Raw genomic sequence first — 252,428 nt, 5'->3', positions numbered from 1 at the left:
ATGGTGGGAAAACAAGAACCATCTGAAAAATAAAAATCCAGGGGACAAAGTGGAACTCAAAACGACGATTACGGAGATCTGGGAGGCACTTCCGTCTACAGTGTCCAGGAATCTCGCCACGGCGCTTGCAGAAAGTGCTGGACGCCAAAGGGGGACCATACTAGGGGATTGATTTTAGTTATCTGTTAACATTTCTGAATTGTTTTTAATTTTCTTTTTAAGAAAAACTTAAACTGTACACTCAATTTTGCCACGTCTTAATTGGAGATTTTTTGTTTGTATATGAAATATGAAGTAGAAATATGACAATTTTAATTTTTTTCTTACTACATGAGAGTAAAATGGATCAATTTTACGATGAATATGAGTCGCATCTATTTATTTGCTTTTTAACCCCGAAAAACTCAAAAATAACAAAGCCGCATGAGGTGTATACTTAATTTTGCGATAGACTGTACATAATTTGAAGCTTGAATTTTCAACACAAACGCATGAAACCTAAAATTAAACATCGTTCATTTCCAGGGTACGCATAGCATTTTGTACCTTTGGCACAATTTGCGATGGAGTGCTACTATAATTTACTCTAAATTTTCTTTGATTGGCTAAAAGTATCATTATATTCACAGGGGTTTTGAGGATATACTAGGCTCAAAATGTTGTGCCAACATTGGAATATTTGCAAAATTACAGACGACTTTCTAAAACACTATAGCGAAACTGTTTTTGGAGCTTTTTAAAAATCGATGTTCGTTTTTTCATCGAATCAACGAATTAACTTTGCACACAATTCATTGGAATTTTCAAAACTGCAGCACGTTCATCATTTATTGAATTATTAATCATCGAAGACAAAGGAGCACTTTTTCATTCAAATAAAAATAACTTTGTATTGAAAGGTTCTACAGGAAAGTTCTTGGAATCCAAGGAAAACTGGTTGATAAGGTTAATTTGATTTTTTGTTTACTTATTTAGCTAAAAGTTGAAGATTTGAAATGATGTATGTTGGTTTTTCACGAAGTTACAGCATTTCAGAATCACTTAAAATTTTTAATTTAACACTCTGTTCCTCTAATTTCTTTGCGAGTGTATTATACAATAATAACATTTTTCGATTGTGTCTTCATCCTGATGGAATATACCCATACCTCGCTTTACGGCCTAGATACATTTCACAAAAATCGGCCGCAAAGCGAAAAGCCTTACAAGGAATCAATTATTCTAATACAAGTTCATACAAATTCAATCGGATCGGTTCCAAATTTGTTTGTAACATGGTTTATCATTCTAAATGTACTTTACATTTCTATTCCATTTAAATCAAAAATACATTTTCAAAAAACCTTTTTTTTCGATTTACAAAAAACTCAAACGCGACACAAATAAAGTCCAATTGAGCTGATATTTTGCACAGGGTAGCTTTCCGAGAGACTCAACATTTTTAAGAAAGTTCCGTTTAAAAATTTGAGATGGTCATTCTCATTGGCACTCTAATATGAACCTATCTAAATATATTGACAAAAAAAAAAAATGTGCCGTTATAGCGAAACATTTTTGGCCGTAAATCGAAAACGTGCCCCAATTCAAGAGGGCCACTGTAGCGAAATGCCGTATGAAGAGCGGCCGTATAGCGAGGTATGGGTGTACATGATTCTCTCCTACCAAAGGAAATAAATCGATCGCTGTCAGTTCATATGGATGACTTTCAGAATACCCATTTCAGGGAAGAAATTCAGCCATATGAAAAATACGGATGTTTGATGCACTCAAGCAGCTCAAGCCTTTTTAAAAAAAACACAGAATACTAGGTGGACGGAAGGTTCAATAATTCTTGAAAATACAGCTTGAGAATTTATCTTGTCCACGTGGATATTATCTAAACCCCTTCCTTCCACCGTGGAAAACCGTGGACATTTTCGCGACCCCTACCCCCCTAAAGTTGTCCACGTGGTATGTGGACAGCCTCTTAGGCGTAAGAGTATTCCTTCTATACCAGCGGTACTCAACCTTTTTTTTTTATAGGGGCCACAAACACGTGTTGGTAATGATGCCGTGGGCCGCAAAGAAAAAAAAGCTAAAGAAAGAAGTGTGATGTTTAAGACACAACCGCACTGTTAACATAGGACTACGAAAATATTGCCGTCGAGCACAAACATTGAAGAAATTTAATAATATAGCTCTTTAATACAATGATTTGATAGCAAAGACAAGGGTTGTCAAATGAATGCTTTTATTGAGCGAGAAGTGGGGAGTAATTTTAGTAGATTGTCAAATTAATTCCAAGTATCAACATGTACTGTTGATTGCACGCTATCTAGAGCACTGAAACTGGAATACTGAACTTCTTGAATTTCTAAGTACTTTTTCAGTATCTTCTAGCAAAATCACATCTCCAATACAGAACGAATCATCTCAGCAGACACAGAACGGTAACAGAAAATCCGAACCGACACTATTATGTGGTGGCTGCGGAGGCGTAAGCAATACCATCGTAACAAAATTTCAACTCAAGTTTTTCACCGAAGAACACAACTCTCAACGTTGAAAAATACCTTATGTCACTTTCAACCCGAAAGCATTGACGAAAGAAAGTTGAATGATCGATTGAAAAACAGGAAGTGGGTTATATCTATGGTATAACCGCAAGGGTGACGTAGGACTATCGTTGATTTAGAGATCATTTGTTTGAAGTTGAATCTAAATCCATTCTGAATGAATGAATAAATGAATATTTGGGGGACTTCGAAAAAGAGAGCGTTACGTTGGAGGCACAAGGTTTTATGCATCCAATATAGGATACGAAACCTTGTTCTGAAGAATAATCTTCAGAAGCTAACCTGCTAACTGTACTTGATTGACAAATCACAAACCCAAATGTATTATATGGATATTTTATGGATAGAAAACATTAAAATAAACTCTTTCGCTTGAATGTCATTTTTAATTCCAAGGGGAACTGGCAGATTATTTTCCAGCAACGATTAGATATTTCCACATTTTCCTCGATACTGGAAGCCAACCAGTGGTTAATACTAACTCGATAACCATCTGTTAATAGTACTTGATGAAAATTTTTGGTCACAGTGTTACATGGATAGAAAACATTCAAATAAACTCTTTCACATGAATGTATTTTTAAATTCCCAGAGGAACTGGCAGATTATTTTCCAGCAATGATTAGATCTTTCCGGAACTTTCTAGATGCTGAATGGCATCCTGCGCGTGTATGTGTCGATCCTTCGCCGTCCACCTCCTCCAGCACGTTAGGCAACGATGTTGTCTTGTCGATGTCCTCTCGAAAAATTGTTGTTTGTTTCTTTGTTTTTAAGAGGCTTTAAACTTTGCAGTTCATTCGCCTCCAGCCCAGTGAAGAGCCACAATAAAACCAGTCCAGAGGGGACTGGCGAAAGGGAAACCAACAAAATCACTCATCAGACCCGTCCGCTCGACTCTCGGTTAAAGAAGAAGGTAGGAAGGGATCCTATGCTTCATAAGATATTTAATATATGCTGTAAAGAAAATTAAAAATTTACTGATCCGAGGACCAAAGCAGTAACGAAGCACAAGTGACCTAGCGAAAGGCGTGTTCCAAAGCCAAAAAACAAAACGGCCCCTCTCAGGAGGATAGGAAGGAAAGGAGTGGAAAGGATTTGGGTGGGATTAGTGGATTGGGAGGGGGTGGGAGTGGTATGGGAAGGAAAGAGGGGAGGAGTAGGTGTGGGGTGGGGTGAAATGAAATGAAATACAGTTTGAATAGATAATAAAATATAGTGGTTTTGAATTTAATGGTATATAGTATAGCTGAAAAATGGAGAGGTTTATTTAATGAATTTATTCTCCTTGGTGAGTGTGGCTGTAGGAATAGGAAGTTGATTAAAGTATAATGTAATGGACAGAAGATAGATGTGGGTATGAAAGTATATATTATATTATTTGTTATTTAATATTATTGAATGCGTGTATATACATGTATGAATACCTTCCTTCCGACCCGTACATACATGTGTATACACACATAAACACGCATACATGACTGTGAAGTGGCGAACTTTAATAAGCACTTTCCAAGGTATTTAGTATTTCGGTTTAGATTTTACCAAAGAAGTCGGTTTCTTTCAGAAACGCAATTAAATTGGTTTCTTGGGTCTCGTCTCTACTGAGGATATCTCGGAGACTCTGACCTATGTTGTGTCGGACTCGAGCATCTTTGGTATGTTGACATTCAAGTAAAAGATGGCTAACGGAAACCGGAGCTTCGTTGCAAGCACATTGGGGTTTTTCGGCTCTGCAGAACAAGTGTGAGTGGGTGAAGTTAGTGTGCCCAATTCGAAGACGGGTAAGGACTTGCCTTTCCCTACTATTGAGGCGGTCATCCCAAGGGAGAGTGGAATTTTTAATTTTATGAAGATGAGTGGGACGGCTGTTTATCCAGCCTATGTCCCAGCTTTCACGGACTTGCTGTTTTACCCAGCGGACAATGTCAGATGGAGGACAGGGCATGTCTGGGGGATCTATTTTGCTGCCCTTGCCGGCCAGTATGTCTGCGGCTGTGTTTCCGCGGATTCCTGAGTGACCAGGAATCCAGCAGAAGGAGATGTTTTTATTTGAAGCAGCCTCTTCTGTTTGCTTAATCCATGGGTGTTTGCTGTTTCCACTTAGAAGATCGTGGAGACAGCTAGCTGAGTCTGAGAATATTGTGGTAGGAAGAAACTCATGGGTGCATTCTTGGGTAGCTATTAAAAGGGCGAAAGCTTCCGCACTGAAGATGGAGCATTGCGGTGGAAGAGAAAAGCTACCAGTGTATCTACTCTCAAAGATTCCACATCCAACTCCATCGGCACTGACTGAACCATCTGTGTATACCTGGTGGTTGATTTGAAAATTGGATGCAACGAGGTTATTGAAGCAGGCTTTGACTTTTGGAGAAGGGTCTCCCGCCCGAACTGCCTTGAGAAGTTCAAGGTTAATGTTCGGCGGTTTGACGTTCCAATTTCTTCCCGTCGCAGATGAACGTTCACATATATCGGGAAGATCTTTGTTCGTGAGATTTTTGAACCATGTTTTAGCTCTATGTATTAATGGGACATTGTGGTCGTTTTCGGGGAGTGACAAGTGACGGATGGCTTTATTCGTGATGGCTTTTGTTACCAGGTGGGTGAAGGGAAGTTGCCCACTTTCTGCCATTACAGCAAGAGTAGGACTGGTGGGAAAAGCGCCAATTGCGAGCCTAATTGCTTTATTGTAAATTGGTTGAATGGTGTTTAACACCCTGTCCCCTCCACGGCTGAAGGTGCCTATTCCGTAAAGGATTTGTGGGACCAACCAAACATTTACAACATTTAGCAACGTCTTTCTATGACCAGAGGCTAGGTTGCCTGCGATAGACTTGATGATGTTCAATTTCTTTCTGGTGGCTATTTTGGTCTTTTGGGAATGTGATAGGAAGTTGAGTTTCTTGTCGAAAGTAACCCCTAGTATTTTCAATGTCCTCATTGTAGGGATCGGGATTTTGTTGAGCTGAAGATAGGTTCTCCTTCTGAGAGCTTTTCCGATATGTATGTGTTTGGATTTCTCCGGGGAAATTTTAAAACCTGTTTTTAGAGCCCAGTTTTGGATGGAGTCTAAGGTTTTTTGAAGCCTCTTTCTCTGGATTAAGCCGAAGCAGCTCGTAGAGATAAGAGTGATGTCATCTGCATAGACTATGACCTTTATATGGTCCGGGATTATCTCGAATAGAGATTGCATGGCAATGTTGAAGAGGGTTGGTGAAAGTGCTGAGCCTTGTGGGAAGCCGTTTTCTGGGATTTTTAGAGAAGATTGGTGGTTGTTAATAACGGTTTTGAAAGACCGGTTTTCTAGAAAACTTTTAACGAAGAGACCTAATCTCCCACGAATCCCCCAGTCGAAAAGGCTTTTCAGCACTGGGTACCTCCATGCCCGATCGAAGGCCTTGGATAAATCCAGGGAAACAATATCAATGTGGTGTAATTTTTCAGTTGCGTCGTCTAGGATTTTTTCGATTGCTACAAGGCAATCTTCTGTACCTTTTCCCGCACGGAATGCGAATTGTCTGGGATCAATCAGCTTATTTGACTCTAGAAAAGTCGTTAAGCGTCGATTGATCATTTTTTCCAAGACTTTCCCAACACAACTTATGAGGGTGATGGGGCGGAAATTGTCAAGAAGATGATTGTTCATGTCTGGTTTCGGGATACAGATCATTAAACCCTCTTTCCAGCAACTGGGGAGGGTTCCACTGTCCCAGACTTTGTTGAGGAGCTTCAGAAGTGCTTTTTTCCCGAGATGGGGTAGATTCTTAAGCATAGGGTAGCTGATGTCATCAGGTCCTGTGGATCCTTGTTTGACTTTGTTCAGTACCCAATCGAGCTCTTTGAGGGAGAGGTTTTTGTTGAAGTCAAATTCCACATCGGTATGAAAATCGATGGGAATTCTTTCGCATTCCGTTTTGTGGGTTAGAAAGGTTTGGTCGTAGTTTTGATTGGAGGAGGCGGAAGCAAAGAAATCTCCAAACGCCTCGGCGATGATTTTCCGGTCATTGGTGTATTGACCGTTAATTAGAAGATTATATTCTTTGCTTCTTTTCTTTCCATGAAGCCTGCCAATCTTACTCCATAACTCCTTTGTTGACGCGTTGGGATTAATTTCGCTGACGAATTTAACCCAACTGTTGTGCTTGGCTGTGTTGATAGCAGTCTTAGCTTCTTTGCGAGCCCTTTGGAACTCTGCAAGCAGAGTGGGTCTCAGTGGGCTGTCCGGATGGGCCTTTCTTAATTTGCGTAGGGCCTTACGTCGACCTTTGATCGCTGCCTTCAGCTCAGGCGACCACCATGGGACACATTTCCTGCCAGGGATGCCACTGGTTCTGGGGATGTGCACCATTGCAACTTCTAGGACAACTTTGGAGAATTCCTTGGCTGTCCAATCTCGTTTAGCGGAGAGGCGGTTTTCAATGTCAAACTGATAGCCAGCCCAGTCAGCGTATTCAAATTTCCATCTTGGCCTTGTTGAAAACTCTGGAGAAGTTTGGCCGAAGGAAGTGAAGATTGGAAAATGATCGCTTCCGCAAGTATCATCGTGGATGTTCCAAGAAAGTTTTGAAGATAGTTTGTCTGATACTATAGTGAGATCGATGGCTGAAGTAGTACCAGAATAATGGATTCTGGTGTGTTGGCCGTTGTTAAGAAGGAGAAGAGAATGGTCGGATATGAAATCCTCAATGATGGATCCTTTTCGATCGAGGTATGCACCTCCCCAGGCGTATGAGTGGGCGTTGAAATCACCCATAAGCATGATTGGGGCGGGAAGTTGGGTGAACAGATGGTCCAGTTGGCCGCGTAGAGTGTTCGGATCGGAATCATTAGTGATGTAGATGCTAACGACGGTGATTGGAAAGGGGTGTTTAATGCGCACTACCACTGCCTGAAGATCAGTGGTAATGGGAAGAAGATCATGTGGAGTGCCATCTTTGATTGCGATTGCAACTCCGTTTTTTGAGGGGTTGGGACCCTCTTTGAAGTATGTGATATATTTTGAGATGAAGTGTTTATCGAAGTTGTTTGGAGTCATAGTTTCTTGAAGGGCTATGACTGTGGGATTAGAGTTTGAAATAAGCATTTTCAGTTCTAGAATATTTCGTCGGATACTTCTGATGTTCCATTGTATCCCGAATTTCTGTGTTGGAGTGAATGTGTTGGTGTTTTTAACTCTAATTCCTAAGTCTTAATTGTGTGTATGTTTGAACTATTCAAAGAGAATTAGTTCGATGGTCCTTTACCCTTGGAAAGAGAAGCTTTCTTTGAGGTATTGGTGTTGTTTTTGTTTGGTGTAGAAGTCTTTGGAGTGTTTGTTGTGTTTGTGTTGTTTTTTGTTGAATGTGCGTTTCTGTTGTTGTTATTGTTGTTTTTTGTTTGATATGTGTTGTTGTTGTTGTTGTTGTTTTCTGTTGGGGTTGTATTGTTATTTGTTGTTGGTGTCTGTCTTTGTTCATTCTTAGTTCTTTTCTTGTCCTTGTTTGTTTGGGTCTCATCTTCAGATTTTTGATCTGACTCTGAGGATGATCCTTTAGTTATTTTTCTTTTGTTTTTGTTTTTGTTTGGAACATCCGACGTATCCATAGAAATGACTGATTCGCTTTCGGATTCAGTTGATGAACTACCAGTTGTTGAATCTGTCATGGTTGTATCGAATGTAGTGTCATTTGGGGGGGTGCTTTCGCGACTAGAAGTGGCCGAAGCGGCCGAGGCGCAGTTACATTTGCAGTTACATGTGGGTGCTGGCTTTTGCAAGTTGGTGAGTCTGTTTTGCAGAACACTTGCGAATGAAGAGCCATTGTTTTGTAGTTGAAACTGTTCCTTTGCCTCTTTGTGTGAAATTCCATTATCGATTCTGATTCTGGTAATTTTATTTTCATTTTGCCATACGGGACAATTCCTACTGGAAGAGGAGTGGTTTCCTTGGCAGTTGACACAAAAAGCTGAAGCATTGCAAACTATGTTTGCTTCTGTTTTTTGTTCCGGATGTTCTTGGCCGCAGTTTCTGCAAAGCGGATTTTCGCGCTTGCATCGCTTGGTCGTATGCCCAAATTTATAGCATTTGTAGCACTGCATGGGATTAGGGTAGAAGTTTCTAGTCCCGACTCGAATGAACCCGAAATAAATGAAATCGGGAACAACCGTTCCACGAATGGTCAAAATTAAGGTTGCCGTTGGGACAACAATGTTGTTATCCTTCCTGGTAATACGCTTGACATCGATCACACCTTGATCGGAAAGCTCAGTAACCAGTACGGATTCTTTGATGTCAATGACATCACGGCAAGTGACAACGCATTTGCGTTGATTTAATGTTGGGTGAAAGATAACTTCAACAGGGGTTTCATCTATCAATTTAGTTATTGAAAGGAGCTTACCAATAATATCCTTGTCCTTGGTTGTAAGAATATACTGCGTCCTCTTTTTTTCGTCTCGTTGTGGTCTCGCGCTGTTAAATTTATCCCCCGCAACGTTGGAGATAGTTTTACTAACTATGAACGGATTGGAAGGGATCACGTTCTCTCCTGTTGCACGAAGGAGCAGAATCTGCAAATTGCCGTTGAGTGGGTCGGCCCACTTTGGAGAGGTACGTTGGGTAGGTTTCCCTTCGTACAGGTTTGTAGCCCGGCCTTGAGGAGGCCCGGAGCTACTGGAAGCCATTTTGTTGTCGGCTACACCCTAGGTATAGCCGACAAGTGGGTTTCACTTTGCACTAAAGCACTGAGTTATTCTTGTGAGGGCTTGACACTTGGGGATATGTTCCCAGATAATACTACTTTTTATACAAGAGCACTTGAAAAACCACCAATATCGCGGGTAAACTTTTGGAATTATTCCCTCTTGTCACTTCACAGTCCGTACGCGTGCGTCTTCTTTTTAAATTTTATTTTATTTTGTAAACACTAAGCACTACTTTTAAAATTGGCAACACTGCCAGAAAAGAAAAAGGGGGCGTGGCGTCAGTGACGCCGCAAAAGCGCGCGCTTTTCCGGTTCACCGGTAGGCGCCCGCTCCTCACGGTCGAAACGAACTGTTGTTTCCTGCTTCTTTTTCTGCCACACTAAAACCGTTGAAATCGCTCCTTTCGAAAACGCCGGGGGGGACGTCCTAGTCCGCTTGTCCAAAACGTCCAACTGCTAAGCTGAAAATAAAAGCGACCTTCTCGGTCGGAGGTTAAAATCAGTATGCTCGAAAAATGAATGTGTCTCACCACCAGAATATCGCTTAAGTATTCTTTTTGTGTGTGATTGAATCGAGAGAAGGTGTGGTTTACGATGGCAATTTGGAAGGCAAACTAGAGGGGAATGAACTCTCTGAGCTCGGAACTTTCGGCGACTGAGCAATAATCGATTGCGGGCGCATACAATATTGGATACGGAAATATCCTACTGATGGGGAAGAATAATCTTCTGAAGCTATCCTGTTAATTGCGATTGATTGAAAAACCACAAAACCAAATGTATTTGGTCACAGTGTTACATGGAAAGAAAACATTCAAATAAACTCTTTAACATGAATATATTTTGAAAATTCCCAAAGGAACTGGCGGATTATTTTCAGTAACGATTAGATATTTCCACATTTTCCTCGATACTGGAAGCCCACCAGTGGTTAATGCCAACTCGATAACCACCTGTTAATAGCACTTGATTAAAACATATTTGGTCACAGTGTTACATGGATAGAAAACATTCAATTAAACTCTTTCACATGAATATATTTTGAAAATTCCCAGAGGAACTGGCAGATTATTTTCAGTAACGATTAGTTATTTCCACATTTTCCTCGATACTGGAAGCCCACCAATGGTTAATGCCAACTTGATAACCACCTGTTAATAGCACTTGATTGAAACATATTTGGTCACAGTGTTACATGGATAGAAAACATTCAATTAAACTCTTTCACATGAATATATTTTGAAAATTCCCAAAGGAACTGGCAGATTATTTTCAGTAACGATTAGATATTTCCACATTTTCCTCGATACTGGAAGCCCACCAGTGGTTAATGCCAACTCGATAACCACCTGTTAATAGCACTTGATTGAAATATATTTGGTCACAGTGTTACATGGATAGAAAACATTCAATTAAACTCTTTCACATGAATATATTTTGAAAATTCCCAAAGGAACTGGCAGATTATTTTCCAGCAATGATTAGATCTTTCCGGAACTTTCTCGATGCTGAATGGCATCCTAACGGAAAGAGTTCTGCGCGTGTATGTGTCGATCCTTCGCCGTCCACCTCCTCCAGCACGTTAGGCAACGATGTTGTCTTGTCGATGTCCTCACGAAAAATGAATGTGTCTCACCACCAGAATATCGCTTAAGTATGCTTTTTGTGTGTGATTGAATCGAGAGAAGGTGTGGTTTACGATGGCAATTTGGAAGGAAAACTAGAGGGGAATGAACTCTCTGAGCTCGGAACTTTCGGCGACTGAGCAATAATCGATTGCGGGCGCATACAATATTGGATACGGAAATATCCTACTGATGGGGAAGAATAATCTTCTGAAGCTATCCTGTTAATTGCGATTGATTGAAAAACCACAAAACCAAATGTATTTGGTCACAGTGTTACATGGATAGAAAACATTCAATTAAACTCTTTCACATGAATATATTTTGAAAATTCCCAAAGGAACTGGCAGATTATTTTCAGTAACGATTAGATATTTCCACATTTTCCTCGATACTGGAAGCCCACCAGTGGTTAATGCCAACTCGATAACCACCTGTTAATAGCACTTGATTGAAACATATTTGGTCACAGTGTTACATGGATAGAAAACATTCAATTAAACTCTTTCACATGAATATATTTTGAAAATTCCCAAAGGAACTGGCAGATTATTTTCAGTAACGATTAGTTATTTCCACATTTTCCTCGATACTGGAAGCCCACCAGTGGTTAATGCCAACTCGATAACCACCTGTTAAAAGCACTTGATTGAAACATATTTGGTCACAGTGTTACATGGATAGAAAACATTCAATTAAACTCTTTCACATGAATATATTTTGAAAATTTCCAAAGGAACTGGCAGATTATTTTCCAGCAATGATTAGATCTTTCCGGAACTTTCTCGATGCTGAATGGCATCCTAACGGAAAGAGTTCTGCGCGTGTATGTGTCGATCCTTCGCCGTCCACCTCCTCCAGCACGTTAGGCAACGATGTTGTCTTGTCGATGTCCTCACGAAAAATGAATGTGTCTCACCACCAGAATATCGCTTAAGTATGCTTTTTGTGTGTGATTGAATCGAGAGAAGGTGTGGTTTACGATGGCAATTTGGAAGGAAAACTAGAGGGGAATGAACTCTCTGAGCTCGGAACTTTCGGCGACTGAGCAATAATCGATTGCGGGCGCATACAATATTGGATACGGAAATATCCTACTGATGGGGAAGAATAATCTTCTGAAGCTATCCTGTTAATTGCGATTGATTGAAAAACCACAAAACCAAATGTATTTGGTCACAGTGTTACATGGATAGAAAACATTCAATTAAACTCTTTCACATGAATATATTTTGAAAATTCCCAAAGGAACTGGCAGATTATTTTCAGTAACGATTAGATATTTCCACATTTTCCTCGATACTGGAAGCCCACCAGTGGTTAATGCCAACTCGATAACCACCTGTTAATAGCACTTGATTGAAACATATTTGGTCACAGTGTAACATGGATAGAAAACATTCAATTAAACTCTTTCACATGAATATATTTTGAAAATTCCCAGAGAAACTGGCAGATTATTTTCAGTAACGATTAGATATTTTCACATTTTCCTCGATACTGGAAGCCCACCAGTGGTTAATGCCAACTCGATAACCACCTGTTAATAGCCGCGCGTGTATGTGTGTGTAGCGATGTCTTCCCAGGGAACCGTTTGTGGCATCACTCTCCTCCTGATAGATTCCCTTCTGGCCTAGGGTGCACAAACAGGCTCTTGGTGACACCGTTCATCCGCGCTTTCATGATAAATAAAGAGCTTCACCGCAACAGCGACAACATGCTCCAATCGCTGTTCAATTAGAACTGAGTGGATTTCCGAGCGCCGCTCGCTTATATACCGATTGATGATTTCAATAGCCTGTTTTGAAAGCAATTTTAAGACTATTGAAACAAGTTTTTGGATCAAAAAGTAACAAGTATATAACGCGTAGACATTTTATCTTTCGAATGAAGTGTTTATCATACCATCTCGTTCAGTTGTTTAGGAGCTATTAACGCTCAAAATCTCGGTCTCCGGCGTAACGCTTTCGTTTTCGAAACATTGATTTTACACCCCGGTATAGAAATGAAAGACGTAGTCCTACGTCAAAAAGACGGGTGGGTAATGTCGGAGACATAACCGGAGTGACGAAGGGCTATGCAAAGGGGGCAACATATTTTTAATATATTGTTTTATTTTCTTCTCCCATTGATGCGGGCTAAATGGAAAGCGCAGCAAGAAAAAATCGGGTCTCAACGTGTTAAAACAATTGCTTGTACTTTTTTAATTCTAAATTTGTAAAAACTGAATGATCTACCCAAATGATCCCAACCACCAACAAACTCAAAGATACGTCTAAATGAACACAGGCTCCTGCAATTAAAAATCAGTTTATATATTTCGCTTTTTAATTCGGATATCACCTTTAGAAGCCATCGTATTTTGTAAATAACTTTTAACTCTTTTGTAAATGATTTGGTGGCCCTGAAAAGCGCCAATAGATTTCGTATCGTTCTCACGATGCCGAAGGCTTTGTCCTCATTTTGCAGAAGCACTTTTTTCGACAGACTGAATACAGTCACAGACCCTGGTGTGCTGGATCGATTCCACCAAAGCGACGGATAACGGTTGTCCATTCGATGAAACACGGTGGTTGTTGCTGCTGATATTCGTGAAATAATGGCCTCGAAGTCCCCACAAACTGCAGACATTTTATCGTCCAATAGTTTGACCGGCTTCTCGATCAGTACGGAGAGATATCCATACGCGCACGCACGCACAATGCATCGATTCAGTTGGGTCGGTGTTTGCACTAGCTCAAACCGCACAAAACTACCGGCCGATGAAATGTCTGCAGTCTGCGGAGACTCTTATGGCGGGTTTACATCAGGGTGATCTATAGCTATAGATGGATTTATTCACGTGAAAATAGGTGTAAACGGGTGAGAATAAATATGATACACTTATTCGAGGTATATATAACTGGAATAAATTCACCGAAAATATGAATATATTCATTATAGACGTTCACGCTAGTGTAAACGGTTGATGCGATTTCTATAAATCTCATCATATTTCTTCACATGAATATATCACTAGTCTAAACCCACCCTTAGTATGAGCGCCACACAATTAAAACTCGTTGTCCGCTTCACCGTTGCCATCGCTACGCTCCTGCCGCTCATGACACTGCTCCAGCCTCTCTTGTCGTTGCTGCCGCTCCATGATGAAACGATTACCTTAGCACATCCGTTCTGCTCCGCGATTAGAAAAAGAATGAAGGTTCTGAAGGAAGGAAGGAAGGTATTGAATTAGAGAGACTTTAAACTCTGAGAGTTCATTCGTCTCTGAAGGTTCTGAAAATCAACAGCCAAATTTATATCATTCTATTCGCGGTAGAATCACAAATGGGAGTGATTTACAATATGATGTTTTATTTGTACAAAAATTCTATTCTTCTTCTTCTTCTTTTTCTTTGTTTACGGAGGCTTTAAATCTAACGATTCATTCGTCTCCGATATTCTTTTGATTTCTACTTTTTGTTTGGTAATGGTAATGGTATTGTATTATAGAGACTTTAAACTTTTTCAGTTCATTCGTCTCTAGCCTTGAGAAAGGCCCTTTGAAAACACTACTCTATTTTACTCCAGCGCTACCACCTCCGCCCTCTTGCCTTGAGAAAGGCACTCGATCCCTCGCCGTCCAGCCCGTCCAGCAACGATGTTGTCCAGTCGGTGTCCACACAAAGAATGACTTTTTGTTTGTTTCTCAAATTTCTTTATAAAGTTCTGTTTCTTTTAAAAATTGAATTAGATTTTTTTCTTGTGTTTTATCATTACTCTAAATGTCCCTTAAGTTCTGTCTGGAAGTGTACAAAATCAGAATAGGAAACGACCCTATAAATCAATGGCCTACGTAGGCATCTGCTGACGACTAAGAAATAATGTTCACACGATGGAGACCTACATCAGCGATTATCGGCCTCCGCGGCGTAATAAAACGCACTACAATGTATGGAACAAAGCGAGTTCCAAGAAATCGTCCGTAATCTAAACACACAATGTTCGGCAGTGACAAAGTGGAGAATTCAATCACCATGCACGATGTCGCGTCCTATTCCGTGGATGGCGCATTTATCGTGGCGATAATAATCGCCATCATCATTTACCACTGGCGGAGGAACGCCAAGCGACTACAACAACTGGAAGGGGCGCAGCGGAGAAACCGCCTGGACCATGCGAGCGCTGTTTGAGCAGACGGCGCAGGACACACATGCGGAGGAGCACATTTTGTGCTTACCAAGCACCAAGTATCAAATGCACACGAAGGCAAGAACATTCGAACCACATCAAACTCTGTAAAAGTAAGAAATAAAATAACCAGTCTAAATCTAACCGCCGAAGTGTCCGTACATTTATCCGAAATCCATGTTGGGCCTTTGCCCAACATTAGTGATTAGCATTATTCAAAAAACATTTGGTGACCCCGACGTGATCGCGCTCCGAGTGAATCCTCGCCCCTGCGCGAGACGTATTATGAGGCCGAAAAATACGAAAAAATAATTCTCGCCCATGTGCGAGATGTGTTGTAAGGCCAAAAAGAATCAAAAGTGAATTCTCTCCCGTGCGCGAGATGTTTTGAGACGGAAAATCATGAAAAGTGAATCCTCGCCCCTGCGCGAGACGTATTATGAGGCCGAAAAATACGAAAAAATAATTCTCGCCCGTGTGCGAGATGTGTTGTAAGGCCGAAAAGAATCAAAAGTGAATTCTCTCCCGTGCGCGAGATGTTTTGAGACGGAAAATCATGAAAAGTGAATCCTCGCCCCTGCGCGAGACGTATTATGAGGCCGAAAAACAGGAAGTGGGTTATATCTATGGTATAACCGCAAGGGTGGCGTAGGACTATCGTTGATTTAGAGATCATTTGTTTGAAGTTGAATCTAAATCCATCCTGAATGAATGAATAAATAAATATTTGGGTGACTTCAAAAACGAGAGTGTTACGTTGGAGCATCAAGGTTTTATGCATCCAATATTGGATACAAAAAACCTTGTTCTGAAGAATAAGCTTTCCTGCTAACTGCACTTGATTGACAAATCACAAAACCAAATGTATGTGGTCGCAGTATTATATGGATAGAAAACATTAAAATAAACTCGCTTGAATGTAATTTTCAATTCCAAGGGGAACTGGCAGATTATTTTTTCAGCAACGATCATTTCTTTCCAGGTTTCCTCTCGATAACCAGCAAACGAAAAGAGTTGCGCACGTGTATGTGTGTGTGTGTGGCGGCTGCTTCTATGTCTTCCCGAGGAACCGTATTTCGATGCTGATACTCTCTTGGTCACGAGAGTATCAGCATCGGCTTTTCTGCGCTCCCTCACAGGTAAAACAAACTGATTGCATTTCAGGTCAGGTCAGGCCAGGTAATGAATCCCTCGATCCCTCGCCGTTCAGCTCGTTCAGTAACGATGTTGTCTTGTCGATGTCCTCAGGCGTCGTGCACAAATTACGTAACGCTAAAAATCCGAATTATTTAGCGTTACACTTCCGTAACGCTAAAAATCTGAATTCTGAAAATCCCCCCCCCTTTCGTAACGCAATTTCCTATCTCTAATAAACAGAAAGTAACGCAACATCTACCCCATCCCCCCTTATCACGTTACGTAATTTGTGCACGACGCCTCACGAAAAATGAATCGGTTTCACCACCACAATATCATTTCAGTATGCTTTTCGTGCGTGATTGAATCGAGAGAAGGTGTGGTTAACGATGGCAATTTGGAAGGCAAACTAGAGGAGAATGAACTCTCTGAGTATGAAAATTTCGGCGACTGAGCAATAATCGATTGAAAATTATATAATTTTCGCGATACGAAACATTTTCCGTTTTTCATGTTATGCATCCAATATTGGATACGAAAATATCCTACTGATGGGAAAGAATAATCTTCAGAAGCTTTCCAGCTAATTACACTTGATTGAAAAATTACGAAATCAAATGTATTTGGTCGCTGTGTTCGCCATATAATTAGAAAACATTAAAATAAACTCTTTCGCATGGATGTATTCTTCAATTCCCAGGGAACTGGCAGATTATTTTTCAGCAACGATTAGATCTTTCCGGAATTTTCTCGATGCTGTATGGCATCCACACGAAAATTCTCGTTTCAGTTTGGCCTGTAAAAACTTTTCTAAACTCTAATCCATCAAATTTGGAGCCCTGAAAAGGGCCGTTGATTATATGCTAAGCTAATATAGCACCCTCTCCTTGGATTCGATGGGCCAGCTGAATGTCCTTGGGCATGATGTGACGCGTTTCGCGTGGATAGCACACAAATTGGGATCTTCGAATAAGCCTCCTGCAGCGTCATAACAGCGGAACTTTGGAAGCGCAAGTCGGTTTTGAAGTCCTGAGCAATTCCACGATCCAAAAGCTGCAAAGGTAGCTTGCGGATTAGCAATTCGGTCGACTTCCGATAGCGATGAATTTCACGCAAAGTTCCCAGTCGATAGCGATGTGGCTTCTTCACCTATCCTGCGGCTGGTGCGCTTATCCGAGCTGCTTTCGTGTGCCTTACCACTGAAAGACTAACTTGCTATCTGCTTGGTCCCAAACAAACGAGTCGTCACGGTGCGAGAGTAGAGTAAGAAATGAACGAAAGCAAAGGAAGCGTCATTTTATAAACCATAAAAGTATAGAATCTAAACCTCACCCTTATTATATTCGTTGCTTACCCTGAGAGAGAAACGAATAACATCGAAGTAAGTATACAGTAATGTATTTGAATCCGGACACTTTGCGTTACATTTAATACCATACCGCAGCCACAACATTTTCTGCATGTTGAATTAATGCGATTGAATAGTAACTATCAAGAAACTATCAGTAACTATATTAGCAACTATTAATCGCATAAATTCAACATGAAAAAAATGTTATGGCTGTGGTATGATATTGAATGTAATGCAAAGTGTCCGGATTCAAAAGCATTACTGTAAAAAAGAGTTAACTCGACTGAAATTTTTTCGGTTCGGCCTGCAAAAACGAAATTAAGAGCCCCCGCCGACTGCAGACTGACTTGTCGACCGATAGTTCGGTCGGCTTCTTAATCAGTACGGAGAAAAAAAGTCTGTGGACGCGCTACATACGGATACGAATGATTTCAATAACCTGTTTTCGAAGCTATCATTAAGCTATTGAAACAATTTTTCGACTCAATAAATAGCAATCATATAACTCTTGGACATTTTATCTTTTGTATGAAATGATTATCATACTGTTCCGTTGATCCGAGGCAGAATGAATCACGCTTAAAGAAGGAATGGATTTTTTCTTGGAATTTACTCAGCAAAAATAATGCCCTTTCCCAACACTTAAAAACGACAAACGGTAAACAGTTTCATCAAAGAAAGTGTGTGGCCTGGCGTTGTCCTGATGGAAGACAATGCGGCCTCTGTTTATCAAAGATGGCCTCTTCTTCATGAGTGCTACCTTCAAGCGGTCCAATTGTTGGCAGTACAGGTCCAAATTGAGCGTTTGGCCATAGGGAAGCAGCTCATAATAGATTATTCCTTGACAATCCCACCAAACACACAGCAGAACCTTCCTGGCCGTTAATGAGGGCTTGGCCACCGTCTGAGCCGCTTCAGCGGGCTTCGACCACGACCGTTTGCGCTTCACGTTGTCGTAAGTGACCCACTTTTCATAGCCAGTCACTATCCGCTTCAGAAACGGGTCGATTTTGTTGCGATTCAGCAGCGATTCACATGCGTCGATACGGTCAAAGATGTTTTTTTTTGCGTCAACGTGTGTGGCACCCATACATCGAGCTTCTTTGTGAATCCAAGCTTCTTCAAATGGTTAATAACGGTTTGATGACTTATCCCCAGCTTTTGGCCGATGCTACGGCTGCTACTATGCCGGTCTTTCTCGGCTAATTCAGCGAGTTTGTCGCAATTTTCGACGACAGGCCTTCCGGAGCGTGGCGCATCTTCGACGAACTCTACACCAGAACGAAAACGTTGAAACCATCGTTGTGCGGTGGAAATGGAAACTGTATCGGGTCCATAAACTGCACAAATTTTATTGGCAGCTTGAGATGCATTTTTGCCTTTGCCATAGTAGTACTGTAAAATATGTCGGATTTTCTCTTTATTTTGCTCCATATTTGCGACACTATAACTCACGAACTACTTAACCAAACAAAACACTGTCAAGGACTATATTATAGCGCGCAAAAATACCTTTCCAACAAGCTATAGTATGACTCGATACAATGAATACAACTAGAACTACGCGCTTACAACGACACCTCGCGGAAATAACGCAGGACTTTTTTGACAGCCTAATATATTTCATATTCTTCATTATCAAATCCATATCCATGGCACCTACCGGTAACGAATTATTATCGAAACCACGATTTTCGCTAAATGCTCCTTTCAGTTCGGCCTGTAAAAATCTTTTCTGTACTCTAATCCATCAAATTTGGAGCCCTGAAAAGGGCCGTTGATTATATGCTAAGCTAATATAGCACGCTCTCCTCGGATACGATGGGCCAGCTGGATGTCCTTGGGCATGATGTGACGCGTTTTGCATGGATAGCACACAAATTTGTATCTTCGAATAAGCCTCCTGCAGCGTCATAACCGCGGAACTTTGGAAGCGCAAGTCGGTTTTGAAGTCATGAGCAATTTCACGAACCAAATGCTGCAAAGGTAGCTTGCGGATCTGCAATTCGGTCGATTTCTGATAGCGTCGAATTTCACGCAAAGTTCCCGGTCGATAGCGATGTGGCTTCTTCACGCTTCCTGCGGCTGATGCGCTTATCCGAGCTGCTTTCGTGGTGCCTTGCCACCGAAAGACTAACGAGCTGTCTGCTTAGTCCCGATGAAACGAGTGCTCACGGTGCGAGAGTAGAGTAAGAAATGAACGAAAGCAAGGGAAGTGTCATTTTATAAAGCATAAAAGAATCGAATGTAAACCCCACCCTCTTTATTGTATAAGCTTACTGTATACTCACGAATATAATAAGGGTGGGATTTAGATTCTAAACTTTTATGGTTTATAAAATGACGCTTCCTTTGCTTTCGTTCATTTCTTACTCTACTCTCGCACCGTGAGGACTCGAGCTCGTTAGTCATTCGGTGGTAAGGCACACGAAGTCAGCTCGGATAAGCGCACCAGTAGCAGGATAGGTGGAGAAGCCTATCGACCGGGAACTTTGCGTGAAATTCATCGCTATCGGAAGTCGACCGAATTGCTGATCCGCAAGCTACCTTTGCAGCATTTGGTTCGTGAAATTGCTCAGGACTTCAGTTCCGCGGCTATGACGCTGCAGGAGGCTTATTCGAAGATACCAATTTGTGTGCTATCCATGCAAAACGCAACGCGTCACATCATGCCCAAGGACATCCAGCTGGCCCATTGTATCCGAGGAGAGCGTGCTATATTAGCTTAGCATATAATCAACGGCCCTTTTCAGGGCTCCAAATTTGATGGATTAGAGTACAGAAACGTTTTTTACAGGCCGAACTGAAAGGAGCATTTAGTCGTGGTTTCGATAATAATTCGTGGTTTCGATAATAATTCGTGGTTTCGATAATAATTCGTGGTTTCGATAATAATTCGTGGTTTCGATAATAATTCGTTACCGGTAGGTGCCATGGATATGGATTTCTTAATGAAGAATATGAAATACATGACATGATGTAGTGAATATATCCGAAGAAATCACTTTGGTGAAACTGCATTATAAAATTATTTGTGTACGAATGCCGCAATTGATAGTCGACTCTAATTTGCGCTGGGTAATTTCCTCGGAGGACTCGATTCCTCCTTTGAGCATTAATAATCTCTTTCTGGCAAAACGATGTGGTATTAATCACATTATTTGAATGATAGAATGAAGAAGTTTTCTGCCAATTTCCTTCAACCTCCAAACGTATCTTTCTCCCGTTTGTCGTTTTCGCGTTCGCTAATCCTTCCTCACAACACCCATTTCTAGTTTGAGAAATTGTTGAGTAAACATTGTTTGTCAGTGCGCGTAGAGCGGGAATTCCTAAAGATTCATTGCACCTCTAATAAATTGCCGAAAGACGTGGTCTTACGTTGATCGCACTTGATTGAAAAAATCAAAAACGAAATGTATTTGGTCGCAGCATTATATGAGTAGAAAGCAAATAATCGCTCGAAAATGACTTGATTTTCGCGATGTGAAACATTTTCCGTTTTTCATGTTATGCATCCAATATTGGATATGAAAATTTCCACTGATGGGGAAAAAAATATTCAGAAGCTTTCCTGTTAATTGCGATTGATTGAAAAATAACAAAACCAAATGTATTTGGTTGTAGTGTTATATGGATAGAAAACATTAAAATAAACTATTTCGCATGAATGTATTTTTCAATTCCCAGGGGAACTGGCAGATTATTTTTCAGCAACGAGAATTCCGCGCGTGTATGTGTGTGTGTGTGTGTGGTGGCTGCTCCGATGTTTCAAGCGGAACCGTGGCATCACTCTCCTCCTGATGGATTCCCTTTTGGCCTTAGGTGCACAAACAGGCTCTTGGTGACACCGTTCATCAGCGCTTTCATGATAAACGAAATTAGCTTCACAACAACAGCGACAACATGCTCCAATCGCTGTTCAATCATAAATGAGTGGGTTTACGAGCGGCGCTCGCTTATATACCGATTTTTGATTTCAATAGCCTGTTTTGAAAGCAATTTTAAGACTATTGAAACAAGTTTTTGGATGAAAAAGTAACAAGTATATGACGCGTAGACAATTCATCTTTCAAATGAAGTGTTTATCATACCATTTCGTTCAGTTGTTTAAGAGCTATTAACGCTCAAAATCTCGGTCTCCGGCGTAACGCTTTCGTTCTCGAAAGTTTGGTTTTACACCCCGGTATAGAAATGAAAGACGTAGTCCTACGTCAAAACAGGAAGTGGGTTATATCTATGGTATAACCGCAAGGGTGGCGTAGGACTATCGTTGATTTAGAGATCATTTGTTTGAAGTTGAATCTAAATCCATCCTGAATGAATGAATAAATAAATATTTGGGTGACTTCAAAAACGAGAGTGTTACGTTGGAGCATCAAGGTTTTATGCATCCAATATTGGATACAAAAAACCTTGTTCTGAAGAATAAGCTTTCCTGCTAACTGCACTTGATTGACAAATCACAAAACCAAATGTATGTGGTCGCAGTATTATATGGATAGAAAACATTAAAATAAACTCGCTTGAATGTAATTTTCAATTCCAAGGGGAACTGGCAGATTATTTTTTCAGCAACGATCATTTCTTTCCAGGTTTCCTCTCGATAACCAGCAAACGAAAAGAGTTGCGCACGTGTATGTGTGTGTGTGTGGCGGCTGCTTCTATGTCTTCCCGAGGAACCGTATTTCGATGCTGATACTCTCTTGGTCACGAGAGTATCAGCATCGGCTTTTCTGCGCTCCCTCACAGGTAAAACAAACTGATTGCATTTCAGGTCAGGTCAGGCCAGGCAATGAATCCCTCGATCCCTCGCCGTTCAGCTCGTTCAGTAACGATGTTGTCTTGTCGATGTCCTCAGGCGTCGTGCACAAATTACGTAACGCTAAAAATCCGAATTATTTAGCGTTACACTTCCGTAACGCTAAAAATCTGAATTCTGAAAATCCCCCCCCTTTCGTAACGCAATTTCCTATCTCTAATAAACAGAAAGTAACGCAACATCTACCCCCTCCCCCCTTATCACGTTACGTAATTTGTGCACGACGCCTCACGAAAAATGAATCGGTTTCACCACCACAATATCATTTCAGTATGCTTTTCGTGCGTGATTGAATCGAGAGAAGGTGTGGTTAACGATGGCAATTTGGAAGGCAAACTAGAGGAGAATGAACTCTCTGAGTATGAAAATTTCGGCGACTGAGCAATAATCGATTGAAAATTATATAATTTTCGCGATACGAAACATTTTCCGTTTTTCATGTTATGCATCCAATATTGGATACGAAAATATCCTACTGATGGGAAAGAATAATCTTCAGAAGCTTTCCAGCTAATTACACTTGATTGAAAAATTACGAAATCAAATGTATTTGGTCGCTGTGTTCGCCATATAATTAGAAAACATTAAAATAAACTCTTTCGCATGGATGTATTCTTCAATTCCCAGGGAACTGGCAGATTATTTTTCAGCAACGATTAGATCTTTCCGGAATTTTCTCGATGCTGTATGGCATCCACACGAAAATTCTCGTTTCAGTTTGGCCTGTAAAAACTTTTCTAAACTCTAATCCATCAAATTTGGAGCCCTGAAAAGGGCCGTTGATTATATGCTAAGCTAATATAGCACCCTCTCCTTGGATTCGATGGGCCAGCTGAATGTCCTTGGGCATGATGTGACACGTTTCGCGTGGATAGCACACAAATTGGTATCTTCGAATAAGCCTCCTGCAGCGTCATAACCGCGGAACTTTGGAAGCGCAAGTCGGTTTTGAAGTCCTGAGCAATTCCACGATCCAAAAGCTGCAAAGGTAGCTTGCGGATTAGCAATTCGGTCGACTTCCGATAGCGATGAATTTCACGCAAAGTTCCCAGTCGATAGCGATGTGGCTTCTTCACCTATCCTGCGGCTGGTGCGCTTATCCGAGCTGCTTTCGTGTGCCTTACCACTGAAAGACTAACTTGCTATCTGCTTGGTCCCAAACAAACGAGTCGTCACGGTGCGAGAGTAGAGTAAGAAATGAACGAAAGCAAAGGAAGCGTCATTTTATAAACCATAAAAGTATAGAATCTAAACCTCACCCTTATTATATTCGTTGCTTACCCTGAGAGAGAAACGAATAACATCGAAGTAAGTATACAGTAATGTATTTGAATCCGGACACTTTGCGTTACATTTAATACCATACCGCAGCCACAACATTTTCTGCATGTTGAATTAATGCGATTGAATAGTAACTATCAAGAAACTATCAGTAACTATATTAGCAACTATTAATCGCATAAATTCAACATGAAAAAAATGTTATGGCTGTGGTATGATATTGAATGTAATGCAAAGTGTCCGGATTCAAAAGCATTACTGTAAAAAAGAGTTAACTCGACTGAAATTTTTTCGGTTCGGCCTGCAAAAACGAAATTAAGAGCCCCCGCCGACTGCAGACTGACTTGTCGACCGATAGTTCGGTCGGCTTCTTAATCAGTACGGAGAAAAAAGTCTGTAGTGTACAGCATAATGCATAGACGTAAGTATGAGCTTCCCCATCTCACATTCCAATAAGATTAATGGGTTTCCAAGTGGACGCGCTACATACGGATACGAATGATTTCAATAACCTGTTTTCGAAGCTATCATTAAGCTATTGAAACAATTTTTCGACTCAATAAATAGCAATCATATAACTCTTGGACATTTTATCTTTTGTATGAAATGATTATCATACTGTTCCGTTGATCCGAGGCAGAATGAATCACGCTTAAAGAAGGAATGGATTTTTTCTTGGAATTTACTCAGCAAAAATAATGCCCTTTCCCAACACTTAAAAACGACAAACGGTAAACAGTTTCATCAAAGTGATTTCTTCGATATGGGGATATATTCACTACATCATGTCATATTAGGCTGTCAAAAAAGTCCTGCGGTATTTTTTTTGAATTTTCATTTGTTCATAAAATTAGTTACAATCATCTGTTTTAAGTCAAATATGCGCCGTTTTGTTCGATGACTTGTTCCCAACGAGATGCCAACTTCATAATACCCCTGTTATAGAAGCTCGCTTCCTTATTGGCAAAAAACTCGGATAGCCAATTTTCACAGGCCTCTTTTATGGCTAACTTCTGACTACCTAGCTCGTTCACCATGGACAAAAACAGGTGGTAGTCACTTGGTGCAAGGTCCGGACTATACGGCGGATGCAAAAGAACCTCCCATCCGAGCTCCTGGAGCTTCTGGCGCGTCACCAAAGAAGTGTGTGGCCTGGCGTTGTCCTGATGGAAGACAATGCGGCCTCTGTTTATCAAAGATGGCCTCTTCTTCATGAGTGCTACCTTCAAGCGGTCCAGTTGTTGGCAGTACAGGTCCAAATTGAGCGTTTGGCCATAGGGAAGCAGCTCATAATAGATTATTCCTTGACAATCCCACCAAACACACAGCAGAACCTTCCTGGCCGTTAATGAGGGCTTGGCCACCGTCTGAGCCGCTTCAGCGGGCTTCGACCACGACCGTTTGCGCTTCACGTTGTCGTAAGTGACCCACTTTTCATAGCCAGTCACTATCCGCTTCAGAAACGGGTCGATTTTGTTGCGATTCAGCAGCGATTCACATGCGTCGATACGGTCAAAGATGTTTTTTTTGCGTCAACGTGTGTGGCACCCATACATCGAGCTTCTTTGTGAATCCAAGCTTCTTCAAATGGTTAATAACGGTTTGATGACTTATCCCCAGCTTTTGGCCGATGCTACGGCTGCTACTATGCCGGTCTTTCTCGGCTAATTCAGCGAGTTTGTCGCAATTTTCGACGACAGGCCTTCCGGAGCGTGGCGCATCTTCGACGAACTCTACACCAGAACGAAAACGTTGAAACCATCGTTGTGCGGTGGAAATGGAAACTGTATCGGGTCCATAAACTGCACAAATTTTATTGGCAGCTTGAGATGCATTTTTGCCTTTGCCATAGTAGTACTGTAAAATATGTCGGATTTTCTCTTTATTTTGCTCCATATTTGCGACACTATAACTCACGAACTACTTAACCAAACAAAACACTGTCAAGGACTATATTATAGCGCGCAAAAATACCTTTCCAACAAGCTATAGTATGACTCGATACAATGAATACAACTAGAACTACGCGCTTACAACGACACCTCGCGGAAATAACGCAGGACTTTTTTGACAGCCTAATATATTTCATATTCTTCATTATCAAATCCATATCCATGGCACCTACCGGTAACGAATTATTATCGAAACCACGATTTTCGCTAAATGCTCCTTTCAGTTCGGCCTGTAAAAAAGTTTTCTGTACTCTAATCCATCAAATTTGGAGCCCTGAAAAGGGCCGTTGATTATATGCTAAGCTAATATAGCACGCTCTCCTCGGATACGATGGGCCAGCTGGATGTCCTTGGGCATGATGTGACGCGTTTTGCATGGATAGCACACAAATTGGTATCTTCGAATAAGCCTCCTGCAGCGTCATAACCGCGGAACTTTGGAAGCGCAAGTCGGTTTTGAAGTCATGAGCAATTTCACGAACCAAATGCTGCAAAGGTAGCTTGCGGATCTGCAATTCGGTCGATTTCTGATAGCGTCGAATTTCACGCAAAGTTCCCGGTCGATAGCGATGTGGCTTCTTCACGCTTCCTGCGGCTGATGCGCTTATCCGAGCTGCTTTCGTAGTGCCTTGCCACCGAAAGACTAACGAGCTGTCTGCTTAGTCCCGATGAAACGAGTCCTCACGGTGCGAGAGTAGAGTAAGAAATGAACGAAAGCAAGGGAAGTGTCATTTTATAAAGCATAAAAGAATCGAATGTAAACCCCACCCTCTTTATTGTATAAGCTTACTGTATACTCACGAATATAATAAGGGTGGGATTTAGATTCTATACTTTTATGGTTTATAAAATGACGCTTCCTTTGCTTTCGTTCATTTCTTACTCTACTCTCGCACCGTGAGGACTCGAGCTCGTTAGTCATTCGGTGGTAAGGCACACGAAGTCAGCTCGGATAAGCGCACCAGTAGCAGGATAGGTGGAGAAGCCTATCGACCGGGAACTTTGCGTGAAATTCATCGCTATCGGAAGTCGACCGAATTGCTGATCCGCAAGCTACCTTTGCAGCATTTGGTTCGTGAAATTGCTCAGGACTTCAAAACCGACTTGCGCTTCCAAAGTTCCGCGGCTATGACGCTGCAGGAGGCTTATTCGAAGATACCAATTTGTGTGCTATCCATGCAAAACGCAACGCGTCACATCATGCCCAAGGACATCCAGCTGGCCCATTGTACCCGAGGAGAGCGTGCTATATTAGCTTAGCATATAATCAACGGCCCTTTTCAGGGCTCCAAATTTGATGGATTAGAGTACAGAAAAGTTTTTTACAGGCCGAACTGAAAGGAGCATTTAGTCGTGGTTTCGATAATAATTCGTTACCGGTAGGTGCCATGGATATGGATTTCTTAATGAAGAATATGAAATACATGACATGATGTAGTGAATATATCCGAAGAAATCACTTTGGTGAAACTGCATTATAAAATTATTTGTGTACGAATGCCGCAATTGATAGTCGACTCTAATTTGCGCTGGGTAATTTCCTCGGAGGACTCGATTCCTCCTTTGAGCATTAATAATCTCTTTCTGGCAAAACGATGTGGTATTAATCACATTATTTGAATGATAGAATGAAGAAGTTTTCTGCCAATTTCCTTCAACCTCCAAACGTATCTTTCTCCCGTTTGTCGTTTTCGCGTTCGCTAATCCTTCCTCACAACACCCATTTCTAGTTTGAGAAATTGTTGAGTAAACATTGTTTGTCAGTGCGCGTAGAGCGGGAATTCCTAAAGATTCATTGCACCTCTAATAAATTGCCGAAAGACGTGGTCTTACGTTGATCGCACTTGATTGAAAAAATCAAAAACGAAATGTATTTGGTCGCAGCATTATATGAGTAGAAAGCAAATAATCGCTCGAAAATGACTTGATTTTCGCGATGTGAAACATTTTCCGTTTTTCATGTTATGCATCCAATATTGGATATGAAAATTTCCACTGATGGGGAAAAAAATATTCAGAAACTTTCCTGTTAATTGCGATTGATTGAAAAATAACAAAACCAAATGTATTTGGTTGTAGTGTTATATGGATAGAAAACATTAAAATAAACTATTTCGCATGAATGTATTTTTCAATTCCCAGGGGAACTGGCAGATTATTTTTCAGCAACGATGATAGCAACGAGAATTCCGCGCGTGTATGTGTGTGTGTGTGTGTGGTGGCTGCTCCGATGTTTCAAGCGGAACCGTGGCATCACTCTCCTCCTGATGGATTCCCTTTTGGCCTTAGGTGCACAAACAGGCTCTTGGTGACACCGTTCATCAGCGCTTTCATGATAAACGAAATTAGCTTCACAACAACAGCGACAACATGCTCCAATCGCTGTTCAATCATAAATGAGTGGGTTTACGAGCGGCGCTCGCTTATATACCGATTTTTGATTTCAATAGCCTGTTTTGAAAGCAATTTTAAGACTATTGAAACAAGTTTTTGGATGAAAAAGTAACAAGTATATGACGCGTAGACATTTTATCTTTCAAATGAAGTGTTTATCATACCATTTCGTTCAGTTGTTTAAGAGCTATTAACGCTCAAAATCTCGGTCTCCGGCGTAACGCTTTCGTTCTCGAAAGTTTGGTTTTACACCCCGGTATAGAAATGAAAGACGTAGTCCTACGTCAAAATACGAAAAAATAATTCTCGCCCGTGTGCGAGATGTGTTGTAAGGCCAAAAAGAATCAAAAGTGAATTCTCTCCCGTGCGCGAGATGTTTTGAGACGGAAAATCATGAAAAGTGAATCCTCGCCCCTGCGCGAGACGTATTATGAGGCCGAAAAGTACGAAAAGATAATTCTCGCCCGTGTGCGAGATGTGATTGAATGAACTTCCCCGCGAGTGAAAATACACCGAAGCCATGAATTGCCATCACGCAAACGATCTTCTGTATTCCCGGTGTTATGCGTACATACGGGATACAGAAGAAGAATTAAAAAAAATAATAGTCGACGATCCCGTGAGGAAGGCACTGCTATAAAGTGCATCATTTCGCACATGTTTAACATGGCAGCAGGTGCCGCAATATTAAATAAGATGGACAAAAGGTTCCTTGCCGAGCTGAGGCGGTCAGTGGAGGCGGTGACGGATTACTTAGACTGGAACGTCATCTAAGTAATCTTCAGATAAGTATATGAAGAAACAAACCAGTAATCTAGTGAACACAATTCAAGACGAGACACAATGACAGAAGAAGATCCTACTGAGGGTTGGCGAAGACAGCTGACGGCATTGGAGCAAAGCATTGCTCCATTGGCCAAAGCAGCTAAGAACAAAAGCGATGACGACGATATAGATGCATTGCTCGTGCAGCAAGAAATCCTAACAGGACTGTATGAGCAAGCATGCACTATAATTCTACGAATTGAGGGCCATACGGGACCCTCCGAACGAAGGGAAGCGTTGCTTCCAGTGTACCTACAAGCGAGGACAAGCTTCGCAAAAAGAATAAAATCATTGCAACAACCTGCGAATGACGAAGTTGGGCCCGGATGTTCTCGTTATCCTCTTGAGCAGACGTTTTTAGGAAATAATGCACGCACAGATCATCTCCCGAGGTTGGAATTGCCGAAATTCCACGGGACAGCCACCGAATGGCTATCATTCAAGGCTCGTTTCGAAAAACGAGTTGCAGCATTGAGCGACGATGCTGACAAGTATGCTTTCCTAATCAAATGTTTGGAGTACGAACCAGCTCGCAATACATGCGAGGCGCTGGAAAATTCGGGCCTACCGTTTAATGAAGCATGGGCAAAGCTCGAGGAACGCTTTTATAAGAAGAGAGTAGCCTTTGAAGGTTATTTCTTTAATCTCCTCAAAATACGAAAGATAATGAAACCGAGCCAAAGGGCTATTCTTGGACTCATTGACGCTGTTGACACTCTGCTATCTGCAACGAAGCAAATAGCAAACGAACCGATTCGAGAATTGGATTCCACGGCCAGCGGGCTGTTGGTTTGCCTCGTCAAGGAGCGCCTGGACGAGTACACTCTGACTAAGGTCGAAGAAAAACTGGACCTGCAAAGAATTTACAAGTGGAACGAATTTAAGTCTGAATTGGAGAAGTTGGCGAATCAACTCTCCTGCAAAGCCGCAGCCGAAGCGGCACATCAGAGCCATAGACCAAACCAAAAGGTCGTGGCCACAACGGCTATTAAAGCTATTACTACCCAAGAAAAGAAGGGACCACAGCGGTGCTTCTTTTGTGCGTCAGAAGGACACACTGTATTCGATTGTCCTAAGCTGTCATCCCTCAGACCACAAGAGAGATGGGAAGCTGTCAAAACCGGTGGACATTGCTTCAACTGTTTAGCACGTTACGATGTTGGGACCGAACCAACTAACGGTGGGCAGAGGACCCACATTTCAAGAATCCGGCCTAGGCTAGCTAGCGGTAGGGATTTTATCAGCACCCTGTGCAGCCACGGCAACGTCATACCCCATAACGGAGAAACATGAATCACCAGACTTGATAACGAACGAAGAATTAAAAGAATTATTCAAACTGTTTTGGAAAATCGAGGAACCGAATTGGGAACCTAAAGAAGAAGCACAACCTGACGCAGAATCGCATTTCTGCAAAACGGTAAAGACGGCTAATGACGGCAGATACGTTACGAGAATACCCCTACGGGGGGCTTGGGTGACTCTTACCAGCAAGCACGCAAACGATTTTTATCATTGGAACGGAGACTTGAGAAGAGCTCCGACACGTACAACGAATATAGATGTTTTATGCACGAGTACGAAGAGCTGGGGCACATGGTTCCAGTCACAGCTGAAGAATTCTGCAAAATAAAATATTTCATACCACACTCGTGTGTGGTAAAACCAGATTCGACTTCAACGAAACTACGAGTAGTTTTCGACGCTAGCGCAAAGACATTGAGCGGAATTTCTTTAAACGACATTCAGGTTGTAGGACCGACAATTCAGAGAGAGCTATTCGACTTGCTCATTGATTTCAAAACTCATGACAAAGTACTAATGGCAGACATCGCGAAGATGTACAGACAAATTTTGATTTCGCAACCTGACACGTGGTTGCAATGTATATTATGGCGTAAACACTCAAATGAACCACTGCGCGCATACAGATTGTTAACCGTTACGTACGGTGAAGCTTCATCATCATTTTTAGCGTGCAGAGCTTTGTACGAAGCTGCAGAAGATTATCGAACAATCAACTCGAAGATCACCGAAGCCATACAACAGTCATTCTATGTTAATAATTTAATGATTGGAGCAGCGTCCACTGAAGAATTAATCGAATTGAAACATGGCGTGGAAGACGCTTTGCTACGCCACTGTTTCCCATTACGAAAATGGGCCTCAAATGACACCAAAGTACTAGAAGGTATCCCAGAGCGGGATCTGGAACCTCTGATCCATGTTGGAGATCAGGATATTATCAAGACGTTAGGTGTAGGCTGGAACCCCATGAGAGACGTGTTCCAGTTTATAGCCCCTAGTAACGAAGGCGAAGAATCGAAAACGCTTACGAAGAGACAGATGGTCTCAAAGATACTGAGATTATACGATCCGATTGGATTGATCCAGCCGGTGATCATCACGGCAAAAATAATTATGCAACAGTTGTGGACGCTCAATTTAATAGCCGATCTAAGCAAGATAGAAATTCCACGAATGACAATGCCAAGCCGAACAATCGTCTTGGATATACATGGATTTTGTGACGCATCAGTGAAAGCGTATGGATGTGTCATTTATGTACACTCGATTGATATGAAGGGTGAGGAACGCACCAATTTATTGTGCTCTAAATCGAGAGTAGCACCAATCAAGAAAGTTACGTTACCCCGCTTAGAACTCTTAGCGGCAGTATTGCTGGCAGAGCTTGTTGCCAGAGTAAAAGACACTCTGAAAAAGCGAATTACATCGGAACACTATTACAGTGACTCACAAGTGGTTTTAAGTTGGATAAAGTCGACGAATCCCCGCTGGGGGATATTCATTCAAAACAGAGTTGATAGAATACATACATTCACGAATCCAGAAAACTGGAAATATGTATCCACGAAGGAGAATCCTGCTGATATGGTCTCTAGAGGAGTCCCAGTCAGGATGCTAATAGAAACGAAGCTAGACTTCTGGTTATATGGACCAGACCACATTCAAGCCAGGGAAAAATACCCGCACTCAGGTTACAAATACGATTCAGCCGCGGATCAAGAAAAGGTGAAAAAACCAAAGGCCCTACTCATAGCCACCATAGGAAAAGAGTGTAACGATTACATCTCTGAATATCCGTACCACAATTCTTACGAGAGAACGATAAGGCATTTTGCATGGATAAATCGAGCAAAACGTAACATGAGAAAAACGGACGACATCTCTTACGAGAAGAAAACAGGTCCACTCACTACTGAGGAAGTGGAAGAAGGGCTGTTGCTAACAGTCAAAATTATGCAAGCCACCATCTACCCAAATGAGGTGGCACTAATAATGAAATCTGGAGAGGTACCGTCGAAAGGACCTTTTCAGCACTTGAATGCTTACGCAAAAGACGGCGTAATATACGTAAAGGGCAGACTTCAGAACGCTGAGACGTCTGCATTTCAGAACGATCCAATCTTGCTCCCGAAATCACATCCATTCACAAGAGTCATTATACGAAATATTCACGAGAAGAGATTTCACGCTGGAACAGATTTGGTGATGAGCGAATTTCGACGGAAATTCTGGATGAGAGACCTCCGAAGAGCAATCCGAGGAGTGATTCAACGTTGTATGTTATGCGCCCGAGCGCGCCCCAAGCGATTGCAACAGCAAATGGGACAATTGCCAGCACCAAGGGTGAACGAATCACCGGCGTTCACTCACACCGGAGTGGATTTATGTGGTCCATTCGAAGTAATCATGAGTTCAAGATCAAAAAGTAAGATAACGGCATACGCATGCATATTCATTTGTTTCGCTACGAAAGCAGTTCACCTGGAAGTCGTCGAAGATCAATCGGCGGCTGCATTCATATCGGCATTGCTCCGATTCACATCAGTCAGAGGAGTTCCCGAAGTCATATACTCAGACAACGGGCGCAATTTCATAGGAGCTAGCAGAGAGCTCAATCACCTACGTAAGATTTACAACGAGGAAGTGTTTCAAAACAAACTTGTTAACGACGCAATGGATCACGGAATACGATTCTCATTCATCCCACCCCGAAGTCCGAACTTCGGCGGACTATGGGAATCAAACATAAAGGTAGCAAAACGACTATTCACCGCAGCGGCAAAAGGAGTCCAGCTGAATATATTGGAACTGCAAACATTGTTTTACCGAGTAGCCGCGATAATGAATTCGCGCCCGCTAACCACTGTTTACACTGCACCAGACTCACCAGTTCCTCTCACACCTGGCCATTTCTTGATAGGACGACCATTACTGGAGGTGCCTATACCTACGCAAGGTGAGGATCGTAGGAACCTCACTACCAGATGGAAACGAATTCAATCGCAGCTCGAGCAATTCTGGAAAAGATGGAGAGATGAGTATCTCCACCAATTACGAAATTATGCCAAGTGGACTAAGCAACAATCGAACGTTGAAGTGGGTCAAGTCGTTTTAATCGGAGACGATCACATCCCCGTAGCGAGATGGCCTATGGGAATTGTTACGCAAATTCATCCTGGAGAAGATGGAATAGTCCGAGTGGCGGTAGTGCGAACCTCCTCCGGAATTTACAAACGCAACGTGCGCACACTTGCTCCTCTACCAGTTGAGGAGCCCATCATTCAACCCATCATAGAAAAATACGATGGCGCGGCCAACAATGAACAGCAACCTCAAGACGAAATGATAGAAATTGAAGATGATCCCCCGCCGCAAGCACCGAGAGAAATTTGGGACGACAGACTACGCCCTCGTCCCAAAGGGGGGAGAAAATGGAAGTGTACAAAATCAGAATAGGAAACGACCCTATCAATCAATGGCCTACGTAGGCATCTGCTGACGACTAAGAAATAATGTTCACACGATGGAGACCTACATCAGCGATTATCGGCCTCCGCGGCGTAATAAAACGCACTACAATGTATGGAACAAAGCGAGTTCCAAGAAATCGTCCGTAATCTAAACACACAATGTTCGGCAGTAACAAAGTGGAGAATTCAATCACCATGCACGATGTCGCGTCCTATTCCGTGGACGGCGCATTTATCGTGGCGATAATAATCGCCATCATCATTTACCACTGGCGGAGGAACGCCAAGCGACTACAACAACTGGAAGGGGCGCAGCGGAGAAACCGCCTGGACCATGCGCGCGCTGTTTGAGCAGACGGCGCAGGACACACATGCGGAGGAGCACATTTTGTGCTTACCAAGCACCAAGTATCAAATGCACACGAAGGCAAGAACATTCGAACCACATCAAACTCTGTAAAAGTAAGAAATAAAATAACCAGTCTAAATCTAACCGCCGAAGTGTCCGTACATTTATCCGAAATCCATGTTGGGCCTTTGCCCAACATTAGTGATTAGCATTATTCAAAAAACACTGTCCAATATTATTCCTAATTCTAGCTTCTTTTGTGTGCTGACAATCCAGTAAAAGGTGACTTACAGAAATGGGGGCCTCGTTGCAAGAGCATTGAGGTTTTTCTTTGTTTCTTTGAAAAAGATATGTATGAGTGGCCTTTGTATGGCCGATTCTAAGACGGGTGAGAAGCCGTCTTTCCTTACTGTTATTTCTGTCATGCCATGGAAGAGTGGTGTTTTTAATTCTTTGAAGAAAAGTTGTTCTACTGTTTCTCCAGGCTATGTCCCAACTTTGGCGAATGCTGTTTTACCCATAGTTTCGCATCAGAGCGAGGAATGGGAATATTAGGGGGTTCTTGTGCTCTGCCTCTACCGGCCAATTTGTCGGCGGCAATATTTCCAGTAATTCCGGTATGACCGGGAACCCAACAGAAGGTAATATTCTTATTAGAAGCAGCCTCTTCTAAAGGGTGTGTCACATCAAATTGCATCACGGAAAAAACGCTGTAGAAATTCGCCCAGTAGACCGATCCTTTTGAAAATTTTAGACAGTAAAATAAAAACTATTATACAACTTTTGGCATTTTCTTTTTATTCATACTTCGAGCCCAAGCCCGTATGCTCGCACCTACCTCTTTACCCCGTCCATAAGGTTCTGTACAACGTCAGGTTGTAGTTTTTTTTTAACAGAAATCCATTTTCTCTTGAAGTCCGCCTCCGATTTGACAACTTTTGGGTTCTTCCGGAGGGCCTGCTTCATAATCGCCCAATATTTCTCTATTGGGCGAAGCTCCGGCGCGTTGGGCGGGTTCATTTCCTTTGGCACGAAGGTGACCCCGTTGGCTTCGTACCACTCCAACACGTCCTTTGAAAGTGGGACGAAGCGAGATCCGGCCAGAAGATGGTCGGGCCCTCGTGCTGCTTCAATAGTGGTAGTAAGCGCTTCTGTAGGCACTCCTTAAGGTAAACTTGCCCGTTTACCGTGCCGGTCATCACGAAGGGGGCGCTCCGCTTTCCGCAAGAGCAGATCGCTTGCCACACCATGTACTTTTTGGCAAACTTGGATAGTTTCTGCTTGCGAATCTCCTCCGGAACGCTGAATTTGTCCTCGGCGGAGAAGAACAACAGGCCCGGCAGCTGACGAAAGTCCGCTTTGACGTAGGTTTCGTCGTCCATTACCAGGCAATGCGGCTTCGTCAGCATTTCGGTGTACAGCTTCCGGGCTCGCGTCTTCCCCACTATGTTTTGCCTTTCGTCGCGGTTAGGAGCCTTCTGAACCTTGTATGTACGGAGGCCCTCCCACTGCTTGGTCCGTTCGACGAATGAAATTGACAAATTCAGCTTATTGGCGACATCCCGGACCGAACTTCTCGGATCACGTCTAAACTGCTTAACTACGCACTTGTGATCTTTTTCACTGACGGAGCATCCATTTTTGCCGTTCTTCACCTTCCGGTCGATGGTTAGGTTCTCGAAGTATCGTTTTAGTACTCTGCTGACCGTGGATTGGACGATTCACAGCATCTTACCGATGTCCCGATGTGACAACTCCGGATTCTCGAAATGAGTGCACAGTATTAATTTACGACGCTCTTTTTCGTTCGACGACATTTTTCCAAATTTACGAAAAATTGACAGTGAAGCATGGCCAACGTGATATATACACTCTTATCTGATTATAAGCGAAAGCTGAAGATATAATTCCTAAAAATTAAATTTCTACAGCGTTTTTTCCGTGATGCAATTTGATGTGACACACCCTTTATTTGAGTAATCCACAGGTGAAGGTTTTTGCCTTTTTGAATAGCCCGGAGACAGCTCGCGGAATCAGAAAATATAACAGTAGGAAGTGAATCATGTGTGCATTCTTGACTAGCGATTAGAAGCGAAAAAGCTTCTGCGCTAAAAATTGAACATTGATGAGGAAGAGAAAAACTACCGGTATAACGGTTTTCAAAAATTCCGCAACCGACACCGTCAGTGCTTACAGAACCATCAGTGTATACTTGATGTTCAAACTGGAATTTTGTTTCTACGAGGTGATTGAAACAGGCCTTCACTTTTGATGGGAGATCTCCTGCTCGAACTTCCTCGAGTAAATCAAGGTTAACATTCGGCGGTTTTACATTCCAATTCCTTTCCATGACCGTCAAATGTACACATATATCGGGGAGATCCTGATTCGTGTGTAATAATAATAATCTTGCTTTCTGGTAGGTCAAATCACGTAGAGCTCATAACGAGTATGAGCCTACTGATGTGATCCGGTGGTACCGCGTCTCCTCTCCCCTCTCTAGGAGGAGGCTGCCATACAAATGTAACTCAAATCTCCGCATTACTTAGGAAGCAAATGGGACCAAATTCGGCATGTGGAGGTTTCAGGGGGTAATAAACGAGTACTGATTCGATACTCTTCCTCCTCTCTAAGGCCTAACTCGAGGAAGGAATCATCCGATTTGAGCTGTCTTTTTTATTATATTTTTTGTATCAAACATTTATTCCATGTAACGGAGAGCCTAATTGGTTGCGTGTCCGCTACTAAGCGAACGATCAAGAGCTCATAACTCAGGGCCCCTCAACTGACCATCTTAGTGTGTTATTCTAGCTGCTATGTCCACGCAACAATCATCATGTGTCGGTAATCCCAGTCCCTTACCGCTCACACTTTCGGTCTGCTGCATCGGTAATTGGCACTATTAATAACGCAACAAAGGAAGCCTCATATCAACAGTCCCGCTGTGAACAGCTCAACTGTGAACGTTTCGAACAATAGCAATATTCTTACGCCGAAAAAAGGCGACATGTGTTGTGCATCGATAGAATAGGAATTCTCTTGCGCCTAAACGACTACTGTGTTATAGATAAAACAAATGTTTATCGATAGATAGCGATACTCTTACGCCTCAAAAATGGTAATAGTGTAATATACAACGAAAGTTATCTTAAGATAAAAAATGTACACGAATGAATTCGGCTCTGTTACAGCTGAATTGCTAAATGAGCCTAATAAAATAAACTGTTGGGAAAAAAAATGTAACGGAGAAACATGTTATTTGTAAGTGATTGAAAATTATTTTGTCTGAAGATAAGTTTATATTATAATGACGAGTTTCGGTACAACGATCTCAAATACAGACAGGTTCTGGTCGATCCAGAAAAAATAAACATCTCTTCTCGCGACTTTGTGTGCCAGCGTAGGAAGTCAGACGTAGTTGTCTACGGCTATAGTAAAAGTCCATGGATTGAACTCTGCTGCTTACCCATTCCGAATACTGCTGCACTCGACATCGGCGGAACTGTGCGAACCGAATCGCACAGAAGAAACAGTCCGGTTTTGTTATTACTACACTCTGTCCAACTTCTATAAGACCACCCTGATTCTATTTCGTTGCAACACAAACAGTTAGAATTTCAACAAAATAGATTCATACATTGTTGAATGCTAAGAATAAAGTATATTTAACGTCAATTTCGTTTTTTTTCCCAAAATATATATTTTTATCAAGGCTCATATGGCGTTAGCCTCACGGGGCCGGGAGTCCAATACTTTGACAAATTTTCTTATTATCTATGTTAGTAATATGTAACCGATTACTCGCGGTTGGCTCGAGGTTAGTATTACAAGTGTTTTCGTAATTAGGATGTTGTTGTCTCCAATGCTCTATACGTGTGCCCGACACGGGATACTTCCTATTGGGATGCAGCTGACCATTAATCAGCAACGCCCCCCTAGTCTGTAATACATATCTAGCGAGGTGCATCTTTCTCGACTCAAGGAATCCAGGATAGAATGGTCACTAGCCGGCGCAATCATCAGTTCGTGTAGAGTTGTCATGAGCGGTACAACCTTTGGCTCTTGTTGAATGATCAGTGGACTGCACAACCTTTGGCCCGTGTATCTGTAAAGAGTGTGTGTATGTATTGCCGCGACTAAGTGAAAGTTTATCGATCGGATAGGAGGGATATGAAACGGGGACACAACGAAGGAAACATCATTAAACGTTGACATCGGCGTTTCTGAGGAACAGGTATAGATGAAGCAGAAGATCAGGATCACGGCTACCTAAGATATCCCGGACGGGGATATCCGATTGTATGCCTTGTGCTCTCAGTGCTCTAGAGAGCTGAGAGCGAGCAGCATGGAACCGGATACACGACCAGACAACATGCTCGATGTCGTGGTAGCCATCGCCACAATCACAAAGATTGTTTGCTGCGAGCCCAATGCGATAGAGATGCGCGTTTAGGTTGTAGTGATTGGACATAAGCCGAGATATCACGCGAATGAAATCACGACCGACATTCAATCCCTTGAACCATGCACTCGTCGAGACCTTAGGGATAATCGTGTGTAACCAACGACCGAACTCATCTTCACTCCACATGCGCTGCCAACTTACGAGCGTGTGCTGACGAGGAATGTGAAAAAATTCGTTATAAGCAATTTGCCTTTCAAAAAGTGTGCCTTCTGAAGCGCCCACCTTAGCTAGCGAGTCCGCCTTCTCATTCCCCGGAATCGAGCAATGAGAGGGAACCCATGCAAAGGTAATCTTGAATAATTTTTCGACCAAAACACTCAATAGTTTTCTTATTCTTGTTAGGAAATAAGATGAGCGTTTATCAACTTTCATTGAGCGGATTGCCTCTATTGAGCTGAGACTGTCTGAAAAAATAAAATAATGGTCGATGGGCAGTGTTTCAATGATCCCTAGAGCATAGTATATCGCACCCAATTCAGGATGAGAAATCTGTAGGATAATTCTGTGAACCGAAGAGTAAGCGGGGGTACTCCTGCCAAGACTTCGAGACTCATCGTATGTGTCGAATGCAAACACCCCATGGCTATACGCAAGCAACGATATTGTATCCTCTCCAGCTTGAGAATATGAATCCTGGCAGCTGATCGGAAGCAAAAACTGCCATATTCTAACACTGATAATATCGTTGTTTTGTATAACTGAATGAGGTCTCCTGGGCACCCCACCATGTTCCGGTTATTGTTCGGAGAAAATTGATTCTTTGCTGGCATTTCTGTTTCAAATACGCAATGTGTATTCCCCAGGTACATTTACAGTCAAAATATACTCCAAGGTAAAAAAAAAACATCGAGTGCCTGATCGTTTTGCCGGATAGGTGAAGCTGGAATTGGACGGGTTCGTGCTTCCTAGAAAAAACGACCATTTCGGTTTTCTCCGTAGAGAATTCGATACCCAGCTTGAGAGCCCACGTGAACAGGTTGTTCAGGGTATCTTGCAAGGATTTTTGCAGAACGGCGGGATTAGTACCCGTGATGGAAATAACTCCATCGTCTGCCAGTTGTCTCAACGTGCAATCTCTAGTTAGACAATCATCTATATCATTGACGTAAAAACTGTACAAGAGGGGGCTTAGGCAGGAGCCTTGCGGTAGGCCCATAAAACTGTATCGAGAAGATTTCAAGCTGCCATGATTGAAAAACATGTGCTTTTCTGACAGTAAATTGTACAGGAAATTATTCAGAATTGGTGAAAAAACGTCAATTTCGTTGTTTGTTTATTTATTTTGCTTAAATATGATAATTTCAGCTGTCCACTTTCTATAAGAACACTTTAGAATTCAGAAGTATTATCAATGAAAAATTCAAAACGATCGGCTGATTTACATGTCAATAATTGGGAACCTTGTCATTTTGACTATTATTATTATTATTGAATGGCGTTAACGTTCCCTATCAAACTTTTTCCGTCTCAACGTATGCCATAACTAGCGTCATTTATTAATAGATAGTTGAGATTTCTTAAGTAAAATAACACGCCTTGAATGTATTCCAAGGGGCAAGCTCTAGAATACGCGTGACCACAGTGCAAGTCGAAGGAAAATTCTTTGACGAAAAATCCCCCAGCCAGAACGGGAATCGAACCCGAACACCTGGTATGATAATGTGAGACGCTAACCACTCGGCCACGGGTGCACATGTCAGTTTGACTAATAACCTTGAAAATTCGTGTTGGAATACTATTTTCCAAATTCTACTGAATGGGTTTCTCGATATTTTTTTCCATTTTCCAAAATTGCGACCTTGAGATCTTCAATCGTGATGTACCGCTTTCCCTCAGTGTAGAGTCTGCGTACAAGGATCCCCCCTAAGATTTTCAACAGGATTCAGGTCTGGAAAGCGAGCCGGCCAGTCCAAAAAAAAATAAGTTTTTGGTCCTTAATCCATTGCTTAGTTTACTTGCTAGTATGAATAGTAGCATTGTTTTGCTGGAATGTGATTTTTTGTGACAATATCCACGTAAAAACGGTAGGAGAGAGGATTCCAGAACATGTGTGTAATCAATATCTCGCTTAGCTTTTGAGACGTGCAGACGTATTTTATCGATTGCGCTTATTACAAAGTAAAGCATCCACCGTTGAAAGTTTCTTTATTTTACTGTGCCGCGTCGCGCGATGAGGCGAGAAAACACATTTAAAATCGATTACTGTCAACTCGTCGTGAAGCCGTCAGTTGAGAAACTTTTTGGTTTTTGTACATCGGTTCTCGGTTTAAAACGAGAAGACATCAAACGACTTCAATGTCACAGAGGTGAAGGCTGTGCGTTCGTAAGGGTCAGTGACTTGGCGCTGGCACACAAAATCGTCGACGAACATGACGGGAAGCATGAAGTGGAGAGTGAGGGGAAAATACACAAACTTCGAATCACATTGGAAGATGGTAGTGTTGAAGTGTGTGTTCACGACCTCCCCGAAGATGTATCGGAAAAAAAGATCGTCAATTTCCTAACGCAATTCGGTGAAGTAATCTCGATCTGCGAAGTGTCGTGGAGCGAAAACACCGAGGCCGAAGGCATACCACTCGGCATTTGGTCTGCTCGAATGCTAGTGAAGCAGAACATCGACTCGTGGGTCACTATCGACGGAGAACAGGCGTTTATTGTGTACAAGGGGCAGCTGCAATCCTGCCGCCACTGCAAATAACAAGCGCACACAGGCATATCATGTGCCCAAAATAAGAAACTTCTATACCAGAAGAGTTACGCAAACGTGACGAAGCAATCGGGAAAGGTTAACAGGCCAACGACCGGTCAACAACTCAGAAAATCAGCTGGGGCGAGACTAAGAGACACGAAGCTACTCGATCATAAGTCCGCCGCTCCACCACTAACATCATCGAAAGATTTCCCAGAACTACCGAAAACCACGAACCAAGATGATCCGTCAGGTTCGAAAACGCTCAGAAATAGCCAGCCCGAAACCGTCACGGGGTCGAGAGCGAATACAAGCAGCCAGCCTGTAGCTCAAACGCAACGAAACAAAGCCTCATCGTCTTTACTAGCGCCACCACAGGCTGTCGTGGCAGTCGACGATTTCTTCAAAAAGCCGTCGCTACGATCGCAAAGTAAGAGTAGCAATGGTAATGAAACTGACGATTCTACCACATCCATAAGCAGCAAACAGAACCGAGGACGACCGGCTGGTAAAAAACCCCGCTGGGAGGACACAGACGACGATAGAATTGAGGTAATGCTCATTTGAATGGCTCTCACGTCGTACAACATCTCGTCTATCAACATCGCCACTATTACGAACCCCACGAAACTAAATGCGCTACGAAGCTTCAGCAACAGTCAAAGCCTAGATATCGTGTGTCTGCAAGAAGTGGAAACGAACAGCTCTCCTTGCCCGGCTACGTCGTTTTCTCTAATGTAGACCACACGAGAAGAGGAACGGCTATCGCTTTGAAGGAACATATACAGGTGACTCATGTCGAGAGAAGTCTGGACAGTCGACTGATCGCGCTACGAGTGCAAGACACGACGATCTGCAATATTTACGCTCCCTCCGGCTCTTCGCAACGCGCCGTTCGGGAGAACTTTTTTCACGAAACGCTTCCCTACTATCTTCGTCATCACACACCGCATGTAATCTTGGTTGGCGATTTCAACTGCGTGCTTCGAACCTGCGATTCAAGTAGCCCGAATGCGAGTCCCGCTCTCAAAGCAGTCGTCCAACAATTACAGCTGCATGACGTATGGGAGAAACTGTGCCCTCGTGATAATGGCTTCACATACGTCTGTCGCAACGCTCAGTCGCGCCTAGACCGCATTTATGTCAGCAGTGGTTTGCGCGACCATTTGCGAGTAGCACACGCCCACGTTTGCTCATTCACGGACCACAAGGCACTGACACTCCGACTTTGCCTCCCCCATCTTGGTTCAGAGCATGGCCGTGGCTTTTGGTCTCTCAGACCATATCTTCTGACCGACGAAAATATTGCGGAATTCCAGTTAAAGTGGCAGTACTGGACCCGTCAACGCAGAAATTATGACTCATGGGTTGAATGGTGGATCTTGTTCGCTAAACCAAAAATAAAACGTTTTTTCAAATGAAAGTCTCGAACCGTTTTCGATGCATTTCACAGCGAACATCAGCGTCTCTATAGTGAGCTACGGCAAGCTTACGACGGGTACTATCAGCATCCAGAAATGCTGACCACCATCAATCGTCTAAAAGGCGAAATGATAGCACTTCAGCGACGTTTTTCTCACACATTCATGCGGATCAATGAAACGTACGTGGCAGGAGAACCCATTTCAATATTTCAGTTGGGGGAGAGGAGGAGAAAGAAAACTGTCATAACACAGCTGCAGACAGAGCAGGACGAAGCAATAACAGAACCGCGAGCGATTGAAACGCACATGGTCACATATTTCTCGACACTCTACTCAGAAGAAGCGAGTGGAAAAAATGAGAACAGTTTTGTCTGCGAAAGTGTTATTCCACCAAACGACGAAACGTGCATGAGTGAAATTACGACGGCAGAAATCTGGTCTGCAATAACAGCGAGCGCACCACGAAAATCTCCTGGCTGTGATGGTATACCGAGAGAGTTCTACCACCGCATGTTCGACGCCATCCACCGCGAGCTGAACCTGTTGCTAAACAAGGCGCTCAGCGGCAATATTCCTCCAGCTTTCGTAGAAGGTATCATCGTGCTTGTTAAGAAGAGAGGCGGCGACCATACGGCTCGATCATATCGTCCCATTACACTACTAAACAACGACTACAAGCTCTTGTCTCGGATCCTCAAATCCAGATTGGAACGAGTGATGAGAGAACAACACGTGCTAAGCGATGGGCAGAAATGCTCGAACTCAGAGCACAACATCTTCCAAGCCACTCTTGCTCTGAAGGATCGGATAGCGAGTCTCCGTCATAATCGTCGTGCCGGAAAACTGATTAGTTTTGATCTCGATCTTGCGTTCGATCGGGTTCGGCACTCTTTCCTCTTCGAGACCATGCGTGCGCTCGGTTTTAACCATGATCTAATTGCTATACTCTCGCGCATCGCCAGTCGATCCACTTCTCGGCTGTTGATCAACGGTCATCTCTCCCGTTCTTTCGAGATAAGAAGATCAGTACGACAGGGGGACCCGTTATCAATGCACCTCTTCGTACTGTATCTTCATCCGCTAGTCTACAGGCTCGAACGGGTGTGCGGCGACGATTTACTGGTGGCATATGCGGATTTCGTCAAAGAAATTTCCTTCGACTTGCACTGTGGTCATGCGTATTCAAGAGCTTGCCCCTCGGAATACATTCAAGGCGTGTTATTTGGCTTAGGAAATCTCGACCAAGTATTAATAAATGACGCTAGTTAATGCATACGTTGAGACGGCAAAAGTTCCATAAGGGAACGTTAACGCCATTCAAGAAGAAGATATGCGGATGACATCAGTGTGATCGTCACATCTACGAGCAAAATTGAAACGATGAATGGGTTGTTTTCTCGCTTCGAGAGAACTGCCGGCGCCAAATTGAATTTGCGGAAAACGATCGCTGTTGATGTTGGGGTTAGCGAAGACGGAACTATAAACACTCAGTGGCTGCACACAGCTGAAGTGGTCAAAATTTTGGGTGTCACCTTCACAAACTCGATTCATTCAATGACAATGTTGAACTGGAATACGTTGGTGGGAAAATTTTCCCAACAAATGTGGCTGCAATCTCTGCGCACGCTGACGCTGCATCAAAAGGTGATCATGTTTAACACGTTTGGTACTTCTAAAATATGGTATCTTGCGTCCATCATACCACCTTTGGAAGTACATACGGCGAAAATAACACAAACGATGGGAAATTTTCTCTGGAGAGGCACAGTTGCTCGTGTCCCGATGATACAACTTACGCGCAGCAAGGAAAATGGAGGTCTGAAGCTCCAACTACCAGCGCTGAAGACTAAATCGCTTGCAATCAACCGTCATCTACAAGAAATCGAATCCCTTCCTTTTTATAATTCCCTTCTTTCCCAAACAAATCCTCGACCACGAATCCCAATAGACCTTCCCGACCTAAAATTAATCCTTTCACATATATCCCAAATTCCCCACCAAATCCGACAAAACCCCACCGCTGATCAAATCCATCAGCATTTTGTGAATCAAACCGAAATACCAAGAGTGGAACGAAATAGCCCAGCAATAAACTGGCGGCGTACGTGGCGAAATATTACGTCGAGGCAGCTTAGTTCAGCACAGCGGACAAATCTATACTTGCTCGTCAACGAGAAAATTGAACATCGTAAATTGTTATTCGTGATGCGACGAGTAGACAACGAGATTTGTTTAAACTGCGACAACCGAACTGTAGAAACACTCATTCACAAATTTTGCACTTGTGTTCGCGTTAGACCGGCTTGGACGGTATTTCAACAGAGGATCTCAGGCATCTTAGGTGGATGGAGGAGGCTCGATTTCGAGGACTTGGCTAAACCTGCTTTAGCAGGAATGAACGAATCGTGTAAAGTGAGAATTTTAAAACTTTTTAGAAACTATATCTGCTTCGTTAATAGATATAACGGTAGAATTGATGTAGCTGAATTAAATTTTCATTTAGATGTAGAAGCTTAACGAATTGATGAACAAACCAAAATGTTGTAAAATTAAATATCGACAAATAAAACTATTTAACTATTTTTACAAAAAAAATAAAATCCTTGAATGATGTGAAAGTTATTTTGAGCTTTGCGTTTGCACAGAATCCCGCCCAAACCATGCACGAGTCTCCACCAAAATTCCTGGTTGAAAAATACCTTTCCTTCTTCCGTAAGTCACGTCAATACCCGTTGAAACCATGAGGACCATCCAAATTGAACTTTTTTTCGTCAGTGAACCTACACATTGAAGAACTTTTCGTTATGGTATATAGCAAAATGTATTCCTTTGGAAAAATTCTTTGTCACAACATACCATGTCCCACTGTCGGTTCATGTGAGCTTTGGCAAAACTCAGATGTCTTCAGATGTGAGATGGTGCAAGATGAGGAGTTTGAACCTTTTAAGTCCTCTTTACGTGATAATTTTTTACCAAAATTTGACGAATTGTCACCCGAGCAGTTGAGTAGTTGAAATATTGCTTTATTTGCACATGCGATTTTGAGATATTCGAACCTGTTCTAGCTATTTCTCGCTTATCCCGGTCAGAGAGCTTCGATTTACGTGGAGCTCTCTCCTTCTTACCGTATTCTTGAGGATTCACCAAATAATTGAGCACTACTTGATGGGACCTTCCAATCCAACGAGAAATTCCTCTGATACCAACATTTTCTTGGTGAAAAGCATCGATTTGTCTTTCTTCTCTCTCCGTGAGGACTTTTCCTTTCGGCGTTTGCCAAATTTAATTGATCAAAACAATTAAAACAACGGAAAATGTAACTGGTCTCATAGAAACTTGACAGTTGAAAATACAAAAACATTCGTTTACACTCAGCGCTTGCACACACACACATATATATATATATAAATCATGCAGTGTATGGTAGACACCAATACCTACACACTAAAATATAAATTGAAGCATTGTTTGTTTACAATGACACAAAGCAGCAAGATCCTGGTCACCTGGTCATTATAGAAGTTGGACAGAGTGTACATAGGTTGAAAAGTCTTAGGATTTTTCAACAGATAACGTCACTAAAAATAAACAGGATTCATTTCGAGAGGTTCATTTGTCACTAGCTCAAGTGTGATGTTTCATGACATTTCGTTTATTTGTTCACAAACTACGGCTGTTTAAGTTTAAGAAAATGGAAAAAGAGGAATATCGTATTTTGATCGAAAAAAAACTTTTAAACCTTTTTGGTTGACGGAATGTTATTCCACTTCTTCGAGAAATCAGTTTATCGGTGGTTTAGTGAATTAAAAAATTGGCCGTACACGCACCGCAGATGCACCACGCTCTGATGGACAAAGGAGAATACGAATCGAAAAATCATAAAACAAGTTCATCGACTCGTTTTGAACAAGCGTAAAGTGAAGTTACGCGAGTTAGTTGAGGCCGTAGGCATTTCAAAAGAACTAGTGAGATATTTTTGCCAGTCTTCAGAATGCAACTCGGTGCTGATGCGCAACAAGATTGTTGTACCCAGTTGAGGCGAATGAGCACGCTCCGAAACAAAGATGAGATGTTTGGTCGTCAGCGCCGTGGGCGCAAGCCCAGTTTTAAGCTGAGTTTTACGCTGAGTTTACGCTGAAATTTGCGCCGTGCTGCGCGCTTGAATCTGGATTGCTCTCTCTGTTGAGATATTTTTCTTCACACAAGCGTATACGGTTCAAATGGGGGCGCGCTGTTGTTTTTTTGCTTTACCTAGAACAAACGAAGACAAAGCGGGCGCTAGAATTTGATGTGTGTGTGTTTTTTTTTATAGAGGTGAGGAACGCTCTTCCAGCCTTATCTGGGAAGGGATAACCCAGACGTCGAGTGGGGATCGCACCCACAAAAACCAACCAAGCCCTCTACTCGTAGCCTCATTCCCCCCGGGACCACATCTAGGCGACTACTTCAGGGGGCGGCTGTGCTCATGCACTTCACGAGTTTTCAACGCTAACTAGCGTTGATCCTTCCCTTTTTCTCTGTATATCTCATTTACGAATCCGTTGTACTCCGCCACGCACATCCGTTGCACAGGATTCATTTCACCCGTCGAGACGTGTACCGATTAGGAATTGCCCTCCAACTTGACGCGCAACCCGTCACAGTCACCCTCGCGGGGTTTCTCACTTGTCGAGACGTGAACCGATTAGAAAGCGCCCTCCAACTTGACGCGCGCCCCGTCACAGCCACCCTCGCAGGATTTCTCTTCCCAACGGAGCGCCGATTAGAGCAGCCCTCGCAGTTGTTTCTCTTCGACGGTCAGGGGTTATTACCACGCTGGTCGACCCTCCACTTCCGCTGTAGCTCGGACATGATGTACACGATTACACTGTTCACAGCGTTCCAGGTGCCCTCCTCGCGACACATTTCCTCCACTATGTTCCCGGCATGAATGGCAGGCAGCCCCTCGCGTCTTGCGGTGAACCTGGGACACTCGAATACCACGTGTTCTGGTGTTTCCTCCACGTCTTCACACTCCGGACAGAGTGGCGACGTTGCGTGCCCGAACCGCTGCAAATATTGCCTGAAGCTGCCATGTCCAGACAAGAACTGTGTCAGATGAAAATTCACCTCCCCGTGCTTCCTGTTCAGCCAGGTCGATAGTACCGGTATGAGCCCATACGTCCACCTACCTTTCTCCGCCGTGTCCCATTCCTGCTGCCACTTCAAGAGTGATTCTACTCTCGCTGTTTTCCGGATACCTCTGATTTCCTTCCGTATGTAGCACTCTCCGTCTTCCGCCAGAGTAATGCCAATCGGGATCATGCCGGCGATAACGCAGACTGCCTCCAACGAGATCGTCCTATACGCGTCAATCTAAATTGTAGACCGATACATTCTTAATACTACTTAAAACTACTTACTTAAAACTAAAAATCTAAAGAGAGCTGGCTGGATAATTTATTCGTTTAATTTAAAAGACGATTTTAACAAGTTACAGAATCAATTTTTTTTTATTTATTTATTTCGTCAAACCAGCGTAGACTAAATATGCTGCCCAAATATTACAGTGAAATTTAACGATATCTTATGCTATTCAGATAGTCTTTGAGCATTGATCTTGACATGGTTACATCAATTGTTTCACTGTGTTCATTACAGAGGCTCATCATACGATTAATAGGACTATATTTGGCATAATTCGTTTACGCTTACTATATGGATTTAAAAATTGCAACTTGTTCATTTATATGCAAAAACTCATAATTTCAAATTTAATTTACTCAAATACAAAAAATAACACTCTTTTGGAAGTTACACCTTATGTAGAATCAAATGTGCTCTTTAAAATGCCATCAATATTTTTTTATTATGTGTGCCCCAAAAAGAACGACTAGCAAATGAAAAGGTCGTGTTTTCGGGGAAAAAACATCAATAACTTTGAGTAGAATTAAGATACATACAAGTTATGCACCGTAAAATGCGTGGATTGGAAAGCTCTAAAGATCATTCAAAGACAGTTTTGATGTAGAATTTTACATATAAAAGTTAGAGCAAAAAAACCTTTTTTTTTCATGGTAACTCTAACTCAACCTAGAGAAAAAGCGCTATATCGGTTATTTGAAGAGATAGAAAGAAATATTGTTCCACAAAGTTACTTAAAATAACCAGGGCTACAATATTGTCGAACTATGTTTACCTCTATCTATAAAGATAAGAAAGTTAGATTTTTCATTTCATCGAAAATTTTGGTCACCCTATTTTTGATAACATAAAAATGAGCGCTCTATTATATGTAACAACTTTGTCGAAGACAGTTTTTGTCTAGAGAATCACTGTCGAGCTCTAGATGCTAATTTCCACTTAAATGCACCTCCTGGACCATAGTGCATTGGCAACAGGCCAATGCTGAAAATATTTGCAACAACATTAACTCCAGGGGGCCTCCGTAGCCACATTGGTTGCGCGTTCGCTTAGTAAGCGATCGATCGTGAGTTCGAAACTCAGGGCCTTCATTGACCATCTTTGTGTTGTTATAGAATAACTACGTCCACGCAACAATCATCAGCGATGGAGATCGATCCACGGTCGAAATATGATCGATTCTGCTCTGCTCTGCAAGACACATCGGGCTGCTGTTCTATAAATAACTCAACAATGATCAATCAACTGTCTCCGCTGTCCGGTCTAACTGGATAATGGAAGAACAGATAGAAAACTCTTACGCCTGAATGGGCTGCTACTGTGTAAATGTGTACCATATGGAATGGTGGTATAGAAGGAAATACTCTAACGCCGAAAAATGGCAACTGTGTAATGTGCTAATTATAGATATGATGAATATGTGACATGTATACGATTAAAATTCGGCTCTGTTACAGCTAAAATGCCAATGAGCCTAAAATAAATAAATGGGACAAACATTAACTCCAAACAATAAACAATATCTCCGATCGCGAGTCTAGCTTTATCTTGCCTAGGCTCAATTTGTAACAATCGGTTGGCCAGCGCCCTATTCATGTCATGCGGTTAGTTGAGCAGTCACCTGATTTGTTTTCAAAATTTCCGATAAGAACAATTAATATTCTGGTTTCATTCAATCAATCCCTATCTATTTATATTTACGTAGAGAAAAAACAGTCCATTGTTACCGAGCTCACATTGACACAGTAAAGGAACAGGGTGTCGACTTCCTCAGAAATCTTTGAAATCAGAGAATATCAGGGAATTCAAACAATGTCAGGGAAAGTCAAAGAATTTCGTCACAAAACTGGGAAAACGGAATCCCGCCAATTAGAATTTTGTTAGGTAATTAGAAAGTTAATGATACCAAAATAATTGTATTTGACCAATTTGACTCTGTGTAGGTTTTTCAGTATATAATTATGTTATCAATTACCGTTTAAAGATAAAAAAAATATTTCTAATTTTTAAATTCATTTCTTAATCAGTACAAAGTTATACTCAGAATTAGAGAGCTATTGGAAGGTGATCGTTGTTTAAATAAACTAAATCTGCTGTTGGGAAATTTTCGGATTCGATGGTGTTGATGATGCGTTGATGATCACCTTGATCGTGCATTTCCCATTGCGCGCAGAATGCTGATTTATGCATCCTGAGTTGGTGTTGGTGTCACGTGGCTTGATCCATCACGTAATTATAAGTTGTTTACTTTACCTGTATGCGAACTTAGTCCTTCCAAAGGGTAAACAGCGCAAAAGTAGACGACTTTTACGTTCATGCTGTTTTTACTGACATTTGAAATCAGTATCTGCATTTCATCTTCAATCAATTTCCTTCCTTTTCTTCTTCGAAAACTATCGATAAATTCATGCTTGAAAATCATACTATCAAAGCTGAGATGATGCCTGGAAACTTTTATGTGTCACAAATCACTCCGCAATGCAGACAGGTTGTATTGAGAAGAATGTTTCATGACCGCCAGAAAGCTGGAAAGGTCTAACTAGGGCATCATAAAATGAGTTTTATGACGTAATTTGGCTCGTAAGCTAAACATCGTCGTTGGTTTCGGCGAGTCTTTGAACAAAACTACTAAGAAGCTACAGATGGGTCTGAGTGTCGGATTTTGGGATGAAGAAGAGAATGTTTCGTCAAATCGTTACAAGACGTCAATGTTCTTGAGACGTTCTCAAGCATCAGAGATATACTTGCAGCTTTTAAAGAAGGCCTGGAAATTATATATTGGATTGAAAAAAAAATAAATAAATGCACCTCCTGGACCATAGTGCATTGGCAACAGGCCAATGCTGAAAATATTTGCAACAACATTAACTCCAGGGGGCCTCCGTAGCCACATTGGTTGCGCGTTCGCTTAGTAAGCGATCGATCGTGAGTTCGAAACTCAGGGCCTTCATTGACCATCTTTGTGTTGTTATAGAATAACTACGTCCACGCAACAATCATCAGCGATGGAGATCGATCCACGGTCGAAATATGATCGATTCATCCATACAACTGCTCTGCTCTGCAAGACACATCGGGCTGCTGTTCTATAAATAACTCAACAATGATCAATCAACTGTCTCCGCTGTCCGGTCTAACTGGATAATGGAAGAACAGATAGAAAACTCTTACGCCTGAATGGGCTGCTACTGTGTAAATGTGTACCATATGGAATGGTGGTATAGAAGGAAATACTCTAACGCCGAAAAATGGCAACTGTGTAATGTGCTAATTATAGATATGATGAATATGTGACATGTATACGATTAAAATTCGGCTCTGTTACAGCTAAAATGCCAATGAGCCTAAAATAAATAAATGGGACAAACATTAACTCCAAACAATAAACAATATCTCCGATCGCGAGTCTAGCTTTATCTTGCCTAGGCTCAATTTGTAACAATCGGTTGGCCAGCGCCCTATTCATGTCATGCGGTTAGTTGAGCAGTCACCTGATTTGTTTTCAAAATTTCCGATAAGAACAATTAATATTCTGGTTTCATTCAATCAATCCCTATCTATTTATATTTACGTAGAGAAAAAACAGTCCATTGTTACCGAGCTCACATTGACACAGTAAAGGAACAGGGTGTCGACTTCCTCAGAAATCTTTGAAATCAGAGAATATCAGGGAATTCAAACAATGTCAGGGAAAGTCAAAGAATTTCGTCACAAATCTGGGAAAACGGAATCCCGCCAATTAGAATTTTGTTAGGTAATTAGAAAGTGGATGTTAATGAGAAAGTTAATGATACCAAAATAATTGTATTTGACCAATTTGACTCTGTGTAGGTTTTTCAGTATATAATTATGTTATCAATTACCGTTTAAAGATAAAAAAAATATTTCTAATTTTTAAATTCATTTCTTAATCAGTACAAAGTTATACTCAGAATTAGAGAGCTATTGGAAGGTGATCGTTGTTTAAATAAACTAAATCTGCTGTTGGGAAATTTTCGGATTCGATGGTGTTGATGATGCGTTGATGATCACCTTGATCGTGCATTTCCCATTGCGCGCAGAATGCTGATTTATGCATCCTGAGTTGGTGTTGGTGTCACGTGGCTTGATCCATCACGTAATTATAAGTTGTTTACTTTACCTGTATGCGAACTTAGTCCTTCCAAAGGGTAAACAGCGCAAAAGTAGACGACTTTTACGTTCACGCTGTTTTTACTGACATTTGAAATCAGTATCTGCATTTCATCTTCAATCAATTTCCTTCCTTTTCTTCTTCGAAAACTATCGATAAATTCATGCTTGAAAATCATACTATCAAAGCTGAGATGATGCCTGGAAACTTTTATGTGTCACAAATCACTCCGCAATGCAGACAGGTTGTATTGAGAAGAATGTTTCATGACCGCCAGAAAGCTGGAAAAGTCTAACTAGGGCATCATAAAATGAGTTTTATGACGTAATTTGGCTCGTAAGCTAAACATCGTCGTTGGTTTCGGCGAGTCTTTGAACAAAACTACTAAGAAGCTACAGATGGGTCTGAGTGTCGGATTTTGGGATGAAGAAGAGAATGTTTCGTCAAATCGTTACAAGACGTCAATGTTCTTGAGACGTTCTCAAGCATCAGAGATATACTTGCAGCTTTTAAAGAAGGCCTGGAAATTATATATTGGATTGAAAAAAAAACTCGCCAAATTTTTACGACAGGCAAATCATTTTTTTTTCGAATTTCGTCTGAGATACGAAGCGCTAGTTTTAAAGCTTATCAAGCGCTGATGTATCCTTGGTTCCATAATTGATTCCAATAAAAAATTGGAGCGGAAAACTATTCGAGAAGCTTTTGACTACTGACTATTCTGATATTCGACGGATTTTAAACGTATCAGTGGAGCTCCAGCAGACTTGAAACAATATTACTAGCAACATAAACAAGTTTGCTCACTATCATCCGAAAGATGAACAACTAGAGCATTTTTAGAAAAAACAGGTTTACGGAACTAATTACCAAAAATTTGTCTCTCGTGTGGAAACCTCAACGTTGAGAGGGCTTTTCCATTAATAGCGAATATTTTTATGAAAACGTGTGATAAACCATTTCGTTAAAATCTTAACAGCTTCATGAAACTAATCCGAATAAAAATGAAAATGTCTCATTCTGTACTGGTATTTAAGACTCCTTCAAGATAACTTTGAACTATATTAGTAAATCAATTTTTTAAATCTTTTACTACAGTTCTCAGTCGTTGTTTATCTTTATCTCAATTGAAAATCACAAACAATCAATTTATTGGAAAATATTATTTATCCAGCGTCGCCAAAAAATTGTCGGACAGACTAAAACTCAACTAAACTCAACTTATACTAAACACATTTCTAGTCATGTCAAATTCAAACAGGAAATACACATCATTAAATCGTTTGCAACAAACATCGAAAGGATTATTTTGTCCGTATAGAGTACGACGCGCTGCCTGCCGGAAGAAAACAACTTGTCTAGTTGATCAACTCGAAGCATTGATCGAAGCTTGACCAAAAGTTCTGCACAGTCAAGATTGTTGCCAAGAAGGTAAAAAATCAGCAGTCTCTGGAGAAACTCACGTCGTTTTTGCAGTGTCAGATTCTGGTCGCTGCGCCACGGAATATGACGAAGAGCATATCGGATGAAAGTTTTCTGAACACGTTCCAGGCGAGCGATGTGAACAGCGCGGTATGGGGCCCAAACGTGACACATACAACGCTTTGAGGCAATATACATCACTAAATGCTTGAGTGTGACGTCTCATCAATCCGAGAACGGTAAAAGCCTTCGCTTTTTTAACGCCTTGTTGTCGAGCATGATACCTAGATCTTTCCACTTCGGTCGATCTCATCGTATCATCAAAAGCTATTGGTGAGCAAAGCCGCGAAAACGGTATCGCGTTGTTTTCATTATTGAAGCTCACTAAATGTTTTAGGAACTACGGCTAAGTACTATTAGAAAATTTGATTACTAGTCTGCATCTGGAATTTTTCTGAAAAGTTACTGAAAATCAGGAAATATCAGGGATTTTTTTTCGGATTTTCAGTCGATACCCTGAGGAATCTTAGGATCCCTGGTACTCATATACATTAGAATATTTTCTAAGCACTCTCTGTCATTCATCCCTGGGTACTGGTCACTTCACGTCTTGTGGTTAGGGTTACTCTTATGATTTTACAGAGATTGGGTCCAATCAACTTCAACTTCTCAACGATTCACTCCAACAGCATTCATAACTCAATGAATGGAACGTATTTTACGCACCAGGTTGTGCGTATTTAACGCCCAATCTAGGTTGAAGAACAATCTGTCATGTCCATTTCAAGTTAATTGAAAACGTCGTAAGCGAAAACGAGACCACTGAATGACTTCTTTTCAAGTTAAAACAAAAATAAAAAGCCGCATCTAGTTTTTTGTTGGTTCTTCATGATCCCGCAATTTTTATTATCGATTATAGAAAATAGTATTAATAAATAGTGGTTACTTATGCATCCATTTCTCTGTACTTTAAGTTTCTCAACGATATTAATAATCAAGAAGAAGGTAAACACATGTTCGAATTTCAAGTTGCCGTGAAATATTCAATTGGTCTTACAGTTACTCATTTTACAATTACACCATCCGTTCTTAATTTAAAATATATTTGGCAATATTCGTTTTTATTTATTCGGCAATTTTTGCGCCAAAATAATATTATTAGATCGTTTGGGCAGTTTGAAAAAGTAATCAATGATCAATCAAAATATCAGTATATTCACAATTTGGAGAGCTTGTGCATTCAGTCAGAATGAAGTTAAGATCAAACGAACAACGATGTATTGATAGTAGCATTTACAACATTATATGTATTATGCGTATGCATGTTTCTGTTCTCCAGACATTTAACAATGAAATTTAGATCTTAATGTTCTACCCGTTTACGTATAAACTATATGTATGTGTATTGTTTTTTTGTTGTACATATATGTCATATTTGTGCATATATTATTTGTGGTTATGTTGCAATGACAACCCGAATGTTCCCAGATAATGTACCAAGGCGCCTAGAAGTATATACTAAGGTGGGCCAACTTGCTAAAACCACTCTTCAGCCATCTTGGAAGTCTACTGTGTTTTGTTTGTAAACAAAACACAATACGCTTGTGCCCAAGCTCGCTTGTGATCAGTCTGTCTCTTTCACGTATTAAGGAAATAATTCCCCTTCTGCTTTCTTCCGTACTGTTTTCATATACCACTCCCCTATCACACTTAGTGACGAAACGGCCTCACCTAGTACCATAGACCCGTCTTGGCTAAAACCACTCTTCAGCCATCTTGGAAGTCTACTGTGTTTTGTTTGTAAACAAAACACAATACGCTATTGCCGAAGCTCGCTCGTGATCAGTCTGTCTCTTTTACGCTACAAGCAAAAAATTCCCCTTCTACTTTCTTCCGTGCTGTTTTCATATACCGCTCCCCTAACCAACTTAGTGACGAAACGGCCTCACCTAGTACCATAGACCCGTCTCGTAATGTACTAGCTTTATAACTATTCTTTACGATTATATTCTGCATAAAACAATATCAAGGATTAACAATTCGATTCGAATGCGATTGTTTGTGGGAATTAATTAAAAAATAAAATTACGGTCCGTTAAAAGCATACATTTGGTAGTATTTAATCGGTTTATAGAAAATTAAATCAAATATCGCAAAATTTGGACATGTTAAAACATTTTTATTATCATAAACATATAAGAGTATCTTTTTGGCTACAGATTCCACTTCAGATCGTAAAAAGTGCAAAGCTTTTTATAAGTACTTTCTTCAATTCGAAGAACATGTTCATGAGTGTGCTTTTCGGTGTGATACAGTGCTGTCCACAATAATTGCAAAGCTATGGTAACATCATGTCGCGTGACTCGTTGACAGTTAATTTGAAGAGTTGTGTCAATTTAGCGTCATGTTCTCTCGGGAAAAAAACTGCAGGGTTTGTGCTGTACGCTTCAAAAATAATGGTTATGTTGAAAATAAAGAAAAAAAATCACTTTTCGCTGTGTTAACCGGAATACTTTGGTTACATCATTGAATATATTGTAAACCAAAATAATATTGGAATAAAAGAAATATATTTAGCGACCACCCTAGCCGCTGCCATTGTTTTGAACAGCACCGCATAATTTTTCTTCTTCTAAACGACAATTACTTCTCGATCAAAATATGTCTTATTATCTAAAAAATACTTTGTGGGCATGGCTTCACATACAACTTGTGCATTTAGTTTTTGTAACTGTTGTTTCTTCGGATGGCACAACACAAGAAAAGAGCGAAGATGATGGCTAGAATTTCAATTCCAATGATTCCGGCGCCGAATATGTATACTAGCTTTATGTTTTTCTTGATTTCGTCGACAAGCTTTTCCATGCATCCCTGAAAAAAAAAATTATCATCAATATTATATTTGGGGGTCTCCGTAGCCTAATTAGTTGCGTGTCCGCTACTAAGCAAACAATCATGAGTTCTTAACTCAGGATCTTCAATTGACCATCCTTGTGTGTTATTCTAGCTACTACGTCCACGCAACAATCATCATGTGTCGGTAATCCCAGTCCCTTACCGCTGCATCGGTAGTTAGTGCTATTTGTAGCATAACAATGGAAGTCTCATATCAGTCACAGTCACGCTGTCACTCTTCCAACAATAGGAATAATCTTACGCCGAAAAAGGGCGACAGGTGTTGTGAATCGATAGAATAGGAATACTCTAACGCCTAAACGGCTACTGTGTAACAGATAAAATGTGTATCGATAAGATAGGAATTATCTTACGCCTAAAAATGGCTAATGTGTAATATACAACATGGGAAAAAATGTACACGATAAATTCGGCTCTGTTACAGCTGAATTGCTAAATGAGCCTAATAAAAATAAATAGTTGAGATAAAAAAAATCCATATTATATTTATAAATTTTTCATTTATTCGATTATCGATTGATCGTTAGGGCATAATTGTCTTTCAATATTCGATTGTACGAACGAATATTTATTTCTTGAAATAATCACGGATCACGTTGTCATTCTGGTCTTGTGGTTTATCGGATTGTCGACGTTAGATGGTTGGATAAAAAAATTATCTAGCCTAATTCTTAGCCTAAAAACGCATTATCCTTGAGAAAGATTCATTCTTTCATTAATCGCGATTACAGTGACAATTATTCGATGTATTCATATTTTGATTTCAAATTATTCGATACAAAATTAATCGATTATAACTTCAGATATTCGATTATTTGAATTAATCGAACGATCCACGATCGGTAGCTGGATGGAGAGTGTAAAGCTCCAGATGGCACCTCACAAAACCGAGGTGCTGTTAGTGAGCAATCGGAAAGTAGTGCAGCGGGCAGAAGTCTCGGTCGGAGGACTTACCATCGCTTCGAGGCGGGCAGTGAAATATCTCGGAGTTATGATCGACGACCGGCTAAACTTCAACCACCACGTCTATGCATGCGGGCAGGCGGCAAAGGTCATCAACGCGGTGGCGAGGATCATGCCAAATAGCTTTGGTCCAAGCAGCAGTAAGAGGTGCCTCTTGGCAAGCGTATCTTCATCGATACTGAGGTACGGTGGCCCTACCTGATTGGCGGCTCTGGAAACCCATCGAAATCGGGGGAAGCTGAACAGCACATTCCGACTCAAGACCATGCGAGTCGTAAGCGTTTGTAGGACCATTTCGACAGAAGCTGTGTGGGAATCATCGCCGGGATGATTCCCATCTGCATCACTGTTACGTCGTTGGGGTGGGATTTACTGTTCGGAGGTCTTCGTAGAAGAAAATCACCAAGGTTTCCGATATCAGCTCAAAGCTGCAAATTTATTGGTTCGAATTCATGATGGATTCATCGGACTAATCCGTCGTAATAATCACTCTAGCGGAAGACAGCGATTGCTACAAACGCAGGGTAACCAGCGGTATCTGGAAAACAATTGGAGCGGAGTCGATGAACAAATGGCAGCAGGAATGGGATACGGCAGAGAAAGACAGATAGATGTACAGGCTGATACCGGTACTGTCGACCTGGTTGAACACGGTGGCACGGTGAGGTAAATTTTTACTTGACGCAGTTCTTGTCTGGACATGGCTGCTACAGGCAATATCTGCACCGGTTCGGGCACGCAGTGTCACCCCTCTGTCCGGAGTGTGGAGCAGTGTCACCCCTCTATCCGCAATGTGGAGATAGGGAGGGAACGCCGGAGCACGTCGTTTTTGTCTGTCTCAAGTTCACCGCAAGGCGCGAGGAGCTGCCTGCACTTCATGTCGGGAATATTGTAAAGGCGATGTGTCGCGACGAGAGGATCTGGAATGCCGTAAACAGTGCAACAAATCATAAACGGATACCGGTTGAACTACTGCGATGGTCGTTGCGACGGAGCGAGTGTCAAGAGAGGCGTATGCCCCACGAAAGTAGCTGTGACGGCAATTGGCAATTGCTAATCGGTACACGTCTCGACGGGTAAACGGATACCGGCGCGGTAAACAGCAACATGCTAGTCTGGCAATATCTGGATGGAGCAACACTGTGAGTGTTTCGTCGGAGCGATCGTCAAGGCGGACGTCATCATTAAACCGGTGAATACCCCACGAGAGTAGCTGTGACGGAGTACGCGCCATGATGGAAGTCGCTGCCTAATCGGCGCTCCGATGGAGGAGAAATCCCGCGAGGGTGACTGTGACGGGTTGCGCGTCAAGTTGGAGGGCAATTCCTAATCGGTACACGTCTCGACGGGTAAACGGATGCTGCAAAATTGGTATAGAATGGAAAAGAAAGAAAAAGGGAACAATAGATGAAGTGCATGAGCACAGCCGCCATCCGAAGTAGTCACCAATATGTACTGAGGCTATGAGAATAGGGCTTGGTTTTTGTGGGCGAGATCCCCACTCGACGTCTGGGTTAACCCTCCCCAGGTAAGGCTGGTAGAGCGTTTCTCACCTCTATAAAAAAGAACAGTGCGGCAACCCTCGGTTGAGACAACGGTACCCCTTATCCTCATCCCTAACCTGTGCTGTCCCACAAAAATTGTTGCCCGTTTAACCTCGAGAAAACCGTGAGTATTCGGTCGAATTAGCGGCTTCGCAAACTTATGCGATTGAGCGTTACAAATGAATTGAAGAAAAAAGGTAGCAGTGGTATGTTAGAGGCTTATAAACTGCAAAACTGCAAATATACATAGATGGGAATGGGACTTACGTCGGTATATATGACAGGACTGGCTATCGATGTGATTATCCCTATTTGGCGAGCCGAATTGCATTGTTCCGCAGACAATTTGTCGACGCAGCACGTTTTTGGCACCTTATAAGCAATATTCAGTTTGGAAATCGCAATATTCAGAAATGAGGATCGATCCGCATTGTTGTACACACTGCTTTGCCAATCATTTGGACCCTCGGCTCCACAGCAATGGAACTGTAATTAAAAGAGAAATATTGTTTTACGTTGCTATTTCCTGTACAAAAATATTTTCATAAATTTGAATCCTAGTGTGTATCCAAATGTATAGAGTATAAATCTAAACTCGACCATGTTTTTGCATTTTTGAACTCGCATTTGAGAGGGTTTTTAGGCCTACTTATAAAATGTCCAATACTCTATTCATTGTAAGAAAAACTCATTCTTGAATTGTTTTTGGATTGTGAATTTGGGATTTATAGATGTACAATAATTGTTCCATAGTTTTTGCTGAGATAAATTAATTGTTAATACTTACATATTTTTGTATGGAATCGAGCGCGGTGGTCCGGCTGGCTACTACAGAATACTCATCTTGTACCGCTTCTTTCACGGCAGCGCGTACAAAAGTTTCTAGCTTTTCCGAATTATGATAAGACCATGCGCCTGCAGCCACTTCGGCAACTAAGACTATCAACAAACAGCTGAAGAACTAAAACATTTTTTTATATTAATATTTCAAAGATAGTATAGAGAAGGTCTTACAGAGAACAGCATACATTGGGATTCTTTGTAGGCCCCACAACATCCAAGCAGTGCAATCGTCAACATAAGTCCACCGACAACCAAAAAAATATACAGTCCAATGAAATAGTTCTTTTCATTTTGTGTCATCGAGATCAAAAAAGTAGGATCGGTCAACATCCATATCGCGAGTGAAATTATTGCCAATCCTATGATCTGAAATAAAACAACATAATTGAGAAGTCATTTTTTTCTGCTAAATACAAAAATTAGGGCGTATAATTATAAATACGTTTTTTCAAATTTCGAAATGGAATCTGGTTCACAGCCTCTGTATTCATTCAAATTCATATTCTGTTAGACAATCTGACATATGCCGCATCTGTTGCATATTGAATGGAATTGAAGCTATAGGCATTAGATGTCAAATCGAGTCAAAACTACTAGACTTTCCATTTCGTGGTTCGGAAAATGTACCTCTGAACACGGGATAAAAGGACATTTTTTGACAATCGATCTTGATTGTTGCGAAAAAAGCGACTTGTAGATCTCTTAAAAATTGATGATTCTGTCACAATTGCGAATTATCTCATGTGTACTGGTGGAGTTTAGTTTAGTTACAAATGTTATAAAACTTTGTATAATTGAAATATTCAAGTCTAGTCTTCGAACCACGAAAAAGATGACTAACCATGTGTGAGTCTACATATCTAAATTTGAGAGTGAATCATTACATTTCAAATTTGAAAACAAAAGCTGATAGTGGTATGTTGAAACCTCTTTGATAAACATAATCTCTCGGTTTCGGTTGGATGGAAATTTCTACGTTTTCCAAGTACCCGCTTGGAGTTTGAGTTCTCATACATCTTTGACGAAATCCTCTTGAATGCATTATACTCTACAAATCATTTTTATGAACCATCACTGTATAACACTAAACAAAAAGTTATGTTGTTCAATGATCGAGGGTCTACAGAAATGTGAAAATAAAAACACAGAGCTTTTTTAGGCTATATCGTATCGAAATACAAAATATTTCGAACGAAGCACATTTTTGACACTTTTTTTTTAGAAAGATTACTTGGCTCTCAGCATCAAGGTCATTAGGTTCAATTCACAAATCAGTGATGGGCGGGTACATCCTCTAATGTTGAAATTTGTTTCAATTTTTTTCACACTAAACCTATTTTCTCACCCAGAACAACAAGTTCATCAAAATCACCAAATATTTTATAACACCACAACATCCATTTAGTCCCATTTTGGCGCGAATTAGAGAAATTTATTTTAGATTGCAATTTGATGTTCATAAACCTCCGCAGCAAGCTAGTATATTTCAGGCACAAAATACAAAGTTTTGATCCAAACAAGGGAAGGAGAATGAATGAAGTATGATTGCCAAAACGAGAGGGAACGTATTCCACACTTTATGTTCATTCAATGCATGAACTCATCCAATACATTCGCTGTATGTGCGACCAGTGACACAGAAGCGAGATAGAAAATGCACTGTGGAAACATTTTTAAATCTGTGTCGTCACAGATTTTGTTTATGTATGTTACTTTTCTACAGGAAACGGAATTTTGAAGGCAAAACTATATATTTTCAATTTCATGTATTCTTTCAATTTCGCGTAACATTCATATACTTTCTGAATATCAGAAAAAAATCTAGGGGAAGCTGGGGCGATGCATGAATAAGGTAAACATGAAATCTTTTAGTGAAAAAATGTTTTTTCGTTTGTTTCAATCTATTGTTTGGCCTATTACGTGTACGTGTTATCATGATTGTTTGTATAATTGTTTGTTAGAGAAAATTTAAAAAAAACCCTGCTGGATTGAACCATTATGAAACATGATCTTACGTGGAACCTGTGTTTTGCCCTAATAGAAAATCTGAAATATTACACATGTTTGATGTGCATCAAATTATTTCATATAATATTGTGGGTGGTCGTTCTTTTTTACTGGGCTACAGCTCATATGAACTGTTTACACAGTTCAGAACGAACTGTGTAAGAAGACCGCTGAGTGAACTGTGTATACAGTTCAGTTCAGAACGAACCGTGTAGGGTGAACGATGGACTGTGTATGCAGTTCAGAACCAGTTCAGAACGAACTGTGTACGATGACCGCTGGCGGAACTGTATAAAGTGCATACTATATACAGTTCAGAACGAACTGACCACTGGCAGAACTGTGCATACAGTTCAGAACGAACTATATAGGGTAATCGGTGTATAAGAGGAAGGCGAACGAACGAGTGATAGATAACGGTGCTGCAAGGTAAATAGTCCTCAAAATAACGAAGGAAAACAAACGATAGCCCCATGAAACGACAAAAATAAAATGTCGGTATTGTCTTTTTCATATTAAAACGCAAACATTTGAGGATACGATAGTTTTTAAATTGGATTGTTTGATTATTGACCAAACAAAATTTCAATTTCATATTTTTAAGTTGAGGGTAAATATATCAGTAAGATGATATGCAACTCTTACTCACCAATAAAATACAGTTAAAAGCGAAATGTTTCAAACAGTCTCGTTGAACAGTTAATAAATATTCGCGTCGCTGATATGAAATATTTTTTTATATTATATTATATTGCGCTCGATAATTTTCGGATAGATGTTCGCGTTTTGGTACAGTTTTACTACAGCAGTTATTGCCAAACATCATAAAAAAGCAGCGCAAAGCTAGTTTGTGCTGGAAAAAATGAATCACGGCTCAAGCTAAATCAAAATTTCAAAATCAAAATTTGACTTTTTATTTTTCTAAGATATTTTCAACAAACTTCAGCGAATAATTATTTGTAACAAACAGCATTTAATGAATGAACAGAACAGTTCTATATAACATCCCACACTTTTTAAAACTTGCTTTGACATATCCCTCTACCATGCAAAAGAGTGAGTGAACTGCTCAAAAGAACTAGTTCACTGAAGTGAACGGTTGGTCAATGAACAGTTCATTAAAGTGAACCGTTTTGCCCATATCTAGTTGCACGAATTCTCAATATTTCCACTACATAAACTTATCCACTCAGCAGTGCCTTTGCATCAAAAATAAAAACGACCACCGTACACGAAAAAATCGAAAGTAAACTATTTATTGGTATACAAAAAAAAATCAAAACACATCGAACAAAACGAACAATCAACTTTGTCAACTTTGTCAACAATCAACTTTCATTTGATACCCATATTGATGGGGTTTTGAGAAAAAAATAGTTAGACCGCCATTTCGTAGCGACCGCCATTTCGTAGCGACCGCCATTTCGTAGCGAACGCCATCTTGGAAGATAATTGAATACGTAGTGCATTTTTCTTCAAAATACATTTATATACATTTAGTATACCACAAGATCTACTGTTCTCCATGAATTCAAAAATATTTGTATAATAATATTGAGTGTACGAAAATTCTATACCCGGGAGGGTTCGTCAAACATAATAACATCTCTTTCACAAATAAACACTAGTCAAGTCCTCTCATTTGATACCAATATTGCATAACGAGCACACATTTCTTTTTTTTTTTATTAAATCGTTTATTTTTACAGGCTCAGTTACATAAGTTTAAAGGAGCCAAACTCCTATTTGTATAGTTACAAGTATATATAAACATTTTTTATTAATTCTAATTTTAATGAAGTAGAGAACCGATTACTCGCGGCTTGCTCGAGTTTAGAAGGGTGACATTTTGTTTCAGGAAAAGGATGGGATATAAGGATATGTTGACAATGTTCATACTCACATTCGCACTCACATTCATCATACTCAATTCTTAAGCCTATCTTATATCTAACATGTATTTACATTTCACCTTATTCTATTGTTAGTAAGAAGGGATTTGATTTCTCGCGAAGGGAAAGGAAAAGGAGAATATAAGGATATAAGGACAATCACACACGAAGATTGATAGCTTTTAGGAAGACATATATTTGGGACATGTAATCAAGGTCTAAACCAGCTAACACATCTCTCACCGGCACATTGGGCTGCCTTCCTCTAGCCCGAAGAGATTTTTCTAAATTCGATCTGGCAACAAGATACTCCTCGCACGACCAAACAACGTGTTCGATGTCGTGGTAACCTTGGCCACAAGCACAGATATTGCCATCGGCAAGATTAAAACGAAAGAGTAGCGCGTCTAACGAACAGTGATTGGACATGAGTCGAGAGAAGGTGCGAATAAAGTCCCGACTTAAGTCCAGACTTTTGAACCATGGTTTGAGGCTAACCTTAGGGATAATCGAGTGAAACCACCGGCCCAATTCATCTTCGTTCCATTTACGTTGCCAGTTAGCGATGGTATTTTTACGGACTAAAGAATAAAATTCATTGAAAGCGATTTGACGCTGATAAATATCGCCTTCAATTGCACCTACCTTTGCCAATGAGTCAGCCCTCTCGTTACCCGGAATTGAGCAATGTGAAGGGACCCAGACAAAGGTAATGACATAACAGCGTCTGGATAAAGCACGCAAAATTTCTCGTATTCTCTCAAGGAAGTACGGCGAGTGCTTTTCCGGCCTCACTGAACGGATAGCTTCGACAGAGCTAAGACTATCCGTTACAATGTAATAGTGTTCAACAGGTCGTGAGGCGACGCTGTATTGCTGCCAATTCAGCAATATACACAGAGCAAGGATTCTGAAGACTGTGGGAGGTGCTAAAAATTTCGTTGAACACTCCAAATCCTGTGGACTCATTCATAGAGGACCCATCAGTAAAGTACATATTATCACAATTGACACGCCCATACTTTGCATTGAAGATCGTAGGAATGATCCCCGATCGATGATAATCTGGAATTCCATGGATTTTCTCCTTCATGAACAGATCAAAATGTACAGAGGAATTGATGTAGTCAGGAAAACAAACACGGTTGGGAGTATACGAAGAAGGATCAACCTGCATGGAGATGAATTCATGATATGAGCTCATGAATCCTGAATGAAAATTTAGCTCGATAAGCTGCTCAAAATTTCCGATCACCAATGGGTTCATAACCTTACACCGGATGAGGAACCGAAGAGATAATAAATTGAAGCGATCTTTTAGTGGGAGTACGCCTGCCAAAACCTGAGCACACATTTCTGTTTGCTTTTACATATTAAATCATCCTTGAAACATATTTTATTTTTTGTAAACACATCTTTCATTTGATAACACAAATTTACAGAGATTTGCAAAAAAAAAATGATCTGGCATCTTTTTAACGAAGCACGGGAAAAGACGCGAACGAAAATTTAACGAAAATGTTGTCAACCTCAAACAGTGGCAACTCGACATGTTGGTTGCTTCCAACAGGTTGAGTCAACATTGTCAACTGGTTGCCTCGTGTGCGGACTCCCATTTGGTTTCTAATGCTTTCAACCTTCGTCAAGTTGAAGTTGGTTTTCAATTGACCCTTGTGCTGACGTGAGATGAAGAATAGAAGGTGGGAAGATTCACGGGTTTTGGTTGTGTTGAACTTTGATTGTGTTAGTAGCCAGGAAGATAGGAAGTTCACATACCAGGCATACCAGTCAGTTACTCAAATGGTACAAAATTGATTATGTCAACGAATAACGTTGAAAAAGGATGTACAGAAGCTAATTACAGATTTCCAAATCATATTTTTCGAATTCTGAACAAAAAAAACAGAACATATCACGAACTAAAATGTTTACTTTTTTCTTTGATTTCAGAAATAGTATTCTAATGTCTACTATGTTTGGATTCTAGAGCAACTTCATGGAAGTTTGACGTTTGTCAGCAATTGGAAATACTTTTTTCACAATTAGGTTGCTGAAAACTTCAGTCGTCTAAAACTAAGGCTCAAGCAGAAAACTTTTCGTCTCAATCTAAGTCATACGGAGTCAATTAAATTTATTTTTCAAGTTCATTTTACATGAAATAAACTTGCAACCTTATTTACCATGCACTGTCAAATGTTTATCCGTCAAAGGAACAAAAGATTGTGTGACTCTGACTTTGTTCGTTTACGTTTTTGGTCGACGTAACGAGAAGTAAAATTGAATTAAAATTAAGTCTGGAACACTTCAAAAATACTGAAATTTTAGTTTCTGTTAAAATGTCGGGCCCTTATGATTTTGAACGCTAGCATTGATTTAGGAAAAAAACTAGTTCGTTCATTTCATTTGCTTATTGTTACTTTTAATAACAACACTTTTCCTATGGATTGGACTATTATAAGAAAAGTAACATACATAAACAAAATCTGTGACGTCACAGATTTAAAAAATCTTCCCACCTTCCATTTTCCATCTCGGTGCGGACGGCCTAAGGATGCTATGTTTTTTGGTGGCCGAGGTACCGACTGATTCCATTGTCAAGTCATGTAAAATGCCGATATCCCGTTGTCGGTTGTAAGAGAACGCATACTTTCGATTCAGCGGAAATTGATGGACCTAGACCATACCGTGCATGACTAGGAAGTGGAGGTTCTGAACGACGATGACATAGTCAACATTGTTTTGCATCCAAATACATCTTTCTACGATGATAAAAAATCGATTCAGACTTCCGAGGGAGCGAATGCTTTATCAGTTTTGGAGCCATATTAGGTTGATGAAGATGAAGAGTCCGAAAATTATATTTCAAATGAAACAGCCTTATGTGGAATAGATAAAGTTATTTCTTGGGCTGAGGAAAACGGATTGCCATTGGAAAAAAGTTCCTGATGGGAGAATTACGTGCAACTATTTTAGAGAAAATTTACTGTAGTTGAATCACAAAATGTTAGCTTTAAATTTTTGCTTTGTTATATATTATGTACATTAGAATGCCAATGAATGCATGGAAAAAATGACTTTCGAGTTTTCGAAAGGGACTTTCTGTAAAATGTTGATTCCCGCGAAAAATACCCTATGGAAAATTTCAGCTCTATCGGAGTACATTTACCAGTATCGCCAGGTCGTCAAAGTATAAGTTTTTTGAAAGCCGTAAAATCACTCAAGGGATATTATCAAAAACTCTCTGGGACCTACACTCAAACTAGCGTTGTCAGAAACCATTTCATTTTCGGCAGAAACCATGCCATTCCGTGTCTTGAAGCGTCAAATGGGCAAATAAAATCATCTGTCCCCCAGCGCTTTAAAATGTTTGTATGTATGGAATCAGACATCTCTTTCTTTTTTTCTTTTTTCATCTTTTTTGGGATTACAAGGCTATTTTACACGACCACGCTATCCACATAGCTAATGTTGAGTAAGTGCGTGATAATATTGCACCTGATTGTAAAATGAAGTTGGAAAGTGTTTTCTAAATCAAAGACATAGACCTATGTCAAAACCATTTCATGGCGATCAAACCATTCTACAAAACAGTTATTTCTAAAATTTCACAACATTATAAAATAATATCCGAAGTTATAAGCAAGCGACTTGAATAAAATAACAGCGTAGTTCTACGTCAACAATGTGGTCGTGTCTTGGACACAACCTCCTACAATTTTTTTCGTCTTTTTTGGGATTGCATCTAAAAAAAGATCGAACGAAGTCAACGGGGATCGATCCAAAGCCGGCTGGAATGCAAGACTATTTTACACGATTGAGTAAATGCGTGATAATTTTGCACCTGATTATAAAATGAAGTTGGAAAGTGTTTTCTAAGAGTAAAAATTAGAAGTGGGTTAGGCGTCGTGCACAAATTACGTAACGCTAAAAATCCGGATTTTGGACCCCCTCCCCCCCTACGTAACGTAATTTCCTATCTCTAATACACAGAAAGTAACGCAACCTCAATCCCCCTCCCCCCTTTTCGCGTTACATAATTTGTGCACGTCGCCTTATATCTTTGATATAACTGCAAGTAGGACTAACGTTGACTTAGCAATAAATAAGTAACAATCATATAAATCTTAGACATTTCATTTAACTTTGCAGTCTTGCCTCGGACACAACCATCCTCTGACTTTTTTTTCCAAATAAAACTAATCAACAAAACTTTTTTAAATATTTTCTGAATCATGTATATTTTAACATAAATATGATTTTAATACATCCGTTTAAATATCACAAATATTATTAGCATAACAAAAATACCAGTATGAGTTCTAATTCTATTGTACTCTATGTTCCTATCACTTAGCTATAGCGAGCTAACTGTTGTGTTAATCGATCAACCTCTAATCCTAGGGTGTCCAAATTATCCTGCAAAAAGGTAGAAAATGAAGTTTGCTTCATATATATATTCACTATGATGAATCGGAAGTTTTACTCTGAATTTATAAATTGGAAGGTAAATCGATTTATTCACTCGCTCGAAGAGCGTATTTTAAGAACCTGATTTTGTATAAAGGGTGTGTCACATCAAATTGCATCACGGAAAAAACGCTGTAGAAATTTAATTTTTAGGAATTATATCTTCAGCTTTCGCTTATAATCAGATAAGAGTGTATAGATCACGTTGGCCATGCTTCACTGTCAATTTTTCGTAAATTTGGAAAAATGTCGTCGAACGAAAAAGAGCGTCGTGAATTAATCCTGTGCACTCATTTCGAGAATCCGGAGTTGTCACATCGGGACATCGGTAAGATGCTGGGAATCGTCCAATCCACGGTCAGCAGAGTACTAAAACGATACTTCGAGAACCTAACCATCGACCGGAAGGTGAAGAACGGCAAAAATGGATGCTCCGTCAGTGAAAAAGATCACAAGCGCGTAGTTAAGCAGTTTAGACGTGATCCGAGAAGTTCGGTCCGGGATGTCGCCAATAGGCTGAATTTGTCAAGTTCATTCGTCCAGCGGACCAAGCAGCGGGAGGGCCTCCGTACATACAAGGTTCAGAAGGCTCCTAACCGCGACGAAAGGCAAAACATGGTGGGGAAGACGCGAGCCCGGAAGCTGTACACCGAAATTCTGACGAAGCCGCATTGCCTGGTAATGGACGACGAAACCTACGTCAAAGCGGACTTTCGTCAGCTGCCGGGCCTGTTGTTCTTCTCCGCAGAGGACAAATTCAGCGTTCCGGAGGAGATTCGCAAGCAGAAACTATCCAAGTTTGCCAAAAAGTACATGGTGTGGCAAGCGATCTGCTCTTGCGGAAAGCGAAGCGCCCCTTTCGTGATGACCGGCACGGTAAACGGGCAGGTTTACCTTAAGGAGTGCCTACAGAAGCGCTTACTACCACTATTGAAGCAGCACGAGGGCCCGACCATCTTCTGGCCGGATCTCGCTTCGTGCCACTATTCAAAGGATGTGTTGGAGTGGTACGAAGCCAACGGGGTCACCTTCGTGCCAAAGGAAATGAACCCGCCCAACGCGCCGGAGCTTCGCCCAATGGAGAAATATTGGGCGATTATGAAGCAGGCCCTCCGGAAGAACCCAAAAGTTGTCAAATCAGAGGCGGACTTCAAGAGAAAATGGATTTCTGTTAAAAAAAACTACAACCTGACGTTGTACAGAACCTTATGGACGGGGTAAAGAGGAAGGTGCGAGCATACGGGCTTGGGCTCGAAGTATGAATAAAAAGAAAATGCCAAAAGTTGTTTAATAGTTTTTATTTTACTGTCTAAAATTTTCAAAAGGATCGATCTACTGGGCGAATTTCTACAGCATTTTTTCCGTGATGCAATTTGATGTGACACACCCTTTATACTATTTCATAATCGCTATAATTTCACTTGTCGGCATACCTTGAGTGTAATATTTTTGAGTAGTGTATCTTCCAGTATAAACTGTAGCTTTTTATTCACTTCTAGAACTAAATCCAAACTTATCTCGGGAGTTTTCTGATTTCCGTTTACAGCATGTAATATTCCGTTGTATAGCTGAAATCATATAAAAAATACAATGTATATAAACGTAACAGTTTTTTGAAGAATATTTAAAAATTATAAATACTGTAAAAGGGAACCTGAAAATGATGTTTAGAAGCTTTTATTTCTAAACTTTTGACGTGGAACTACGTCAAACCGGTATTAAAAGGGGGCAGCATAGAAATCATAACCTAAAATTCAAAATGAAGTGATCCGCGCGATTCTCCAGCAGATGGGTATCGAAACATCGCTTGCCCAAGGAAACTATCCAACGTTATCAAATATTAACATATATGACAACAAACATTAAACAATACGTGAGATTTAGGGTGCCAATGTAAAAAGTCATCTCTAATTTCAAAAAGTTACCCCATAAAAAATGTTCACCACCTCGAAAAATCATCCTATGCCAAATATCAGATCAATCGGATTTAAGGGAGAGTGGCACAAAGCGGTCAAAGGTTGAGTTTTTTGAAAATCGAAAAATCACCCAAGGGGGAGTAAAGGAAATCGGAGTTTCCGAAAAAAAAAATTTGATGCCAAATGTCTTAAAATTGCATGAAACGTAGAGATCTAGTGTCATCTCGGGAATTTTTTTTGTCAAAAATCGACACTCTGGGACGGAATACGAGACGAAACGTATGGGTTTGGGTACCACTAAAAATAGTTATCTTGATTTTTCATTCGAAACTTGTTGGGAAATGTTGATTTGCACGATAATATACCCTATGCAAAATATTACCTCATTCGAACTTCATTTATTAGTGTCACAGACGTTAAAATTTGAGTTTTTTTTTTGAAAAACGAAAGATCTCCGGAAATCGGGGTTTTCAAAAATATTTGTTCATGCCAAATGTCTTAAAATTGAATTACTCGTCGAGATTTACTGTTATCCCGAAAAAAAAATTGTAAAAAAAAAATTTTCCTTGGCACTGACCAACCTTACCTTGGTCGTTTTTGACGTAGGACTACGTCTTTCATTTCTATACCGGGGTGTAAAAACAAAGTTTCGAGAACGAAAGCGTTACGCTGGAGACCGAGATTTTGAGCGTTAATAGCTCTTAAACAACTGAACGAAATGGTATGATAAACACTTCATTTGAAAGATAAAATGTCTACGCGTCAGATACTTGTTACTTTTTCATCCAAAAACTTGTTTCAATAGTCTTAAAATTGCTTTCAAAACAGGCTATTGAAATCACCAATCGGTATATAAGCGAGCGCCGCTCGTAAACCCACTCAGTTATGATTGAACAGCGATTGGAGCATGTTGTCACTGTTGTTGTGAAGCTAATTTCGTTTATCATGAGAACGCTGATGAACGGTGTCACCAAGACCCTGTTTGTGCACCTAAGGCCAAAAGGGAATCCACCAGGAGGAGAGTGATGCCACGGTTCCGCTTGAAACATCGGAGCAGCCGCCACACACACACACACACAAACACACATACACGCGCGGAATTCTCGTTGCTATCATCGTTGCTGAAAAATAATCTGCCAGTTCCCCTGGGAATTGAAAAATACATTCATGCGAAAGAGTTTATTTTAATGTTTTCTATCCATATAACACTGCAACCAAATACATTTGGTTTTGTTATTTTTCAATCAATCGCAATTAACAGGAAAGCTTCTGAATATTTTTTTTCCCCATCAGTGGAAATTTTCGTATCCAATATTGGATGCATAACATGAAAAACGGAAAATGTTTCACATCGCGAAAATCAAGTCATTTTCGAGCGATTATTTGCTTTCTACTCATATAATGCTGCGACCAAATACATTTCGTTTTGGATTTTTTCAATCAAGTGCGATCAACCTAAGACCACGTCTTTCGGCAATTTATTAGAGGTGCAATGAATCTTTAGGAATTCCCGCTCTACGCGCACTGGCAAACAATGTTTACTCAACAATTTCTCAAACGAGAAATGGGTGTTGTGAGAAAGGATTAGCGAACGCGAAAACGACAAACGGGAGAAAGATACGTTTGGAGGTTGAAGGAAATTGGCAGAAAACTTCTTCATTCTATCATTCAAATAATGTGATTCATACCACATCGTTTTGCCAGAAAGAGATTATTAATGTTCAAAGGAGGAATCGAGTCCTCCGAGGAAATTACCCAGCGCAAATTCGAGTCGACTATCGATTGCGGCATTCGTACACAAATAATTTTATAATGCAGTTTCACCAAAGTGATTTCTTCGGATATATTCACTACATCATGTCATGTATTTCATATTCTTCATTGAGAAATCCATATCCATGGCACCTATCGGTAACGAATTATTATCGAAACCACGATTTTCGCTAAATGCTCCTTTCAGTTCGGCCTGTAAAAAACTTTTCTGTACTCTAATCCATCAAATTTGGAGCCCTGAAAAGGGCTGTTGATTATATGCTAAGCTAATATAGCACGCTCTCCTCGGATACGATGGGCCAGCTGGATGTCCTTGGGCATGATGTGACGCGTTTTGCATGGATAGCACACAAATTGGTATCTTCGAATAAGCCTCCTGCAGCGTCATAGCCGCGGAACTTTGGAAGCGCAAGTCGGTTTTGAAGTCCTGAGCAATTCCATGATCCAAATGCTGGCTTCTCCACCTATCCTGCAAATGGTGCGCTTATCCGAGCTGACTTCGTGTGCCTTACCACCGAATGACTAACGAGCTGTCTGCGAAAGACTAACGAGCTCGAGTCCTCACGGTGCGAGAGTAGAGTAAGAAATGAACGAAAGCAAAGGAAGCGTCATTTTATAAACCATAACAGTATAGAATCTAAATCCCACCCTTATTATATTCGTGAGTATACAGTAAGCTTATATAATAAAGAGGGTGGGGTTTACATTCGATTCTTTTATGTTTTATAAAATAACACTTCCCTTGCTTTCGTTCATTTCTTACTCTACTCTCGCACCGTGAGGACTCGTTTCATCGGGACTAAGCAGACAGCTCGTTAGTCCTTCGGTGGTAAGGCACCACGAAAGCATACCAATTTGTGTGCTATCCATGCAAAACGCGTCACATCATGCCCAAGGACATCCAGCTGGCCCATCGTATCCGAGGAGAGCGTGCTATATTAGCTTAGCATATAATCAACAGCCCTTTTCAGGGCTCCAATTTTGATGGATTAGAGTTCAGAAAAGTTTTTTACAGGCCGAACTGAAAGGAGCATTTAGCGAAAATCGTGGTGTCGATGATAATTCGATAACGATAGGTGCCATGGATATGGATTGCATAATGAAGAATATGAAATACAAGAATACAAATACATGTAGTGAATATATCCCCATATCGAAGAAATCACTTTGATGAAACTGTTTACCGTTTGTCGTTTTTAAGTGTTGGGAAAGGGCATTATATTTGCTGAGTAAATTCCAAGAAAAAATCCATTCCTTCTTTAAGCGTGATTCATTCTGCTTCGGATCAACAGAACAGTGATAATCATTTCATACAAAAGATAAAATGTCCAAGAGTTATATGATTGCTATTTATTGAGTCGGAAAATTGTTTCAATAGCTTAATGATAGCTTCGAAAACAGGTTATAAAATGACGCTTCCTTTGCTTTCGTTCATTTCTTACTCTACTCTCGCACCGTGACGACTCGTTTGTTTGGGACCAAGCAGATAGCAGGTTAGTCTTTCAGTGGTAAGGCAAACGAAAGCAGCTCGAATAAGCGCACCAGCCGCAGGATTGGTGAAGAAGCCACATCGCTATCGACCGGGAACTTTGCGTGAAATTCATCGCTATCGGAAGTCGACCGAATTTCTGATCCGCAAGCTACCTTTGCAGCTTTTGGATCGTGGAATTGCTCAGGAACTCAAAACCGACTTGCGCTTCCAAAGTTCCGCGGTTATGACGCTGCAGGAGGCTTATTCGAAGATACAAATTTGTGTGCTATCCACGTAAAACGCGTCACATCATGCCCAAGGACATTCAGCTGGCCCGTCGAATACAAGGAGAGGGTGCTATATTAGCTTAGCATATAATCAACGGCCCTTTTCAGGGCTCCAAATTTGATGGATTAGAGTTCAGAAAAGTTTTTTGCAGGCCAAACTGAAACGAGAATTTTCGTTTGGATGCCATACAGCATCGAGAAAATTCCGGAAAGATCTAATCGTTGCTGAAAAATAATCTGCCAGTTCCCTGGGAATTGAAGAATACATCCATGCGAAAGAGTTATTTTAATGTTTTCTAATTATATGGCGAACACAGCGACCAAATACATTTGATTTCGTAATTTTTCAATCAAGTGTAATTAGCTGGAAAGCTTCTGAAGATTATTCTTTCCCATCAGTATGATATTTTCGTATCCAATATTGGATGCATAACATGAAAAACGGAAAATGTTTCGTATAGCCAAAATTATATAATTTTCAATCGATTATTGCTCAGTCGCCGAAATTTTCATACTCAGAGAGTTCATTCTCCTCTAGTTTGCCTTCCAAATTGCCATCGTAAACCACACCTTCTCTCGATTCAATCACGCACGAAAAGCATACTGAAATGATATTCTGGTGGTGAAACCCATTCATTTTTCGTGAGGCGTCGTGCACAAATTACGTAACGCGATAAGGGGGGAGGGGTTAGATGTTGCGTTACTTTCTGTTTATTAGAGATAGGAAATTGCGTTACGAAAGGGAGGGGAGGTTCAAAATCCGGATTTTTGCGTTACGTAATTTGTGCACGACGCCTGAGGACATCGACAAGACAACATCGTTACTGAACGAGCTGAACGGCGAGGGATCGAGGTATTCATTACCTGGCTTGACCTGACCTGAAATGCAATCAGTTTGTTTTAACTGTGAGGGAGCGCATAAAAGCCGATCGATCAGAAGGAGAAGAGAAGGTGACCAAGAGAGTATCAGCATCGAAATACGGTTCCTCGGGAAGACATAGAAGCAGCCGCCACACACACACACATACACGCGCGCAACTCTTTTCGTTTGCTGGTTATCGAGAGGAAACCTGGAAAGAAATGATCGTTGCTGAAAAATAATCTGCCAGTTCCCCTTGGAATTGAAAATTGCATTCAAGCGAGTTTATTTTAATGTTTTCTATCCATATAATACTGCGACAACATACATTTGGTTTTGTGATTTGTCAATCAAGTGCAGTTAACAGGAAAGCTTCTGAAGATTATTCTTCAGAACAAGGTTTTTTGTATCCAATATTGGATGCATAAAACCTTGAGTCTTCAAAGTAACACTCTCGTTTTTGAAGTCACCACATTATTTATTTATTCATTCATTCAGGATGGATTTAGATTCAACTTCAAACAAATGATCTCTAAATCAACGATAGTCCTACGTCACCCTTGCGGTTATACCATAGATATAACCCACTTCCTGTTTTTTTTCAGTCTGAAAAGTCGATTTTTGACAAAAAAAAATTGAAAACCCCGTTTTCCAGTGATTTTTCGATTTAAAAAAAACTCAAATTTTAACGAGCGCAACAGGGTAGCAAAATCTCAGACTCATTTTACTGACAGCGCATAATATTGAGACCACATCAAATTCAATCACCAATGCCCCTGCAGCTCATGATAAATGAACCGAACTTAATGACATGCAACCGACACTCCGTCTCGTGGAACATTTGGTTTTTGCATTATTTCTCATACTCATTCGTTTCTCTGTCTCACTGAGAATGAATACCCGAAATATATTCATACGCATCTTCGTTCAGCTGACAGCGGAAAAGGACAAATATCCATTCAGAGAAATATCATCTCACTGACACCGCGTAAGACGTTTATACGCGTGTTCGTGTGTATGTTCTCCTGGTTTGTTTCTAGCCCGGTCCTATCTTTGTGCCGCTTATTGCACACACATCGATGGACAACGGCACACTCGAGTACTGGGTTTATGGTTTTATGACCAACGAAAATTTCACCAGGACGCAATGAAAGGTGATATTAGCGGCGTGAGCATTCACTGACATCGAGAACTAACTGATATTTCTGTCGATTGAACAATTATATCAAAACAAACGTGATGGTGAGTCAACGGTCAAATCGTTCTAGGTACCGTAATAGAATGAAGTGAAGAGTGTCGGTGGAGATATTTTGCACTCACAAAATTTTCTTTTCGATTTCAATATGTTCTTTTGAAATTTTGCATCCCTGGTCCGCAACACTAATAAATGATGAGCTAATATTTTGCATAGGGTATACTATCGTACAAATCAACATTTCGCAACGAATTCCGAATGAAAAATCGAGATAACTATTTTTATTGGCACTTAAAACCATACGTTTCGTCTCGTATTCCGAAAAAAAACTTAGTCCCAGAGTGTCGATTTTTAATAATTTCTCTACAATTTGTTCTTTGACGCCCAACTTCTATCTCTCTTAATTTCGCTGCAATATCGATATAAACAATTCCTGATGAAGATTCAATCAAAATCTTCAAAAATCGCGATTTTTAACCCACTGTACTTATAAAAGCCACTTAAATTTCACCTGAAAGGTTAATTTTTTTTCTTAAAATTATTCATATTTGAATTATAAAAAAAAAACTTTTTTTTTCAAACTGTATACAATCGAGTCCTAAATTTTACATAATCGAATCATATATAATCGAGTTTGTATATAATCGAGTTTGTATATAATCGAGTCCGACTTGCACGAGGCACTAGGTTAACAAAGAAAATATTGATTAAGTATGTTACTCAAACTGAATTGTAACGATCACGCAGGAACTGTTCAATCACAAAGAAATGTTCGAATAGTTTCACAGGAACATTTTCAGTTGATTTCAATATTCCGGACATATTCTTCAGGTTTGATTTAACGTTCGAATTAACATCTCAATAGAACTACTATCTTCAGCGTTTTTCTCAGGTTTTTCAACACTTTCTAGTATATCGGTATCTGGCATCAGATTACAGCAAATCACGTTTTGGTCCTTTTCGCACTAATTATTAAAAGACATTGAGCAATCGAACGGTATTGTACCGTCGACATCGCTCACGACACATTAATTATGCCAGCGGAATATCACTCCCGTCCATGTTGGTTGTGCTTTAAAGTTAGGATTTCCCAGTTTCTGGACAAATTCTCAAGCCATATCCCGAAGAATAGAAGAGAGTAAATTATTTCGTCTAGCTTGACAAGACAAAAATTCATTGACCGCTCCAGCTTCTCGATTCTGACCAACCTTATATGCTTTTGGTCTAGATACAATTTTCCATTCCGATTCCATTTTTACTTTAGTTTGAGTAGTGTTGATACCGCACTTTGTGCAATACTGAAATTATTTGCAGCTTCAGACCCCTTCCGTCCATATTTTTCGTCCTGCTCGATGATGCTCAAACCTTGCTCAATGGTTAGCGTTTTGATTGTTCGCTTGAAAGGTTTCTCGTGGTTTTCCATACTTGAAAAGAAATTGTTTGATGACACGAACACTCCGTCTTCACTTTCAAGGGTAATTGAAATCTGAGGTAATAACGCACAAAAACATGTACGCGAAAATCAATCGATCATTCGTCTTCCTAAGCTCGAAGCCGCCGGACGGTTTTATATCGTTATCGTCCATCGTTGAAGTGATACCGTTATTTTCGTGGCTGGTGAAGTGAGTGTTGGACACTAACGGGATTCCCTGTGAATTAATTGAAGCAGACACAACAAGCGAGAGGAAGAAACCCTGCACGCGAGCGCTGTGTGCTGGTGTGTTATCGCCGTAGCACCGTCTTCGACATCATCACCGCGTGGTGCGATACACGGGTTCAGCTGTACCGAACGATCAACACGCAGCACCGTTATAAATAATCCGCACTGGTGTGCATAATAAGTATACTGAAATTAATAGGTTAAGATTATTAGGTTAAGGTTAATTATAAAAAAAAATTGCAAAAATTATAAGAAAGTGTACATCTGCCATTTTAAATGGCAGAAGGGGAAGAAAGCGTTGACATGGATATCGAATCCACTGTCTCCCCCTCCCCAGCTACGGGTGCTGGGAAGTCGCTTAAACGCGTTCCCCCCTCAGAAGATGTCTCTTCACAGGAAGAGTTAACTCACCTCAACAAGCCTCCCTCAAGAAAATTTGCAAACCTTTCCTCTTCACCCCCTCATTCTCCCGCTCCCGTTTCCGCTCAACTCCCGAACTTGCCTCCCAGCCCTACTGATCCCGCTCCCGCTCAACAATCGACCTCGACCTCCCCCTCAGTTGCTTCCTCTCCTCGTGTCAAGGTCTATCCAGAAGATTCACCTGGAGCTGGCCCATGGGTTGTTTTTTTCCGGCCCAAACCGAACGGAAAATCCATCAATGTCATTCAGGTTTCGAAAGATCTGGCAAGATATTATTCCTCCGTGGTCGAAATCTCTAAGGTTAGACCGAACAAACTGCGTGTTGTCGTGAGTGATCGCAAACACGCAAATGCAGTTGTGATCGACGAGAGATTCTCCCTAGAGTATCGTGTCTACGTGCCGTCCCATGACGTAGAAATCTCGGGGGTGATAACTGAAACGGGTCTGACGTGTGAAATGATAAAGGAAGGTAAATTTAAAAGACTCCCGTTGGTGGGCGTTAAAATTTTGGACAGCCGCCAACTAGGGAAAGTATCCCAAGAAAAGGGAAAAATTAAATTCACGCCTTCAGACTCGTTTCGAGTAACTTTTGCTGGTTCCGCTCTCCCTGACTACGTCATGGTGGGCAAATTAAGACTGCCTGTGCGACTCTTCGTGCCAAAGCCCATGACTTGCCAAAAATGCAAGTCAGTTGGTCACACTTCAGATTATTGTGCCAACAAGGAGCGCTGTGCCACTTGCGGAGAGCAACATGAGGGGAAATCCTGCAGTGCGACTGAGCATAAATGTCCATATTGCGGGGGATCCCCACACGAGCTCTCAGTTTGTGAAACTTACAAGAGTCGCTGGGAGAAACAGAAGCGCTCTTTGAAGGAACGCTCGAAACGCACTCTTGCGGATATTTTAAAGGGCGCTTCTCCACTGGCCCAACAACAACAACCAATCATCACACAAAATGTCTTCGCCACGTTGCCCGTTGACGAAATGGAAGCGGACACAGCTAACGGGGGCACACCGTTCATTTTCCAAGGGAATCCCCGGCGCAAAAATGTGACCACTCCCAAAGTTCAAGGACAAGCCCCTCCGGTTATACCTCCTGTTAGCATGCCTAAAAAATCGAGTGCAGCGGACAAGCAAAATCAGGTTCCTCCTGGCTTCCGTGGGAATAGTTCACCTTCGAACGACCCAGCACTCGAGGGGACATCAAAAACCCCAAATGTCCCTATTTTTCCGTCCAGCTCAACTCCCCAATCGAGATTTATAAAGTTGTCTGACCTTTTGGACCAAGTCTTCAAGTGTTTTAATGTTTCCGACTCCATCAGAACCATTGTCATCTCAATGCTTCCAGTATTAAAGACAATTTTGCAACATTTGATGCAAACATGGCTCCTCCTTGCAATGATTATCTCTCTTGATGTCTAATTCAAATAGAGAGGTCGGAGATATCACTGTTTTACAGTGGAATTGTCGTAGTCTTATCCCTAAATTGGATACATTCAAATTTTTAATTCATAACTTCAATTGTGACGTTTTTGCTCTGTCCGAAACTTGGCTTTCTTCGCGAGATGATATCTCTTTCCACGATTTTAATATTATACGCTTGGACCGTGTTGACAGATACGGAGGGGTGCTATTGGGGATCAATAAGTGCCACTCATTTTTTAGAATTGACCTTCCACCTATTGGGGGGATCGAAGCTGTTGCTTGTCATGCAAACATCAGAGGCAAAGACCTTTGTATTGTCAGCTTGTATTGGCCTCCGAGAGCTGCGGTTAGCCGCAAGCAACTTGTTGACATGTGCTCACTCCTTCCTGAGCCACGATTGATCTTGGGAGACTTCAACTCTCACGGAACTGCCTGGGGGGAACAGTACGACGACAATCGTTCATCGATGATATATGACCTTTGTAACAGCTTCAATATGACCGTTTTGAATACTGGGGAAACAACACGTGTTCCTAAACCTCCTGCTAACCCAAGTGCTCTTGACCTCTCGCTTTGCTCGAATTCACTATCGTTAGATTGCAAGTGGAATGTAATCCAGGACCCCAACGGTAGTGATCACTTACCAATCAAAATTTCCATCACCATTGGTTCGAATTCTTCTGAATCTATAAACATGGCATATGACCTCACAAGACACATTGACTGGAAAAAATATGCGGACGCAATTGCTCTAGCCATCAATTCCAGAGATGGTTTGCCTCCATTGGAGGAGTATAACTTCCTTTCTCGTTTGATATATGACAGCGCGGTTCGCGCTCAAACGAAACCCATCCCAGGCTCCACTTTTCGTCAAAGGCCTCCCAATCCATGGTGGGATAGCCAATGTTCCAAGCTTTATCAGGATAAATCGAACGCATTTAAAGCTTTTCGGAAACGTGGAACCATTGAGAATTTTCAAACGTATTTGGACCTTGAAAATCAATTTAAAAACTTGATCAAAGGGAAAAAACGTGCTTATTGGCGAAATTTCGTGGGAGGTTTGTCACGAGAAACGTCAATGAAAAAATTATGGAAAGTGGCTCGAAACATGAGAAATCGCTCTTCATCTAATGAAAGCGAAGAATATTCACATCGATGGATTTTTAATTTTGCACGGAAGGTTTGTCCCGATTCCGTTCCTGTGCAAAAAATTGTTCGAGATATACCACAAGATAGGTGCGATCTTGATTCCGAGTTTTCGATGGTAGAATTCTCTTTTGCTCTCCTTTCTTGTAACAATTCGGCTCCAGGAACGGATAGAATTAAGTTCAACTTGTTAAAAAACCTCCCTGATGTGGCGAAACATCGCTTGTTGAATTTATTCAATCGGTTTCTGGAGCATAATATTGTTCCAGATGATTGGAGACAAGTGCGAATTATAGCTATTCAAAAACCCGGAAAACCCGCGTCCGACTTCAATTCGTACCGTCCAATAGCAATGCTGTCGTGTATACGGAAATTGTTGGAGAAAATGATCTTGTTTCGCCTTGATCGATGGGTTGAAACGAATGGCCTACTCTCAGATACACAATATGGGTTCCGCAGGGGCAAGGGGACGAATGATTGTCTTGGGTTGCTTTCTTCAGAAATTCAAATGGCTTACGCCGAAAAAAAACAAATGGCTTCAGTATTCTTGGACATAAAGGGGGCCTTTGATTCTGTTTCAATAGAGGTTTTGTCAGACAAATTACACTCTCGGGGTCTGCCGCCTCTATTGAATAATATGTTATATAACTTGCTTTGTGAGAAACATTTGAACTTTTCTCACGGAGATTCGGCAGTAAGTCGGGTCTCTTACATGGGCCTCCCCCAGGGCTCATGTTTAAGCCCCCTTTTGTACAACTTCTATGTAAGCGACATCGACAATTGTCTTACACAAAATTGCAGCCTAAGACAACTTGCAGATGACGGAGTGGTGTCTGTCGTAGGATCAAACGAATCCGACCTGCAAGGACCCTTACAAGATACTTTGAACAATTTTTCAACCTGGGCCATTGGGCTAGGGATCGAATTCTCCACGGAGAAAACAGAGATGGTGGTTTTTTCTAGGAAGCATAGACCAGCAAAACCAAAGCTTCAACTTTTGGGTAAACCCATCACTCATGCTATGTCATTCAAGTATCTTGGGGTCTGGTTCGACTCCAAATGTACTTGGGGGGCCCATATTAGGTATCTGAGTAAAAAATGCCAACAAAGAATAAACTTTCTCCGTACAATTACCGGCACCTGGTGGGGAGCCCATCCCGAAGATCTTATAATGTTGTATCGAACAACTATTCTCTCAGTGATGGAGTATGGCAGTTTCTGTTTTCAATCAGCTGCCAAAACACATCTCATTAAACTCGAGCGAATTCAGTATCTTTGTCTCCGTATTGCGTTGGGATGTATGCCCTCAACGCATACCATGAGTCTCGAGGTTTTGGCAGGCGTAATCCCACTAAAAGATCGCTTCAATTTATTATCTCTTCGGTCCCTCATCCTTCGGAACCCATCGGTGATCGGAAATTTTGAGCAGCTTATCGAGCTAAATTTTCATTCAGGATTCATGAACTCATATCATGAATTCATCTCCATGCAGGTTGATCCTTCTTCGTATATTCCCAACCGTGTTTGTTTTCCTGACTACATCAATTCCTCTATACATTTTGATCTGTTCATGAAGGAGAAAATCCATGGAATTCCAGATTATCATCGATCGGGGATCGTTCCTACGATCTTCAATGCAAAGTATGGGCGTGTCAATTGTGATAATATGTACTTTACTGATGGGTCCTCTATGAATGAGTCCACAGGATTTGGAGTGTTCAACGAAATTTTTAGCACCTCCCACAGTCTTCAGAATCCTTGCTCTGTGTATATTGCTGAATTGGCAGCAATACATTGGGCGCTGGACAGCGTCGCCTCACGACCTGTTGAACACTATTACATTGTAACGGATAGTCTTAGCTCTGTCGAAGCTATCCGTTCAGTGAGGCCGGAAAAGCACTCGCCGTACTTCCTTGAGAGAATACGAGAAAATTTGAGTGCTTTAACCAGACGCTGTTATGTCATTACCTTTGTCTGGGTTCCTTCACATTGCTCAATTCCGGGTAATGAGAGGGCTGACTCATCGGCAAAGGTAGGTGCAATTGAAGGCGATATTTATCAGCGTCAAATCGCTTTCAATGAATTTTATTCTTCAGTCCGTAAAAATACCATCGCTAACTGGCAACGTAAGTGGAACGAAGATGAATTGGGTCGGTGGCTTCACTCGATTATCCCTAAGGTTAGCCTCAAACCATGGTTCAAAAGTCTGGACTTAAGTCGGGACTTTATTCGCACCTTCTCTCGACTCATGTCCAATCACTGTTCGTTAGACGCGCTACTCTTTCGTTTTAATCTTGCCGATGGCAATATCTGTGCTTGTGGCCAAGGTTACCACGACATCGAACACGTTGTTTGGTCGTGCGAGGAGTATCTTGTTGCCAGATCGAATTTAGAAAACTCTCTTCGGGCTAGAGGAAGGCAGCCCAATGTGCCGGTGAGAGATGTGTTGGCTCGGTTAGACCTTGATTACATGTCCCAAATATATGTCTTCCTAAAAGCTATCGATCTTCGTGTGTGATTGTCGTTATATCCTTATATTCTCCTTTTCCTTTTCCTTCGCGAGAAATCAAATCCCTTCTTACTAACAATAGAATAAGGTGAAATGTAAATACATGTTAGATATAAGATAGGCTTAAGAATTGAGTATGATGAATGTGAGTGCGAATGTGAGTGTGAACATTGTCAACATATCCTTATATCCCATCCTTTTCCTGAAACAAAATGTCACCCTTCTAAACTCGAGCAAGCCGCGAGTAATCGGTTCTCTACTTCATTAATATTAGAATTAATAAAAAATGTTTATGTATACTTGTAACTATACAGATAGGAGTTTTTCTCCTTTAAACTTATGTAACTGAGCCTGTAAAAATAAACGATTTAATAAAAAAAAAATCAATCGAGTTAGGGAGGTGAAAATCCTTGGAAAAATGAATCAAAACACATCGAGTAAGAGAGGCATCGAGTTAGGGAGGTATCGTGTTATGGAGAGAAGAATGCTTGTAAAATCGAAGGTGCCATGAAATCCATCGAGTTAGGGAAAATATCGAGATACAGAACATCGAGTAAGGGAAAGTTGACTGTATATTCGGTTGACTTTTCTTCCATTTAGCTCTTGGTTGAAGCGTCCTCAAATGATCACGGGACCATTTTGTCCAAAATGTATCACGCAGGGATTCACGTACTGATATCGTGTATGTCTTGGATCGATCTTCACTTCACGATCACCATTTGATTTTTCCTTGACATCAAATACCATACGATCTATCGCTTCGCGAATCTCGTGGCATTAACCTAGGTCCTTGATGTTCCTTGGTGATAGTTAGGTCTATCTCTCTTATCTTCGTATCGTTGGATGGGCGTTTCTTATTTGATATCTTCATCGCTAAAGTTCGGGTATTTCCTAGTTTATCGATGGACTCGTGGAATGGTATTTGGACCACAAATCGATCATCTTCATCATATCGATACGTTCTGCAGAAATAATCCTCTGTCTATTGTTCTTCACTAGTTGGCACTTTCTCTCCAGCATGCCCGAAATGCTTTGGAATTTCTTTCAACAACGGATCCTTATTGGGAGCACACAACACGTTAGGGGCTGTCCACATGGACAGAACAATCATTATTTTAGACACCCCCCTCCCCCACAGTGAACGTAGACATTTCCTATACCCCTTCCCCTATTGTCCACGTGGACGTTTCACCATTTTTTTTAGAAATTCAAAATGAAATTGAGCTTCGCTGAAATTCTGTTTCGAGGTTGTTTCTATTTACTAACAATGTTTTTTTATGAAAAATGTTAGCTTGATTGATAATTGCGGTTTATTCTAAATTCTTTTATTCGCTCTCCAACATTGTCCTGGAAGTTATTTGTATCGCTCTTTAATTTCATCCAAATTTCATATATATTGTCTTGATGTTTTTACCGCAAAAATCTATACCAAAAATTGCTTTTGAATCTATTCTTGGATATGCTTTATTAATTACTGACGTAAGCTGTTTCTGTTTTCGAAAAAATCAGGCAATGAAATCAAAGGCTTAATTAGAAAACAGATCTCGAAATCTAGAAACAAAGCATAAAATCGATATCGACACCATCATGCTGTTCTATTTATAAAACTGACGTATTGTGTTTTGTACTGACTTGATCAGCACTCGCATTGCGGCTCAAACTTTTAAACGTCATTCAGTGTTCAATTGCTGATGCCGTAGTATATGGTGGATACAATGAATCTAATAAAAAAAATAAACCTGCACTATCATCGGGGACGATAGTTTCATTCACCAATGATTATTCTGTTCAACTTTGTACAAGTCTAGCCGACTTGAAGGAACAAAATCGAAAGTGCCATTCTTATATACACACAATTATTCAATTACATATATTGGGTCATTTTAAAAGTATCCGCGGTTTTCTGTCCAATATTGGAATGACATATTCCTTCATTGAAAATCAATTCTATTCGAATATAAACAATCTGCTATCTAAAAACCACTCGTCATATTTCTGGTCATATTCTAGTTCCATCCACTTAGAACTTCTGAGGTTTATGGCGAAAACGGTGGACACATCCCAACCAATCTCATATTGTCATAATGGAAGACAACACTTTTCTGTTTATCAATTCTGGTGGTTTCTTCAACCTTGCATCGTGGTGCTATTCAGTTGTTAAAAACACAATTCTTTATTAATCTTTTAGCCATTTAACTCCTCTTAACCATACGAGTAGTAATTGTTGGAATTTATCGCAGCTTCGTATAAGCTCATTATACAGATTTTTTTCTAAACTCACCAGACACAGAACACAATAAAGTTTTCTAAAGTTGTCCACGTGATATGTGGACAGTCGCTTACCGTATCAACCCGTATTATGACAACCATGACATTCTTCGGGTGAAGATTTGCTGTGAGAGTCTCTAATAGTGGTTAATTGCACTAGCCTCAAGATTTTTGTGTTCAACATAATTGTAAAATGTCTCCCATATGGTCTAGTGGCTAGGATATCTGGGGAATCTGTTCTGTCTGCGATTAGGACGATTTTTAGCGGCCCAAAAAAAAACCCAAAAAATTATAGGAGGTGGTGTTCAAGATACGACCATATTGTTGACTTAGAACTACGCTGTTATTTTATATAAGTCGCTTATTTATACCTTCGGATATTATTCTATAATGCTGTGAAATTTTAGAAACAACTGCTAAGTAGAATAATCTCTGAAATGGTTTTTTCATTGTAGAATTGTTGACGATAATTGATTGATGATTCATTCTTGCCCTCGCAAAACAATACAATAGCTGATCGTATGTCGCAATTCATTTCATGTTAATGCATTGAAAATTTAGCTCGAACGCTATTCCGGTGACCTTTTTCGCAATTGACATAGACTCGGCTACAGTCGATTGTATACATGTTGCACCAGCACCATTATTCCACATCTCATAACTTCATCAATATATCTTTGGCACCGCATGGAAACAACAATGACGACACTTGCAAGTATCAAATATCATGCTACATGTTATTTAGTATTGCCTCAAAGAAATCGCACCTCTAGGAATCGTTCATAAAACGTAAACCAAGCGCCAAAACAAGCGTTCACCATAGCATGCATACAGAACCATACATTGGTGACTTGAAACTACTAGGAATATAAACTCTTCTCATCATTTTGCGCTATTCTCAAAAGAAACGTTTCTGTTAATATTACTGGCCTCGAAAAAGTTGCATTACTTTCTCATGCTCGAGAGAAGCGCAGCTGTCACCCTTAGTGGAGAAAGTTTTGCTACTGGCAAGCGAAACCTAATCACATACAAAATTCCAGAACGACATTTACTTTTCTCGGTGACTAAACAAGCGAAATAAACTCTTTTTGTTAATAACAACCTCGAAAACAGTACCAATACTTCATTATGATCAATATTAGCGCAAATGCAATCCTAGTTGAAGGCAGTTTTGCGGTTGGTACGCGAACCCAAATAACTTATAACATTCCAGTAAGACATTCAAGATGCTTGGTATTCCCCAAATAATTTTTTGGCTCACAACCTTAACGCCTGTTTCGCCATAACTTCAGTTTAATGCATTGATGCATTCTCGAAGGCACCAACGAAGCCCTTAAGATGACGGAAAACAAACAATGTTAATTGCTTTGAAAAAAACTGAATTATGCCACACGACTTGTATTCTGCTGTAACACCCATCGATGCGAATTCGCTGATGAGTTTGACAAAAGCGACCGCCTTCACCACCAGCGGGGGGAGCTTGATTTTGGTTGCTGCCTGGGTAACGGCGTTTACATTTTCGACCGACGCGCCGAAATCGCCTACTTCGCTGTTGTTCGATGCGGTGTCACACTCGTGAAGGCTCGGTTCAATACGAGCGCTTTTCACTGCATCAACATCGCGTGCATCATTAGATGACACTTGCCTCAAAATTTTTTTGCTCCTGGCAATGCGTTCGTTTTTTGCAGGGTTCGCTCTTCTTCTTGCTCATCACACAATACGCAAAGCGTCCAATTTATGACGCGAAAAGAAAAACACACGATACGAATAAGGCGAAAAACGAACAGAAAATCCAAACGACGATTGGACCACTGGTGGGGTCCAATCTTAGATCAAAGCGCAGTGAAAGCAAAGTAAACTGGATTGCTCAACAGTCCGATGCCGAATGAAAGTTTGCCTCAGCGAGATCCACTGTTTATACTCTAGGCAAGTATTCCCCTTCATTCTTCTACTTTTCATTTGTTCACGGAGACTTCAAATCCTACGATTTCCCCTCCATTGGTCGTCGATAAGTTGCTTGTTATTCACAGCTCTGTTCGGGAAAGCACACAAATGTACAGAACAAATGTATGGGAAAATGGAAACGCTTTAAGTTTTCATGATTTTTAACCATTTACAAACCAGGGGATTCTAATGTATAGCATATTAAACAAAACTTACGGAATTTCCGATTCGTTTAGTATGTAAATCGCCAAAATCAGTTCGCGGCAAAAATAGTTATTAACGTTAACTTTATTTCATAAAAACGTGTTTTCTGATTTGGCACCCTTAATGAAAGACGTAGTTCTACGTCAAAAAATTTCCTTCGGTTCGCCAATATTAGTCGTCTGTCCAAACATTATCAAGCATCGGGAAAAAGCGTTGTTTCAAAACGATTTTTCAAAAACTCGAGCAAAAAAATTAGAAAATACAAAAAATATCAAATCGCAACATTAATATCGATTCTCCTTCCTCTGTCATTTTTTATCTGTCCAGGCGACAAAAAATCCATGGAATACCAGATCACCTACGCTCCAATGTTATTCCGTCGATATTTTCGGAAAAATATGGGAAAATTGGATCTGATAAAATGTTCTTTACTGACGGTTCATTCATAAACGGGTCCACTGGTTTCGGCATCTTCAATGAAAATTCCAGTGCCTCTTTCAAACTCAAAGATCCTTGTTCCGTGTATGTCGCAGAAATGGGTGCGATATACTATGCTCTAGGGATCATTGAAACACTGCCCATCGACCATTATTTTATTTTTTCAGACAGTCTCAGCTCAATAGAGGCAATCCGCTCAATGAAAGTTGATAAACGCTCATCTTATTTCCTAACAAGAATAAGACATCTATTGAGTGTTTTGGTCGAAAAATTATTCAAGATTACCTTAGCATGGGTTCCCTCTCATTGCTCGATTCCGGGGAATGAGAAAGCGGACTCGCTAGCTAAGGTGGGCGCTTCAAAAGGCACACTTTTTGAAAGCCAAATTGCCTATAATGATTTTTTTCAGATTCCTCGTCAGCACACACTCATTAGTTGGCAGCGCATGTGGAGTGAAAATGAGTTCGGTCGTTGGTTACACACGATTATCCCTAAGGTCTCGACGAGTGCTTGGTTTAAGGGATTGAATGTAGGTCGTGATTTCATTCGCGTGATATCTCGGCTCATGTCCAATCACTACAACCTAAACGCGCATCTCTATCGCATTGGGCTCGCAGCAAACAATCTTTGTGATTGTGGCGATGGCTACCACGACATCGAGTATATTGTCTGGTCGTGTATCCGGTTCCATGCTGCTCGCTCTCAGCTCTCTAGAGCACTGAGAGCAAAAGGCAGACAATCGGATATCCCCGTCCGGGATATCTTAGGTAGCCGTGATCCTGATCTTCTGCTTCATCTATACTTGTTCCTCATAAACGCCGATGTCAACGTTTAATGATGTTTCCTTCGTTGTGTCCCTGTTTCATATCCCTCCTATCCGATCTATAAACTTTTACTTAGTCGCGGCAATAAAGTCTGCTTCATTTAATATTGGAACAAATTCTTTTGCTCATTGTGGCGCTCCTAGTGGACGGATTTGGAAACTTTTTTCACCCACGTGTCGGGAAATTCATTACCTTTCACCATGTATTTGTCATAACACCAAACGATAGCATTTTGTAAACAACCGCCATGGAAGCCGAACGGAGAGATAAAATTGTGCACAGTTTTCTTGAAAATCCATTGTTGTCGGCATCTAAGCTAGCTAAACAGCTTAAAATGCCCAGAAATACCGTATGGCGTGTTATCAAGCAGTACAAGGAAACATTGACGACGGCTCGGAAGCCGCATTCGAAGCGTCGGAGTGGAACTGTCGACCGGAAACTGCGTGGGAAAGTCATCAAGGCCGTCAAGAGGAATCCCAATCTTTCAGACCGCGATTTGGCCAATAAGTTCCAGGCCGCTCACAGTACGGTGCGACGAATTCGTCTCCGGGAAGGAATAAGGTCATTCCGAGCCAGCAAACAGCCAAATCGGACGCTGAAGCAGAACAATGTGGCCAGAATCCGTGCTCGAAAGCTGTACGACCAAGTGCTGACCAAGTTCGACGGATGTATTCTGATGGACGATGAGACCTACGTGAAGGCGGACTTTGGGCAAATCCCAGGTCAAAAATTTTATTTGGCGACGGCTCGGGGGGATGTACCTGCAAAATTTAAGTTCGTGTTTGCGGATAAATTCGCCCGCAAGTACATGATTTGGCAGGGGATATGCAGTTGTGGACAGAAAACCAAAGTCTTTCTCACTGACAAGACAATGACATCAGAAGTCTACAAAAAAGAGTGCCTACAGAAACGGATTCTGCCGTTTATTCGTGCCCACGACCAGTAATGTTTTGGCCGGACCTCGCAAGCTGCCATTACAGCAAAACGGTTATGGAATGGTACGCAACGAACGGGGTCAGCGTAATACCGAAGGACCTCAACCCCCCAAACTGCCCCCAGTTCCGGCCGATAGAGAAATACTGGGCAATCACGAAGCGGAGGCTTAAGGCAAAGGGAAAACTTGTTAGGAACATGACTCAAATGAAGAACTGGTGGAATCAAATCGCCAAAACGGTGGATGAAAAGGGTGTGCGCCGCCTAATGTGCCGTATTACGGGAAAAGTACGAGAATTTCTTCGAAACAGCAATGAATATATTTTTTAATTTTTTTTTATGAAAGAGTAAAGAAAATGCTACATTTGTATGAAAAACAAATTATGAATTCGTTAATAAATGACTGAACTACACGTAATTGTTTGTGTTCCAATATTAAATGAAGCAGACTTTACATACACACACTCTTTACAGATACACGGGCCAAAGGTTGTGCAGTCCACTGATGATTCAACAAGAGCCAAAGGTTGTACCGCTCATGACAACTCTACACGAGCTGATGATTGCGCCGGCTAGTGACCATTCTATCCTGGATTTCTCGAGTCGAGAAGACGAACCACGCTAGATATGGGGTACATACTAGGGGGGCGTTGCTGATTAATGGTCAGCTGCATCCCAATAGGAAGTATCCCGTGTCGGGCACACGTACAGAGCATTGGAGACAGCAACATCCCAATTACGAGAACACTTGTAATACTAACCTCGAGCCGACCGCGAGTAATCGGTTACATATTACTAACATAGACAATAAGAAAAACTGTCAAAATATTGAACTCCGGCCCCGTCAGGCTAACGCCATATGAGCCTTGATAAAAATATATATTTGGGGAAAAAAAATTATTGTAAATGAATTGATTCTGCATTGAAGGTCATGATTTGCTTGAAAACGTAGTTTCATTTCCAAAAAACTACAAATTTTCAATGGAGAAGAGCATTTCTTCACAAATACGGCCCATGCAGCCATGAAATGATTTGTTGTTCGTTTCAGATTTTCGCTAAACCTTTGAAGTTCTCGAAAGAAAGAAACACTATCTAAGCCCCTTGACCGGAATACATCGCCGCAGTACTGCAACAGAAACAACCGCTTGGAAAAAGTGTAGTAGGCTGAAAATATTGTGGCACGGGAAAAAAACTGCGTCGCAAGCGGCGGTGTCTCGCACGCAAACCTGTGTTCCACTGATTGCCCGGTTAGCTTGAAATGATGATTGAGCAATGTCGGCATTCGATTGCCAGGTGCATTACGTTTGTTCGGTTAAAATTTGCTTTCAAATACAATACCGCGCCACAATATTTTTAGCCTACTACACTGAGTGGTTATTTCTTTTGCAGTCGTATTCTGCGGCGTTTTATTCCGTATCTATGAAAACTTTGTCGTGCATTTTTAAAATGATTAGATTCTAACATCATTTAGTGGATTCTTTGGTGGACGAGTATTTTATATTCCTGGCGCAATGCATGATCCTCTTCTATCGATGGGAACAAATCGATCGCTCCCAGTTCGTGTGCGGTAATTTTTAATCGAAGAATTTCAACGATATGAAGAAGAATATGGATATTCTATTGGGTATCAGTCTCAGGCAGCTCAACTGTTTTATTGATTAATACGGAGGGCGGAAAAATTGAAGCTTCATGAAAATACAGAGCGGATTTCATTAATTTTTGATTATATATTATGTATGAGTTTTTTTTCATACATAAATTTACTGAATATTCCATGATGTGGAAATAACAATATTTAGTTATGCATTTAGTTCTAACATAATAAAGTATTACGTTTGTAATAAATTCTTACAGTTAAAATTTCACATGTGTGCTGTTGCTGAAGTTGTTTGCCAAAGTTGACAGCCATAATGCCGAAAAGGCTTCAGCAAGGATTTGTATAGAAGTACTGTTTTGCGTTGAAGTCACCAGCGACGATAAATCGGTGCCTTTGGAGTGAGAAGAAGTCTTTCAGTTCCTCTTCCGAAGGTATTGGTTCGGAGAAGAGCAAAGTGCTGTTAGCACTAATTTCTCTGATTTACTCTCGATGCACACAGCCGCTGCTTGTATATTTAGAGTACTGTGACGGTGCCATAAATAGTGTGGAATATCTCGTTTGAGAATTATGTATGAGTGTATTATCAAAACCTTCATTTTGAGTGTCCACGTGGACATTATCTATATCCCCTCCTCCCTCACCGTGGACAAGCATGGACATTTTCGTACCCCCTACCCCCCCTAAATATGGTATGTCCACGTGGTATGTGGACAGCCCCTTGACAGTTTCAGTTTCGGTTTCCTTGAAAACACCGGCAAAGACCCACCTAAATTGTGTCTCGTACAATGTGGGTAGACCTTCAGCCAATTTCAGTTGAGATTTGGAAAAATAATTCATCTCCAGTAGGTCCACATCTCTTGGCTCGTTTAATTTGGGATCGGCTAACACAATGCCTTGCGGAATGTTCCATTCCGAGATGTCAACAGGAACGGAAGGAACTTTGCCTGTTACTTTCCTTGTTACCAAACAGTTCACATCACTTTGGAATCCAGTGTAGTCGGAAAATAGTCTCATTATCACACGATGTAGAATTCGAGATTTGGCACCACCTACACCAACAACTGGAACGTTTGCAGGATAATTTGGAAGTGGCAGTAAGTTGACAGCAGACTCGGATATAAGTTTATTCTGAGATCCAGAATCGAGGAGGGTACGTAGCTTAAGTTGTGCTCCCGTGGCCGAGTGGTTAGCGTCATAACTAACATGCCGGGTGTTCGGGTTCGATTCCCGTTCTGGTCGGGGGAATTTTTCGTCAAAGAAATTTCCTCCGACTTGCACTGTGATCTCGCGTATTCTAGAGCTTGCCACTCAGAATGCATTCAAGGCGTGTTATTTGGCATAGAAATCTCAACTAAGTACTAATAAAAATGACGCAAGTAATACTACGTTGAGACGGCGAAGTTCCTCTAGGAACGTTAGTGCCATTGAAGAAGAAGAAGAACGTAGCTTAGGTTTTCTTCCACCTTTCGATGCTACATTCACCAACGCAGTCATCAAAAGAACTTGTTTTGCTGGTCGTTCAATGCTGGAACACGCTGTAGACACTTGTCTTTCGGGAATAGTCGATACTGATGCTTTTTTCACTTCTGACTTTTCCGTTGTGTTTAAATTTTCAGATTCAGACTCAGGATAAAATTCTCGCTCAAAGTGCTACATGGTGTGGTGCTTTTTACTACACTTTGAGCATGACTTATCCGAAGGACACGCTCGAATTTGATGGCCCTTACGAAAATAATTAAAACAGAGTCCAATTTGCATCACTTTGTTAACTCGCTGACCAACATTCATGTTCAGGAAAGGAGAGCTTGTAATTAAGGTGCGACCCTACGCACACTTCACACACACTCTCGGATGGAACGGATGTCGCTGAATGACATGCTCTCGGTAACCAGGTGGGTTTCGCCGACATTGGGTGTTTGTTGACTGACTCTGATGAGGACGTCTTACCTATTTCTCACCTCTCTAGGACCAGACAGTAATTCCTGAGAAACTTTATGGTGTCATCCAAGTTCGGAAGTTCTCCATGTTCTAAAGTTTGCTTCCACTGCTTTTGCTTTTATCCATCGAGGCACGACGTCAAAATCGGCATAACGATAATACCAGCTGTCCCATCGAAATTTTGTTCCATGAATCGCAGCCCCTCCACATTGCAATTGTTGTTCAAGTTTCTCAGCTCTTTGCAACACTGCTTCGGTATGGGTTTCGTTGACAATAAACCGGAAATGTGGGTGTCAATGATCATTGCTCTAACAACTGCCATGCTTCTTGATGATTGTTGTCGTTAATGATCCTGGCATCCAGGATGCCGGAGATTTCACCAATTAACGCTTTGTCAAGGTATTGCAGTTTTGTTGCATCGAAATAACCACACTTACCTACCAAATCATTAAACAGCGCCTTGAACTTTGGCCACGCTTCGTATTTTCCGTCAAATGTCGGAATTGTCGATTCCACAGGTTGTTGAGTCACAATAATTTGAGGAGATTCATGGTTGTTACGTGTTGGATCGGCACGAATCGGCAATCAGTACGTGATCGATCTGGGAACAGGGTTCTCCATTTGGGTGCTTTCAGATATGTTTCCGAATATTCAAACGTGGAAAATAGGAGCTACATATGGCCATTTCTCTGGCCGCAGCAAAGTTTATCAGCCTCAGGCCGTTTTCACAAGCGAAGGCTGCACCTTCCAATGACCGGACGGAAGCATTCCTCCCTTCCAACCTGTGCGTTTGCATCTCCGATGACGATTTACGTCGTGTTTTGGGCACTCGCCATAGGCTCGCTCTAGTTTTTCGTAGAAATCATCTTTGACGTCATCGGATTTGTCGTTTGTCGGTGCGTAGGTGTTAATTAGACTGTAATTGAGGAATTTGCCCGTGATCCTCAACACGCATATATGGTCATCTACGGGCCTCCAACGGATGACTCTGTTTTCCCAGCACCACGAAACGGACGCCCCGTTCCGCTGCTTTGCCGCTATCTGTAGTAGATCTGGTACTTAAATGAAGTGTGTGCAACAGGGTCTACTGCACGGAATTCCGTTTCTCCGGAATTTGGCCACCGAACCTCCTGAATCGCTGCGATTTCGACTGTAATGTAATTCTGCTGTAATTCTCGTGCAAGCAAGCCTGCTCGCACCGGTTCATTGAGAGATCTGACGTTTACAATCGTTTACCTTCTTCGTGTTCCGTGTTCGTTGCCTAGGTCATTGCCGATTAATCCGTTCCGTATTTCTAAATTAGTTGTTCGTGGTTAGGATGGGTTTCGGTATGCTACCTTACCAGGGTCGCGATACCTACATCCTGTTGATGGGGCTGCCATTGTGTAGTTGGCGGAATACAGCATTTCATTCTCAGTCGCTCGCTCCGAAGCAGACGCTGTTTGGGCCGCTCCTCCTGGAGATCAGACGCACCGTTTTTTTTGGGCTGAGACGCTTATGGCGGCGTCAAAATAAATAAATAAATAAATAAATTGTGTAGAGCCCACTACGCATCTCTCGGCCTAACTAACTTCTGCTGCTTGCTCGGGGTTACTTATTCATCGTATTCGCACCTGCCGCATTTTAATATTTAGATTTTAGAACTGCACGGTAGAATAAGATTTAGATTTAGAAACTTAGGAAAATATATAAGTAATTAGAATAATAAATTTTGTACTGGTACACTCAAAGCCTTCTGATAATTATTTTGGTCCCAGTAGCGTTACTTGGCATTTTTCGGTCGCCATGTCACTTCGACAGCTGACGCCACGTCGTAGCGTAAGGCGTTGCGGTGTTTAGGGGTCTCGTCGTAACATACCCCCGCCCGTAAACCTCGGTGAGAGGCCACAACTCTAGGACCATCGGCAGCAGGATTACTGTTCAACTCGACGTCCAAAACAGCTAGTTTCACTACTGGTCTGCGTAAGACTCCCGACGATGTTCGCACCAACGCTTGCCGCACTCTACCGTCTTGTCCTGGGAACACTCATTAAATCTTTCCTCGTATCCACTGATTCCTCGCCGCCCTGTCAACTAGCAGTACCAAGTCACCGGCCTCTAGATTTTTCACGTCCTCGAACAACTCGCATCTCCGCGTGATCATCGGGAGATATTCCTTGAGCCATCTGCGCCAGAATTCATCCGTTATGTACCTGGCCAATTTCCAGCTGCTTCGTAGTGTGCTACGGTTGTCCATTTTTTACAGTTTTCGCCAATTTATAATGTCCGATTAATAGAAATTCATGCCTGCAACAGAGTCAGTTTGTTTTTGTTTTTGCTTTATAATGCTGGTCTCTTAAATTTTATGCAAACATACATACTATCTATAAGATAAATCGACCTGTTCAAACCTTTGTACTGCTGCGTAGAAGAAAAAATCTCTCCTATTCGAACAGCTACGAATTTATGGTAGCGCCGATGATCGGTGGAGCGTACCCACGCTAGAACGGTACTGGCATCACTTCAGCAGAACCGTCGACTTACTGTGTACGTGTGCTGCTTTTGAACAGTTTCCATAAATCGAGCGCCCAAAACTGCTGCCTTTAGCTCGAGTCGGGGGATGGAGAGCGTCTTCAGCGGTGCTACTTTTGTTTTGGCACCGACGAGTTTCACCTGTGTAGTGCCTTCGTTTTCCAAGCGAAAGTATACCACACAAGAGTATGCGGATTCGCTTGCATCCAGGAATAGGTGGATTTGTAAGCGAGAGTAGTCCTTCGTTGAGCGGAAATAGCATCGTGTTATGCGGAGTGAGTCCAATTGTTGGAGTGAAGCCACCCGTTGTCGCCAACGTTCATTGAGATCGTGTGGGAATTCTTGGTCCCACTCTATCCCTGCCCATAGTTCCTGGATAAATATTTTAACCGTGAATGATAAAGAAAGCGATGAGACCTAGCGGATCAAATAGGCTCATGACCACTCTGGCAACCTCGCGTTTGGTTGGGATGTGACCATTTTCCAAAATGTGCCGTAGATCCTCTCGCGTACCGAAGGCGTAGATGAACACGTCCTCCTGTGGAATCCACTTCATCCCTAGCACCGACTCGCATTTCCCATCACGTTCCAAATGTAGGTTTTTGGATTCTTTCTCCGTATTTTTTCACCTATTCCTTGCAGAACTTCCGGTTCGTTGGATAAGAAGCTGCGAAGAGTGAAACCTCCTCTGGAGTGTACAAGTTTCACTTCATTCGCCAGTGCAATCGCTTCGTCGGTGGTCTCGAAGCTGTCCAAGTAGTCATCAACATAATGTTTGTTCTTGATGGCTACTGCGGCTCTCGGATATTCACTGGTGAACTCATCTGCGTTGATACGTCATGACGTAAACTTGGGGTTGATCTAATGGACGATTTCTGAATATGAAACGTTGTGATTGACAATCAGGGGAACGAATTTTGATTTGGTGGAACATTTCCATGACGTCACCACTTACATCTACAGGGTATTGGCGGAACTGACATAAGCAAGTGGCGCCAGTAGGTCAGGTCCCTTCAGGAGTCGGGAGTTGAATGAGACTCCACCCGCTTTAGCTGCCGCATCCCAGATTCCGAGGGTTTGTCACGACGCCTAGAGAAAGCTACCACACACGGTTAGCCTCAACAGAAGTCAATTCGGCCAAGCTCGCTCGATGTGCATATCCTTTGCTTTTGTAATCCGAGATCTGTTCAAGACGGCGGACGACCATGGGGTAACTATCTGGAAAGTTTGGCTCATCAGTACACCATAGCAGACCGGTTTCGAATTTCGATTCATCCACTGTGCGTCGTGTTGTCTCTCGTAGCAGCTGTATTGCACGTTGCTCGTCCTTTGACTCATAAACTTGATGTGCCTCAGCAGCTCCAGCATCCTCCAGTGTGAAGTAGTCACGAAGCTGTTGATTCAACTCACGATCACGATCCGAGACTGTTCCAACGTGGAACCCGATAATCATCGACTAGTTGTTTGGTTTGGAACATACCCATAAATGCTCCATCCCAGTCGACATTTCACTCCAATAGGATGGGAGGGTCCTCCTTCACGTAGTTTCAAAGGCACGCATAACCTCAAGTTATCCAGACCAATCAATAATTTGGACTCAACCAACTCATAGTCACTAAGCGGGAGCCCACGCAAATGAGGAAATGATGGGTTGGGCAATGAAGCGAGAAGACCCTGTAGAGGACCTACGACCGGATGTGGAGGGTGTAGCACCTGAGCTGGCGACTTCCGTGGTAACGACATGTCCGGAGGTGTTGGTTGGATAGGATTCTGAGGAACTACCGTTAGCGGATGTTCTGGGTCTTCAGGATTCGGGTTTGTAAGGGGGACGTTTGAATTCCCTTGTCCATTACTATCTGATCTTCTAGGAATTTGTCCGTCTAGCCAGTCTTTCACTTTCTGGTCGGAATTTACGACCGATCCACTCCTACTGCTCGCTTCTGCCATCTGCCGAATAATACTCTGCCGCTTCTCAAAGGATTCCTTTTTTATCTGCTGCTGCTTACGCTTCATCTCCAACTCCTCTTGCAGTTTACGGCCACGGAGGCGATTCTTTTCTTCCAACTGACGCTCTTCCTCTTCTAATAACCGTTTCCTGATCCCTTCTTCTTCCAAGAGGGCTTGTTCCTTCATCGTTTCTCTTCTTCGATGAGTTTAAGCTGCTCTGACAACAATACAGCCCTTACACTGGAGGTCATGCTCTCTAGTGGACCTGGGTTCTTCTTTCCTTTCTTGGAGCCTGCCTTTGAACCCGCCTTGGATCCTTTTGTAGAACGTGTTCTGATCCCTGGAATTTGCACGTGATCTTTGCTGGATTGTCCAGGTTTTGAGCACTGCTTACACGCATATGTAGCGTTTGGCTGTCGGATTTGCTCGTCCACACCGGCGCATCCAAAGTGCTCCCACAGTCACACAAGACCAATTCGCATTCTGCCGAATCTGTCCGTTCACAGGATTGGCAGTTCCGAGGGGAATTTTGATCTGCCATACTTCCGATACCCGAACAAATTTCTTAAAGAAATGATGGGTTAGTGTCACCAACTCTGAATGGGCACCACGTTTTCAGTGTGAGAGCTTTAAGCTGCAGATAATAATTTTATTTAGCAAACAAAACATTATTTAAATCCATTAGAGTTTACAAATTTGGTGTATATAATTTCTGGAAGTGGTGTGGCGTATATTACACGTTTAACAACGTTGATTTTAATGCTACTTCCTAGAATTCAACTAAGTTAGGTACATAATTCATATTTTATATAATCCGTACTTACAGTAGCTAATTTTAATATTTAGACTTTAGAACTGCACGGTAGAATAAGATTCAGATTTAGCAACTCAGGAAAATATATAACTAATTAGAATAATAAATTTTGTACTGGTACACTCAAAGCCTTCTGATCATTTCAATAATTCTTTTGTTCCATCGCTTTTAGTCCTAGTAGCGTTACATGGCATTTTTCGGTTGCCATGTCCCTTCGTTGACAGCTGACGCCACGTCGTAGCGTAAGGCGTTGCGGTGTTGATGGGTCTCGTCGTATCAGTTGCTTTCTCTCACACTACACAAATATTCACCTAACAATAAAGTGCGATTCACATACAGCATCCACGTCACGTTCACGTTCCGTCCCGTCACGTTGCGTTAATTATTTCAAGCAGTTCTTATGCAAACAGTCACATAAACCGGCAACGGGAACTTCGACTTGCCGTTGCTAGTGTATGTGAATGCTTCAATAGGAATTCCATGGCCGAGTGGTTAGCGTCATAACTAACATGCCGGGTGTTCGGGTTCGATTCCCGTTCTGGTCGGGGGAATTTTTCGTCAAAGAAATTTCCTCCGACTTGCACTGTGATCACGCGTATTCTAGAGCTTGCCACTCAAAATGCATTCAAGGCGTGTTATTTGGCATAGAAATCTCAACTAAGTACTAATAAAAATGACGCAAGTAATACTACGTTGAGTCGGCGAGTTCCTCTAGGAACGTTAGTGCCATTGAAGAAGAAGAAGATGGAAGAATAATTGACGCTACGTGACGTGAACTTGACGTGGATGTTGTATGTGAATCGCACTTAACTCTTCTCGGGAGTTCACACTGCGTATAAAGGCTTCATCATTTCTTTTACTTGAAGCTCCCCTCTTCTTCGCTCATTCTCATTTCGGGTCGCGTTCGTCGCGAACAAACATCACTGCATATATGTACGAAAATTCATACAATTATGCATTCTAGTTCTCGTTAAATCATTAGGACTCCCTGTCGTTATAAACGACAACGTGATAATAATTGATACAAATTATACTACGAAATTTATACGTTTCCAAAAATCGGCTTCTCGGAGTCATTATCATATTTCTTATTCGTGTTTTGTCGGAATCCATTGAAGCTTTTCTAATGAACTAGGAACAATGCAGAGCGAAGTGTAAAGGTTGTGTTATTATTCTTTTGTACTTCTTATTTGGCTTTTTAAATTTTTAAGAATAGTACGATTTATTTACCTTACTTTTTTCACTGTGCATTATAGAGTTAGTTGGCTCTTTCATCATATAATGCTGGATGATTTTGGCTTTCTTCTGTAGTTCTGCAACTAGCGTTGATGAGTGATTTTCTAAGAACTCGATCTTCTCAGTTTGACGATTATTAGCCTGTTGTAATCGCACAATTCTATCAATCAACTTTGACGTGGACGGTTCCTATGGTAGAAAAATGCTCGAGATTACGTTGAAATGAAAGTGTAAAGAGGCTATTGAGCTATCTTTGATTCGCCTCAGAAATCTAAGAAGATTCTACGAATAGTATAATTGAAATATCTCACTGTTAGGTTACATGTATATTCATATGAAGTATCTTCACATGAAACTACTTTCATATGTTGAGTTCCAGCTGAGTTAGACTCATTTGCATCCTCCTTTTTTGGAATCCTTTGTAAGACTAAAATTTCTCGTTGAAGATCCTAGAAAAACGAAAGTACTTTTTTGAACAAATATTTCTACTTTTACAAACTTACATTGGACCCTCGACTTACCTTTACCAAAGATGAATTCTTCTTCTTTAATGCGTCTGAGTCACCAACCACCTGGTCATATTTCTTTAGGATAATCTCACACTCTTTGGATTTCTCGGCCAAACTTTTTGCCATTTTTAAACGCTCTTCTGTTCGATTTTGTTTCTCAGCATTCAACTCATTTTTCAGTTTTGTATAGTTTAGTTCGTAAACTGACTGGCCCTTCTTTATTGATTCATTTTCCAGTGACATTGCGAGGCTTTTTGATTTAAATAACAGAATATCGTTCTGCAAACTCGCGTTTAGTGAACTTAATTCCTGGTTCAATGTCAACAATTCATATTCTTTTTGCTGTTGCTTAACGATATCGGCTGATTGATCAAGTAATTTTGCGTTTAGAGCTTCAATTTGAGCAACGTTATTTCTATTAGCATCGTTTGCACTGAAATTATCAAAAATTTAATCACAGTGCAAATACTGGTTAATATAGTAAATATACATCGACAACTGAGCACGTGTTGCTTCCAACTCATTTATTTTCGTTTGTAATTCTGCTACTTTCAAAACGTTTGCGTCTACAAAATTCTGCAAATCTGCGATGGTGTGCTGACTTTCTTTATCTGCTGCGTGCAATTTTGTACGCTACGTGGAATCAGCCGTAAAGTAATGTAATGTAAATTTTGAACAAACAAAAAAAATACCTCTTGTTCGCTAATCGTTAGCAATGATTTCGTGGATTGTAATTCTTTTGATACTGACTTCAACTGTTGTTCAAGTACTGTGATTCGTTCAGTTTGTTCGGAATTCACATGTTTGAGCATAATTAAGTTTGCCTGAAACCAAACATACGTTATTGTAGCAATCCTGTTCACAATAGATGTTGGAAACCTTCAGTTCATCTAACTTCTCAGTCGAACAATCTTCAGTTTCATGTTTTTGGTTGGGCAATGATCGGTTTTTGAGTTCCTGTATTTCCTTTTCCAGTGCCTGAAAACAAAATAACGTATTATTTACTCAACACAATCAAAAACATTTAATAAATTCTATCCAAAATTACAAATTTACTGTCGCAGGGGACTTGTACAGTGGACCGTTGCTTTCCCTATCGACTCGAGGGACGCGTATGTCTGAAACCCAAATAAAAACTAAAATTCCAAAGACAATCTTCCCACTCATAAGACGCTATGCGAGACAAGACATAACACTTATTGTTCTTATTTATTTAACAGATCAAAATTGTCGACCGGTCTCGGGCGCGAAGCTGCCCATCTACCGGACAATGTACGACTGATTACTTGTTGTTTTCGTACATGTTGCAAGGTGGTCACTCAATTTCAGTTCTAGAATTCCCGCATGATTTCACGAAATTCCCGACTCTCAAAAATGAAAATTTAATAACATTGTGTTGTCAGTTAAAAATTGATTATTGTTCACGCACATCAAATGCCGCGCGTGAATTTAATGTAATGCTCGTTCCGAGCACCCGCGTTAAAGTATTACTAAGCAAGCTATGTTTTTTCTGTTGTATAGTATCCATAGAAATAGTAAAATCATTCGGAAAAAGACAGCCAACCGCGTCGGTCGCTTTAGAACATTGTAGCAAATAAATTAATTCGAGAAAATTGATTCGTTTTTGCGTGCGTGTGCTGAAGAAAGAAGAAACGAAATTAGGCGAAACCAAGACCCTTTGGCCATCAAACTAAGACGGGTCCGATAATTGGTGCCATGACCAGGATTTTGCTGTAGGTCAAAGGGTTATCGGATACACAATTTTTTGGTCGTTTGTTCGTCGCTATTCTACAAGCCAGCTATAGGGTAAAGGACCCTGCTGTACTGTTAAAATTGGAGCATAGAACATTAGCATACAAGGCCTATTGTACAGGCTCAAACGGTGAGTACCTGTCCCATAATTTATGCTGATTCTGTTGGAGCTACAGGATCGGTCTTTCTCGGTACCTGCTGCGCACTTTCCTTTCTCGAAATTTCCGAATACGGCTTGAACTATTTCAACGCATGCTACTGCGATTTGGTGCTTGAGTTTGGAAAACTATCTCGCTTGAACGAATTGCCCGCGATCACGGAAGGCCTTGTTCATAATTACGTCGTGAGCTTTGGTCTATTATCACGAGTTACATCATCGGTGCCGGCACACTTGCCTGAAATACATTGATTGAACAACGTTTCGGGATTACTGTTCCTGTATGGAAATCTAACAAAGTACAAGGCCTATTTTCATAGGCTCGTAGGTGAGCCTCTTTCCAATCCATATACTTTTCTCCAGTGGGTGCTTGCTTGTGTTCCTTGTTTCGCAGCTGTCGCATCAACATCGTCATCATGGGGAAGAAAACGAAGGCAAACCTGCAACTCCGGGAGGCTGTCATCGGATTCATATACCGGACCGAAAAGTTTGTTAAGAACTACGACGCTGACACCGATTTCCACCAACTGCAAGAACGGATAGCAAAACTGGATGCGAAGTGGAGCGAGTTTGAAAGCGTCCAAGGTGACATTGAGGAATTGGAGGAGGATGAAAATAACATGGCGGCCCATGAGCAGTTTCGATCGGATTTCGAGGAGCTGTTTTTCAAGGTAAAGGCAGGGTTGAGGTCTAATAGCGAATTCGTTTTTGTTCAGTTTCAACCCCAGTGCCGCACTAACTGCTGTCAAAACGTTTTTTTATTCACTCAGTTTCGCACTCAGTGTCGCACTAGTTCGCCCCGAAAGCTGTTAGTTTCGCACTGAGATGTTTCACGGGTTGGCACTCGGGTTCACTAATACAACTATACCGAACTGTCAAGTTCCGAGTATTGTTTTGGAAAATCTAAAAATAAAGACTATGAAAATGGAAAACCTGCTGCTCTTGCTTTTGTATTATTGGAATCGTAATCCAATTCGGATTCTGATTTTGAAGAGTATATTTGTGTAGACGGCATTAAGCTCCGTGTGCTTTCATTGGGAGACGAAAATTAGTATGGATATTCAGGAGGAATAAACATGCTCTCAAAATCAAAATTATGAATGAAAATTTACTTTAACGTATCGAATATTTATTTTATGTTTTCTTTTTTCCAATATCGCAGAAACATTGAACGAAAACTGTGTCTAACGATGATTTTATTATAATAGTAATTATTTGTGGAACAAACAGGAAATGCATCGACAAATGGTTAAGTGAGTGTCAAGACTACATGTGTTAGGTAATTAAACAATATGAAGTAAAAATTTTCATTCAAACTTTTATATTTTTACACTGCACTTGGCCCTTCTGATCTGATAGAGAATAATTTACCTCCCAAGCACTAATATCGCCACCAGACGTCGACACTGTACATTTGTCGTCGCAAATATAAACAAATCAGACTATATAACGCACACCAACAAACCACAGCATTCGTGAAACAGAAAACGTTTTTTATTACAGAGTCAGTGTGGCACTGACTCAGTTTTAAAAACGAATTCGCTTTTCGTTACCATTCTCTCCACCCTCTCCCATCGCTACTTCTTCCATTAGAGATAGGAATGTGGGTGTATGTACTGGCATTCGCTTGCCCAAGATCAGCTTGCCAGAGTTCAGTGGGGAATACGATAAATGGCTGCCATTCTTTGATACTTTCTGATCATTGATTAATGAAAACACGGATTTAAATCAGATCCAAAAATTTCATCATTTGCGAGCGTCTCTAAGGGGTGAAGCACTTAAGGTGGTTGATTCCTTCCAAATGAGCGAAGCTAGTTATGGGGTCGCCTGGTCCGTCTTGGTGAAACGTTATTCGAATAAATACCTTCAGAAGAAACGCCATGTAAACGCGATGTTGCAATACCCGAAAGTGAAGAAGAGGTTAATTGAATGCTTCGATCGACATACGAAAATTCTCGATCAACTGGGAGAAATTACTACGGGCTGGGGAGCGATGTTGATGCAGCTGTTGTTGTCGAAACTTGACGATGAGTCGCTGAAGGACTGGGAGGAGCGTGCGGTCAAGAAAGACGATCCTGTTTTCGCAGATGTTATGGAGTTTCTCGAAGGACACACGCGGATCCTGGATGCTGTAGCGGTCGATCGACGTTCGGAGAATCTGCCATCACATTTCTCCACCGCTAACTCCAGCTTCAAGAAATCGGGTTCCAAATTTTCTGTGCATGCAACCACGGACACTCCCTCGATGCAGTGTCTTCAATGCAACGGTCGACATTACATCACAAGCTGTCCTGCATTTGGCCAGATGTCACTAGAGAAACGTTTCCAAGTAGTCATCTCTAAGAAGCTGTGCAGTAACTGTTTGAAACAAGGTCATCTGAATCGTGACTGCACTTCGCGTTTCCGTTGTCGCACTTGTAGCAAGAAACATCATTCTCTTCTCCATCCTGGAATAGACGCGGCGGTTTCAACTTCAGCTGTTGGTCCAACGACGCAGGTGCTGTCTTCGAATCGGCAACGAACAAGCTTTTCTACACATGTGGTTTCAACAGACGATTCATTGCAAACGGTGCAGAGCTCAGTGGCAACAATTTTCGCTTCCAACGTCGCAACAGAACATAGAGAATATCATGTCTTCCTTTCCATGGTATTGGTGTCGGTGAAGGACCGCAACGGGCGGTCACATCTGGCAAGGGCGCTTTTGGACAGTTGATCACAGGCAAATCTTATTTCGGATCGTCTGTGTCAGATTCTCAAGTTACCTCGGAAAGGAGTTAGTGTGCCGATTTCTGGTATTGGTAGTTCTACTTTTCGAGTTTCACACTCCGTGTTGACGACGATTTCATCTCGAATAAGTGATTACTCTGTACCGATGGAATTCTTTGTAATGAAGAAAGTGACTGAGGACCAACCATCAGCGACTATCCCCATTGGAGACCCATTGATCCAGGGTTCAATAAACGTGGTGCGATTGACCTTCTTCTCGGATTGGAATATTTCTACGAGTTCCTCCTGCTCAATGGTGGCCGGGTTCAGATCCAGCGTATAGGTAACGGGCGCCCACTATTCGTCAACACAGTATTCGGGTGGGTTGCAGCAGGAAAGGTTAACTTAGGTCGAATGAATCCTGTTCCCTTTTGTCATGTGGCTGTTGACAACTCATTGGAGCAGAAAATCGAGCGATTCTGGACTATCGAGGAGATTCAGGACGTTCCGCGGCTAACACAAGAAGAAATCGATTGCGAAAATCATTTTAAAGTCACGTTCTCGCGTGATACCGAAGGACGATATGTGGTTCGGCTCCCAAAACGATTGGGTTTCGAAAAGATGAACGGAGACTCCAGGGAAATGGCGGTAAGGCGATTGATTCAGCTGGAAAGGCGTTTTAAGCGGGATGAAGATTTGCATAAGCGGTACAGTGACTCCATACGAGACTACTTGATCAACAGGCACATGGTATTGATCGAAGATATGGAAGAACGGTCTAAGCATCGGCACGTTTGTTACTTGCCACACCATCCGGTCGTCAAGGAGTCCAGCACGACAACAAAGATTAGACCAGTGTTCGATGGATCAACCAAGACGACCAGTAATTATTCCCTCAACAACGCACTGATGACGGGACCGGTTATTCAGAATCAACTAATTGATCTGATCTTACGTTTCCGCAAGCACAAGGTGGCGTTAGTCGCAGACATCGAAAAGATGTACCTACAGGTGAAGGTGCATTCGGACGACTGTCCACTCCAACGCATTCTCTGGCGGTTATCTCCATCCGATCCGATAAAGACTTATGAGTTACAACGAGTAACATTTGGTTTGGCGCCCTCTTCTTTCCTCGCTACTCGATCACTCCAGCAGTTGACGGAAGATGAAGGCGATGCGTTTCCACGAGCGAAAGCAGCGCTCGTGGAAGATTTCTATATAGACGATTACATCGGAGGCGCTGATTCTGTGGACGAAGCGGTGTTACTGAGACAAGAGCTTGAGCAGTTGTTACCAAAAGGTGGTTTTCGATTGCGCAAATGGAATTCATGTACGGAAGGCGTGTTGGAAGGCATGTCTGCAGAGGATTTAGGAACACAAACTACATTGGTGCTCGACAAGGAAGAGCAAGTGAAGGCGCTAGGGGTCATTTGGAAACCGGGGCCGGATGTACTTGGTATCGCCGTCTCGACATCCAGCATAATCGGTTGCTGGACTAGGCGATAGGTGTATTCGGTCATTGCACGACTTTTCGACCCACTCGGCCTCATTGGTCCAGTCATAACATGGGCCAAGGTTCGGATGCAGCAGCTCTGGGTGGCTACCCAAGATTGGGACGAGCCACTTTCACAGGAATTAACGGAACGGTGGGCTCAATTCTACGAACAACTTCCTCTCCCCTCTAATGTGAAGGTGAATCGTTTCGCCTTCTGCTCGCAGCCATACCTGGTGCAGTTTCACATCTTCTCAGATGCATCTGAGGCGGCGTATGGGGCGTGTATTTATGCTCGAACGATTAGTCAAACGGGACTGATCAAGGTGGAGTTATTGTCATCGAAATCACGACCAGCACCGCTGAAAAGGGTCAGCATCGCAAGGTTGGAGCTTTGCGGGGCGTTGCTCGCAGCGAGACTCTACCAAAAAGTACGACATGCGCTAAAGATGGGCGACACTGAAGCTTGGTTTTGGTCTGATTCGACGGTGGTCCTTTGCTGGTTGAGATCACCATCCTATGTCTGGCCGACGTACGTTGCGAACCGTGTCTCACAAATCCAGGTATGGATGAAAGGTCATCGATGGAATCACGTCAAGGGGACGGAGAATCCAGCCAATCTAATGTCACGAGGAGTCACACCGAAGGACTTTGTCGATCTGCAAAACTGGTTCCACGGTCCTGCTTGGTTATCGCTGCTGGACCAACACTGGAATATTCCCAAACGGTATGAAGATCCACCGGAAGACCAATTAGAACGAAAACGGATCATTTTCACCGTTTTAACACATATGGAACCACATCCACTAATCGACCGTATCTCATCGTACCGGAAGTTGCTTCGAGTAACAGCTCTTTGTTTACGCTTCGCGCGGAAATGTCAGCGTCGACACAACGAAATTCCTGACATCTCTCACATCAGTGTCTCTAGCAAGCTATACTTACCGGAATTACATTCGCTGTTTCCGAAGCAACCCTGTCCCTGTCACTTAACCTCCCGGACAACTTCCTAGTTCTCGAACACTTCCCGCTCGACCTTTTGCCACTACTGGCGTAGATTTCTGTGGACCAATCTACCTCAAACCCGTTCACCGCAAGGCTGCAGCGCAGAAGGCCTACATCACTGTTTTAGTCTGCTTCTGTACCAAGGCAGTTCACTTGGAGTTAGTGGGCGATTTGTCGACAGCTAAATTCATCGCCGCTCTTCGTCGTTTCGTTGGAAAACGAGGCGTTCCTGCCGAAATCCAATCGGACAACGGGCTCAATTTCAAAGAAGCTAGCAACGAACTCCGAGCGCTATACGATCTGCTCAATGATTCCTCAAGCGCAACCACCATTAGCATCGAAGCAGCTCAGAATGGAATCGTGTGGAAATTCATTCCACCGAAAGCTCCAAACTTCGGTGGTCTTTGGGAAGCCGCCGTCAAAACCGCTAAGTCTTCTCTGGTGAAACTTCTCGGACAACGTCGGCTGTCGTTCGAGGATATGACCACCGTTCTTGGTCAGGTTGAAGCGGTAATGAATTCTCGCCCTTTGACACCCCTTTCCGAGGACCCCGACAAATTGGATGTTCTGACCCCGGGTCATTTTCTCACCAGATCTTCGCTGTTGGCGATTCCAGATCCGGACTATAAAGGCGTTCCAACCAATAGGCTCGAACACTACCAACAACTTCAACAGCTCATCCAGCAGCACTGGAAGCGTTGGCGAAGGGAGTACATCTCGCAACTCCATAACGTCAACCAGCGTGCCTTTCCACCGATCAAACTGAAGGTCGGACAGATGGTCGTCCTGAAGGAGGATGACAAAGCACCGTACTCTTGGCCCCTCGGCCGTATCACTGAAGTCCACCCTGGTCCACGGAGTGGTCAGAGTAGTGACACTGAGGACATCGCAAGGGATATTCAAACGGCCGGCGTCTCGTGTTTGCCTGTTACCGTTTGAGAAGAACTCGAGAGGGCAACCATCAACCTCCTGCCTCCTGCAGTCAACCAGTGGAACCCCGAGGGACGTGACATCACCTACTCACAACTATGAAGCACAAGGACATAATAAGTGATGAAGATAAAATGAATTGTAATATAGATTTAGTAAATCCTCATGCGGATTTAGGTGGCCGGCATGTTCACGCACATCAAATGCCGCGCGTGAATTCAATGTAATGCTCCTTCCGAGTACCCGCGTTAAAATATTACTAAGCAAGCTATGTTTTGACGTAGGACTACGTCTAACCGGAAGATATAGGGGGTGAAATGGAAATCTAGGCAGGAAAAAATGCAAGATTTGGAACGCTTATAACTCGAGCATTTCTCAATAGATCGCAAAGGTTTTTGCATCAATTAATAGGAAATATATCTACGCATCTATCATAACGAATAACATTGCATTTTTCTTGAGTTAAATAATTGAATATTTGTGAAATATCAAGCATTGTCCAAATGCACTATGTGCCCATTTTTGATTGGTCCATTTTGTGCTCCTCAAATCGTACCGACCAAAACGGTCAACCAGAGCAGCAGCGAAATACAATGAAGCACGATTGGAAAGGAAAAAGACAAAATATGAACGAAACATTAGTCGCAGTCACACACATGCGTAATTCTCGAGCCAGCCAGTCAGCTTAAAAATCCCCGCTCCGCTGCCGTAACGATCATTCTTTGTGTGGACACCGACTGGACAACATCGTTGCTGGACGAGCTGGACGGTGAGGGATCGAGTGCCTTTCTCAAGGCAAGAGGGCGGAGGTGGTAGCGCTGGAGTAGAGTAGAGTACAGTTTTCAAAGGGCCTTTCTCAAGGCTAGAGACGAATGAACTGCAAAAGTTTATAGTCTCTATAATACAATACCTTCCTTCCTTCCTTCCGTAACGATCATTCTCATCCAAACCGTACACCACATCGTTTCGCATCACAACACATCAACAAACCAACACAAGCAGCCATGTCTGGACATGGTAAAGGAGGAAAAGTGAAGGGAAAGGCAAAATCCTTTCCTGGAGTTCTCCGCAAGGGTAGCTAGGCCGAGCGCGTTAGTACCAGTGCACCAGTCCACCTAGCCGGCGTTATATAGTTTCGGCTGCCGAAGTGATCGAGTTAGCTGGTAAAGCTGCTCGCGACGATAAGAAAACCCGCATTCGGAATAGAACACATTCGGTTCGGTGGACATCAAGACAACAGGCAGTTGCAGCGAGTGGCGAGTGGCAAACGCAATCGCAAAACGGCATCAGGTAGCAGAAGAAAAAAGTTTGTTCTTTATACAATCTGCTTTGGTGGCAAATCCAGAACCCTTGTTCTCGAGGGCGTTCGAAATGTTTTTTTTTCAAAACCACGAGTACAAAGTTTTCTAAATTGGAACCATTCCATAAAACACGGCGCTTATCAGGGCCATTAAACCTTTCAAAAAAGAGTTTAGGAAATACAGTTCAATGCTTTCTAAAATGATATCCAAAATAATAATAAAACACAAATTGATTTTATCATATTTTGTTTGCCAGGATCTGATGAGTATGAGAATTTGCGGTTGTTCTGAGCTTATTGATGGTTGGGGACTTTCTCGATTATTCAATTTTCACCAATTCTTAAATTGCTTCTAGATTGAAAGTACAGTAATTTATGTTTAGCTCGACATTTAGCTAATTGGACGGACCTGTAATACGACATATTTAGTTGGACATTTTTGTAAACATAGAGTTGGGGATCCAATTTATGACCCCACATTGAAAGTCGACACTGTACCACTGTCATCGGAAATGTTCAATTACAGGTTAAAATCGGCTCCAATGCGACACTGAGTGGTGCTTCGGCACGTCGCATTGAATGTAACTTACTGTACAACATGTCACAAGCTGGATGGGAAATTTCGTGAAGACATATTAATTTTTAATGAATTCGAGATAAGTGAGACGAATGAAGGCAGTGCCCTCTCGATTATGAACAGGTAGTTTGTGTGTAGATATGTGACGTCATTATAATGTCCGTCGTGATTCTTTAATTTTTAAATTTTTAATGCTTCCTTTCTTTAATACTTTGATAAATTAATCATTTAATTCTTGAATATATTATTAACTTTAACTAATCCAATTGTGACGACGGGTGGTTGTCTTCGGGGTGGCCTGGAGGGGGTGGGTCGCTGAGGGAGCTCGTCTTGGATAAATAGGGGCGATGGTTTTCCTGTTGCTTAGCGCGCGTGCTCTTTGCATGTGTCTGGTCGAGGGAGCGGAGGGCTGTCTTTGGGTAAAAATTTTAGGAGAGTTCTCTCTGTGACCTTCTAAGGTTGCCTAAACTTTTTTCGCCGTGATTGGAGTTATACGAGGGGTACACACGTTGAATAAGATATCGTTGCTCCGATTCATTTTAGAGAAGCCCTCTCGGACCTTCCCAGTTTGCCCAAGAATGGCTCTCCTTTGTCGCGATTGGAATTATATAGTGAGTGCGCGCGTTGGATGAATCAAAATTAATGGATGATTTTCGGAATTCCATTTCATCGAGTGGTCAAGAGTTCGCGCTTAGATAATCACATCACTTACCGCAGTGAATCCTGATTTCTCTTAACCATTCCCACTAACAACTATCCCTTCCATGATAAACGCTAGGGAACCACGCTATAGAGGCGACCCTTCTGGCCTTCGGGCGGCGAATATCATACTAACATTCCTTTCCTTCCTCTGGTGACTGTAAGGACGTGGCCGGCGTCGTTATTGACCATTCAAAGCTTGAATCGCCGAAAATTGCACAACGAGAATGATTTGCTAGTCCCAAGCGTCATTCTGTGTGTTCTTTGTGCAATTTGGTTGGTTCAGGTCAATCACGGAGAGCAACTACGAATTGTACAGTCTACCCAAGCTCAAGCTCAACATGTCACAAGCTGGATGGGAAGAAATTTTCCAACTGTGAAAGCTGTGGCGAGTGGAAAACACAATAGCTAAACAGGAAGGTTTAACCGAACAAGATGGGGATATCGAGTGATAACAAAAACACAACACCAAAGGTTCTTTTCAGAACCACCAACATGTTTCATTCGTTCGATAACTCGCAAGTAGATCGGACAGGTTTTCGAAACGATCCAACAAAGGTGTTTTTTCCACATCGAATCAGACTGTGTTTTTTTTTCATCGGTTGCGCTTGCGAGTAGAGCGAAGCTCAAAGTGGTGCGCGACCGAGACGCAGAGGATACAATTCAGACAGATTCATCACACACGCCACACAGCAGCGGCAAGTATAAGTTTATTTTTCTTTTGTCCTCCTATCATTCCTTCTACCATCTGTGCTCGATTTACACCATTGTTCATCTGTGTGTTTACCAAAACGCCAAACGTTGGCATTAGGGGTGTCTATTTTTGACGTAGGACTACGTCTTTCATTTCTATACAGGGGTGTAAAATCAAAGTTTCGAAAACGAAAGCGTTACGCCGGAGACCGAGATTTTGAGCGTTAATAGCTCCTAAACAACTGAACGAAATGGTATGATAAACACTTCATTCGAAAGATAAAATGTCTACGCGTACTATACTTGTTACTTTTTGATCCAAAAACTTGTTTCAATAGTCTTAAAATTGCTTTCAAAACAGGCTATTGAAATCACCAATCGGTATATAAGCGAGCGCCGCTCGGAAATCTACTCAGTTATAATTGAACAGCGATTGGAGCATGTTGTCGCTGTTGTGGTGAAGCTCTTCGTTTATCGTTTATCATTATGAACGGTGTCACCAAGAGCCTGTTTGTGCACCTTAGGCTAGACATGAATCCATCAGGAGGAGAGTGATGCCACAAACGGTTCCCCGGGAAGATCTCGAAGCAGCCGCTACACACACACACACACACACATACACGCGCGGAATTCTTTCCGTTTGGATGCCATTCAGCATCGAGAAAGATCCGGAAAATAATCTGCCAGTTCCTCTGGGAATTTAAAAATACATTCATGTGAAAGAGTTTATTTGAATGTTTTCTATCCATGTAACACTGTGATCAAATATGTTTCAATCAAGTACTATTAACAGATGGTTATCGAGTTAGCATAAACCACTGGTGGGCTTCCAGTATCGAGGAAAATGTGGAAATATCTAATCGTTACTGAAAATAATCTGCCAGTTCCTCTGGGAATTTAAAATTACATTCATGTGAAAGAGTTTATTTGAATGTTTTCTATTCATGTAACACTGTGACCAAATACATTTGGTTTTGTGATTTTTCAATCAATCGCAATTAACAGGATGGCTTCTGAAGATTTTTCTTCCCCATCAGTAGGATATTTCCGTATCCAATATTGTATGCGCCCGCAATCGATTCTTGCTCTGTCGCCGAAAGTTCCGAGCTCAGAGAGTTCATTCCCCTCTAGTTTGCCTTCCAAATTGCCATCCTAAACCACACCTTCTCTCGATTCAATCACACACAAAAAGCATACTTAAGCGATATTCTGGTGGTGAGACACATTCATTTTTCGTGAGGACATCGACAAGACAACATCGTTGCCTAACGTGCTGGAGGAGGTGGACGGCGAAGGATCGACACATACACGCGCAGAATTCTTTCCGTTTGGATGCCATTCAGCATCGAGAAAGTTCCGGAAAGATCTAATCATTGCTGGGAAATAATCAGCCAGTTCCTCTGGGAATTTAAAAATACATTCATGTGAAAGAGTTTATTTGAATGTTTTCTATCCATGTAACACTGTGATCAAATATGTTTCAATCAAGTACTATTAACAGATGGTTATCGAGTTAGCATAAACCACTGGTGGGCTTCCAGTATCGAGGAAAATGTGGAAATATCTAATCGTTACTGAAAATAATCTGCCAGTTCCTCTGGGAATTTAAAATTACATTCATGTGAAAGAGTTTATTTGAATGTTTTCTATTCATGTAACACTGTGACCAAATACATTTGGTTTTGTGATTTTTCAATCAATCGCAATTAACAGGATGGCTTCTGAAGATTTTTCTTCCCCATCAGTAGGATATTTCCGTATCCAATATTGTATGCGCCCGCAATCGATTCTTGCTCTGTCGCCGAAAGTTCCGAGCTCAGAGAGTTCATTCCCCTCTAGTTTGCCTTCCAAATTGCCATCCTAAACCACACCTTCTCTCGATTCAATCACACACAAAAAGCATACTTAAGCGATATTCTGGTGGTGAGACACATTCATTTTTCGTGAGGACATCGACAAGACAACATCGTTGCCTAACGTGCTGGAGGAGGTGGACGGCGATGGATCGACACATACACGCGCAGAATTCTTTCCGTTTGGATGCCATTCAGCATCGAGAAAGTTCCGGAAAGATCTAATCATTGCTGGGAAATAATCAGCCAGTTCCTCTGGGAATTTAAAAATACATTCATGTGAAAGAGTTTATTTGAATGTTTTCTATTCATGTAACACTGTGACCAAATATTTTTCAATCAAGTACTATTAACAGGTGGTTATCGAGTTAGTATTAACCACTGGTGGGCTTCCAGTATCGAGGAAAATGTGGAAATATCTAATCGTTACTGAAAATAATCTGCCAGTTCCTCTGGGAATTTAAAATTACATTCATGTGAAAGAGTTTATTTTAATGTTTTCTATCCATAAAATATTCATATAATACATTTAGGTTTGTGATTTGTCAATCAAGTACAGTTAGCAGGTTAGCTTCTGAAGATTATTCTTCAGAACAAGGTTTTTCGTATCCTATATTGGATGCATAAAACCTTGTGCCTCCAACGTAACGCTCTCGTTTTCGAAGTCTCCCAAATATTCATTTATTCATTCATTCAGAATGGATTTAGATTCAACTTCAAACAAATGATCTCTAAATCAACGATAGTCCTACGTCACCCTTGCGGTTATACCATAGATATAACCCACTTCCTGTTTTTCTTGGATACATTACCGTTGAAATTTTATTGGAACTTTTTTTCATTTTAGAATTTAATATAAATAAAATAAATTAATATAAATATTATCCGCAGCATAACCTTATAATATTTTTTTTACTTATTCATTTTGATAATTATTATATTCTGTTCATATCGAACAGTTGGCCGATTTTTCTAATATGGCTGAGGGCGGAAAGGACCCCCCGTTGACGCAATTGAATATTTCTGATACCGAACCTCCTCCTGAAGAGCAGGAGGATGAAGCAGAAATTGAGGTAGGAAATTCTGTTTACGAAGTTGATAGTTCCGAAGATGAGGAAATCGACGAGAAACAGGATTTTCGTCCTAAAGAATACCCTGAAGGCTCCAAAGGCCCATTCATTGTGTACTTTAGACGAAAATCCAAACCTCTCAATGTCATTCGCATCTCGAAGGAACTAACTCAACATTTTTCTGACGTTACCGAAATTACACGGATGGGGCCAGACAAACTACGAGTTGTCGTCTCAAGCAGGACCCAAGCGAACAAAATAACGCGCTGCGACCTCTTTGCGATTGAGTATCGTGTATACGTACCCTGTTGCAACGTCGAAATAGACGGCGTAATAACCGAAAAGGGTTTGACCCGAAAAGAGATAATCGATGGTGCCGGTCGCTTCAAGAACTCCACACTAAAAACTGTGAAGATTCTTGCATGCGATCGACTGAAATCTGTGTCACATAAAAATGACAAAAGAATTCTCAATCGGACAAACTCTTTTCGTGTGACTTTTGAGGGTTCCGCCCTTCCAAATTACGTTGCAATAGGGGCACTTCGTTTACCTGTTCGATTGTTTGTACCCCGGGTAATGAAATGCAACTCGGTCACACGGCCGCCTATTGTTGCAATAAAAAACGTTGCGCAGATTGTGGAGAGAGCCATGATGAGAATCCTTGCGCGAAAGAGCACAAGTGTCTTCATTGCGGCGGGACTCCTCATGATCTTATTCAATGCCCGGTGTACAAACAACGAGGGGAAAAACTCAAGCGTTCCTTAAAGGAACATTCCAAGCGGACTTTTGCAGAAATGCTTAAGAGTTCCGTGCCAACGACACAGGACAATCCCTACTCCATTCTGCAGAACGACGAGCCTGTTGCTGACGCTCCCAATGCCGGATGTTCCGGTACATCGCAGGGTGCCATCAGGAAACGAAAAATTACTTCTTTTCCATCACTCCCCAGAAAGAATACCGAAACTTCCCAAGTTGGAATGAAGCCTCGAACTGAACGTGCTGAGAATAGGCCGAAGCAAGTACCTCCCGGTTTACGTGGTCATGCTACCAACCAGGGGTCCTCAGCACTTCCCGGAACAACAAAGAACACGTCTGTTCCATTTTCGCGGTCGAAGCAACAGCCACTACCTGGTCTGCTTACGCTTTCAGACCTTGTGGATAACATTTTAAATGCTTTAAATATAAATGATCCTCTTAAAAGCATAGTATTATGTTTGCTCCCGGTTGTGAGAACATTTGTGAAAGAAAAATGTGGCTTTTTAGCAGCGTTCATTTCCCTCGATGCCTAATTCAGCGCAAGAGGTCAAGGATTTGACCACTGTCATACTGTGGAATTGCAGAAGCATCATCCCTAAACTAGACCAATTTAAATTTTTAGTTCACAGTTCTAACTGTGATGTATTTTATCTCTGTGAAACATGGCTTTGTTCAGCCGACGAGCTGAATTTTCACGATTTCAACATTATTCGCCTAGATCGTAACGACTCGTTTGGTGGCGTACTACTGGGGATCAAAAAACGTCACTCCTTCTATAGAGTCACTATCCCATCGATTACAGGCATTGAAGTTGTCGCTTGCCAGATACAAATCAATGGCAAAGAACTCTGCATTGCTTCGATATATACTCCTCCCAGGACTACGGTAGGCCGCCATCAGTTCTTTGATATTATCGAGGCATTGCCGGAGCCGCAGTTAATCTTAGGTGACTTCAACTCCCATGGAACAGCATGGGGGTCACTCTACGATGACAACCGTGCCACGTTGATTTATGATCTGTGCGACAACTTCAACATGACAGTTTTAAATACTGGGGAAGCAACTAGGATAGCCAACCCTCCTGCACGGGCAAGCATGCTAGACATATCTCTCTGCTCTTCTTCATTATCCCTGGATTGCACATGGAAGGTAATCCAAGATCCCCGCGGTAGTGATCACCTGCCAATAATCTTATCGATCGCCAATGAACCAAAATCTAGTGAGTCAGTCGATATTGCGTATGACCTCACGAAGAATATTGACTGGAGAAAATTTGCAGAATTAATATCTGAAGCAATCATTTCGATGCATGAACTTCCTCCCCTTGAAGAGTATAATTTTATATCAAGTTTGATTTACGATAGCGCACTTCAAGCTCAAAAGAAACGTGTACCGGCTACCACTTTCCGACGTCGTCCTCCATCACTTTGGTGGGACAAGGAGTGTTCAAAGGTCTACCTTGAAAAATCATCCGCTTTCAAAAAATTCAGGAAAACTGGATTACTGGAATGGTTTCGAAAGTACCAAACTCTAAAAGCCAAACTAAAAGGTCTGATTAAAGCAAAAAAGCGTGGATATTGGCGGAAATTCGTCAATGGTTTGTCAAGGGAGACCGCTATGAGTACTCTTTGGAATACGGCTAGGAGAATGCGTGGCTGGAACCATACCAATGAAAGTGAGGAATACTCTGACCGTTGGATTTTCAAATTTGCAAGGAAGGTTTGTCCCGATTCTGTTCCTGCACAAACCGTCGTACGCGATATTCCGCTCCAATGCGATTATGAGAATTTTCGATGGTAGAATTCTCAATTGCCCTCCTCTCATGGAACAATTCAGCTCCGGGGTCGGACAAGATTAAATTCAACTTGTTGAAGAATCTTCCCGACTTGGCAAAACAGCGTTTGCTGAACTTGTTCAACAAGTTTCTTGAGCTGAATATTGTCCCGCATGACTGGAGACAAGTGAGAGTGATAGCCATACGAAAACCCAACAAGCCGGCTTGCGATCACAACTCGTATAGGCCGATTGCAATGTTATCCTGTATTCGCAAATTGTTAGAGAAAATGATTCTACTTCGTTTGGACAAGTGGGTCGAAACGAACAATTTGCTGTCAAATACGCAGTTTGGCTTCCGCCGAGGTAAAGGGACGAATGATTGTCTCGCGCTGCTATCTTCTGAAATCCAAATCGCATTTGCTCGCAAAGAACAAATGGCTTCCGTTTTTCTCGATATCAAAGGGGCATTTGATTCAGTTTCCATGGAAATTCTCTCAGAGAAGCTTCATAATCGTGGACTTTCACCAATTTTGAATAATTTCCTGTACAATTTACTGTCAGAAAAGCACATGAATTTCTCTCATGGCAACTCAAAATCTTCTCGTTACAGTTTTATGGGCCTACCGCAAGGCTCCTGCCTAAGCCCCCTCTTGTACAGTTTTTACGTCAATGATATGGATGATTGTCTAACTAGAGACTGCACGCTGAGACAACTTGCAGACGATGGAGTTATTTCCATCACGGGTACTAATCCCGTCGCTCTGCAAAAGTCGTTGCAAGATACCATGAACAATCTGTTCACGTGGGCCCTCAAGCTGGGTATCGAATTCTCTACGGAGAAAACTGAAATGGTCGTTTTTTCTAGGAAGCACGAACCCGCCCAATTCCAGCTTTACCTATCCGGCAAAACGATCCAACACTCTATGTTTTTCAAATACCTGGGTGTATATTTTGATTCTAAATGTACCTGGGGGAGACACATTGCGTATTTGAAACAGAAATGCCAGCAAAGAATCAATTTTCTCCAAACAATAACCGGAACATGGTGGGGTGCCCATCCAGGAGACCTCATTCAGTTGTACAAAACAAAGATATTGTCAGTGTTAGAATATGGCAGTTTTTGCTTCCGATCAGCTGCCAGGATTCATATTCTCAAGCTGGAGAGGATACAATATCGTTGCTTGCGTATAGCCATGGGGTGTTTGCATTCGACACATACGATGAGTCTCGAAGTTTTGGCAGGAGTACCCCCGCTTACTCTTCGGTTCACAGAATTATCCTACAGATTTCTCATCCGTTGCAAGATCATGAATCCATTGGTGATTGATAACTTCGAAAATCTACTACAACTGACTCCTCAGTCAAGTTTTATGTCTTTATACCATGAGTACCTGACCCACGACGTGCACCCTTCACCAGGCATCTCCAACCAAGTTTGCTTCCCATACTTTTGCAATTCCTCTGTCATTTTTTATCTGTCCATGCGACAAAAAATCCATGGAATACCAGATCACCTACGCTCCAATGTTATTCCGTCGATATTTTCGGAAAAAGTTGGATCTGATAAAATGTTCTTTACTGACGGTTCATACATAAACGGGTCCACTGGCTTCGGCATCTTCAATGAAAATTCCAGTGCCTCTTTCAAACTCAAAGATCCTTGTTCCGTGTATGTCGCAGAAATGGGTGCGATATACTATGCTCTAGGGATCATTGAAACACTGCCCATCGACCATTATTTAATTTTTTCAGACAGTCTCAGCTCAATAGAGGCAATCCGCTCAATGAAAGTTGATAAACGCTCATCTTATTTCCTAACAAGAATAAGACAACTATTGAGTGTTTTGGTCGAAAAATTATTCAAGATTACCTTAGCATGGGTTCCCTCTCATTGCTCGATTCCGGGGAATGAGAAAGCGGACTCGCTAGCTAAGGTGGGCGCTTCAGAAGGCACACTTTTTGAAAGGCAAATTGCCTATAATGAATTTTTTCACATTCCTCGTCAGGACACACTCGTTAGTTGGCAGCGCATGTGGAGTGAAGATGAGTTCGGTCGTTGGTTACACACGATTATCCCTAAGGTTTCGACGAGTGCTTGGTTTAAGGGATTGAATGTAGGTCGTGATTTCATTCGCCTGATATCTCGGCTTATGTCCAATCACTACAACCTAAACGCGCATCTCTATCGCATTGGGCTCGCAGCAAACAATCTTTGTGATTGTGGCGATGGCTACCACGACATCGAGCATGTTGTCTGGTCGTGTATCCGGTTCCATGCAGTTCGCTCTCAGCTCTCTAGAGCACTGAGAGCACAAGGCAGACAATCGGATATCCCCGTCCGGGATATTCTAGGTAGCCGTGATCCTGATCTTCTGCTTCATCTATACCTGTTCCTCAGAAACGCCGATGTCAACGTTTAATGATGTTTCCTACTACTGTGTCCCTGTTTCATATCCCTCCTATCCGATCTATAAACTTTTACTTAGTCGCGGCAATACATACACACACTCTTTACAGATACACGGGCCAAAGGTTGTGCAGTCCACTGATGATTCAACAAGAGCCAAAGGTTGTACCGCTCATGCCAACTCTACACGAGCTGATGATTGCGCCGGCTAGTAAACATTCTATCCTGGATTCCTCGAGTCGAGAAGACGCACCACGCTAGATATGGGGTACATACAAGGGGGGCGTCGCAAATTAATGGTCAGCTGCATCCCAATAGGAAGTATCCCATGTCGGGCACACGTACAGAGCATTGGAGACAGCAACATCCCAATTACGAGAACACTTGTAATACTAACCTCGAGCCGACCGCGAGTAATCGGTTACATATTACTAACATAGATAATAAGAAAAACTGTCAAAATATTGAACTCCGGCCCCGTCAGGCTAACGCCATATGAGCCTAGATAAAAATATATATTTTGGAAAAAAAAACATGTTCATAAAGAGTAAACAGTAAACTAATCCATTTTTCAGGTGGATAGGTAGGTATTCACGTAGGAGAAGAAAATAAATATATTTAAAATATATATTTAACAAAAACTGTCCCCTTTGTATAGTCCTACGTCACTCCGGTTATGTCCCCAAAATTACCCACCCGTCTTTTTTCTGTTGTATAGTATCCATAGAAATAGTAAAATCATTCGGAAAAAGACAGCCAACCGCGTCGGTCGCTTTAGAACATTGTAGCAAATAAATTAGTTCGAGAAAATTGATTCGTTTTTGCGTGCGTGTGCTGAAGAAAGAAGAAACGAAATTGAGCGAAACCAAGACCCTTTGGCCATCAAACTAAGACGGGTCCGATCAATTATTGAAATCCAAATTGCGAAAAAAAATATCACTTTATTGTTGGGGAATAAGAAATGTCGTATTTCTGATCGAAATTAGACGCTTCATTTAACATACTTAAAATAATCCAATTTAAGACAAATATGCGCCGTTTTGTTCGCAAACTTGTTGCCATTTAGAAGGCAATTTCATTATCCCCCCCTTATAAAACCCCCCTCCTAATTTGCAAAAAAAAACTCAGACAGCCAGTTTTCGCAAGCCTCTTATGAGGCCAACTTAATATCACCAAGAGCGTTTTGCATGGACCGAAAGAGAAGATAATCACTTGGAGCCAGGTGCTGATTATACGATGGGTGCAATAGGATATCCCATCCGAGGTCCCGTAACTTCTGGCGGGTCATCAAAGATGTGTGAGGCCGAGCGTTGTCCTAATGGAAAACAACACCATTCCTATTGATCATTTCTGGCCGCTTCTGGTCAATCGCCTGTTTCAAACGGTCAAGCTGCTCACAGTAGAGAACCGAGTTGAGGGTCTGGCCATAGTTGAGCAGCTCATAGTGGATGATTCCCTACCAATCCCACCAAACGCACAGTAAAACCTTCCTGGCCGTCAATCCGGGCTTGGCGATGGTTTGGGCCCGCACCCCGCTTCGACCACGACTTTTTTCGCTTTAGGTTGTCGTACGTGATCCACTTTTCATCACCAGTCACCAGTCATCTTCTTCAAAAATGTGCCGAACTCCTCCAAAACGGCTCGACCGATTTTAATGATATTATACTCAAAAAACTTCGTAGGCATGAGAATAGGTCGTAAACTATATGTGAACCCACTAGGATACCGATTACTTTATATTTAATACCGATTAGAATGGTCCTATGCAAAAAAACTGAATTATTTGGTTTTTGTATTTTTTGCATAAATTTGGCTTCATACATATAACCATATAAAACCAATTTTTACCCCTATCTCTTATTTTTAATCACGATATTTGTATTTCTATATAAACAATATGAACAATACCAAATAGTTGATCCGTCGTTCGGCACTTCGTCCTCTTCATCGAATTTTCACCCCACACATACGCAAGTAACCTTAATTCGACTAAAGCTAAGCACATCGCCAACAAGCTAGAAGCTTTTTTAGATGAGCAAAATGAATTATTGAAATTATTCTATTCACACACATGCTCGGAATGCAGAATAACAATCACGCTATTGTCGTCAATTCTGATAAAAAAACCGGCTGGAGAGCACGTGTGTAGATCCAATGCGCCACAGCTACCTCAATCGTGGGGATCATCACTACTTATTTTGAATTAATATTTTTGAACATTTGGTTGGAGGAGACAAAACAAACAAACAAAAAGCGCTCGATGGATTCTTATGTGTGTCGATTGATGAATTGACGCAGTCAGGACAACTTCATTCTACGATGTCTTGAACTGTGGCAATAATCCATGGTCAACAAATTCGCAAAGGTAAAGAGCGAACGTTTGCTTCTCCTACGACACATTCAACAGAAGTGGTTCGAGGAAGAATTCATTCACTTGCGAGACGATATCATGGGCAACACCTACACAGCCTTTGTTCAAACATGTGCACGTGTGTTCAAACAAAAGAAATGCAGTCTTTAATTGGCGGGAAGAGGGGTGTGAGGTTGAAAATGCATAAACATCTGGTTGTGCTGAACATAATAGTCTCTTCCATCTGCTACAGGCAAAAACATGATTGCACGGCTTACCAGATAGAGCATATACCTACCATTTTCAATCATTTTAGGACAGTATTCCTCAATAGAATTGTCAAATTCGAATTCCTTGTCATCGCTACAGTCCAAAACGGCACTCTTAAATAGTACATTTAGCTATCATTTTGCTAGCGTTACATTAGAGGCACAAGGTTTTAATGCATCCAATATTGGATACGAAAATATTTTACTTGTGGGGCGCTCCCTCACAGTTCGAAACATACTGAATGCGTTTCACCACCAGAATATCGCTTAAGTATGCTTTTTGTTCGTGATTGAATCGAGAGAAGGTGTGGTTCACTATCAAGGCAAACTAGAGGCGAATGAATTCTCTGAGTTTGAAACTTTCAGCAACTGAGCAATAATCGATGGAAAATTATATAATTTCTGCGATGCGAAACATTTCCCGTTTTTAAATTTTATACATCCAATATTGGATACGAAAATATTTTACTGATGGGAAAGAATAATCTTCAGAAGCTTTCCTGTTAATTGCACTTGATTGAAAAATCATAAAACGAAATGCATTTGATCGCAGTATTATATGGATAAAAAACATTAAAATGAACTTTTTCGCTTGAATGTAATATACAATTTCAAAGGGAACTGGTAGATTATTTTTCAGCAACGATGACATCTTTATGGATTCTTCTCGATGCTCGATAACCACCAAACGAAAAGAGTTGCGCGCGTGTATGTGTGTGTGTGGCGGCTGCTCCAATGCCTCAAGCGGAACCAATTTTCGATGCTGTTACTTTCTTGGTCGCCTTTTCAGTGGCATCACTCTCCCCCCGATGGATTCCCTTCTGGCCTAAGGTGCACAATCAGGCTCTTGGTGACACCGTTCATCAGCGCTTTCATGATGAACGAAGTTAGCTTCACCATGACAGCGCTCGCTTATATACCGATTGGTGATTTCAATAGCCTGTTTTGAAGGCAATTTTAAGGCAATTGAAACAAGTTTTTGGATCAAAATGCAACACGTATATAACGCGTAGATATTTTATCTTTCGAATGAAGTGTTTATCGTACCATTTCGTTCAGTTGTTTAGGAGTTATTAACGCTCGAAATCTCGTTCTCCGGCGTAACGCTTTCGTTTTCGAAACTTTGAATTCACTCAAATTGAATTTAGATACAATATACAGTTCGAAACAAGTCCTTAAAATAAATCAAGGCTCTGGAATGAAAATGAGATCATGACTCATAACTGAAAAACGAAAAAAACGCCTCTCTGGTTTCGACATATGTTATGTAAAAAATTCTCAGATTTCCAAAAAAAATATAAAAAAAATAAAGTATATTTGGTCTCGAGACTATGAAATCAATAAAAAACGAATAAAATCAATAATAACGAGAACAGAATTCGAATTTTCTGCAGATATAGTATTTCTTCAAAAAAGACCAGGTGATTGGCTTTAATTTGATATGTCGATCATCTGAATCGGTCTAGTAGTACAAAAGTCATTTTTGGAAAAAAGAGGAAAAAGTTGATTTTTCGGACAACCCTAAAATGGAAATGGCACCAATGGCATTTCGAGTGTATTTACGATTATTCATTTCTGCCGGTAAGCTGGCCAGATATAACTCTATATAATGTGCAGACATTATATAGGTTCCCCTCGGGACCACATCAAGGCGACTACTTCGGGGGTCGGCGGTGATCATGCTTTTCATCGGTTGTTAATACCCTTTTTCTTACTTCATTTCATTCCAATTGTGAAAATTGTACCGTTAGGAATTGCCCTCCAACTTGACGCGCAACCCGTCACAGTCATCCACGCGGGATTTCTCTTCCTAACGGTGTTCGATTAGGTAGTGCCCTCCACCGTGACGCGCACTCCGTCACAGCTACTCTCGTGGGGTATGTACCTATCTGATGACGCCCTCCTTGATACTCGATACGCCGTGTGTGGTTCCACAGCCGAGATTGAGCACATCGTGGATGAATCCGGCGAACAATCAAAGAAGTTTCACGTGTCAAACGAGCTTCTTATTCAAAGACTTTAGCTATTTATGTCTCAACGATTCATTCGTCGGCGAACGTTTGAAAGAAACCTGCTTCCTTCGTCACTTGAGACTCACTTCCAGTTCTGCTATTTTTCAGAATAGTTTTTTCGATATCGCTATCTTTCATAATTAATTTGTTTATACAGGGTTTTCCATTTCGGGCTTCCGAAAGTATACAGCCCTGCGCTGGCAACCGTTTGACATAGCTGTCAACCAAAGCGTCATATCGTTAGTTGAATGTCTGCCATTTTACAATATGGATCGTTTTAGCATCGCACAACGTGTTAATTTTGTTAAATTATACTATAAAAATGATGAAAAACCGGCAAATGTTTTTCGAGCATTACGGACGGATTTTGGTCGTCATGGACGGCCTACAGAGCACACAATCGCTAATGTAGTGCCTAAATTCGAACAAACTGGATCCGTAGCGGATATTGTGAAACCTGTGCATCATCGTAATGTGCGTTCGGCCGAAAATATTGCTGCTGTTGCTGCCAGTGTGAAGGATGACCCGAATGTTTCGATTCCACGGCGTGCTCAGCAATTGGGCTTGTCAAACACATTATTGTGGCGAATTTTGCATTTGGACTTGCACCTACATCCATATAAAGTCCAACTGGTACAAAAATTAGAGCGTGGTGACCATGGAATGCGTCGGGCATACGTCGATTGGGTGAACGAACAACAGCAGCAAAATGCTGAATTTTCGCATCAAATTTTCTTCAGCGATGAGGCACATTTCGAGCTCGGTGGCTATGTAAACACCCAAAATTTCCGTATATGGGGCTCAGAAAATCCACACGTGATTGTTGAGAGGCCATTGCATCCGCCAAAAGTCACTGTTTGGTGCGCATTATGGTCTGGTGGAGTCATCGGGCCGTATTTCTTTGAAAATGAGGACGGCGAGACGGTAACTGTGAATGGTGAGCGCTATGGCCGCATGTTAACCGATTTTTTTTGTCACAAATTGAAGATATGGATACGGATGACATGTGGTTTCAGCAGGACGGCGCCACGTGCCACACAACACGACCGAGCATGGCAATATTGCGAACGAAATTTGAGGGATGTATAATTTCGCGTTTTGGTGATGCCAATTGGCCGTCCAGATCATGCGATTTGAACCCGCTAGACTTTTTTTTTGGGGTTATGCGAAAGACCGTGTCTATGCCAACTCTCCGCAAACTCTTGAACATTTGAAAGACAACATTCGTGAAGTTATGACCGAGATACCGCCCCATATGTGCCGAAAAGTCATCGAAAATTACCTGTTCCGGATCAAGGTGTGCGAGGGAGCCCTGGACATTTGAATGATGTCGAAATTCGAATTCTAAGTGTGTTTTATTTCAATTTACTTTCGGAATTTAAAGTTGGAAAACCCTGTATAAGGGTGAAAGTTGTACAAAAACAAAATTATTCCAATCGGAAGCATTTATATTTATCGCACATCCGGCAGAAAGACAAAGACGCTGCACGCCTCGTTACAACGTAAACCATGACAGAAACAATCAGTATGTGCAAGCACAGAACTTGGACTGAAGGTTGGAAGCTTGGTTCTAACATTGTATACAGTAAACATTCGTTAACTGGGCGAAAAGTGAAGACCAGTTATCGACATTCGCGTTTGAACAGGTCCGGCATGTAAAACGCTAAATAAAATCGAGGGGAACTTCAATGAATTGTTCGATACACGTTAATCATGAAATTGGGTAAACAAAAGGTTTCCAATGGAAGTTTTGCATTCAGTGCGACAACAGATGTAAAATATAATTTGGGGAAATTATTTTACTGTAATTTAACCAATGTTTTTGTCATTCGAAAATAATGTCAATTTTCAAAACATTTCAAATTACATTCGAATGCCCCTCATAGCAAATCTTCCATTTGAATATGACGTCGATTGTTTACGAAATTCTGCTTTTAACTGGTCCAAGGACCAGTTAACGTTCCCCCAGTTAAAAATCAGACCAGTTAAACCAGGACCAGTTATCGAACGATCACTGTATAATGTTCTGTTGTAGCAGCTTTGTGTATTGTGCTACTTTGGATTCAAATTGACGAGCATTACAAGAATTTCGGTATCTCTATTACGGTCGCTTAATCTAACATACTATACTATGAAACTTACATTGTTTGCTTCCATTTCCTGTTTCAGTTTCACTGTGCTCCATTTGCATTTTGCTTCCAAAGAAGAGTATTCGTTTTTCAATCTCTCGATTTCCTGAAGGCTGTTCTTATGTTCTTGATTCTACAATAAAATTATTATTTTAGTAAAAAAAACAGCATGCTGTAATGTCATTTTGACGAAAAAGTAATATAAACTTCATATGTTTTCAATGTCTCAATAGGGGCAAAATGGTTGAAGGTTTCATTCCAAATACGAAAAATCCAAAATAAATAAATATTATAAGACATAAAGGGTCTTTGTAAAATAATTGGTTGAGCTCCAAATTCAGGGCCCTTAATTGACCATATTCGCTACTATGCTACTATGTCCATGCACCAATCACCATGTGACTGTGATCCTAGCTTCTCACCGTTCACACACGCTCTACTGCTTGCAGCAAGAAACATTAAGGGCCCCCTTACACGATAACCTAATGAAACTTTCTGGGCGTGAAGACCTAACATATGGAAAGGGATAAATATTTTTGGTAATTTTTTTATATTTTTTTTACTCGAAAATGGTAAGTCTTACCATAAAGTGATCTATAGAAGAGTTTGAGGAACATAATAAATAATATTCAGAAAAAATACTGAAAAAGCATTTTTTGACATTGTACACTGAAAAAATCAAACTAAAAGTCGATTTTCTCAAAATGGTCATCTCAGATTTTGATGAAATGGTAGATAAATTGTAGATAAATATGTGCCCTACAACTCTTCCATACATCGCAACTTGTGCATATTTAAGGCAAAAAAGTTTTCCTAACAAAAACATTTTCAAGATTTTTTCTTGAAAATTTTCTATTTTTTGTGCAGCTATAGAAAAAATCAATAACAGGTAGAAATGGATTTATTTATTTATTTATTATTTATTTCGTCTTCGATTTTTTCCGTACAGACTACATATTAACCTATATTCTTAAGTCTAAGATTAAAAACAGCTTTATTTATATTGAATACGAACACTGCACTAACATTATTGAAATCTCTCAAACATGCATAAAAAAGATTGTAGTATCCATACGTCGTTCTACTCGTAGGGAGCGAAAGAAAAAGCTGGTTACGTAGTCGACGTTGAGGTACAGTTATGTTGACATTTTTAAGTAGAGACGGGCAGTCTATGTTAGCTGTCAGCAGATCAAACACGAACAGTCGTCGCAGTTTAGTTCGTCTGGATGCAAGTATTCCAAGGTCGATTAGTTTACAACGATCGGTATACTCCGGAAGTCTGGAACCGTCCCTCCACGGTAGCTGGCGTAGAGCGTGGCGCAGGAAACATTTTTTGACTCTTTCAATTTTCATACATTGTACTGCATGGTACGGAGCCCACACCGGGACAGCATATTCCAGTATGCTTCGCACAAGCGAACAGTACAAGGCCTTTAGAGCATACACATCGGTGAAGAACTGCGTACTACGTTTTAAAAATCCAAGAACTGTAAACACTTTGGCCGTGGTCCATGCTATGTGCTCGTTGAACTGCAGCTTGCAATCAATTATCACACCAAGATCACGAATAGAGTTTACACGCTCAAGGGAGACCGAGTTTGTACTATAGTCGAAGCGAATGAACGACTGTCTACGTGTGAAGGAGATTATTTTCGTCTTCGCAATATTTATTTCCATACCATTATTAGAACACCAGCGCTGCAGTTCATTGATATCGGCTTGGAGGGCGCAACAGCCGAGAGCTGAAGTGATGGTCCGGTATATCTTCAGATCATCTGCAAACAGCAGCAACTTTGATCGCAATCGTAGACACAGGTCATTCACAAACAGAACAAAGAGAAGAGGTCCCAATATGTGGCACGCCGGAAGTTATCGCAAATTCCTTAGAATGGGTTGAACCGAGTTTAACGTAAGCTCTACGATCAGTAAGATATGATCGGATTCATTCAGTCACCCATGAAGGGAAGCCCATTCGAGACATCTTGTTGACCATCAGCTCATGTGGAACTCTATCGAAAGCTTTTGAGAAGTCAACGTAGATGGAATCGACTTGGCCGCTTTTTTCTATGACTTTGTTCACTTCATATGTATAACTCATCAGGTTACATGTCGTGGAGCGCTTCTTGATAAATCCGTGCTGGTATTCGCTTATAAGTATCTGCGAATTTCTCAGCAGTACTCCATGGATAATCCTCTCGAAAATTTTCCCAATGCAGCACAAAATGTAAATACCGCGATAGTTCTCAACTTTGTTGATGCTCCCGGATTTGTGTATCGGGACTATAGCGTCAACTTTCCACGCATCAGGAAAAATGTTGCTCTGTAGTGATCGGTTGAATAGCCTGGCGATAGGGAAAGCTAAAGAATCAGCACATTCTTTGAAGAAGGACGGCGGTAGACCATCAGCACCAGCCCCTTTGCTAGCATCGAGACCTTTTAGCACGCCAAGTACGTCATGTCGAGTAACTGTCATTGGTGGCAAATGCATTTCAATCCATGAGATATCCCTGGTACTTTCAGGAGAGTAAACAGAATATTGTTGTTTGGATAAAAAAAACAGGAAGTGGGTTATATCTATGGTATAACCGCAAGGGTGACGTAGGACTATCGTTGATTTAGAGATCATTTGTTTGAAGTTGAATCTGAATTCATTCTGAATGAATAAATATTTGGGGGACTTCGAAAACGAGAGCGTTACGTTGGAGGCACAAGGTTTTATGCATCCAATATTGGATACGGAAATATCCTACTGATGGGGAAGAATAATCTTCAGAAGCTATCCTGTTAATTGCGATTGCTTGAAAAATCACAAAACCAAATGTATTTGGTCACAGTGTTACATGGATAGAAAACATTAAAATAAACTTTTTCACATGAATGTAATTTGAAATTCCCAGAGGAACTGGCAGATTATTTTCAGTAACGATTAGATATTTCCACATTTTCCTCGATACTGGAAGCCCACCAGTGGTTAATGCTAACTCGATAACCATCTGTTAATAGCACTTGATTGAAACATATTTGGTCACAGTGTTACATGGATAGAAAACATTCAAATAAACTCTTTCACATGAATGTATTTTTAAATTCCCAGAGGAACTGGCCGATTATTTTCCGGATCTTTCTCGATGCTGAATGGCATCCAAACGGAAAGAATTCCGCGCGTGTATATGTGTGTGTGTATGTAGCGGCTGCTTCGAGATCTTCCCGGGGAACCGTTTGTGGCATCACTCTCCTCCTGATGGATTCCCTTCTGACCTAAGGTGCACAAACAGGCTCTTGGTGACACCGTTCATCCGCGCTTTCATGATAAACGAAGAGCTTCACCACAACAGCGACAACATGCTCCAATCGCTGTTCAATTATAACTGAGTGGATTTCCGAGCGGCGCTCGCTTATATACCGATTGGTGACTCCAATAGCCTGTTTTGAAAGCAATTTTAAGACTATTGAAACAGGTTTTTGGATCAGAAAGTAACAAGTATAGAACGCGTAGACATTTTATCTTTCGAATGAAGTGTTTATCATACCATTTCGTTCAGTTGTTTAGGAGCTATTAACGCTCAAAATCTCGGTCTCCGGCGTAACGCTTTCGTTTTCGAAACTTTGATTTTACACCCCGGTATAGAAATGAAAGACGTAGTCCTACGTCAAAACTCATCTGACATAGTCTTAATGAATTTAAACTTAAAACTAAAACATTAAAACACACCATTGAACGCATCGGATTTCACAATTCTGTTTTTGAAGCGTAGTGATGGTTCTCCAAAAGCAAAAAACTGCTCTACTGACGAGAACGTACGAATCATTCCCGAGATCGGCTCATGTTGTCCAAACGATGATCGATGTGGAAGCGGTTGCAGCAAATACGAGGATCGTAGAATTCTGCTGGGAGCACGAAAGTTTACCATCTCGAGCAGGTGAGGCGCATCAATTTCACCACAAAGAAGCTTGACAATGAAAGTAGCTTGTTGAATACGCCTTCGTCTCTCAAGTGCATCCAGATTCAGCAAGCGACATCTGGCTACATATGGCGGTAGGTTCCGGGGATCACGCCAAGGCAAATGCCTGAGCGCTCTTCGAATAAAACATTTTTGTATCCGCTCAATCCTGATACTCTACATATGCTGGTAAGGGATCCATACTACCGATGCAGTCTCTAGAATCGGCCGAACAAGAGAACAGTACAGCGATTTTAGGCAATAGGGATCAGTGAAGTCCCTAGAGATTCTCGATATGAATCCAAGCTGACGATTAGCCTTAGTGATCAATGCAGATCGATGTGCGTCGAAAGTTAGCTTATGATCGAGAACAACGCCCAAGTCGTTAACCTGACTGACTCTCTCTAAAATCAAATCGTCGATCGTGTAGTTGAATATAATTGGCTGTTTTTTTCGGTGAAAGCTCATGATCACACACTTGGCGATGCTTATGGTAAGTTTATTCAATTGGCACCAACTGACGAACTGGTCAAGCAAGCTCTGTAGTCGACGGCAATCCTCAAGGGTTCTGATAGCTAAATAAATCTTCAAGTCGTCTGCATAGATCGACACACAGCCGGATGCTAAAATAAGGGACACATCATTGTAGAATATCGCGAACAGCAGTGGCCCTAGATTACTGCCTTGTGGAACTCCCGAACAAACAGCAAACGGAGACGAAATGTGATATTGGAGCTTAACACGGAGCGTTCTTCCAGAAAGATATGACCTCATCCAGTTGATGAATCCATCAGAAGCACCAAGCCGGGATAGCTTTCTCAGCAGGATGCGGTGGTCAATTCGGTCGAAAGCGGCTTTTATGTCGGTATAAATAGCATCAACCTGAGCACGTTCTTCTAGGCGGTTGACACAGAATGATGAGAACTCGAGAAGATTGGTGCTTACCGAGCGTCCTGGCATAAAACCATGTTGTACTGGTGAGATATAGCTCTTAACTTCGAAGAAGACAACATCGTTCACAATCATCTCAAATAGCTTAGAGGCGGCAGATAAGCTGGTTATCCCGCGATAGTTGCTCACGTTACACTTGTCTCCTTTTTTGAAGACGGGAAACACAAATGAGTGCTTCCATACATCTGGAAAGACTCCTTGATCCAGCGAAACTGTGTATATGCGGGAGAGTGGTAACGCCAAAGCTGAAGCACAGCGACAGAAAACTATTGCTGGAATTCCATATGGGCCAGGAATTGTAGAACGTTTCAACTTTTTTACGGACTTCTCTACCATCTGGGGAGTAACAACGAATGACCGCAAGTCTATTGGATACTCTGGAACGTTAGCAGCAGCCCTCTCGGCTTCAGATGAGGTGGCTGCATCAGCGACAAACACTGAAGCAAAATGTTTAGAAAACAAATCACATGTTTCCGGGACAGACGACGACTCCGAATCACCCAAACACATCTTAGATGGGATGTCTGTAGTTTTACGCTTCGAATTGACAAAATTCCAGAAACTCCTTGGATTCCTACGTAAGTTTGTTTGCACACGAAGCACGTACGATTTATAAAGAGAGGCGTTAAGGCTGCGGTATGCATTGCTCGCAAGTTGAAAGTTATGCTTAGTTTCAGCAGTTCGTCGACGTCGCAGTTTGCGTTGACAAGAATTTTTGTTGCGCCGTAAGAGGCGAAGAAGTGGAGTGCTCCATGCTGGTGATATCAAAGGTTTTTTCCGTGGAGTATTTGTTAAGAGCCAGCTACAAACGATTTCGCAAAAACGTGTCGCCATGCCATTAACGTCCTGGCCAAGGGCACTCCAACTGTAGCTATTCAAAAACTCATTAAGTGCAGCGAAATCGATTTTAGCGTAATTCAGCGGTCGTTCGCTTTTGCTTAGATCCTCAGCAGTCGACAGAGATCCACCTTTAGCCGATAAAGACAGCACTAACGGAGGATGGTGCAGATCCACCGCTAGCAGCGGCGAAACGGATTCGGAGATAGTTATGTTGATGTCGGCTGCGCAAAAAACCAGATCAAGTGTACGGCCCCGAGAATTGCGAATGAAGTTATTCTGCTGAAGACCGAGAAAGGAGACTCCATCCACTAGAACAGCACTCGCCGTAGAGGTCAAAGAGGGGTTCAGATTAACAACTGAATCGGCATGCGGTTCCCACGCAATATGGGGCTGATTGAAATCACCACATACTAAAACTGTGTCATCAGAGGACGCTCGATCACACAGCTCACGCACGGAAGCCAGATGAGAATCATAAACCCCTACGTCGCGGCTTCGGTCGGGTGGAATGTATACTACGCAAAGTAACAACCTTTTTCCACGTATTGTAGTAGCGACACAAATTTGTTCCAAAGAACCTCCGTTGCTCGTATGAACTGCTACAGCAGTGAAGCGACTAGCTACAGCGATGAGAACTCCACCAAATCTAGACTTATCACTGTTGGAAGGGCTTCGGTCGAAGCGAAAAACATTGAACTCAACTCCAAACAGCTGCAGGGAGTTGATGCTATCGTCAAGTCCGGTTTCAGTCAACATAATGACGTCGTAATTGCAATCGCTTACTGCCACATAGAGATCATCAATTTTCGTCCTCAGGCCGCGTACGTTCTGGTAGTATAACCAAATGGCACAGCCGTCCACGCTAGAAACCAAAGGCAGGTCAGGTCGCGAATGGGATTCAATAAAAGTATACTCGCCTAGAGTGGCACGTTGGAAGACCCCTTCCCCAGACTCAACAGCAGGACCGGGACGGCTGTACTGACGCTGGCTGCAGGGCTCGACTGAGTTGGACGGGTTAGGGGCTTCCATGATGCCGTTGTTCGTGCGTCCCAGTGGTAAAAGCTCATTACTCGTTTGATGCGTGTATTGCGGTGCTCGGGCAGCTATGACACCAGAAACATCGGCGACCTCATTGCGCACATCAAGAAGAGCGCTGGCTGCAATTGGCGCGGCTGGTTCAAGGGTACCGCGTTCTGGCGAAGATGATTCGACAATTGTAGGAGGCTGCAATCCTTCAAGCTGATCGGCCCATGTAGACGTACATTGGCTGGAAGTTTGTACGGAGTGAGGCAGGTACGAGCGATCACAAAAAGCATACTTGCCTGGTGAAGAAGTTTGGAAGACCCTGCATCCACTCTCGACCGCAGGACCAGGACGTCTAAGGTGAGCGTTGACTGTAATTAGCGCGACTGAGTCGAGGGGATTTAGGGCTTCCATATTGCTGCAGGTAGTGCGTCCTAGTGATGATAAACCAAAGGTGGTGTTGTTTTCGAAGGGCGGTGAAGGAGGCTTGATGGTCAGTGAACTTAAGCTTCCATCTGAACTGCCGATTCGAAACCAGGCGGGGGTAGATTTCTTCCACTTGTCGCCTGGTTGAACGTTACAACCTTGTCCTGGTTTTTTGAGCGGTCAACAAATTCACGGAAAAATACATTTTCTGGCCACGATTCGCGGGAAAGAGCTTTGTTCTTGAACTGAACATGTATACCAACTTTGAAAGAGATGAAATTCATGCTGCCTAAGTCTGCCCCTTTCGGGACAAGTTTCACAACTTTAACCTCTGAATTTGGTTCCAGTTCGAGGCATTCACGTACCAGCGATACAATTTCATTCTCAGTTGTTTGCGGATCAAAAGCAGACAGATAGATCCAGACCAAATTGTCGATCAGTTGTATGGTTTTGAGGTGTTGATTCATAGGCCTAGTTCCACAAACCCTCGTCGGCTTCGAAGGAGTACTGATAGGGCTACCACTATCCTCACGTCTACGTTTCGATGCATTTGTTGTAATCGATCGCTTAGAATTAATCCACGGACTTGAGATACTTTCAGCTGATGGTGCTTGCGCGCTGACTTTTGCCGATAAAGTTGACACCGCGTCACTCAGCTTTGCAACTTCATTTTTCAGAGATGAAAACGCTTCTGATTCAGTAGTACCGCTAATTTTGTTGGTCATGATGTTCCGGAATGTGCCATTGGTGAACAACTCCGAACAATTGTCACACATCCAGAAAACGTTATTCGCGTACTGCCCTATGTGATCTAGCAGAGGAAAGTCTACTTTAGCACAGATCACATGAAACGAATTTCCGCAGAATCCCTGACAAACAATTCGATCCGAATTGCTGACAACTTTTGACGTAGGACTACGTCTAACCGGAAGATATAGGGGGTGAAATGGAAATCTAGGCACTGAACAAGTAGGAAAAAATGCAAGATTTGGAACGCTTATAACTCGAGCATTTCTCAATAGATCGCAAAAGTTTTTGCATCAATTGATAGGAAATATATCTACGCATCTATCATAACGAATAACATTTCATTTTTCTTGAGATAAATAATTGAATAATTGTGAAATATCAAGCATTGTCAAAATGCACTATGTGCCCATTTTTTATTGGTCCATTTTGTGCTCCTCAAATCGTACCGACCAAAACGGGCAACCAGAGCAGCAGCGAAATAGAATGAAGCACGATTGGAAAGGAAAAAGAAAAAACAGGAAGTGGGTTATATCTATGGTATAACCGCAAGGGTGATGTAGGACTATCGTTGATTTAGAGATCATTTGTTTGAAGTTGAATCTAAATCCATTCTGAATGAATGAATAAATGAATATTTGGGGGACTTCGAAAACGAGAGCGTTACGTTGGAAGCACAAGGTTTTATGCATCCAATATAGGATACGAAAAACCTTGTTCTGAAGAATAATCTTCTGAAGCTTTCCTGCTAACTGTACTTGATTGACAAATTACAAACCCAAATGTATTATATGGATATTTTATAGATAGAAAACATTAAAATAAACTCTTTCGCTTGAATGTCATTTTTCAATTCCAAGGGGAACTGGCAGATTATTTTCCAGCAACGATTAGATATTTCCACATTTTCCTCGATACTGGAAGCCCACCAGTGGTTAATGCTAATTCGATAACCACCTGTTAATAGCACTTGATTGAAACATATTTGGTCACAGTGTTACGTGGATAGAAAACATTAAAATAAACTCTTTCACATGAATGTATTTTTAAATTCCCAGAGGAACTGGAAGATTATTTTCCGGATCTTTCTCGATGCTGAATGGCATCCAAAAGGAAAGAGTTCCGTGCGTGTATGTATGTGTGTAGCGGCTGCTCCGATGGTCACCTTCTCTTCTCCTGAAGGATCGGCTTCCCTGTGCTCCCTTACAGTTTCAAACAAACTGCTTGCGTTTCAGGGCAGATCTCGATCCTTCGCCGTCCAGCACCCTCAGCAACGATGTTGTCTTGTCGATGTCCTCACGAAAAATGAATGCATCTCACCACCAAAATAACGCTTAAGTATGCTTTTTGTGTGTGATTGAATCGAGAGAAGATGTGGTTTACGATGGCAATTTGGAAGGCATGAACTCTCTGAGCTCGGAACTTTCGGCGACTGAGCAATAATCGATTGCGGGCGCATACAATATTGGATACGGAAATATCCTACTGATGGGGAAGAATAATCTTCTGAAGCTATCCTGTTAATTGCGATTGATTGAAAAATCACAAAACCAAATGTATTCACAGTGTTACATGGATAGAAAACATTCAAATAAACTCTTTCACATGAATGTATTTTTAAATTCCCAGAGGAACTGGCAGATTATTTTCCAGAAATGATTAGATCTTTCCGGAACTTTCTCAATGCTGAATGGCATCCAAACGGAAAGAATTCCGCGCGTGTATGTGTGTGTAGCGATGTCTTCCCGGGGAACCGTTTGTGGCATCATTCTCCTCCTGATGGATTCCCTTCTGGCCTAGGGTGCACAAACAGGCTCTTGGTGACACCGTTCATCCGCGCTTTCATGATAAACGAAGAGCTTCGCCACAACAGCGACAACATGCTCCAATCGCTGTTCAATTAGAACTGAGTGGATTTCCGAGCGGCGCTCGCTTATATACCGATTGGTGATTTCAATAGCCTGTTTTGAAAGCAATTTTAAGACTATTGAAACAAGTTTTTGGATCAAAAAGTAACAAGTATAGAACGCGTAGACATATTATCTTTCGAATGAAGTGTTTATCATACCATTTCGTTCAGTTGTTTAGGAGCTATTAACGCTCAAAATCTCGGTCTCCGGCGTAACGCTTTCGTTTTCGAAACTTTGATTTTACACCCCGGTATAGAAATGAAAGACGTAGTCCTACGTCAAAAATGAACGAAACATTGGTCGCAGTCTCACACATGCGTAATTATCGAGCCAGCCAGTCAGCTTAAAAATCCCCGCTCCGCTGCAGTAAGGATCATTCTCATCCAAACCGTACACCACATCGGTTCGCATCACAACACATCAACAAACCAACCCAAGCAGCCATGTCTGGACATGGTAAAGGAGGAAAAGTGAAGGGAAAGGCAAAATCCCGCTCGAACCGTGTTGATCTGGAGTTCCCCGCAAGGGTAGCTAGGCCGAGCGCGTTAGTACCAGTGCACCAGTCCACCTAGCCGGCGTTATATAGTTTCGGCCGCCGAAGTGATCGAGTTAGCTGGCAAAGCTGCTCGCGACGATAAGAAAACCCGCATTCGGAACAGAACACATTCGGTTCGGTGGACATCAAGACAACAGGCAGTTGCAGCGAGTGGCGAGTGGCAAACGTAATCGCAAAACGGCATCAGGTAGCAGAAGAAAAAAGTTTGTTCTTTATACAAACTGCTTTGGTGGCAAATCCAGAACAAGGCGGCATCGAGGGCGTTCGAATAGGTTTTTTTTTCAAAACCACGAGTACAAAGTTTTCTAAATTGGAACCATTCCAGAAAACAAGGCGCTTTTCAGGGCCATTAAACCTTCCAAAAAAGAGTTTAGGAAATACAGTTAAATGCTTTCTAAAACATTATCCAGAATAATAATAAAACACAAATTGATTTTTTCATAATTTGTTTGCCAGGATCTGATGAGTATGTGAATTTGGCAGTTGTTCTGAACTTATTGATAGTTGGGAACTTTCCAGATTATTCAATTTTCACCAATTCTTAAATTGTTTGCTTAAAAGTACAATAATTTACAATTAGTTCGACATTTAGCTAATTGGAGGGACATGTAATGCGTCTTATTTAGTTGGACATTTTTGTAAACATAGAGATCCAAATTATGACCCCACATTGATGAAATACATGAAATACAGTTTGAAAAAATGAAATACAGTTTGAATAGATAATGAAATATAGTGGTTTTGAATTTAATGGTATATAGTAGAGCTGAAAAATGGAGAGGTTTATTTAATGAATTTATCCTCCTTGGTGAGTGTGGCTGTAGGAATAGGAAGTTGATTAAAGTATAATGTAATGGATAGAAGATAGATGTGGGTATGGAAGTATATATTATATTATTTGTTATTTATTATTATTGAATGCGTGTATATACATGTATGAATTCCTTCCTTCCGACCCGTACATACATGTGTATACACACATAAACACGCATACATGACTGTGAAGTGGCGAACTTTAATAAGCAATTTCCAAGGTATTTAGTATTTCGATTTAGATTTTACCAAAGAAGTCGGTTTCTTTCAGAAACGCAATTAAATTGGTTTCTTGGGTCTCGTCTCTACTGAGGATATCTCGGAGACTTTGACCTATGTTGTGTCGGACTCGAGCATCTTTGGTATGTTGACATTCAAGTAAAAGATGGCTAACGGAAACCGGAGCTTCGTTGCAAGCACATTGGGGTTTTTCGGCTCTGCAGAACAAGTGTGAGTGGGTGAAGTTAGTGTGCCCAATTCGAAGACGGGTAAGGACTTGCCTTTCCCTACTATTGAGACGGTCCTCCCAAGGGAGAGTGGAATTTTTAATTTTATGAAGATGAGTGGGACGGCTGTTTATCCAACCTATGTCCCAACTTTCACGACTTGCTGTTTTACCCAGCGGACAATGTCAGATGGAGGACAGGGCATGTCTGGGGGTTCTATTTTGCTGCCCTTGCCGGCCAGTATGTCGGCGGCTGTGTTTCCGCGTATTCCTGAGTGACCAGGAACCCAGCAGAAGGAGATGTTTTTATTTGAAGCAGCCTCTTCTGTTTGCTTAATCCATGGGTGTTTGCTGTTTCCACTCAGAAGATCGTGGAGACAGCTAGCTGAGTCGGAGAATATTGTGGTAGGAAGGAAATCATGGGTGCATTCTTGGGTAGCTATTAAAAGTGCGAAAGCTTCCGCACTGAAGATGGAGCATTGCGGTGGAAGAGAAAAGCTACCAGTGTATCTACTCTCAAAGATTCCACATCCAACTCCATCGGCACTGACTGAACCATCTGTGTATACCTGGTGATTAATTTGAAAATTGGATGCAACGAGGTTATTGAAGCAGGCTTTGACTTTTGGAGAAGGGTCTCCCGCCCGAACTGCCTTGAGAAGTTCAAGGTTAATGTTCGGCGGTTTGACGTTCCAATTTCTTCCCGTCGCAGATGAACGTTTACATATATCGGGAAGATCTTTGTTCATGAGATTTTTGAACCATGTTTTGGTCCTATGTATTAATGGGACATTGTGGTCGCTTTCGGGGAGTGACAAGTGACGGATGGCTTTATTAGTGATGGCTTTTGTTACCAGGTGGGTGAAGGGAAGTTGCCCACTTTCTGCCATTACAGCAAGAGTAGGACTGGTGGGAAAAGCGCCAATTGCGAGCCGAATTGCTTTATTGTAAATTGGTTGAATGGTGTTTAACACCCTGTCCCCTCCACGGCTGAAGGTGCCTATTCCGTAAAGGATTTGTGGGACCAACCAAACATTTACAACATTTAGCAGCGTCTTTCTATGGCCAGAGGCTAGGTTGCCTGCGATAGCCTTGATGATGTTCAATTTCTTTCTGGTGGCTATTTTGGTCTTTTGGGAATGTGATAGGAAGTTGAGTTTCTTGTCGAAAGTAACCCCTAGTATTTTCAATGTCCTCATTGTAGGGATCGGGATTTTGTTGAGCTGAAGATAGGTTCTCCTTCTGAGAGCTTTTCCGATATATATGTGTTTGGATTTCTCCGGGGAAATTTTAAAACCTGTTTTTAGAGCCCAGTTTTGGATGGAGTCTAAGGTTTTTTGAAGCCTCTTTCTCTGAATTAAGCCGAAGCAGCTCGTAGAGATAAGAGTGATGTCATCTGCATAGACTATGATCTTTATATGGTCCGGGATAATCTCGAATAGAGATTGCATGGCAATGTTGAAGAGGGTTGGTGAAAGTGCTGAGCCTTGTGGGAAGCCGTTTTCTGGGATTTTTAGAGAAGATTGGTGGTTGTTAATAACGGTTTTGAAAGACCGGTTTTCTAGAAAACTTTTAACGAAGAGACCTAATCTCCCACGAATCCCCCAGTCGAAAAGGCTTTTCAGCACTGGGTACCTCCATGCCCGATCGAAGGCCTTGGATAAATCCAGGGAAACAATATCAATGTGGTGTAATTTTTCAGTTGCGTCGTCTAGGATTTTTTCGATTGCTACAAGGCAATCTTCTGTACCTTTTCCCGCACGGAAGGCGAATTGTCTGGGATCAATCAGCTTATTTGACTCTAGAAAAGTCGTTAAGCGTCGATTGATCATTTTTTCCAAGACTTTCCCAACACAACTTAGGAGAGTGATGGGGCGGAAATTGTCAAGAAGATGATTGTTCATGTCTGGTTTCGGGATACAGATCATTAAACCCTCTTTCCAGCAACTGGGGAGGGTTCCTCTGTCCCAGACTTTGTTGAGGAGCTTCAGAAGTGCTTTTTTCCCGAGATGGGGTAGATTCTTAAGCATAGGGTAGCTGATGTCATCAGGTCCTGTGGATCCTTGTTTGACTTTGTTCAGTATCCAATCGAGCTCTTTGAGGGAGAGGTTTTTGTTGAAGTCAAATTCCACATCGGTATGAAAATCGATGGGAAATCTTTCGCATTCCGTTTTGTGGGTTAGAAAGGTTTGGTCGTAGTTTTGATTGGAGGAGGCGGATGCAAAGAAATCTCAAAACGCCTCGGCGATGATTTTCCGGTCATTGGTGTATTGACCGTTAATTAGAAGATTATATTCTTTGCTTCTTTTCTTTCCATGAAGCCTGCCAATCTTACTCCATAACTCCTTTGTTGACGCGTTGGGATTAATTTCGCTGACGAATTTAACCCAACTGTTGTGCTTGGCTGTGTTGATAGCAGTCTTAGCTTCTTTGCGAGCCCTTTGGAACTCTGCAAGCAGAGTGGGTCTCAGTGGGCTGTCCGGATGGGCCTTTCTTAATTTGCGTAGGGCCTTACGTCGACCTTTGATCGCTGCCTTCAGCTCAGGCGACCACCATGGGACACATTTCCTGCCAGGGATGCCACTGGTTCTGGGGATGTGCACCATTGCAACTTCTAGGACAACTTTGGAGAATTCCTCGGCTGTCCAATCTCGTTTAGCGGAAAGGCGGTTTTCAATGTCAAACTGATAGCCAGCCCAGTCAGCGTATTCAAATCTCCATCTTGGCCTTGTTGAAAACTCTGGAGAAGTTTGGCCGAAGGAAGTGAAGATTGGAAAATGATCGCTTCCGCAAGTATCATCGTGGATGTTCCAAGAAAGTTTTGAAGATAGTTTGTCTGATACTATAGTGAGATCGATGGCTGAAGTAGTACCAGAATAATGGGTTCTGGTGTGTTGGCCGTTGTTAAGAAGAAGAAGAGAATGGTCGGATATGAAATCCTCAATGATGGATCCGTTTCGATCGAGGTATGCACCTCCCCAGGCGTATGAGTGGGCGTTGAAATCACCCATAAGCATGATTGGGGCGGGAAGTTGGGCGAACAGGTGGTCCAGTTGGCCGCGTAGAGTGTTCGGATTGGAATCATTAGTGATGTAGATGCTAACGACGGTGATTGGAAAGGGGTGTTTAATGCGCACTACCACTGCCTGAAGATCAGTGGTAATGGGAAGAAGATCATGTGGAGTGCCATCTTTGATTGCGATTGCAACTCCGTTTTTTGAGGGGTTGGGACCCTCTTTGAAATATGTGATATATTTTGAGATGAAGTGTTTATTGAAATTGTTTGGTGTCATAGTTTCTTGAAGGGCTATGACTGTGGGATTAGAGTTTGAAATAAGCATTTTCAATTCTAGAATATTTCGTCGGATACTTCTGATGTTCCATTGTATCCCGAATTTCTGTGTTGGAGTGAATGTGTTGGTGTTTTTAACTCTAATTCCTAAGTCTTAATTGTGTGTATGTTTGAACTATTCAAAGAGAATTAGTTCGATGGTCCTTTACCCTTGGAAAGAGAAGCTTTCTTTGAGGTATTGGTGTTGTTTTTGTTTGGTGTAGAAGTCTTTGGAGTGTTTGTTGTGTTTGTATTGTTTTTTGTTGAATGTGCGTTGCTGTTGTTGTTATTGTTGTTTTTTGTTTGATGTGTGTTGTTGTTGTTGTTGTTGTTTTCTGTTGGTGTTGTGTTGTTATTTGTTGGTGGTGTAGTTCTTTGTTCATTATTAGTTCTTTTCTTGTCCTTGTTTGTTTGGATTTCATCTTCGGATTTTTTATATGAATCTGAAGATGATCCTTTCGCCATTTTCCTTTTATTTTTATTTTTGTTTGGAACATCAGAAGTGTCCATTGAAATGACTGATTCGTTTTCGGATTCCGTTGTTGAGCTGTCGGTTGTCGACTCTGTCATGGAAGTATCGATTGTAGTGTCAATTGGGGGAGTGCTTTCGCGGCTAGAAGAGGCCGAAGCGGCCGAGGCGCAGTTACATTTGCAGTTGCAGCTGGGTGTTGGCTTTTGCAAGTTGGAGAGTCTGTCTTGCAGAACACTTGCAAAAGTTGGTCCATTATTTTGACCGTTGTGTTTTTCTTTCGCCTCTTTGTAGGAGATACCATAATCGATTCGGATTTTTGTGATGTTGTTCTCGGTTTGCCATACGGGGCATTTCCTATTCGAAGAGGAATGGTCCCCTTGGCAATTCAAGCAAAATGCTGAAGCGTTGCAGGTTTTAATTCCATCCTTTTGTTCTGGATGTTCCTGTCCACAATTTCGGCAAAGCGGGTTCTCGCGTTTGCATCGTTTGCTAGTATGTCCAAATTTGTAACACTTAAAGCATTGCATTAAATCCAAAATTAATGAAATCGGGAACAACAGTTCCACGAATCGTCAAAATAAGAGTGGCAGTTGGCACAACAATATTGTTCTCCTTTCTGGTGATGCGCTTGACATCGATCACACCTTGATCGGAAAGCTCTGTCACCAGTTCGGATTCTTTGATGTCCATGACATCACGGCAAGTAACAACACATTTGCGTTGGTTAAGGGTTGGGTGGTAAATCACTTCAATAGGGGTTTCATCAATTAATTTGTTGATTAAGAGGAGCTTACCAATGATATCTTCGTCCTTGGTCGTAAGGATATATTGCGTCCTCTTCTTGTCGTCTCGTTGCGGTCGCGCTGTGTAGTACTTCTTTCCTACAGCGTTGGCGATCGTCTTACTCACGACGAACGGGTTAGCCGGGATCACGTTCTCTCCTGTGGCACGTAGTAACAGGATCTGTAGGTTGCCGTTCAGTGGGTCGGCCCATCTTGGAGCAGTACGTTGGGTAGGTTTACCCTCGTACAAATTTGTAGCCCGGCATCCCGGAGGCCCGGAACTACTGGAAGCCATGCTGTTGTCAGGCTATCCCCTAGGTATAGCCGACAAGTGGGTTAATCTTCAGATGAAAACACTGAGAAATTTTGTTGGGTCTTTACACTTGGGGATATGTGTCCAGAAATTCGCACTTTTTTAGCAAGAGCACAAAACCACCAATTATCGCGAATAAACTTTCAAAATTATTTTAAAACTGTTTTTCCTACTGTCACATCACTGTCCGTATGCGCGTGTTATTTCTTTTTTTTTCTTTTAAATTATAACTAGAGATCACTACAATCACTACAAAATAATTGGCAACACTCCCCGGAAAAAGGGGGCGTGGCGTCAGTGACGCCGTAAAAATCGTGCGCTTTTCCGGTTTGCCGGTAAGCGCTCGCTCTCCACGGTCGAAACGAGCTATTGCCTTTTCCCGCCCTCCTTCTGCTGCCACTTAAAAATAATTAAAGTTAACTCCTTCGGAATCGCCAGGGGGAGACGTCCTAGTCCGCTGTCCAAAACGCCAAACTGCCGAGCTGAATGAAACGTGACCTTCTCGGTCGGAGGTTAAAATCAGTATGTTGATGTATTTTTTTGCCATCGCTCCCTTTTAACGCTCATTCGTTCGTCTCGTTGGACTCGCCTCTTTGGCTTAGTCTGCCGATTTGTCTCTATCCTGTGAGTGTGTACCGCTAGAGTATAAAACACGCGGACCCCAATAAAATATCTTATTTTCTTTCAAACCGTTAACCCGTGTGGTTGTACGGCATCGGCATCGTGGACGTAACAAAGGAGGACAAGTTAAGGGAAAGGCAAAGTCTCACTCGAACCGTGCAGGTCTCCAGTTCCCTGTTGGTCGCATTCACTGATTGCTCCGCAAGGGTAACTAGGCCGAACGGATTGGTGCCGGAGCACCAGTATACCTAACAGCGATTATAGAGTTTCGGCCGTCGGAGTGCTCGAGTTGGCTTGCAAAGCTGCTCACGACAATCAGAAAACCCGCATCAAGAACAGAGCAGCTTCGGTTCGGCGCTCATCAAGGCAACAATTAGTTTCAGTGAGTGGCAAAGTGTTTCTCCGGCACGTCGCACTAAATGTAATTTACTGAACAACATGTCACAAGCTGGATGGGAAGAAATTTTCCAACTGTGAAAGCTGTGGCGAGTGGCAAACGCAATAGCTAAACAGGAAGGTTTAACCGAACAAGATGGGAATATCGAGTGATAACAAAAACACAACACCAAAGGTTCTTTTCAGAACCATCAACATATTCATAAAGAGTAAACAGTAAACTTATCCATTTTTCAGGTAGATAGGTAGGTATTCACGTAGGAGAAGAAAATAAAACAATATATTTAAAATATATATTTAACAAAAGCTGTCCCCTTTGTATAGTCCTACGTCACTCCGGTTATGTCCCCGACATTACCCACCCGTCTTTTTGACGTGGGACTACGTCTAACCGGAATATATGGAGGGTAAAATGAAAACCTAAACACAGAACATGCAAGAAAAAATGAAAGATTTCGAATGCTTATAGCTCGAACATTTCGTACTGGATAGGAGAGATGTTTGCATCACTTGATAGGGAATATTTCTACGCATCTATCGCAACTAACAAAATGTTGTTTTTCATTAGATAAACAATTGAATAACTGTAAAATATTAGGCGTTATCTAAACGCCCTAACTGCATCGTTTTGATTGGCCCGATTTACGGTTTCCCTAACACAGCCATCAAAACCAAGCAGCCTAGGGGAAATCGGCATTGCAAATTCATACAAATCGGGGGTATTTTTGTTCCGATTGAAATGTGTTTCTCTAACACAGACTTCAAAACCGAGGTTTCTGGGGAAATCGGCTCTGCAAATAAATGCAAACTGCGAGTACTTTTGTCCTCGCTTGCCTTTGTGCAGAGTGGAATATGTCTGTCCTAACATGATCTTCTAAACATAGGAACCTGGGAAAATCGTGCAGACACTAGAAGCGAATGAACTTCCCAGTTTCAAGCAAATTCGAGATTCGAGAAGTATGTACACTTTTGGGATGTAAACTTCAGAGGGAAATGTAAAATAAAATAATCGTTTGATAATTTTTTTTTGTCTTTATTGGAAAGATTTTTAGCCTTAGGCTGGTTCATCAAACGTTTGATAATTCTTCCGTACATATATTTTGTTCTAGTCATCATACCAAACGTAAAAGGTCCGTCATTAAATTTACTTGTAACGAAGAACAATCAATCACAATAAATGAATTGACTTTACACGGCATTTGTTCATTTTTTTCACTCACAGAGCAAATATATTGAACTCAATTGAATTTGGAAATTGTTTCATTCAATCAAGAATTTAATCAATACAAACGAATGATTGCTAAGCTAAGGTAGTTCCACGTGAACCTTGCGGTTATATCATAGATATAACCCACTAATTTTTTTTTTGCATTGACCACAAGACATCATTAGTGAAGTGTAGAGTATGCTTGTCTGTGCTCACGCAGAAGTACTGTTGCATACAAGTTCTTCGTCTCTACTGAATAACAGATGGCGCTGATGTTGCAACAAATTAATGTAGGGATAATATATGACGCAGTATGTTTACAATGGCAGAACAACACACCGAAACTATAGCGCACTATAATCACAATTCCACGAAAATGAACGATTGCACTACACCAAATTAGAACGATCCGAAGTCAAAACATGTAGTTTTACTAACGTACGACAATTAATTCACGGTAGGAACAACGAAAAAAACAAAATTAAAAAGACGGGTGGGTAATGTCGGGGACATAACCGAAGTGACGTAGGACTATACAAAGGGGACAGCTTTTGTTAAATATATATTTTAAATATATTGTTTTATTTTGTTCTTCTACGTGAATACCTACCTATCCACCTGAAAAATGAATTAGTTTACTGTTTACTCTTTATGAACATGTTGGTGGTTCTGAAATGAACCTTTGGTGTTGTTTTGTTTTTATGATGTGATGCGATGCGATGTTAAACGATGCCATACAACCACACTGGTTTACGGCTTGAAAGGAAATGAGAATTTTTCTTTTTCCTTTCCAATCGTGCTTCATTGTATTTCGCTGCTGCTCTGGTTGCCCGTCTTGGTCGGTACGATTTGAGGAGCACAAAATGGACCAATCAAAAGTGGGCACATAGTGTATTTGGACAATGCTTGATATTTCACAATTATTCAATTGTTTATCTCAAGAAAAATGAAATGTTATTCGTTATGATAGATGCGTAGATATATTTCCTATCAATTGATGCAAACACCTTTGCGATCTATTGAAAAATGCTCGAGTTATAAGCGTTCCAAATCTTGCATTTTTTCCTACTTGTTCAGTGCCTAGATTTTCATTTCACCCCCTATATCTTCCGGTTAGACGTAGTCCTACGTCAAAAAAAACACAACACCAAAGGTTCTTTTCAGAACCATCAACATATTCATGAAGAGTGAACAGTAAACTAATCCATTTTTAAGGTAGATAGGTAGGTATTCACGTAGGAGAAGAAAATAAAACAATATATTTAAAATATATATTTAACAAAAGCTGTCCCCTTTGTATAGTCCTACGTCACTCCGGTTATGTCACCGACATTACCCACCCGTCTTTTTCTTTTTCCTTTCCAATCGTGGTTCATTCTATTTCGCTGCTGCTCTGGTTGCCCGTTTTGGTCGGTTCGATTTGAGGAGCACAAAATGGACCAATAAAAAATGGGCACATAGTGCATTTTGACAATGCTTGATATTTCACAATTATTCAATTATTCATCTCAAGAAAAATGGAATGTTATTCGTTATGATAGATGCGTAGATATATTTCCTATCAATTGATGCAAAAACCTTTGCGATCTATTGAGAAATGCTCGAGTTATAAGCGTTCCAAATCTTGCATTTTTTCCTACTTGTTCAGTGCCTAGATTTCTATTTCACCCCCTATATCTTCCGGTTAGACGTAGTCCTACGTCAAAATGTCCTTTTCAGGATCACAAAATTATCTTTAATCTAAAGAGTTTATTGTTTTGTTATCACTCGATATCCCCATCTTGTTCGGCTAAACCTTCCTGTTTAGCGATTGCGTTTGCCACTCGCCACAGCTTTCACAGTTAGAAAATTTCTTTCCATCCAGCTTGTGACTGTGACTGTGAGTTACTGTACAACATAAATTATATTTAATGCGACGTGACGAAACACCACTCAGTGTCGCATTGGAGGCGATTTTAACCTGTAATTGAACATTTGCGATGACAGTGGTACAGTGTCCACTTTTAATGTGGGGTCAAAATTTGGACCCCGAACTCTATATTTACAAACATGTCCAAATAAATATGTCGCATTACAGGTCCGTCCAATTAGCTAAATGTCGAGCTAAATGTAAATGACTGTACTTTCAATCTAAAATAAATTTAAGAATTGGTGAAAATTGAATAATCGGGAAAGTCCCCAACCATCAATAAGCTCAGAACAACTGCCAAATTCTCATACTCAAACAAATTATCTCCTGGCAAACAAATTATGAAAAAATAAATTTGTGTTTTATTATTATTTGGGATATTGTTTTAGAAAGCATTGAACTGTATTTCGTAAACTCTTTTTTGGAAGGTTTAATGGCCCTGAAAAGCGCCATGTTTTATGGAATAGTTCCAATTTAGAAAACTTAGTACTCGTGGTTTTGAAAAAAAAAAACCATTTCGAACGCCCTCGATGCCGCCTTGTTCTGGATTTGCCACCAAAGCAGTTTGTATAAAGAACAAACTTTTTTCTTCTGCTACCTGCTGCCGTTTTGCGATTGCGTTTGCCACTCGTCACTCGCTGTAACTGCCTGTTGTTGTCTTGATGTCCACCGAACCGAATGTGTTCTGTTCTGAATGCGAGTTTTCTTATCGTCGCGAGCAGCTTTGCCAGCCAACTCGATCACTTCGGCGGCCGGAACTATATAACGGCGGCTAGGTGGACTGGTACTAACGCGCTCGGCCTAGCTACCCTTGTGGAGCAATTGGTGAATACACCTACGGGGAATTGCAAACCAACACGGTTCGAGCGGGATTTTGCCTTTCTCTTCACTTTTCCTCCTTTGCCATGTCCAGACATGGCTGCTTGTGTTGGTTTGTTGATGTGATGTGATGTACGGTTTCGATGAGAATGATCGTTACGGCAGCGGAGCGGGGATTTTTAAGCTGACTGGCTGGCTCGAGAATTATGCAAGTGTGAGACTGCGACCAATGTTTCGTTCATTTTTTTTTCTTTTTCCTTTCCAATCGTGCTTCATTGTATTTTGCTGCTGCTCTGGTTGCCCGTTTTGGACGGTACGATTTGAGGAGCACAAAATGGACCAATCAAAAATGGGCACATAGTGCATTTGGACAATGCTTGATATTTCACAATTATTTAATTATTCATCTCAAGAAAAATGAAATGTTATTCGTTATGATAGATGCGTAGATATATTTCCTATCAATTGATGCAAAAACCTTTGCGATCTATTGAGAAATGCTCGAGTTATAAGCGTTCCAAATCTTGCATTTTCCTACTTGTTCAGTGCCTAGATTTTCATTTCACCCCCTATATCTTCCGCTTAGACGTAGTCCTACGTCAAAAGACGGGTGGGTAATGTCGGGGACATAACCGGAGTGACGTAGGACTATACAAAGGGGACAGCTTTTGTTAAATATATATTTTAAATATATTGTTTTATTTTCTTCTCCTACGTGAATACCTACCTATCTACCTTAAAAATGGATTAGTTTACTGTTTACTCTTCATGAATATGTTGATGGTTCTGAAAAGAACCTTTGGTGTTGTGTTTTTTTTATCACTCGATATTCCCATCTTGTTCGGTTAAACCTTCCTGTTTGGCTATTGCGTTTGCCACTCGCCACAGCTTTCACAGTTGGAATATTTCTTCCCATCCAGCTTGTGACATGTTGTTCAGTAAATTACATTTGATGCGACGTGCCGGAGAAACACTTTGCCACTCACTGAAACTAATTGTTGCCTTGATGAGCGCCGAACCGAAGCTGCTCTGTTCTTGATGCGGGTTTTCTGATTGTCGTGAGCAGCTTTGCAAGCCAACTCGAGCACTCCGACGGCCGAAACTCTATAATCGCTGTTAGGTATACTGGTGCTCCGGCACCAATCCGTTCGGCCTAGTTACCCTTGCGGAGCAATCAGTGAATGCGACCAACAGGGAACTGGAGACTTGCACGGTTCGAGTGAGACTTTGCATTTCCCTTAACTTGTCCTCCTTTGTTACGTCCACGATGCCGATGCCGTACAACCACACGGGTTTACGGTTTGAAAGAAAATAAGATATTTATTTGGGGTCCGCGTGTTTTATACTCTAGCGGTACACACTCACAGGATAGAGACAAATCGGCAGACTCAGCCAGAGGGGCGAGTCCAACGAGACGAACGAATGAGCGTTAAAAGGGAGCGATGGCAAAAAAATACATTCATTACGATTTGTTCGCTCGTTGGATTCACATGCAGGCTAAAAAGGGTCCTTTTCAGGATCACAAAATTATCTTCAATCTAAAGAGTTTATTGTTTTGTTATCACTCGATATCCCCATCTTGTTCGGCTAAACCTTGCTGTTTAGCGATTGCATTTGCCACTCGCCACAGTTTTCACAGTTGGAAAATTTCTTCCCATCCAGCTTGTGACATATTTTACAGTAAATTACATTCAATGGCACGTCGCATTACCACCACTCAGTATCGGATTGGAGGTAATTTTAACCTGTAATTGAACATTTGCGATGACAGTGGTACAGTGTCGACCTTCAATGTGGGGTCATAATTTGGACCCCGAACTCTATGTTTACAAAAATGTCCAACTAAATATGTCGCATTACTGGTCCGTCCAATTAGCTAAATGTCGAGATAAGTGTAAATTACTGTACTTTCAATCTAGAAGCAATTTAAGAATTGGTGAAAATCAATAAGCTCAGAACAACTGCCAAATTCACATACTCATCATATCCTGGCAAACAAATTATGAAAAAATCAATTTGTGTTTTATTATTATTTTGGATATTGTTTTAGAAAGCATTGAACTGTATTTCCTAAACTCTTTTTTGGAAGGTTTAATGGCCCTGAAAAGCGCCATGTTTTATGGAATGGTTCCAATTTAGAAAACTTAGTACTCGTGGTTTTGAAAAAAAAACCATTTCGAACGCCCTCGATGCCGCCTTGTTCTGGATTTGCCACCAAAGCAGTTTGTATAAAGAACAAACTTTTTTCTTCTGCTACCTGATGCCGTTTTGCGATTGCGTTTGCCACTCGCCACTCGCTGCAACTGCCTGTTGTCTTGGTGTCCACAGAACCGAATGTGTTCTGTTCCGAATGCGGGTTTTCTTATCGTCGCGAGCAGCTTTACCAGCTAACTCGATCACTTCGGCGGCCGAAACTATATAACGCCGGCTAGGTGGACTGGTGCACTGGTACTAACGCGCTCGGCCTAGCTACCCTTGCGGGGAACTCCAGATCAACACGGTTCGAGCGGGATTTTGCCTTTCCCTTCACTTTTCCTCCGTTACCATGACCGGACATGGCTGCTTGGGTTGGTTTGTTGATGTGTTGTGATGCGAACCGATGTGGTGTACGGTTTGAATGAGAATGATCGTTACGGCAGCGGAGCGAGGATTTTTAAGCTGACTGGCTGGCTCGAGAATTACGCATGTGTGAGACAGCGACCAATGTTTTGTTAATTTTTTTCTTTTTCCTTTCCAATCGTGGTTCATTTTATTTCGCTGCTGCTCTGGTTGCCCGTTTTGGTCGGTTCGATTTGAGGAGCACAAAATGGACCAATCAAAAATGGGCACATAGTGCATTTTGACAATGCTTGATATTTCACAATTATTCAATTATTCATCTCAAGAAAAATGAAATGTTATTCGTTATGATAGATGCGTAGATATATTTCCTATCAATTGATGCAAAAACCTTTGCGATCTATTGAGAAATGCTCGAGTTATAAGCGTTCCAAATCTTGCATTTTTTCCTACTTGTTCAGTGCCTAGATTTCCATTTCACCCCCTATATCTTCCGGTTAGACGTAGTCCTACGTCAAAAGGTCCTTTTCAGGATCACAAAATTATCTTTAATCTAAAGAGTTTATTGTTTTGTTATCACTCGATATCCCCATCTTGTTCGGCTAAACCTTCCTGTTTAGCGATTGCGTTTGCCACTCGCCACAGCTTTCACAGTTAGAAAATTTCTTCCCATCCAGCTTGTGACTGTGACTGTGAGTTACTGTACAACATAAATTATATTTAATGCGACGTGACGAAACACCACTCAGTGTCGCATTGGAGGCGATTTTAACCTGTAATTGAACATTTGCGATGACAGTGGTACAGTGTCCACTTTTAATGTGGGGTCAAAATTTGGACCCCGAACTCTATATTTACAAACATGTCCAAATAAATATGTCGCATTACAGGTCCGTCCAATTAGCTAAATGTCGAGCTAAATGTAAATGACTGTACTTTAAATCTAAAATCAATTTAAGAATTGGTGAAAATTGAATAATCGGGTCCCCAACCATCAATAAGCTCAGAACAACTGCCAAATTCTCATACTCAAACAAATTATCTCCTGGCAAACAAATTATGAAAAAATAAATTTGTGTTTTATTATTATTTGGGATATTGTTTTAGAAAGCATTGAACTGTATTTCGTAAACTCTTTTTTGGAAGGTTTAATGGCCCTGAAAAGCGCCATGTTTTATGGAATGGTTCCAATTTAGAAAACTTAGTACTCGTGGTTTTGAAAAAACCATTTCGAACGCCCTCGATGCCGCCTTGTTCTGGATTTGCCACCAAAGCAGTTTGTATAAAGAACAAACTTTTTTCTTCTGCTACCTGCTGCCGTTTTGCGATTGCGTTTGCCACTCGCCACTCGCTGCAACTGCCTGTTGTTGTCTTGATGTCCACCGAACCGAATGTGTTCTGTTCTGAATGCGAGTTTTCTTATCGTCGCGAGCAGCTTTGCCAGCCAACTCGATCACTTCGGCGGTCGGAACTATATAACGGCGGCTAGGTGGACTGGTACTAACGCGCTCGGCCTAGCTACCCTTGTGGAGCAATTGGTGAATACACCTACGGGGAATTGCAAACCAACACGGTTCGAGCGGGATTTTGCCTTTCTCTTCACTTTTCCTCCTTTGCCATGTCCAGACATGGCTGCTTGTGTTGGTTTGTTGATGTGATGCTAGGTGGACTGGTACTAACGCGCTCGGCCTAGCTACCCTTGTGGAGCAATTGGTGAATACACCTACGGGGAATTGCAAACCAACACGGTTCGAGCGGGATTTTGCCTTTCTCTTCACTTTTCCTCCTTTGCCATGTCCAGACATGGCTGCTTGTGTTGGTTTGTTGATGTGATGTGATGCGAAACGATGTGGTGTACGGTTTCGATGAGAATGATCGTTACGGCAGCGGAGCGGGGATTTTTAAGCTGACTGGCTGGCTCGAGAATTATGCATGTGTGAGACTGCGACCAATGTTTCGTTCATTTTTTTTCTTTTTCCTTTCCAATCGTGCTTCATTGTATTTTGCTGCTGCTCTGGTTGCCCGTTTTGGACGGTACGATTTGAGGAGCACAAAATGGACCAATCAAAAATGGGCACATAGTGCATTTGGACAATGCTTGATATTTCACAATTATTTAATTATTTATCTCAAGAAAAATGAAATGTTATTCGTTATGATAGATGCGTAGATATATTTCCTATCAATTGATGCAAAAACCTTTGCGATCTATTGAGAAATGCTCGAGTTATAAGCGTTCCAAATCTTGCATTTTCCTACTTGTTCAGTGCCTAGATTTTCATTTCACCCCCTATATCTTCCGCTTAGACGTAGTCCTACGTCAAAAATGCTTTGTAAACAAACCACAGACGAACATAGCAGAGTTGCCAGTATATTCCGAGGAATACACGGTTTACAGAGACTCAGCAAATAGACCTGCTGCTTCGATAGCTGTATTTGCAGTGCAGTCGTTGTACTGAACATTTAACGGGATCGATCTCTCTTTCTTTCGGTTTTTCATAAAAGACCAGAAACCCGACGGATTTTCTTTTAGGTTTGACTGAACACGATTTACATACTCACGGAAGCATGAAATTTGACATTCTTCGTAACGAGTTTCCATCTCAAGTAGGATGCTCTTGTTTGATTGCAATTGAAGTATTTTTTGCGAACCTTTCGCAAACGGTTACGTAAATGGCGAAGCTCAGCAGTCCACCAAGGTTGCTTGAAGGTTTGGTGCGTAAACCTCCTGCTGAGTGGAACGTTGTCGCGAAAAATATCAAAAAGTCGTTCGTAAAAAATCTCAACAGCCTCGTTCGTTGTTGTACTTTGCAGCAGTCGAATACAATCAATATCAGCCAGTTTTACATTCAGTGCATGAAAATTACATAGTCGGAAATCGAAATCCATGACTGTAGTAAGTTCATCCACCGCTAGGTTGCTGTTGTAACTTGTCTGTAATCGTAGCGTAAACGGCTTATGATGAGAGTAAATTTTTAGAATTGAAGAAGGCGGTTCGATAAGCTCCGTGTCACATGGATCAGTCATAAAGGCCAAATCAAGCATTTTCTCATTTATGTTTGATAGCGAGTTTACCTGAACCAGGCCCATTTCAGAAAGTAATTCTATTAGCTCAATCTCGTGCTCTGTAGAAGCATTTCCGCAAGAAATCCGTTCACATCATCTTCAAAAGTCCACACAAGATTTGGAAGATTGTAATCACCCAAAACAACGATGCAGTCAGACTCCGTTGCGTGTCTAGAGATTTGTTTAACCGCGTCCGTATGTCCGGAATACGATGCAGGGCTCGAGTTAGGTCGTATGTAGATGCTGCAGATGTAGATAGATTTATGAGGAAATATGATGCGTATTGCAATTTGCTCCAAATCATCGCTGTCAAGAATAGCTACTGAGTTACAGTTTAAAGTAGATTTCACAGCAATTAGAACTCCTCCACCTCTTTTGAAGTCACTGGTGGCTGTACTGTGATCGCAACGGAAATTTTTATAACAGGAAGAGAGTTCCGAATTCATGATGCCAGCATGGAGCCACGTTTCCTTCGCTTTCCCGAACAGAGCTATCAATAACGAGCAACTTATCGACCAGCAACGAAGGGGAAATCGTAAGATGTAAAGTATCCGTGAACAAAGGAAAAGAAGAAGAACGAAGGGGAATATTTGCCTAGAGTATACTACATAATACAGTGGATCTCGCTGAGACAAAATTCATTCTTCGTGAGGACCTTGACTGGACAACATGTTGCTGGGCGGGCTAGACGGCAAGGGATCGAATGGTTTTCTAAAGGGAATGGGGGTGGAGGAGTAATATGAGGAAAGAGTAGAGTTTTCCAAGGGCCTTTTTGAAGGCTAGAACGAATGAACTGAAGAAGTTTAAAGTCTCTTTGATTCAACAAGGAAAGGAAGGAAGGCAAACTTTCAGTATCGTTCTGTATTCAAAGCAATGAATATCGCTTGTTCTTTCTTGTTCTTCGTTTCGGACTGAGCTGTGGACGCGACCAAATTGCTCACTCGCTGATGTCTCTGGCATTGCAATCATTGCATCAAATTGACGCCATTGCATTAATATTTTGAGCTACACAATCATCAAGCTAGACTATCGTCAGCTCACCAAGAAAATGAATGTTCTGGAATTTTGTCAAGGAGGGGAGATTGCGGGAGGGAATTATTTACGCTAGGATATTAGGTATTAGAAATGAATCTCTTCTGAGGCAAATATTCAACCTGTTTCCAAGCGCTAATCTTGATCATAATGAAGCAGTGCTATTTTTTCAAGTTTGTTGAGATTAACAGATAGAGTTTATTTCGCTTATTTAGTCACCAAGAAAGTAAATGTCGTTCTGGAATTTTGTATGTGATTTGATTTCACTTGCCAGTAGATAAATTACCCCACTAAGGATGACAGCTGCGCTTATCTCGAACATTTATTGTTCTGCAAGCACAAGAATGAATCATCAAACAATTATCGTCGAATGATTCTAAAATTAAAAAAAACATTTCAGGGCGACCAAACTGGTAGAATGCATATTTCAAAATTTTCGTAGCGTTATAAAATAATATCCGCAGTTATAAACAAGCGACATGAATTAAACTGCAGCGTAGTTCTACGTCAACAATGCGGCCGTGTCTTGAACACAACCTCCTATATTTTATTAATGACAAAATTGTTGTTGCTGCTGTTATTGTATTTAGGACGCCTCTCTCGAATGGGTCTGGTTTTTGTATTTTCCACTCTATCGTATTCACTCCAGTCAGCTTTCCACCTTCTCCATAATGTGTAGCGGCCCTTAATTCATCTCCATCCAGAATTTGGAGCTTGATCTGATGTTGAGGTGAGTGAATTTGAATTCAGTTTCTCAACTCCGCCAGCTGAACTTGGAATTCGATGTGATGTTGGAGCGAATAAATTTAAACTTATGTCGTGAAGTTCGTCAGCTAAGTTTGGAGAAGGGCGTTGGAGTGGAGTGATTAGTTTTTCCTCCATTGTACTGATAGCCGAAGTCAACGCTCTTAGTTCATCCAAAACATCAGAGTTTACAGGCTGTATTTCATGCATCTTCAGTTTGTGGTCTCCAAAATAGTTCATGATTTCTTCTGCTATTCTGTCAATATGACCCAGTTCTTGATTAATTTCGCTTATCGTGGCTTTCATCGAGTCCGATAGGGCTTTTGTTGACCACATCCATCGTATCGTCGAAAAGTGACGACAAATGGTTTTTTATGGCGGTGACGGTAGTTGCGGTGGACTGCTTTTGATTGCTGAGACAAGTCAACACCATCGAGTTGAACTTCCAGACGATCAATTGCTTCATGGAATATGCTGTTACTCTGCATTTTTAGAACTGAACGATGATTCAGTTCTGTTTGTGTTTTGATTTATTCAGTAAGAAGCTTTTGCTGCTGAATCAGTTGCTTTAAGTGCAGTTCAATGTTGGCGCGTGGTTGGCAGTCACGACACGTGGGAAGCATGTAGTCCCTCACAACATCTTCGTAATCCCTTTTTACACCGATGCAAGCCGCATGAAAGCGATTAGAGCAGCCTTCGCACTTCCACAAAAAACGATTGTCGGTAACGCCGCTCCGCCATATTTTGCAACTCATTATTAATAAAAAAAAACACGTGAAGGAGCACTTATTTTAAAAACGCGCGAGGTACAGTCCGATGAAGCACAAACGATCAGCAAGACACTCACGGCGTTATTTCAATGTAAAAATAATAATAATAAAAACAATAAATAAATACAAATTAATTGTGGAGCCAATTGAAAATGCGTCCGCACCCAAAGACAGTATGATTGGTAAGTAATGGTAAGTGAAGTAAGGATTTATGGTGCCCTTTGGATGTTAAAGTACAGTTTTCAGCTTGTTTTTGTAGTCTATTGTAGTTTCAATTCAGAGAGCAACAACAACTCTCAAACAATAGCCATCTGCCAAAAATCTCTTGATCGGTCGGTCAGGTATCGAATAGTTGTCGTAGATTTAAGTATCTATGAAGAGTCACTGTAAGTCACTGTAGATATGATGATAATAAATGGATCGTAGAGATACCTAACGGATGAATAAAAGAGCTCTGCAGTTGTTTGGAAATTACCAGTCGTGACCAGCAGCAAATATAAAGTGACAGAAAATAAATAGCATTATTTTGTTTCAAAGTGTGACATTGTTTAGCAACATGAGTCAAGCCGTGATATCCAGGATTTGCAAGGATTACAAATGCAGTGCTAGTATTAACAACCCCAAGTGTAACCGTAATAAACTACGTCGGTTAACAGTAATAGAGAAAATACGTTTACTGGGATATACCCATCCGTTGGATGCTACAATGCGAATTTGTGAATCTGGTTTGGCAGTGATTTGGCACAATCGGTGTGTTCCAAAGAAAAAACCACGTATATATGAGGATAACACTAACCAAAATATTGAAGATTCACAAGTTCCATCAAATGGTCTGTGTATTTACACGGTTACTTGTCGATGATTGAGGAGACTTTGCTTGGACAATACCATTTTTGAAATATAACATTGAATGATAAGTAAGTTATATTGACTTATACGGCTACTATTATAAAGTAAAATCAATACAGGATAGGTGCGGTAGTATTGGCAAGTGCATCAGCATTAGCAACATTCTCATAAGAACAATGGAACTCCATTTATACTCAGCCAAAACTGATGCATTTTCTAACTATTGCCAACACTTCCACACGTGTGCATTATCGAACCCCAGACCATTTGATGGAGCTTGTGAATCTTCAATATTTTGGTTAGTTTTATCCTCATCTATACGTCTTATTCTCTTTGGGACACACTTATTGTTCTAAATCACTGCCAAACAAGTTCCACAAATTCGCATTGTATCGTCCAACGGATGGGTATATCCCGCTAAACGTATTTTTTCTATTACTGTTGATGTTAACTGACGTAGTTTATTACGGTTACACTTGGGATTGCTAACCTTTTCCAGTACAACATCGAGTCTCACTCGTAGTGTACTCGCATAACATAGGGCGCTAGAACGCTCAGTAGAGTAGTGAAATCACTTGAAGTGTGACGTATTAAATAATACATGAGAAAGTTAATACCAGCACTGCATTTGCAATCCTTGCAAATCCTGGAGATCACGGCTTGACTCATGTTGCTAAATAATGTCACACTTTTCTTTGTTGAATTCTGATGATTACGTAGAAACGAAATAATGCTATTTCTTCTCCGCCATTTTATATTTGCTGCCGGTCACGACTGATAATTTTCGAACAACTGCAGAGCCATTTTATTCATTCTTTAGGTATCTATACAATCCATTCATTATTATCATATCTACAGTGACTTACAGTGACTCTTAATAGATACCTAAATCCAAGGCGCCTAGAAGTATATCCTAAGGTGGGCCAACTTTCTAAAACCACTCTTCAGCCAACTTGGTCGTCCACATCGATCTTGCTCTTGCCGGTGAAAAACTGCAACCCCGGAATTTGCCTAAAATCGGCTTTTATATACGTTTCGTCGTCCTTCACACAGCAGCCATATTTTGTCAGCATCTTCTCGTAGAGCTTCCGTGCCCGAGTTTTAGCCGTCGATTGTTGCCGCTCATCGCGGTTTGGGAAGTTCTGTACCTTGTATGTATGTAGTCCAGCTCTCTTCTTCGCATTCTGGACGTAGCTCTGCGACATGCCGATCTTTTTAGCCAAATCATGGCTTGAGACGTTGGGATTTGCTTTAATCATCCGCTTCACCTTTCCCTCCGTCTTTTTGTTCTCCGGTCCCGGTTTTCTTCCAGCTTCTTTGCCGTGGTCCCAACGTCAACCGCTCCTGGAACCGCTTCAACACTCTGGAGACGGTTGAATGGTGCATGTTCAACATTTTTCCCAACTGCCGGTGCGACAGGTCAGGAAATTCCAGGTGTTTGGAAAGAATTTGTTCTATCGACTCGTGTTGGTTCACCTCCATTTTCGTTGAATCGAAAAACAAAACACAATACGCTAGTGCCGAAGCTCGCTCATGATCAGTCTGTCTCTTTCAAGCCACAAGCATATCATTCCCCCTCTGCTTTCTTCCGTACTGTTTTCATATACCGCTCCTCTAACCAACTTAGTGACGAAACGGCCTCACCTTAGGATATACTTCTAGGCGCCTTGCCTAAATCTACAACAACTATTCGATACCTGACCGACCGATCAAGATATTTTTGGCAGATGGGTATTGATTGAGAGATGTCGTTGCTCTCTGATTTGAAACATATTGTATTTGACTACAAAAACAAGCTGAAAACGGTACTTCAGCACCCAAGGGTCACCATAAATCCATTTCTATCTGTTATTGATTTTTTTATAGCTGTACAAAAAAAATAGAGAATTTTCAAGAAAAAGAATCTTAAAAAAGTTTTTGTTAGGAAAACTTTTTTTGCCTTAAATATACGCAAGTTGCAATATATGGAAGAGTTGTAGGGCACATATTTATCTACAATTTATCTACCATTTCATCAAAATTTGAGATAGAGATGGGCGAGGCGATCATTTGAGCCGGTTCTTCAGAAAGAGCGTACGATCCACGGTTCTTTAAAAATGAGCCGCGGCTCTCAAATGAACCACGGTTCAAAAAAGAACTGCGGTTCATAAAAGTACCGTGTTTTTTTTATGAGCCGGCTAATTGGTAAAGAACCGTGGATCGTACGCTCATTCTGACGAACCGTGGCCTGCGGCAGTGCGGGAGAAATATATGTTTCCCATGCTGCTTTTTAAGCGGATTTAATTAGCTGTTTGTATGTTTGTAAATTTTGGCGGATTACATATTTTCTCGAAACCCCATAGTAGAACACAGTTATTTATGAAAAATGGAAATCCAAAATGGCGACCGTTACATATGGCAGACTACATTTCTTCTGAAACCCCCGTCATATGAGTATCAGGTGAAAGGGCTTGACTAGTAGAGCACAGTTATTTATGATAAATCCAACTCCAAGATGGCCAATTACTTTTTTCAGGCAGCTCCCGCATATGGGTATCGAATTATATGATTTGACTAATATCATGAAAACATTTTAAAAATGTTTGGGATATAAAACGAGGAGAAAACTGTGTCGTTATCGAAAACTGCCTTGCTCTCCCGACTGATTATTCGGCAGACCACAAAATTTTGTTGAAACCCCATCAATATGGGTATTAAATGAAATGAAAGAACACAGTTATTTATGAAAAAATCAAATCCAAAATGGCTGCCAACTCTAAATGACCGAATTTGTATTTTTACGAGTTGTTAGCGTCATAACTAACATGCCGGGTGTTCTGGTTCGATTCCCGTTCTGGTCGGGGGAATTTTTCGTCAAAGAAATTTCCTCCGACTTGCACTGTGATCACGCGTATTCTAGAGCTTGCCACTCAGAATTCATTCAAGGCGTGTTATTTGGCATAGAAATCTCAACTAAGTACTAATAAAAATGACGCAAATAATATTACGTTGGGACGGCGAAGTTCCTCTAGGAACGTTAGTGCTATTGAAGAAGAAGAAGATGGGTATCAAATGAAAGGGCTTGACTAGAACAGTCATTTATAAAAATACAAATCCAAAATGGCCGCCAGCTCTAAATGACGAAATATGTTTTTTTTTCAAATCCCCATCATTATGGGTATCAAATGAAAGGGCTTGACTAGTAAGACACAGTTATTTATAAAAAATGTAAATCCAAAATGGCGACCGTTACAAAATGGCAGACTACATTTCTTCTGAAACCCCCGTCATATGAGTATCAGGTGAAAGGGCTTGACTAGTAGAGCACAGTTATTTATGATAAATCCAACTCCAAGATGGCCAATTACTTTTTTCAGGCAGCTCCCGCATATGGGTATCGAATTATATGATTTGACTAATATCATGAAAACATTTTAAAAATGTTTGGGATATAAAACGAGGAGAAAACTGTGTCGTTATCGAAAACTGCCTTGCTCTCCCGACTGATTATTCGACATGATCAATGTTCGATACAACATGAAGCATTACTTCGGCCAGCCCCTCAACGTGGTAGATTTTGCGGCATGGGTCCGAATAATTTCTATTTGGGGATTTTACTCACTAACACCAAGAGGATAAAACTGTAAACAAAATATCAAACAAATAAAGGGGAGAATAATATGTTATAGGAAGGTATTGAAATTATTATTATAGCCAAGGAATTAAAAGGGAATAGAAGGAAAAACCAAAAAGGATTACCAAATTGTGGATTTGTAGAAAAAATTGTATAAAGTAGTGAAATAAAGTGAATTGTAGAAAGGGACTTTTAAAAGGAATAAAGTGATATCAATTCGCAAATTATTATATTGATTGCAAAGGAGGAAACACCAAACCGAAACTTAATTCCAAGTGCGATTATCGGGGATATATCGCAATCCAGGAGGAACCAGACTAGAGGGCAAGGGCCTGTATCCCGAGTAAACAATCAACATTATATGGATCAAGAGATATCAGTTCTAGTGATTATAAAAAAGCTCTGTAATGAATTGATTTCGGAGCTGGTAAAGCGATTTTCAAATCTTGAGTTAGAAGCCTAACCAATACTGCTAGATCCTCGCTTCAAGCTGCAAGGTTTGGGGATAACAGAAAGTACAACTATGCACACCAGTTGATAAGGACGCTAAAAATAACATCCATAGAATAGAGGCCTGCGAAACTAGCACAAATCATTGGTGATCAAGCGGCCATCTGTATGGGAGGAGTTTGATGCATTGGTTCACAATCTTAAATCCTCACAGGATTCAAAAGCTGCTGAAATATCTATTTTAGATAAATATTTGGTGAAACCACATTTGCTGCGAATAAGTGACTCTTTGCTTTGGTGGAATGAAAAGAAATCTATATCTACCATATTTTGCTGTGAAATTATTATGAATTCCGGCGACTTCAATCCCATGTGAGCGAGTTTTTTCGAAAGCAGGACAAGTTTGCAGTGAAAGATGTAGTAGACTTTCATCAGATAACATTGAAAAGATAATGTTTATAAATAAAAAAAATTAAGGAAATTATTGTGATGGAAAAATATCAGAGAAACCCTTCAGTATAGTAATATTTTTACTATCCTTTGCACTGATTGTTGTTTTAAACCTTATTTTACATGTCTTCCATTCTTTACCTATCCGAATAAACCAGCTCTTGAAAAGAGCCGTCGAGCCTCTCAAATGAGCCAGCTCTTTTCATTGAGCGTACGGCTCTGAGCCGCTCACTGAAATAACCCGTTTTGCCATCTGAGATGACCATTTTGAGAAAATCGATTTTTAGTTTTTGAAATCGATTTTTCGAGTGTAGAATTTCAAAAAATATTTTTTCAGTATTTTTTTCTGAAAATTCAATTATTTTCCTAAAACTCTTCCATAGACCACAATTTTTGAGTAAAAAAAATTATAAAAAGTTGTAAGAGGTTGTATATAGGACACGACCGCTTATTTTCGACGTAGAACTACGCAATTACATTATGCAATCCACTTGTTGACCATCTCGAATATTATTTTAGAATGCATCGAAATTTTTGTAATAGATTATTTTCTTCGTTACAAATAAATTTGATGAACCTCCTTTTACGTTTAATATGATTCCTAGGACTATCAAAATATGTGAACGGAAGAATTGTCAAATTATCATTGTATTTTACATTTTCCTCTGAAATTATTGTACATCTCATGTTTTCGTAGTTCTCGAACCGCGAAAGTTCATTCACCTCTAGTATCTGAAATGACGATTTTCCCAATACCCCCGACTTACATGTATTTGCAAAGCCGATTCCTCCACAGCTCGGTGGGAACAAAAAAAAAAGGTGGGTAATGTCGGGGACATAACCGGAGAGACGTAGGACTAAACCAAGGGGTGTCCATTATTCGAATATCATGGAGCACAGATCCCAGAATTACAACGACTGCATATATAAAACTATTTTTGACCAATTTTTCATGCACAAAAATACAGAAAAAATTCAAAGAATAGAAAAAACCTCAGCAGACGACAAATTTCGATTTTTTTTTGTATTTTCACCTAAACACTCAAACGCGGTGCAAATGTTGTAGGGGTTATTTTTCAGCCGGCAACGAACACACACTTGATGACAAGCATATCGTAATCAGAATAATCACTTCGCAAATGTTACTGACTATTACAGATCAAATGAACTTGTTATTGTGCTTTTGTGTATGTAACAGGTTACCAGCCGAAAGTGCGGCACATTGTGTCCTATACCCACAAGACAGCTCACTTTTCTATGCCAAATTTGAAAAATAAGAATAGTAAAACAACTTTTTAAGTTAAACGGTTTTATTGTGATAAAACATAATAATAATACATATAATGTACTAAAAGCTAAAAAATAATTAGGCAAGTAGCAGTTAGTAGTTATCACACCCCTTCCTTCATTAATCTAGGGCATTGATGAGACTAAAATAAAATCGTGGGGCGTATGATGAAACTAGCAACTATGGATAACGGAAATCCAACGTTCTATTAGCCAAATCATTTCATTTGATACTGATGATAATGAGACATAGTCGACCATTTTGTGTCGGAAACCTTTCTGAATTTATGTTGTTCATAATGTAGTTTGTTCTCCAAGTCAAGTTCATTCATTTGATACACATATCCCAATTAATATTTTTTTAAACTAATATGAAATCAGCCATTTTATAGCGCTGGCCAAATTGGATTTTTCGAGATAATGGAATATGCAGTATTATAATGACAGCAGAGATAAATGTGTATTTTAAATTTCAGATCAATTAGTCAAAAGGAACGGGAAAAATTTTCTGTTAATTTGGGACAACCCTGAAGACATACAAACAGGTTAAGTTGAACGAAACCGTTTAAAAATGTAGTTGGCTATTTTGTTACTGCGGCCATCCTGAATTTTCCAGAAAATAGATGTGTCCTACTGGTATAGCCCCTTCATTTGATACTCATTTTAATGGGGTTACGCACAAAATTAATATGACGCCATTTTGTGATGGCGGCCAATTTGTATTTTTCATAAACAACTGTGTTCTTCTAGTCAATCCCTTTCATTTGATACACATATTGATGGGGCTTTGAAAAAATATGTAATCCGCCATTTTGTAGCGGCCGCCATCTTGGATTTCCAAGATCATGAAATAGGCAGTTCTATAATGACTGCAGAGATAAAGGTGTGTTCCAAATTTCAGATCAATCGGTCAACAGGAAGGGGGTCAAATTTCTATTAACCCCTTCACGTCGTATAACGTCGAACCCCACTCGTGGCGATTAGACTGTGCCAGAACTTACAACATCGAACCTCACTCGTGGTCTATCGATGTGAAATGGATACATGCTTCAGGCGTGTGATGATGCGGGACTGCTACGATCGTAACTAAAATACACACATTTCACAACGTTCAAAAACTGAACACTTTTTCACATCGAAATATTGAAATGGGCCCCTATAGTGAAAGGTTAGACGAAGTCCTACGTCAATACCCCCGATTTGCATGTACATTTGCAAAGCGGATTTCCATAGATTTTGAAGTCTGTGTTGGGGAAAACGTACATCGGAATTCGTTCACAGTGAAAATAGTTATTAACGTTAACTTTATCTCATAAAAACGCGACCTGTTTTCTGATTTGGTACCCTTCCTGAAAGACGTAGTTCTACGTCAAAAAAAGTACGACTAAAGTTCCGCAAATGAATAACATACCGTCATCATCATAGTCATAAGAAAAGAAACACAAATATCCGTTATAACTTCGTCATCTTACATGCTAACATTGATTAACATTGATTCTATACCGGGTTACAAATCCAAATCATACCTCAAAAACTCTTTACAGATACTACGAAATATTGTAATACTTGTTGCTGTCTTTGCTTCATTTGGTAATGTTTGTGAAGCCGATATCCTTTGTAAAAAAGTGAATTTTGGGTACAGGACATTCGAAAGTTCATGGTTCTGAGGTCACTTGCTTGTCTTGTGTTATATCGGTGCATATCTCTCCCATACGTTATCGTGTTTTGTAGATAGTTCGGTGTCATACCGTTAGTCATCTTATATATGAACGTAAGTGTGCAGTACTTAATAGGAGCTTGTGTCCAAGATACGACCGCATTGTTGACGTAGAACTACTCGCTTGTTTATACCTTCGGATTTTATTCTATAGTGCTGTGAAATTTTAGAAACAACTGCTTAGTAGAATAATCTCTGAAATGTTTTTTCATTTTAGACGATAATTGATTGATGTCAATCTTGTCATTCTTGCCCTCGCAGAACAATACACAAGCTAATCATATGTCGCAATTAATTTCATGTCAATGCATTGAAAATTTACATCGAACGCTATTCCGGTGGCCTTTTTCGCAATTGACATAGACTCGGCTACAGTCGATTATATACATATTGCACCAGCACCATTAATCTACATCTCATAACTACATTAATATATCGTTGGCACCGCGAGGAAACAACAACAATGACAACACATGCAAGTATCAAATATCATGCTACATGTTATTTAGTATTGCCTGAGTGGAATTGCACCTCTAGGCATCGTTCGTACAACGTAAACAAGCGTTCGCCATAGCATGCATACCGAACCATATATTGGTGGGTTGGAACTACTAGGAATATAAACACTTCTCATAATTTTGCGCTATTCTCAAAAGAAACGATTCTGTTTATATTACTGGCCTCGAAAAAAGTTGCATTACTTTCTCATGCTCGGGTAAGTACAGCTGCCACCTTTAGTGAAGGAAGATTTTCTACTGGCAAGCAAAACCTAATCACATACAACATTCCCGAACGATATTTACTTTGTTGGTATCTAAACAAGCGAAATAAACTCTTTTTGTTAATATCAACAACCTCGAAAACAGTAGCATTGCTTTATTATAATCAAGATTAGCGCAATCCTAGTTGAAGGCAGTTTTGGGCCTGGCACACAAACCCAAATAACTTATAACATTCCAGTACGACATTCAAGATGCTTGGTATTCTCTAAATTATATTTTGGCGCACAACCTTAATGCCTGCTTCGCCATAACGTCAGTTCATGTCAGTTAATTCATGCAATGTCAAAGGCACCAACGAAGCCCTTATGATGACGAAAAACAAACAATGTTAACTGCTTGTAAAAAGACTGAATTACGCCACACAGCTTGTAACAACCATCGATGCGAATTCGCTGATGAGTTTGTCAAGAGCGACCGCCTTCACCACCAGCGGGGAGAGCTTGATTTTGGTTGCTGCATGAGTAAAGGCGTTTACATTTTCGACCGACGCGCGAAGTCGCCTACTTCGCTGTTGTTCGATGCGGTGTCACACTCGCGAAGGCTCGGTTCAGTGCGAGCGCTTTTCACTACACCAACATTGCGTGCTTCACTAGATGACGCTTGCCTCGAAATTTGATTGCCCCTGGCAATGCGTTCGCTTTTTGCAGTGCTCGAGCCAGCCTTCCTCTTCCGCTTCCTCAACACACTACGCGAAGCGTCCAATTTATGACGCGGAAAGAAAAACACACGATACGAATAACGCCAAAAATGAACTGAAAAAACCACACGACGATATCCAAGTTGGATTACCACAGGTGGGGTCCAATCTTAGATCGAAGCGCAGCAAAAGCAAAGTTAACTGGATTGCTCAACAGTCCGATGCCGAATGAAAGTTTGCCTCAGCGAGATCCACTGTTTATACTCTAGGCAAGTATTCCCCTTCATTGTTCTTCTTTTCCTTTGTACACGGAGACTTTAAATCCTACGATTTCCCCTTCGCTGCTCGTCGATAAGTTGCTCATTGTAAGAAATCAAAAGAATTTGCCAATTGAATTTCAATATCGTAAACGATCGAAAGACAGACAGAAGCAAAATACTATACGATAGGAGCGAAACGTGTGAACGATCCTAAGCTCACCTATCGGAAGCGGGTGCAATAAAACCTGATGCAAGAAATAACGGAAAGGAAAGGGACCAAAAAGATCGTACACATTTCTTATCGCGCTAGGCTCCGTTGACCTTAGAATGCAGTTATGAGTCAAAGATAAGCTTTTAGGCAGAAGTTGCATGTGGTGAAGCACAGATAAGCGATAGGTAAAGGAGTTATATGCAAAGGAGTAAGAACGTATTTAGTTTTCTCTTTCTTTCGCACGTTAGATTTGAATTTAGGATAGAATTAGGATAGAATGAAATTGTATATAAAAACCCAAAGTTCTCTGAATAAAGTAAGTAGTCTTTGGAATTGTGTCGTGACGAATACATCCGAAACACCTATTTTGAATCGACTGACGAGAGTTCTTCAGATTCAAGTCTTCCAACGTTCGCAGCAATAATTGTATAATTTGCGCTCGGAGTTCGTGAAGATCTTGTACTCGTTGATCCTCCCGCTTAGTTGGTATTCGATAGATTGTCCAGCTCCCGTTCGTTACTCGTTCCGTACGGAATTAGTGCGAAGGCAGTCAGTTCAATTTATTAAAAGGAATCATTCTGATTAGCTTCCGTTCGTGGCCGGTTCCGTAGGGAATTAGTGCGAAGGCAGTGAATTCAGTTTGTTCGAGGTTAGGCTGATTCTTGCGACGCTTCTACTTCAAATCTGTAAAGTGCCAATCCAGACTCATTACGGTTGATTCCTTCGCTCAACCGAGTTTGCGCATTGGGCAACTTTTACATTTGGTGGCTCCAGAGAGGAAGAGCCTTACCTTCAATACGAACTCAATACGGTGTGCTCATCGCCTAAAGAGTGAGCAAAGAAAAATAAAATTTATTTGAAAAACTTTATTAAGTGCGTGCTCATCGCCATAAGAGTGAGCAAAGTAAAAGAAAACTTAATTGAAAAGTTTAAATAAAGCGCGTGCTCAACGCCATAAGAGTGAGCAAACGACCGTTGGAGAAAGGAATCCAACAGAATTACAAGCTTAAATAAGCTTAAATAAGCGCGTGCTCAACGCCATAAGAGTGAGCAAAAACCCGTTGGATAAAGGAATCCCACAGGATAACGAGCTTAAAAAAGCTTAGTAAAGCGCGTGCTCAACGCCATAAGAGTGAGCAAGTTGGAAGTAAAACCCAACAAGACTAAAATCTTAATAGATTTGTGAAAATGTCCTAATAACCAAGAGTGAGCAAGTTGGGTAAAGAGATCCAACAGGACTAAAAGCTTTGTGAAAGTGTGCTAACCACCACCAGAGTGAGCAAGTTGGATAAAAAATCCAACAGGACTATAAGTTTAAAGGCTTTGTGAAAGTGTGCTAACCACCATTGAGAGTGAGCAACGTGTGTTTGATAACAGTTCCAAATAACTGGAATCGGATCCTGAGGATTATAATATCATTTCAACGGCTGAGTTTCTTGAACATAACACCATGATACGTTTCGTAGATAACCAAAACGGTAATTGCCGTCTGTGCTCGGAACCAGACCATAAACAGGATATGGTCGAATGCGACGATTGCGACCGATGGTTTCACCTCGGTTGTGTGAACCTCACGGTCGCACCTACATCAGAAGAAAAATGGATCTGTCCGAAATGCGTGCAATCCAACAAAGATTCACATCACTGGAAATGTCTGCTCGGAAGAAAGATGAGCAGATAAAACATCAACTGGATACAATGAACAAGTTAATGTCGACCATGAAAGGCCAATGTTCAATGTCACCCACGGGCCAAACGACAAGTCAGCCCACGGTTCAAACAACAAGCCAATCAGCGAGTACATCAAGCGACTGGACTATATATTTAAAAAGGCAATCGTTGACAAGCCTACCCAGATTTGCTGGCGCATCAAAGGAGTGGCCAAAATTCAAAAAAACGTTTTATGATACTACGGCAGAGGGAGGTTTCACCAATTTAGAGAACCTCAACCGCCTGGAACAAGTTCTGAAAGGGGACGCGTATAAAACCGTCCAACAGTTGATGATAAACTCAGATAATGTACAAAAAATCATCGACAAGCTGGAAGAATGTTTTGGAAGGAAGGATCTTGTATATAAAGAACTTCTGAACGACCTGAGACGGATTAAAAAAGACAGCAGAACCATAGTTCCTGATGTATCTGACGCACTGGATAATATGGTGGTGAATATGGAAGCCCTAGGCCAAAAGGAATACCTACGTGATCACCGGCTAATAGAGGAAATTATAGAGAAGCTGCCATATACAATACAGGTGAAATGGGTTGAAGTGATTCAAAGCAACACTTCGATCCCAACACTCAATGATTTAAATAAGTGGTTATTGCCACACGCGAGAATAGCACGTCTGATGCAAAAACTTAATAATAGTGCATCAACTACGGAAAGAAAACCACGGGTCAATGTACATCAAACTACGAAATGTGCACTTTGTTCAGCTAGTCATAAGCTATTCCAATGCAAGAATTTCAAACAGATGAAAACATTGGAACGAAGGGAGTTTTTGGCAAAAAATAGAATATGTTTCAAGTGCCTAAACTCCAAGGCCCACATTATGAGGAATTGTAGCATGAAAGGAACATGCGGAATCGATGGATGCAACAAGGAGCACAATCGTCTACTTCATCAAAGAACGGATTATAAAAGAAATCAGGATACGGCTGCTGATGTTCGACGAGATCCCGAAGAGACCACGAATATTCATCGAAATCGCAAGGAACACGTTTATTATCAAATAGTTCCTATAACAGTCCAAAATGACGAAAGAACGATAGTCACCTACGCCTTTCTGGACACGGGATCGTCAGTCACGAGAGAATGGCCAACATGTTAGAGTTAGAAGGAAGAGTTGAACCACTTACATTAAAATGGACACAGGATTGTTCGAAATCCTGCACCAGCAAGAGGGTAAAGTTCTGGATAAAGGGCATAAGAAAACCAATAATGGCCCGGACCATGCATGATCTAAATCTTCCTATCCAAACAGTTGAGATGGGAAAAATTGCCGAGAATTATCCATATTTGAAAGACATTCCGCTGCAAGAATATAAAGAAGTTCAGCCTACATTGTTAATTGGATTGGACAACAGCAAATTACTGAGTGCCATCAAAACGTGAAAAGGAAATGGTCCAATGGCAGTGAAAACACGACTCGGATGGGTAATATACGGAAAAGATTATAACATGAACCATCAAAACTACACGATGGTCATACAGGAAGAACAGGAGATGAGCAAAATGATGCAGCGATATTTCTCAATCGACGATTTTGGAGTGAAATTAGTGGAAAAAACTGCCAAGATCGCCAGAGGAAGAACGAGCACAACAGATTCTTGACAACACCATCAAGCTAAAAGACAACCGTTACGAGGTTGGTCTACTATGGAAGACCAAAGATGTACAATTTCCGGACAGCTATAACACAGCCTTACGGAGATTGGTGATTATGGAGAAGAAATTAAAACAAGATGATAAACTAAAGGATTGGGCTATCAATACGTTCGCTGATTATGTGAAAAAGGGATATGCTAGAAAACTGGCACCTTTAGAGTTAATTAAGGTGGTTCCGAGGACATACTATCTCCCGCATTTTATAGTTCACAACCAGAATAAAATACCGCCAAAACCAAGATTGGTATTTGATGCAGCTTCAAAGATAAATGGTATATCGTTCAACTCCAACCTTTGGCTGGACCCGATGCTACGACATCACTAGTTGGAGTATTGCTGCGATTCAGAGAGGGACGAATTGCAGTTTGTGGAGATATTCAAGAGATGTTCCACCAAGTCAAAATAAAGGCAGAAGATCAACATGCTCAAAGATTTTTATGGCGAGATTGTGAAAACAATCGAGAACCTGATGTATACATTATGGAGGTGATGATTTTTGGATCGACATGTTCACCATCATGTGCGCAAGCCGTGAAAAATAAAAATGCTGCAGTATTTATGAAATCAAAACCGGAAGCAGCCCTGGCGATTAAAAAATAACACTATGTGGATGACTATCTGGATAGTTTTACAAATCTACGAGAGGCAACCGCGATTACCAAAGACGTCATCGACATACACCAACATGGTGGATTCTTCATTCGAAACTTTATATCGAACAGTAAGGAATTACTGAACAATTTACCCAGCGATCGAATTCAACCTACCGACATTAAAGTGATAGAGGATAAGGATTCATGCGCTGAAAAAATTCTTGGTGTCTATTGGAACACGAAACTGGATTTGATCGGATACCGATTATCGTTGAAGAAGTTGAGCAATGAAGTGAGACAAATGCTACGAGAAGTGTTAGCATTCGTAATGAGTTTGTATGATCCATTAGGATTGATATCGAACTATACGATAATGGGTAAGATTTTGCTTCAAGAACTACACAAAGAGGAATTAGATTGCGATGATGAAGTACTCAAACATATGAGTAAGCAGTGGCAAAATTGGCTTACGAAAATTCAACAAGCTTCTAACGTAAAGATACCCAGGAGTATAATTCCGGATGGAGCAGGAAAATTGGAGTTACATACATTCGTAGATGCATCTGAACGTGCATACGCTGCAGTTATATACTTACGTTGTAGAGCAAACGGCTCAGTTTATATACGACTATTAGCAGCAAAGGCAAAGGTTGGACCTATTCATCAGTTGTCTATTCCAAAAATGGAACTACAAGCAGCCTTACTAGGAACCAGGTTGACAAATACAATTCAGAACGAGCAACGGATTAAAATAGATAGTATTACCTACTGGGCAGACTCGGAAAACGTTTTGTCATGGTTACAACCGAAGAATAGAAAATATAAAATATTTGTCACTCATCGCGTTGCTGAGATTTTAGATACAACCAACGTACAGCAATGGCGGTATGTACCGTCTGAACTAAATCCCGCCGACGAAGCTACGAAGGATTTCAATGGTCAATCTGTATGGACAAAAGGACCTCAATTCCTTAAAAAGCCAGTGATCGAATATCCTAACAGGAAGATTAAAGAGTCAACAGAAGAGTTAAAACAAGTAGTGGGATTGCACCAAGCGAGTTCTATGTTTATCGGAATTGAACGATACTCCAGTACATCCAGTACACATACACCACGTATGTGTTGTAAAAAAATATGTTGATTGGCTGCAATACAAGAAAAACCAGCGATTGAACATACAATCTAAATTTAATCGCAATATAACATATGAAGATATAAAAATTGCGGAAAGAGTTGTGTATCGTAAGATACAAATGACACATTTCTCAGAGGAAATTCATGATATTGGAGCAGAGAAAGAACTAAATAAACTAGTCCACGAAATCAACGAACGCATGTCGAATTCTGAAGCTGTAAAACTGAAGATAGAGTGGACTTTTAACCCACCAGCATCACCACACTTTGGAGGAGTTTGGGAGCGACAAATCAGAACTATCAAAGACAATCTGTATTACATGATAGGTTGTAGTCGGACACCTTATCCTGAAACGTTACGAGCAGCTCTAATACAAGTAGAATTTATTCTAAACAGTCGCCCACTAACGCACATACCGTGCAATAATGATGCGGAAGAAGTTCTAACACCGTTCCATTTCCTAATTGGGCGGGCAGGTGAATACGTTCCACCTCAAAATGTGGACGGTAACAACCTCACTCGAGTTCAATGGGAACTAGTGAACCACTACAGTCAACAGTTTTGGGATCGATTCAAGAAACAATATATACCAACATTGATATCGCGACAAAAATGGACGCATTAGGTTCAACCGATTGAAATAGACGATATAGTATTGATAACAGACAGTACCATACGTTGGGGTCTATGGTTGAGAGGACGAGGAATTGAAGTTAAAAAAGGAAAAGACGGTCAAGTGCGTACAGCAATTGTGAAAACACCCAAAGGAATTTTCAAGCGAGCAGCAACTAAGCTAGCAGTATTGAATATACGCAAGGATGCCGCTCTGAAAGACATAACGTCTAAAGAAGCAAACGAAACGAACACCTCATTTACCGGGCTCCATCAAGTTATTGAAACAAACAGCAATGTGAGTTGTGAAAATTATGAGCCCAAGAAAAAGAAACGACGAATCAATCCTTGCACTACAACTGTATTAACAGCGGAAACTTCAAAAGTTATGGTGAGATCAGATTACTCTCAGAAAGGCGAATCTAGAAGGAAAATAAGATGGAAAGCAGATACAGTTAACCCGCTAACGCTCATGCAACTGTTGATTGTTACATTGTTGTTCTTGGGATGCAGTGTACTAGGCTCAACATCTCATGGATTAATCGCATACGATTGTGCCAATGCAGAAGTAAATATGACTTCATATTCATTGTTGGATGTGGCATCTTGCTTACCGCCAACTACTAACTTGACAACAATGGAACTTCGGATACAAATGTTACAAAGAAATTCTAAAATTCAAACAAAGGTGTTTCAATGTAAAGTCATCATCAAGAGATCAATTCGACACTGTGGCATGCATTCCCACACTTCTGATTATCAACACGGCTTTGCCTACATCGTGAAGGAGTTTTCATCCGAAGAATGTCAAAAAGCTCACTATAGTGGAGCAGTTACACTTGCCGATAACACGGTTATCCAAGAGCTGAAGCTCAACAATACAAATAGAGGTCAAGTCCTGGTAATAGGATCAATAACTGGCAGTTCCTGTAATGGAAGAGTGTACAAAACGCCATTATACACATGGACAAACGCCTTGGTATATTATGAATATACGATTATACTCCACGACTATGTAGCCTCTGTAGACATTGAAAGTAGTCAGATAATGTTGAGAGGAGGTTTAACGTGTACATACACACATGGACGTTGTTTGGATGCTGAAGAAGGCTATCTAACTTGGGACATCGACATGAATCGTAGATGTGAAGATAGCGAATTTGAAGGTATTTTTGAAGGAGTTGTCAACAAAACACGAAATAATCAAATAAAATCTATTGGAGAAGTTGTAGTATACAGCACAATATCGGAACGACATTTGTTTTCTATAAAAACTACAGCAAGGACATTTATATGTGGACATGTTGGATTTAAAACTGACCATCCAAGAATATTAGTTTTGGAATTATCCAACATGAGATCGCCATTTGTTAGAAAACCTACGTCAGGATCAAATAATGATCTATATACATATTTCAACTCAAAAATAACATTCGTCGAAAACTACATCGGTCAGAAACTAGACGACGTATACAATTCGGTTATGACTGAGATGTGCAAACTAGATAAAGCTCTGCTAGAAACTAAATTGACATTAGCGAGAATCAACCCAACGGAATTCGTATCAAGCATTATGAAGAGGTCTGGATACACAGCAGTTGTTGCTGGGGAAGTGCTTCATGTCATTGAATGCAAACCTGTATATGTTACACCAAGATTTGAAGCGCGATGCTTCCAAGAAATTCCGGTTGATTATAACAACAGGTCGATGTTTTTGGCACCTGTGACAAGAATACTTCAAAACCGCGGGGTTGAAATAGATTGCACACCCTTAATACCAGCAAAATTTATGTTCGGAGGAAAATGGTATACGACTGATGGACGATTACGTGAAACAACTCCACCAGAGAAATTAGTGTCGGACATTGTTACAACATGGTCCTACTCACCTCTTCCAAATCTGATGCAAAGCGGTGTCTATGATGTTGACAATCTTAAAAAGATGAGGGATATGATTTATGAACAAGGAGATCGCAGAGTGGCAACAAATGTACTACACAAGGTGCTGATTGGACAACGGCCCAATGATCAAGGATTCAAGTTCGGAGCATTAGTATCTGGAGATGTAATTGATGATGCAATAACAAGGTATTGGATGCGGCTTATGTCTTGGTCTACATGGCTCGGAAACATCACATCAACTGCGATTGGTTTATATATGATGGGCAGGATGATAAAGTTTGTCGTCGATACAATCATGCACGGCAGAATTCTATACGACATATATGGATTTGGCTGGCAACTGATGGCATCTTGCTGGGATTCACTCACAACGTTTCTTTCTCACCGGAATGTACGACATCTACGGTAAACATCCAACAGTTCAAGGAGGACTGAACCATCTGATGACATCAATAATACTTCGACCAGGGAGACGGCTATACCCATGGAAGATACAACAACACAACCCATTTGTGGACGGGTTTTTCCAAGAGTGTAAATAACTTTATAAAGTGAATGTAAATTAGATAATAGTTAACAAAATTTTATAAAAAAAGAATCGAAACTTACACAATTGCTAATTCTTTGAAGTGTAAATCGAGCAGGTAGATTTACGGAAGGGGAAATGTAAGAAATCAAAAGAATTTGCCAATTGAATTTCAATATCGTAAACGATCGAAAGACAGACAGAAGCAAAATACTATACGATAGGAGCGAAACGTGTGAACGATCCTAAGCTAATAATCTCACCTATCGGAAGCGGGTGCAATAAAACCTGATGCAAGAAATAACGGAAAGGAAAGGGACCAAAAAGATCGTACACATTTCTTATCGCGCTAGGCTCCGTTGACCTTAGAATGCAGTTATGAGTCAAAGATAAGCTTTAGGCAGAAGTTGCATGTGGTGAAGCACAGATAAGCGATAGGTAAAGGAGTTATATGCAAAGGAGTAAGAACGTATTTAGTTTTCTCTTTCTTGCGCACGTTAGATTTGAATTTAGGATAGAATTAGGATAGAATGAAATTGTATATAAAAACCCAAGGTTCTCTGAATAAAGTAAGTAGTCTTTGGAATTGTGTCGTGACGAATACATCCGAAACACCTATTTTGAATCGACTGACGAGAGTTCTTCAGATTCAAGTCTTCCAACGTTCGCAGCAATAATTGTATAATTTGCGCTCGGAGTTCGTGAAGATCTTGTACTCGTTGATCCTCCCGCTTAGTTGGTATTCGATAGATTGTCCAGATCCCGTTCGTTACTCGTTCCGTACGGAATAAGTGCGAAGGCAGTCAGTTCAATTTATTTAAAGGAATCATTCTGATTAGCTTCCGTTCGTGGCCGGTTCCGTAGGGAATTAGTGCGAAGGCAGTGAATTCAGTTTGTTCGAGGTTAGGCTGATTCTTGCGACGCTTCTACTTCAAATCTGTAAAGTGCCAATCCAGACTCATTACGGTTGATTCCTTCGCTCAACCGAGTTTGCGCATTGGGCAACTTTTACACTCATTATTGACAGCTCTGTTCGGGAAAGCACACAAATGGACAGAACAAATGTATGGAAAAATGGAAACGCTTGAAGTTTTCATGTATTTTAACCATTTACAAACCAGGAGATTCTAATGTATAGCATATTAAACAAATCTTAGGGAATTTCCGATTCGTTTGGTATGTAAATCGTCAAAATCAGTTCGCGGCAAAAATAGTTATTAACGTTAACTTTATTTCATAAAAACGTGACCTGTTTTCTGATTTGACACCCTTAATGAAAGACGTAGTTCTACGTCAAAATGCATCTCAAGCTGCCAATAAAATTTGTGCAGTTTATGGACCCGATACAGTTTCCATTTCCACCGCACAACGATGGTTTCAACGTTTTCGTTCTGGTGTAGAGATCGTCGAAGATGCGACACGCTCCGGAAGGCCTGTCGTCGAAAATTGCGACAAAAACGCTGAATTGACCGAGAAAGACCGGCATAGTAGCAGCCGTAGCATCGGCCAAGAGCTGGGGATAAGTCATCAAACCGTTATTTATTTATTAACCATTTGAAGAAGCTTGATGTATGGGTGCCACACACGTTGACGCAAAAAAACATCTTTGACCGTATCCACGCATGTGAATCGCTGCTGAATCGCAACAAAATCGACCCGTTTCTGAAGCGGATGGTGACTGGCGATGAAAAGTGGGTCACTTACGACAACGTGAAGCGCAAACGGTCGTGGTCGAAGCCCGCTGAAGCGGCTCAGACGGTGGTCAAGCCCTCATTAACGGCCAGGAAGGTTCTGCTGTGTGTTTGGTGGGATTGTCAAGGAATAATCTATTATGAGCTGCTTCCCTATGGCCAAACGCTCAATTCGGACCTGTACTGCCAACAACTGGACCACTTGAAGGTAGCACTCATGAAGAAGAGGCCATCTTTGATAAACAGAGGCCGCATTGTCTTCCATCAGGACAACGCCAGGCCACACACTTCTTTGGTGACGCGCCAGAAGCTCCGGGAGCTCGGATGGGAGGTTCTTTTGCATCCGCCGTATAGTCCGGACCTTGCACCAAGTGACTACCACCTGTTTTTCTCCATGGCAAACGAGCTAGGTAGTCAGAAATTAGCCACAAAAGAGGCCTGTGAAAATTGGCTATCCGAGTTTTTTGCCAATAAGGAAGCCAGCTTCTATAACAGGGGTATTATGAAGTTGGCATCTCGTTGGGAACAAGTCATCGAACAAAACGGCGCATATTTGACTTAAAACAGATTATTGTAACTAATTTTATGAACAAATGAAAATTCAAAAAAATACCGCAGGACTTTTTGACAGCCTGATATAATATCTACTACGTATCATATCGTGTTCTTCACTATCAAATCCATAGTCAATAGCACACATCGATACCTTGGTTTTCGCTAAATGCTCCGTTAGGTCCGACTGCAGAGGAGAAATGGAATTGAAAAACGACAAACGGGAGAAAGATATGTTGAAAGTTGAAAGGAGATTGGCAGAAAACTTCTGCCTTTTATCTTTCGAATAATGTGATTATCATACAACTTCGTTTTGCCAGAAAGAGATTATTAATGCTCAAAGAAGGAATCGAGTCCTCCGAGGAAATATCCAGCGCAAATTAGAATCGACTATCGATTGCGGCATTCGTACACAAATAATTTTATATCACAAACTATCCTCGGATATGACGGGCCAGCTGGATGTGACGCGTTTTGCGTGGATAGCTCACAAATTGGTTTCTTCGAATAGGCCTACTGCAGTGCCATAACCGCGGAACTTTGGAAGCTCCAGTCGGTTTAAAGTCCTGGGCAATTCCACGAACCAAACGCTGCGAAGGTGGCTCGCGGATCAGCAATTCGGTCGACTTCTGATAACGACGAATTTCACGCAAAGAGATGGTTCCTGGTCGGTAGCGATGTGGCTTCTTCACACCTCCTGTGGTTGGCGCGCTTTTCCGAGCTACTTTCGTGGTGCCTTACCACCGGTAGATTTACGAGCTGTCTGCTTGGTCCCGATGAAACAAGTCCTCACGGTGCGAGAGTAGAGGTAGAAATGAACGGAAGCAAAGGAAGCGTCATATTATAAACCATAACAGTATGAAATGTATATCCCACCCCTTTCTTCATTTTCGTAGCTTAGCGTGAGAGAGAAATAACATCGAAGTAAATATACAGTAATGTTTTTGAATCCGGATGCTTTTTGATCCGGACACTTTGCATTACACTAAAGTCGCTTTTTACGCGGTTTTTTTTTGCGCGGTTTTTTTTACGCGGCTTTTTTTACGCGGTTTTAGGGATTTACGCGGTTTTTTTTTACGCGGATTTTGGAATTTACGCGGTTTTTTTTACGCGGATTTCGGAATTTACGCGGTTTTTTTTTACGCGGATTTCGGAATTTACGCGGTTTTTTTTTACGCGGATTTCGGAATTTACGCGGTTTTTTTTTACGCGAATTTCGGAATTTACGCGGTTTTTCCAAAAGAATCGATTTATACGCGGTATGTTGTATTTTCTTCTCAATTTGTTCATTTGTAAGACTTAAGTACGTTTGCTTCAATATTTGGAGCCAAATTCATTTTTTCTATGTTTGTCTCCTGGGAATTGAGTTAAATAACTGTGGTTTGCTCGAGGTTAACACGGTATATCTGAGGGATAAGATTTAGTATTCTCGTGATAACGTTGTCGCAATCTTGGCGAAATTGGTACCTGATTCTGGGTTCGATTTCAGCTAGCGTTGAAACGATTTTGGTAACCGAATGGAAAAAGAATAAACAACAATAGTGTAAGTAATGTGAGCTTGATCCCCTTTTTTTGTTTCGGATGTATTTCAGCGAAATTTTATATGTTTCAACACAAATTTAATATGAAATATCTTTTGTAAATTTTACTCAAAAGACTCCAAGCGATATGAATTCAAAAAAAATTTCAAGAGATGTCAAACACCAATCTAAAAAATGTGAAAGATATGTCCCCGTTTTTTATTTTTATTTATGACACTCAGCCTTTGGCTAGTTCGTCATTTGGACCAACGTCCTTACTGTTTTTTTAATTAAATCGTTTATTTTAAACGAATTTTTTTTTTTTTTTTTTTTTAGGAAAAGGATGGGATGTAAGGACATTTTAACAATGTTCACATTCATACATTCATACATTCTCATTCACACTCACACTTCACACTCAATTCTTGAAAACTATCCTTACATCTAAAATGTATTGCGTCCTTACTTGATTTCCGTAGAAAGCAATGATCGAAAATTCTCCTCTGGTGACATATTTGTTGGAGGGGAAAATGTTATGATTGTTAAATAGGAATTTATTTGTTCATTTAGGAAAAACCAGTTCTACATTTTCTTTTTTTGCGCTATTTGCTTTCCCAGATTAAACGTGGGCGTTAAGTGTTAAATTTACTCACAGTACCGGACAGAAGTATGTAACATCGTATATTTTTTGACTGTCACTTTACAATATGTCAAAAGATTTGTCGGATATTTTGATCAATGGTTGAATAAGTATTCGAAATTCATTTGTGTAATTTTGAAAATAATCTATTGAACGAATGAGAGATACCACTTTTAAGCAATGTAATTCCTTTTGAAAAGCCTAATTTGAAAATTGAGTTACTTGAAGCACCCTTAACCATATGTGGTGAAGTTTTTTGCCGTAGTAATCGAGATGGTTTGTTTCAAATGTTTGTATAGAAATAAATACAGTTTCGAGGGTTCAAGTTTTTTTTTACTATTCTGGAGAAAAGGATGCTATCTATTTGCGTCCGATCTTAGCGATTGTTCTTCATCTACCAGTAAAAATATGTATATTCGTGATTCACAAAGGCTATTTACTTTTTCCAAAGAAAGACTGCCCCAATCGGACATAAGACAACCTAATATTTCTCCACGGTGAAAAAGTTCAAACGCTTTTTGCTTTTTTCTGAACTGAATTTGTTCATGCATATTATAGCATTTCATAGAAGCAGATATCATTTACTACGACTCAAAAGATAGACACATTTGGTTGATGGAGCTCAAAGTACTGTTTTGTCTCAAATTCCGAACACTTAATTTTCAAATGTAAATTTACTAAACTTTAATGTTATAAATAATAGAATAATGAAAGCCTTGACATTGTTTGAGGTATTGGCTACATTCAAATAACATTTACAGGTATCGATACAGCTTATAATTCATAAGACTAAGCATTTGCAAAAAATGTGTCGAAACCAATAACACATTGTTTGCGTTAGCAAATTCCGCAGTTTTTCAGTTTTTGTAGTTGTATAACTATTTTGTATGCTGTTTTCATGTTAAGTGCTATAAAAGGTATGGATCTACTAGAAATCTTTTATGCAGACATCTTCTTTAAAATTAGTATTAAAGTAGTGATCGGAATTTGAATCAAGTTTCGACGCATGATTCATATTCCGAACTGTAGTTTGGATACTCTATTTTCAGGCAAATACAGCAATAGTCCACAAATTAGGATGCAAGTACAGTCCAATTGTGGAGCAACTGATGTAAAGATGTTTGTAAGCTCCGTTCTTGTAGCACATAGTTCGCAGGCGCAATCCAACGAAAGCAAAATGAATTTTCTTGGTCAGGTTTTCAACTAAAACCACAATAATGAAACCGGATTTCTGAAGTAATATATTCACTCTATTATATACAGAGTCGATTATATACTGACACGATTATCTATGGTTCGATTATATACAATTTTGGACTATAATACACTCAGTTTGAAAAAAAAGTCTTATATCTCAAATAGCCTTTTTTCAAGAAAGAAAAAAAGTAATATTTCAAAGTTAAGGTGAAAGTTTATTGGATATTATAAGTACAATGGAGTAAAAACCGTGGTAATTAGGAAATTCTAATTGAAGACTCACCAGGAATTGTTTAAAATGATATTGCTGCGGAATAAGAAAATATAGGAGCTAGATGTCGAAGAACAAATTATAGAGCGTTCAGAAAGCTTCAATTAAATTTCAAGAAACAATCAAGTTTATTATGCATTTTTTTTTTTTGATAAAATTAATAACAAATTAAAAACTTTAGAGTTTTTGTCGCTCTAATTGTTGATAAAATTTACCAATTTAGATGTTTCATATAAAATACAAAATATAGAAACATAGAGTAACATTTTTTCTCATTTTTCGAACAGTACAACCAATTTTGCCAAGTTTTCGTAACTATTGATTGTACTTGTTTTTTATAGTTTATATGGTTGCGTGACCAAGGGCACTATATTTTAAATATTTTTTTCTTGAAAGCTTCTTCTTTCTAGAAAAAAGTTATTTATAGAAAAAGAGAAAAATCTGATTTTTCGGACCATCGGCAAACTCATAACTCGAAAACGATAAAAATCACATTTCTGATTTTCGATTATCTTGTGTGGAAAAACCAGAACTTTCAAGAAACATAAAAAAATATAGCGTCCTTGGATCATGTAAACTATAAGCAAACAAATACAATCAATAATTACGAAAACAAAATCCAACTGTTTTGCTAGTATAACATTTTTTCAAGAAAGACTAGCTAATTGGCTTTAATTTGATATATCGATCATGTGAAGCGGTCCAGTAGTTCGAAAGTAATTTTTTCAAATTGCATTTTTGCAATTTGAAAAAATTACAATACAAGCAAATGTTTTCGGAATTTAGACAAATTTAATTAAACATATTTTTAGTTTTTTACCATGATATTTTTACCAATGTATTCATAAATCAATTTTATTGTAGTCAAGTGGAAAAAAGAATTTCTTTTATTGATCTAATCACTATCATTAGCAACACGTGGATGTTTGCGGTTAGATGATGTGGCGATATCTTCCTCATCCGAAGAAATCGGACGAGATCGTCTGCGTTCCAATGGTAAGCTGAAATCCTCGTCATCTGTAAAGATATTATTAAAATACTTTTCACTTTAAACATCAATGTCACTACCTTCATCGATAACTGTTGGCTGTGTTTTTTCGTTCAATCTATTGTAGCGAAGCATACACAGTTTCAAATCATTCCGAAATGAAACGGCTCTCTCAACACAAGGATCCTTTTCCATAAAATGTTTTACGAGGGTATCCGCTAATTTATTCCCGTCTTCGATATCACATGGCTTGATATCCCGGTCTTCATCGTCCTCTAAAGGCTCCGATGTGACTAAACTCTGCATCAGTTCATCATCTTCAATTTCGGTGTCTTCAAGAAGCTCTTCAACGTCTCTACTATCCATATCTTTGAATCCTTTCCCTCCAATTGCATGTGCCAGAATGAGAATTTCTGATTCTTCCACATTTGAAGGGTCTGTTGAACCAGCTTTCACGCATTCTGGCCATAGTGGCTTCCAGCACGAATTCAATGTTTTAGATTTCATAGAAGACAGAGCCTTTCCTATGAACGTCAGAGCGTCTCTTATCTTAAATTCTTTCCACGCTTGAATTACCGTCATCGTTTCATCGCTTTCAAGCTTTTCGAGGATGTACCGAAGACATTGTTTAATGTACAACTTCTTGAAAGCAGCAATTATTCCTTGATCTTGAGGCTGTAACAAAGAAGTTGTATTCGGTGGAAGAAACACAACTTGAACGTTTGGGTGCTTGATAACTAGGTGTCCTGGAGCGTTATCCAAAATCAAAAGCACGTGGAACTCCAAACCTTTTCCTTCCAAGTATGTTTTCACTTCCGGAATAAACATATCGTAAAACCATTCCTCAAAAACGGCTTTTGTGACCCACGCTTTAGTGTTAGCTTTCCAGTGCACTGGCAGTTTGTTGAAATCAGCCCCCTTCAACGAGCGGGGCGTCATAGCACGATTGATCAATAGCGGTTTCAACATAAGGTCGCCTGAAGCATTACTGCAAAATAACAGGGTAACCCTGTCTTTGGCCGCTTTGAAACCACTGGCATATTGCTCCTGCTGCGTAATGTAGGTACGAGACGGCATTCTTTTCCAAAAAAGACCCGTTTCATCTCCATTGAACACTTGGTCACCATGATACGCACCTTCTTTTATGATCTTAGCGAGCTTTGGAGGAAAACTATTTGCAGCCGAAACATCGGCCGATGCGGATTCACCCTTGATTTTAACGTTGCGAATGGAATTACTACGTATAAAGTTATAAAACCATCCCTTACTCGCGGTAAAGTCTTTCTTTTTACTTGAAGACGGCTCATTCTTCTCTAACCAAAGGTAAAGGCTCAAAGCTTTCTCCCTTATTAATTCCTGATCCAAGGGTATTTTCTTCTGCGCGTGATCTTCGATCCACATATGAAGTGCCTTTTCCATCTTGACCATCAATGGATCTCGTGTATATGATGAGGATTTTGTTGCATAGATAGTGCCCTGAGCTGCTGTCTGTCTGATGCTATCTTGATTCTTTTTAATTGTACGCACAGTCGATTCGTTGATTTTTAAATTCCTGCCGACGTTTGCAACAGATTTCCCATCTTGAAGGGCATCCAAAATATTGAGCTTCATTTCCAAAGAAAGAGACACTCTTGATCTGTTTTTTTTGAAGGCGGTTTTTTGCGAAGCCATTTTAGAGTATGCCTTTAATCAAAAATTTTGAATACTGCTGACGTCTTCAGCTAACTGTCGAAAAGCGGAACTGCACACGATTACCCCCAAGGTTGGGTAACTCGCTGGGAACTGGCCGAACTCGACCGAACACAAACTGGCTAGACTCTACAACCACCACGGTTCAGGAACTGCACTTTCACTTTAACTTTCACTGCAAGGTTAAATCACGAATAACTTCTTAATGCGATTTCGTCCTTTTATATGTGTTCAGTTCCACACCGAACGAACTGAAGCGACAGCATCTAGCAGCACACATAATTTGCACACGACCCCACAAACCACGAGTACCCCTCCCACAGCGCAACTATGAGCTAGCCATCACCAACACACGCTGTGCCCGACTGCATAAAAATAAAATTGGTTCACTCCGACTGAACGGATCAGTGAAAAATGCAGTGTGAATGATCGCAAAATATACTATTTCAGAGTGCGATTTAGGCTGTAACGATGACAATGAGTTCAAATTTGACGATATATTGACGAATACTGTTCGGAATTGTTCAGTCATAGTGAACCAACTCTCAAAAAATACATCATTTAGTTCAGTCAGAGCGGACTTTGTACGTATAGGCAGCCAAATAACAGCCTTTTTTGGCATGATACTTGATGTTTTTTACAACTATCATACATCACAGTATTGGCAGAGAGTAGCTCAAACTTCTGAGAACAATATTGAACGAAAAAATTAAATGCTTTGTAAATTGCAGAGCATTAAACTTTATGTTCGTTTTCTCGAAATCATAAAAATGTCACATGGCCCGGTCTGACTTAACACCGACCATATAACAGATAGGTATGCTTTTAGAACAATTCAATGTAGCCAATATATATATAAGATACTGTAGAAACAGTTTTTATACTCTTACATTTGAAATTTGTTGTTAAAATAGTAATTTGAGGCAGGGTTAAAATATGCTTCTACGTATTTTGGTCATGCCACCTAACCAAACAGCTCTTTACTTACCACTCGGTTGTTGCACGTTGGACGGAACAACAACTTGTAGCGATTTACAGATAATTCAAAGATAAAACAGGCATAAAATGCGTAAAAACCTACTTGTAACTACTTTCTAGTTGAATCTCTGACTGTTTTTTATTTATACAATAAGTATCTTCGGGAGCTGGGACCGACACTTATATTGTTCAAACGCTCTTGATGCGCGCTGAATGGGAAGCAGAGCACGAAAAAATCGGGGCTTAACGTGTTAAATCCATCGAAAAATGGATGAGCAATAAGCGGTAGAATCTGGACATTTTCAATCTGTACCCCCAACATGTTCCAGAAAGACAAAATCCTATGTTTAAAGGTGCTCCCCGCAGAAACAAGAGGAGCGCTATCGCGCTTCTCCGCACTCAAACGGTTAAACAGGTATTTACATGCAATCGGCCAAGGAGCTACCTTCGTGAAGCCTTGTGTCACGCAATATATGCACACAATATGCAATTTGTTTGAATATGGGTTGCATTTTATATCAATAATTCACTGACTATTAGTTTTTTACGTGTATTTTAAAATTTAGGGTGGTTTATTTTTACGCGGATTTTGGAATTTACGCGGTTTTTTTTTACGCGGATTTTGGAATTTACGCGGTTTTTTTTTACGCGGATTTTGGAATTTACGCGGTTTTTTTTTACGCGGATTTTGGAATTTACGCGGTTTTTTTTTACGCGGATTTTGGAATTTACGCGGTTTTTTTTTACGCGGATTTTGGAATTTACGCGGTTTTTTTTACGCGGTTTTCGTTTACGCGGCACGTATCCCCCGCGTAAAAAGCGACTCCAGTGTATATTCAATATCATACCGCAGCCATAACATTTTGTGCATGTTCAATTCTTTCGATTGTTATTCGTTTCTCTCTCAGGCTAAGCTACGAACATAATAAAAAGGGTGGGATTTACATTCCATACTGTTATGGTTTATAATATGACGCTTCCTTTGCTTCCGTTCACATCTACATCTACTCTCGCACCGTGAGGACTCGTTTCATCGAGACTAAGCAGACAGCTCGTAAATCTACCGGTGGTAAAGCAGCTCGGAAAAGCGCATCAGCCGCAGGAAGTGTGAAGAAGCCACATCGATACCATCTATTTGCGTGAAATTCGTCGCTATCAGAAGTCGATCGAATTGCGTTTGGTTCGTGGAATTGCCCAGGACTCCAAAACTGACTCGCGCTTCCAAAGTTTTCCGCCGTTATGGCACTGCAGGAGGCAAGCGAGGCATATTTAGTCGGCCTGTTCGAAGATACCAATTTGTGTGCTAAGTCACGCAAAATGCGTCATCGTATCCGAGGAGAGCGTGCCCAAACAACCGCGCTTCCGCTTTCGTCATTATTATCTTAGTACCTTAGCATACAATCAACGGCCCTTTTCAGGGAGACCAAATTTATGGATTAGAGTTCTGAAAAGTTTTTGCAGAACGAACTGAAAGAAGCATTTAGCGAAAATGGAGGTGTCGGTGATAATTCGATACCGATGGGCGCCATTGACTAAGGATTTTATAATGACGAATACGAAATATATGAAAGTGGACATTTCACCATGTCAAAGAAATCACTTTGATGAAAGCTGCGTTATAAAATCGCGTTCGTAAATGTGGCAATCGATAGTCGACTCTAATTTGCGCTGGGTATTTCCTCGGAGGACTCGATTCCTCCTTTGAGCATTAATATTCTCCTTCTGCCAAAACGAAGTTGTATGATAATCACATTATTCGAAAGATAAAATGAAGATGTTTTCTGCCAATTTCCTTTCCACCTCCAAACATCTCTTTCTCCCGTTTGTCGTTTTTGCGTTCGCCAATCCTTTCTCACAACACCCATTTCTCGTTTGAGAAATTGTTGAGTAAACATCGTTTGCCAGTGCGCGTAGAGCGGGAATTCCTCAAGATTCATTGCACCTCTCATAAATTGCCGAAGGACGTCGTGGTCTTAAGACGCGTCCACATTACGCCAATCGGCCTCTGCCGCCCGGTAAAGACGACTAAATGTGGACGTACCGCCCGAGCTTGCCGACGTGCCGAAAACCGACTCGAATCAAACCGAACCCAAACCGAAACAAGTGAGTCCGGTTCGAGAAAGTCGAACCAAAACAAAACGAAGTAAATTAGCGTTGACGACATTGTGCTTCGTGTGTTCGTGACGACTTCGTGCATCCGATAGGAATTCGGTTTCGTGCACCCGATGGGGCGTCCACATTACATAACGAACCGAATATGCCGCCTGGCACAGGCCGTTCGGCATCATTCGGCATAATGTGAACGCGCCTTCACGTTGATCGCACTTGATTGAAAAATCCAAAACGAAATGTATTTAGTCGCAGCATTATATGAGTAAAAGCAAAATATCGCTTAAAAATTACATGATTTTCGCGATGTGAAACAAACTTTTTCGCATCAATGTATTTTTCAATTCCCAGGGGAACTGGCAGACTATTTTTCAGCAACGAGAGTTCCGCGCGTGTATGTGTGGCGGCTGCTCCAATGTGTCAAGCGGAACCGTGGCATCACTCTCCTCCTGATGGATTCCCTTCTGGTCTAACGTGCACAAACAGGCTCTTGGTGACACCGTTCATCAGCGCTTTCATGATAAACGAAGTTAGCTTCACCACAACATCGACAACATGCTCCAATCGCTGTTCAATAACTGAGTGGGTTTCGGAGCGGCATATTGGAATTGCTGTTTGTATTGTTTACAAACAGCATCAGAACGCTGCCGGCGGCTTTCTACAAACTGCTACGACGCCTTTTCGATGCCTACTATGTTCGACCTTCGCGAATTTATGTGAAGAAGAAGGGATGATTTTGTAGAATTTCATTCTCATTTCCACTACTCTCGCATGTGAAAATGCAATAATGACGTATCCTAGCAATAACAAAACAAACAACCCCCGCTCCACAAACCGTGATTCTCTTCTTATTGAAATGATGATGTTGCTTCACCTGTTATACATTGATATAAGCGCCTTGCATATGATCTAGATTGCCACGAAAGGTTTTTCGATTGTGTTTTAGTTTTAGACGAATAAAGTGTTCATCACCCTAATTGTGAAAAAAGTAATTACAATTGCTGACAAGAGATAAACTTCGATGAAGTTGCTCTAAAATCCAATCATAGTAGACATCAAAATACTTTCTGATAAGATATAAGAAGAAATCAAAGAAAAATCAAACAATTTAGTTCGTGACGTGTTCTATTTTTGACGTAGAACTACGTCTTTCAAGAAGGGTGCCAAATCAGAAAACAGGTCAGGTTTTTTTTTTGAAATTAAGTTAACGTCAATAACTATTTTCACTGTGAACGAATTCTCACGATTTGCATACCAATCGAATCGAAAATTATCTAAGATTTGTTTGATATGCTGTTCATTACAATTCGCTAATCTCTAAAAGGTTTAAATTCATGAAAACTGGAAAAACTTCCTTTTTTCTCATACATTTGTTCTGTCGATTTGTGTATTAACCCTACCCGTATTTCGAATGCTTTTAACTCGAACATTTCGTAACAGGTCGGTAAAATGTTTGCATCAATTGATAGGAAATATTTCTACGCGTCTATCACAATTAATAAAATGTTATTTTTCATGTGATGAACAATTGAATAACTGTAAAATGTCAAGGGTTATCTAAACTCTCTAACTGTCAAGTTTTGATTGGCCCGATTTACGGTTTCCCCAACACAGACTTCAAAATCGATGTACCTGTGGAAATCCGTTCTGCAAATATACATGTAAGTCGGTGGTATTTTCGTTTCCCCGAGCTCTGTTTCCCTAACACGGACTTCAAAATCAATGTGCCTGGGGGAATCCGCTTTGTCAAAACATGCAAGTCGGGGGTATTTTTGTTCCCACCGAGCTGTGTTTCCCTAACACTGACTTCAAAATTAATGTGCCTGGGGGAATCTGCTTTACAAATACATGCAAGTCGGGCGTAATTTTTGGTGTTGAGTACTTTTGTACTCGCTTGTCGTTGTGCAAACCGGAATATGTTTCCCTAAAACGTACTTTTAAACTGAGAAGCCTGGGGAAATCGTCATTTCAGATACTAGTGAATGAACTTTCGCGGTTCGAAAACTACGAAAACATGAGATGTGCAATAATTTCAGAAGGAAATGTAAAATACAATGATCTTTTGACAATTCTTCCGTTCACATATTTTGGTAGTCCTAGGCACCATATCAAACGTAAAAGGATGTTCATCAAATTTATTTCTAACGAAGAACAATAATCTATTACTAAAATTTCGATGCATTCTTAAAAAATATTCGAAGTGGTAAACAAGTGGATTGCATAATATAATTGCGTAGTTCTACGTCGAAAATATGTGGTCGTGTCCTAGATACAACCCCTTACAATTTTTTTTATAATGCGAAAAATATTTTTTTTGGAAATATGTAATTAGTTTCTGTATATTCTCTTTTAACGTTGACACATTCAATGTTGTACCACTCAAACTGACTACTATGCCTGGTATGTGAACATCCTATCTTCGTGACTATCAAAGTTTAACACAACCAAAACCCGTGAATCTTCCCAACTTCTCTTCTTCATCTCGGGACCTACCACCCTTAAAGCATCCATATCCATACAGCATTTGACAGCGTCACACATGAACACTGTCACTCGCGAGAACTGCCACACTCACAAGCTGGTGTAAATCAATACTGTAATACTGCATTCTTTACATTTTCGCGAATTTGACGATTATTTCGAGTTAAAAATGATTGGCGAATGGGCGCACCTTGTTCCATAGATCTGCCTTGAGCTCACCGAGTAGTTTGATGAGTTTGATAGTTTGGCAATGGCAGCTAAATTTGCAATACATCTTGACTCGCGGATCATATCCTCTTGGCCGGGGCCTGGGACCTACCAATGGATTGAGTTGGCTCAAAGCAAAAGTAATATAGTAATGAAACTAAGTTTCTTAATTCTTGTGTCATTCGATATTTGAAAAAGTTAGTTTCACACAACGAATTTATGTTTTTACAGGGTTTATTGCTGTTCTGTACAAAACATTATTTTTTCTTTATACTACGATGCATTGGCGCATAGGTATTAAAATAACTAAGTAAAAGATAGTCCAAGGCCAACCGCGAGTGATCGGTTACATATTACTAACATAGATGTAAGACAAAAATTGGCAAAATATTGAACTCCCGGCCCCGTCAGGCTAACGTCACATGTGCCTTAAGGTGAAGGTGGAAGCTAGCCATTGTAGTAGTATAGGTAAACCCTCGTGTAAAAATGGGGTAATAGTGTTTGTGAGAGAAGAGCAAAGCACACGTAAATAGATCAATTCACTTATCAGACTGTGTGGCGCTTCATTGACACGAGTCTTTGAATACATTTGAAAAAACAGGAAGTGGGTTATATCTATGGTATAACCGCAAGGGTGACTTAGGACTATCGTTGATTTAGAGATCATTTGTATGAAGTTGAATCTGAATTCATTCTGAATGAATGAATATTTGGAGAACTTCGAAAACGAGAGCGTTACGTTGGAGGCACAAGGTTTTATGCATCCAATATTGGATACGGAAATATCCTACTGATGGGGAAGAATAATCTATCTAGAAGCTATCCTGTTGATTGCGATTGATTGAAAAATCACAAAACCTAATGTATTTGGTCACAGTGTTACATGGATAGAAAACATTAAAATAAACTCTTTCATATGAATGTATTTTTAAATTCCCAGAGGAACTGGCAGATTAATTTCAGTAACGATTAGATATTTCCACATTTTCCTCGATACTGGAAGCCCACCAGTGGTTAATGCTAACTCGATAACCATCTGTTAATAGCACTTGATTGAAACATATTTGGTCACAGTGTTACATGGATAGAAAACATTCAAATAAACTCTTTCACATGAATGTATTTTCAAATTCCTAGAGGAACTGGCAGATTATTTTCCGGATCTTTCTCGATCCAAACGGAAAGAATTCCGTGCGTGTATGTGTGTGTGTAGCGGCTGCTTCGAGATCTTCCCGGGGAACCGTTTGTAGCATCACTCTCCTCCTGATGGATTCCCTTCTGGCCTAAGGTGCTCAAACAGGCTCTTGGTGACACCGTTCCTCCGCGCTTTCATGATACATGAAGAGCTTCACCACTGAGTGGATTTCCGAGCGGCGCTCGCTTATATACCGATTGGTGATTTCAATAGCCTATTTTGAAAGCAAATTTAAGACTATTGAAACAAGTTTTTGGATCAGAAAGTAACAAGTATAGAACGCGTAGACATTTTATCTTTCGAATGAAGTGTTTATCATACCATTTCGTTCAGTTTTTTAGGAGCTATTAACACTCAAAATCTCGGTCTCCGGCGTAACGCTTTCGTTTTCGAAACTTTGATTTTACACCCCGGTATAGAAATGAAAGACGTAGTCCTACGTCAAAAAAAAAAAACAAATAACAATTCAATACTAAGGTAAAATGTATGAACGATATGTTCCGATGTACAATTGCAAATATAAATATATATAGAAGGTGCATTTGCATATGATTCTGATTATACGCGAGTGTAACATGAGCAAATTTATAACACATGCGAATTGGGGCTCTTTTGGTATTAACAAGTTCTTCCGCATAGTAACTCGATGTTGATAATTCCGTAATTATTTCCTTCGTTGATCGTATTGTTTTCACACATATTCACGTTGGAAAGCCTTAACCCTTCTCTTCGTTGGCCAAGGCATTTAGATTGAATTTAATACTTTTCCGTTTACTGTTTTTGAAAGCATAGGCAGCCGTGGCAGTGTTCCGAGCTCTGCAATACAATTTTCTTACCCAATGTTAATGTTGCTAAAACTTACATTATAGACCCATTAAACGTAAAAATAATAATTGTATTGATATCAACACAATTTTATTCTATTGATTTTCATGACATGACATGACGCTATGACTCCGGAATAACATTTTATTGAGTGGTTTTTATAGCTGTTTCGATGATGTTGTTTGGCATCAGTGTCGAAAAAATAACGATGCTTCCACCAATACAAAAAAAACCATTGCAGAAGATTGAAAAACGAAAATTTAACTTTCAGAGCACTTGCTCGAGTTTTCCGACGTTCTTCACTATACGGTGCGAAAGCAGATGAAAATTTAATATCTTGTGAGTAATCGATTAGAGTTTGGTTGATATTCACCCCTATTCTGTATTTCGATCGATTCGAAATATTTCGAACGACTTGATAAAATTCCATTCTGTATTCCGTTCGAGTTGTTTTTGCATTCCGTTCGATCTGTTTCTCTTCGAACATTGAATGGGCAAAACGTTCGAAATGAGGAATGCGAAATTATAACTCGAACGAAATAACGGTTTCGAACGAAATGGAAATCCGTCGGAATACAGAATAGGGCTGATTACTTGATGGGAAGTGTGCGAAAACGATCATTTTCTTCACACTGTTTCGCAAAATTATTGATTTTCGGGCGAGAGGTGAGGGAGATGAAAGAAATGAGCGCCATTGTGCCAGCCATTTGTGGCTAGCTTCCACCTTCACCTTAATAAAATATATATTTGGGGGAAAAAAAAAGATAGTCCAAGATGTGGTGAATACAAGGATATATATTAATCCGAAATACTTTACCTTTATTGATAGCGATGTGTTGAGACGAATATAGTCTTCCTTCATTGTTTTGATTTTGTCATGCAAGATATCGCATTCTTTCGCGGTTTTCCTTTCCCGTTTCTCAGACAGTTCAAGTTGTTGATTCGCATCTAGTAGATTTTTCTCTACTACTGCAAACCTCATCACTACGATTTCTTTCTCCTTGATTGCTGTTTGTTGTTCTCGTTGAAGCTGAAGGGAATAATCATTAATCGTATTTACTGCATGACTAGCATACACATTATATTCACCAAAAGCTTTTCACTTTCCAAAATATTTTTCTCTTTGATCAGGAGATTAATAAGATCATCTTTCTGCTGGGCAACTTTCGACAAGAATGCTATCTTCTGTTGTTGTTCACTTGTCCTACACTGCAATTCATTGATTTTAGTGTTTGTATGTAATTTCGTTTCTTGCTCATTGGAATCGGCACTATTTTCATTTTTCATATCCTCCGAATTCATTTTCGCACTTTGAAAAATAAGGATTACTGTCGTGTCTTGTATATAAACTTTCAATATTGTTTACGTTCTCATGCTCAAATCGCCCAAAACGCTGGATTTGACGTCTTAAGCCTGGTTTAGAGTTCCCGTGAACGTGAACTTGAACAGGTGGTGAAATAGTACGATCATTTCTCGCGTAACTTTTGAAAAGGTCCTAAGTAACAAATGTAAACAAATCGAGTTAATGGATGCACACCATTATCTCTCAATCATTGAACGCAGGGCGAAAACAACCGTTCAAGTATCTATACTTTTCACCTTTTTATCACCGATACAAAATATGTCCAATGCACATTCTAATTTTAAGCACTCAACTGTTACTTCGGACGCCACTTACGCTCGATACGTCCGAAGTAACAAAGCAATCAAAACAACACGCAATTGCGCTTTGGACTGATTGAGTTTTTGTTATTTTCGGGTGTAGATACCGTTTTTAGTGCAATTCTACGAGTGATAACAATGAAGATCTTTTAGCACGAAGTGCAAGTGTTTGGATCGTTGTTCAGTAGTTATTTTCAAACTTTCATTGTGCAACGTGATTCGTCCAATGTACAAAGCTGTCAGTCAAAACGTCCAATGTAACATTTCTCGCTCGGAAGCTTCAATTTCAAACTAAAAACACATTACAACAGTTACGATTGGTTTTTCAAAGGTATTATTGGCTGCTAGTGGTAAAAGTAGTGATAAAGATCGATTCCTTTTGAAACAATTCGCGGAACAATGTTTCGGTCTTTAACTTCGTTTTTCTCGAGTTGATATGAATGTTACATAGGACCTTTTCAAAAGTTACGCGAGATTTCACGGTGAACTACATTGCGATCAAGGTAAGTGAAGTGGAAGGTAAAACGTAATGTCAGAATCGCCGTTCGGACGTATCCCGTAAGTTTGAACTTATTTACATATATATCCAAACTTATTTACATATGTATCCAAACAACACTAAACATTGACTACAGTTTCGCCGGCACGGTTGATTGCCGTTATGAACCAGCACAAAAAACAAAGCTGCAAATTATGACCCAGTGGCGGTACCACGATCAAAGCATTCCTTGAATAAATCATATCACATTAGCCGAGCCAGCTGGCGGAAGCATATGCATAAAGGTTACTAGGTTACTATTTTCAACGACAACAGTTTATTTATTATACTGCTTTAAATACCTTCGACGAAATCAAATGTAACCATATCAACGTAAAAAATAACATAAACAAATCCAAACTTTTCGTTTTGCCATTCCTCATACGTCTTTTCTAAATAGTGTAAATTACGAGCCACCTGTTAACTCTACCATCATGATTGCGATCAAACAACTCAAAAAATCGTGGTGAATAGAATGATTTTGTTCACGTTCACGTTCATATTACAAGTTCGGCAGTAAACGTGAAGTAAATAAACACCGATCTTCAATAAAGTTATTCGGATAAAATATTCAGTTGTTCACGAATCAACTCGAAGCAACGAAGTTTTTCAACCCGCGCAGAGATCCGATTGAATGAAATTGCATCCATATCAAAATTTTCATTGAAAACTTGAAAATTTCTAAACATATCCTTTAACAGTTCACGGTGAAATAATTTTCAGAATGCCTTGGGACATTCGAACGTGAACATGAACGGGGAAATATTTTGACGTCTATATTCACCACTGTTTTCACGTTCACGTTCACCGAAGTCGGTGAACTATGGTGAGTTCACCAACATCTCGATTCAACGGTGGAAATTCAGAATCGTTGTGAAATATTGGATTAATCCACTTTTATCAATATACACTATGTTTAAACATGTTTCTCAACTAGAAAATGTTCATTCCTATCGTTTTAAGATGTTTTCCTCTCGTTTTATATATGGACTGATGAATTGTTAACAAAAAAGTGTTTGTTCGCGTTCACGTTCACGGGAACTCTAAACCTACCTTGAAGGCCGGTTTAGAGTTCTCGTGAAAGTGAACGTGAACAAACACTTTACACATAGGACTATGTCTTTGATTTCTATATAGGGGGGTCACTCTACGAAAAATGTAACTATTTATTAAGAGTTTTCAAACGCATATTACTCAGAATGGTTATTGCGACATATGTTGTGTTGTCATTAGACAGGAAATTTATACAGATTTTTTTTGCTTGAAACATGGACAGTGAATATAGTAAAAAAAGTTAACAATTTGACGATTGATTTGGGTATGTTGAAATAGAATCATTTGATCAGTATAGTATTCCGGGATATAATGTTGCTGCGTGTTTATCACATTCTAGGCACACTGGCGGTGTTGCTATTTATGTCAGAGAATCAGTTCAATTCGATCTTCGCCTCAACGAAGTGTTTGATGGTAACTGGTTCTTGGGCATTACAGTTAAACATGGCATGAAGATGGGTAATTTTGGTGTTTTGTATCATAGTCCCAGCTCATGCGACTTGCGTTTTGTTGAAATTTTAGAAAACTGGCTTGAAATGTTCCTTGACTCTAGCAAATTGAATATATTAGCTGGTGATTTCAATATTAATTGGCGTGATGACTACAATTCGAACCATTTGAAGCGTGTATCCGATTTCTTCAATTTGAAACAAACCGTACATGAATTTACGTGCATTTCCAGGCAAAGTAAAACTTTAATTGATCATGTTTATTCCAATTTTGATACTATTTACACAGTCACGGATACCAATTTGAAAATAACCGATCATGAGACTTTAATTATCAATATTGTAGATAATCTCGTGGTAAACGAAGATGTTGTGAAATTAAAGTGCTGGAGGAAATATTCGAAGCATGCTGTTTCGAATCTCGTAGTGAGAAGCCTGGATTTTCCATTCGAGGTCGGTAATTTAGATGAATCATCAGCTGTTCTAACTAATACCTTGAAAGAGTGTATAAATCGGCTTGTTACGCAAAAAATTGTTCCTATGAAAAACTCGAACAGCTGGTACAATTTGGATCTTTTACGCCTTAAACGTGAGAGAGACAGATGGTTTCATAAATTTTGTAGAACAAATGATGGAAATCATTGGAATATGTACACAAACGCGCGCAATATATATTCACAGTCGATTAAGAAAACTCGTTGAATATATTCAGAGGAAGATTGATCTGCATCAAAGCAACAGCAAGGAGTTATGGAAAATTTTGAAATCTTTATTAAAACCTAGTAATAGCAAACCGCGGTCCATAACTTTTAATGGCACACTTGAACAGTCTGAACAGGCTATAGCATCTAAGTTTCACGATTATTTTGTCAATAGTGTTTCATTGATCAATCAGTCCATTGAATTGGTTGATGAACCTGATGAAATAAAACAGCCGGTTAACAGTAGTTGTAGATTTGAAAGTTTTCACCCAATTACATTAAATGAACTTAGAACTATTTGCTTTTCTTTAGGAAAAACGGCTGGAGTGGATAATGTCAATGCTAGAGTTATTCAAGATTGCTTTCATGTCATCGATCACATCTTGCTGGACCTTATTAATAAATCTTTGCAAACTGGGCATGTGCCTAAGGTGTGGAAGGAATCTTTAATAGTTCCAATTCAAAAGGTTGCTGGAACGATTAAAGCCGAAGAGTTTCGTCCCATCAATATGTTGCACACGCTAGAGAAAATATTAGAAGTAGTCGTTAAAGACCAGCTGCTGGAATATTTAAATTGCAATGCTTTGCTAATACCAGAACAATCGGGATATCGGGAAGGTCATTCCTGTGAAACCGCATTGAACTTGGTATTAGCAAAATGGAAAGAGAAACTAGAGTGCAAAGAGAATATCATTGCTGTTTTTTTGGATCTAAAACGCGCTTTCGAGACAATTTCTAGGCCCTTGTTGTTGAACACGATTAAGCGCTTTGGATTTACGAGTACTGCATATAAATGGTTCGAAAGCTATTTAAATGACAGAACTCAACGGACTATTTTTAATGATACAATTTCGAATCCCCTAGGGAATAATCTTGGAGTACCTCAGGGAAGTGTATTAGGGCCCCTTTTATTTATTATGTATATCAATGACATGCGAAGAGTTTTACGATTTTGTGATATCAATCTTTTTGCAGATGATACTGTGTTATTCACTGCAGCTAATGATTTAGATCAGGTCGTTTTACATTTGAATGCAGATTTACATTCTTTAAGTAGATGGTTGAAGTATAAGCAATTGAAATTGAACATAAGTAAAACTAAATATATGGTAATCTCGCGAAATCGTTTAAATGAAAACGTCTCCATCGTTTTTTTTTTTTCCCAAAATATATTTTTTATTAAGGCACATGTGGCGTTAGCCTGACGGGGCCGGGAGTCCAATATTTTGACAATTTTTGTCTTACAACTATGTTAGTAATATGTAACCGATTACTCGCGGTTGGCTCGAGGTTAGTATTACAAGTGTTCTCATAATTGGTATGTTGCAGTCTTCGATGCTCTATGCGTGTGCCCGACACGGGCTACTTCCTATTGGGATGCAGCTGACCATTAATCAGCAACGCTCCCCTAGTCTGTACCCCATATCTAGCGTGGTGCGTCTTTCTCGACTCGAGGAATCCAGGATAGAATGGTCACTAGCCGGCAATCATCAGCTCGTGTAGAGTTGTCATGAGCGGTACAACCTTTGGCTCTTGTTGAATGATCAGTGGACTGCACAACCTTTGGCCCGTGCATCTGTAAAGAGTGTGTGTATGTATTGCCGCGACTAAGTAAAAGTTTATCGATTGGATAGGAGGGATATGAAACGGGGACACAACGAAGGAAACATCATTAAACGTTGACATCGGCGTTTCTGAGGAACAGGTATAGATGAGGCAGAAGATCAGGATCCCGGCTACCTAAGATATCCCGGACGGGGATATCCGATTGTCTGCCTTTTGCTCTCAGTGCTCTAGAGAGCTGAGAGCGAGCAGCATGGAACCGGATACACGACCAGACAACATGCTCGATGTCGTGGTAGCCATCGCCACAACCACAAAGATTGTTTGCTGCGAGCCCAATGCGATAGAGATGCGCGTTTAGGTTGTAGTGATTGGACATAAGCCGAGATATCACGCGAATGAAATCACGAAAATCCATCGTTATTGATAATGAGACTATTGATCGAGTTCGGGACATTAAATATCTTGGCGTGATTATTAATGACAAACTCAAGTTCGATACTCACATTGACAATGTCATCAAGAAAATTGCCAAGAAGTATGGAATCTTATGTCGATTGAAAAACGATTTAACTATTTGCAGTAAAATACAGCTATACAAATCAATCATCTCTCCTCATTTAGACTTTTGCTCTTCCATTTTATTTTTAGCCAATGACACACAAATATCGAGATTACAGCGCTTGCAAAACAAAATAATGCGGTTGATACTAAAATGTAACAGATTAACTTCCTCATCTTCAATGTTGAACGCTCTGCAATGGTTATCCGTGAAGCAAAGAATTGTTTATTTAACTATGGTGTTCATTTTTAAAGTAATTAACGGTTTGCTGCCTCGATATTTGTGTGATCGAGTTGAAAGAGGAAGTGACTTTCATAGTTATAACACTAGAAACGCGAATGAAATAAGAACACCTAATTTCTTGTCATGTGCTTCACAAAATTCGTTGTACTTCAAAGGAATAAATGTGCTCGATGCCAAGACATATTAAATGCGCAACAACACTTACAGAATTTAAGAGGCACTGTATTTCACATGTAAAAGCTGTGTTCTCTTAACAGCTGAACGAGTTTTTGTTTTTGACGTAGGACTACGTCTAACCGGAAGATATAGGGGGTAAAATGAAAATCTAGGTACTAAACAAGTAGGAAAAAATGCAAGATTTGGAACGCTTATAACTCGAGCATTTCTCAATAGATCGCAAAGGTTTTTGCATCAATTGATAGGAAATATATCTACGCATCTATCATAACGAATAACATTTCATTTTTCTTGAGATAAATAATTGAATAATTGTGAAATATCAAGCATTGTCCAAATGCACTATGTGCCCATTTTTGATTGGTCCATTTTGTGCTCCTCAAATCGTACCGACCGAAACGGGCAACCAGAGCAGCAGCGAAATAGAATGAAGCACGATTGGAAAGGAAAAAGAAAAAAATTAACGAAACATTGGTCGCAGTCTCACACATGCGTAATTCTCTACCAGCCAGTCAGCTTAAAAATCCCCGCTCCGCTGCCGTAACGATCATTCTTTGTGTGGACACCGACTGGACAACATCGTTGCTGGACGGGCTGGACGGCGAGGGATCGAGTGCCTTTCTCAAGGCAAGAGGGCGGAGGTGGTAGCGCTGGAGTAGAGTAGAGTAGAGTTTTCAAAGGGCCTTTCTCAAGGCTAGAGACGAATGAACTGCAAAAGTTTAAAGTCTCTATAATACAATACCTTCCTTCCTTCCGTAACGATCATTCTCATTCAAACCGTACACCACATCGTTTCGCATCACAACACATCAACAAACCAACCCAAGCAGTCATGTCTGGCCAGGGTAAAGGAGGAAAATGAAGGGAAAGGCAAAATCCCGCTCGAACCGTGTTGATCTGGAGTTCCCCGCAAGGGTAGCTAGGCCGAGCGCGTTAGTACCAGTGCACCAGTCCACCTAGCCGGCGTATATAGTTTCGGCCGCCGAAGTGATCGAGTTAGCTGGCAAAGCTGCTCGCGACGATAAGAAAACCCGCATTCGGAACAGAACACATTCGGTTCGGTGGACATCAAGACAACAGGCAGTTGCAGCGAGTGGCGAGTGGTAAACGTAATCGCAAAACGGCATCTGGTAGCAGAAGAAAAAAGTTTGTTCTTTATACAAACTGCTTTGGTGGCAAATCCAGAACAAGGCGGCATCGAGGGCGTTCGAAAACCAGGCGTTTTCAAAACCACGAGTACTAAGTTTTCTAAATTGGAACCATTCCATAAAACAAGGCGCTTTTCAGGGCCATTAATCCTTCAAAAAAAGAGTTTAGGAAATACAGTTCAATGCTTTCTAAAACATTATCCAAAATAATAATAAAACACAAATTGATTTTTTCATAATTTGTTTGCCAGGATCTGATGAGTATGTGAATTTGGCAGTTGTTCTGAGCTTATTGATAGTTGGGGACTTTCCTGATTATTCAATTTTCACCAATTCTTAAATTGTTTCCAGATTGAAAGTACAGTAATTTACAATTAGTTCGACATTTAGCTAATTGGACGGACATGTAATGCGACTTATTTAGTTGGACATTTTTGTAAACATAGAGATCCAAATTATGACCCCACATTGAAAGTCGACACTGTACCACTGTCATCGCAAATGTTCAATTACAGGTTAAAATCGCCTCCAATGCGACACTGAGTGGCGCTTCGGCACGTCGCATTGAATGTAATTTACTGTACAACATGTCACAAAGCTGGATGGGAAGAAATTTTCCAACTGTGAAAGCTGTGGCGAGTGGCAACAAATCGCTAAACAGGAAGGTTTAGCCGAACAAGATGGGGATATCGAGTGATAACAAAACAATAAACTCTTTAGATTGAAGATAATTTTGTGATCCTGAAAAGGACCCTTTTTAGCCTGCATGTGAATCCAACGAGCGAACAAATCGTGATTTTTTTTTTATCCAAAATATATATTTTATTAAGGCTCATATGGCGTCAGCCTAACGGGGCCGGGAGTTCAATATTTTGACAATGTTTGCTTAGACTATGTTAGTAATATGTAACCGATTACTCGCGGTTGACTCGAGGTTAGTATTACAAGTGTTCTCATAATTGGTATGTCGCAGTCTTCGATGCTCTGTACGTGTGCCCGACACGGGATACTTCCTATTGGGATGCAGCTGACCATTAATCAGCAATGAAATTAAATACAGTTTGAATAGATAATGAAATATAGTGGTTTTGAATTTAATGGTATATAGTAGAGCTGAAAAATGGAGAGGTTTATTTAATGAATTTATCCTCCTTGGTGAGTGTGGCTGTAGGAATAGGAAGTTGATTAAAGTATAATGTAATGGATAGAAGATAGATGTGGGTATGGAAGTATATATTATATTATTTGTTATTTATTATTGTTGAATGCGTGTATATACATGTATGAATTCCTTCCTTCCGACCCGTACATACATGTGTATACACACATAAACACGCATACATGACTGTGAAGTGGCGAACTTTAATAAGCAATTTCCAAGGTATTTAGTATTTCGATTTAGATTTTACCAAAGAAGTCGGTTTCTTTCAGAAACGCAATTAAATTGGTTTCTTGGGTCTCGTCTCTACTGAGGATATCTCGGAGACTCTGACCTATGTTGTGTCGGACTCGAGCATCTTTGGTATGTTGACATTCAAGTAAAAGATGGCTAACGGAAACCGGAGCTTCGTTGCAAGCACATTGGGGTTTTTCGGCTCTGCAGAACAAGTGTGAGTGGGTGAAGTTAGTGTGCCCAATTCGAAGACGGGTAAGGACTTGCCTTTCCCTGCTATTGAGACGGTCCTCCCAAGGGAGAGTAGAATTTTTAATTTTATGAAGATGAGTGGGACGGCTGTTTATCCAACCTATGTCCCAACTTTCACGGACTTGCTGTTTTACCCAGCGGACAATGTCAGATGGAGGACAGGGCATGTCTGGGGGTTCTATTTTGCTGCCCTTGCCGGCCAGTATGTCGGCGGCTGTGTTTCCGCGTATTCCTGAATGACCAGGAACCCAGCAGAAGGAGATGTTTTTATTTGAAGCAGCCTCTTCTGTTTGCTTAATCCATGGGTGTTTGCTGTTTCCACTTAGAAGATCGTGGAGACAGCTAGCTGAGTCGGAAAATATTGTGGTAGGAAGAAAATCATGGGTGCATTCTTGGGTAGCTATTAAAAGGGCGAAAGCTTCCGCACTGAAGATGGAGCATTGCGGTGGAAGAGAAAAGCTACCTATGTATCTACTCTCAAAAAATCCACATCCAACTCCATCGGCATTGACTGAACCATCTGTGTATACCTGGTGATTAATTTGAAAATTGGATGCAACGAGGTTATTGAAGCAGGCTTTGACTTTTGGAGAAGGGTCTCCCGCCCGAACTGCCTTGAGAAGTTCAAGGTTGATGTTCGGCGGTTTGACATTCCAATTTCTTCCCGTCGCAGATGAACGTTCACATATATCGGGAAGATCTTTGTTCGTGAGATTTTTGAACCATGTTTTAGCTCTATGTATTAATGGGACATTGTGGTCGCTTTCGGGGAGTGACAAGTGACGGATGGCTTTATTGGTGATGGCTTTTGTTTCCAGGTGGGTGAAGGGAAGTTGCCCACTTTCTGCCATTACAGCAAGAGTAGGACTGGAGGGAAAAGCGCCAATTGCGAGCCTAATTGCTTTATTGTAAATTGGTTGAATGGTGTTTAACACCCTGTCCCCTCCACGGCTGAAGGTGCCTATTCCGTAAAGGATTTGTGGGACCAACCAAACATTTACAACATTTAGCAGCGTCTTTCTATGATCAGAGGCTAGGTTGCCTGCGATAGCCTTGATGATGTTCAGTTTCTTTCTGGTGGCTATTTTGGTCTTTTGGGAATGTGATAGGAAGTTGAGTTTCTTGTCGAAAATAACCCCTAGTATTTTCAATGTCCTCATTGTAGGGATCGGGATTTTGTTGAGCTGAAGATAGGTTCTCCTTCTGAGAGCTTTTCCGATATGTATGTGTTTGGATTTCTCTGGGGAAATTTTAAAACCTGTTTTTAGAGCCCAGTTTTGGATGGAGTTTAAGGTTTTTTGAAGCCTCTTTCTCTGAATTAAGCCGAAGCAGCTCGTAGAGATAAGAGTGATGTCATCTGCATAGACTATGATCTTTATATGGTCCGGGATAATCTCGAATAGAGATTGCATGGCAATGTTGAAGAGGGTTGGTGAAAGTGCTGAGCCTTGTGGGAAGCCGTTTTCTGGGATTTTTAGAGAAGATTGGTGGTTGTTAATAACGGTTTTGAAAGACCGGTTTTCTAGAAAACTTTTAATGAAGAGACCTAATCTCCCACGAATCCCCCAGTCGAAAAGGCTTTTCAGCACTGGGTACCTCCATGCCCGATCGAAGGCCTTGGATAAATCCAGGGAAACAATATCAATGTGGTGTAATTTTTCAGTTGCGTCGTCTAGGATTTTTTCGATTGCTACAAGGCAATCTTTTGTACCTTTTCCCGCACGGAAGGCGAATTGTCTGGGATCAATCAGCTTATTTAACTCTAGAAAAGTCGTTAAGCGTCGATTGATCATTTTTTCCGAGACTTTCCCAACACAACTTAGGAGAGTGATGGGGCGGAAATTGTCAAGAAGATGATTGTTCATGTCTGGTTTCGGGATACAGATCATTAAACCCTCTTTCCAGCAACTGGGGAGGGTTCCACTGTCCCAGACTTTGTTGAGGAGCTTCAGAAGTGCTTTTTTCCCGAGATGGGGTAGATTCTTAAGCATAGGGTAGCTGATGTCATCAGGTCCTGTGGATCTTTGTTTGACTTTGTTCAGTACCCAATCGAGCTCTTTGAGGGAGAGGTTTTTGTTGAAGTTAAATTCCACATCGGTATGAAAATCGATGGGAATTCTTTCGCATTCCGTTTTGTGGGTTAGAAAGGTTTGGTCGTAGTTTTGATTGGAGGAGGCGGAAGCAAAGAAATCTCCAAACGCCTCGGCGATGATTTTCCGGTCATTGGTGTATTGACCGTTAATTAGAAGATTATATTCTTTGCTTCTTTTCTTTCCATGAAGCCTGCCAATCTTACTCCATAACTCCTTTGTTGACGCTTTGGGATTAATTTCGCTGACGAATTTAACCCAACTGTTGTGCTTGGCTGTGTTGATAGCAGTCTTAGCTTCTTTGCGAGCCCTTTGGAACTCTGTAAGCAGAGTGGGTCTCAGTGGGCTGTCCGGATGGGCCTTTCTTAATTTGCGTAGGGCCTTACGTCGACCTTTGATCGCTGCCTTCAGCTCAGGCAACCACCATGGGACACATTTCCTGCCAGGGATGCCACTGGTTCTGGGGATGTGCACCATTGCAACTTCTAGGACAACTTTGGAGAATTCCTCGGCTGTCCAATCTTGTTTAGCGGAGAGGCGGTTTTCAATGTCAAACTGATAGCCAGCCCAGTCAGCGTATTCAAATTTCCATCTTGGCCTTGTTGAAAACTCTGGAGAAGTTTGGCCGAATGAAGTGAAGATTGGAAAATGATCGCTTCCGCAAGTATCATCGTGGATGTTCCAAGAAAGTTTTGAAGAGAGTTTGTCTGATACTATAGTGAGATCGATGGCTGAAGTTGTACCAGAATAATGGATTCTGGTGTGTTGGCCGTTGTTAAGAAGGAGAAGAGAATGGTCGGATATGAAATCCTCAATGATGGATCCTTTTCGATCGAGGTATGCACCTCCCCAGGCGTATGAGTGGGCGTTGAAATCACCCATAAGCATGATTGGGGCGGGAAGTTGGGCGAACAGATGGTCCAGTTGTCCGCGTAGAGTGTTCGGATCGGAATCATTAGTGATGTAGATGCTAACAACGGTGATTGGAAAGGGATGTTTAATGCGCACTACCACTGCCTGAAGGTCAGTGGTAATGGGAAGAAGATCATGTGGAGTGCCATCCTTGATTGCGATTGCAACTCCCTGTTTTGAGGGGTTGGGACCCTCTTTGAAATATGTGATGTATTTTGAGATGAAGTGTTTATTGAAATTGTTTGGAGTCATAGTTTCTTGAAGGGCTATGACTGTGGGATTAGAGTTCGAAATAAGCATTTTCAATTCTAGAATATTTCGTCGGATACTTCTGATGTTCCATTGTATCCCGAATTTCTGTGTTGGAGTGAATGTGTTGGTGTTTTTAACTCTAATTCCTAAGTCTTAATTGTGTGAGTGTTTGAACTATTCAAAGAGAATTAGTTCGATGGTCCTTTACCCTTGGAAAGAGAAGCTTTCTTTAAGGTATTGGTGTTGTTTTTGTTTGGTGTAGAAGTCTTTGGAGTGTTTGTTGTGTTTGTGTTGTTTTTTGTTGAATGTGCGTTGCTGTTGTTGTTATTGTTGTTTTTTGTTTGATGTGTGTTGTTGTTGTTGTTGTTTTCTGTTGGGGTTGTATTGTTATTTGTTGTTGGTGTCTGTCTTTGTTCATTCTTAGTTCTTTTCTTGTCCTTGTTTGTTTGGGTCTCATCTTCAGATTTTTTATCTGACTCTGAGGATGATCCTTTAGTTATTTTTCTTTTGTTTTTGTTTTTGTTTGGAACATCAGACGTATCCATAGAGACAACTGATTCGTTTTCAGATTCAGTTGATGAACTACCAGTTGTTGAATCTGTCATGGTTGTATCGAATGTGGTGTCGATTGGGGGGGTGCTTTCGCGACTAGAAGCGGCCGAAACGGCCGAGGCGCAGCTGCATTTGCACTTGCAGCCAGCTACTGGTTCCCGAATGTTGAGCCTGTTTTGCAAGACGCTCGAATAAGTTGGACCATTTTGGGTGTTGGAAATGATTTTTGCTTCTTTGTAAGAGATACCACGATCGATTCTTATTTTTGTGATTTCATTTTCTTTTAGCCATACGGGGCACTTCCTGCTGGAAGAGGAGTGGTTCCCTTGACAATTAATGCATAGTGCTGGTGTATTACACAATTTAAAATCAAAATCTTTGGGGTGCTCTTTGCTGCAATTTCTGCAAAGCGGATTCTCACGCTTGCATCTTTTGCTGGTGTGTCCGAAGTTGAAACATTTGAAGCACTGCATTGGATTCGGATAGTAATTCCGAGTCCCAGCGCGAATGAAACCGAAATAAATGAATTCGGGAACAACGGTTCCACGAAGCGTTATGATTAGTGTAGCTGTGGGGATAATTTCTTCTCCTTCCTTTCTGGTGATTCGCTTGACATCGATCACTTTCTGATCGGAAAGCTCTTTCAGCAATTCGGTTTCGGTGATATTAATCACGTCTCTGCATGTAACCACGCATTTGCGTTGGTTTAGGGGGTGGAAAATAATCTCTACAGGTGTGTTGTCAATAAGTTTGTTAATTTGGAGAAGCTTACCTACTGATTCCTCGTCCCTGGTGGTAAGTATATATTGAAGGTTCTTTTTTTCGTCTCTCTGTGGTTTGGCACTGTTGAATTTATTGAAGATTTTGATTGCCGACGTTATAGTCTCGCTGACTACGAAGGGGTTGGATGGGAGAGCCTTGTCTCCTGTAGCCCTCAAGAGCAGTATCTGCAGGTTGCCATTCGATGGGTCCGCCCAAAGTGGAGCGTAGAGGTTTGTAGCCCGGCCTCTCGGAGGCCCTGAGCTACTGGAAGCCATGTTGATTGTCGGCTACACCTTAGGTGTAGCCGGAGAAAAGATTTTTCTTTTGCAGAGCAGTTTAAGAAAGTTTAAGAAAAAATTGAATATTGGGCTAATCACTTGCGGATATGTACCAAGAAGTTCGCACTATTTTTTTGAAAGCACTTATAAGAACCACCAATGTGCTCGAAAGAATGCGAGCGATTCACTATAAAATTTTCGTTTTAGAATTTTTCTTCACTTCACCGTCAGTATGCGGATATATTTTAAAATATTATTAATAATTATCACTACCAAAAACTAGTCACTATCACACAGCTTATGCCTTTCGAACGGCTTCCGCCGATCCAGAAAGGGGCGTGATGCCGAAAAAGCGCGCGCTTTTTCCGGCGAACCGGTGAGCACCGCCACCGCAGTGAACGTTTGCTGATATCCTCTTCTGCTATCCTCGGGTTGCGATGCTGAAAATCAATTTGTATTTAGGACTAATCAAGCCTCCAGAAAGGCTGCTTTAAGCATTTGATTAGTTGTGCGAGAAAACTCCTATTTTTCCGTACTCTTTCACAAGGGCGCTAAAGACACGTCCGAATCGGTTGAATGTCAGTAGCACCTTGATGTATTTTTTTGCCATCGCTCCCTTTTAACGCTCATTTGTTCGTCTCGTTGGACTCGCCCCTCTGGCTGAGTCTGCCGATTTGTCTCTATCCTGTGAGTGTGTACCGCTAGAGTATAAAACACGCGGACCCCAAAAAATATCTTATCATACTGATTTTAACCTCCGACCGAGAAGGTCGATTTTTGACGTAGGACTACGTCTAACCGGAAGATATAGGGGGTGAAATGGAAATCTAGACACTGAACAAGTAGGAAAAAATGCAAGATTTGGAACGCTTATAACTCGAGCATTTCTCAATAGATCGCAAAGGTTTTTGCATCAATTGATAGGAAATATATCTACGCATCTATCATAACGAATAACATTTCATTTTTCATGAGATAAATAATTGAATAATTGTGAAATATCAAGCATTGTCAAAATGCCCTATGTGCCCATTTTTGATTGGTTCATTTTGTGCTCCTCAAATCGTACCGACCAAAACGGGCAACCAGAGCAGCAGCGAAATAGAATGAAGCACGATTGGAAAGGAAAAAGAAAATAATGAACGAAACATTGGTCGCAGTCTCACACATGCGTAATTCTCGAGCCAGCCAGTCAGCTTAAAAATCCCCGCTCCGCTGCCGTAACGATCATTCTTTGTGTGAACACCGACTGGACAACATCGTTGCTGGACGAGCTGGACGGCGAGGGATCGAGTGCCTTTCTCAAGGCAAGAGGGTGGAGGTGGTAGCGCTGGAGTAAAAGTAGAGTAGAGTTTTCAAAGGGCCTTTCTCAAGGCTAGAGACGAATGAACTGCAAAAGTTTAAAGTCTCTATAATACAAGACCTTCCTTCCTTCCGTAACGATCATTCTCATTCAAACCGTACACCACATCGGTTCGCATCACAACACATCAACAAACCAACCCAAGCAGCCATGTCTGGACATGGTAAAGGAGGAAAAGTGAAGGGAAAAGCAAAATCCCGCTCGAACCGTGTTGATCTGGAGTTCCCCGCAAGGGTCTAGCTAGGCCGAGCGCGTTAGTACCAGTGCACCAGTTCACCTAGCCGGCGTTATATAGTTTCGGCCGCCGAAGTGATCGAGTTAGCTGGCAAAGCTGCTCGCGACGATAAGAAAACCCGCATTCGGAACAGAACACATTCGGTTCGGTGGACATCAAGACAACAGGCAGTTGCAGCGAGTGGCGAGTGGCAAACGCAATCGCAAAACGGCATCAGGTAGCAGAAGAAAAAAGTTTTTTCTTTATACAAACTGCTTTGGTGGCAAATCCAGAAGAAGGCGGCATCGAGGGCGTTCGAAATGGTTTTTTTTCAAAACCACGAGTACTAAGTTTTCTAAATTGGAACCATTCCATACAACAAGGCGCTTTTCAGGGCCATTAAACCTTCCAGAAAAGAGTTTAGGAAATACAGTTCAATGCTTTCTAAAACATCCAAAATAATAATAAAACACAAATTGATTTTTTCATAATTTGTTTGCCAGGATCTGATGAGTATGTGAATTTGGCAGTTGTTCTGAGCTTATTGATAGTTGGGAACTTTCCTGATTATTCAATTTTCACCAATTCTTAAATTGTTTCCAGATTGAAAGTACAGTAATTTACAATTAGTTCGACATTTAGCTAATTGGACGGACATGTAATGCGACTTATTTAGTTGGACATTTTTGTAAACATAGAGATCCAAATTATGACCCCACATTGAAAGTCGACACTGTACCACTGTCATCGCAAATGTTCAATTACAGGTTAAAATCGCCTCCAATGCGACACTGAGTGGTGCTTCGGCACGTCGCATTGAATGTAATTTACTGTACAACATGTCACAAAGCTAGATGGGAAGAAATTTTGCAACTGTGAAAGCTGTGGCGAGTGGCAACAAATCACTAAACAGGAAGGTTTAGCCGAACAAGATGGGGATATCGAGTGATAACAAAACAATAAACTCTTTAGATTGAAGATAATTTTGTGATCCTGAAAAGGACCCTTTTTAGCCTGCATGTGAATCCAACGAGCGAACAAATCGTAATGAATGTATTTTTTGCCATCGCTCCCTTTTAATGCTCATTCGTTCGTCTCGTTGGACTCGCCCCTCTGGCTGAGTCTGCCGATTTGTCTCTATCCTGTGAGTGTGTACCGCTAGAGTATAAAACACGCGGACCCCAAAAAAAAATCTTATTTTCTTTCAAACCGTAAACCCGTGTGGTTGTACGGCAACGGCATCGTGGACGTAACAAAGGAGGACAAGTTAAGGGAAAGGCAAAGTCTCACTCGAACCGTGCAGGTCTCCAGTTCCCTGTTGGTCGCATTCACTGATTGCTCCGCAAGGGTAACTAGACCGAACGGATTGGTGCCGGAGCACCAGTATACCTAACAGCGATTATAGAGTTTCGGCTGTCGGAGTGCTCGAGTTGGCTTGCAAAGCTGCTCACGACAATCAGAAAACCCGCATCAAGAACAGAGCAGCTTCGGTTCGGCGCTCATCAAGGCAACAATTAGTTTCAGTGAGTGGCAAAGTGTTTCTCCGGCACGTCGCATTAAATGTAATTTACTGAACAACATGTCACAAGCTGGATGGGAAGAAATTTTCCAACTGTGAAAGCTGTGGCGGGTGGCAAACGCAATAGCTAAACAGGAATGTTTAACCGAACAAGATGGGAATATCGAGTGATAACAAAAACACAACACCAAAGGTTCTTTTCAGAACCATCAACATATTCATAAAGAGTAAACAGTAAACTAATCCATTTTTCAGGTATATAGGTAGGTATTCACGTAGGAGAAGAAAATAAAACAATATATTTAAAATATATATTTAACAAAAGCTGTCCCCTTTGTATAGTCCTACGTCACTCCGGTTATGTCCCCTACATTACCCACCCGTCTTTTCTTTCAGCAGCTCGGAGTTTTGGCGTTTCTGGACAGCGGACTGGGACGTTCCCCCTGGCGATTGTGGAAGGAGATTTGTTAGAATAAGTTTTAAGGTGACAGCAGAAGGAGAGCGGGAAAAGGCAATAGCTCGCTTCGACCGTGGAGAGCGGGCGCTCACCGGCTTGCCGGAAAAAGCGCGCGCTTTTTCGGCGTCACCGACGCCACGCCCCCTTTTTCTTTCGGGCAGTGTTGCCAGTTATATTGTAGTGTAGTGAATCTTTATTATTAAATAAAATCTAAAAAGAAAAACACGCATACAAGCGAGTGAAGTGACGGAAGCAATTATTATATTAAGTGTGATTTGCAATTTTCCGCACCCATTGGTGGCTTTTCAAAGTGCTTTACTAGAACAAAGTGTAATTTTCTGGGAACATACCCCTTAGTGAATATCTCCCAATAAGGAATTTTAGTGATTTCATATCCGTACCTGCTGACTATAACCTAGGTATAGTCAAGCAGAAGCATGGCTTCAAGTAGCTCCGGGCCTCCGGGAGGCCGGGCTACAAATTTCTATGAGGGCAGGCCCACCGAAGCCACCGCTCCACTATGGGCGGACCCCTCGAACGGTAATCTCCAGATACTGCTTCTGAGAGCCACAGGAGACAAGGTGCTTCCAACAAACCCCTTCACAGTCAGCAATACCATCAAGGCAGTTGTAAAAAAATTCAACAGCGCCAAACCACAGCGAGATGATAAAAAGAAACTCCAGTACATCTTGACAACCAGGGATGAGGATACAGTCGGTAAGTTACTTTCGATTACCAAACTGATTGATAATACTCCTGTAGAAGTGATCTTCCACCCAACTTTAAACCAACGCAAATGCGTTGTGACTTGCCGCGAAGTTATCGACCTTCCGGAATCCGAACTGGTGAAAGAACTCACCGCTCAAGGTGTGATCGGCGTCAAACGCATCACCAGAAAGGACAACAACATTGTTGTGCCAACGGCCACTTTAATATTGACCATTCGCGGAACTGTCGTTCCCAATTTTATTTACTTTGGGTTCATTCGAGCCGGGACTAGAAATTTTTATCCCAATCCCATGCAATGCTACAAGTGCTACAAATTTGGACATACGAACAAGCGATGCAAACGCGAAAATCCGCTTTGCAGAAACTGTGGCCATGAACATCCGGAACAACAAACAGACGCAAACAAAGTATGCGATGCTTCAGCTTTTTGTGTCAACTGCCAAGGGAACCACTCCTCTTCTAGTAGGAATTGTCCCGTATGGCAAACCGAAAATAAAATCACCAGAATAAGAATCGACAATGGAATCTCATACAAAGAGGCAAAGGAACAGCTGCAACTTCAAAACAATGCTCCAACATTCGCAAGTGTTCTGCAAGACAGACTTTCCAACTTGCAAAAGCCAGCACCCAGCTGCAACTGCAAATGTAACTGCGCCTCGGCCGCTTCGGCCACTTCTAGTCGCGAAAGCACCCCCCCAATTGACACTACATTCGATACAACCATGACAGATTCAACAACTGGTAGTTCATCAACTGAATCCGAAAGCGAATCAGTCATTTCTATGGACACGTCTGATGTTCCAAACAAAAACAAAAACAAAAGAAAAATAACTAAAGGATCATCCTCAGAGTCAGATCAAAAATCTGAAGATGAGACCCAAACAAACAAGGACAAGAAAAGAACTAAGAATGAACAAAGACAGACACCAACAACAAATAACAATACAACCCCAACAGAAAACAACAACAACAACAACAACAACAACACACATCAAACAAAAAACAACAATAACAACAACAGCAACGCACATTCAACAAAAAACAACACAAACACAACAAACACTCCAAAGACTTCTACACCAAACAAAAACAACACCAATACCTCAAAGAAAGCTTCTCTTTCCAAGGGTAAAGGACCATCGAACTAATTCTCTTTGAATAGTTCAAACATACACACAATTAAGACTTAGGAATTAGAGTTAAAAACACCAACACATTCACTCCAACACAGAAATTCGGGATACAATGGAACATCAGAAGTATCCGACGAAATATTCTAGAACTGAAAATGCTTATTTCAAACTCTAATCCCACAGTCATAGCCCTTCAAGAAACTATGACTCCAAACAACTTCGATAAACACTTCATCTCAAAATATATCACATATTTCAAAGAGGGTCCCAACCCCTCAAAAAACGGAGTTGCAATCGCAATCAAAGATGGCACTCCACATGATCTTCTTCCCATTACCACTGATCTTCAGGCAGTGGTAGTGCGCATTAAACACCCCTTTCCAATCACCGTCGTTAGCATCTACATCACTAATGATTCCGATCCGAACACTCTACGCGGCCAACTGGACCATCTGTTCGCCCAACTTCCCGCCCCAATCATGCTTATGGGTGATTTCAACGCCCACTCATACGCCTGGGGAAGTGCATACCTCGATCGAAAAGGATCCATCATTGAGGATTTCATATCCGACCATTCTCTTCTCCTTCTTAACAACGGCCAACACACCAGAATCCATTATTCTGGTACTACTTCAGCCATCGATCTCACTATAGTATCAGACAAACTATCTTCAAAACTTTCTTGGAACATCCACGATGATACTTGCGGAAGCGATCATTTTCCAATCTTCACTTCATTCGGCCAAACTTCTCCAGAGTTTTCAACAAGGCCAAGATGGAAATTTGAATACGCTGACTGGGCTGGCTATCAGTTTGACATTGAAAACCGCCTCTCCGCTAAACGAGATTGGACAGCCAAGGAATTCTCCAAAGTTGTCCTAGAAGTTGCAATGGTGCACATCCCCAGAACCAGTGGCATCCCTGGCAGGAAATGTGTCCCATGGTGGTCGCCTGAGCTGAAGGCAGCGATCAAAGGTCGACGTAAGGCCCTACGCAAATTAAGAAAGGCCCATCCGGACAGCCCACTGAGACCCACTCTGCTTGCAGAGTTCCAAAGGGCTCGCAAAGAAGCTAAGACTGCTATCAACACAGCCAAGTACAACAGTTGGGTTAAATTCGTCAGCGAAATTAATCCCAACACGTCAACAAAGGATTTATGGAGTAAGATTGGCAGGCTTCATGGAAAGAAAAGAAGCAAAGAATATAATCTTCTAATTAACGGTCAATACACCAATGACCGGAAAATCATCGCCGAGGCGTTTGGAGATTTCTTTGCTTCCGCCTCCTCCAATCAAAACTACGACCAAACCTTTCTAACCCACAAAACGGAATGCGAAAGAATTCCCATCGATTTTCATACCGATGTGGAATTTGACTTCAACAAAAACCTCTCCCTCAAAGAGCTCGATTGGGTACTGAACAAAGTCAAACAAGGATCCACAGGACCTGATGACATTAGCTACCCTATGCTTAAGAATCTACCCCATCTCGGGAAAAAAGCACTTCTGAAGCTCCTCAACAAAGTCTGGGACAGTGGAACCCTCCCCAGTTGCTGGAAAGAGGGTTTAATGATCTGTATCCCGAAACCAGACATGAACAACCATCTTCTTGACAATTTCCGCCCCATCACTCTCCTAAGTTGTGTTGGGAAAGTCTTGGAAAAAATGGTCAATCGACGCTTAACGACTTTTCTAGAGTCAAATAAGCTGATTGATCCCAGACAATTCGCCTTCCGTGCGGGAAAAGGTACAGAAGATTGCCTTGTAGCAATCGAAAAAATCCTAGACGACGCAACTGAAAAATTACACCACATTGATATTGTTTCCCTGGATTTATCCAAGGCCTTCGATCGGGCATGGAGGTACCCAGTGCTGAAAAGCCTTTTCGACTGGGGGATTCGTGGGAGATTAGGTCTCTTCGTTAAAAGTTTTCTAGAAAACCGGTCTTTCAAAACCGTTATTAACAACCACCAATCTTCTCTAAAAATCCCAGAAAACGGCTTCCCACCGAAGCCACCGCTCCACTATGGGCGGACCCCTCGAACGGTAATCTCCAGATACTGCTTCTGAGAGCCACAGGAGACAAGGTGCTTCCAACAAACCCCTTCACAGTCAGCAATACCATCAAGGCAGTTGTAAAAAAATTCAACAGCGCCAAACCACAGCGAGATGATAAAAAGAAACTCCAGTACATCTTGACAACCAGGGATGAGGATACAGTCGGTAAGTTACTTTCGATTACCAAACTGATTGATAATACTCCTGTAGAAGTGATCTTCCACCCAACTTTAAACCAACGCAAATGCGTTGTGACTTGCCGCGAAGTTATCGACCTTCCGGAATCCGAACTGGTGAAAGAACTCACCGCTCAAGGTGTGATCGGCGTCAAACGCATCACCAGAAAGGACAACAACATTGTTGTGCCAACGGCCACTTTAATATTGACCATTCGCGGAACTGTCGTTCCCAATTTTATTTACTTTGGGTTCATTCGAGCCGGGACTAGAAATTTTTATCCCAATCCCATGCAATGCTACAAGTGCTACAAATTTGGACATACGAACAAGCGATGCAAACGCGAAAATCCGCTTTGCAGAAACTGTGGCCATGAACATCCGGAACAACAAACAGACGCAAACAAAGTATGCGATGCTTCAGCTTTTTGTGTCAACTGCCAAGGGAACCACTCCTCTTCTAGTAGGAATTGTCCCGTATGGCAAACCGAAAATAAAATCACCAGAATAAGAATCGACAATGGAATCTCATACAAAGAGGCAAAGGAACAGCTGCAACTTCAAAACAATGCTCCAACATTCGCAAGTGTTCTGCAAGACAGACTTTCCAACTTGCAAAAGCCAGCACCCAGCTGCAACTGCAAATGTAACTGCGCCTCGGCCGCTTCGGCCACTTCTAGTCGCGAAAGCACCCCCCCAATTGACACTACATTCGATACAACCATGACAGATTCAACAACTGGTAGTTCATCAACTGAATCCGAAAGCGAATCAGTCATTTCTATGGACACGTCTGATGTTCCAAACAAAAACAAAAACAAAAGAAAAATAACTAAAGGATCATCCTCAGAGTCAGATCAAAAATCTGAAGATGAGACCCAAACAAACAAGGACAAGAAAAGAACTAAGAATGAACAAAGACAGACACCAACAACAAATAACAATACAACCCCAACAGAAAACAACAACAACAACAACAACAACAACACACATCAAACAAAAAACAACAATAACAACAACAGCAACGCACATTCAACAAAAAACAACACAAACACAACAAACACTCCAAAGACTTCTACACCAAACAAAAACAACACCAATACCTCAAAGAAAGCTTCTCTTTCCAAGGGTAAAGGACCATCGAACTAATTCTCTTTGAATAGTTCAAACATACACACAATTAAGACTTAGGAATTAGAGTTAAAAACACCAACACATTCACTCCAACACAGAAATTCGGGATACAATGGAACATCAGAAGTATCCGACGAAATATTCTAGAACTGAAAATGCTTATTTCAAACTCTAATCCCACAGTCATAGCCCTTCAAGAAACTATGACTCCAAACAACTTCGATAAACACTTCATCTCAAAATATATCACATATTTCAAAGAGGGTCCCAACCCCTCAAAAAACGGAGTTGCAATCGCAATCAAAGATGGCACTCCACATGATCTTCTTCCCATTACCACTGATCTTCAGGCAGTGGTAGTGCGCATTAAACACCCCTTTCCAATCACCGTCGTTAGCATCTACATCACTAATGATTCCGATCCGAACACTCTACGCGGCCAACTGGACCATCTGTTCGCCCAACTTCCCGCCCCAATCATGCTTATGGGTGATTTCAACGCCCACTCATACGCCTGGGGAAGTGCATACCTCGATCGAAAAGGATCCATCATTGAGGATTTCATATCCGACCATTCTCTTCTCCTTCTTAACAACGGCCAACACACCAGAATCCATTATTCTGGTACTACTTCAGCCATCGATCTCACTATAGTATCAGACAAACTATCTTCAAAACTTTCTTGGAACATCCACGATGATACTTGCGGAAGCGATCATTTTCCAATCTTCACTTCATTCGGCCAAACTTCTCCAGAGTTTTCAACAAGGCCAAGATGGAAATTTGAATACGCTGACTGGGCTGGCTATCAGTTTGACATTGAAAACCGCCTCTCCGCTAAACGAGATTGGACAGCCAAGGAATTCTCCAAAGTTGTCCTAGAAGTTGCAATGGTGCACATCCCCAGAACCAGTGGCATCTCTGGCAGGAAATGTGTCCCATGGTGGTCGCCTGAGCTGAAGGCAGCGATCAAAGGTCGACGTAAGGCCCTACGCAAATTAAGAAAGGCCCATCCGGACAGCCCACTGAGACCCACTCTGCTTGCAGAGTTCCAAAGGGCTCGCAAAGAAGCTAAGACTGCTATCAACACAGCCAAGTACAACAGTTGGGTTAAATTCGTCAGCGAAATTAATCCCAACACGTCAACAAAGGATTTATGGAGTAAGATTGGCAGGCTTCATGGAAAGAAAAGAAGCAAAGAATATAATCTTCTAATTAACGGTCAATACACCAATGACCGGAAAATCATCGCCGAGGCGTTTGGAGATTTCTTTGCTTCCGCCTCCTCCAATCAAAACTACGACCAAACCTTTCTAACCCACAAAACGGAATGCGAAAGAATTCCCATCGATTTTCATACCGATGTGGAATTTGACTTCAACAAAAACCTCTCCCTCAAAGAGCTCGATTGGGTACTGAACAAAGTCAAACAAGGATCCACAGGACCTGATGACATTAGCTACCCTATGCTTACGGCCCTCTTCAACATTGCCATGCAATCTCTATTCGAGATTATCCCGGACCATATAAAGGTCATAGTCTATGCAGATGACATCACTCTTATCTCTACGAGCTGCTTCGGCTTAATTCAGAGAAAGAGGCTTCAAAAAACCTTAGACTCCATCCAAAACTGGGCTCTAAAAACAGGTTTTAAAATTTCCCCGGAGAAATCCAAACACATATATATCGGAAAAGCTCTCAGAAGGAGAACCTATCTTCAGCTCAACAAAATCCCGATCCCTACAATGAGGACATTGAAAATACTAGGGGTTACTTTCGACAAGAAACTCAACTTCCTATCACATTCCCAAAAGACCAAAATAGCCACCAGAAAGAAATTGAACATCATCAAGTCTATCGCAGGCAACCTAGCCTCTGGTCATAGAAAGACGTTGCTAAATGTTGTAAATGTTTGGTTGGTCCCACAAATCCTTTACGGAATAGGCACCTTCAGCCGTGGAGGGGACAGGGTGTTAAACACCATTCAACCAATTTACAATAAAGCAATTAGGCTCGCAATTGGCGCTTTTCCCACCAGTCCTACTCTTGCTGTAATGGCAGAAAGTGGGCAACTTCCCTTCACCCACCTGGTAACAAAAGCCATCACCAATAAAGCCATCCGTCACTTGTCACTCCCCGAAAGCGACCACAATGTCCCATTAATACATAGAGCTAAAACATGGTTCAAAAATCTCACGAACAAAGATCTTCCCGATATATGTGAACGTTCATCTGCGACGGGAAGAAATTGGAACGTCAAACCGCCGAACATTAACCTTGAACTTCTCAAGACAGTTCGAGCGGGAGACCCTTCTCCAAAAGTCAAAGCCTGCTTCAATAACCTCGTTGCATCCAATTTTCAAATCAACCACCAGGTATACACAGATGGTTCAGTCAGTGCCGATGGAGTTGGATGTGGAATCTTTGAGAGTAGATACACGGGTAGCTTTTCTCTTCCACCGCAATGCTCCATTTTCAGTGCGGAAGCTTTCGCCCTTCTAATAGCTACCCAAGAATGCACCCATGAGTTTCTTCCTACCACAATATTCTCAGACTCAGCTAGCTGTCTCCACGATCTTCTGAGTGGAAACAGCAAACACCCATGGATTAAGCAAACAGAAGAGGCTGCTTCAAATAAAAACATCTCCTTCTGCTGGGTTCCTGGTCACTCAGGAATCCGTGGAAACACAGCCGTCGACATACTGGCCGGCAAGGGCAGCAAAATAGATCCCCCAGACATGCCCTGTCCTCCATCTGACATTGTCCGCTGGGTAAAACAGCAAGTCCGTGAAAGCTGGGACATAGGCTGGATAAACAGCCGTCCCACTCATCTTCATAAAATTAAAAATTCCACTCTCCCTTGGGATGACCGCCTCAATAGTAGGGAAAGGCAAGTCCTTACCCGTCTTCGAATTGGGCACACTAACTTCACCCACTCACACTTGTTCTGCAGAGCCGAAAAACCCCAATGTGCTTGCAACGAAGCTCCGGTTTCCGTTAGCCATCTTTTACTTGAATGTCAACATACCAAAGATGCTCGAGTCCGACACAACATAGGTCAGAGTCTCCGAGATATCCTCAGTAGAGACGAGACCCAAGAAACCAATTTAATTGCGTTTCTGAAAGAAACCGACTTCTTTGGTAAAATCTAAACCGAAATACTAAATACCTTGGAAAGTGCTTATTAAAGTTCGCCACTTCACAGTCATGTATGCGTGTTTATGTGTGTATACACATGTATGTACGGGTCGGAAGGAAGGTATTCATACATGTATATACACGCATTCAATAATATTAAATAACAAATAATATAATATATACTTTCATACCCACATCTATCTTCTATCCATTACATTATACTTTAATCAACTTCCTATTCCTACAGCCACACTCACCAAGGAGAATAAATTCATTAAATAAACCTCTCCATTTTTCAGCTATACTATATACCATTAAATTCAAAACCACTATATTTTATTATCTATTCAAACTGTATTTCATTTCATTTCACCCCACCCCACACCTACTCCTCCCCTCTTTCCTTCCCATACCACTCCCACCCCCTCCCAATCCACTAATCCCACCCAAATCCTTTCCACTCCTTTCCTTCCTATCCTCCTGAGAGGGGCCGTTTTGTTTTTTGGCTTTGGAACACGCCTTTCGCTAGGTCACTTGTGCTTCGTTACTGCTTTGGTCCTCGGATCAGTAAATTTTTACTTTTCTTTACAGCATATATTAAATATCTTATGAAGCATAGGATCCCTTCCTACCTTCTTCTTTAACCGAGAGTCGAGCGGACAGGTCTGATGAGTGATTTTGTTGGTTTCCCTTTCGCCAGTCCCCTCTGGACTGGTTTTATTGTGGCTCTTCATTGGGCTGGAGGCGAATGAACTGCAAAGTTTAAAGCCTCTTAAAAACAAAGAAACAGAAAATATCTTATTTTCTTTCAAACCGTAAACCCGTGTGGTTGTACGGCATCGGCATCGTGGACGTAACAAAGGAGGACAAGTTAAGGAAAAGGTAAAGTCTCACTCGAACCGTGCAGTTCTCCAATTCCCTGTTGGTCGCATTCACTGATTGCTCCGCAAGAGTAACTAGGCCGTAACTAGGTCCCGGAGCACCAGTATACCTAACAGCGATTATAGAGTTTCGGCCGTCGGAGTGCTCGAGTTGGCTTGCAAAGCTGCTCACGACAATCAGAAAACCCGCATCAAGAACAGAGCAGCTTCGGTTCGGCGCTCATCAAGGCAACAATTCGTTTCAGTGAGTGGTAAAATGTTTCTCCGGCACGTCGCATTAAATGTAATTTACTGAACAACATGTCACAAGCTGGATGGGAAGAAATTTTCCAACTGTGAAAGCTGTGGCGAGTGGCAAACGCAATAGCTAAACAGGAAGGTTTAACCGAACAAGATGGGAATATCGAGTGATAACAAAAATACAACACCAAAGGTTCTTTTCAGAACCATCAACATATTCATAAAGAGTAAACAGTAAACTAATCCATTTTTCAGGTAGATAGGTAGGTATTCACGTAGGAGAAGAAAATAAAACAATATACAGTTAACTCTCCCTAACTCGATGTTCTGTATCTCGATATTTTCCCTAACTCGATGGATTTCATGGCACCTTCGATTTTACAAGCATTCTCCTCTCCATAACACGATACCTCCGTAACTCGATGCCTCTCTTACTCGATGTGATTTGATTCATTTTTCCATGGATTTTCACCTCCCTCACTCGATTGATTTTCGCGTACATGTTTTTGTGCGTTATTACCTCAGATTTCAATTGTGAAGACGGAGTGTTCGTGTCATCAAACGGTTTCTTTTCAAGTATGGAAAACCACGAGAAACCTTTCAAGCGAACAATCAAAACGCTAACCATTGCGCAAGGTTTGAGCATCATCGAGCAGGTCGAAAAATATGGACGGAAGGGGTCTGAAGCTGCAAATAATTTCAGTATTGCACAAAGTGCGGTATCAACACTACTCAAACTAAAGTAAAAATGGAATCGGAATGGAAAATTGTATCTAGACCAAAAGCATATAAGGTTGGTCAGAATCGAGAAGCTGGAGCGGTCAATGAATTTTTGTCTTGTCAAGCTAGATAAAATAATTTACCCCTCTTCTATTCTTCGGGATATGGCTTGAGAGTTTGTCCAGAAACTGGGAAATCCTAACTTTAAAGCACAACCAACATGGACGGGAGTGATATTCCGCTGGCATAATTAATGTGTCGTGAGCGATGTCGACGGTACAATACCGTTCGATTGCTCAATGTCTTTTAATAATTAGTGCAAAAAGGACCAAAACGTGATTTGCTGTGATCTGATGCCAGATACCGATATACTGGAAAGTGTTGAAAAACCTGAGAAAAACGCTGAAGATAGTAGTTCTATTGAGATGTTAATTCGAACGTTTAATCAAACCTGAAGAATATGTCCGGAATATTGAAATCAACTGAAAATGTTCCTGTGAAACTATTCGAACATTTCTTTGTGATTGAACAGTTCCTGCGTGATCGTTACAATTCAGTTTGAGTAACATACTTAATCAATATTTTCTTTGTTAACCTAGTGCCTCATGCAAGTCGGACTCGATTATATACAAACTCGATTATATATGATTCGATTATGTAAAATTTAGGACTCGATTGTATACAGTTTGAAAAAAAAAGTTTTTTTATAATTCAAATATGAATAATTTCAAGAAAAAAAACTAACCTTTCAGCATTAAGGTGAAATTTAAGTGGCTTTTATAAGTACAGTGGGTTAAAAATTTGGGATTTTTGAAGATTTTGATTGAATCTTCATCAGGAATTGTTTATATCGATATTGCAGCGAAATTAAGAGAGATAGAAGTTGGGCGTCAAAGAACAAATTGTAGAGAGGTTAGAGAGCTTTAATTTAATTGATAGAAACAATCATGTTTAGTATGAATCTGTTGATTCATACATACATTAATAATTACAAATAAAAAAAAACTATTAAATCTTCCACTTCAAAAATGTTTAATCCACTAATTTAGATGTTCCACTACTATATCCTGTACTAAATTTTCTCATCTTTCAAATGAAAGCAACAAAATCGGATTACGTAGCATACTTTTCAATGTAGAGTCAGTTTGAGCCAGAATCAGAATCAGACAGAATCCGAAACAAAGAAAAAGTTCTATAAGTCTGTCATCGTTGAAATTCTAACATATGCGTAGAAGGATTTTTTTCGTGAAATTTAACCGTCTATCACCTCCTGAAAGATTCTTGAAAAAATATTTTTTTTATATGAGAAAGGTGTTTTTTCACTTCAAGGGAATGAATCAAAAATTCAAATTCATACCATAATTGGGACACTTACCCTAATATATGACAATTTGAGACATAAAAAAAAATTAGGAAAAAATGTTCTGTATCTCGATACCTCCCTAGCTCGATGGTCCCTTTGGATATCGAGTTAGGTAGAGTTGACTGTATTTAAAATATATATTTAACAAAAGCTGTCCCCTTTGTATAGTCCTACGTCACTCCGGTTATGTCCCCGACATTACCCAACAGTCTTTTTATTTTTATGACGAAGATCTTTACTGACGAAGTTTTATACGAACGGATAATTTAATGTGGACAATTTTTTTGCAGTTTGTTTTCAATATTTTCAATGAATCTGACGAAGTTTTGACGTAGGACTACGTCTTTCATTTCTATACCGGGGTGTAAAATCAAAGTTTCGAAACCGAAAGCGTTACGCCGGAGACCGAGATTTTGAGCGTTAATAGCTCCTGAACAACTGAACGAAATGGTATGATAAACACATTCGAAAGATAAAATATCTACGCGTTATATACTTGTTACTTTTTTATCCAAAAACTTGTTTCAATAGCCTTAAAATTGTTCTCGAAACAGGCTATTGAAATCACCAATCGGTATATAAGCGAGCGCCGCTCGGAAATCCACTCAGTTCTAATTGAACAGCGATTGGAGCATGTTGTCGCTGTTGTGATGAAGCTCTTCGTTTATCATGAAAGTGCGGATGAACGGTGTCACCAAGAGCCTGTTTGTGCACCTTAGGCCAAAAGGGAATCCATCAGGAGGAGAGTGATGCCACAAACGGTTCCCCGGGAAGACATCACTACACACACACATACACGCGCGGAATTCTTTCCGTTTGGATGCCATTCAGCATCGAGAAAGTTCCGGAAAGATCTAATCATTTCTGGAAAATAATCTGCCAGTTCCTCTGGGAATTTAAAAATACATTCATGTGAAAGAGTTTATTTTAATGTTTTCTAACCATGTAACACATCGATCAAATTCATTTGATTTTGTAATTTTTCAACCAAGTGTAATTAGCAGGAAAGCTTCTGAAGATTATTCTTCCCCATCAGTAGGATATTTCCGTATGCAATATTGTATGCGTACGCAATCGATTATTGCTCAGTCGCCGAAAGTTTCGAGCTCAGAGAGTTCATTCCCCTCTAGTTTGCCTTCCAAATTGCCATTGCCAAACCACACCTTCTTTCGATTCAATCACACACAAAAAGCATACTTAAGCGATATTCTGGTGGTGAGACACATTCATTTTTCGTGACGACATCGACAAGACAACATCGTTGCCTAACGTGCTGGAGGAGGTGGACGGCGAAGGATCGACACATACACGCGCAGAATTATTTCCGTTTGGATGCCATTCAGCATCGAGAAAGTTCCGGAAAGATCTAATCATTGCTGAAAAATAATCTGCCAGTTCCTCTGGGAATTTAAAAATACATTCATGTGAAAGAGTTTATTTGAATGTTTTCTATCCATGTAACACTGTGACCAAATATGTTTCAATCAAGTGCTATTAACAGATGGTTATCGAGTTAGCATTAACCAATGTGGAAATATCTAATCGTTACTGAAAATAATCTGCCAGTTTCTCTGGGAATTTAAAAATACATTCATGTGAAAGAGTTTTTTTAATGTTGTCTATCCATGTAACACTGTGACCAAATACATTTGGTTTTGTGATTTTTCAATCAATCGCAATTAACAGGATAGCTTCTGAAGATGATTTTTCCCCATCAGTAGGATATTTCCGTATCCAATATTGTATGCGCCCGCAATCGATTATTTCTCAGTCGCCGAAAGTTCTGGGCTCAAAGAGTTCATTCCCCTCTAGTTTGCCTTCCAAATTGCCATCGTAAACCACGCCTTCTCTCGATTCAATCACGCACAAAAAGCATACTTAAGCGATATTCTGGTGGTGAGACGCATTCATTTTTCGTGATGACATCGACAAGACAACATTGTTGCTGAGGGTGCTGGACAGCGAAGGATCGAGATCTGCCCTGAAACACAGTTTGTTTGAAACTGTGAGGGAGCACAGAGAAGCCGATCCTTCAGGAGAAGAGAAGATGACCATCGAAGCAGCCGCTACACACACATACACGCACGGAATTCTTTCCGTTTGGATGCCATTCAGCATCGAGAAAGATCCGGAAAATAATCGTTCAGTTCCTCTGGGAATTTAAAAATACATTCATGTGAAAGAGTTTATTTGAATGTTTTCTATCCATGTAACACTAGGATATTTCCGTATGCAATATTGTATGCGTACGCAATCGATTATTGCTCAGTCGCCGAAAGTTTCGAGCTCAGAGAGTTCATTCCCCTCTAGTTTGCCTTCCAAATTGCCATTGCCAAACCACACCTTCTTTCGATTCAATCACACACAAAAAGCATACTTAAGCGATATTCTGGTGGTGAGACACATTCATTTTTCGTGACGACATCGACAAGACAACATCGTTGCCTAACGTGCTGGAGGAGGTGGACGGCGAAGGATCGACACATACACGCGCAGAATTATTTCCGTTTGGATGCCATTCAGCATCGAGAAAGTTCCGGAAAGATCTAATCATTGCTGAAAAATAATCTGCCAGTTCCTCTGGGAATTTAAAAATACATTCATGTGAAAGAGTTTATTTGAATGTTTTCTATCCATGTAACACTGTGACCAAATATGTTTCAATCAAGTGCTATTAACAGATGGTTATCGAGTTAGCATTAACCAATGTGGAAATATCTAATCGTTACTGAAAATAATCTGCCAGTTTCTCTGGGAATTTAAAAATACATTCATGTGAAAGAGTTTTTTTAATGTTGTCTATCCATGTAACACTGTGACCAAATACATTTGGTTTTGTGATTTTTCAATCAATCGCAATTAACAGGATAGCTTCTGAAGATTATTTTTCCCCATCAGTAGGATATTTCCGTATCCAATATTGTATGCGCCCGCAATCGATTATTTCTCAGTCGCCGAAAGTTCTGGGCTCAAAGAGTTCATTCCCCTCTAGTTTGCCTTCCAAATTGCCATCGTAAACCACGCCTTCTCTCGATTCAATCACGCACAAAAAGCATACTTAAGCGATATTCTGGTGGTGAGACGCATTCATTTTTCGTGATGACATCGACAAGACAACATTGTTGCTGAGGGTGCTGGACAGGGAAGGATCGAGATCTGCCCTGAAACACAGTTTGTTTGAAACTGTGAGGGAGCACAGAGAAGCCGATCCTTCAGGAGAAGAGAAGATGACCATCGAAGCAGCCGCTACACACACATACACGCACGGAATTCTTTCCGTTTGGATGCCATTCAGCATCGAGAAAGATCCGGAAAATAATCGTTCAGTTCCTCTGGGAATTTAAAAATACATTCATGTGAAAGAGTTTATTTGAATGTTTTCTATCCATGTAACACTGTGACCAAATATGTTTCAATCAAGTGCTATTAACAGGTGGTTATCGAATTAGCATTAACCACTGGTGGGCTTCCAGTATCGAGGAAAATTTGGAAATATCTAATCGTTGCTGGAAAATAATCTGCCAGTTCCCCTTGGAATTGAAAATTACATTCAAGCGAAAGAGTTTATTTTAATGTTTTCTATCCATAAAATATCCATATAATACATTTGGGTTTGTGATTTGTTAATCAAGTACAGTTAGCAGGAAAGCTTCTGAAGATTATTCTTCAGAACAAGGTTTTTCGTATCCTATATTGGATGCATAAAACCTTGTGCCTCCAACGTAACGCCTTCGTTTTCTCGTCCCCCAAATATTCATTTATTGATTCATTCAAAATGGATTTAGATTCAACTTCAAACAAATGATCTTTAAATCAACGATAATCCTACGTCACCCTTGCGGTTATACAATAGATATAACCCACTTCCTGTTTTTTTTAACGGATTATATTATGTAGATTATTTAATTTTTTTTTAAATAATCTTTTTTTAAATTTGTATTGATCTCTATTATGTCTGTCATGATCTTGGTGATGATGGACTATTTTTATTTTTATTTTGTTGTTCTTATAGTTGTATTAGTTTAAAAAAAAATAAAAGTAGTCTACAAAAGTTTGAGCGTCGCGCGCGAGACACAGATATAAAGAATATTAAATTGAAAGTTTTTTTTAAGTGCCGGTCTAGGAATTTTTCGTAAAGGAAATTTTCTCGATTTCTCTGAATGAGGGTATTCACAGTCAATCTAAAACAAGGCTGGCGGTTGGACTTGTGCTCTGGTGGACCACTTGGCTGCAAGGGCCTCGTCGGGACCGTATCGGCTCTGTGGCGGACATGACTGAGTGTTGGCTTTTTTGGACATTGCAATTTTTTGAACTTATATCTGTAAATAAAATCAGTTCGTTTTTCATGTTTGCTAAACTGATTTCACGAAAAATCCCTCGGCCAGAACGGGAATCGAACCCGAACACCCGGCATGATAATGTGAGACGCTAACCACTCGGCCACTGGTGCACTAGGGACATGTTGTAGGATTAATTCATGAATCATAACGGTGAAGCTATCAACTGCAGAATCATTACAGTTCGTCAAAATCGTCTAATCCGCGTTGACGGCATTGAGCTTCGTGTTACGAAATGGGGAAGTAGGCATGACAATATGGGTTTGCAGAAGAAATGAACACACTTTTGAAATAAAAATTATGAATAAACATAATTTTTCCCAAATCAAATTAGTACGCCATATAAATTAAAATCACTTTTGCTTACAAGTAGTGAAAAAATTTCATACAAAAAATGTGTCTATAGACAATTTTATATTATAATGGTAAGGTTTGGTGAGAATATCTGAAAGTTCATAGAAAATAGTTTAAATTAGGGCCAGAACAACGTACTTGTAGTAGGTAAATAACGCCAAGAAAAAATTTTCATACACATTTTAGCAAAATAAAACTGCCTTAGGGCGACTAATCTGATAGAGAATAGTTGGCTTCATACAAACAAACTAATGTCGTATCCAGATGTCGACATCATTCCGCCGTCAACGCGAATTGGGTTGGCCCATGCAGGGTTGGAGTAAACCGCAAAGCGAGCGAAATATGGGCGGCAGGGCTGCATCGTTTAAGTACGGTATGTATAAAAGGGAACACAACGCATTGCAAGCGAAATACATTGGATGTAATAGGAGGATCACATTCACTCTCCACACACAGAGATCCGATTGAATGAAATTGCATCCATATGGAAATTTTCACTGAAAACTCGAGAGTAGTTTAATATTAGGCTGTCAAAAAAGTCCTGCGGTATTTCCGCGAGGTGTCGTTGTAAGCGCGTAGTTCTAGTTGTATTCATTGTATCGAGTCATACTATAGCTTGTTGGAAAGGTATAGTATGACGCTATAATATAGTCCTTGACAGTGTTTTGTTTGGATAAGTTGTTCGTGAGTTATAGTGTCGCAAATATGGAGCAAAATAAAGAGAAAATCCGACATATTTTACAGTACTACTATTTTTTTTATTTTTTTATCCAAAATATATATTTTTATTAAGGCTCGGTGTTTTCGTAATTGTGATGTTGCTGTCTCCAATGCTCTGTACCTGTGCCCGACACGGGATACTTCCTTTTGGGATGCAGCTGACCATTAATCAGCAACGCCCCCTAGTATGTACCCCATATCTAGCGTGGTGCGTCTTCTCGACTCGAGGAATCCAGGATAGGATGGTCACTAGCCGGCGCAAACATCAGCTCGTGTAGAGCTGTCATGAGCGATACAACCTTTGGCTCTTGTTGAATGATCAGTGGACTGCACAACCTTTGGCCCGTGTATCTGTAAAGAGTGTGTGTATGTATTGCCGCGACTAAGTAAAAGTTTATAGATCGGATAGGAGGGATATGAAACAGGGACACAACGAAGGAAACATCATTAAACGTTGACATCGGCGTTTCTGAGGAACAGGTATAGATGAAGCAGAAGATCAGGATCACGGCTACCTAAGATATCCCGGACGGGGATATCCGATTGTCTGCCTTTTGCTCTCATTGCTCTAGAGAGCTGAGAGCGAGCAGCATGGAACCGGATACACGACCAGACAACATGCTCGATGTCGTGGTAGCCATCGCCACAATCACAAAGATTGTTTGCTGCGAGCCCAATGCGATAGAGATGCGCGTTTAGGTTGTAGTGATTGGACATAAGCCGAGATATCACGCGAATGAAATCACGACCTACATTCAATCCCTTAAACCAAGCTTTCGTCGAAACCTTAGGAATAATCGTGTGTAACCAGCGACCGAACTCATCTTCACTCCACATGCGCTGCCAACTAACGAGTGTGTCCTGACGAGGAATGTGAAAAAATTCATTATAGGCAATTTGCCTTTCAAAAAGTGTGCCTTCTGAAGCGCCCACCTTAGCTAGCGAGTCCGCTTTCTCATTCCCCGGAATCGAGCAATGAGAGGGAACCCATGCTAAGGTAATCTTGAATAATTTTTCGACCAAAACACTCAATAGATGTCTTATTCTTGTTAGGAAATAAGATGAGCGTTTATCAACTTTCATTGAACGAATTGCCTCTATTGAGCTGAGACTGTCTGAAAAAATAAAATAATGGTCGATGGGCAGTGTTTCAATGATCCCTAGTGCGTAGTATATCGCACCCAGTTCAGCAACATACACGGAACAAGGATCTTTGAGTTTGAAAGAGGCACTGGAATTTTCATTGAAGATGCCGGAGCAAGTGGACTCGTTTATGAATGAACCGTCAGTAAAGAACATTTTATCAGATCTAACTTTCCCATATTCTGCCGAAAATATCGGCGGAATAGAATCGGAGCGTAGATGATCTGGGATTCCATGGATTTTTTGTCGCATGGACAGATCAAAATTGACAGAGGAATTGCAAAAGTATGGGAAGCAAACTTGGTTGGAGATGCCTGGTGAAGGGTGCACTTCATAAGTAAGGAAATCATGGTACAAAGACATAAAACTTGACTGAGGAGTCAGTTGGAGTAGATTTTCGAAGTTATCAATCACCAATGGATTCATGATCTTGCAACGGATGAGAAATCTGTAGGATAATTCTGTGAATCGAAGAGTAAGCGGGGGTACTCCTGCCAAGACTTCGAGACTCATCGTATGTGTCGAATGCAAACACCCCATTGCTATACGCAAGCAACGATATTGTATTCTCTCCAGCTTGAGAATATGAATCCTGGCAGCTGATCGGAAGCAAAAACTGCCATATTCTAACACTGATAATATCGTTGTTTTGTACAACTGAATGAGGTCTCCTGGATGGGCGCCCCACCATGTTCCGGTTATTGTTTGGAGAAAATTGATTCTTTGCTGGCATTTCTGTTTCAAATACGCAATGTGTATTCCCCAGGTACATTTAGAGTCAAAATATACTCCAAGGTATTTGAAAAACATCGAGTGCCTGATCGCTTTACCGGATAGGTGAAGCTGGAATTGAGTGAGTTCGTGCTTCCTAGAAAAAACGACCATTTCGGTTTTCTCCGTAGAGAATTCGATACCCAGCTTGAGAGCCCACGTGAACAGGTTGTTCAGGGTATCTTGCAAGGATTTTTGCAGAACGGCGGGATTAGTACCGGTGATGGAAATAACTCCATCGTCTGCAAGTTGTCTCAGCGTGCAGTTTCTAGTTAGACAATCATCCATATCATTGACGTAAAAACTATACAAGAGGGGGCTTAGGCAGGAGCCTTGTGGTAGGCCCATAAAACTGTATCGAGAAGATTTCAAGCTGCCATGATTGAAAAACATGTGCTTTTCTGAGAGTAAATTGTACAGGAAATTATTCAGTACTACTATGACAAAGGCAAAAATGCATCTCAAGCTGCCAGTAAAATTTGTGCAGTTTATGGACCCGATACAGTTTCCATTTCTACCGCACAACGATGGTTTCAACGTTTTCGTTCTGGTGTAGAGGTCGTCGAAGATGCGCCACGCTCCGGAAGGCCTGTCGTCGAAAATTGCGACAAAATCGCTGAATTAGCCGAGAAAGACCGGCATAGTAGCAGCCGTAGCATCGGCCAAGAGCTGGGGATAAGTCATCAAACCGTTATTAACCATTTGAAGAAGCTTGGATTCACAAAGAAGCTCGATGTATGGGTGCCACACACGTTGACGCAAAAAAACATCTTTGACCGTATCGACGCATGTGAATCGCTGCTGAATCGCAACAAAATCGACCCGTTTCTGAAGCGGATGGTGACTGGCGATGAAAAGTGGGTCACTTACGACAACGTGAAGCGCAAACGGTCGTGGTCGAAGCCCGCTGAAGCGGCTCAGACGGTGGTCAGGCCCTCATTAACGGCCAGGAAGGTTCTGCTGTGTGTTTGGTGGGATTATCAAGGAATAATCTATTATGAGCTGCTTCCCTATGGCCAAACGCTCAATTCGGACCTGTACTGCCAACAACTGGACCGCTTGAAGGTAGCACTCATGAAGAAGAGGCCATCTTTGATAAACAGAGGCCGCATTGTCTTCCATCAGGACAACGCCAGGCCACACACTTCTTTGGTGACGCGTCAGAAGCTCCGGGAGCTCGGATGGGAGGTTCTTTTGCATCCGCCGTATAGTCCGGACCTTGCACCAAGTGACTACCACCTGTTTTTGTCCATGGCGAACGAGCTAGGTAGTCAGAAGTTAGCCACAAAAGAGGCCTGTGAAAATTGGCTATCCGAGTTTTTTGCCAATAAGGAAGCGAGCTTCTATAACAGGGGTATTATGAGGTTGGCATCTCGTTGGAAACAAGTCATCGAACAAAACGGCGCATATTTGACTTAAAACAGATGATTGTAACTAATTTTATGAACAAATGAAAATTTAAAAAAAAAACCCGAAGGACTTTTTTGACATCCTAATATATCCTTTAACAGTTCACGGTGAAATAATTTTCAGAATGCCTTGCGACATTCGAAAGTGAATTTGAACCGGGAAATATTTTGACATCTATATTCGCCACTGTTTTCACGTTCACGTTCCCCGAAGTCGGTGAACTATGGTGAGTTCACCAACAACTCGATTCCATAATGGAAATTGAGAATCGTTGTGAAATATTGAATTATTCCATTTTTATCAATATGAACTGTGTTTAAATATATTTTTTTCAGCTAGAAAATTATTCTTCCTACCGTTTCATGATGTTTTCCTCGCGTTTTATATATATATATATATATATATATATATATATATATATATATATATATATATATATATATATATATATATATATATATATATATATATATATATATATATATATATATATATATATATATATATATATATATATATATATATATATATATATATGAGTTGATCAATTATTAAAACAAAACAGGAAGTGGGTTATATCTTTATATCTATGGTATAACCGCAAGGGTGACGTAGGACTATCGTTGATTTAGAAATCATTTAGAAAGGCACAAGGTTTTATGCCTCCAATATTGGATACAAAAAACTTTGTTCTGAAGAATAATCTTCAGAAGCTTTTCAGCTAACTGCACTTGATTGACATATCACAAAACCAAAACATTAAAATAAACTCTTTCACTTGAATGTAATTTTCAATTCCAAGGGGAACTGGCAGATTATTTTTCAGCAAACGTAAAGAATTCCGCGCGTGTATGTGCGTGTGTGGCGGCTGCTTCGATGTCTTCCCGGGGAACCGTTTTTCGATGCTCTCTTGGTCACCTTCTCTTCTCCTTCTGATCGATCGGCTTTTCTGTGCTCTCTCACAGTTAAAACAAACTGATTGCGTTTCAGGTCAGGTCAGGCCAGGTAATGAATCCCTCGATCCCTCGCCGTTCAGCTCGTTCAGTAATGATGTTGTCTTGTCGATGTCCTCACGAAAAATGAATGCGTTTCAGTTCTGTTCTAGTTTTTGAAGGGACTTTAGCCCAAAGGTCATTCGTCCCTGTATGGAATGCGTTTCACCACCAGAATATCGCTTAAGTATGCTTTTTGTGCGTAATTGGATCGAGAGAAGGTGTGGTTTACGATGGCAATTTGGAAGGCAAACTAGAGGGGAATGAACTCTCTGAGTTTGAAACTTTCGGCGACTGAGCAATAATAGATTGAAAATTATATAACTTTCGCGATGCAAAATATTTTCCGTTGCGCGCGCATACAATATTAGATACGAAAATATCCTGCTGATGGGGAAGAATAATGTTCAGAAGCTTTCCTGTTAATTGCGATTGATTGAAAAATCACAAAACCAAATGTATTGATGGATAGGGAACTGGCAGATTATTTTTCAGCAACGATTAGTTCTTTACAGATTTTCTTCGATACTCGAAGCCCACCAGTGGTTAATGCTAACTCGATAACCACCCGTTAATAGCACTGGATTGAAAAATATTTGGTCGCAGTGTTACATGGATAGAAAACATTAAAATAAACTCTTTCACATGAATGTATTTTTCAATTCCCAGGGGAACTGGCAGATTATTTTTCAGCAACGATGATAGCAACGAGGGTTCCCATATTGTGTGTGGCGGTTGCTCCGATGTTTCAAGCGGAACCGTGGTATCACTCTCCTCCTGATGGATTCTCTTCTGGCCTAAGGTGCACAAACAGGCTTTTGATGACACCGTTCATCAGCGCTTTCATGATAAACGAAGTAAGCTTCACCACAACATTGACAACATGCTCCAATCGCTGTTCAATTCTAACTGAGTGGGTTTAAGAGCGGCGCTCGCTTATATACCGATTGGTGATTTCAATAGCCTGTATTGAAAGCAATTTTAAGGCTATTGAAACAAGTTTTTGGATGAAAAAGTAACAAGTATATAACGCGTATACATTTTATCTTTCGAATGAAGTGCTTATCATACCATTTCGTTCAGTTGTTTAAGAACTATGACCGCTCAACATCTCGGTCTCCGGCGTAACGCTTTCGTTTTCGAAACTTTGATTTTACACCCCTGTATAGAAATGAAAGACGTAGTCCGTTTTGAGAAAATATGTAATCCGTCATTTTGTGGTGGCAGACATTTTGAGTTTTTATTCTTCATAAATACCTGTATTCTACTAATCAACCCCTTCATTTGATACCCATATTGATAGAGTTTTGAGAAAATCTGTAATCCGCCATTTCGTAGCGGCCGCCATCTTGGATGTTCAAGATCATGAAATACGCAATTTTATAATGACTGAAGAGACAAATGTATGTTCCAAATTTCAGATCAATCGGTCACAGTAAACAGTAGAAGGGTAAAATTTCTATTAATGTGAAACAGCGCTATAGACAAACAAATTATATACAAACAAACAAACTTGTTACAGCTAAATAAAACCGTTTAAAAACTCCACCAGACTATCAAATCGAGAGCGATTAGCCTTCCCTTCACCCGGCGCGACGCTTTCACCGCTTTTAACACACTTCGGTAAGCGATTAGGCTCTCCTGCTCCACATCCCATAGAAACTCCTGTCTCTACCTCTTGCGGTATCGCACTGCATACATCGCCTGCAAATGCATCGATATCTCTTATGCTGAAAATCAAATCGCGTCCGGTGATAGAATGAAGCCAAGGACAATCACCGCGCTCTTTTATACAGTGCGAGCGCTCAAATTAAAACGACACATAATGAAAAAAAAAAGCGTTTTTGCGTTCACAATCGCTCCTCGGTGTCTTTCCTGCTTGGCGTCCGATGATAGATTGTGGCCAAGCACCATCATCGCTCTCTTTATATAGCCATATAGTTTACGTTTTGGCGCCGCCTATATTTATTTGTAATTTCTTTCTTGTCCTCCACCTTCCCCTTGTCAATACGTTTCGCCCGTCTCCGTGGTTGATTGTATGAATAGGTGTTCGCTGCGGGAGCACAGACAAAATGTATGGGAAAGTAGGGATTTCTTTCTTCCAATTTTTCATCAATTTGAACTTTATGTGAGCTGAAAACCGTTATATATAGCATGTAAACAATTGCTGAGGATATTTTCTATTAATGTGTGTATTGGGGATCAAAATCCATTCATTAGTTGAAGAGGTATTAACTTTCAAAAACTGAACACTTTTTCACATCGAGTTATTGAAATGGACCCCTATATTGAACGGTTAGACGTAGTCCTAGGTCAAAAATGTGTTTGTTCACGTTCATGTTCGCGGGAACTCTAAAGTGCGCTACACATACAGCGTCACCGTCACCGTCCCGTCAACTATTCCATTGGACTTATTTTGCCGACGTCAAAGTTGCCGGTGATTGTGTATGTGAATGCTACCATACGATTCCCATGGGAGAATATTTGAGGAGCTTAGAATGAAAGGGGTGTAAGTGATTTGATCGATTTCTTTACATCGACTCTCTTTTTGGGTCATAACTTAGCTGCAAATACATTCCCAGCTGTATTTACCAATGTAGAAAATAGGTCGGAACCTCATCTATCGGATTCTATAGCAAAGTTAAATTGGAAAGTTTTTGCAGTGGAGTTATTAACTAAATAAAAAGTTGATGAAGAGAAATCGATCAAGTCACTTACACCCCTTGCATTCTGAGCCCCTCATTTGACATTTCATTCCTTCAAGTTGACTGCCTTTGTGTAATATTGGGATCGTAATCCCAAGGCGCTTATATCAATGTATAACAGGTGAAGCAACATCATCACTTCAATAAGAAGGGGATTACGGTTTGTGGAGCGGCTTTTTTTTTTGACGTAGGACTACGTCTAACCGGAAGATATAGGGGGTGAATGGAAATCTAGGCACTGAACAAGTAGGAAAAAATGCAAGATTTGGAACGCTTATAACTCGAGCATTTCTCAATAGATCGCAATGGTTTTGGCATCAATTGATAGGAAATATATCTACGCATCTATCATAATGAATAACATTTCATTTTTCTTGAGATAAATAATTGAATAATTGTGAAATATCAAGCATTGTCCAAATGCACTATGTGCCCATTTTTGATTGGTCCATTTTGTACTCCTCAAATCGTACCGACCAAAACGGGCAACCAGAGCAGCAGCGAAATAGAATGAAGCACCATTGGAAAGGAAAAAGAAAAAAATGAACGAAACATTGGTCGCAGTCTCACACATGCGTAATTCTCGAGCCAGCCAGTTAGCTTAAAAATCCCCGCTCCGCTGCCGTAACGATCATTCTCTTTCAAACCGTACACCACATCGGTTCGCATCAAATCACTTCAACAAACCAACCCAAGCAGCCATGTCTGGACATGGTAAAGGAGGAAAAGTGAAGGGAAAGGCAAAATCCCGCTCGAACCGTGTTGATCTGGAGTTCCCCGCAAGGGTAGCTAGGCCGAGCGCGTTAGTACCAGTGCACCAGTCCACCTAGCCGGCGTTATATAGTTTCGGCCGTCGAAGTGATCGAGTTGGCTGGTAAAGCTGCTCGCGACGATAAGAAAACCCGCATTCAGAACAGAACACATTCGGTTCGGTGGACATCAAGACAACAACAAGCAGTTGCAGCGAGTGGCAAACGCAATCGCAAAACGGCAGCTGGTAGCAGAAGAAAAAAGTTTGTTCTTTATACAATCTGCTTTGGTGGCAAATCCAGAATAAGGCGGCATCGTGGGCGTTCGAAATGTTTTTTTTTTTCAAAACCACGAGTACTAAGTTTTCTAAAATTCCATAAAACACGGCGCTTATCAGGGCCATTAAACCTTTCAAAAAAGAGTTTACGAAATACAGTTCAATGCTTTCTAAAATAATATCAAAAATAATAATAAAACACAAATTGATTTTTTCATAATTTGTTTGCCAGTATATGATGAGTATGTGAATTTGGCAGTTGTTCTGAGCTTATTTATGGTTGGGGACTTTCCCGATTATTCAATATTCATCAATTTTTAAATTGCTTCTAGATTGAAAGTACAGTAATTTACATTTAGCTCGACATTCAGCTAATTGGACGGACCTGTAATGCGACATATTTAGTTAGACATTTTTGTAAACATAAAGTTCGAGGTCCAAATTATGACCCCACACCGAAAGTCGACACTGTACCACTGTCATCGCAAATGTTCAATTACAGGTTAAAACCGCCTCCAATGCGACACTGAGTGGTGTTTCGGCACGTCGCATTAAATGTAATTTACTGTACAACATGTCACAAAGCTGGATGGGAAGAAATTTTCCAACTGTGAAAGCTGTGGCGAGTGGCAAACGCAATCGCTAAACAGGAAGGTTTAGCCGAACAAGATGGGGATATCGAGTGATAACAAAACAATAAACTCTTTAGATTAAAGATAATTTTGTGATCCTGAAAAGGACCCTTTTTAGCCTGCATGTGAATCCAACGAGCGAACAAATCGTAATGAATGTATTTTTTTGCCATCGCTGCCTTTTAATGCACTTTCGTTCGTCTCGTTGGACTCGCCCCTTTGGCTTAGTCTGCTGATTTGTCTCTATCCTGTGAGTGTGTACCGCTAGAGTACAAAAGGCGCGGATCCGCTGAAAAATATATCATCATTCCACTCCGACCGTCGACAGAGACGGACGTGTTTGGAGCTCCATTCATTACCTGATTTTTAAAAAAGCTTTTAATTTCTCTTTTCAGATTGTCTACCTGCGATTCATCAACTACCTGTCTGCCCTTGAGGACTACAACAATGGGGAAAACCCGGTCAACCGACCCAGGCATACCACATGGCACCAACAGACGACATCGATCGGACACCGGCAAGGAGCCAATATTAGAAAGGAACCGCTATGCTTTATTGGATGGCCATACCGAGGAGGAACCAACTACCAGGAAAGTAGATGTTGAGAAAAAGGTGAAAGTACCACCTTATTTTACAACATCGAGAGATATAGGAACTTTGAGGTCTGAACTGCTGGCGCTGAAATTGCAGCCAGTTTTTAAAATATGCAGCATCGGGATTAAAATCACTAGTCCCAACCTGGAGCAATATAAAATAATTGGATCATACCTGAAATCAAAAAATCATGAGTTTTACACTCACGATACGCCGTCTGAAAAACCATTTAAGGTGGTGTTGCGAGGTCTTCCTGCTATTGAGTTGGAGGATATTAAAAAAGATCTGGAACAATCATACAATATTCAGCCGTTGGCTGTATATCGGATGACTCGGCATAAGACACCATGCATAAGACAAACATGGAATACCCATGTTTTGTACCTGATCCACTTCAAGAAAGGATCAGCCAACATAACTCGCCTAAGAGAAATCAGTGAGATCTTCAACATCTCGGTACAATGGGACCGATACAAACCTCAACATCGGGATGTAACGCAATGTTCAAATTGGTTTTGGACACGGAACAAGAAACTGTCACATGAAAACTCGTTGTGGCAAGTGTGCTGCTGACTACTTAACAAGCACTTGCAGCCTTCCAGAGGAAGAACCTCGCAAGTGCGTTAACTGTGGCGAAAGTCACCAAGCCACCAGCCGTAGCTGCACAAAACGTACGGATTTTAAACGTATCCGGAAGCAAGCTACTGATAAAACACAGAATAGGAAGAAGGTTCCAGAACTTACTGACAAGGAGTTCCCTCCAATGGTTTCTCGCACGATTCCTGTTCTTCCTCCTCTTCCACTTCCTACAGGTCGTCCCCAAACGGCCTCTACTAGCGAAAAGCCAAAAAAGGAGCAACCGAGCTATAGTAAGGTTGCAGCTATTGGTTTACCACCTACACCAAAACCTTCACCTCATTCCTCTTCTACTGAGGAGCTTTATAGCATGCAGGAACTTGCAACCCTGTTTCTTGAACTAGATCGACAGACTAGAAGTTGTCGCAACCAACAGGAACAAGTGCAAGTCATGCTACACTTTTATTATAACCATGGATCGGTCATCTCTCAGGCTAATTAATTGGAATGCCTGCTCTCTCAAGAGTAAGGTCATCGAATTCACTGACTTCTTAGTGACAAACAGCATCGACGTAGCTATCATTACCGAGACGCATCTTAAACCGAATGTTAACCTTCGGGTTCCGAATTATCGTCTATTGAGAATGGATCGTACTAGTTCTGGTGGAGGAGGTGTTGCTCTAGCCATCAGAAATAACATCAGATATCGACTTTTGCCGTGCCTGAAACTCAACATCATCGAAGCTATAGGAGCGGAAATCACAACATCGATTGGGCCTATTATCGTGATTGCGGTCTACTATCCCAAGCAAACGTCAATCAGAGATGGCTCGGCGTTGCTTCTTAAAAACGATATCATCAAGCTAACACGAAGGCAGTCGAAATACGTTATCGGCGGGGACATTAATGCTCGACATCAGTCCTGGGGAAACCAAAGGAGGAATCAAAATGGAGTGACTCTAAACGATGATCTACAGTGTGGGTACTACAGGATTCTTAGTCCAGCAACCCCCACTCGAATTTCTCGTTCTGGAGTACATTCCATCATTGATTTCTTCATTACCAACATGGATCGCCACATCGGTGATCCTATTGCCCTTAACGAGTTGAGTTCGGATCACTTCCCAGTGATGGTTGAATTGGGAGTGAATGTCGTAGTCAGGAGGCCACAATGTAGACGAGACTATCATCGTGCGAATTGGGTGGAATTCCAGCAGCTTATCGACAACAATATAGATCTCGATCAGCCTCTTGAATCTCCCGAAGATATCGAAACAACAGTCAGCTATATTCAAACTGCAGTTATTGAGGCTCGCCAAAACCACATCCCAGAAACGATTCAGGTGAGTGACTCTGTTCAAATTGATCCAATTACTAAACATTTAATTAGACTTCGGAACCTCTATCGAAGACAGTACCAACGTACTGGTATTCGAGAGAGGAAACGACAGTATAATCAGTTAACCAAGGTTATCCAGACCAGAATGATTGATCTCCGTAACAAAAAATTCGCAAAAGATATAAGTAAACTTCCGAATAACTCCAAGCCATTTTGGAGGCTCGCTAAAATTCTCAAGACCAAGTCTAATCCTATTCCTCCTCTTCTACAACCTGACAATTCAGAACGATTGATAACACCTGCCGAAAAGGCTAATGCAATTGGCAACCATTTCGCTAGTTCACACAATCTTGTCCAGAACATTACAAGTCCATTTGAAGCTTCGGCGAATGATACTGTAAGGGCTATTGACAATATTCATTCTGTACCTCAAGAGAATGAAATCATCTCGACTGCAGAGGTTATCTCGGTTATACGCTCGTTGAAGAATATGAAGGCCCCCGGCTTCGATAGTATATTTAACATTGAGTTGAAACATCTTAGTAACAACTTATATGAAATTATGACTTCTGTCTTCAACAGATGTCTATCACTTGGCTACTTCCCCTCGAGTTGGAAGTTGGCAAAAGTGATCCCGATACTAAAACCCGGAAAAGATCCTTCTTCTTCAAAGAGCTATCGACCAATTAGCCTTCTCCCAGCATTTTCGAAAGTATTCGAAAAAATTATATTAACACGCATTCTTGCTTTTGCAGATGAGCACAATATATTTTTGGATGAGCAGTTTGGATTCCGAAAAGGCCACTCTACCATTCACCAGCTTCGTAGAGTATACAACATAATCAAACGAAACAAGTCAGTTTCAAAATCATCTGCCATGGCACTTCTTGATGTTGAAAAAGCATTTGATAGTGTTTGGCATAATGGTCTCATTTACAAGCTTCAGAACTTTGGTTTTCCTACATACTTGATAAAAATTATCAAAAATTATCTTTCTGATAGAGCGTTCAATGTTTCTAGAAAAAATATTTCATCGGAGAAATTCATTGTGAATGCAGGTGTTCCTCAAGGATCCATCTTGGGACCAATTCTTTTCAATATCTACACCTCAGATATTCCCGTACTCCCATCTGATGGGAAACTGTCACTATTTGCAGATGACACTGCCATCATTTACAAGGGCAGAAGTATCACAGAACTAAGATCTAAACTTCAAAGAGGGTTAGACGCTTTGTCTGGATATTTCAATAATTGGAAAATATGCATAAATGCCGCAAAGACACAAGTTATATTGTTTCCCCACAAGAACACTCCAAAGCTTGTTCCTCCTCAAAATATGACAGTCAGTCTTAATGGCAATAGTATTGAATGGTCTTCAGAAGTAGTGTATCTGGGTCTAACTTTCGATCGAAAGCTTACCTTCAGAGCACACATTGACAAAACAGACACAAGATGCAACATTTTAATCAGGTCATTGTATCCCCTGATCAATAGATACTCTCGATTATCTCTAACGAATAAACTTGCAGTATACAAACAAATAATATTTCCAGTTATCGCATATGCGATGCCCGTTTGGGAGTGCTGTGCTCCAACACAAAAATTAAAACTTCAACGCATACAAAACAAAATTCTTCATATGATTCTAAACACTCCTCCCAGAACGCGAAATTCGGAGATACATCAGCTGGCCGGGATTAAAACCTTGGATGAAATTATCAATAACAATTGTATGAAGTTTGAACAGAGTTGCGCTCTCTCAACACACGAAATAATACAAAATCTGTATGATTATGCTACCTGACTTTATAGTCGTTACCTTTCAAGGTAACGGCTTTGGGTTTGGGTAGATATATTTATTTCCAGTTAGATAAGTAGTGTAAGTTGGGATAATGTAAATAATTTGGGGAGGGTATCTTATAAGTTAGATTTAGGTAAAAAAAAGGTAACAAAAAACTAGAAAAGTTTAGGCATGATTTTACAATAGGAATATGAAACAATCGAATAATGTGTATGATACAAATCATTACAAAACTTGACATTGCAACTTAAAGATGTAGAACCCTAGGTTGATCACTTGATATGTAGTACTTTATTATAATGTAAACCAAATTAAGAAATAAAAAGAATTTAAGTGAAAAAAAAAAAGAAAAATATATCATTCTCTTTCAAACCGTAAATCAGTGTGGTTGTGTGGCATCGTTTCACATCACATCCCATCAACGGATTGGTGCCGGAGCACCAGTATACCTAATAGCGGTTATAGAATTTCGGCCGCCGGAGTGCTCGAGTTGGCTTGCAAAGCTGCTCACAACAATAAAAAACCCGCAAAACCGAACAGAACAGAGCACATTCGGTTCGGTGGCAACAACTAGTTTCAGCGAGTGGCAAACGCAATCGCAAAACGGAAGCAGGTAGAAGAAGGAAAAAGTTTGTTTATACAGACTGCTTTGGTGGCAAAACCAGCCACCGTAAAACACGGCGCTTTTCAGGGCCATTAAACCTTTCAAAGAAGAGTTATTGAAAGTTTTTCACAATACCAATGCATTCTAAAGAGACAAAATATGACATATAATATAAACTGATTTATTTTGTTTATCTTGTTCTTGAACTTATTGGTAGTTGGGGTCTTTTAAATTAATCATTCAGTTTTCACAAACTCATGCATGGTTTCCGAATTAAAAATGGCTTCAAATTACAACACATTGTATACAGGATGGCATTAACGAATTTTCTCGGTAGCAAGAACTGCTTTCTTTCGTTGATAACTGATGTTGAAAAATGAATGACGTTACATCTGCATTGTATAGAAAAATAACTAAGGAGCAACATGATGAGCTATGTATTTCCTTATTCTTCTTTCTTTGTTTTTAAGAGGCTTTGAACTTTGCAGTTCATTCGCCTCTATGTATTTCCTGCTGCTCTGTTCTTATTTTAAAGGGCTTTAATCCGAAGGTCATTCGTCCATGTATTTACTGTTGGTTTTTCAGAACGCTTATAGCTCGTTTATTTCTCGACAGATCGTAGAGTTCGTCTCCAAAACCTCAGTTCTTTTTCATTTTTATTTACTTTGTTTGCGGAAACTACAAATCTTACAATTCATTCGTCTCCGAAACACGGAAACAGTTTAAGGTACGGTAATGTGCTCAATAGTGAAATATATGATAGTGACATATGACCTATGCATCCCCTATCACAGTCATCATTTTGATTGTACGATTGTACGAAAGATGCCCGGCGTTGAACATTTAATAAGTACAAAGCCTTCGGAAAAAAAATCAAGAATTAACTATAAGACAGCGAGAAAAAAGTTTGTAAAAAAAACGCAAAAACACAACACCAAAGGTTCTTTTCAGAACCCCCAACATGTTCATGAAGAGTAAACAGTAAACTAATCCATTTTTCAGGTAGATAGGTAGGTATTCACGTAGCAGAAGAAAATAAAACAATATATTTGAAATATATATTTAGCAAAAGCTGTCCCGTTTGTATAGTCCTACGTCACTCCGGTTATGTCCCCGACATTACCCACCCGTTTTTTGACGTAGGACTACGTCTAACCGGAAGATATAGGGGGTGAAATGGAAATCTAGGCACTGAACAAGTAGGAAAAAATGCAAGATTTGGAACGCTTATAACTCGAGCATTTCTCAATAGATCGCAAAGGTTTTTTCATCAATTGATAGGAAATATATCTACGCATCTATCATAACGAATAACATTTCATTTTTCTTGAGATAAATAATTGAATAATTGTGAAATATCAAGCATTGTCCAAATGCACTATGTGCCCATTTTTGATTGGTCCATTTTGTGCTCCTCAAATCGTACCGACCAAAACGGGCAACCACAGCAGCAGCGAAATACAATGAAGCACGATTGGAAAGGAAAAAGAAAAAAATGAACGAAACATTGGTCGCAGTCTCACACATGCGTAATTCTTGAGCCAGCCAGTCAGCTTAAAAATCCCCGCTCCGCTGCCGTAACGATTATTCTTTGTGAGGACACCGACTGGACAACATCGTTGCTGGACGAGCTGGACGGCGATGGATCGAGTTCCTTTCTCAAGGCAAGAGGGCGGAGGTGGTAGCGCTGGAGTAGAGTAATAGAGTAGAGTAGAGTTTTCAAAGGGCCTTTCTCAAGGCTAGAGACGAATGAACTGCAAAAGTTTAAAGTCTCTATAATACAATACCTTCCTTCCTTCCTTCCTTCCGTAACGATAATTCTCATTCAAACCGTACACCACATCGTTTCGCATCACATCACATCATCAAACTAACACAAGCAGCCATGTCTGGACATGGCAAAGGAGGAAAAGTGAAAGGAAAGGCAAAATCCCGCTCGAACCGTGTTGGACTGCAGTTTCCCGTAGGTGTATTCGCCAATTGCTCCGCAAGGGTAGCTAGGCCGAGCGCGTTAATATCAGTGCACCAGTCCACCTAGCAGCCGTTATAGAGTTTCGGCTGCCGAAGTGATCGAGTTGGCTGGCAAAACTGCTCGCGCTTTGGTTCGGTGGACATCAAGACCTCAACAGGCAGACGCAGAAGAAAAAAAGTTTGTTGTTTATACAAACTGCTTTGGTGGCAAATCCAGAACAAGGCGGCATCGAGGGTGTTCGAAATGGCTTTTTTTTCAAAACCACGAGTACTAAGTTTTCTAAATTGGAACCATTCCATAAAACACGGCGCTTATCAGGGCCATTAAACCTTTCAAAAAAGAGTTTACGAAATACAGTTCAATGCTTTCTAAAACAATATCCACAATAATAATAAAACACAAATTGATTTTTTCATAATCCTGTTTTTCAGGATATGATGAGTATGAGAATTTGGCAGTTGTTCTGAGCTTATTGATGGTTGGGGACTTTTCCGATTATTCAATTTTCACCAATTCTTAAACTGTTTCCAGATTGAAAACTTATTCGACATTTAGCTAATTGGACGGTCATTTTTTTTTATCCCATTTATTTATTTTAGGCTCATTAGCATTTTAGCTGTAACAGAGCCGAATTTTAATCGTGTACATGTCACATTGTTATCATATCTATAATTAGCACATTACACAGTTGCCATTCGCCAGTATTCCTTCTATACCATTACATATGGTACATTCATTCACACAGTAGCCATTTAGGCTTAAGGGTATTCTTTCTGTTCTTCCATTATCCAGTTGGACCACCGGACAGCGGAGACAGTTGTTTGATCATTGTTGAGTTATTTATAGAACAGTAGCCCGATGTGTCTGGCAGAGCAGAGCAGTTGTATGGATGAATCGATCTTATTTCGACCGTGGATCGATCTCCATCGCTGATGATTGTTGCGTGGACGTAGCTATTCTGTAACAACACAAAGATGGTCAATGAAGGCCCTGAGTTTTGAACTCACGATCGATCGCTTACTAAGCGAACGCGCAACCGATGTGGCTACGGAGACCCCCTAATTGGACGGTCATGTAATGCGACATATTTAGTTGGACATTTTTGTAAACATAGAGTGCAGGGTCCAAATTATGACCCCACATTGAAAGTCGACACTGTACCACTGTCATCGCAAATGCAAAATTCAATTACAGGTTAAAATCGCCTCCAATGCGACACTGAGCGGTGCTTCGGCACGTCGCATTAAATGTAATTTACTGTACAACATGTCACAAGCTGGATGGGAAGAAATTTTCCAACTGTGAAATATGTGGCGAGTGGTAAACGCAATCGCAAACAGGAAGGTTTAGCCGAACAAGATGGGGATATCGAATAATAACAGAACAATAAACTCTTTAGATCAAAGTACAAAACGCGCGGATCCGCTGAAAAATATATCATTCTTTTTCAAAACGTAAATCAGTGTGGTTGTATGGCATCGTTTCACATCACAATATACCTAATAGCGGTTATAGAATTACGGCCGCCGGAGTGCTCGAGTTGGCTTGCAAAGCTGCTCACGACAATAAGAAAACCCGTCTACAGAACAGAGCACATTCGGTTCGGTGGCAACAACTAGTTTCAGCGAGTGGCAAACGCAATCGCAAAACGGCAGCAGGTAGGAGAAGGAAAAAAATTGTTTATACAGACTGCTTTGGTGGCAAAACCAGCCACCGTAAAACACGGCGCTTTTCAGGGCCATTAAACCTTTCAAAGAAGACTTATTAAAAGTTTTCACAATACCAAAGCATTCTAAAGTGACATAATATGACATGTAATATAAACTGATTGATCATTCAGTTTTCACAAACCCATGCATGGTTTCCGAATTAAAAGTGGCTTCAAATTACAACACATTGTATGCAGGATGGCATTGACGAATTTTCTCGGTAGCAACAACTGCTTTCTTTGGTTGATAACTGATGTTGAAAATTGACTGACGTTACATCTGCATTGTATAGAAACATAACTAAGGAGCAACATGATGAGCTATGTATTTCCTACTGCTCTGTTCTTATTTTAAAGGACTTTAATCCTGTGTTAATTTACTGTTGGTTTTCAGAACGCTTATAGCTCGTTTAATTTTCGACAGATCGTAGAGTTCGTCTCCAAAACCTCAGTTCTTTTTCATTTCTACGAGGGTCACTATTTATATTTCGGGAATTGGCAACACTGATGTCATGTGAGTCCATCTGACGGTTCCATCGTAAAGTTTGACATTTTTGACGATATACGTACTCAGAACATTTTGTCATACGGACGCTATTTGTTCATTTTATATTTAGTTGAAAGTTTGGTCTCGGCAAAAAAATGGAACTGAATCGTGAACATTTTTGTGCGATGATTTTTTACGACTTTCGACGTGGATTATCACAACAAGAGTGCGTCAATCAACTTAATTTGACTTTTGGCGATGAAGCTCCATCAAAAACCACTGTGTATCGCTGGTATAGTGAATTCAATCGTGGTCGTAGTTCGCTGTCCGACGAGTTTCGTGAAGGTCGTCCAAAATCGACTGTACTGCCAGAAAACATCGATGCTGTGCACGAAATGATTAAGTAAGATCGTCATGTAACCTATTGTGAGATTGAGGCATCCCTAAGCATTAGTTCCACCAGCATATATGCGATTTTACATGAACACTTAGTTGTGCGAAAATTATGTTCACGTTGGATCCCACATAATTTGACAATCGCTAAAAAAAAAGGCTCGTGTTGATTGGAATAAATGCTTTGAAAATTGGTTTAATCTTAGAGGCGAATGAACTGCAAAGTTTAAAGCCTCTTAAAAACAAAGAAGATAAGATTGGTTTAAGCGCATGCAAAAGTGTATCGATCATCGTGGAGAGTACTTTGAAAAACAATAAAAATATATTCGCAGCTTAACTATTTGTTTTTGTTCCTATTCTCGAAATATAAATAGTGACCCTCGTATTTACTTTGTTTGCGGAGATACAAATCTTACAATTCATTCGTCTACGAAACCACAGTTTAAGGTACGGTAATGTGCTGAATAGTGAAATATATGATAGTGAATGAGCTGATGACCACCTATGCATTCCCTATCACAGCCATCATTTTGATTGTACGATATGTGCATACGCCAAAAGAAGCTCGGCGTTGAACATTTAATAAGTACAAAGCCTTCAGAAAAAAATCAAGAATCAACTGTGAGATAGTGAGAAAAAATTGAGAAAGTTGGTAAAAAAACAGGAAGTGGGTTATATCTATGGTATAACCGCAGTGGTGACGTAGGACTATCGTTGATTCAGTGATCATTTGTTTGAAGTTGAATCTGAATGCATTCTGAATGAATGACTAAATGGATATTTGAGGCACTTCGAAAACGAGAGCTCTTTCGCTTGCATGTTTTTATATCTGCCAAGAGGAACTGGCAGATTATTTTGCAGCAGCGATATCTTTCCGGATTCTTCTCGATAATCAGCAAATGTAAAGAGTTGCGCGCGTGTATGTGTATGTGTGTGTGTGTGTGTGACGGTTGCTCCGATGTCTCAAGCGGAACCAATTTTCGATGCTGGTATTCTCTCGGTCGTTTCCTCTTCTCTTAATGATAATGAATCCCTTGATCCCTCGCCGTCCAGCTCGTCCAGCTCGTTCAACTCGTTCAGTAACGATGTTGTCTTGTCGATGTCCTCACGAAAAATGAATGCGTTTCACCACCACAATATCGCTTAAGTATGCTTTTTGTCCGTGACTGAATCGAAAGAAGGTGTGGTTTACGATGGAAATTTGGAAGGCAAACTAGAGGCGAATGAACTCTTTGAGTTTGAAACTTTCGGCGACTGAGCAATAATTGAAAATTATATGATTTTCGTGATGCGAAACATTTTCCATTGCGCGCGCGAACTGTATTCGATACGAAAATATTCTACTGATGGGGGAGAATAATCTCCAGATGCTTTCCTGCTAATTAGTTGCACTTGATTGAAAAATCACAAAACCAAATGTATTCGATCAGCAGTACTATGTGGATAGAAAACATTAAAATAAACTTTTCCGCTTGAACATAATTTTCAATTCCAAGGGAACTGGCAGATTATTTAGCAGTAACGATGACATCATTCCGGATTCTTCTCGAAGTCCACCACCAGTGGTTAATGCTAACTTGATAACCACCTGTTAATTGCACTTGATTGTAAAATCACAAAACCAACTGTATTTGGTTGCAGTTTTACATGGATAGGAAACATTAAAATAAATTTTTTCACGTGAATGTATTTTTCAATTCCCAGGGAAACTGGCAGATTATTTTTCAGCAACGATTGAATCTTTCCGGAATTTTCTCGATGCTGAATGGCATCCAAACGAAAAAAAATCCGTGCGTGTATGTGTGTGTGTGGCGGCTGCTTCGATGTCTTCCCGGGGAACCGTTTATCGATGCTGATACTCTCTTGGTCACCTTCTCTTATCCTCCTCCTGCCTCCTGACTTTTCTGCCCTACCTCACAGTTCCAAACAAACTGCATGTCTTTCAGGTTAGGTCAGGCTAGGTAATGAATCGCTCGATCCCTTGATTCCTCGCCGAAAAAGAATAATTTTCAGAAGCTTTCCTGTTAATTGCGATCGATTGAAAAATCACAAAACCAAATGTATTTGGTTGCATTGTGATATGGATAGAAAACATTAAAATAAACTCTTTCTCATCAATGTATTTTTCAATTTCCAGGGGAACTGACAGAGTATTTTTCAGCAACGATTAGTTCTTTCCCGATTTTCCTCGATACTCGAAGCCCACCAGTGGTTAATGCTAACTCGATAACCACCTGTTAATAGCACTTAATTGAAAAATATTTGGTCACAGTGTTACATGGATAGAAAACATTAAAATGAACTCTTTCGCATGAATATATTTTGCAGTTTTCAGGGGAACTGGCAGATTATTTTTCAACAACGATTGAATCTTTCCGGAAATTTGTCGATGCTGAATGGCACCCAAACGAAAATAGTTCCGCGCGTGTATGTGTGTGTGTGTTGGCTGCTCGCATGTTTCAAGCGGAACCGTTTGTGGCATCACTCTCCTCCTGATGGATTCCCTTTCGGCCTAAGGTGCACAAATAGGCTCTTGGTGACACCGTTCATCCGCGCTTTCATGATAAACGAAGAGCTTCACCACAACAGCGACAACATGCTCCAATCGCTGTTCAATTAGAACTGAGTGGATTTCCGAGCGGCGCTCGCTTATATACCGATTGGTGATTTCAATAGCCTGTTTTGAAAGCAATTTTAAGACTATTGAAACATGTTTTTGGATCAAAAAGTAACAGGTATATAACGCGTAGATATTTTATCTTTCGAATGAAGTGTTATACCATTTCGTTCAACTGTTTAGGAGCTATTAACGCTCAAAATCTCGGTCTCCGGCGTAACGCTTTCGTTTTCGAAACTTTGATTTTACACCCCGGTATAGAAATGAAAGACGTAGTCCTACGTCAAAAAGCAAAAACACAACACAAAAGGTTCTTTTCAGAACCGCCAACATGTTCATAAAGAGTAAACAGTAAACTAATCCATTTTTCAGGTAGATAGGTCGGTATTCACGTAGGAGAAGGAAATAAAACAATATGTTTTAAATATATATTTAGCAAAAGCTGTCCCCTTTGTATCGCCATTCTTTGTGTGGACACCGACTGGACAACATCGTTGCTGGACGGGCTGGACGGCGAGGGATCGAGTGCCTTTCTCAAGGCAAGAGGGCGGAGGTGGTAGCGCTGGAGTAAAGTAGAGTAGAGTTTTCAAAGGGCCTTTCTCAAGGCTAGAGACGAATGAACTGCAAAAGTTTAAAGTCTCTATAATACAATACCTTCCTTCCCTTTGTATAGTCCTACGTCACTCCGGTTATGTCCCCGACATTACCCACCCGTCTTTTTTTTTTCCAAAATATATATTTTTATCAAGGCTCATATGGCGTTAGCCTCACGGGGCCGGGAGTTCAATACTTTGACATTTTTTCTTATTATCTATGTTAGTAATATGTAACCGATTACTCGCGGTTGACTCGAGGTTAGTATTACAAGTGTTTTCGTAATTGGGATGTTGCTGTCTCCAATGCTCTGTACGTGTGCCCGACACGGGATACTCCCTATTGGGATGCAACTGACCATTAATCAGCAACGCCCCCCTAGTCTGTACCTCATATCTAGCGTGGTGCGTCTTTCTCGACTCGAGGAATCCAGGATAGAATGGTCATTAGCGGGAGTTGTTTGTTTTGTTATTACTAGGATATGCCGCCGTTTTTGCAATTTCACATGTGAGAGTAGTGGAAATGAGAATGAAATTCTACAAAATCATCCCTTCTTTTTCACATAAATTCGCGAAAGCCGAGCATAGTAGGCATCGTTCGAATAAGCATCGTAGCAGTTTGTAGCAGTGTTGAAAAAAATCATCTTCGTTTAGCTCAAAAGCATATATTTTCGAGATAGGTTGCATCGAAAACCTATATACTCCAAACGAAAATCAAAATGACAGATCCAAGCAACCAGTGAATATGAGCAAATGAACTTTTGTTGATCAATATGTTTTGATGTTTATTTTTCCACCCAATGTCATTTTCATCTTGATTATTCAGAATGCCAGAACAGAATTTCATTTTAGCCAAATGAATATCAGCTGTTGTTTACTTTTAACCAGAGGTAACTGTGTGCGGCTGGTTTTTATGTAGAATCCGACCTACATAAAAACCAGCCGCACACAGCACACAGTACTGATGCTTAAGTCCTTCCAAATCAACGCAGGCAACAAGAAGATTATGATATGTTGTAATCCATTTGACCATCGAGTCTAGGAGCAATTGTTATTCAATTGCAATACGGTGTTTAGGGATCGTTCGCAATGCCGTTGTTACCGTCTCGCCAAACAAAATTCTGCGCGATTTCTTGCAAAAATCGTTTCATCGAGCTCTGGCGTTTTTGTTCTCTAAATGATCCAGCCTGACTAATTTTATTTTATTTTTGAATTTTGGCTCAAAATCAATGCCAGAACGAATATCGTTTCGAATGTGAGAAATATCAATTTGTTGCTTTTGATATTCAAAGTATAAATAACAGCGAAGTTATGAACCCCACTCAATGGCGCATTCATTAATTATAGCAAATTTGTTCATGCATCAGCGATATGAACAAAATGAACTCGTTTGTTATTGTCATCAATATACCCAGTTTCCTATATTTTCGAGCGGTTATATGTACAAAGTGGACCGAGCGACGGAAAGTGCTACAAAAGTGCTGGAACCATACCCCGCCTTGCCTCCCCACAGGCAGCACTGTCTACACTTTCAATTATAATTGTATGCGATTATTTATACTGAGCGAAAAGGCATCACTGCAGCGATAGTTTTTCTCCTTCTCGTTGAACTGTCAAAACATGAAACATGAAAGTGTTAAAGAAACAGTCGCCAATATCAGCTGGTTTTATGGATTCTATTCTCAATTGGAATACTGCTCGGTAAAACAACACAGAGAAAACTTCCAATCGAAGTATGGACAGGTAACAGAAGTATTTTGTTTCATTGCTTTCGATCTACAGAACATTTTACCTCTATCTCATATTTTTCAGAAACCCTTAAACTCTCAATGGCACAGCAATATTCCGTTGCAATCGAGACGGACGATCGAAGGAAACTTTAAATGCAGTTTTCATCAACTTCTTCAAACGGCAGACATCATCGGGTAGAAGTGATGTGAGAACGGAGAAGGTGGTTTCGAAGAAGACAAAAACTCGATCTGTGTCAATAAGGAAACATTATGCTGTAGCTGCAACCAGCCATCCACTGATATCCCAATAGTCGATGATGAATTCTCCTGCTGTCGCTGTAGAGCACAAGATGCGACGAAAACAATTGAGCTGAGAGTGGATAAAGTTCCGAAGAAAATTTGCACCTTTCGGGGATTTGCTGCTGACAACATGAACGCTGCAAATGTTTGCTTTCAATTTTAGTGGCATTGTATTAAGTTTGAAAGCATAGTATGAAAAATAAATGTTTGTGACCAACGCAATTTAATTTTTTTTGTTCCTTGGAAACTTTAAACTTTCTTCAAAACAAATACCGCCATAATAAGGTTCGAGCAGTTTTTCAATCGGTCGACGCGGTGCCAGATTGGCACAGGTTTGGCTCGTAATTGGTTGTCGAATACGAAGGGTAGGTCGACAAAATCATTGCAAAATGGCACGATATCGGCATCGTTGTCGACACCATTTGTTGGGACCGATTCGACACAACAATGTAGAGTGGGATAATGAGGGCAGTGTGTTTCGAGCTGAAAAAAAAGTCATTTACACTGAAATAAAATCATATTCGTTACTCGTGAATATTTGTTGATATTCTAAGACACTGGTTTGTAGAGAGCCACCGGTAGCGTAGCGTGTTGATGCTGTTTGTAAACAATACCGACAGCAATTCCAATATGGCTGGAAGTGCATTTCATATGATTGTTTCACCTGGTATATATAGAGGCGCCTTGCGTAATCCAATTCGGATTCAGATTTTGAAGAGTATATTCGCGTAGACGGCATTAAGCTTCGTGTGCTTTCAGTGGGAGGCGAAAATAATGATGGACATACTTTCAAAATCAAAATTATGAATGAAATTTTCTTTAACGTATCTTTTTTTGATTATGATGTGATGAAATAACAGTTTTTTTTTCCGAAATTGCAAAAACATATTGAATGAAAACTGTGTCTAATGATGATCTTATGTTATAATAATAATTATTTGTGGAACAAACAGGAAATGCATCGACAAATGGTTAAGTGAGTGTCAGGACTACATGTGTTACGTAATCAAACAATATGTAATAGACGTTTTCATTCAAACTTTTATATTTATACACTGCACTTGGCCCTTCTGATCTGATAGAGAATAATTTACCTCCCAAGCACTAATATCGCCACCAGACGTCGAGACTGTACATTTGTCATCGCAAATATAAACAAATCAGACTATATAATGCACACTAACAAACCGCCGCATTAGTGTAACTGAAAACGTTTTTGACGTAGGACTACGTCATTTCAATATTTCGATGTGAAAAAGTGTTCAGTTTTTGAACGTTAATACCTCTTTAATTTTACGATGATTTTTTATTCCAAATAGACGAATTAATAGGAAATATCCTCAGTAATTATTCGTTTGCTCTACATTACTATTTTTCAGTTCATGTAAGACTCAAATTGATGAAAATTGGAAGAAAGAAATCCCTACTTTCCCATACATTTTGTCTGCGCTACAGCAGCAAACAGCCATTCATTACAAACAACCACAGGAACGGGCGAAACGTATGGACAAGACGAAGACGAGTGGGGAACGCAGAAGAGATTATGTATATAAAGGGTGTGTCACATCAAATTGCATCACGGAAAAAACGCTGTAGAAATTTAATTTTTAGGAATTATATTTTCAGCTTTCGCTTATAATCAGATAAGAGTGTATAGATTACGTTGGCCATGCTTCACTGTCAATTTTTCGTAAATTTGGAAGAATGTCGTCGAACGAAAAAGAGCGTCGTGAATTAATCCTATGCATTCATTTCGAGAATCCGGAGTTGTCACATCGGGACATCGGTAAGATGCTGGGAATCGTCCAATCCACGGTCAGCAGAGTACTAAAACGATACTTCGAGAAACTAACCATCGACCGGAAGGTGAAGAACGGCAAAAATGGATGCTCCGTCAGTGAAAAAGATCACAAGCGCGTAGTTAAGCAGTTTAGACGTGATCCGAGAAGTTCGGTCCGGGATGTCGCCAATAAGCTGAATGTGTCAAGTTCATTCGTCCAGCGGACCAAGCAGCGGGAGGGCCTGCGTACATACAAGATTCAGAAGGCTCCTAACCGCGACGAAAGGCAAAACATGGTGGGGAAGACGCGAGCCCGGAAGCTGTACACCGAAATGCTGACGAAGCCGCATTGCCTGGTAATGGACGACGAAACCTACGTCAAAGCGGACTTTCGTCAGCTGCCGGGCCTGTTGTTCTTCTCTGCAGAGGACAAATTCAGCGTTCCGGAGGAGATTCGCAAGCAGAAACTATCCAAGTTTGCCAAAAAGTACATGGTGTGGCAAGCGATCTGCTCTTGCGGAAAGCGGAGCGCCCCCTTCGTGATGACCGGCACGGTAAACGGGCAGGTTTACCTTAAGGAGTGCCTACAGAAGCACTTACTACCACTATTGAAGCAGCACGAGGGCCCGACCATCTTCTGGCCGGATCTCGCTTCGTGCCACTATTCAAAGGACGTGTTGGAGTGGTACGAAGCCAACGGAGTCACCTTCGTGCCAAAGGAAATGAACCCGCCCAACGCACCGGAGCTTCGCCCAATAGAGAAATATTGGGCGATTATGAAGCAGGCCCTCCGGAAGAACCCAAAAGTTGTCAAATCGGAGGCGAACTTCAAGAGAAAATGGATTTCTGTTAAAAAAAAACTACAACCTGACGTTGTACAGAACCTTATGGACGGGGTAAAGAAGAAGGTGCAAGCATATGGGCTTGGGCTCGAAGTATGAATAAAAAGAAAATGCCAAAAGTTGTTTAATAGTTTTTATTTTACTGTCTAAAATTTTCAAAAGGATCGGTCTACTGGGCGAATTTCTACAGCGTTTTTTCCGTGATGCAATTTGATGTGACACACCCTTTAGGCGGTCGCTACAACGTAGACTATATGACTATATACAAAAAGCGATGGTGGAGCTTGGCCTCATTCTATCGCCAGACGCCAAGCAGAAATGTATTTAATTCTTGCATGTCATATGACAACAACAATACACAAAATAAAATTCACATGCGATTCTACATGGATGCTGGTTTTCGATCATATTTATCGCAAAAATTATTAGTTTGGCGTCTTCTGCCCTTAATCTTCCTTTTCAAACATCCAGAATAATTATAACCCTTCAGATCTACACAGTGTCGCAATACATGGATTTTTATATTAAGGCTTTCCTTAGGCACAACAATTTTTGTTCATACTGAGTACCGCTATCTATTTTATTAATTGAAAAAGTACCATTTTGATTCGTGAACAGGTTCACGAGACATTAAAATTGCCTACAAAAAAAAACTAGAAGTGGGGTATATTTTTATAAAACCGCAAGGTGGACTGACATTTGTGTGGGACACCACATAACTACTGTATGTCACCCTGCATTATATACTGCATATGTCGATGTGTAGTAAGAGGTTGCACACAGCTCCGCAGTGAGGGTCTAACAACCAAACTGATAAGACATGTGATAGGATTCCAGACAGTGAATGGCATGGCCGTGGAGTTGCCGGCCTAGAATAGCACTTCGGGTCTTGGTCCCTGTCCCTGTCGTATGAGGCGACTAATCGGGTGACAACGCGAGTAAGGGCGCGGTAAAGCCTATTGGAGATTGCACGGGGGAAATACCGTGTACAGGAGCCACGAAAGGAGTGCCAAGCACATCAGGA

At 40.9% G+C, this 252,428-nt stretch overlaps 5 protein-coding genes across 9 annotated transcripts; 2 read left to right on the top strand and 3 right to left on the bottom strand.

Annotated features, from left to right (window-relative positions):
- Positions 1-28,804: 28,804 nt before the first annotated feature.
- LOC129761260 (uncharacterized) lies at positions 28,805-30,079 on the top strand. The gene has a single exon (XM_055758974.1). It carries the CDS (start codon positions 28,805-28,807, stop codon positions 30,077-30,079), a length of 1,275 nt encoding a protein of 424 aa, XP_055614949.1.
- Positions 30,080-30,607: 528 nt separating this feature from the next.
- Positions 30,608-33,550, top strand: LOC129761259 (uncharacterized). The gene has a single exon (XM_055758973.1). The coding sequence runs from the start codon at positions 30,608-30,610 to the stop codon at positions 33,548-33,550; it is 2,943 nt and encodes a 980-aa protein (XP_055614948.1).
- Positions 33,551-54,325: 20,775 nt separating this feature from the next.
- Positions 54,326-61,253, bottom strand: LOC129762302 (tetraspanin-2). The gene is made up of 5 exons (XM_055760448.1): positions 61,060-61,253; positions 59,886-60,080; positions 59,659-59,832; positions 59,139-59,357; positions 54,326-56,319 (listed from the first exon to the last, which is right to left on the bottom strand). Exons 1-5 carry the CDS (start codon positions 61,123-61,125, stop codon positions 56,167-56,169), a joined length of 807 nt encoding a protein of 268 aa, XP_055616423.1. The 5' UTR covers positions 61,126-61,253; the 3' UTR covers positions 54,326-56,166.
- Positions 61,254-67,862: 6,609 nt separating this feature from the next.
- On the bottom strand, positions 67,863-191,666 carry LOC129773074 (coiled-coil domain-containing protein 186). 5 transcript variants are annotated; one of them, XM_055776657.1, is made up of 11 exons: positions 191,356-191,665; positions 191,084-191,296; positions 125,851-125,970; positions 100,784-100,882; positions 100,597-100,728; positions 100,395-100,537; positions 99,917-100,337; positions 99,707-99,844; positions 99,390-99,584; positions 69,514-69,648; positions 67,864-68,029 (listed from the first exon to the last, which is right to left on the bottom strand). In XM_055776657.1, exons 1-11 carry the CDS (start codon positions 191,566-191,568, stop codon positions 67,964-67,966), a joined length of 1,875 nt encoding a protein of 624 aa, XP_055632632.1. In that variant the 5' UTR covers positions 191,569-191,665; the 3' UTR covers positions 67,864-67,963. The 5 variants fall into 5 exon arrangements, 4 of the variants coding, with proteins under 4 accessions (XP_055632851.1, XP_055632704.1, XP_055632632.1 ...); XR_008742666.1 differs by having other exon boundaries at positions 67,892-68,029; positions 99,395-99,584; XM_055776876.1 differs by lacking the exon at positions 99,390-99,584 and having other exon boundaries at positions 67,863-68,029; positions 191,356-191,666.
- Positions 180,591-183,085, bottom strand: LOC129773320 (tigger transposable element-derived protein 1-like). The gene is made up of 2 exons (XM_055776944.1): positions 180,863-183,085; positions 180,591-180,811 (listed from the first exon to the last, which is right to left on the bottom strand). The coding sequence occupies exons 1-2, from the start codon at positions 182,451-182,453 to the stop codon at positions 180,690-180,692; spliced, it is 1,713 nt and encodes a 570-aa protein (XP_055632919.1). The 5' UTR covers positions 182,454-183,085; the 3' UTR covers positions 180,591-180,689.
- Positions 191,667-252,428: the final 60,762 nt, after the last annotated feature.

The sequence above is a fragment of the Toxorhynchites rutilus genome, chromosome 1, assembly GCF_029784135.1.
Source record: "Toxorhynchites rutilus septentrionalis strain SRP chromosome 1, ASM2978413v1, whole genome shotgun sequence".
Classification (NCBI taxonomy): domain Eukaryota; kingdom Metazoa; phylum Arthropoda; class Insecta; order Diptera; family Culicidae; genus Toxorhynchites; species Toxorhynchites rutilus.
The sequence above is the reverse complement of the archived record's forward strand: the minus strand, read 5'-3'. Positions and strand labels throughout refer to the sequence as shown.

Bases quoted from the DNA above. Each gene is read 5' to 3' on its own strand.
- LOC129761260 (XM_055758974.1), top strand. From the start codon at position 28,805: ATGACAGAAGAAGATCCTACTGAGGGTTGGCGAAGACAGCTGACGGCA.
- LOC129761259 (XM_055758973.1), top strand. From the start codon at position 30,608: ATGGCAGACATCGCGAAGATGTACAGACAAATTTTGATTTCGCAACCT.
- LOC129762302 (XM_055760448.1), bottom strand. From the start codon at position 61,125: ATGGGACTAAATGGATGTTGTGGTGTTATAAAATATTTGGTGATTTTG. The intron at 60,081-61,059 runs GTGAGAAAATAG...GTTTTATTTCAG, and splicing joins TGATGAACTTGTTGTTCTGG to ATCATAGGATTGGCAATAAT. The intron at 59,833-59,885 runs GTAAGACCTTCT...AAAATGTTTTAG, and splicing joins CCCAATGTATGCTGTTCTCT to TTCTTCAGCTGTTTGTTGAT.
- LOC129773320 (XM_055776944.1), bottom strand. From the start codon at position 182,453: ATGGCTTCGCAAAAAACCGCCTTCAAAAAAAACAGATCAAGAGTGTCT. The intron at 180,812-180,862 runs GTAGTGACATTG...ATATCTTTACAG, and splicing joins GCCAACAGTTATCGATGAAG to ATGACGAGGATTTCAGCTTA.
- LOC129773074 (XM_055776657.1), bottom strand. From the start codon at position 191,568: ATGAATTCGGAGGATATGAAAAATGAAAATAGTGCCGATTCCAATGAG. The intron at 100,538-100,596 runs GTATTTTTTTTG...GATTCCACGTAG, and splicing joins TAACGATTAGCGAACAAGAG to CGTACAAAATTGCACGCAGC. The intron at 69,649-99,389 runs GTAAATAAATCG...ATATGATTTCAG, and splicing joins TGCACAGTGAAAAAAGTAAG to CTATACAACGGAATATTACA.